Below are 250,364 nucleotides of genomic sequence, written 5' to 3' on the forward strand. Positions count from 1 at the left end.
CAATCATGGTTCAAAGACTTGGAAAGACCATTTTATATTAGAAAAGAGATTAAATGTCTAAGCCAATGGACCCTCAAAAACTAAGTAAAGTGTCAAATGTAAGATATAAAGTTTAAGTCAGAATGTTCAACATTTCAAGAGGGACCTTTCAGTAACTAACAAGGGAAATTCCACCATTTCTGTCTACTTTTTCCCATTTTAGTAACTCAGCAAGACTTTACACTTGGACTAGTTTCTCACAACCACCTAATTCAAGGTTCAATTTTGAATGAATGGTTTGAAACTCTTACCAAACTTTTCTGCAGACATTCTACTTTTATCACATTATACAATGGGAAAAAAGAAAAAGAAACCGGAAAGGGGCTTTAAAAAAAGGAGTCTTGGTTTTCCATCAGAAGGAAAGTCCATTTACCAAAAAAAAAAAAAAAAAAAAAAGAAAGAACCTTCTTCACAGAGAACTTTGATCTTTTAATCTAAACTCAATTCAAGAATGGATTTTGAAAAAATCCCAAGTGGAATAAACTGGAAAGGGATTCAAAAAAGTAAAAAAAGATGAGTCTTGGTTTTCCATCATAAGGGAAGTCCATCTACCAAAGGAAAAAAGAATACATTTTGCTAAGTATTTTGATCTTTTACTCGATACTCAATTCAAGAACGGCTTTTAAACAAATCCAAAGTCTAACAAGCGGTATAAAAAACTTTTTCCTTATTTTTTGAAACTAATTTCAACACAAGGGAATCAACAAGTAAAAGAGGTAGCTGTAAATCACATAAACGTGGTAATCTCAAGATGCTGTCAGAAAATCACATTAAAAATATTCAAAATCAAGTCAACATCAGGGTTTGTAGAGACTTTATGCAAAGAGTACTATATGAAGCTAAAACAATCAATTTAAGCAATTCAATCATTCGACACAAACACATTATTACATACAAATTCAATATATTCAATAAATACCTTTAATCGGCAATTTGCGAGTTATGGGTCATCTGGTACTATTTTTAATGGCCCAAAACGTGTGAAATGTCCATTTTGTGCCATCTTCTTAGAACATGGCTAATGTATGCCAATTGTGTGTCTTGGTTAGTACATTGTGCCATTTGCTTTATTTTTTGAATGTGGGAACTGTGGTGGAGAATACTAAGAAGAGTCAAAACATGATGTTCACTTATAATTAGTCGATCCAGCGCTTCTTCGTTGATCCAAGGTCCATCTTCAAGATGTTCACTTGAAATTAGTCGAATTACTCTTTTACGATCGAAGGCTCATTTATCTGGACGAGACTATCTGCTAATTCATGATTGGTTCCACAAACATGGAAAATGGCGAACATTGACAAATCATAAGTTTGGAAAAAATCAACCAATTCATGAGATTCAAGCATGCAGTAAATGGATTCTCATCCCCTTCATATCCATAACCATCAAATATTTTTAATGTGTTAGTTTTATGGCACCTTGAGGTGTTCCTCCATGCATGTCTACATAAGTTCGCAACTGCTAGCTCTCATTTTCTTGGTTTTCTTCTGCACTATTCCTATTGCTTTTCCTAATTCAAATACTAATTCTATTGTACCTAACGTTTCAATAACTCACTACCAAGAAACATTCATCTAATATTACATGGTCACTAAAAGGCATTCTTAATTATAGATGTCACGGCGAAAAAGAAGAAGAAACCCTTGAGAATAACACCAAATGAATGGAGGAGAAACTCATCTTTTGGTCTGAATGAGTGCTTCTGGAGGAACCAAACTTGGAAGCCATTTGCGGTGATAACTGATGAATTCTTAAAAGTCCAAGTCTTATCCTCTCCTCCTCTAGCTTTCGTCTTAAATCTTCTTCCGAAAGGAACCTTTCCACCACTCTCCAAAGTTCCGCACCGCCAAACAGTACGTTCATCCTAAAAAGGATCAAGTATACAAACAACTTCAGCGCAAGTATACAATGAGAATTGCTATTGATCCATCAACATGCTAGGGGAACAAAATTCTCCACTATCAAATGTTCTTGCAGGAAATTTAGCATTCGTATCTACTCGAGGAATAGCCACAAAGCCTTTGATCCGAAGTCAAACGCGCTAATCCACTGTGCTATGCGGTCTTGTTAGGATTAGCCTCAAAGCTTCGCCTTGCTTTTTTTAGCCAGAGCCCCTAAAGGCCCATTTAAAGCAGAGTCTTAGTTAAGGCAGGAACCATATGATTTTCCCCTAATTCCCCAAACGGCCCGCTCCATGTTGTTCAAGCGCGAATAATGCAGAAACCAAAAGAACAAGAAGATCAGTGCAGAAGAATTTTTATAATCATAAAAGAGAAACATAAAAGTCGCAAACCTAACATCGGGTGACAACAACAACGATGATCCCTTGCTTTTGTTCCATACTTCCATGAACAAGAAACACAAAATTGGATAAGTTTGAGGGAAGACAAGGCAAGGCAGATAACACGCAGAGGAAATGAAAGGACAAACATGGTCGATAATTCGATGTTATATTTACCATTTCATAAAGAAGAAGCTGAGACGACATATACAGAAAGAAGCTACCACCAAGAGGGGAGGAAAAAGAAGAGGAAAGAGAAGCGGATCGCAAAAGTAGAACTGATACAAGGAAAGAAAATGAAACAGGAAACAATTTAGTGATGCAGACCGAAAGCAAAGTTGGTTAGAACTTCTTAAAGCAGTTATTTTTCCATAGGTATTAAAACCTTCCTAATCATATGATACACCTAAATGGAAGTAATATGCATTTGTTATGCTCTTTAAAAGACGGGTGCATCCAAAATTGCTCGTTAAACTTTATAAGGATTTCAATAAGTATTTAGGCGTTCTATCAGTTATTAAGCTTTTACAGGAATTCTTGCAGGCATTAGTTACAAATTAAGCAGGAAGTCTTTAAAGTTTAAACTCGGAAGCTGTAGCCATATTTTCTTGTTTTGAAGGAGAAGAAATCTCCAACTTGGAGATCCTCCTTCAAGTCGCTTTGCTACTTGTTTTTGTGAAAGTGTAAAACATTATTTCCCTAATTTCACTTTACTGTTTAACTCTGATCAATGTTATTCATTGCACCACTTATTGATTTTATTATACTTGGCAAATCAAGAAAGCAAAAACAGAAGCAGTGGAGTTAAAAAAGGAGCGTCTACAGAGAAAAAAGCACCAGGATTGAAAACCACAGATGAAAGCATGGAGTCCAAACTCAAGCATACATACACATGCATATGAGATGTTTCCTCTATTGCATGCATCTCCTGTCAACAATATAGAACATCACAGGCAATGACCAGCCACTACCAGACTTGTCAATCTAACCAGAAAAAGGAGGTAACATCAAAGTACACACAATTTCTTTTTATCAGAATTTGGAACGTTAACATTGGGAGGAATGCATCCTCACCTGACAACTGAATTATGTAAAAATTGTAATTCTAAGTATAACGTTGTCACAACACCATCACCCCTCTTTAACATGTACATCCTGACGGATTATCACTTTTGATTCATAGGCTAGGCTGCAAGACTAGCTCACAGAAATGAAGATTGAAGGGAGAGAATATCAAGAAAAATACAAAATACGGAAAGATATGAGGGCGATGAAATGCAGTAAACTCAACTTAGGTCTCTTTAGAAAAACTGAAGTGACAGATGCGAAATAATTACCAGATTCTGACAGAAATGTACTGCTCGAGATGTTGTTGAGCGTAACACCTTATTGGAGAGAATATTCGAGAGTGGAGAGGAATATAATTATTTTTGAGCACTGAATTGTTTGCAAGTCCTAGTTACCTATGATGGCAAGCAGAAGGTCAATGATGTGTTAAATTGCAATGAGGGTGGAGATTCTGTTACATCTTCAATCGGGGAAGTCCAAGCTCGGAGATACATTGGTGGAGGAGCTCCTCTGCTTATAAGTTTTTCACCGAAGAATCATTCTGGTGGCAGGGCTAGAGTTTTTGTTAATAACTGATTTTCCTTAAACGGGCAACATAGTTGCGGAAAAAGTGTGTATTCCATGTTGATCTGAAATTTTCACCTGGTTTATTCATTAGATGTAATATACGGAGAATTGCCAGTTGCTTTCAAGCAGTATTTTATGACATATAGAGGTTGCTCGTTTTCAGAAATTCTGATTGATAACTCCCTGGGAAAATCTTTTATATGGCAAGAGTTGTTGCTTAGGGGCTGTTCATTACAAAAGAGGATTGAGTTTCCAATGTCGAGCGACAAATTCTCATTTTTAAAATATATTGTCAAATATATTATCATATTCTTATTTGATAAGGATATGCTGGGTCTTGGAGTTTTTCCAATGGGGGATGAGCTTTCCCTTCAAAGCCTAGGAGTGTATGCTGAATTTCTTGCTCTAATGATCATGCATTGCAAACCAAAGATTGTCATAACATGCACTGCTTGTGAAATGGAGTCTTAGAGAGAGAGAGAGGGAAGAGTTTAAGGTGGAGAGCAAATGGTCAACAATATGCTCTTTTAATTGCTTTAAAATGGCTGCCAGACGTAGACATTGTTTCACCTTTAGCTGCTGCTACTGTGAGGAAGGGACCTGAAGCTATACATGTGCGGGGAAGTGTTAAGGTTAGTGCAATTGATCAAGTACTGCAGAAGTATTTAACTGGGCAAGGTCTCTTAATTGTTGATTATGCTACTTGTATTTGGGATTCTCTGAATTTAGATGAATTACTTGCTTCTACTAAACCAGAAAATGACAATGTTGTTACTGTTGTACTCTCTGGAAAACGAAATCTTGAGGAACGTGTTCATTTATTGAGGAGACCAAACTATCCTGCTTCACTTCCTTTAATATTTGTTGATGCTGTTACCCATACCATTGACATTGACTTTGAGAAAGAGCCAATTGGCTTGGGAAAGGACGGCAAGAATGTCTACTGCAATATCTGGCCATCAACTAAAGAAATTGCTAAGATTGTTCAATTAGGTGTATTGCCATATATGTTCAAGAGTGATTATGAAGCTATTAAAGAGGGAAGCAACATATGGATTAAGTTATTAGTGCTAGTTGTTAAGCTGTATTCATGGGATCCTAGTTCTGATTGCATTCATGAGCCACTTCTCAAGGATAGGAAGGAAGGGAAATCAAGTGGGTATGATGAGTATCGAATTACTCCACTGGTGGACCATTACCTTGAATCCTTCGGTGTTCTGGAAAGATTTTGGCAACTAGTTGAAGCAGAAAAATACTTTACAAGGCTTCTATTTGAACCAACAACAACCACCTGGGAATCATTAATGAATGGTTCTTGCATTCATGAAGTTATTGACATTGTTGACCAATTTGAGATGAGAACTCTTATATTTGATGACTGTTCACGATTTCCATTTGATCCAGGTGACTGCTGGCTTTTATGCTCTTGTTTGTTAAGTTCCTTCCTTGAGGTCAAGGAAGTTTTGAAGGAGGGAGTACTGATACGATCTAGAAATAGAGCTGTTGTGGGGCGTGTACAGAATGCTTGGGAAGTAGTACATTAGTGCATACAACCTCTTAGTTAAGGTGTAGTTATTAAGTTTTATATATTACATTTCAGTCCCATAAGCTAGTTACTTTTTATCCCTAAGTTCTCTTTATTTTAGTTTAGTCCTCCTCCTATATGTAAGGAAATTGCCATTACGCTGAGGCTATGAATGAGAATATTATCAGTTTCTTAGTTTTCTTTCCTTTCTTCTTAGCTAGCTTAGCTCTTTTCTTGCAATTCCTTTCTTAAATTTCCCAAGTTGTATCATCTACAGAGAAAAAAGCACCAGGATTGAAAACCACAGATGAAAGCATGGAGTCCAAACTCAAGCATACATACACATGAGAGAGCATGCAGTCAACAATATAGAACATCACAGGCAATGACCAGCCACTACCACACTTGTCAATCTAACCAGAAAAAGGAGGTAACATTCAAAGTACACACAATTTCTTTTTATCAGAATTTGGAACGTTAACTGGAATGCATCCTCACCTACAACTGAATTATGTAAAAATTGTAATTCTAAGTATAACGTTGTCACAACACCATCACCCCTCTTTAACATGTACATCCTGACGGATTATCACTTTTGATTCATAGGTTAGGCTGCTAGCTCACGAGAGTCAAGAAACACACAAAATACGGAAGATAGACTGCAGTAAACTCAACTTAGGTCCTTTAAAAACTGAAGTGGCGAAATAATTACCACATTCTGACAGAAATGTACCTCTTGAGCACACTATTTTTCCCTATTTTTCTTTTCAAGTCCAGTTTACCGATGGACAGGAATGGCCATTGGGGCAGGGCAGGGCGGGGCAGTGCGGGCCAAATTCTTAACCGGGCAGGGCAAGGAAAGACTTAAACGGGCGGGGCGGGGCCAAAATTTATATGGGAAAATTTCAGAAATATACAAGTTGGCCACTTACATTGCAAAAAAAATAGCCCAAAACTTACGTTACAAAAAATAGCCCAAAATATACAAATATATACATACACTTATATTAACATATACCAACATATAAGCAGACAGGCAGAGAGAGAGAGAGAGAGAAATTTTAATAACATTCTTGCCCTAATTAACATAGAGTATAATTTTCTCAAATTTATTTTGCTGGACACTTAAACGGGGCAGGGAAGGTGGTGGGTTTTGTAGAAAAATAGTCCCAGGCCCAAATGATGGCAGTGTTATGCTGTGTCCCAACCAAAAAATTGCAATATGGGTCCATGTAATGCTGTGTTCTAACCATATTTCTTAACGTGACACATAAAATAAATTCGTAATTTTCTAACGTGCTATTGTTTTTAGTTTTAATTTCTTTTTTCCTTGTAAATAAAAGCTGTGAGAAAAAGTAGTCGCTAGACGTGTAATTTCAACACTTGTGTGAGGAATAATCCTAAACAAATTGGGAAACTGGGATACGCCACATGAAGAAAAAAAATATTCATACACATGTTTCAACTTTTGGACTCATTGGAAAAGGACGAAAAGGAGAAGGGTTGATTTTTATATTTTCTTTTTTTAAATGTTGATTAAGATGACCAGATAGAGCAAGAGATTCAGAATAAACGAACATACCAAACACCAAGAAACTGAGCAAGAATTCCCCTTAAAGCTTAAAGAACTGCTCTCTTTGTCAGAAGGAAAATACATAAGCTCTATGGCATCTAAATTCTATTCGCTCCGTTCATTTTTACTTGTCCAGTATTATAAAAATAGATTTTCACTTTTACTTGTCACTTTTAGCATATCAAGGTAAGACAATTTATTTTTTTCTGTTTTACCCATAATATTAATTACTCACTTCAAATCATTTTTCAAATCCAATAAAAATATGCATCAATTAATATGGGTACATTGGTAAATTATGTATTTCATTTATTGTTTCTTAAACAGCGTGAAAAGTCCAAAGTGGATAAGTAAAAGTGAAAGGAGGGAGTAAATTGATAATTCCGAAAACAGCAAATTTCCAAATTCCAGCACAGAAAATGATGACAAAACAATTTCCAAATGGGATCATTCTTAAAACTGGTTTTACATTTCCATTTTAAGCTATGATACCAGCAAAGATCGAGAGAAAAACGAAGAGAGTACAAACAGGGCAGGGCGGGGCACGGTTTGATAGGTCAGGGCAAAATTTTGGAAAAATAGTAAACGCGGAAGGGCAGGGCGGGTCAAAGTCTTAGCAGGTGAATTCTCGCCTTGCCCAAATTGCCATCCCTACTGATGGATTAAAGGACAAGGATATCAACTCCAAGTTAGTGATACATGTACATAAACGCGCCTACTGCAACTGAAAACATTTACCTTCTGAGTTATGACCTCCTTTAATCTGTTTTGATCCGTGCACTAGTACAACTAAAGAGCACACACCAACAAAAACAGCAACAGTGACAACAAACGAACGAGATAATACGAACGGAAAAAATAGGAGACGAGATGCTTAAGTGACCTGTTAAGATTACTGTGTGGACAATGAGGTTCTCATCTCTAGGAAATACAATCTTCAATTAACTTTATTCTTTACTCTATTTGTTCTAGTATAGTTTTAATGTGTTAATCGCAGGCTAGTTGTACATTAAAAAAGGGCCATAGGTAGCATTAAATTTTGAATATAGACCAGATATTAAGAAGAAATAGCCATTAAAATTATAATCAATTAGCCCAAGAACATTCCCCCTCCACATTGGAATCTATAAAATAACCACTATCAGATTCTTAGACTGAAACCCTTAAGAAAAGATGAAAACAACTGCTACTACTACACTCCATTCTCAAACAAGTTAGAAGAAAAGACGACAACCTAAAGAATTTGTTGGAAACAAAAAATTATATGATTAAAATAGACCCCAAAACAGGAATTTTTTCTAACATCTATGTAAATTCTCTGGAAAACACAACAAACTCTAGCAGCCATCGCTGAATCTTCTTATGATTACTTATTTCCTTCTTCGTCTCTTAGAACTTTGAAATCTTCTAGTTATTAGTTATTAAAAAAATGACATATCAAAAATTAACGATTCAGAATCCTTACAAGGAAATCAATAAAAACCCAACATTTTCTCTCTTTTTTTAGATCGGTTGAAATAACCCAACATTCTTTTGAAGAATGTGAAATCCCAGATGAACAAATGGGAACTCTGAATTCAGAATACAGTGGCGATTTCTGACCATTATGGCGCCTTTCTAAGACAACTCCCTGACCCTGAGTCCCAACAGTCATTTAGCGCGATCATAGCGCATTGGCTCCAATTTTATACATCCCAACAAGAGGCACAATTTTGAAGCAATTACTTTCCCCAGGAGAATAACATGAACCAAAAAAAGAAAAGAAATACCCAATGCAATAAGAACCCAAGGTTTCTTGAGGTAACATTAAATTAGCAGCCGTTATCTGACGGGTACTTAAAGTTCCACAAAGGTAAAACAACAACAACACCACCTCAGTTCCACAAACAAAATATTGTAGACAGACAAAGGATGCCTTTGCCAAGTATGCAAGCAAATGATATGACTTTAGAGCTTAGCTTATAACATTTCCAAAGACGAGAAAGGATGCATTGCCATGGAAGTCCTATGGACATATATACTATGGCTACAGACAAAAGTTGAGTCAATGGTTTGGCTGCTTAGAATATGAAAGTATGATGAGTACGACGTGGTACCTATAGAATATACACCTCAAAGATCATGGTTGAAGACATAGTTGCTTCCAACAAAGCGTTTAATTCCACCAATACTACAGTATGAACTTCCTAGAATCTCTATATGGACATAAGAATTCCGGAGCAAGAAATATCTAGAAAGAGAATGTACAAACAACTATATATTCCATAAGTAGCTCCCATATAGGTTAAAACTTAAAAGAATGTTACTGGTGGGGCATGAATGTATTCAGAGATGATTCGAAGTAATTGGTTGATGATGCATTCACTGCAATAATAAGAAAAAAAATGAATGCATAAGTAGATGATGTATAGGTTAAAAGAATATTGTTGGTGGTGCATTAATGTACACAGAAATGATACAAAGTAACTGGCTGATGATGCATTCACTGCAATGATACGAAAAACAAATGAATGCAGCAAGGCAACCAGGCATCTTCAGTAACAAAGTTAGTAATAATGAAAATAGACATTAGTTTTGTGAACGCCCATAAATGAATTTTACACAATGAATAATTTCCATGACGGTGATTTAAACTGAAATCTGCTGCTTCCTAGTATCTATTCAATTGATAAAAGCACAAAGGACAATTACCATGTAAGCGACAGTGCGACACACACCGGAGGATGTAGTGAAAGCATAAAACGAATGTAGAAATCTAATAAAGTATGTTTACCAGAAATCTCACCTCATTGTAGTGGTCGACTCCAACCATTGCTAACATAACATAGTACCTCTGAGTACCTGAGAGAGGGGCAATTTCCACCAATAATGACTTCGCCTCTTAACATGCAAACCAAAAAGTAGAATCAACATCACCAGAGACAAAGTAACTCCCTATCTAACAGTTAAAAGCCATGAGTAACAACAGAAGTTCATTTCCCCTATAGTTTTCATTAAAAAAAATTGTCTATATATACAATGCAGTAAAACAAAGGTCTTTCACTGATTTAAGCAAGTGAAAGAGAAGTACCAGCACCAGCATTCTTCTGATTCATATCATTAATCAACACTAATATCATAATAAGAAATCCTTTTTTATCATATAAATTACAGCCAAATACCATTTGGCCATTTAGTAATATGTACACAGTGTATAGGTAGTGTATACTTTATACTAAATATACATACACAACAACAACAAACACAGTGTAATCCCACAGGTGGGGTCTGGGGAGGGTAGAGTGTACGCAGATCTTAACCCTATCTTGTAAAGGTAGGAAGGCCGTTTCCGATAGATCCTCAGCTCAAGATATACATAGACAATACATATAATATACATACCTATACACAACATATACATCCCAAGTGTATAGGTAGTGTATACTTTAGCCATGGTAAACTAGTTTCCCTTCTTTTTTCATCCTTTAAGTTGCAGTAAGAAAATCAAACACATACATGAAGAGTATACTGGAAGAAATCAGACAAATTATACCTTTAATCACCTCTTCAGACAAATATGCGATCCATTACATAAATATGAGCACTCGGTTAAACAGGCTGTATATTAATCTAACAGTCAAAACAGACCCTATGTTACTCCCTCCGTCCATTTTGATTGTCCTTTGTATTAAAAAAATAGACGTCCACTTTTACTTGTCCAATTTAGAAATCCGAGACAGAATTTATCATTTAGTTGCTCATTTACCCATATTTTATTTACTATAATCACTGGTCGATGCATATCCCAAAATATTACATTTATTATATTCAAAGGATGATATAGTAAAATTATCACTCTATTCTTGATTTATTAATATACGCGCTAAATCAATACATGACAAGTAAAAATGGACGGAGGAAGTATTAAAAATGCATATTATTTAGCCAAGGATCAACTACTCTATACTCCCACCGTCTCAAATTATTTGTCACTTTTTTTGTTTAAAACATTAATTAGGAGGGGTATACTAACTTTATAGTACTTATTTTATGTATAAGTTAATATCTCTCCATTAAATGTTTACTCTATTCATGTGTCATCTGACAAAATTCGATAAAATGGGAGAAAATTAATTAATTGTGTCTTGAATGTTAAAACGACAAGTATTTTTAGTAACCGTGATAAATAATTTGAGACGGAGGGATTACTATCTTAACGAAATAAAGCATGTGTTTGCCTGCCTAGAATCAAAGCATGATGAGATAGAGAGAGACAGATTTCTTACTGTCTTTCAGCAGCAACAATGGGAATTTGCCTTCAGTCTATGAAGAAATTATACCTTTGCATTGTCTTTTATGGCCCTATTGTTCATGCTGTCCAAATTACACTGGGATTTGATACTAATCTTAATTAAGGAAGTTCCTAATTGGTGTAAGAGCTATTTTCGGGCCATGCATAAGAGCTAATATATTTAAGAACCAGTATTAGAGTAGACCAATTTTTCGGGAAGTTAAAAATGTTTATTTTAGATAATTGGGGTGCCTTGTCAAGTTTTTAGAAAACAAAAATGTGCTTTTTGAATAATAGCAGAAACTATTTTTTAGAAGTTGAACAAAATATTTTTCCCCGAAATCTAGTATTGTAAAACTCCTTTTCAAATTGATTTGCCAACCTAAACTATTATAGTGCAAAGGTATATTTTTTGATATTTATAATAAAAAGAAACACTTTTAAAAACTAAGATGATTTTGAAAGCTTGGTATAACAGAATATTAGTTATGTACGGTAATCAGAATTGAGGAGAAGTGCACAAATTCTGTTTTGGGAATCTTATTTAAAAAAAAAAAAAAAAAAAGATGGAAGTTTACAAATTTTCTAAAATTTAACCGTCTCAGAATTAATAAAATTCACAGTTATGGGATTGAAGTTGAAAATCACGAGGCTAAAGTGTCAAACTTCAATGCCCCCATAAATAGCAGAATCGTTATTTTTTGGTACACTTGGTAAATAACCTGCTCATATTCTTTAGAATGACGTGCAATTACCTTATTTTTCCCTCTTAATTAAGAGCGGATTATATTGCACAAATTATGCTGAGGGTGATTGTGCTCTCCCTAGTTGTATTTTCCAGTAAAGATGAACTCTTTTTTTTTGGGGTTATAACTTATAACCATATAGTATCCGAAATTTACTGATCCAACTAATTTATATTCGTCATAAACTTTTTCTTTTGTTCAAAGGTCAAAACGACCAAATTAATTTCTTTCAAAAAAAAAAAAAAATCATTTTCGGAGCAAAACCCGAGATTTTTGATCAAGGGTGAACGATCTCATTTATCACATCACATCCTAGGTGGTGAATTGAAGATTAATTCCAGTTGCTATTCTCTCCTCTTTTTTTTTTTTTTGCCCTTTGGAATCCCCACAAAGGGAGAATTGGTCTGAATAGTGCAGAAAAAGTTTGCATTCCTTTATGTTTTACTAGCAATTAAGTGGCAGAGTTTATATCAAATATTAGTCAGATCAAATAGTAACATACATATTACAGTAATTCATTAGAAAAATTACTGGTCAATGTCTTTTGGGATGATTTAGTTTACAAAATATGATCAAATGTATAGGTTTGGTATATTTTATACGTATAATATACATATAATACACATATACTATACATATAATATACATAATAAGTTTTGTATTTTTCAGCCATATTGGTAAATAATTTTGGTTGAACTGTACATATTGGTAAGTTTCCCTTCATTCATTAATGGCCATAAAAAGTTTCTCCAACACGGGAGGAGATGGTCCAATGCAACAAACTTATACGATTATTGCTTGACAAACTCAACTATCAACAAGGATTCCACCACAATGGTGCAACAGAACATGCAATTTTTATCGCATTTCATGCCTATGTTATAAAATTGGCCATTGTAGTTGCAGAAAAACAAAGTGTATACTACTTGGTACTCATGAACATGCAGCAATTATTCTACAAGGTATATAACAGCTCATCTTTAGGTTTTATATATCGTTTGTTCAATCATTTCATTTGTCTATCTTTCAAATTTCTATTGAATATTTGAATGATTTCTATTAGCAAAGAATCTGTTGTGACACTTATACCTGATATTTTTCCTTTTTGCTTCTAAAATCTTTTAATATGGATTACAAAATATAACTCGTGTGACCATAAGCAGAAGTAATTGCCTGATCATGATCAAAGATTAATTGGTAGTTCCTCTTAATTTCCTTTAACTGAGTGTTGAATCAATTTTCATTCATTCTCCATGCTTGAACTGTTAAAGATATTGGTCTATGTGCTAGATATATTTCAGATAACATGATGGCATAATATCAGAAGATTGTAGAATTCTTGATCTCCATTTTATTATTTTAGGATGATTAGGAAAGAGTAAAATCTTTAAAGTCTCATTAAATACAACATTTTTGTAGTTTTCAGCTATCCAGAATAGCTGCAACCTACTATTATTACAGAAACAAACATAAAGATTGCTAGTGTGCATGGGAAATGGCAATCACAAGTCCACTTCCGAAACATGTTATATCCCTTGTAGCCCCTTATTCCAATTTAACAGATATTGGACTTCTAACAACATACTTGTTAGAGATCCATGATATAGCTCCTTGAACAAAACGGTCGGTGATTTCATCCGTTTGGGTAAATGATACTGAATATGTCGCCTGTTGGTTCACCTGAGTGAAGACAAGTGTGGCGGGCTCGACAACTATATCAACTCCTTGGATTTGAGTGATGTTAGCTGCGTAAGTTGAGCTTGCATCACCAACGTTTGTAACTGTTCTTGTATAATTTTGAGTCTCGGGTCCAAGTATAATGGAGAAAGAAGGATAGTTCAGTTCTGCCTCAGATATACTTGATTGTAGCGAACACTTGACAGTGTGTTGCACAAGTAGCCCAATATCTTTTTCTTTGTAGCCTAGACCGCATAGATATTGGATGTAGTTCTCAACTTTGATGTCATAAATAAGTCCTGGATCACTTGCTTTTGATGGATTAACATGGCCGGCACCAATGGCAAAAACATCAGCAGGTAGATCCCTCTGATCAAGGATGGGTTTACCTTCAATGTTGAACTGATCAGCTGTGGTCATTATCGCGGATTTAATAGCAGCTGGCGACCAATCACGGTGAGCACTTTTAAGCAAAGCTGCAATGCCACTAAGGTGAGGACAAGACATTGAGGTTCCTGAGATGATATTAAATGTCAAATCAGTGCTGGTTTTGTTCTCCACCGAGACGGGCCATGCAGCAAGTATGTTCACTCCGGGACCCACAATGTCCGGTTTGACTATGCCTGGACTTGCCAAGTTAGGTCCCCTGGAGGAAAAAGATGATACAGATGGTGAAATCCTAAAGCCTATTCTAGTGCCTTTGAAAAGGATTCCTGCCGAGGGTGTCGAGGTTGAATTTATGTACACTTTAATCTTTTTTCCATCAGTATAACTCACATGTGTCGCGGGAATAACGTGAGGATCGGCGAATGTGCCATCTCCGTCAATTTCTAGATTGACAAGAATCATGGCAGCACCACCCGCATCCTTTACCGTTTGGCTTTTTTCAAGTCTTGCTACACCGCCACCTCTGTCACACACGACAACCTTGCCTTTGACATTGGTGTTATTTAGTGATCCTGATGAACAAAGTGCAGCCTCTTGATCGGACAAGCCAGGATATACCAAGGGCAATAAAGTATGAGGAAAATCTGCAGGCTGAAAAGCTGATTCACCATCGTATTCTTGTCCGTTTCCTAACAAAGCTGTTGCCATTATCTTCCTATCATGGGTGCTAGCGCCAACAGTGAGAATCCAAGGAGCCTCATTAGATAATGTAGAATTTAGTGGACCGTCATTACCAGCAGAAGCGCTCACGAAGATACCCTTTTGCATTGCAGCAAAAGCCCCAGTGGCAATATTATCTTCATAAAAAGGAGCGGAATATCCACCAATGGAGAGAGATAGCACATCAACACCATCGTCTATTGCAGCATCCAGTCCAGCCAATATATCAACATCTGAACAACCTTCTGTACACACCTTGTACATGGCAATGTGAGCAAGTGGCGCCATGCCGGCTGCTGTTCCATTGGCATTTCCAAACACATTTGCATCATCGACAAAGTTACCAGCTGCCGTACTTGAAGTATGTGTGCCATGGCCATCCAGATCAATAGGTGGATCACTTGAGCCTCCCACAAAATTCCTCGCACCAATGAGCTTCTTGTTACATGTCACATTTCCTGTGAACTCGCATTTCCCTTTCCATGTTGCCGGTGGAGGTGGCATGTTATCATCAGAAAAAGAAGGATGGCCCGGAGTAATCCCAGTGTCTAGAACTCCAATGATCACCCCTTCACCGTAATTTGATTCTTGCCAAAACCCATAATTTTGGTACAACCCCAAAAAGTTTGGAGTGTGCGTTGTATGCAAAGCCAAAATCTTCTCAACCCTCGCGGACACAAAACCATCTTTCTTTTTCATTGCTTTTACCTCCTCAGCTGACAATTTGGCTGCAAAGCCAACGGCCACATGGTGATAGGAGTGAATAATGCGTGATGGCACGTCCGTGCCAGCAAACTCTTCTGGTAAAAAGGAGTTGTAGTAGCTTTCTAGATCAGCTGAATTAGCCAGAACTCCGGCATCTGGCTTATTTACATTGACAAGGTAAGTTTGCAAATCGGAACGTCGAGCAATCGTCAAATGGAAACTCAACAATAAAGCAATAGAGAAGATAAAAGTGCAAATCATGGTTGATCTTTGTATCATCATACAACACTTAGAGAAGGTTTATTTTGGATGATTTGGACTTAAAAGGACAATGCTATATATATTATGAGCAGAGGAAAAAAGAAAGTGATAAACTAATATAGGAAAACAAAGACATAGGTAATTTCTAAGGGAGCCGGCTTAGGAATAAAGTTGTATTTGATTATTTATGGCAGAAACAGCATACGAAAATAGGAAGCAAACCAGAATATTGGATTTATGAGGAAACCATAATTGATATTATCGTCAAAGGAGATCATTCCTGTGTTTACGTAGCAAATATAATATTGGTAAAAGAATATTGGATATTTCTCAACACCAATATAGTCCAGCAGCATTTTCTAATTGCTGTATACCTGTATTCATAGTAAGTCATGCATTAGATCGTGGATTATTTATTTCATTGGTTGATTAACTTTGTTACTCTAGTATATTAACTTTGTATAGGATATGATTCTTGATTAAATATGGCTAAATACGAGTATTGATCTTTCCTAATGAGAGGACACTTCAAGAAAAGACGTACTGAACAATTAATATCATCATCATTCCCTCCGTACTTTCTAAATTGAAAATCCTTTAAGACTTTCCAGGGTTACTAATAAGGACAAGGAAGATGATGAATTTCTCATTTGTAAATCTTTAAAACTTTTACAGAATTTTGGTAAGAAAGTAATGATGATAATGTCTGTTACTAGTATGTCACTATTAGGGGTAATAAATTACGCGGGTGGTACTCAAAGTTGAGTAAATTTTTTCATTACAAAATAATTTAGTGACTTTGGTGCTTTTAAAAAGTGAAAGTGGAGTAACCATTCATGAACTAACTTTAGTATGTTGTTACATAAAATCCTATACGTAATGCGCTCCTTTAATTTATTTATTTTCTTTCTCAAACATGAAACAATCAAGCTATGAGGCTAATGGCATAATTTATTGTTTCATCCACATTTTCAAATAAATTAAATACACCTGGCTACTAATTAATTATGCCAGAAAGATAATAAACGTCAATTCATATGTCACAGTGCCGTCCTTATAAAACGAGATATCGATCTTCTCCAATATAGTTGTCATTGTTCTCTCATATGTTTTTTTTAATTTTTTTTTTTTAATTACATAGGGGTAGAGGAAGGGGAAATGGGGAAGGGGATTACAACGTGAGATTTGAACCTTCACCAATAAGGTGAAAGTTCAGAGCTACTAAGTCCCTACCTCTTATATATTTGAGCGCTTGAACTGAAGTTTATGGAAAATGAAGGTTAACGAATTCAGTAATAAAATTAGTGTACTCAACAGAAGCATACTAAAGTAATACTAAGATCTCTATTACTCTGTTAAACAAATTAAGGGGGGTGGGACTTACTAAGTTATGCTTCTTGGACACTTGTGTTCTTATTAATAGTTAAATCTAGCTTGCATAATCTTCCTAATTTACCAATAAGTTGAACCACATAGATAACACCAATAATCAATCGGATCAACATAGATAAGTCCGAGATCAATTGCTTTTGACGGGTTTACATGGCCTGCACAAAATAACTAGTAGTCCCTCCAAGGACATCATATAAAAAAAATGACGAAATATATAGTAAATAAATAGTACTGTACCTGCTGTATAGAGAAAATCAGTAATTAACGAATGAGTACACGATGCTGGTTTTCTATCATTACATGCTCTGGTTTCCCATCTCTACATATATTGAAGCCATTAATTCCTTTAACATTACATATAACTAATGGAAATAGCTATTTCCTTTTTTTTTTATCTTCTTTTAACGGCATAGAAAAACCTTTTAACAGCATAGAAAAACCTAAATAATTTACCATTCACCGTGCTACTAACGTATGAACTAAATCTCATGCTTATTCTATTGTAAAATAAAATGACATAGGCTTTAACTAACATATGAAAAACAGTCGTGCTTCTTACAAGTCTCACAGATGATGAATCTAATTCTTGAACTTGAGTTTTTCAGAAGGATAAACTTTATCTACTTGACGCCCATTTTGTCCATTCCCATATGAGAAATCTCTGCCACGTAACTTCTTACTTTGAGTTCGTCTATTGTCGGCTTCACTGCTTTCCTGTTTGTTTCTCCTACGACTGTTATGTAAATGGCACAAGATTTATGGTGACCAAATATGGGATAAATTGCTAATCAAACGGAGGAAAGGAAAAACAAATGAAATAGAGGAAAGTTCAAGAGTGTGTGAAATACAAACCTGAAATGCAGCAACAGATACAATACACCAACAAGTGCAGTGCCTCTAGCAACTGTTTTCAGCAATGGCCTCTGTCGATGTTTGTCTTTTAATTTACCAGCATCCGTTTCTTGACTTCCCTCTGAAGCATTTTGTTCCAACACATATGAAACTTTATGCGTTCTGTCACCCTATTTAACAAAAAATAAAAGGAAAAATGCCCATGTGATTGAAAGGTGAATTTTAAAGAAAAGTGAGTTGGGAGTTCAAGAAGATTCACAATGAAGAATACTTACATCATCTACTGGAAGTGTTGGTTCACACACTTCACTAGCATCACCTGAACCGTAGACAGAGCAGGAACAGGGTTGCCCCTTTTCAATATGTTCACAAGAAATAACAGAACTCCGATCCATGTTAACACCATCCAAAGTCACGGATGGTTCACATGAACTACTGACTACCTCAGAAACAAATTTCACATCACATCCTTCACTTATGTCAACTAAAGACACACTATTTCTACATGCAGTATCAAGACAAACGTTATCTTTACTTCTTGCAGCCTCCATATCTTCAGCTGGATCAAAGTAATTTGAGTTATTTCTGTGCGACGAAACAAATTTATCTGTACGAGGCTGTGCGGAAGCAGATAGCAATTCATCTGAACATGAATATGTGAGCTCATTGAGACTGGCAGAAATTCTAGGCTTTACTACAGAAGGTTCTTTAGTATCATGAAAAATGACTTCATTACTTGCAACATTCCATGCTTTATGACTTGCAGATGAATCCTTATGCTGACTATCAGGCTCATTTTCCAGCAAGGCACCAGATGTTTCTTGCGTTAAACATTCATCTGCATCAAATTGGTCATCAAAATCCAAAGCATGCACCCGACATAGTACAGAGCTCATGCTAGTGGTTGATGAAACTTCTGCATCTTCATTATCAGAAAATTTATTCTGATGTCCATTCCCTTCACTAGAAGACTCAATTGCCATAAAAAAGTTCAAAATATTTTCTTCACCTTCCCGCAATACAGGCATACTACCATCAGTTCCACCAATAACTGAATCTGAGAATGATAAGTAGTTAGAAATACAACTATCTTCCATTTCGTTATCATACATAGAATCTCCAACAACTGACTCATCATTTTCCACATTAAGGTCATTATAATCAAAGTGTATCCTATCGTTGGCAATAATATATTTCCCTCCATTTCCTCTAGAAGTTCTATGGTGGTCACGGGGACATGAGAGTACACTAATTTTCTCTCTTCCATTCTTGCTAGCAGCTGAATATTCGCCAAAAGAATTGTCTGCATCTGAATCTGCGGCATTATCATCTTCAAGCTGATTCATAGATGAGCAACAAGATTCTTCTCCCACAAACTTGCTCTCAGCCTCGTCAGACTCTGAATCATAGTTTGCTTCAGAACCTGTGATTTTATTTCTCTATAGCATACAGAAGGATACATTATTAGCATCTCTAAGATAAGAGCGTAAACATTTTTATTATAAGGAGAAAGAAAATAGTGTAATATTTCCTACTAATGGTGGGCGCATTTAACCATACCTCCGTAAGTTTTGATCTTCTTTCTTTATATGAGTAATAACCAGAAGAACTTGAAAGGCTGCTCTGTGAAGTCTCCAAGCTTCTTCGAATGCCACCCACCATATTTTTTGGCATGACTACCGTATAGGTCACCAAGTCGAAGTCAGGAACCTAAGGGATACAGACAGGTTTATAGCAGAAGTAAAGGAAGAACAAGAGTTCTATAGCAATCCAGAGAACAAAAGAAGCAGAAATTCTTCAGAAGGAAGTGAACAGTGTCTGCGAGAAGATTTTTACCTTCAATTGTTTGGAACGGGCCTTATTTGAGAGAGCCCTTAAGCAAATGCAAACTTTCCGAATGTTCTTTTTCTCAACGACATCTGATGGGGAGAAGAGATCAATACCATTTAATCCCAGTATTTTGCAGATCTGCCAAAACTAGGGATTACAAGGCTATCCCCTTTTGTCGGTCTCATTAAGGGTTAATAGCAGTATCGTTATTTTGCTGTCGAAATAGAGCCAAATCAGAAGAACTTACCTTCAAAAATGAGTCAACATTAGAGTAAGGCATATATCTCCCACTGCATCTTCGCGAACCAAGTGGTTCATACTTCAAATGTATTAGCTCTCCGCACTTTGCCAATAGCATATTCCATATTACTTTGGAGACTTCAAACCTACACAGGTTATCTCTTTCAAATGTCAAAATACAAGGCCACATCCCCCTGATAATCTGGTAAACTATAACATTTTTCAGACTATAAAGTGGTCTTATACTCCAGATTAGAAAAGATCAGAATGTACATCCAACAATAGGTCAAAGCAGCGGACAAAATAAGAGAAAGCAGTTTGAAAAGGTTTGGTCATGTCCTACAGAAGTTTTCAAATGTACCAATCCATATATGTGACATGATGGTCATTGGAGGTGTTAAAAGTGGTGAGTAGACCAAAAAGTTCATTGACAGAAGTTGTTCCAAAAGACATACGATCTTTTTTAGTTTATGCAGACTTGATTAAGATCATTAACACAATCAAAGTAAAATATCTATATAGGCAATACCAACAAACCGGAATTAAGATTCAATCATTGTTGGGCACTTAAAATTAGACCTGGAGTAGTTAGTAGTTCTTTAGTTTGATTGAGATTTCTATACTAGTGTAAGGATAAATGTGAGATTTAGAGAATTCCTAATTTAAGAACCAGTAACGGGTCTAAAAATAGAACGGAAATTAGATGAAGGATTGAATCCAACTACTTTGGAAGTAAGTCATGAATCTTTGCTGCATCATTGCAGCTTCGAGGGATCCTAAGTTTCCATACACTAAGAACCATACCTTATCAAAAAAAAAAAAACCATTGATTTTTAGGTGAAGTAATACAACGGCCGGTAGACCACAAGGAGCAAGGGCTAGTACAGGTCTAAGGGTTGATTAACCCATCTCTACACCACTTAGAATCTCAATTTCCAGAGGCATACAAAATGGTGGAAACGCAGCCCCTCCTTCGGGTAAAATGAATAAATAAATGCTAATGTCCCCCTTGTAGTTTCCTAATATTGGTAGTTGAAGGATTTAGGAAGCAAGAGAATGTTTCAACGCAACAAGGAGAACTTTAGGAACTTAAAAGGGTTTACTTTGTGTCATTTGGGCTTTTGAGATAAGGAAAAATAACCATTAGTATAGATAGTAGGCTAGGCTTGATAGAACATCAAGAATACACACTCTTCCAAGTGTACAGACGTGATTTTAATGCCATATTGGAGAATTAAAAGATTGATTTTTTATTTCTATATTGGTAGCTTAAAAAAGCTTGAAAGAAGTTTCAGTTTTGATTCCAAAACAAGAAAATATATAACAAAAGTAGGCGCAAAAGGAATACAAAGTCTCCATAATCAACGTGTTTGTTAGTTAGTTTATGCCCACTAAATGCAATTAAGCTTCTCCCTTATTAAACACAGCATTGATGAGCCAAAATGGATACACAAGCAAACATCAAATTAAGCTAAAAAAAAAGTGGAAAAGGAAAATGTAACAGTGTCAAAGTGCAAGAACTAGAACAATAAGGGGTCATTTGGTAGGTGTATCATAATAGTACTGAATAGGGTGTATTAGTAATACTAAGATTAGTTATGCTATTTTTTATCGACTGTTTAGCTTGTTGTATCAAATAAATAGTACTACTGAATAAGGTGTATTATTTTCTCTAATAGCTCCTACCAAACGACCCCTTATTAGTTACAGAGGGTGTACTGAAATCTATCATTCTTCTATAATGAAATACCTAAACAGTTGGAAAACCTCTATTTAGAAAGCAAAAAAAAAAAATGAAAATTTCTTCCTCAAATAAAATTAAGAGGGAAAAGCTTACAGAAGATCCCCATCGGCAAGCAAATCAGAAATATGTAGGTGTTCATCCAACCTCATGTTCAAAACTTCCCCAAGCCATATTCTTGTTTGTGTCTGAAATATACACGTCCTTTATCAACATAAAACACACTGACAGCCGAAAAACGAGAACAATAAAATTAACCACAAATATAATCTAGTGAATTTGACCTGCAAGAACACATCATCAAGTTTTCTGAAGTTAGATTCAGCTGAGGATTTTGAAGAATCGACACTGTAGCCCCCCATTTTTTATTTTTTTTCAATCACTATATTTTTCGTCCAATTGAATTTAGTTCCGAGTAATATTTACACTTGCATAACTTAAAAAGTGTAGCCTAGCTAGGTATTTGACATTAATGAGGAAATTTAATGTGAGGATGGCAGAGCAGACGCGTATGTATGTATGTGAGGGAAATTTAATTTTTGAATTTAGGGCTACAAAACTGAGTATTTTGTGGACTGTGTTTTACTTTTAGTTTTAGGTGTGTGTGTGTGTGTGTGTTGCAAGGTCAGACAAAAAGAAAGAGAAAATTTAGTCCCCCCAAATCTCGGGAATACACACACTTTTTGTTTTTTTCTTTCTCTCTTTCATTCCATACGCTACTTTCCTTTGTTTGAAAGTCAATTTTTTGCACGGATTGCCCTTCTTTCTTTCCATACGCGTTTTTTACTTTCCTTTAAAATTTTGAAAGTAGAAAACAAAATTTAATGAGACATTTTTTTTTTTTTTTTTTTTTAAACTTTTCACTTTTAGTTAAGCTTTAATTAAAAGATACCCCATAACGCATAGTTTGGGCTCAAGGAAAAATTTTTAAGGCAAAACTAAATTATTATAATTCCTTTAGTTTTTTTTTTTGACTTTGCCTTGGACATTTTTTTTTTTTTTTTTTTTAAACTTTTAAAGGCACACTTTAGTTAAGGCATGGGGATAAGGCACCATTACCCCCCGAACTATCCATTTTACGACACACTTACCTTTCCCCGGGCCCTATTACCCCCCTAAACTTATTTAAAACGGAATAATTACCCCCTAAACGCTTGATGTGGCAAAAGCGTGTGTTATTTAGTGAAAAATAAAAAAGGGGAAAACTTAATTTTTTTTTTCTTAAAAATAAAATGAAAATAAATCTATCCACATTTAGTTTTAAAAAAGGGTTTTCCACATGTTAAGAAAATATTATCAAAATTTTATAAAAATTCGGTTTTTTCACATTTTGGCAAGAAAAGCACTTTTCCGGATTTTATTTGAAAAATAAAAGTGTCCTAAGAAAATGAAATCATGAAAATCAAGATTTTTTAAGACATTTGAAAAAAATAATCAAGTTTCCAATTAAAGAAGGAGATCTTGTCAAGATTTTTAACAAATCCATTTTTCCATATTTAAAAAAAAAAATCATTTTTCAGTTTTTTTTTTCTTTTTCAAAAACGGGTTTAAAAAAAAACAAATTTTCAATTTTTTTTTTTTAAAAAGGGTTTTAAAAATCCTTTTTTTAAAAGAAAATTCAGCTTTTTAATCCATGTTTTTAGTTTTTTTTTTTTTTAAAATGGGTTTAAAAAAATCAAATTTTCAAATTAAAAAAAAAAAAGTGTTTTAAAACTCATTTATTTTTAATGAAAATTCAGTTTTTATTTTTATTTTAAAAAAAATTGACACGTGTGAAAAAAAAATTAAAAAAAAAGAAGAAAATAAATTTTAAAATGTCACTCTCCTATACGAGAGTGGGCATCACTTTTAGGGGGTAATTATTCCGTTTTAAATAAGTTTAGGGAGGTAATAGGAACGGAAAGGGGTGTGTCGTATTAGTATTTGACTTTTGGTTACATTACTTGTCTTAAGAAAAATTTTTAAAAAATATATGTATGCCCCCTAGGCATAACTTAGTTTTTCCTTAAAATTATCTCAGAGGGAGGCGTACTTTGCCTTGAGACATTTTTTTTTTTTTTTTTTAACTTTTAGTTAAGGCACTTTTATGCCTTAATTAAAAGTCCGCCCCATTTACAAGGCATAATTCTTAAGGAAAAGTTTTTGCCCCAAGGCAAAACTAAATTATGCCCCTAGACTTTGCCTTGAGACATTTTTTTTTTTTTTTAAACTTTTCAAGGCACACTTTTAGTTAAGGCATACTTTTGGTTATGCCTTAATTAAAACGCCCCATAAGGCATAGTGAGATAATAGTCAAAATCCCCAACGTTTGACCAAAATGCCAACTACACACCGAAGGTCCTATTACCCCCTTGGACAATTTTTTTCAATATTTTTCCAATATGACAACCCCAAATTATTTAGTGCTTGTCCACACGCGCCCGGCCCACGTGCCACATTATTTTTTATTAATTTCCCCCTTCCTCCATCCATTTACTCTCTTCTTCAAAAAAAAAAAAAATCTCTCAATTTTCCACACTCCATTTTCAGTATGAGGATCCAAAAACCCATACCCAATTCTCCTTCATCTTCATCAACATCATCATCATCATCATCTTCATTAGGAGTTGAAAAAAAAAAAATCACACCAACTTCCTCAAATTTGATCCAAAAAAACCCAAATGTGAAAGAAAGCTTCCTAATAGCAAGTAGAACAAAGTTCATCCATTAATTTGATCAAAATTAAGAATTTAAAAGAAACCCACTTAGTGTTCTTCATATCTTCAAATTATTAATTTTTCCCAAATTCAAAAATTAGTGCTTAGCTTAAACAACTCCAACCAAGCAACAAGTAGCAACTCCAAACAAGCAACTTTCAATCAGATTTTCTTTAACAAGATTAGATTTTCAAGTATTTTCGGTTTTTTTTTTCGATTTTTTTTTTTTTGAATTTGATTTGGGAAAAAAATTCAAATGTGAAAGGAAGCTTCCTAACACCAAGTAGAACAAATTTCATCCATTAATTTGATCAAACAATCAAGAATTTAAAGAAACCCATGGTGTTCTTCATAGCTTTCTTCAAATTCCTAACAATGGAGTTTAGTTTTCTCCCTAAATCAAAGAATTAGTGCTTAAACAACTCCAACCAAGCAACAAGTAGCAACTCCAAACAAGCAACTTTCAAATTTTCTTTAACAAGATTAGATTTTCAAATTTTCGTTTTTTTTTTCATTTTTTTTTTATTCTTGGGAAAAATATTATAAGAATAATCACTATCCTAGCTCTAAATTTATAATGAGTATTATTTTGAAAATAATAAATTTAAATTTATCTATGTGGCATCTATGTGGTACGGTCATTGGCATTTTAAAACACAATGCTTTTTTTATTGAAAACGCTCTCTTGTCCACAGCATTTTAATACCGAAAAAAAATTATCCAGGGGGTAATAGGTCCAACGCAAAGGTTAGGTGATTTTGGTCAAATATTTTGACTATTATCTCGGGCATAGTTTTAAGGAAAAGTTTTGCTCCATAAGGCATAACTAAACTATGTCTTGAGTGAAAAGTTATGCCCTCCGCATAACTTTAGTTTTTCCTTAAGTTAGTTGGGAGCCGAACTCATGCGAAATTATTTCTTTATTTTATGCTTGAGCGGGGTTCGAACCCAAAACGGGTATCCAAGCTAAGGGCAAAACTTAAAGACCACAAATACGAAGGGCAAAATTTAAAGAGTATTATGAGGGGCAAAATTTAAAGACAACTGCGAATTGCCCTTTGAAAGTAGACAAAATTTAGAGCCCGTTTGGATTGACTTATAAGTTATTTTTAATATGCCACCTTAAAGTCATTTTACAATATAAAATAAGCCCAAAAAATAATTGGGCCAATTTGACTTAGTTTATCTATATCACTTATAAGCTCGAAAACAACTTATGTTTTTAAAAAAAATAAGTTAGCCTACCCCAACTTATTTTTTTTTACTTTATGTTCGTTTCCCTTATAAATCGCTTATTTTAAGTCCATCCAAATGGTGCTCTTAATGTCTAGCTTTCGATTTAAGATTATAATTCCTTTTTTTTGAGGTCTTTATTTTGATGCACTCCCTCCATTCACTTTTACATATCCACTTTAGACTTTTTACACTATTTAAAAAATAATAAATAAAATGTATAATTTACTAATATATCTATATTAATTAGTGCATATTTTTGTTAAATTTCAAAAATGATTTTTTTAATACTATGGATAAAATAGAAAAAAATAAATTGTCTTATCTTGATATGCTAAAAGTGATAAGTAAAAGTGAAAATCTATTTTTGAAATATTGGACAAGTAAGAGTGAACGGAGGGAGTATTAGTATTTGAACATTACTTGTCCACATTATTAAAAATATATGTTCTAAATTACTCTCTCTGTTCACTTTTACTTGTTCAGTATTCCAAAAAATAGATTTTCACTTTTACTTGTCACTTTTAACATATCAAGATAAGGCAAGTTTATTTTTCCTGTTTGACCTATAGTATTAATTACTCACTTCAAAGCATTCTTCAAATCCAATAAAAATATGTACCAATTAATATGGATACATTGGTAAATTATGCACTTCATTTATTATTTCTTAAACAATGTGAAAAGTCAAAAGTGGATAAGTAAAAGTGAACGGAGGGAGTACTTGTCAATTTATAAAACCAAAATAGAATTAATTAAAAAAATTCCATTTTACTCTTAATATTAAGTGTTCTTGAAAATAATAAATATTGATTAGAGTGTAATTTATTGAAAAGAGATAAGTGTAAAGTAGTGAAAATACATCTTTTATTTATGACAGGGACGTGTAAAGATGAATTTGTTAAAACAATGTAGATAATGTTATATATATTTGTTCAATGTAAAATTACTATTGAGGTGGATCTTTGACCATGTTTTCCGTACATTTTTTCGAAATTATTTGAATTATAAATTGTCACGATTTATAGTACTTTGTACAAACTTGAAAGGTATAAAGTTTGATCCTCGTACTCCGAAAAAGTTTACATAAATTAAAACGGAGGGAGTATATGTGAAATGAGTAATTGAAAGTTCTAAAGAAAGTACAAGATGAATGACTTGATTTTGTTCAATGTAAAATTATTATGGATAATCCGAAGTTTGGACAACTAAATTTATTTAGGCAGGTATGATATGTAATGAGAGAAATCTTGACGTAATTCGTTGTCAACGGGTGATATGATTGTATATAATATAATACTTTCTTATAGATATAGATGATGTTCTTGATTACGTAGAGCTATCTGATGTTTTGGTTCATGTTATGGACCATAATTTTTAGAATTTTGACCGCATCTCAAATCTTTTGTCGGTTCATCATGGCATAGCTAATGAAATTTAGATGATTAATATAACAAACTTAGCCAAGAAACAGATTTTGTATAGGGCAAAGGAAGGAAGAGTGTACCCTTACCAAAGTACATGTTAAGTTATTTCTTTCATTGATTTTCTAAAGAGCTTTTTTAGACTTTACTGAACGATCTTACATCTGATCCACTTACGATGACAAAAAATTATATGCTATAAAATTGAAAAGGACAGAATTATTGTTATTTAAAATCACGAAGTAAGAGAACCAACATGGAAACATCCTTTGACCACAAATATGATGAAAATAATATTATAACAACTGATTAAAATTAACGTAGGAATAAATCAATTGGAAAGTCCACTAGGTGTAGACGTGTAGTAATTATCAGAAAACGAGCTTCTTTAACATGGAAAAAAGAAAAATTTACTTGGGTTTTTAGTTAGAGCTGAACAGCACACCGAACCAAAAAAGCATACTTTTATGAGGAAAAGGGAGGTTCTTGATAACAGAACAGAAAATGGACTAAGTAATTTGACATTTTAGTGTCTACTTATATAGTGTAGTAAAATATGAGTAAATGCTATGTATAAATTTTACTCCTGTAAGGCTGTAACAGTAGAAGCGTATGTTGTTTGGTTTGATGTGGTTACAATTTTAGAGTAAGATATCCCCTTACTCCAATTTAACAGAGATTGGGCTTCTAACAACATACTTCTTAGAGATCCATGATATAGCTCCTTGAACAAAACGGCCGGTGATGCTACCTATTTGGGTAAAGGAAACTGAATAAGTTGCCTGTTGGTTCACCTTGGTGAAAACAAGCGTGGTTGGCTCGACAACTATATGGACTCCTTCAATTTGAGTGATGTTGACAACGTAAGTTGAGCTTGCATCGCCAACATTTGTAACTGTTCTTGTATAATTTTGTGTCTGTGGTCCAAGTATAATAGAGAAAGATGGATAGTTTAGTTCTGCCTCAGGTATGCTTGATTGTAGCGAGCACTTGACAGTTTGTTGCACAATGAACCCAATCTGTTTCTATGTATAGCCAAGACCGCATAGATATTGGATATAATTCTGCGGTTGGATGTCATAAATAAGACCTGGATCACTTGCTCTTGATGGATTTACATGACCGGCACCAAACGAGAAGATATCAGCAGGCATTTTCTTCTGATCAGGGATGGGTTGACCTTCGAGGTTGAATGATCAGCTGTAGTCATTATTGCGGATTTAATAGTAGCTGGTGACCAATCAGGGTGTGCACTTTTAAGCAAAGCCACAATGCCACTAAGGTGAGGACAGGATATTGAGGTACCTGAGACAATGTCAAATGCCAAATCGGTGCCAGTTTTGTTCTCCGCTGAAACGTGCGTTGCTGCAAGGATGTTCACTCCAGGACCGATAATATCTGGTTTGACTATTCCTGGACTTATCAAGCTGGGGCCCCGAGAAGAAAACGATGCTACAGATGGTGCACTCTTAAAACCTATGCTAGTACCTTTGAAACTGATTCTTGCTAAAGGCGTTGAGGTTGAGTTTATGTAGGTTTTAATCATTTCTCTGGCACTATAACCCACATTTGTCGTAGCAAGGACATCAATGTAAGCTAACGTGCCATCTCCATCAATCTCTAGATTGACAAGAACCATGGCGGCCCCACCAGCATCCTTTACTGTCTGCCCTTTCTCAAGTCTGGCTACATGACCACCACTTTTGTTACACACGACAACCTTGCCTTTGACATCAGTGCTATTCAATGATCCGGATGAACATAGTGCGGCCTCTTGATTTAACAAGCCAGGGTATACCAAGGGCAATAAGGTATTATGAGGGAAGTCCGTGGGGTGAAAAATTGATTCACCATCATATTCTTGTCCATTCCCTAGCACAACTGTTGCCACCATCTTCCTATCATGGGTGCTTGCGCCAACTGTGAGAATCCAAGGGGCTACATTTGATAATGTAGTACTAAGTGGACCATCGTTACCAGCAGAAGCGCTCATGAAAATACCCTTTTGGATTGCAGCAAAAGCACCAATGGCCATACCATCATCATAAAAGGGAGCAGTATATCCACCAACGGAGAGAGAAAGCACATCAACACCATCGTCAATTGCAGCATCGATTGCAGCCAATGTGTCAACATCCGAACAACCAGAGTCCCAACACACCTTGTACATGGCAATGTGAGCAAGAGGGGCCATGCCGGCTGCTGTGCCATTGGCATTGCCAAACACATTTGCATCATCAACAAAATTTCCAGCAGCTACGCTTGATGTAAGGGTGCCATGGCCACCTTCTTCAAATGGTGAATTAGTTGAACTTCCCACAAAATTCCTCGCACCGATGAGCTTTTTGTTACACGTTATGTTCCCTGTGAATTCACATTTGCTGCCGGTGGAGGTGTCATATTATAATCACTAAAAGATGGATGGCCTGGATTAATCCCAGTGTCTAGAAGCCCAATGATCACACCCTTACCATAATTTGACTCTTTCCATATTTTGGTAAAACCCCATATTTTGATACAACCCCAAGAATTTTGGAGTATGTGTTGTATGCGAAGCCAAAATCTTCTCAAGCCTTGCCATCAGAAAACCATCTTTTTTTTCCATTTCTTTTACCTCCTCAGCTGACAATCTTGCTGCAAAGCCAATGGCCACATGATGATATGAGTGAATAATTCGCGATGGCTCCTCTAAACCAGCAATGGCTACCGGTTAAAAAGGAATTATAATAGCTTTCCAGATTAGCTGAATTAGCCACTGCTTGCACATCCGGCTTATTTACGTGAACAAGGTAAGTTTGCAAATCAGTCTGAGGTTGAGCAATAGTCAAATGAAAACTCAGCAAGAAAGCAATCGAAAAGATAACAATGCAAGTCATGGTTGGTCTTTCTACCATTATATACAACACCTAGTAAGGAACAGGCTATTTATACTATGAGTTGAGGGAACAAGGATATGATAAACCCAGGCAGGGAAACCAAAACAGAGCTTTCTAATACAACCGGCGTACTAACAGAATTGTTGTATTTTAGGATAAAGGGAGAAACATCATAAGAAGGTAGGAAGTAAACTAGAATGTTGGACCTTTTCAGGAGACCATAATTGTATTATTTAATTCATCGGTTGATTATATTATTAGCTCAATCCTAATCATCTGGAAGCAGAAACTGAGGATTAAAAACGGAATAATTGAATCCTATTTGATGAAATACAATCCTTTAAATTTCTCTCGTCTTTCTTTTTCATTCACAAACATGAACTGCAACAAAACTATGAGGCTTATTTTCTAGTAGATGGAGGCTACAAAATGTCATATATAGTTTCAGCCACATTCTTAAATAAATCAAATATTTCTAATCTAGCTACTAATTATACCAAAAAAATAACAATAATAGTAACGTAAAGATTTTATATATAACAGATGAATAGTAACTAAAATCCAACGAACAAAATCCATATATCAAAGCTTAACATTATTGGAAGAAAAAAAAACTAATCATTCATGGGAACTCCTAGCTAGTTGTCTTTGTTTACCCCGAATTCGGATAATCAATTAAATTTGTGAGTAGGTATATTTTCTCGGGTTTTTTTGGGTTGTTTGGATACGTTTTGGTTTTTTTAAGTCCTCAATCTATTCGATGAAAAATATCTATATAGGTATGATACAAAATGTGAAGAATGACAATTAAAATATTCAACAAAGCTAATATAATTGGTTAAAATAAATATCTAATTAACATAGCCATAAAAGAAAATGACCATAATTAAAAATACTTGATTAGATAGATTTAGGATATGAACAAAATGAACAAAAACTGTATTGAGAGAGAGATTTGTATATATTTGCTAATACAAAGTGTTCTTTTTGTCCCTTGGAGTAAGGGATCATATTTATATGCAATATGCTAATAGATAAAAAATTACGAAAAAAAATTTCCAATTCATTATTGTCAAATAAAATAATGGTACAAATTGGATTTCTTGGGATTAGACCAATTAGTGTTGAGTTGGTTTTGGTTTGGACTTTATGGCAAGACGTTACTAACGCCATAGGATTATAAAACTTATTGACAGAAATTCTAAGTTCAAGCTTGAATAATATGATAATAGATAAAAAATTACCACTAAAAAAATTTGCCAATTTCATAAATGTGCTTTACAAATAAATATTTTTTTATTGTATAAAATGTTATGAGTGAATTATTTTTGGCCTTGACCGTCTGTCGGCGATAAAGGTGGTGGACCAAATGGTGTCCTTTAGTCCCTCCCTTGAAAGGTGGAAAATGACTTTCCTCAATTTTTTTTTTTCCAATATATCGCGCACGTTCCTCTCTTCCTTCCTGGCCCAATTTTTAGTAAATATTTTTTTCGGTTTACTCGGTTATATCCGGTTTACCGATCTTCTATTGTTGTCTTTACACTCAAAGAAGATTATAGTACCTGGCCTTAAGTGAAGCTGGTCCTCGGGCGGCCGGACAATGGCAAACGTCAATTTACATGTCAAATTTTTATCCACCAATTATTTGATTGTTGGTTTTGCACTCTTGTAAATAAAGGTGATAGTATCTATTTTGTATGTTAATTAAGATTTATAAGAGTATGAGTGAATTATTTTTTGGGATACTTGTATTCTTCATGTAATTTGAATTGTATAGATAGCGTGCATAACTCAGTTGATGGGATATCAAATGCGTTTGGTACGAGGGAAAATTAATCATTTTCTAGTGTTTGGTTGTCAAGAAACTTGTTCCACGGGAAGGTGGAAAATGACTTTCCTCAATTTTAGACTTTTTACTTCACAGCTATCTCCGCTCTTAACTTCATATCATTACTCCAACCAACACTATTATCAATTTTTAGTAAATATGTTTTTTTGTAGCTATTTTTAGTCCAAGGGACGGGAAGCCCAATTACTCAATCTTCTATTGCTGTATCAATTTCAGTCAAAGAATCACTTTTGAAGCAATTGAATCTAGAAACACATTGTAAATGACATGACGAGAAACAGGGGCGACATCTTTTTCATTTGCTACTTGTAAGAATATAATCAGCTATTTAATAGGCTCGACATAATGCTGAATTTGGAGTAATTTCACGTAAACTTCAGAAATATACTCGAAAGTCAACTTTACATTATGAATTGGTGTCCTTCTATTACACTCCCTCCCTCCTATATTACTTGTCCATTTTCCCTTTTACACGCCCTTAAGAACTCATAAATAAAAGTATATTTTTACTACATCACTCTTATCTATATTTTTACTACATCACCCTTATCTCTCTCCAATTAATTGCACTCTAATCAATATTGATTACTTTTAAAACAATTAATGTTAAGGCCAAAGTAGGAAAAACTTAATTAATTCCATTTTGATTTTGTAAATGGATAAGTATTTGGGGACGTATATTTATATTAAGCCAAAAAAGTATTGATAGAAAAATGCCAACCACAAATCTATGAGTCAACTTGGCTTTTGCATCATGGCCAACTAAAATATTCATTTTGAATTATTGCCTTCATGTTTCTTCTTTATTAGTTTTTCTCCCTTTCAGCTTAAACATATATTCTCCATACTAATTTATTTGCCTTATTTTGACTAAGCACAATTCTTCTGATTGAGAACCGTTTAAAATATGAATTGCTTAATATTTACTGAAAAATATTCGGTGTAATATTTCCTTTTTGTATTGTTGAGTAATAGAACATGAATATAATTGTATTGACAAGAGTGAAAAAAGACAACATAACAGTAGTTTTTATTGCAAATGAAAAGGAAGAAAACAGAAGAAGAAGAAGAAGATAAATTTATATTGAAAATGGATGCAAATGAAAAATCTTGATCAGTGCATCATTTGAGAGATCAGCTCCTTCATTTGATTTTTCAAACACAGAAGGATCGAACACATTGGGCTCCTAACAATGTGTTTTTAGAAATCCATCTGAGAGATGATTAAAAATGGTATTTGGTCTAGCAGCCAAAGGTGTAAATGTCACTTGATAGCTCAATTTTGTTTCACCTTTGAAAAAAACAAGTGTAGTTGGTTCAACTTTCACATCAACGCCTTTGGCGGTGAATCAATTTCAACACCGTATGCTTTGAGTTGGCTTGTCCACGTTCGTGATTCTTGAATATACTTGAGAGTTGAGTTGAATCGACTTGAATCGAAAACGATGGATAATTTAGTTGACCATCTAAGATGCTTGTTATCTCAACAATTATAAGTTCTAAAAAAAAAACTTGTCCGTCCGTATAATTCAAACCGCATAAATAAGGTGCCAGACTATGGTTCTATGTCATATATCAAGCCAGGATCATTTGCCTTTGATCATTAACGTGGCCTGCACCCGTGCAAAGACATTTGTCAAGGTACATTTCATCCTCGATTTTGGATCCTAGGTTTAAGACAAGACCATTGTCATAATTATGACTTAAATGAAGAGACCAATCAGGGTGAGCACTTTTTTTAGCGCCGCAAACCATGAGTTTGAGGACAAGACATCGAGGTACTTGAGAAATGTTAAACCGGAGTTGGTGTTCGTGTTGTTCTCAAGGAAATATGCCAAGCTGCTAGAATGTTAACATTTGGACCAATAATATCCGGTTTTAGAATTTAGACTTGCAAAATTTGGACCCCCGGATGAAAATGCAGCAACCACTCGGAGCACGATCATCTCCGATTTGGTTCCCTCGAACACGATTGTTGGGTAGGGGTTGTTGTAGAGAATGACTCTTTGGATTTTCAACCTTCATAGGTAATGTGTGTGGATTCATGTGCCTTGCCAATGTTGTGTTCTGGACGTTGATTCATAAGAATCATGGCAAATACCACCAGCCGCCTTCACACTATTCCTTATATAATTCGTGTCGTATTACCTGCAGACTCACACAACACTATCTTTCCCGTTACATTCATTTTGTTCAACAAAGCAGAAATTTTAATGTCACGTTAGGTAAGAGCATTGCTTCTAGGATAGACAAGAGGCAACAGTGTTGAAGGAAAGTCATTAGGTTGAAAGGTTCGATTCTCCATCAAATTCTTGATTGTTTCCAAGCACAGCAGTGGCCTTTACTTTCCTATCTATCGAGCTTGCACCAATCGTGAGAATCCAGTGGCAGCTCGTTAGCTATTGAAAAATTGATGGTCCTCAATTTAGAAGACCGACAAAGATTCCCTTTTCCATAAGACTAAATGCACCCAGTGCAATGTTATCCCGATAGAAATTATCACTAGTCTACCAAGGAAAGTGAAAGCAGACACCATTTTAGCCATATCCATTGCAGCCAAAATGTCGCTCTCAGAACAAGCGAGAGTAGAGCACACTTTGTAAATCAATATTGAGCAAGAGGTGCAACGCCTGCTGCAGTGCCATTAGCATTGCCAAAGATGTTAGCATCTGGCACAAAACGTCCAACAGCCGTGCTAGCAAGAATTAATTCTATCATGTCCGTTTTCATCCCACGGGGTACCGTTTCCTGACGACTGGAAGTACCTCACTCCAATGAGCTTGTTGTTACACTTTGTGACATTAAATTCACACTTACCCTTCCATTTAGCAGGAGGAGGTGGCATCCCGTCATCGCTAAATGAAGGGTGGTCCCCGGAAATGCCCAAGTCAATGACTCCAATGATCACACCTTTCCCATAATTCGAGTCATTCCAACCCCATGTTCTGGTGCAACCCCATGAAATTGACACTATGTGTGGTGTATAAATCAATACTTTTTCAGGTGTGCTGAAATAAACCCCTTCCATTTTTTCTCCATTTCCTTTAGATCCTTTTCCGGGGCGATAATTTAGCCGCAAAACAGAATATACGAATAGATCAAACTTGGCCCTACGAGAACTATCCGAGGTTGTTGCAGGCAAGAAAGAAAGATACCAGCTATCTAAATCTCGATATCTAGTAGCCCCTTGGCCATCAGGGAACTCACAATGAACAATATAGACTTGTGAATTGCTCTGTTCTTCTTCAGGCCTTCGATGATGTTCAGTTGCATTAGTGGTGAATGAAGAGAACACACAAATAAGTCCAATTATAGTGAGAATTAACCTGAATTGAGCCATGACAACTTTAGAAAAATGAGTTTCAGTTATGTCTACAATGGAGGGTTGAAATTCTTCTTTTATTTATTAGTCAGAAGCTATTATAGATATGTGAAATAGTCATGGACATTCTTGGATTAAATAAATACTAAAACAAGACGAAATAGCTATCTACACGCTAACACGTTTTGATTTTATTTTACTTTTTTTTGGTAATGAAGTTGACATAGCAACGGCATATAGGCGAAGAAGTCAATCTACGATATACTTTTCTATATAAGTATTATTCAAGTCAACTTGGACACCTTAACTAATACATCCGACAACTTATTCAACTCGCAACTTGAGTTAAAAAAATAAATACCATGTTACTTAACAATAATGTCATTATCTTTTCCTCCAAATTTTCTAAAATTACACATACATGTAGGGGTGCACACGCCGAATTACCGTATTGAAACTGAAATTTTCGACACATTGGTTTTGATATTACGATATTTGTTACGGTAATTGATATGCATTTTTAAAAAATTGATACTCGGTATTTATAGAAAAAGTATTGAAATAGCGATACCGTACCGAAATACTTAATATATATTGAACTAAATAGCACAAACTAATAAAAGGTTAAAATGCTTAAGTACTAAAATCTTCCTAGCTTTACTACTAAATATAAACTAAATACGTACTTAATTACATATAGTCATATACAACACATATTACTTTGTTTAATTTCCAACCAACACCATGAGTTTCGAAAATTGTAGAAGTCATAATTAATATTCTATTATATATAAGTCAAATTCGAACAAACCGTAGTTAATGACTTACGATACCGCATAAATCGAAATCGAACTTAAATACATGGAACCATACCGAATTAATTCAGCATGGTAATGATAGAGCATTTTTAAAAATTGAAAATCAAAATTATCGAACCGAAATTTCAAAACTGTACTATATCGTACCGTGAACACCCATACATACATTCCCTTATTTTATCCCTCTTAACCAATGGTGAGATAATGAAAGAGAACTACAATAATGTTATAAGCTTGCACCTCATCCAAATTAATGGATCCCAATAGGCTTGATGTTGATTGCTTCTATAATCATATGCAAACTTCTAGTTCTTTAAAGTTTTGTGCTTTGTCAATATTGACAAAATCAAGCACTAAGCTGACCTTTTTAGAATGAGGAAAACCAGGACTTCTTTGTTGGGTCCATCCTTATTTTAGGAAGAAAACACTTCCAGGACTTGCGAAAAAAACAATTTGAAGAAAACATCTTCCTTGTATGCAAATTGTCAATGTTTGCTCGAGTCACCAATGACATCAATAGTTCATCTCACACCTATAAATGGTTTTTCATTTACAAACACACCAAATAGAAGAAAAACAACACATCCCATGTAGGGGTTGTTCCAAGAGAAATATCTTAGTGAAATTTAAGAAGAGCAGCATGAGAGAATTGTGTAAAAATTTTCGAGGACATGTGCCTCGGCCAATGAGTGTTGTAAACACTTGTAATATTTTTCTTTAATAAGATTCATAAGAACATGGCAGTGACCTCTCACAGCGCGAACCACTATAAACGCGCTATGGTGTTATTTATTCTTCGCTACATCACTCGTAAGTCAGGTATTACCTAAGGAGGTTGGTAGACTCACACAACACTCCAATCTTTCCGGGAATGTTACAAAAATGGATTGGGATTTTAAATCCTAACAATCGGTATCGAGCAACAAATGTTGTGATTTAGAACAAGAGCGAAGATGGTACTTCTAGGATAGAAAGAGGCAACATGTTGAAGGAGAATGCAATTGAAGATTAAAGGCTGATTCTCCATCGAATCCCTCTTGATTGTTTCCAAGCACAGGGGCAGTGGATCTCCCCGATTACTTTCCGGGAGTCTATCGTCACAAAAGAACGTTGCACCAACGTGGAGAATCCAGGGCGCTTCGTTAGCCGTTGATGAAACCTTGGATAATAAGGTATTTCCATGCAGAAACTATTTCATCTAAAGACGATGGAAAATTCCTCATTTCCGCACACGTAAATGAATTAATACCAGTAAATCAATGTTATTGATTTCGATGATGAAGAAATTATCAATTTTGTTGGCATCTACCAAAAGGGAGCCAAAGAGCGAAAGCACGTCAACACAATCTTAAAGTTCAACATGTGGATTGCAGCCAAAGTGTCATCTCAGAACAAGTGAGAGTAGAGCACACTTTAGCTGAAAAAGCAGCAATATGAGCAAAACTACAACCGCCTAAAAAGGCTGCAAGTCAAGGAACGGCAGGGGTCAATTGCCAAAAATGTTAGTGGAAATCTGGCACAAGAAAAACGTCCAGGCAGCCGTGCTAGCGGATGTAAAGAATGTCCGGAATTTCGTCCCTTTTTAAGACATATCAACAAGGCATTCCCAGGATGACAATGGAAGTACCTCGCTGGGTGTTTCCAATGAGTTTCATACCACCCCACATTGATATGACGACAAATTCACACTTACCGTTTATTTAGCAGGAGGAAGTGGCATCGTAATGGGAGTCATCGCTAAGATGTCAAAGGATCCTCGTGGAAGATTACCCGTGTCAATGACTCTAAAATGATCACACCTTTCCCATAATTCGAGTTATTCCAGATATGATCCCATTTCTGGTAAACCCAGCGTGGCGAAAGGTGACACGGTATGCGTGGTGTTAAAATCAAGTACTTTTTCGATATGTCGTGGTTGACAACAATAAACCCTTCCATTTTCTCCATTTCCTTTAGATCCTGCGGGATGAATTTAGCTGCAAAATGGCTTAGAACGTTGTCAATACGAATGGATCAAACGTGGTGCCTCGAAACAAAACAGTAAGCTTCTCAAAATGCAGGGTGGAGTCAAGGTCGAAAGATACCAGCTATCTAAATCTCGGGATCTAGTAGCTCCTCTCTTGGAGGATCACACTACTAGGGAACTCACAATGAACAATATAGACTTGTGAATTGCTCTGTTCTTCAACCTTCAGGCCTTCGATGATGTTCAGTTGCATTAGTGGTGAATGAAGAGAACACACAAATAAGTCCAATCATAGTGAGAATTAACCTGAATTGAGCCATGACAACTTTAGAAAAATGAGTTTCAGTTATGTCTACAATGGAGGGTTGAAGTTCTTCTTTTATTTGTTAGTCAGAAGCTATTATAGATATGTGAAATAGTCATGGACATTCTTGGATTAAATAAATACTAAAACAAGACGAAATAGCTATCTACACGCTAACACGTTTTGATTTTATTTTTACTTCTTTTTGATAATAAAATTGACATAGCAACAGCATATAGGCTTCAATGAAGTCAATGCATAAAGACGATATACTTTTCTATATAAGTATGATTCAAGTCATTTGGTGACTTTGGACACCTTAACTAATACATAGGAACAACTTATTCAACTCGCAACTTGAGTTGAACAAATAGACGCTAACCATGTTACCTAGAACAATAATGTCATTATCTTTTCCTCCACTACATTTTAAAATTATTTGCATACATGTAGGGGTGCGCACGCCGAATGAACGAATTGCCGGAAACTGAAATTTCGACACATTGGTTTTGATATTACGATATTTGTTACGGTAATTGAAACAAATTTTAAAAAATTGATACTCAAGTATTTAAATCTACAGCGTATTTGGTAAAGGGCAGTCAAGCCAGAAAAGCGGATTTCAACAGTAGTAGGCATCAAACGCTACAAGACATGCTTAGAAAGTTATCAAAAGTTCAATACGCATTTACGCCAAGCCACAAGATTCTCGGCCGGTACTTTGTCGTGCATCGTATCGCCGATAACCGGCATTTAGAAAGGTTAGACGTGATGCAGATAATGCAGATATCAGAGAGTGCAAAATGAGTCGTCACCATTTATTATGTTAATCCTAAACAAACACCTGAGGTTGAAGTTGATATTCAGAGACCAAAGGTAGCTCAGTTCTACCAGATCTAAAATCGGAAATCGATCGTAAGGTTATGTTAATGCTTCATTAACGGTAGATAATACAAATCAGTTGTCACTACTGTCAGCATCGGGTATGAAACTAGGAAAGAGTCATTGCAGATTTATTAAAAGTGTAAGACAAATTAAATTATCTTCAAGTAGGAGATTTGTCGGGTCCATCCCTTAATTAATTAAGAAACACTTCCTCGGCTTTCGGTAATGATAAAGCACTTCCTTTTTTAAAAATTGAAAATCAAAATTATCGCTTCGAAATACCAATGACATCAATAGGTTATCCACCTTATGCTATATGTTCACGCAGCAAACACACCAAATAGAAGAAAACAACATTCCCTTATTTTATCCCTCTTAACCAATGGTGAGATAATGAAAGTAAGAACTACAATAATGTTATAAGCTTGCACCTCATCCAAATTAATAAGTCCCAATAGGCTTGATGTTGATTGCTTCTATAATCATATGCAAATTCGCTTCTAGTTCTTTAAAGTTTTGTGCTTTGTCAATATTGACAAAATCAAGCACTTCCAATTTGACCTTTTATTTGAATCGGATTTGGATTTTAAAACATGTGTGGTCTAACTCCAAATTTTGGCAAATCCTTGGTAAACAAGGAACAACACAACATCTTTAATTTCTTCTCGGCTTGAACTTCTGTTTCAGAGGCTGCAAGTTTAAGGGGTAAATTTCACATACAATTATGACTTTTTTTAACCAAAGTCATTTAACTATGTTTTCTAACATAAAAGTCAAAATATATTGCCCTCACTAACCCAAAAGTCACATATGCCGGAAAATCCAACTTTCGGTGTGTGATAATTTTTATTATTTTATTTATTTTTAACTTTTTTACTATTTTATATATTTTTATTTAATAAATACAAATTCAATTAAAAATTAAAATTGAATTAATCCAAAACTCATATCGGACAGCTAACAATCTTTTATCCTTTAAAAAAAATTAGAGCATAATAAATACAAATTCAATTAAAAAGAACCGATCCAACCCGGCCCCACCAAAACCCTTATGCAGAAATTACAATACTAAAAGGGTGAATGAATTGTATCACAAAATTATTATTTTCGGTGCAAGTAATAGTAACTATTAGTCCTTAAAATTCAGTTTATTACTCCAACCTTTTATATTCCTTATTGTAAACTAAATAAGATATGCATGAACTTATTTTTTATTCTTGTTCCCCAGTAGATACTTACATTAAAGTAGATAAAAATTTAAGGAAGAGATTTGAACTGGAATGGTTGGATCAGGTATTTTTGGAGTCTCTAATTGAAAAGAATAATAACATATCTTTATTCTTTTCAGATGATCGAGGTAAGAATACAATTTAATATTTTACTAGCAAATATAGATATAACATATGATCTGCTTCTTATATAGCAAAACTCTAAACAAGAATCAGAGTATTTTAGTTTCTACATATGAACTGTGGGTGGGCTGGATCTCTTCTTTTTAATTGAATTTGTATTTATTAGAGACTAATTGTATGTTTTTTAAAAAAAAAAAAAAAAAGAGTAAAAGATTATTACGATCGGATATGAGTTTTAGATTGAGCCGGGTCGGATTTTTAATTGAATTTGTATGTATTAAATTAAAACAAGTAAAAAAGTTAAAAATAAATAAAATTGTAACAAATTATCACATATCGAAAGTTGGATTTTCCGGCATATGTGACTTTGCGTTAGTAAGGACAAAGTTTTGAGACTTTTGCATTAGAATAACTTTTGAGACTTTTGCGTTAGAAAAACTTAGTTAAGTGACCTTGGTGGAAAAAAAAGTTATAGTTATGCGACCATATGTGAAATTTACCCCAAGTTTAAGTACTTGAACTAATTTCATGTTTGTTTTCTTCTCAAGAAATGAAAAAAAACCAAACATGCATTAGGGTGGCGAAGATTTAACGATGCATTTATTCATGAACTAGGTAAATTATGATAAACTACAACATTTTATGTAAGTCAAGTTGGTAGAACTCCACTTTTCTTCAAAGAGAAAACCAACCATTGATTTAGTAAGCAACTACGGTGAAGCAAAAAAGAATCATTTACTCCACTTGTTTTCAAGAAAAAACTTGAGTGATTGACAGTGCTTCTCCTCCCTAATTTTCCAACAGAAAACAGATGTATACGTGAACATCAATAAAATTTCAATAAAATATTAGATTCTAAATCGTAATTTTAAAAGTGTATTTAAGTTCATGCTAAGAAAATGAATATGATTGTATTGACATAATATTTGTTTTTATTGCAAATGAAAAGAAGAAAGACAAAAAAGAAGAAGATACATTTACAATGTAAACAAATGACTAAACACATGCCAATAATATACAAAAGTTAACATGTTGAAGATGGTTTCCACTGCAAATGAAAAATCTAATCAAGCAGGGGTAGCAGGATCACCATTCATTTGTTTCTTCAGAAAAAGGAAAAATCAACACCAACGGAATTCGACAATATGGTTTTCGTGAACTAACCAAGAGATCCTCATTATAATATATTACGGTACTCGGGGTCTAGTAGTCAAGGGTAACATAAATTGACAATCCGGCTTTTGTTTCACCAAAAAACAAGCATAGCATCAACTACATCAAGGCCCTACGGTGAATCAATTTCAACTCGTATGTCGAGCGCTGGTTTGTCCTACATTCGCTACAAGCTCTTCGAATATACTGAAGCTGTCGAAGGATTCTGATTTGAATCGAAACGATGGATAATTTTAGTCAATTGTCTAAGACGTTATGTACATCTTCAACAATTAAGTTTGTGCTGCAAAAAGAAAGCCCAACTTGGTTCCATTGCTCGCGGTAATTCAAACTACATGTCATAAAAATAATCAGATGGTTCTATGTCACATATAAGACCTAGATCATTTGCTTTTCATTGATTAATACATGTTTGCGAATTGCAGCAAAAGATGATTTACCCAGTAAAGGTCTCGATCCTCAATTAATTTGGATCCAAGGTTTAAGACATCGGCCGCTTGTCATAATCGCTTGACTTGACCACGGTGGAGACCGATCAATCGCGCTAACACTTTTTAGTAGTGGCCGCTGATGCCGCTTAGATGAGGACAAGACATTGATGTGCTCAGATCATGTTAAATGTCGAGTTTGTGTTGGTGTTGTTCTCAAGAAATGTGCTTAGCTCTAGAATGTTAAAACGTGACGATAATGTCGGTTTGAGAATTCGAGGACTTGCGTGTATTTGGGCCTATCGATGAAAATCTAGCAACCACCAACGGTACTCCATCTCCTCCGACATAGTTCCTTCTTTAACCATGATTGTTGCGGTTAGGGGTTGTTGTTATGTAATCTTTGATTTCGGACCATCTCATGAGGTAACGTGTCACGGGTAGGACATGTACCTCGGCTAATGTTATGTTAGCCTGTGGGTGGATTCATAAGAATCATGGCAAGACACGCAGAACTCTTCATCAAGCCTTTATCAACTTGCTGTGTCGTTAAGCGACTACACAACACTATCTTTCCCGCTGACATTTGTGTTGTTCAACGGTATGGTATAATAAATAGCGTAGAAAAATCACTAGCATTGCTTCGAGGATAAACAAGAGGCAACAAAAGTGTTGGTGGAAGTCACTAGGTTGAAATGCGCCGGATTCTCACGTTTAATTCTTGATTGTTCCAAGCAACTGCAGAAATGTCTTGATTTTTCCTTGTCGATAGTGTTTGCACCAACGGTTAAAATCCGTATGCCCGTTAGTCAGCGAAAATCGGATTGCCCGACCAGCAGACAACAGCAACACTCCTTTTCCATAGTAACTAAATGCACCAAGTGCAATGTCGTCTTGGTAGAAATGTTTTCGCCCAATTGGGCGGAAAGCGTGAAGCATCAGTTTATCATCTTCATAGCTATATCCATGAAATTTTCCGGGTGTTGCCGCTTCTAACAAGAAGCAGAGTTAATAATTTGTAAACTAAATACGAGCAAGAGGTGCACCGCGAATGCTATTGATACAAATGTTAGCACTGCACGAACGCCCAGCTGTAGAATGCTAAGAAAGATGTAACATGTTCCGCCATTCCACCTGCAAATCGCTTCCCTGATCGACCGGAAGTACCTCGCTCAATGAGCTTGTTGTTACACTTTGTGATATTAATTCACACTTCCCTTCCATTTAGCGGGGAGAGGCGGCATCCCGTCTTACGGCTAAATGAAGGTGGTCCGGGAAAATGCCGTGTCAATGACTCCTAATGATCACGCCTTTCCCCATAATTCGAGCCATTCGAGAACCCCCCGGCAGCGCCTTCATCAAGCCCGACACTATGTGTGGTGTATAAATCAGTACCTTTTCTGTGGGTGTCTTTCAAATAAACCCTTCCATTCTCTCTTCGTTTCCTTCGGATCCTACGCGATAATTTAGGCGCAAGCACTGACTGGAAACGTTGCGATACGAATAGATCAAACGGCGCCTCACGAACTATCCCGAGGTTGTTGCAGTAAGAAAGAACGATACCCAGCTATCTAAATCTTGATATCTGGTAGCCCTGTCCCCATCAGGGAACTCCCAATGAACAATATAGATTTGTGAAATGCTCTTTTCTTCTTCTTTAGGCCTTTGCTAAACAGGATGTTCAGTTGCATTAGTCGTAAATGGGAAGATCACACAAATAATGCCAATTATAGTGAGAATTGACCTGAATCGAGCCATGTCAACTTTACTACTATCGAAAGAGCTGTTATTTGTGCTAATGAGTTTGGATTATATCTAAAAGGGAGGGATGAAGTCAGAAAAATAATGTATTTGCCTAAGGATTTTGGTGAGTGTTTTGGAACTTTGATTGAGGGTATATATAGTTATTGGAAGTATATTTTTTTATTTGCTAGTCAGAAGCTATTATAGATATGTGAAATAGTAATACCTGGAGATTCTTGGATTAAATAGAACAATGAAAAGTGAATTGGTCATCTACAGGCTAAAACGATTTTATTCTATTTTAACTTCTCTTTGATAATGTACTTAGCACAGCAACAGCATATAGTTGAAATAGTACTTGGCATTGCTTTTTGAGTGGATATGGTACAATCCAAATATGGGGTCTAAAAAGTTCAGGTCAGTCTCACGGAAAGGAGAGGAGGAGCGGAGTTACGTGTGTTTGTTTTTATTTTATTTCTGCTGGATAGAAAACATTTTTGAATATCTTCCTTTTTTTTATTGGAGTGTGAGAGTATTGATATTTTTGAAGTATTAAAGATTGATGGTAACGTATAATTGATTGCTTTTCCTTTCACTTTCACGTCTTTTCTGGCATTACATAACTAGTATAGATGCGCAAGTGTGACAGACGCGCATCATATATTAATTATATGTAAAACGTGTATTAATAAAAAAAATCACAAATATAGCGTAAACTTATATTTGAATCAAATTACACCCTCTTGGGAATATGATAAGCATAATTGTCCTCAAAAAGATACTGAATATGTTAAGTTATACTATATTTGATATATTCAAGAAATAATACTATAGTAATTAATTATGCAATATTTATATCACCATTAGAAAGTTCGTTTGCGCTTCACACGGTCATTATAATCAGCTTAAGCTTATGAAATGATCATTACTTTTGTTTATTTTTAATATAAAACCTCCTTGAGGTGGAGGAAAATGTAGCAAAAGCGCCTACCAATAGTATATATTACATCATTAAGAGGAATGAAGGATCCAATCCAGTAAAAAAGTTAATAAAGCACAAAATTAAAATTGAGGGATTCCCTCTCTTACAATTAAGCTCTCGAGTTAACAAATGTGGAACCTGACTCATAGATAGTTCCAATATTTGTTCAATTCTAAATTAGACAATGCCTTTTTTCTGTTTAATTATAAAATAACGATAAAAAAAAAAAAGTTCCAACCTAAATTAACAGGATATTAAGGACAATAACACCTCAATGACCTCACTCTTCATGAATATTTACATATAATATATTACTAACAAATGAGGATATTCTGTGGACTTCTGGAGAGGACCTCACAATTTGCTTAATCCATAAGATTAGAAGCAATTTTCTTCTGCGAAAACATACCAATATATTTGATCAATTAATTGCCACTAAACAATGTTGACACCCACTAATGTTGACATAATAATCTGAGCTATTCAATCGTGGCTTCTCCATGGTTTCAAAACATCAAAAATACAGTATCAATGCCCAAAAATCAATCTGCAAGTTCACAATGCAAATTTCATCATCATAAAGCAGGATTCAAGCACATACCGCGATGAAAGAGAAGAAGAACACATAGACAAAAGTGTCGGTGTTGAATTCTCCCTATATCTTTATAAAAAAAAATCACCACTTGAAAATGGCCTAACAAATAATATATAAAGAACTTAGGAAGATGAAACGGAAGAAAATTAAACAAGGCAAAGGGAGGGGTTTTAGGAAATTAAATGAATAATAACAGTGAGCATGAGAAAGCTAAGGTGGAATGTACCAAAGAAAAAGGAAGAGAAACAAGGTAAACCTAGGGATTTTAGGAAAGGAATAAATAGTAATTATGAGGAAAGAGATATGTGATGGTGTATTTAATTTTCTGCAGATTTCTACATGCATTTATATCTAAGTAGTACTCCTCAGAATAAACTTTTAGGAGTACTTTTCTTCAACGGATGAAAGAGTTCATCAGTAATTTAAATGTGCATATCGTGATTTTCTTTGGCAGATGAGAAAATTCATAAAGATAAGTAATGGCTCTTCATTTGTAACTGCTAACTCATTATAATTTGAACTTCATGTAAAAGAAATGAATGCTATTAGATACATCATTTTCAGAAACCAAAAAAGCCTTACTGAAAACTAATTAATTAATTAATTTGTACTGCCATTTATTAATTTGGTTTGATTCAATGTAGGGTCCTAAATTTCTTTACTGCCGTTGAACTTGTAGTTCAACCTTCATATAATTTAAATATTACTATTTAACATGGAAAATTTCATAAATATACAATTTGATCACTTACATTACAAAAAAAAAATAATCCAAAACTTACATTACAAAGCTTTAACCCATATATAATAATATACAATTTTATAAGCCATATACACTCATATACCCATATACAATATTATAACCCATATACATCCATATACAATATTATACACTCACTACCCCTGCCCTTTCTCCATCACCAACCTCAACCACCTCCGGCGAACCCCATATACACCCATATCATAACGTCACAGTTCACGAGGCCAGTAGAAGCAAATACATTCTCAACACCTTCCTTGAATTCACCAGCGGCATAATATCGGCCTGAATCGAAGAAATTGAGACTAGAAGATGACTCCGGTGCCGATCGGTGATATAAACTAGTCGCCGGAGTCTCAGATGAACTAGCTTGAAGAAAATTGAGAAAGAAAGAAAGACATGTGTTCTGATTCGAGAGAGTTCGGGTTTGTTATGTACGGATCCGCCATTGTATGGATCCACCACCATATCACAAAGTGATCATCTGTTACAGAATTGTATATGTTTGTTGTGTTTGGTGTTGGGTTTCAGCTAGTGTAAAGTTTGACTATGGATTTAGAAGTACACATTTCCGATGGTGTCGACCGCCAGCTCAGGCATCAGCGTTGTTGAGATGCCGGCGAAGCGAAGAAGAGAGAGAGTGGGGAGGAGGATGAAGTGAGTGGAGAGAGAGAGTGGAGGAGGAGGGAGTGGGTCTGTAAGATTTTAAAAAACGGGTCAATTTTGATAGCATTAATATCCTAATTAACATAGAGTGTAATTTTCTCATTTAACATTTAAATAGATTTTTTGTTACATTTTGATTTATTGCAAGGGTAAAATTCTAATCCAACTTTAAAGATAAGAGCTTTCCACTTTTAGTATAATATGATAACATGTCAACTTGTGCTCACCTTAACTAATACACCAGGTAACTTATTCAACTCGCAATTTGAGCTGGAATAAGTACTATGTTACTTAACAATAATGTCATTTGCTTTTCGTCCAAATTTTCTAAAATTACACATACATGTAGGGGTGCACACGCCGAATTACCGTAGTGAAATTGAAATTTTCGACACATTAGTTTTGGTATTACGACATTTGTTACTGTAATTGATTATGCATTTTTAAAAAATTGGTATTCCGTATTTGTAGAAAAAGTATTGAAATACCGCTACCGTATCAAAATACTTAATTACATGTACAATCCATATACAAATAATAAACTAAATAGTACAAAATAATAAAAGGTTAAAATCCTTAAATATTAAAATCTTCCTATCTTTACTACTACTAAATATAAACTAAATACGTACTTAATTATATATAGTCATATACAACACATATTACTTAAATAATGTGTTGTTATAATTTCCAACCAACACCATGAGTTTCCTAAATTGTAGAAGTCATAATTAATACTCTACTATATGTAAGTCAAGTTCGAACAAATCGTAGTTAATGACTTACGGTACCGCATAAATTGAAACGCAACTTAAATATACAAAACCATAGCCGAACTAATACATCATGGTAATGATAGAGCATTTTTAAAAATTTAATATCAAAATTACCGAACCGAATTTCAAAACTGTACGGTATACCGTACCATGAACACCCCTACATACATTCCCTTATTTTATCCCTCTTAACCAATGGTGAGATAATGAAGGAGAACTAGAATAATGTTATAATCTTGCACCTCATCCAAATTAAAAAAGAGATTTTTACACTGTATGCCAATTTAGGTAAAATATTTACCCGATTTGGCCAAACTTTTTTCTTACACGCTGTAGCCAGATCAGTTAGCTGCCGGTGTTGTGTGGTGGAGTGTTGGTTGTGTTGCCGAAGCTCCGGTATTGAGAAGACGAAGAGGGGCTGGTCTTTGGTTGCTGGTTCGATATTCGCCGGAGCTCCGGTGTTGGCTAGTAGGACAAGAAAGCTTTGGTGGCTGTTTTTCAATAGATCGGAACTCCGGAGTCGATGGAGAAGAAGGAAGCGACGCCGTCGCCGGTGACTAGAAGTTGGACCGGCAACAACAATGGAGAAGCAACGCCGTCGCCGGTTTGGATGCCGGTGACTCTGCACTTTCTGCTTCTTGTCGTTGCCGTCGCCATCGCCAGATCTAGGGTTCCGGTAAAGTATTTTTATACACTTTTATACGTTGTAGAAGTGTGTATAAACACCTTACACATTATGTATAAACCTCTCTTATGTATAAACATCTCTTGTATAAGTTTGTATAATATTGTATACTAGTCTTATACATTATTATACACTTAGTTTTATACTCAACCCCTTTAATGGGTGGGCTATGAAATGTTGGGCTGTAGGTTTGTAATTTAAAATATGGGCTATAAATATATAATTTTGACCCATAAATTTTTCATTAATGAAATTTTCCCATTAAAAAATGGATCAAGATTTATAGGATCCCAATAGGCCTGATGTTGATTGCTTCTATAATCATATGCTAACTTCTAGTTTTTAAAATTTTTGTGCTTTGTCAATATTGATAAAATCAAGCATTAAATTGTTTTAAATGAGGAAAAACAAGGAACAACACAACATCTTTCTTGTCGGCTTAAACTTCTGTTTCAGAGGCTGCAAGTTTAAGGGGTAAATTTCACATACAACTATGACTTTTTTTAATCAAAGTCACTTAATTAACTATATTTTCTAACACAAAAGTCACAAAACTCGGTCGCCCTTACTAACCCAAAAGTCACATATGCTTAAAAATCCAACTTCCGGTGGGTGATAGCTTTTTACTATTTTATTTATTTTTAACTTTTTTACTATTTTATTTATTTTTTATTTAATAAATACAAATTCAATTAAAATTCCGACTCGACTCAATCCAAAACTCATATCCGACCTGTAATAATCTTTTGCCCCTTTTTTTTAAATTAATTTAATAAATACAAATTCAATTGAAAAGAACCGATCGAACCCGGCCCCATGAAACCCATATGCAGAAATTACAATACTAAAAGGGTGAATGAATTGTATCACAAAATTAATATTTTCGGTGCAAGTAACAATAACTATTAGTACTTAAAATTCAGTTTCTTACTCCAACCTTTTATATGCCTTATTGTAAACTAAATAAGATATGCATGAACTGATTTTATAAACTTGTTCCCCAATAGATACTTACATTAAAAGTAGATAATAATTTAAAGCAGAGAATTGAACTGGAATGGGTGGATTAGGTCTCTAATTGAAAAGAATAATAACATATTTTTATTCTTTTCAGATGAGGGAAAAATACAATTTTATATTTTACTGGCAAATATGGATATAACATATGATATGCTTCTTATATAGCAAAACTCTAAACAAGAATCAGAATATTTTAGTTTCTGGATATGAATTTTGGTCAGGTTGGATCGGTTCTTTTTTAATTGTATTTGTATTTATTAGACTATTTTTTTTTAAAAGAGTAAATGATTATTACGATCGGATATGAGTTTTACATTGAGTCGTGTTGTTTTTTTTAATTGAATTTGTATCTATTAAATTAAAAAAGTAAAATAGTAAAAAAGTTAAAACTAAATAAAATAGTAACAAATTATCACATCGAAAGTTGGATTTTCCAGCACATGTGACTTTTGTGTTAGTAAGGACAAAATTTTGTAACTTTTGTGTTAGAAAATATAGTTAAGTGACTTTGGTAAAAAAAGTCATAGTTGTATGACCATATGTGAAATATACCCTAAGTTTAAGTACTTGAACTAATTTCATGTTTGTTTTCTTCTCAAGAAATGAAAAAACTGAACATGCCAGCAGTGGTGGAGGTAGCCGTAGTATTATGGATTCAACCGAGCCCATTATTTTTTACACAAGTCATGCTGAAATAGTAAATTAGATTCATTCCAAGTACATAAATTTATGTAGTTCATGTATTAGGAAATTAATGCTAAGATGCATGTATGCATTTATTCATGAACTAGGGAATATAAAAAATTATAATTAAATTATGATACACTACAACATTTTACGTAAGTCAAGTTGGTAGAACTCCACTAATCTTCAAAGAGAAAATCATTGATTGAGTAAGCAACTTGAGTGAAGTAAAGAGGAATCATTTACTCAACTTGTTTTCAAGAAAAAACTTGAGCGATTGACAGTTTCTCCTCCCTAATTTTCCAACAGAAAACAAATGCATACGTGAACATCAATAAAATTTCAAAAAAATATTAGATTCTAAACGGTAATTTCAAAAGTGTAGTGAGTTCATGCTAAGAACATGAATATGATTGTATTGACAAGAGTGAAAAAAGATAGCATAATATTTGTTTTTATTGCAAATGAAAAGAAGAAAAACAAAAAAGAAGAAGATACATTTACAATGTAGACACATGACTAAACACGCGGAATAATATACGAAAGTTAACACCTTGAAGATGGTTTTATTGCAAATGAAAATTCTTAATCAGTGTGTATGAGATCAGCTCCTTCATTTGTTTCTTCAGAAAAAGAAAAATCGAACATCCTTCATTTGTTTCTTCAGAAAAAGGAAAATCGAACACCAATGGGGCTCCTAACAATATAGTTTTCAGACATCCAACTAAGAGATCCCTGATTATAATATATGGTACTTGGTCTAGTAGCCGAAGGTGTAAATGTAACTTGATAACTCAGTTTTTGTTTCACCTCGGTAAAAACAAGTGTAATTGGATCAACTTTCACATCAAGGCCCGGTGGTGAATCAATTTCAACTCTGTATGTTGAGTTGGCTTGTCCTACATTCGTCACAGTTCTTGAATATACTTGAGCTGTTGAGTTGATTCTGACTTGAATCGAAAACGATGGATAATTTAGTTGACCATCTAAGATTCTTGTTATCTCCGAACAATTAACTTTGCGCTGCAAAAAGAGCCCAACTTGTCTGTTCGTGTAATTCAAACCACATAAATAAGGTAAGTAATCGGATGGTTCTATGTCATATATAAGACCGGGATCATTTGCTTTTCTTTGGATTAACATGGCCTGCACCCGTGGCAAAGACATCAGCTGGAAGGTACGTCTCATCCTCAATTAATTTGGATCCAAGGTTTAAGACATCGGCTGTTGTCATAATTGCTGACTTAATTGCAGCTGGAGACCAATCAGGGTGAACACTTTTTAGTAGCGCTGCGACGCCACTTAGATGAGGACAAGACATTGATGTGCCTGAGATCATGTTAAATGTCGAGTTTGTGTTGGTGTTGTTCTCCAAGGAAATATGCCAAGCTGCTAGAATGTTAACACCAGGGCCAATAATGTCCGGTTTGAGAATTCCAGGACTTGCATAATTTGGGCCCCTCGATGAAAATCCAGCAACCACTGGAGCACGATCATCTCCGATTATAGTTCCCTTGAACACGATTGTTGCAGTTGGGGTTGTTGTTGAGTTTATGTAATCTTTGATTTTCAGACCATCTGCATAGGTAACGTGTGTCACGGGTAGGACATGTGCCTCGGCTAATGTTGTGTTAGCCCAGGATTGTGGATTCATAAGAATCATGGCAGCACCGCCAGCTTCCTTCACTGCTTTTCCTTTATCGACTTGTGCCGTTAAGCCACGTTCACACAACACTATCTTTCCCGTGACATTTGTGTTGTTCAATGAAGCAGGGGTACAATATATAGCAGAAAAATCACTAGCATTGCTTCCAGGATAAACAAGAGGCAACAGTGTTGGTGGGAAGTCACTAGGTTGAAATGCTGATTCTCCGTCGAATTCTTGGTTGTTTCCAAGCACAGCAGCGGCCTTGATTTTCCTGTCGATAGTGCTTGCACCAACGGTTAAAATCCAGGGCGCTTCGTTAGCCGTTGAAAAACTGGATGGTCCTGAATTTCCAGCAGCACAGCTGACAAAGATTCCCTTTTCCATAGCACTAAATGCACCAAGTGCAATGTTGTCTTGGTAGAAATTATTTCTTTGTCCACCAAGGGAAAGCGAAAGCACGTCGACACCATCCTCAATAGCCATATCCATTGCAGCCAAAATGTCGCTCTCGGAACAAGTGAGAGCAGAGCACACTTTGTAAACGGCAACATGAGCAAGAGGTGCAACGCCCGCGGCAGTGCCGTTAGCATTGCCAAAAATGTTAGCACCTGGCACGAAACGTCCAGCAGCCGTGCTAGCAGTATGTGTACCATGTCCGTTTTCGTCCCACGGGGTACCGTTCCCTGACGACTGGAAGTACCTTGCTCCAATGAGCTTGTTGTTACACTTTGTGACATTAAATTCACACTTACCCTTCCATTTAGCAGGAGGAGGTGGCATCCCGTCATCGCTAAATGAAGGGTGGTCCGGGAAAATTCCCGTGTCAATGACTCCAATGATCACGCCTTTCCCATAATTCGAGTCATTCCAGAACCCCATGTTCTGGTGCAATCCCATGAAACTGACACTATGTGTGGTGTATAAATCGAGTACCTTTTCGGGGTGTGCTGAAATAAACCCTTCCATTTTCTCCATTTCCTTTAGATCCTCTGGCGATAATTTAGCTGCAAAACCTGTTAGAACATTGCGATACGAATAGATCAAACGTGGCACCTCACGAGAACTATCCGAGGTTGTTGCAGGCAAGAAAGAAAGATACCAGCTATCTAAATCTTGATATCTGGTAGCCCTATCCTCATCAGGGAACTCACAATGAACAATATAGATTTGTGAATTGCTCTTTTCTTCTTCTTTAGGCCTTTGATAAACAGGATGTTCAGTTGCATTAGAGGTAAATGGGAAGATCACACAAATAATGCCAATTATAGTGAGAATTGACCTGAATCGAGCCATGTCAACTTTACTATTAGTGAAAGAGCTGTTATTTGTACTAATGAGTTTGGATGATATCTACAAGGGAGGGATGAAGATAGAAAAATAATGTATTTGCCTAGGGATTTTGGTGAGTGTTTTGGTACTTTGATTTGAGGGTATATATAGTTATTAGAAGTATATTTTTTTATTTGCTAGTCAGAAGCTATAATAGATATGTGAAATAGTAATACCTAGAGATTCTTGGATTAAATAGAACAATGGAAAGTGAATTGGTCATCTACACGCTAAAAGGATTTTATTCTATTTTGACTTCTCTTTGATAATGTACTTGGCATAGCAACAGCAGATAGTTGAAGTCACCAATCAACAATATACTTTTTAAGTTATGTTTGAATCTACTTGCACGCACATTAGTACTATTACACCAAACGATCTCTTCGACTCGCAAATACATCTTATCAAAGTAATCGTGCTCATAAAGGCTGGAGCAGACGACCCGCACACCTTAGTGTCGTAGCTGAATTTTGAACCTGGAATCTCCAGATTGTTGCTCCGATGGCTCAATCACTAGGTGTGTATTAGTATTCAGCTCTCAAGTTTCAAGTTCAAATCTTAGCGGAGGCAGAATCTTTAGGTGATTTCTTTTCATATGTCCAAACTTGGTGGACAGAGTACGTGTGCTGATGGAAGATAGCAGGTACTACGTGAAGTTAGTTGAGGTGTGACAAGCTAGCTCGGACACTATGGTTATAAAAAAAAATAAGTACATGTTACTTAACATTAATATTTTAGCTTTTGCTCCAAATTTCTAAAATTACACTTACATTCCCCTACATTATCTCTCTTAACCAATGGCGAGATAATTAACGCAAGAGAATTACAATAATGTTGTAAGCGTGCACCTCTTTCCAAATTAAAAAAATGGTTATGATATTAGTCATTTCTATATTTATATGCTAACTTCTATGTTTTAATATAAGTTTTGAGCTTTGTCAATATTGACAAAATCAAGCATTACCATTTGATTTGACTTTTCTTTTGAATGAGATAAAACATGAATGCTGCCTCCTTAACTCCAGATTGTTAAATCCTTGGCAAACAAGGAACAACACAACATCTACTTGAATGAGTTTCGTGTTTGTTTCCTTTTCATTTTAAACGCATTTCCAAGAAAAAACCATACATGTCAGCAGTAGCGGATGTAACCTTAGTGTTACGGATGCAACTGAATTTATTATTTCTTACACGAATAATACATAATATAAATGAAAAACAATATTTTTTTATAAACATTAGATTATGAACCATAATTTTAAGGGTGTCACTAGTTCAATGCTTAACACTTTCAAGATTGAACCTATCAAATTAAAATACTGATCCGCATCAGCATGACAGTATGATCTATCTAGTGATATTTATATTCTCAAAAAGTCATAACCTCATCTTCAACAGGACAACATGTTTTTTAAAATTAATTTGTTAAAAGTAAACTTAAAATGTACAAAGTATATCTGAGAAAGTGATATTACACCTGACCTCTTCAAGATAGAATATCAAGATGAAGACAATTCCTTATTATTTTAAAATTACTATGGCTTAGTCTTCTTTTTTTAATAGCAACAAATTTATACGTAGTAATCTGCGCATGACAGTATAATCTATCTAGTGATATTTATATTCTCGAAAAGTCATAACCTCATCTTCAACAGGACAACATGTTTTTAAAATTAATTTGTTAAAAGTAAACTTTAAATGTACAAAGTATATATGAGAAAGTGATATTACACCTGACCTCTTCAAGATAGAATATCAAGATGAAGACAATTCCTTATTATTTCAAAATTACTATGGCTTAGTCTTCTTTTTTTAATAGCTACAAATTTATACGTTAGTAATCTGCATAATAATTTATAAAACTTCGTGGACTATCTTCATTCAGATACCAAAAGATAAATAATTATTTGTAAATATTTACTTACATTTTGCAATGTTCAATGTGATTATGAGTTATGTATTATAATCTACAATATTTTCTTGTTTAAATGTTATTTCACTAGAAGTATGGTGTTGTCACTAAATTGAATCGGTCTAACTATTTGATTTTTCTCTTTAAACTAAATATTTTATGCGAACATAAAATGCAAATAAGTGTTTATGAAAGCTTAAATAAACAATCCTGTAACTTCCTTTAACAATTGGATTTGTCGCCATATTGATCATTCTTGTCGTTAATAGAGTATTCAATACTTAATAATTTTAGTGTCCCCCGAGAATATTTACAATTTGAGGATTGAAGAAACATAATAATATCATACCACACATCTATCTATAATATAAAGCTAGGCATAAATAAGATGAGGTGACACCTCTCTATGGCCTTCATTCATATTTATCTTTTTTCTCTTTTTTTTTTTGTCATTTTCCTTTAACTTTGTATACGGGTAAAACCGAGGACACGGTCATGCTCGGTTTCCCGTTATTACGATTATGCTCGGGCGAAACCCGAGCATCACACCGGGATCGAGAGCTCGAGAACGGATTTGTGCAAGGCGATAATGGAAGGACTATCTGCTGCCATAACGGAAGGCCAAAATATCCGCCCCCACCCGGATATTCCGGCGCCAATCCCGGCAACACAGCTGTCAACAGATTATTTGCTTTATTTAGAGTTGTACTAGGTCATAACTCCTCTACTATATAAAGGGGAGGCCCCCATTCAGAAAGGGGGTTCTGCAATTGAGAAGAGAGAGTTTATCGAGATCAATAATCATAAAGAATATAGCTTTTGTCCCCATTTGTTCATAAGTTTTGTTTCGTTTACATTCCTTGCAAGCCCGTGATAAAGAGACACCAACTTCGGTCTCCCAACTCGAGGTCCTGTGAACCCTGTGTTTGGTTAGATTTGATTTCTTTGACCATTCCATTGTATGTCATTGTGCTCAAATCTTCAATTGAATTTAGCTGTATATCTTTGGCACCGCATATAAATTTAACTGCTTACATATTTAGGGTTAAACAAACTTATTAACAAAAAATCTACTAATTAATTGGATTATCACAAACCTCATAAAGTAAATAGTTAAGTAAATATTATGTTGCAATAATAAGCCCACGTACAACTTTGCAATAAAGCTCAATTAACTCTCCCATATAATCCACCTAGAACGGTAGAAGCACTACTAGGTTAGTCATGTAGTCGCCCTTCCCCTATTTAAGTCCTATTTAATGTCTTCAATTTGTAAATACACTATTAAAATTTAATTGTCGGTTTGGTTTAATTTTAAAAATTAAGTTTTGTAGTACACGTATGACTTGAAATTAAATTTGTACCTTTGGAGTAATCTTTTCAAACAAAAAATAAAGTTAATTTCACTTTTCGCAAAATATACTTTTAGATAATTTTAATATTGAGGTATTATAAAAATTGAATCAAAGGTTTATAGACATGTTTTTATGTTTGCGCGGGCAAATTTACTAGTAAGAGAATATATACAACAGTTGTTGTATTCTTTTTGCGTATGATAACAGGTGAAATTCACAAATAGCCACTTTTTTAGCTACTATAATTGAAAAATAATTATTATCATGAAGCTTCAAATTTACAAGCAAAATTCAAAGACATTATCTTGAAATTTCACCCGTAGAATTTGAAAGTACTTGACAAGAGCTATTTTCCAAAAACATGGTCGAAAGCTGGTCCGTGGACGTTGATTAGGCAATGATGACGGAGCAAATTAATGTCTATCAAGACAAATTAAATGATAAAACAAATTAATACGAATTGGAAGAAGAAACATCTTCCTTGGGCAATGTTGATGCGATCATAGGAAGTTCTCAAATAAGCTGACAATTCAAAGTTAGTATGTGAAAAAGTAATGAAACATAAATGAGGGTGCAAAATGATTTAAGAGTATAGCTAACACAAATTGAAACTGCTCACTATACAAAAATATGTTCATTAACCACCCCCCATGGGTGCGTACTATACCGACTGCAATCTATATATAATATAAAGCTAGGCATAGACAAGGTGATGTGACACCTCTCTGAGACCACCATTCACATTTATCTTTTTTCTCCTTTTTTGACTTTTTTTTCTATTTTTTTAACCATTTATATGTTATATTAAAAAGAACCTCAAAATTCACAAATTAATTCTCTTAATTATGTTGAATCAATGAATTCCCAACCGTTAACCTCATTCTCTACTCTACAAATCATTGACCCATGATATGTTACATTCCCCTCTGCAACCATTGGTTATTCATTGTTGGAATTTAATGTAAGAAATTAAAGGAGTCCATCACGTATTTGCAGGTTATGAAGGAGTTTTTATCATTAAGCTTGAAGGCTACCATATAGATATGGCTATCATTCAGCACATGCTTCTACTTCTAAGCTAGTACAATGCCTTTATTTTCTGCTACTTTCTTAGTAAGCTTAGATTTTTTAAACTTAATTTACTCCATTTAGTTGATTATTTTCTGATTCTTTAGGTGCAAGAAATGGTTGGAATGCTATTGTCTAATTCAAAGAAATGTTTTTGATGTACGTTTGATGTTGCCGAATGATGATCAACTATCTTTGCTCCTAGACGCTACAATGGAAACTATTTTGTCACCATATATTACAATTGAGTTTACATAGGTTTTGTAAGTTTTTGTGTTATTGATAATTGATACTTTCTCTTTGTGTTATGGATTGTGCCGTTTAGATACAAATATTTGAAAATAACTAAACAATTCCGATGTTATGGAAAATTTTAATTATTCATATACCTCAACAACAACAACAACAACATACCCAGTGAAATCCCATAATGTGGGGTCTGGGGAGGGTAAAGTATACGCAGATAGGGGTGTACATGGACCGGGTTGGTTCGGATTTTTTAAACACCAAACCAAACCAATTGCGTCGGGTTTTTAAATTTATACACCAAACCAAACCAATAAAATTCGGGTTTTTCAACCTCGGGTTATTCGGTTTTCTCGGGTTATTCGGGTTTTTTTTGGGAATAGTCTTGATACAAAACATATAACTTTTACTTCAAATATTTCTTTAATCCTAGTAAGATACAACTATGTAATTAAGGTGTTTCATAAGAAAATAACACAAAATGTGAGAAGAGTGATGACATTGTATTAAAATATTCAACAAAAGATAATAAAATCGGTTAAAAAAAATATTGCTAATTAATAAGTCATAAAGAAAATGACCATAATCTAAAAATACTAAGTCATGCTAAAATAAGTACAGTTAATAAGTATTAATTACATGACAAGAAAAAAAAAATTAAGTTATGTATTTTCACTCTCTAAACCAATTATGCAAAAGTAAAGAATAGATATCCAACATTATTGTCATTTCTATGGATAAATTGAAATTCTTTTTGTTAGTATTAGTGTTGAGTTGGTTTTGGTTTGGACTTTATATGAGTTACTAACATCGATAGGATATAAAACTTATTCACATTCAAAATCCTAAGTTCAAGCTTGAATAATATGATAATAGATGAAAAACTACGAAAAAAATTAAGAAATATTTATAAATTACATTACAAATAAATATTTATGTATACAATATTTTAAAAATTGAATACATGTAATGTCGGGTTGGTTTGGTTCGGTTTGACTTTTTTTAGCTAAAACCGAACCAAACCAATTATGGTCGGGTTTTTTTTTCCAACACCAAACCAAGTCAAACCAAACCACTAGTCGGGTTTTTTTCTCGGTTTATCGGTTTGGTGCGGTTTGTCGGTTTACTTTGTACACTCCTATACGCAGACCTTACCCCCACCTTGGGAGGTAGGGAGGTTGTTTCTGAAAGACCCTCGGCTCAAGAGAAAACAAGACAAAAGAGTCAGATCCGGACAAGCATATCAGAGTAATGTGAAAATAAGAAATAACAAGAGCGAAGAAGTCATGATAAAACAATCTGGAAAGACAAGACCTAACAAATATAAGCAGAAATCAAAGGGCAATAAACGATAGAGCAAAACTACGACCACTAGTGCAAAAGAATAAGTGAGACTACCTACTAGCCTTACTATCATTCTATCCTAATATGTGTCCTCCACAACCTCCTATCTAAGGTCATGTCCTCGGTAAGCTGAAATTGTGACATGTCCTGTCTAATCACCTCTCCCCAATACTTCTTTGGCCTACCTCTACCTCTCCTGAAAACGTCCATAGCCAACCTCTCACACCTCCGCACTGGGGCATCTGTCTCTTCTCTTCACATGCCCAAACAATCTCAGCCTCGTTTCCCGCATCTTGTCCTTTACCGATGCCACTCCCACCTTATCCCGGATGTCTTCATTCGTAATCCCATCTCTCCTAGTGTGCCCACACATCCACCGCAACATTCTCATTTCTGCGACTTTCATCTTCTGCACATGAGAGTTCTTGACTGCCCAACATTCTGCCCCGTACAACAAAGTCGGTCTAACCACCACTTTGCAGAACTTGCCCTTAAGTTTTGGTGGCACTTTCTTGTCATACAGCACAGCAGAAGCGAACCTCCATTTCATCCACCCTGCACCAATACGATGAGTGACATCATCGTCGATATCCCCATTTCCTTGTATAATAAACCCAAGGTACTTGAAATGGAGGAGAGATTATATTAGTCTACCTAAACAATTTAATTAAATAATTGAACGATATGATTTGAAACAAATCATCTTAAGAGATTATATTAGTCTACTTATGATTGCTTGAAACGTACTCATATGATATATTTGTGTTATTTACATATATGAGTTTCAAACATTTCTGTCTTCCCTGTCCTCATAAACAAATACACATAGCTTCTCAACAACCAGAGAGTTTGTAAGACAATTTTGTCGCGCGCTCTCTTATTTTCATTTATTTTCTCAGTCTATTTCTTTTTTGTTTCCTTTCCTTTTATTTTGTATTACTTTTTTTGTAAGTTTTATTTGAAAAAGAATGCAAATAATGTTAACCTTATCAAAGCACAAGTTGTCTCAATTCATAACACTAGAAAAAGGCATTAGAGGAAGAAGAAAGAGCAGGACCGCCAGAATTAGGTAACTGGATATTATTCTCTTTGTTTCAATTTATTTGGCACTATTTTCATTTTAATTCGTTCTACTCTTAATGAAAAACTTTTATGATCACACAAATACTATATTTTTAAGACGACAAATTTTTAAAAGTCTTATAGTCACATATATAATATAAGCATATTTAGATCACAAGTTTTAAAAAGCTTCATTTTTTCTTAGACTTCGTACCGAGTTAAAGAAATTGAAATGGAGAAAGTGCCAGTTTTTTTTTTTTTTTTTTTTTATAATTCTTTTTGTTTCCTTTTTTCCTTATCCGGGCATCTATAACTGATTTATATGTGTTCTCAAATTTAACATGTAATCTCTATCCAAAAAAAATTATGTATAGGAAATTAAAGAATCATGAAAAAAATCATAGTTCTAAAAAGATATTTGATTGGTAAAGATTGAGTTTTAAAAATTTATGACTTTAATATGCAACTTTTGTTCTCGACCGCGCGAACTAGTTGATGAATAAAAAAGAAAAGAAAAATGTTCTGTACTTTTCCTTCCGAGAATCAAACTAATTGAATTTTGACTAGCATTTTCAAATGCCTATTATAATTAATTTGACATAAAAATGTTATAATTTTTGTTACTACCTTTTGTAGTTTCTGATTTCTAATTTTATTTTGAAGAAATAAATCTATTTACTCATATACAGCTCTTTGAGTAGATGAAACCAACTTTCCTTCGACTAGCAAAAAATATTAAATTGGGTCATGTATTATTCTACCTTTCCTGAAGAGAAAAGGACACAGTGTGGCCATTAGAAATTTTTATGGCCAAGTTTCACCTTAATACCGGGAAATAGACCTTCGGTCCAAATATTGACGTGAAATAGCTTAGCGGTCAAATCAGTGCAAGAGATCAAACGTTTTTTGTGGTGACCAAAGTCGCTACAAAATCTCATAAAGTCGCCACTAAAGACATTGTGGTGCCGTTGAGATCGTTGCATGTACTGATGTTGCTAAAGGGTTTTTGTGACTACTCCAGAGTCGCCACAAAAACTACACATTTTGTGGCGACTAAGCTTGCCACAAAAATGAAACATATAGGCGACGAAAAAAAAAATCATAATGAGCCTTCAAGAAATATCCCAAAATATGTATAATATGTGTATAATTAATAAGTTTACGTTGATTGAGCCTTCAAGAAATATCCCAAAATATGTATAATACGTGTATAATTAGTAAGTATACATTAATTATACATTTATTAAACATAAATTATACAACAATAATATATTTTCTAAACACATACTATACAGATACATATTTTAGACAACAATGATAGAATTTCTAGATGTATGATACATTTTCTATACATATACAGTAGTGATACATATTCTATACAACAATGATATAGTTTTTATATAGATGCAGGAATTAGTTGAAAAAAGGCTACGAAATGGAATTATTTTTAAAAAGGCTAAAAAGATGTCTTTTAAGTTTCTTGGGCCATCCGGTTGTCAATAATTTGATGACTACTTTTTTCCTTTTCCCTTCCTGATATGGGCAATTCGCAGGAATGCCCTGTCATGCCCTATTTTTAACGGATTAAAACTAGTTCACAACTTATGACTGTATTTCCTCTGATTTTGTAAATTTTCAGAGTCACCACCTAATTTTAGGAAAATATTAGGAAACCATTCGAAAAAATGTGAACTCCATTTTTAGTCTTTGAAACCTGTGAGATTCTAGGTAAGGGTTTTATTTACCCCGAGGGGAAGGTGTTAAGCATCCCTCAGAGCCTATCCGAGGACAGTCTTTAAACTTAGTTTAATTAACACAAGAGGGGGATTATTATTTCCTATTTATTAACACCTATTTAAGAATTGCAGGAAAGGAACTACTCTCTCGAAATTATTGGTATATATATAAAAAAGGGGTTTTAAAGTAATTATAACTATGCGAGCGAATGTATATTTATAAAGGAAATAGTTAGTGCTAATGTGTGCGTGAGAAAATTATGTATGATAATTATTTTTATATAAGAACAGTATGTATAATATGGAAGAAGAGATATATATATATATATATATATATATATATATATATATATATATATATATATATATATATATATATATATATATATATATATATATATATATTTTTTAAGAAAATAACGTATACATGCGATATGTATATCATGGGCAACTAAAAGTAGTTATTGAAGACATGATAGTACTATATAGATGCCTATAACGTAAAGATAACCAAGGGAATTAACGGAGATAAAATAATATATGTGTTAAAAATATAGTGTGTAGGCATACTCATTGTGAAGGGAAGTAATTAATACGAGTTGTAAAATTCTATGCACTAGGGATGTATATTATTTACAAAAAGCACAGGCGTATTTTTTTTTTTTTGAAGATTTGGGTGTAAATACGGTTATTGTATTTAAGGACAAAATATATAACGTAGGGTATAAAAGTATCTATTATTTATAAGAAAATAATATATACATGAAACATGTCTATCATATGTAAAATAGTATAAATAGGTATACTTTTATAAATATCCATGAAAAATATAATAATATGTATAAGTATTCGTGATAGATATAGGTACACACATAGTGTAACGATGATTGGATGATTTAATAAAAGAATAGGATTGTATACATATGTATATGAAAAATAGATATGTACCTTGTAGCTCTCGTAAAATAGCAATATATATATATATATACACTCGGGCCCTAATATAATTTCCTCATTCAAACTTAATGGACCTAACCTGTTCAATATACTAGCATGAAATAGAAAATGATTACCCATAAAATACGCATCTTGTCCCTTTTAAACCCCTACTTAAATTGCTCATTTTGTTAAAATGAATTTAAAAAGGGGAACGTTAATTAACTTTTAAAAAAAGAAAAGAAAAAAAAATAAAAAAATTCAGCCTTCTCTATTAGCTAGAAAATGTTTATAACCTGTGAAATATGCAAAGTTAAAGGGACGTTTATCATTCTTCATCCTAAGCTATCCTTAAACCAAGATCTATATCTAAAGAAAAGCGGCCGATGACAAAACTTAGCCATTCACGAGTTCACAAACGAACAAAAAATAAAATCCTACAAATACAAACCCATAAAAATGTTAGTCGGAGGGTGCAAATAACATATAATAATACAAAAGATAAAAATAAAAAAAAAATCAGGAGAAGAAGAGGGACGGAGACTCTTGACACGAAAGTGGGGGGGACAGCTAGACGAGAATGACATCGCTGCTACTGCTTTTCGGCCTGGGCTGAAATTGGAGTTGCCGTAACTCCAACATTCTCCCAAATGTGTTCATGCAAATAAAAAAAATAGGAGTTAGGAGCAATCTCAATAAAGGAAACACAATGAATAGGACATGGAATTTATACAGCTTTTAATTCCTACTCAACATGTATTCAATATAGTACTGTTTAAGCATGCTTAATCCTTCCTCCATACGTGACTTCATTACAACAAAACTAGCAGCAAACAGATCCTACATTCAAACCCTTCTCTTACAGAGAACTTCTTAAGGAAGAGGACAACTCTCTCTACTTTTTAAGGAAAGAAAACTGGATGTCCAGTTTGGACATTACCCATTAAGCACAAACAAACACATGATCTTAAATGTTCAAACATATGGAGTAAAGTTTTATAAGCATCATAACAATATTAATCAAATATCGTACAAAACACTTACTTAATAAAGATGAAGAACAAAAGGAGATATTGTAAGAAGAGTCATGTCATTAGTTATCATAGCTCTTAAGTTGAGGAAATAACCAAGTGATAAATGATAGTATAAAAGGATATTTAGCTAATGAGTGATGGGGCTTGCATAAATGAAGTGGCTTGATTAAAACCATGAGAGGAAGTATTGCAATTACAGATTTACACAACGATTTAATTTACCAGTTTCAAAGCTTTTGAAAGAAAGGAAAAAAAATGGATAGTTCAACTGGACAGCAAGTTCAGCTGACTTATACTCTTCAGAAAATACATGAAATGCAGGCTATAAACTAAGACTGATTCAATCACGATTCTAACAGTTCTTGTCTTAATTTTATACTCATTTTTGAGGTCTTGATTTCTCAACTCATTGATGACATAATTGCACGCTTACAAGATAGACATTGTTCAGCCAAGACCGATGGAAATTATATTGACAGATAACACTAAGAGAAGACTCATCAGCTTGTCTCTAAATCCACCTATGCCTTTCTTAGTACAAAAATAGGATATTCGAGATGCCATCAGATTTTCCATTAAACCACATGTGGTAACTTATGGTTAAAACAAGAACCTTATTCAACATACTCAGGAGACAACTACAACAACCATCATTTCTTGACTTCTAATGTTCACAAAATACCACAGGTCACTACTTTTGTTTTTTATCTAATTTTACCTACAAACAAAACCTTTTAACCACAAAGCATAAATAGGATGCCACAAAGGCTGTCGCAATAATAAAGGGGCCCGGATATACAACTTCCAGTAATCAAATTTCAAATTCTCAACAAAAGACAACTCAAATAGCACTTTTTTTTTTTTTTTTAGAATCCTAAAAGAAAATGACAGCACAACCCCTAAACTTTAATAAATTAGACACATTATACCATCATTTCAAGGACACATTGCCTATGGTAAGAACAGCCGCAGGATTCATATATGTGTTCAACATTCATGAAAGGGCTAGAAGGAGAAGCAAATGGTTCAGAGAAAAAAGAAGAAGAAATTGAAGCAGTTGATTAAAAGAGAAAAGACTTGCTTGTTCAAACTAAATTTTCATATCAGTCAAAGAATGGACAAAAAGATTCAAACTTTTAGAATGAGAAGGAAAACAGTAGCTTCAATCTAAGTGCTTAATCATCCTACTTAATAGTTTTAGTCATGTACTTAGCCCCTTCTTATTACCCTCGACTACAAATACTAGTTTCTAGTAAAGTCCCGATCTTCACACAGGCCACTAGTTATGCGAGTTGAAAGACTATATGAACACTTAATCACATAATGTTTTCCAACAATGTTATATCAATAGTAAGAAATTTTCATTTTTCACTTAAGCATGGCTGGAGATTTTGTAGTCATATGAAATGGGGAGAACGGTTTAAAATAAAAACCATTGATCACATTCTTAATACCAAACTCTAACCAATGTCATTTCACAACCTTTAGCATCTCATTCTGTTCCTTTTAAAAAATAAAAAAATAAAATGATTAACTACGGGGATGATCGCTCATAAAAACAAAGATTTAACAGAGAGTTACATGTTAAGCTTAAACAACATTTTCAACCAAGGCCAAAGTCTCCCTGCAATCACTTTTTCGGGGGTCGTTATTGTTAAACGACTTAGTGGAATCTTACCCTTAAGCTCTAGATATCCTTGAAGTCACTCACAATCTTAATTTTAGCCATGGCAGTAAGCAAATTCAAGCTTTTGGAGACAGAATTCAGACAATGCAAGAACAAGTTCTTCAAACAGCAATATACTTAGTTGATTAGGCCGGAATTTCAACTAGTCGTATGCATATTCAACAGGTTGCTAAATGCTTCCTTTAAGCATTGTTAATTCATGATGGTTATGTGCATACTGACTCTTAATGAGAGCAACCAGACAAATAATCCTTCGAGGAAGATAGAAAGAATATTTAAAGTGAGCGACGAAGTTGATCACATATTCGACGGATTTAATCAACAACTTTTCCCTAATCAAAATAGTAACCCCTTTTTTTTAAAATCAAAAGAGTAACCCCTTTTCTCTAATAAAAATGGTAACCCTTTTCTCCAATCAAACTAGTAAATTTTTTAACCGGAAAACAGTAGCCTTTCTAGTTAAAAACAGTATTTTTTTTTTTTTTACATATACACATCAAAACAGTATTAATCAACTATGCAAAACTTCAGAAAAAAAAATCGATAAATAAGAGTCATCTTTGGTTAAGAAGGTCTCATGGACACGGTAAAAGAAAAGAGATGTCATATGCACACAAAATTTGAACTAAATCACGTCTCAAATATGATGTGGTGAAAACTAAATGACATCTTTAGCTTAGTATTTAGGCTTGACAATAATCAGATAAGAAAGACGGAAAAATACTACTGGACAATCCATACTTCATGTATGAGAGGAACAAGCGGATCAAGGTTAGATCTTTCAAAAGAAAAAAAAATTGACGAAGCAAAGTGCCTTAGCCAACTTTCATTTTTACTAGTTTGAGAGAAAACACACCAGCAAACTAAACTATGAATGTACTCTTAGCAGCTTAGTGATCCTTCGATAGACTAATCCAAAAACCAACTCCAACTACAAACAATATCAACCCGAAACAAGTGTGTCGAGTGTTCCCAGAAATAGTCCCAGCCAAACAGAAATATTAACATGGCAGTTTAGACTTAAACAACCAACAAAATGAACACTGAAACCAACAAAGTGAAAACTGAAACAAATGGGTTAATAACAGACACTAACTCAACTAATTTTGGAGACGACATTACTCAAAGAAACAATAATTCAAGATAAGAGTGCAGTCCCTATGAACATGGTTTCTAATGCAACAGGTCTCACTCTTCAAATAAACCTACTGTAAAACAGCTTATTCCCATTTCATTTTATCTTCATAGTATAACTTTTACCCGCTAGTAGAAATACAAAAATCCTACAAATAGGATCATAATATTCTACACTTTGAACCATGGTTAAACATGCGCTTATAAAAATAATTGCAGAGTCTAACAGACTTTAACATTCTTTAGCCATTATCTTTAATGCCTTTTTAGTTAAACAAAAAAAAGTACCTTTTTTTTTTCAGACAAAAATCAGTAAGATGATAAATCCTGCTAACATTTAGATAAACAAAAAGCACTTTTGTTCTAAAGGAAACAAATCATATTTCAAATCATGCTAAAGTATAAACCACTAATCAAAATGAAAATACACTTCTTTATATATGCATAGACCTTCAGTTTGAATTCCAAATTATCCCGTAGTGAATCATTACTTCTTGAACACATGTTAGACTAGTAGATTTTATTAAAAGCACCAAAGAAGCACATATTTTAACTTGCACAAACTCATGATCTGAACTATTTCTAGCTGAAGTGGACCACTTTCTAGGCATGATAACGATTATGCAAAGAGTATGAACAAACAACCATTTGAACCTGTCGCTTATTTGCTTTCTTATTTTTTTTTAACGAACGAATAGCTTTCCTCTAAGATCTACAGTGCGTTCGCGATTTTAAACAAAAGAGGTAAAACAAATTCGGATAAACATGTCCAGCAGAGATATACATAATGGCAACATAGTTACACACTTTTTGATGGATTAATTGCTAATTCTACTAAGTGTGATTAGTCGTTTTACACCAGCTCGCAACAAATGAAGAATGAACTCATTCCAGCCAACCAAACCAAGTAAACGACGAGAAATACTTGAACGACTACATTTCTACTTCTTATAAAATGAAAGACGAAGAGAGGACGAGTATGATTACCTTCTCCGTGACAGCGAACTGAGGCTATTATCGTCGTCGAGTCTTCGAATCCGCTCGGAGTAATCCTTGCTCAGCCGAGAACCAAAAGAGGGGATTTCGACAACCCAAAAAAAAACTTAGAATTAGGAATAATACTTTCTGAAAATTCAACTTAGTTTCCGGTTGTGGAGGTGTTTGTTCAAGAGGCGATTTTCAACACTTGAACTTGTCAACGTAAAGGGGGATTTTCTACACTTCAAAAAAACTTTTGAAAGTAAAGGAATTTTTTTCTCGATTTCTTGAAACTTAAGGGGGGTTTTTTAAACTATGAAGAAAAACTTATGAAATAACCGGATTTTCTCCAATGTTGAACTTGTTCTTCAACAGCCCATAGAGGGGTTGTATTTATAGGCAAAGCTGACGGGGGCTTCCACAGCTTCTACCAAGGGAAAATTTGCCTTTAAACTTCGAATTAAAAGCGGGGGAAAAAAAATCTGAAATTTCAAAAGATGAAATGATGAAGAAAAGTGACGGATTTTCACCTTTTCAGAGCGATTTGAAGGCTAGAGGTCCGAATCTAATGGTTTTGCCCATGGTTTTAGATGATCCAAAATGGAACGAGCCTTTACCCTATGGATTGTTGGAAGATCTACCTAGAAACCCAAAGATCCTTTCAGTGTTTTTCGATTTGGGAAAAGAGACTTGGACGAGTGGATCTGTCACTTGAAGAAATGTTGCTGTGGTGATGGGAGGATGGAAGTGACGGGGAAATGGGGTGCCGATGGTCCGACGTTGGGGTGGCGCATGTTGCGATGTTGAAGGGGAGTGGAGGCGTCGTTTGGTTAGCTGTTGGTTTGGAGAGAAAAGGGTTTTCATTTGTTTTTTTTTTTAGTTACTGAAAAGAGGATAGTTGGGGCTTTTAGTTTTAGGTTTTGGGCCGGGTCGGGTTAGTTGGGAATTGGGCTGGGGCTGTTGGGCCACTGATTTTGTGGAAGTAGGAGTAGGATTTGGCCCAAATTTTAGGTAGATGAATTAATTTCTAATCCCCTCTATTTCAATCAATTAATTAAAATATGCTTCTTTGTCCTAATTAGTTCCCAAAAATATATACACCTATATAAATTATAATATCAAGTAATTTAATATACGTATTTAGTTTAAAAATAGAGTAAAAGATGATTAATACGGTAATAAGTAAGATTAAAGGAAAAATGTCAATGCCAATATTGATATACGGATATTAACATTATTATTATTATTATTATTATTATTATTATTATTATTATTATTTCGAATGATTCTAATAAAAAAAATGTTTAGTCCTTTTCAATTATAAAATACGATGTTTTGTCATTTTTAAGAGACAATAAGAATGTTCTTAATTTTAGCGAAGTATATCTCGAAAAATAGTGTAATAATTAGCGAAAATATTCCAAACTCATTTTCGGGGAATTTTCACGACTGAGAAGCATAATGAAATTAATTAAATAAAAAAGAGGGTCAAAATTGGGTGTCAACATGCCCTTCTTTTGGGTGGTCTTTAATTTTTTTTTTCCATTAAATTGGTGGTCTTTAATTTTTGCCCTTCGTTAGAATCTCTTGGTTTCTGGTTCGAACCTCCGCTCAGTCAAAAATTAAAAAAAATTCACAAAGTTTTGCTTGCTTTAGGCAGATTTTCAAACTCTACCTTAAGGTAGAGTTTTGGGTCAGAATTCTGCCTTAAGGCAGAGTTTTGAAGATAAAATTCTGCCTTGCGAAATTTCTTTTTTTTTTTTTTACTGAGCTGAGGTTCGAACCCAAAACCTCGGGGTATTAGGTGAAGTGTAAAAATTAAAGAACACCATAAAAAAAGGATAATCCGCGCAAAAAATGTCCTGATATTCAGTCTAGAAACTTCAAAATTGTTGGATCAATCTTATCATTCGTATTACAGCCCATTTAAAGAGTTCTAAACTTCTAATAGTAGGATTTGCATCAGGTAGAGTTTGAAAATCTACCTGAAGTATGCAAAACTTTGCGAAATTCCTTCTTCTTTTTTTATTGAGATGGGGTTCAAATCCAGAACCTCGGAGTATTAGGCGAAGGGCAAAAATTAAAGACCACCCCAAAAGAAGGACAATCTGCGCAAAAAAAAATCCTGATATTCAATCCAGAAACTTCAAAATTGTTGGTTCAATCTTACCGTTCGTACTATAGCTCATTTTAAGAGTTCTAATAGTAGGATTTGCATCAGGTAACCCATTTTACATGTGATATTTAAATCTGTATCCACTTTTTCTAAAGTATTTAACTTTTGGCTAATGTTGAAACACTTCAGACATGCGGTGCTGCCCTTCCTCCGCTTCCTTTTCTTGTGAACTGTAAATAGCAAAATCTATATCTATACATTATTAAAAAGAGGATAGTTTGCAATAGAATTTGGACAAGTGGCAGCGCAGGAGAATGCCATGTGTAAGTTTTAGGACAACAATTAGTTAATGTTAGTTAATAATTAGTTAATTTTTAATTGTGATATAAATATACTGATTTACAGTTAAAAAATATTAGATAAAAAAGGATGTGTTCCAGAATATTAGAGCCAAGCAAACCCACAATCATCCTATAATGGGGTGAGCACGTTCTATGTTGTTGTTCTTCTTTGTTTTTTTTTTTTTTTTTCAAATACATATTGCTAATGTGTATTTACTTTCTTATTTGATTACTTGAAAAAAAATGTTTTATAGTATGTTTTTTTCCTTTCTTTTTAAGTTACGTTAGATATTATCCACATTTTTTATAATTTGAATGTATAATTAAAAAAATGAATTTAAATATTCACTAAAATCCCAACCGTGTCCTAAATTTAAGCTCATTATACTTTTTTTAAAAGGAGAGTCAAATTTTTTCCCTGTAATTTCTTTTACTATATTTCCTTCAAAATTTTAAAATAGGAATTTTATATATTAGATTTTCAATTCTGTAATTTTTCTTACTATCTTTCGTTCAAAATTTTAAAATAGGAATTTTTTAAATTAGATTTTCAATTTTTACATTTATAGATTATCTACGCGTAGTAAGAATGACTACATTTTGTAGGAGAAACCACAATGAGCAGTTGTAAGGACTGGAATTGTATTAATGATTTGTCAAAAGAAAAATAGATAAATAATAGATTTGAAACTAATTTAAACTTCTCCACACGTTTAACAAATGGATAAATATTATTGCTATAAGTTAGGAGATATTATCTCGAGCAAAACATGAAATTTAACTTTTTGAACAATTTCCGTCACATAAGGAATAACCAGTTTAAAAATTTGAACATTTTTTACCATTCAGTTTTTTAAAATTAATATAACTTCTTATACCTAAACCAACCCCAAGCCCTCACCCATGTTCCCCATTTCCTACCCATTTTCCATTACCACCTCTAACTCAACTGTTTTATGTTTTAATGCACTAATGCTATAACATCAATTTAATATACGATATCTTACATAACTGAGTTGATGAAGATGCTGGAACTAAGGGAGAAGGGTTACGTTTAGGCAGAATCTTGAACGAAATGGCTATTTTGAATGGTTGTTGCAGGCATCAATGGAAACTAAGAAGGTTGATGCAGTATTTATCATTTGTCAAGTATAAAAGTTTTATTACTAGATAAAAAAATAGTACGTTGCAAACTAAAGATAAGTATTTATCATTTGTACATCCAAATGACTCTAGGAGTTTTCATCTCAAATAGACATGTAAGTCAAGGCCTCCCGGTTGCGTTATTATTCATTTATTTTATAATTTATTATTTACTTTGTGTATTCTTGCGTAATTCTCTTTTGTAATTTGGTCTCTTTAATTTGTATCCTCTCTAATTGTTCACATACATATGTAAATGTTAATCTAATGAAGAAACCGTGTAAGTGTTTGAATCACCTTTAGTGTAATAATTATCTATAATTTTTCGTATTGTGATCAAAGCTGCCAAAAATCGGGACTTTGATCCGATAACATATATTAGTACACAACACATATCATAACATTTTAGGATATGTTGTTTCAAAACAGATAAGAAGTACTTGTGCTACAACCAACTCTCTCTCACTTATCACGACTCCTGAACAATCTCATACAATAGTAATGTAATTTTCTTATAATGTTTCAAGGTTCTACAATTCTATTATTGTCATTTAAGCAATGTTGAATGAGTTACCGAATATGAAACTAATTATCCTAAATTTTACACTTAAATCATTCAAGTTTAACAAGGCCACAATTTCATATAATTAATTTCATCAAACATTATCTGCACCGTGTGCGGGTTCTAGGTAATTATGGTGCCAACTTTATATGGATATGAACATGAATCTGTGTTATATATACACATGAATTTGTGATTATCAGTGTGCAACCTTTTTTATGAATCTTTCGTTTTGAAAAAGTTCTATATGGATTATAAAGACACGTGGTGATTTTTTGGAATCATCATTGAGGTAAAAAATTAAAGTTACTATTTCTCCTAAGTATTTATTTCTTGCATCCATCTAATAGATTTGCAATTAACAAAAAATGCAGCAAGCAAATGCACATTTTGAAATGGTATATTTTTCAAACTGTACAGGGCATATCTTAAGGTGATGATAATGGTTTATTTATGTTTTATATTTTTTTTAAGCATATCGCAATTATGGCTTTGTGCAACTGGAGAAAATCACTTGATTTTAACTATATATATGAGTGCCTTTTGAGGATTCTTTATTGGAATTTTGTATGGTTTTGTTGCGGGAATTAGCCAAAGATAATTATGGAGGGAATAAAAAATATTACATATCGGATCAAGTTTTCTTATTAATCTTAAAAAATTAGAATTTTGTAGACGCTAGGTACTCCTCCATGAAGAGTACGATGATCACGAAAGATTTAAAGTTGAACGTTATTATTTAACACTCCTATAACAATAGTGTTCCCTTCTTAGTGGAAGAGGAAAACCAAACATTTTTATCAATCCGTCACTAAGGATACTGTTTATGAATACTTATTTATCTCTCTAGACGAAATAGATGTTTAATTGGTGATGAGATATCATGTAGTGATGACACAGTTTTATTGTGAGAACAGCTAATGCAATAAAAAATCGAAAGTGAATTTACATGCAACTCAAGCCATTTTAGTCAAATTAATAGAAAGTAAGTCGTTGAGTATCTTCGTTGGCTTGATGTTACCATCACTTGAATAAGGCAAAGATGTTAATCTTTACGTGCCATCTAGTAAGTATACAGATGTGAAGAGACGTCAGCTCCGTTAAAGACCCTCTTTCCGAACTTCTTCTACAATGAAGCTATCGTCATCAAGGACGGAATCACTTTTTCTTCTAGAATGGCCGCTCTTGACTTCATATTTTGGTGATGAAAGTGATACAATTTTCATGAATAACAACGGAAGCATGGCAAAAAAAGTTTGCATGAAAAAGGTCTGGTGCTTCTGTTTTTGGCATTGCAATATGTTTTGCGATTTGTATATAGATTTTGGGTACATATTTTTACTGTTGGGTTGCATGAGATAGTTGGTCATAAGCCTTTCATTCGGTCAAATATTAAGATATTAACATCCTCTCTTCAAAACAGAAATAAGTCATATGGGGGAATTTGCATCTAAGTTTGTACATTTCAAAGAGTGATGCCAAGGGGGTGATGCCAAGGAGAGGTGAGTTTCATGAAAATTTATCATCTTGCATATGTGAGGATTCTTAAGTTGAACTATGAATCAAAATGGACCGGGATCGAAAAAAAGTGGTAAAAGTAATGTCGATAAGAGGAAATATGTTGAGGCAGTTGTTCATGATGGACAATTGGTGAAGGCAATGTAATAAGAAATAACAGGCAGGTTTGGGTATTTATTTTCTAAAATGTGTAATTTTTTCTATAATTTTTTTTAAAAAAATGTATATTTATCCATTTCTTATTCCACCGTTAAATGTACATTATTTGGCATTTCAAACAGAAGTTGCAGCTAATATAAAAGAGTCTAAAATATTTGTTCAACAAAATGATACTATTTTATTTCTATTTTCTTATCTTTGTAATTTTTTTTATAAATAAAGAGATAAGATAAGTATTTCATGACATTTTGAGAGTTTGTTAAGCTTAACTGGTAATAACAGAGTATCTATATCATAGAAAATCTTAATGTATAATAAGACTGATCCAAAAAGAAAATAAGAATATAAAATCTGCAATATGTCACACATGGTTCATATACATTTATATCTATAAATCTCTTTTTTTCTTTAAAATAATCCGCGCATCGCGCGGGTACTTATACTAGCATTAATAAGACATAAGGGATCCATTTTGGCTGGCTTCTTTCGAAGTATAGGAACTTTGAAAAAATTGTTAACTTGATTTACTCTACTAACAATCATATTTTTAATTTTTAGCTGGATCGTTTGATTTAAGATATGGAAGGCGATAAAATAGGAATTAGGAAGGATTATTTTATTTGGATTCTGAAGGCCTAGCAGCCACAAAGTTCAGACCTTTTGAGTTGCAAGTTTTCAAACTTTAGACATACGGGTCTGAAGTTGAGAGCCGTCAAGTCTAACTTTAAACTCAAATGTCTCAGATTAGTTTGATAGTCCGTAACTTTAGACCCGTATGTTAGAAGTTTCAAACTTCAGACCCGGAATTTTCAATTTCAAACTCACAGATTTAGAGTTGATTCCGAGACGACTAATTAAACAATAAATGCTTTATAATTTTCGACTATTGTTTAAGCAGTGGTGCTTCAAACGGTTATTTGACCAAAAAGCCCAAAGCATTACCAACCATCAAACGAACAACAAAATACGAAGAGAAAAGATAAAAGGAAAAGTTGACTTCTACCAAAGAGGATATGCTTTGATATTTTTCTGTTGGATATCATTTTTAATGAACCAACATTGAAGCAATTAATATTGATAAAATATCAAAGACAATTATCTAATCAAAAAGGTAACATAAAACATCATATCATATCATCATATTATACTAAAAGTTGGAAACTCCTATCTTCAAAATTAGATTACCATTTTGCCCTACACTAAATTAAAATCTAATTAAATAGGAGTATTATTTTGCTCCTAAACAAAAACAACCTTCAATTGGAAGTGGATCAGTAGTACTTACTACTTTAATTAATGCTCACACCGTCATATAAAATGATAAATTATTATCATATTAAATGATAAATTATTACAATTATAAACGTACACCTTTTCACTTCCCCGCGAAGGACCTTTGACTAGCTTTGTAACCATGCCTTTTTCTTTAGTTAAGAATGTTATCAGCACCTATATAAATGGATTTTTACCTCAACAATCACCATTAGAAATTTTCTTCCTTTCAATTTCAGTTCATCTTACCATGTTGGTTCAAAATCAATCGCAGATAGCATTCAATTTTTAGCAGAATATTTATTTTGTAAGATAATTAATTTTACTTTTCTTTCTTAATGTTTAGTTGGTCGATCTTAACATTCAATATTTTAATCCATCTGACTTGATTTTATTTGATTTTAAACTGTTACAGTAATCGATTTCTCTAGTGATCACAACAACAGATTTTGCCTCTGTGATTTATAGGGGCATCGCCGAAAAAAGAGAATCGTGTCAAAATCTTGTGCTAAGATGTTGATTAGAAGTTGAATAGCAGCGGCATTACATTTAGATTAAGCAAGTTGTTAAACTTTATTGGGATTCTGATATGATTCTTTAAGTCTAAGTGCCTCATTTTCCATTGTTTTTTAATTTTTAATTCTTTTATATTCTTGTGAATTATAGCATTATGTAAATTAATTTCTCCTTTGTAAAATGAAATGCAAGATTTGAACGCTTTTTTGCAGAGCATAATAGCATATGATTTGTTTTAATTTCTCTTTGATTAGGTGTTAACTTTAAAAGATTGCTACAAAAAAACAAAAAAAAAATAAAAAAAAATTAATCAACTCTTTCCAATGAATCTATTTTTTTGTACTCAATGTTTGTCTTTTAAGAAAGATATATAACTAATATAGCAAATATTTCCTCCTTTGAATTAGCTACATAAGATTTGCATTCACCATACTTCTTTAATTTTTAATCTATTACTCAAACACAATTATTTAGGACTCCTATGTACTCCATATTTTAAATTATTTTATTCATCGACACAAGTTACACATGCGGGAAAAATTGAATGACTTTATTGCCCACAAAAAGTTAAATGATTTTTTCACCCGTAAAACAAAAATTACTACAAAAGTGTTTTTGTATGAAGATAAAATTACAAATTTTAATAATTAAAAATAAGAAAAAAAATCAGTATATTCAAGTAGGCACATTAAAGCAACTTTCTCCACTACTTTTATTCTAAATTGGGTCATTAATTAATTTTCTACTGCTCTTTCTATGAAAAAATAAAATATAATAATGCATGACGTTTCTTTAGCACTTGTGAAATCTTTTTGTATTCCCGATCAAACTCATCTATAATGTAATTGGCTCTTTCACTTCTTGTTAGTTTCATACTTCTTCTAGGAGTAAGTAAATATGGACGATTATGTATGAACTCTAAATAAGCATACCGTTAGAACAAATGAAGAGACACTGTCTATATATCAGTTTTGTAATTTAATGAGTAGCAGTTTGCAAGGGCAAAAGGTCTACAATATTAAAGAAAACTCGGTTCCCCTAATGCTCCAGCTTATATGATCGCAACTCTGAAATGCTTGGCGGGAGCTTTATCCTTGTCACATTTGTGTATGCTAAATTGAGATCAATGGAATTGGATTCAAGAGTTAGGATCCAAAGTATAGTTTACCTATGTAATTTTATGTTGTTTTTGCAGCTTTTGGTTGTCTTTGTCGGGGTTAACTTTTTACGCATAGCATCAAATGTTTATAAAATAATTCAATGAGCACTTATTTTCTTATTTTCTTTGCTAAGGTTCTTACTGGTCCAATAAAAACTACTGCTTTCATGGTTTAACTAATTTTATTTTCTCCAATATTGACATCCATATCAAAAGCGTTGGGTAAATATCTCAAAAGATCACTAAACTTTGAGAAATTATGTAGTAAAGTCATTGAACTTTGCTACATATCAATAAAATCACTCAACTTTGGCCTTTTTTCTGATAAAATCACTCAACTAGATGTGTCATAAAAAAATATAACATGGCAATATTAATTAATTTTTTATTCCATGTAGACATGAGCCGCACAAATAAAATAAAATAGATTTAAAATTATAAATATACTGAAATTGTAAACACTATTTTATCTCCTTAATTAATTTTTTGAGAATTCAAAACTAATTCTAAATAATTTAATAACTAATATATCAAAAAAAAAAAATTTAAAAAAAAAAGATACTAAAATTTTACTCATATAAAGAAGGTAGGAAACGGTTTTATCCTACTTTGAGGAATTTAAGGCTTGATTTAAGGTATGTATCCCTTATTTTCTGTTAAAACATAACATAATAATTATGACAAAAAAATAATAACTGTTATTATAAATTTTGAAAAATTTACATGAAAGTTTTAAACTTGAAAAAATAAAATTTCGACAATCTACTGTGCAATTTGATTTGAAAAATTCAATACTTTCTTTATATGAGTAAAATTTTAGTATCTTTTTTCTTAAAAAAAAATTGAAATATTAATTATTCAAATATTTAGAATTAGTTTTGAATTCTCAAAAAATTAATTATGGAGATAAAATAGTGTTTAATATTTCAGTATATTTTTAAAATTTTATTTTATTTTATTTTATTTGTGAGGCCCATATCTACATGGCATAAAAAGAATTATTAATAGGAATTGCCATGTCATATGTTTTTTATGGCACATCTAGTTGAGTAATTTTATAAAAGAAGAAGACAAAGTTGAGTGATTTTACTGTTTGCTACATATATTCTCAAAGTTGAGTGATCTTTTGAGATATCTACCCCAAAAGCGTTAATTTTCTTTCCTAGCTAAGATGTAGGACCTTGTTCCCTTTACTCTGATTAGTGGTACAAGAAAAAGAAAAAAGAAAAAAAGACAGCTCTTTTATTTAGAATTGGAGAAGAAAGACAGATCAAAGTTCTAGGTAAGCAATTATCATTGTCATATTATTACTTTGTTTAAAATTACGGAAAAGGCTCAAATATGCCATCGAACTACCGAAAATGGCTCATTTATGCCATTCGTCAATAGTTTAACTCATTTATGCCATCGCCGTTATCAAAATGGCTCATCCATGCCATTTTTCATTAACGCCGGTTTTACAATGCCAGATATGACACGTGGCCTCCAATTAGAGGTCCACGTCATTTAATTAAACCAACACAAATTAAAACTAAAACTCGATCCATAAATTTGTGTTGGTTTAATTAAACGACATGGACATCTAATTGGAGGCCACATGTCATATTTGGCACTTCAAAACCGGTGTTAATGAAAAATGGCATGGATGAGCCATTTTGGTAACGGCGATGGCATAAATGAGTCAAACTATTGACGAGTGACATAAATGAGCCATTTCCGATAGTTCGATGGCATATTATTTGAGCCTTTTCCGTTAAAATTATAACCATCAATTTCTATATGTCCCTTGAAAAACATAAGTGTGATCTAAATATATAATATTTGTTAATAAATTATGATGGCAAATATAGAAATTTATGCTATTTCACAATTTACTAAAAGCACCTGCACTCTTTAACCTTAAAATATTATTTTATTGACTATTATGTGATTTTAAAAGTTTGCACCGAATAACATGGGATATACGTGCAACACACGTATCCAAAACTAGCATACTGAAAAGAAACAACATTTCACTATAATCAAATGTATGAGTACTATAGGCACTTGTGCATTCGATCCTGAAAGCATTAACACTAGAATGGCTAGTCTTGTAGTTTCACTCGGCAAACACAATTGCAATTGGACTTCTCACAGAGTGCCTATTAGAAGTCCACTTCAAGAATCCCTCAACTACAATGTCTGAGCTATTGGTTGTCTTGGAAAATGTCACTTGGTATGTTAACTTCTGCTTCAACTCGGAGAAATTTAACTCGGAGGGTTCAACTTTCACGACAACTTCTTTTGGTAAAATAATCTCCACCTTGTAAGATGATGTAGCGTCACCAACGTTGGTCACAGTTCTGCTATATGTCTCAGGAGTTGATCCAAGTCCGATTATGGAAAAAGAAGGATAGTTTAGTTGTGCTTCAGGGATACTTTTCACCTCCGAGCAATTCACCTTGCGTTGCAACAGGTTACGTAACTGTCGATTTGTGTAGTTCAAACCACAGAAATAAGGTACATAATCCTCAAATGGAGTATCATAAATTAGTCCTGGATCATTTGCTCTCGATGGATTAACATGTCCAAGACCAATTGCAAAGATATCGGCGGAAAGAAGAGCTCTTCATCTAGTATTGGATTATTGGCAAGGTTTAATGTATCCGCGGTTCGTCATCATTGCGGACTTAATAGCGACAGGAGACCGGTCGGGATGTGCGCTCTTCGGCGGAGAGTTGCTACGCCACTAAGGTGAGGGCAAGACATTGAGGTGCCGATACCATATTGAATGTGGATTTTGTGTTTTTGTTGTCATCCACGGAGGTAGGCCAAAGAAGGATATTAACACCGGGACCGATTATGTCGGGTTTAAGATGCCAGGACTAGCTTCACTTGGTCCGCGAGAAGAAAATGAAGCAACCACGGGAGCATTTTTATCTCCAATTATCGTTCCTTGGAACGTGATTGTAGCAACAGGGTTTGATGTTGAGTTCATATAGGCAAGAATTTTTTTTCCATCTGCAGCTGAAACATCCATTCTTTGGAAGAACATGAGCATCAGCTGATTTAGTGACACCGTAGAGTGGATGGTTGATGATAATCATGCCAACACCTCCAACATCCTTCACGGCTTTACCTTTATCAACCCTTAGAACCCCACCACCGCTCAAACATATGACTATCTTTCCTCTTATACAGCGGGGGTCGTTAGTGACCCCCTAAGGGGATTCATCACTTGCATTTTTTCCAGCATCAAATAGAGTGAAGAATGTTGTGTTGGAGATCTTTGGATGATAAGCAGTTTCTCCTTCAAATTCCTCTCTATTTCCAAGCTTGACAGTAGCTTTTAGCTTTCTATCAAGCGTACTGGCGCCTACTGTGAGAATCCACGGGGCTGCATTTTCTACTGAGCCAGGGAAAGGACCTTCATTGCCTGCAGAGCAACTTACTAGAATACCTCTTTCTGTTGCACTGTAAGCCCCAAGAGCAATTTTGTCATCATAGAAAGGTTTCGCATTTTCACCAAGGGATATTGAAAGAATATCTACACCATCATCTATAGCCGCATCCATGGCAGCTAAAATATCACTGTCAGAACAACCAACTGAATTGCATACCTTATATATGGCTATGTGAGCAAGAGGGGCAACACCAACTGCAGTGCCATTAGCATTCCCAAATACATTAGCACCTTTCACAAAGGCTCCGCGCCGTGTCCTCCGCCATGCGAGTACCATGTCCATTATCGTCTATCGGGGAACCATTGCCAAGTTGGTAAGACCTTGCTCCAATGAGCTTGTTGTTGCACTTGTTTGTGAAATTGGACTCACACACTCCCTTCCACTTAGCAGGCGGAGGGGGCATCCCAACATCGCTAAACGAAGGATGGTCAGGAAAAATTCCACTGTCTATAACTCCGATGATCACGCCTTTTCCATAATTGGAATCCATCCACAAGCCCATGTTCTGTTGCAACCCAAGAAAGCTTGGTGTGTGAGTAGTGTGCAAGGACAATATCCTCTGAGGCTGTGCAGAAACAAAGCCCGGTTTCTTCTCCATTTCCTTCACTTGTGAGGAAGTTAATCTTGCTGCAAATCCTTTCATCACATTGTGATAGGAATAGATCATGCTAGCAGGCTCCTCATTTCCACTTGAGCTAATTGTTGTAGTTTTAGGCAAAAAAGAAAGGTAATAGCTCTCTAAATCCATAGATGATGATTGAGTAGAAATTTGGCTTTGTGGGGATTCAACATGGACTATATAAGTCTCAATATCACTCTGAATACTAGGCCATGGAAAAGAACAAAAGATGAAAATAAGAAGGATTTTCAAGAACCCCATTGCTGCAAATGGGCACCTATAGAAGAACTGAATGATGTATTTGGAAAGTATATTTGATGAATTCCTCTGCTTTGGAGAAAGTCTCTATATATAATGGTTTGTTCTTGAACCATTCAAGTTCATGAGTTTATTTTCCTCCACAAGAAAAATCAACTAAGACAGCTTAAGCATATAATGGAAGGAGAATTTTTTGGTTATTACACGTGAACTCACACAGTTAAATTTAATTGTGCACTTTATTTTGGTTAGAAAATTTGTTGTGGAAAAAGAACTATGTGGAGAAGAAAATTAAAAGTACTAAAGTTTAATGAAAAGAAAGGCCAGTAGTGTGAATGAAACTAGCTAAATTGAATTATATTATATAAAGTGATTCTTTTTTGAAAAAAAAAAAAAAGGACTTCTCGAACAGTTTATCTAATGATGTCTTAGGACGAGTATAATTGTATTTGGATACAGTAAGATTCTTTCATAAGACAAACGTTTAACTCCTATAAAACACTTAGTCATAAAAAGTTGCAAGTGTTCTGTCCAAATGGAATTAACGACTCGTAAGGTAGACAACTAGCTTGATGTTGAAGTGTAGTTTTATCAAAATCATGAAGATATTTAAGATTCTTCTTCGAAGAACTAACTAAATAGGCGACCATTTCAAGCATTTAACTAAAAATAGCAGAGGGATGTCTAATAAATGTATTTAATTCATGTATAATATGTGTATAACCGTATATAATCAATGCATTATGGTGTAAAGGTCTCTTTTTTCTTTTGGGGCAAGATACATATAAAATGCTTCACTAGCATAAAGTGTTGAGTTTTCACATCGACTATTTAGAATGAGAATGTATCTTTATATGGTCTTTGCATCTTTGAGATCCCACATCTTTTGATTTGAGTTGCCATGATTTTGAAAAATTTTTTCATACAAGATCGCAAAATCATTAGAAGAGATAAAAATTGATAAATTACCTTGATCCTTATGTAATTCTTCTAAGTTTTGTTACTTTTTTTGTTATACTTCTCTTAATGGGACAGAGATAAAAAGAATTTCTTATCATAAAGGTCTTAATGGAGTTACCCATCAATTATAAATAATGGGTGGCTTACGCATATAAAACCCAAACCTTATAAAATAAGATTTATATATTTAGCCCATAAATTTAATGTTCATTAGATAAAAAAAACGGCTTCTTTAATCGATAGCGGTTTCACTAAATGAGAATTTCTAACAAATTTATCCCAATTCTTGGTTCACCGGCATGGGAAACGGAAGTTGTCGAGATCCCAATTAATGATTTTGAACAATTTTTAAATTATCTTATGAAATTAACTTAGGCTCAACGTCAATTTCTTATCATAAAGGTCTTAATATAATAAATTCTACAACTAGGGGTGGATTTTTTATCAAAATCAAACCAAACCAAATCAATTAAGATGATTTTTTTAATATTGAAACCAAACCAAACCATTATAGTATAAATTTCGGTTTTTGGTTCGGTTTTTGCAGGTTTTGTGGGTTTTAAGGACTAATTTTATAATGCAATGAAATTGATACAAGTAAGGTACACAAGGACAAAACAAGTGAAGCTAATTCGACACAAAAAAAGTAGTCATTCACTACCTGGAGCGCTCAGTTAGAAACTGAACGAATTTTGTAACAAGATCAAGATTTAATAACTTGTTCTTTAACATGAGAGTTGTTGTTTTTTGTGAATCAAAATTTGCAGCTTATTTAGTGATATGAAAAATCAGTAGAAAAGAAAAGAAGTCGGAGCGCATTAGCCATACAAGAACACCACTAGGACTCAAATGGTCTAATGGATCTCAAAATCAAAAGTAAATCTTGCAGTTCACACAAATTGACCAAACTTTACGTTTTAATTATTTGAATTAGTATTGAATTTCTAAATATATACATATTTTAAATACGTATATGTTTATCGGTTTGGCTTGTTTTTTTTTTTTTTTTTTAAAAATTTATTTAACATTAAACCAAACTAAGTGTTATCGGTTTTTGAAAATTTAAAACCAAACCAAACCAAACCGAGTCGGTTTTCGATTTATTAAATCGGTTTGACTCGGTTTATCGGTTCGGATCGATTTTTCGGTCTCATTTGAACACCCCTAGTCACAACCCAATAGTAACATTGCTTTCCCTAGTTCTTTTTCTTGTGGAAAATACAGCTAAGGTAAAGTTGTTTAATTTAATTTATTTGCAAGACGAACTTGTACATAGGTGATGTTACATTGGTCCCCTTTAATTGTGGAAGCTGGACTTGGTCAGTGACATGTATCGTTGGGAGGCATGTCCTACTTCCTACAAAATTCCATACTTGGCTACAGATTTCTCAGTTGGGCACAATATGTTAAAAAGTGTCCATCTCAATTAAATAAAACGTCTTTTCTAGGAAACTCATAGGGTTGTCTCTATATTAATTTCCTTTCAGTGTCAATCCCTTTTTGCAAAAGGACCAAAACATATATTTCAATTAATTAAAGATTAAATCTACTTTGTCGAATATCATAAGGATTGAGGGACCAAAAGTTCTAGTATTCCTAAAAAGAAAGTCAAGTCTTCGGAAGAGTTGATTAGGTTTCTATGCATATAAAACCCATACCTTATAAAATAAGATTTATATATTTAGCCCATAAAGTTAATACTTCATTAGATCAGAAAAATGGGCTTCTTTAATTGATAGCAATCTATGTACAATTATATTAAATATGTGAGTCCACTAAATGAGAATTTCTAACAAGTTTATCCCAATTCTTGGTTGGCATGGGAACGCGGGAGTTGTTGAGATCTCACATCGGCTAGTATGATTTTGAACAATCCTCACTTGATAAATTAGCTTATGTGATTAACTTAGGCTCAACGTCAATTTCTTATCATAAAGGTCTTAATGGAGCCAATAAATAATGGGTCACAACTAGGGGTGTTCATTTTGATTTATCGACTTTTTATTTAATCAAATAAAACCAAAATTAAGTCATTTTTTTTTTTAAATATTGAAACCAAACCAAATCATTATAGTATAAATTCTACTAGTTTCAGTTTCGTCGATTTTATCAGTTTGGTTCGGTTTTTGCATGGTTTTTTTTTTTTGTGGGTTTTAATTTCATAATGCAATGAAATTGATACAAGTAAGGTACACAAGGACAAAACAAGTGAAGCTCATTTGACACAAAGTGCTCTGTTAGAAACTGAAAGAATTTTGTAACAAGATTTAATAACTTGTTCTTTAACATGAGAATTGTTGTTTCTTGTGAATCAAAATTTGCACCTTATTTGATATGCAAAATCAGCAGAAAAGAAAAGAAGCCGGAGCACATTAGCCATACAAGAACACCACTAGGAATCAAATGGTCTAATGGATCTCAAAATCAAAAGTAAATCTTGCAGTTCACACAAATTGACCAAACTTTACTTTTTAATTATTTGAATTAGTATTGGATTTCTAAATATATACATATTTTAAATACGTATATGTTTATAGGTTTGGTTTGGTTTTTTTTTTTTTTTTTTTTTTTTTTTTTTTTTTTTTTTGGGTTTAACACCAAATCAAACCAAATGTTATCGGTTTTTGAAAATTTAAAACTAAATCAAACCAAACCGAACCGGTTTTCGGTTTATTAAGTCGGTTTGACTCGATTTACCGGTTCGGATCGGTTTTTCGATTTTATTTGAACACCCCTAATTAAGTCACAACCCAATAGCAACATTGCTTTCCCTAGTTCTTGTTTTTGTGGAAAATACAACTTAAGGTAAAGTTGGTTAATTTAATTTCTTTGCTAGACAAACTTGTACATAGGTGATGTTACATTGGTCCCCTTTAATTGTGGAAGCTGGACTTGGTCAGTGACATGTATCGTTGGCATGCCCTACTTCCTACAAAATTCAATACTTGGCTACAGATTTCTCAGTTGGGCACAATATGTTAAAAAGTGTCCCTCTCAATTAAATACAATGTCTTTTCTAGGAAACTCATAGGGTTGTCTATATTAGTTTCCTTGATTAATAAATCCAGTGTCACGTCCTAATTACTTTTTGAAGCCACCAAAGACTTGACTTTCTTTTTAGGAATACTAGAACTTTTGGTCCCTCACTAATTGATAAATTTTTATTTTAATCCTTGGGATATTCGACAAAATAGATTTAATCTTTAATTAATTGAAATATATGTTTTGGTCCCTTTTCGTAAAAGATATGTTATACTCCTTCCGTTTATTTATCTTTAATTATATTTGAAATATATGAAAATTTTGTAGTCTGTAAATCATTCATTGAATTTGTTTTAGGAAATTAGGAAAAGTACATTCATTTACTACTAAAGATATGTTCAAACAAATTAGCAGGGAGTATTTGTAATATTTTTACAATTATATTAGTGTCGAATACAATTAAAGTAATAGTACAAGCTTAACAAATAGCACATAAGTAATTAAGTGATGAAACAATTGGTAACTATGGTAAATTTTGAATATTCACAAGCAAAGGGATCAAAAGTGCACATTTCACAAAGACTAAGATCAAAATTTGCCAACAATTGGGGGACGAAAAATATTGTTAACCCTTCTTTTTATATTTTGGCTTTGTTGATCAATGACGAAGTCTGTATTTTCATTAAAAAGAGTCAAAATATAAATAATTAAATATACGAAGAAATCATTATATGCACTATACAAGTTTTCAACGAAGGGGTAGATCCACCGCGCATCAAATTACTGTCTTTTTTTTGTTTTTCTAATTTTTCATCTTGTATTTGTAGGGCTGGACATAAATATCGAAAGTCAAAAAATCGGACCGAACCGAATTAATTCGGTTTTTCAGTTCGGTTTCGATTTACGTTTTCAGAAACTTCGGTGTTCGGATTTTAGAGTTCGGTTCTTCGGTGTTTCGGTTTAAACCGAAATTTCATTACCTAAAGAAATTAAAATAATCCAGGCCCATTAAGTTTAAGCCCAAAAAATTCAATTGTAACAAGCCCTCTTTTGCTTTTTTATCCCTAATTTTCCACTTCAGTTGAGAAAATCAAATATCTTTAACAACAGAATGTGAATATGATGTGTCTTTTGGATTAATGTATGTCTTTATGTGTTTCTTAATTATTCTTATTATATGTATATAACACTAGTAATCCTATATCATGGTTATGATTTTCTTTGTTTCTTGTGTATCCTGTTTGTTTGATTTTGATTTCAATTTATCAGTTTTATATTTTATTGCTTTTGAGAATATGAATTAGTGTAAATGGGATCGCTTCTAATATCATATCAAAAAAACCAAATTGAAAGAACCGAACCGAACTTCAAAAAACCGAAACAGAAAGAACCGAACCGAACTAGTTTGGTTCGGTGTTTGGTATCCACCTTCAAAAAACCGATATCGAAATAGCCAAACCGAAGTTTGAAAAAACCGAACCGAATAATCGAATGCCCACCCCTAAGTATTTGTAGTCCACTGATCTGATTAATTTCGTATTCATCGCATTGTGTCCACTAAAGACTTCATTGGAGCTTCTACATAAACTGCTTTGTCCTTAAACTGTTTAACTTACTTTTCTTTTCTTCTCCACTTACAAATTTAAATTTTAAGCTTCGATAGAAAGGAGTTATTCACTTGTTTTGCTCATTACACGTCAAACTCGCTATGAAACTTTTTGAATATTTACATTGTTGTATTATTGTATGGGAAAAGAAGAACCACGATTGCAAGAAAAAATTGAATTATTCACATAGAAAAGGTACTACGTAAGAGACAAGGAAAAAGAAAATGACATATCAAAGTTTGAATGTGCAACTCGGAGTCCGATCGGAATTTTACACAAATAGCCGGTTGAATTCATTGTTTACGTTTTCTAACTAGTACTAGTATACATATGTTATATACATATTATACATATATTATACACTTATCGACTATTTTTATTTTAAGTAATTGAGTAGGCGGCTATTTGAGTTAATTCTTTTTTTCCTTTCATTTGACACAACCCCTTCTCCGATCCCACCCGCATCCCATTTAACAGCCTGAGTTTTATCGGGCTAACTCAGGCTGTAATCGGATTGATCCGGCTCAGTAGATACCTATTTACCCCCAAATAGTGGATAACAATTAAATTTGTAAGTGGTAGATAGGATATGTGGTAGATTCAATTATAATATAGGATAGTAACGAATAAGTAATGATATATATTAGCAAATCTATATATAATATAAAGCTAGGCATAGGCGAGGTGATGTGGCCTTTCTCTCTACGGTAGGATTATTTATCTTTTTTTCTCCTTTTTTTGAACTTTTTCTTTCATTTTTTTTTATTCAATTTGCTTAGTAATTAGAAATTGATCATTATCTATTCTATTTGATTTATTGCATCTCATTATGATTACTTCAGTTGCAAAAAACTCTTGACTATTTGTTTTCACCATCATGCTTAAGAGACGTGTGTGTATTTAATTCTGTCGTATTTATTAAGGCCAGGGGCAACGTGCATGGGTTTTAAAGTGCTACTTTTAATATGAATTTTGGAGCAATCTGATATAAAATACCTCTACATGTTAGATTTTCTTTCCCATCTTTCCATGGTATCAGGCTCCAATACAACGTTTGCCCCATTCTGACAGCGAGTTGTCCTACTAATGTATCATTTTGATTTTTAGATGACTTAATTTTAGTTTAATTTGATTTTTTTTTTTGCTTCGTTTATTTTCTGGGGTTTGTGTTTTTCTTTGTTTATTATTTTATGTAAGGATTTAATTGTTTTTTCGTATTGGTGGGTTGTTTACAGTGATTTGACAAGTTCTCAAAGAATATGAACGTCGAGAAGGAATTGTCTCATCGTATGTAATTTGTTGATTCTTTCATTGCCATTATTTCTGCACACTGGAGGTTTAATTTTTGTTTTTGAAAAATAAATCAGTAAAATTATATTTGATCAGGATAGAATTAATATATTGAGAATAAAAACTAACCTTACAAGTTTGAGATTTAGCCGCAATGAGAAAGCATGAAAATTGTGTTTGTGTAATTTACTCGAAATACTCATTTAATTTGTTATGTTTTGAATCGTGTTTAAATGAATAATTTGATAACTAGGAAGACAAAATTATTCAATGACAGCTTTTACAATATATCTGGTTCTTGATCAAATTGGAAACATTATTAATCCAATGCTGAAGACAATTTTCTTTCTTCAATCACTATTAATGCACGAAGAATAAAGACCGGTAACATATGGACCACAATAAGGTATCCTCCCTCTTTTTCTTTTTTTTTTCTTCTTCTTTTGGCGTTTGGACACTGATCGTAGGAGCAAACTTTGAGTATTTGTAGAATTTAGTTTATAACGAAAATGCCTCATTATTTTTGTATCACTGTTATCATATATTAAGTGCTATTTAAATATAAGCTAAGGAAACTAAAACAGACAATTTTTATATAAAGATAATTTGGGAGCTTTTAAATATAGTCATTAGTTAGAGGGGAGTAGGACCATTAGTGAGGAAGTTTTTCTTTGAAAGAATTGTAAGATAATAATTAATTATTATTCTCAATAGAAGTTTACGATTTGAATTGTCTTTTAAAAGAATAATTTGATAACAAGGAGGACAAAATTATTCAATGCATATGCTCTCGACTTTAAGAAATATTTAGAAATTTGGAAAGCTCATTACTGATGTTTTTCCAAATATCAACTCTATTTTATTGCCTAAAAGTACTTTTGCTAATCAAAAGTTTAAATCCATCTATATAAAATTCTATTTTCTCAATATACAAATAAGTGTATGTTAATTAGTAATTGTCATAGGATGAAGTTTATGTATTTTAATATAAATTCACCTTATTATTTCTAATATATACACCTTGAATTATTCATTTTTAATTAGGTAATACTTAAACAAGCTTCATTGAAAATGTATAATTAACTATATATTGTACAGAAATAGATGCCTGAATAATCCTAATGTATGAATTAGTATATGAATATAATCAGCTCAAAATATATGTTGCTTATCATGGTTTTTTTTTTTTACTGAAAAGAGGGATATGATAAATTTGTATTAATTATTTATTTATTGATGATTTCGTAGATACAATAATATAATTTATAATCGTGCGAAGCTCGGATATATTCACTAGTATCTATATAATTGCAGGACATAGACCCGGTGACGTGGCAAGCCCTATGACCAGGAATAACATTTATCTTTTTTCTCCAATTTTTGGGATTTTCTCCTAATTTTTCCCATTAACAGGTTTTAATATAATTGAGAAAGAGCAAGATACCATTTAAAACTCTAATTGTATCACCCTCAACCGTTTCCTCAAATTAAGGCTACAATTGCATCACCCTACAAAAGAGAAAGGCACCGTTTAGAACTCTAAATCCTAAACGTACACCTTTCAAACTTCCAGCACCGTTTGCAACTTATAATTACTTACAGTGGAGAATCATAATCATAATAAGAGACAGACATGTTATTTTTACTCCATCTTCATTGCATACGTGTTTATCAGCCAACCTTCTTCACATGTTAAAGGGCCTTTGGACTTTTGGGGAATAGGCTGCATGATCTGGTGTTTCGAAGTTAAAAACATTTGGAGAAGATGACGTTATACACTCCGTATTTGCAAAGCATGCTATGCTACTGACTTCCATAAGAGTTAGTAAAATTCGTTTTTTAATGATTTGTAGGTTACATCTATTGTTAAAACATATTTGTGTACAACTTTTGAGTTTTGTTTTTGTTATATTCTCTGCTCTCAACCTTGTGTTACAGAGTATCTCTTCTCAAGCATCTTATTTCAATTTTCATTGTCCGTTCTTCTCTGGTGAATAGTTAACATACCTTCCCATTAATCTTTTCATCCTTTTTATATCTTTTCTTCGATTGTCTAATACTTTTCTAATCGTGAACAGAAAAGAGAGTAAATATCTCAAAAGGTCGCTCAATTATGAGAAATTATGTAACAAAGTCATTCAACTTCGTTTTGTATCAATAAAATCACTTAATTTAGAGCTTTTCTGTTATAAAGTCATTCTCACAGTTGAGTGACCTTTTCGAAGATGTCGAAAACTATATATTGTCATTTCTACAGATCTGATGTGTTTCGGTGAGATCTTTCTGTAAAAAGGCACAAGTATACAGACTTAAGTGAGTCAATTTTTATGAAATGTTATGGATGAGTTGAAAGCAATGTCTAAACTTTGCTTCTGCTGCAAAGTTACATAGTGTCCTTGTAAGCTGTTGCCTCTAAGTATCAGTAAATGCATCTGCAGATAGTCCCTTTTCCATTGTACAAAATACATGGTACTAATACTTTATTCAGGGATTGTAGTAAATTACTAAATCGAACTCCATTATTTCTGCAGTTAGCATAATTTTAACAAAGACCAGATGATAATATGTTCACATCAGTTCATGATGGTGGTAAAATTGATAGCGGTAAAGCTGCAATAACGTCGAATTCTCTACCACACATATTTCTGAATATGTTTTTGAGATTGTTACATGTAATCCAAATTATGTACTTCTGATGAAAAAATGGAGTTTGATTAATTTTTCTCTAATCTTCCTTTCCATCTTTTTTGGAATTATACCATTCATTTGACAACTCTCATCCGTTTCCCCTTTTTTTTTTTTTTTTTTTTTTTTTTTTTGGTATTTTTTCCGTTTTTATTCTATATTTTACTTGCTTTAGTTTTTAAACTGATCAAGTGTAATTTATCTATTAAATATGTTAAGGTTTCTTTTCTAAAATTATGGACTAACTGATGAATATGTATACCTATTTTTAGGCATTTTGTAGTTAAACTTTCGTTCCTTCAATAGATAGCTAGAGAATGAAAGGGAAGGTGCAATCGGCAGTCTTAATTAATAATCGTAAACGTTTGAAAATTATTCCAAGGGTTTTAGACCTTTGACTGCTCTTAGGGATCTTATATTGGAGTCTTAGAAATCCTTACGAATTTGGATACTGTCCATGTAAGTTCTCTTTTGCCATTAGGGAAATATAAGCTATATGAAGTTCTTTTTCCCTTTTCCAGGAAACGAGTTAGAATAATTTTTTTTTAAAAACTGGCGTTTTAATTTATTTTCTTGAATATTATTATATCTTTTATTGAGGTAATTTAATGCTTTATGAGTGTAAGTGGTAAAGCCCTCACTAGCAAATTTTGGTGAAATTATGATGTACATTGTACGTGAAGTTGAAGGTTCTATAATTTTAGTGACCAAAGAAATTAAAAATTATGAACGATCCACCAATATTGAAAAGACAACTCTATCAAGGAACAAATATTATCTCTGGTAGAGAAGACAAAATAGATCAAAAAAGATTATACACTTTAACTTATAATTCGAAAAATATTTCTAACACACATATATATATACTAAAAGTTTCTTATCCCAATTTTCTTCCGCTTTTTAGGTGTTATGGTCCTTTCATTTAATATATGTTCGGAGTGTTCTCCATGTTTAAGTTATTAGATGAATTTATTTCTTTGTTATTCTTAATATTTGAATTTGAATATTACGAAATGATTATTTTGTTAGTTCAATGAGGTTTTACGGACCGCGCATAGCGCGGTTATATTACCTAGTTAGCAAATAATAGCAAGGGAAGCTAGAGAAGAAGAGTTGACAAATGCTGCGAATTGGTCCGGTCTGGAAGAAGCCTTTTTTAATCGAGCCAAAATACTTGAGGAAATATTTATGCCGCTTTGCTGATTACAACATGTTGAATGGTCAAAAGCTAACCTAAAAAAGGAAGGGATAACCCTCTATTTATAGGTAACAATAAATGGGCCCTAGTACAATGTAGAAAAGCCCTTTCTAGAAAAACCCTAAAATGGATAAGGGCATTAAGACGGCTCGACACTCGTACTATTGTCATCGCAAGTGGTGGAATGGTTAGATGATGCGTGGCCTGCTCCAGTGGCGGAGTTAGGATTTTTGAGGGGGTTCAAAATATGAAGAAGTAAACATACGAAGAGGGGGTTCAACATCTCTATATATATATAAAAAAAAAAAAATTTAACCTTCAATATACACCGTAATTTTCGAGTAACCTATACACTTGGGCTCCGCACGGCCCCGCTCCATAACTGATTATCCGAACCTATATTGAGTGTGCTCTTTAGGCTCGGATTTCTTTGTCAGTAAATACCCTCGGTGTTAAAGCAGAGTTGAACGCGTTCGTGACCCCTCAGCTCTATCTTTTACTCGGGTTCCCATCGGACACAAGTTTATCCGGTTTTTACCGTATACAATACCCATAACTCGGACAAAAACGTGTGTGCAGTACTGGATCATAGTTGTGGATTGAGCTTAATTTACTTTTTTCCAAAGGAGAGGATTAATGTTTAATTACATTTATTTAGAAATTTTGTATTTATATATACTACTAAAAAAAGGCGTTTTCGACCAAAAAATTTCGACACATTTTTGGTCGAAAAAAATCGACCACACGCGGTCGAAAAATCAACAATTTAATTTTTATTTTATTTTCGGTAGAATTTCGACCACACGGGGTCGATTTTTAAAATGAAAATATAATTTCACATTTCGACCCGTGTGGTCGAAATTAAATTTTGTATAAATAATAAATGGGAAACGTTTAAATTAAAAATAAAAAAAAATAAAAATAAAAACAATTTTCGACCACATGTGGTCGAAAATTGGAAAACTTTTATCTGACCACACGTACATCAAATATCTGCCACTGGTTGGTCTTTACTTTAATTTGAATTGGTCCTTTCTTTTAATTTCTCTCTCTCTCTCTTTCCTCTCTCCCTCTCCTCTCTACCAACACACACCACCTCTCTCCCTCTCCTCTCTACCCACACCACCAGCCCCACCGCCCCACCGACCCAGACCCTTAACCCACCGCCTTCGACCACCGCCAGTCCACGTCGGTGGCGCAGCCCTTACATTTTCAGGTACGTTTTTTTTTTTTCCAATGTCATGAACACTTACCAATGCATAATAATCTCATGTTATTAGCTACATTACCTTCTATATTTAGTAGATTTGATAACTTTATTTAGTGTCCAATATTTGTTTTAGGGTTTATTTTAGGTTTTTTTTTTTTTGGATTTTGAGTTGAAATTGAATGTTATTTTTTGGGCTGTTTTGGTCCTTTTTTTTTTGGGATTATTTTGATTCTTTATTTATGTGCTATTTATTTATTTTGGTTCTCTATTTATGTGCTCTTTATTTATTTTTTATATGCTCTTTATTTATTTAACATTTTTACAACAACCAATATTATATTTTTTTGAAGTAATATCATTAGTTTAAGTCCTTAATAAGGACAGTGAAAATCAGAACTTGCCATATGAACTTGACGGGGGAACAATAGTGTAATCATGATCAACCAATTATCTCTCTTTTGTTGGTTTACTTTGGTTATGTTCTATAATTTAGACACAATTAATTAGGCTCTTCTTTACTTTTGTTTTTCCCCTAGGAGAATTAAATTATACGTATTCTCCATCATCAAGTATGTCAATGGAAAAAAATAGAAGTATATTTACGTAGTCCAAAGTTTAAGTTGTCATTCTTTTTGGGGCTTAAGTTGTCAATTAGCAAAGTTTTGTCAAACTGGGCTGTTTTGGTCCATTTTTTTGGGAGTATTTTGGTTCATTTGGAGATTCACACTACTAAAAAATGGGGCATGTCCGAGAGCGTCTTATGAACACTGGCTAATGTTGGTACGAAGGTATACAAGGGATAATTAATAGGACAGACTTTATTCAAAGCAGCAGGTATTTTATACATCTTGGTCTCATAATCATACTCGTATAAATCATGATAATGTGGCAGGGGAGGTTCTACTAGGAAACCATAATTATAGTGGTCCAGACCCATAATGAAGTTGAATATACAAAAAGTTATTCTTTATCCATTTAAGTTCCAACTTGAGCTATCATTCAGAATGTGAATTTGAGATGCCATTGGAAGTTGCTGACTGTAAAGCACTATTTGAGATGCCATAATTTAGTGTTTTGTGCTGTTTTTTTTATTCTTCATACATAAGTTAAAGAAACTTTGAGTGTAGAAAAAAAAGACACTTTCTTTTTCATAAGTGGATTTGTGTTTTGATCATTATAAAAAATTATCTGCTAATGTCAGTTTAATTAGACATAGACTAATAACCTGATTATAAGTTGAAAACTTTGACTTCTCATTCTAGATGCCTCTTCTATTAGAAATTTAATATGAAGTTCAAAAAATGAAATTGAAAATTGAAAATTGCTAAATTTTGTAACTTTGCTCCATATGATGAATCTTTAAAGAAATGAACTGAAGTATACTGTATCACATATATATTGTAAGATTCTTGATACAGAAACTAGTTCAATCTCTATGCTTGTTTAGTATGTGGTTTGTCAAAAAATGGGTCAAGATGAGATCTTCAAGATTACTTACACGAGGAAAGAGAAGAACGCCGATGGTACAGGCCGATGGGTTGAGCCAAGGGCTGAGCGAACTTGGGTAAGTCATTAGTAACCAATAATAATCTATTTTTAGTACTAAATTAGACTACTAACATTGTATCCTTCAATTTTAACGAATTTCAACAACACTTTGGGGAGTTTCGAGCCACTCGGCCAAGTAGCACACCGATGACCGAAGAGGTAATACGGAATGGATTGAGAAGCATCAAGTTGCTCGGCATTAACAAGAACACTTAATTCCTCGAGGCTAGGATGTTGGGTATGCAAGCCCAAATTAATAGTTTATGATGGATATGTTTAAATGGATATGTATATTATCTTTAAGGGTTTGAATGTAGTTTTAGTTCGAATTAGAAGTACTTTTAAGTTTATAATGTTTAAGTGTTTGAATGATGTTTATAAGTGTTTGAATGGATAATGTTTAAGTGTTCAAGTATTTGAACATTGTTTATGGTTGTTGTGTTGCATTGTTGATGAATTGGATGGCTGTTTTGGTTGATGAATTCCGTTATTTGGAAATTGGCGGTGGGTCGTCAAAAGCGCAAATCTTTGGAAAAAATATTTGATTTTCGACCAGGTGGTCGAAAATCACTCGATATTTCGCAATTTCGACCACGAGGTCGGAAATTGTACGAAAAAATTCAATTTCGACCACATGTGGTCGAAATTTAAAATTCTTGCCGATTTCGACCACATGTGGTCGAAATTACGGGCCCAATTTTACAATTTCGACCATGTGATTGAAGTGCGGGCGCAATTTACAATTTCGACCACGTGGTCGAAATTGTGAAAATAAATTTCTTTTTTATATTTAAATATATATAATGTTTTCGACCACACGTAGTCGAAAAAGTTAAATATAATTTAATATAAAAATAATTTTTTCGACCACATGTGGTCGAAAATAATTTTTCCCTTAATTTCGGTAGAATGTGATTTCGACCACACGTGGTCGAAATTTTTTTTCGACCAAGCTGTTATCGACCTACGCGTGTGGTCAAAAAATTGGTCGAAATAAAGGCTTTTTCAACCTCGTGTGGTCGAAATTTTTGGTCGAAAATTCCTGTTTTTTTAGTAGTGATAGTTTGAGGCGGAAATGGTAGATTAATGCTATATCTGCCTGAATTAGAATATGTCTAGTTGAACTACTGTCTATAAATTGATTTATCTTAAAGACAATTGTTTTTTTTTTCCCGGTCCATTGCCTATAAATTGGTTTATCTTAAAGGCCATTCTTTTTTGTCCGATAAAAAAAAAAAAAAAAAGGAAGAATGGTCTGTAAGATAAATCAGTTTATAGACAATAGAACTCGAAACTTATACTTTTTTCCTGATGCTGGAGGTGCGAATATAGTCCGGCATTAGTAGTTAGTGAAATTCTTTTTTTTTTCTTTTTTTTTTTCATATAAAGTGAAGGGATACTTTGTTATAATATGAGACATTTTAGGGAAATTGTTTAAGCCTAGCTCAGCGATCATAAGATCCAATACTTATTTTATCTGATGATATTTATTGGGAGGACTGATATTTCTCTACTTAAGTATTAGGAATGGCTATATTTGGATTCAACGAGTATCTTTTAGTACTAGGAAGTGACCTTTTGACTGAAATATGAAGACAATAACAAGATTCCCTAACAGGCTAAACCACATATTAATTTCAAAATTAAATTTGCACATTTTTATGATTTTCCCCTTCTTTTGGGACTAGTAGCACATTACTTAAGTTGTTCACACTTGTAAAGGCACTAATGAATAATGGGCCATATACAATTAGTAACAATGCTTTCCCTAGTTCTTCTTCTTGGATCTTTTAGATGTCGAAAATGAAACAATTTTTTATTTTTCACTATGATTCATTATGGATTTTAGTCTACGGAACATCTCTTTGTACGCTTGTGCTAAGTAGGGTAAAGATCTGTATACACTTTATCATCCCCAGCATTCTACTTGTGGAATTCTTTTGATATGTTGTTGTTGTTGTTAATTTATTAAAGATTTTTTGTTAAATATTTGAAACTATAAAAATGATGATTTCTATTTTTATATCAAGTAAAATTTATTTTGAAAAAAAAAAAAAATTAAGTAATCCCTTAGTGGAAGTACGTAAGGAGTCCTAATCACCCATCCGCTAGTGATAAGGGCAATTTTAACAAGTATGTTGACGGAGGGGCATATTTGATCGGTCAGTCTAACAGGGGTAATTTTAATTCATAAACAATAATTGGGGGTTAAATTTGACCCTTTTCCTATTGTTAAATTGTTCTGCTCATTACACATCAAACTCACAATGAAACTTTTTGAATTATTTGCATTGAAGTAATATTGTGTGGAAAAAGAAGAACCGTGATTGAAGGAAAAAGTACTACGTAAAAGATAAGGAAAAGAAAAAGATTACAGTCAAGAAGGAATTGTCAAGAATGTTGAGAATGGATATGATATGTCAAATGTACCCTTTGTAGAGATAAGTAGTCAAATTAACACTAAAGTAAAAAGTAAAGTAGATGTACCATGTGTCAGCTAAAAGTAGGAGTCCGGAACCTAAATGCCCTAACAAAAAGTTAAACGAACCAAAATACTCCAAGAAGAAAAAGAGACTACAAAAGTAACCTTAACGTAGCAATTTGCTGCATTAAGGGACCACGTTATGCTTCCTTTAAAGAACAAGTTGTTGTGTAAAACCACAAACATGGCACTTCCGTTCCACCACCTGGTCCCACTTGCCATAAAAAATTCCCAAAACCACCATTAAAGGATGAGAAGCTCGAGTCCCACCTCAAAAAAAAAAAAAAAAATACCGTTTTCGATTCAAATTTCACTTGGAAAGTAAAGATTCTCGGTATATTCAAGTCAAGGAACAAGATTCGAAGGTTGAATTTTAGAAAAAAATGACGTACAACTCGATTCAAACAGCCCTACGACAAACTTCGCTCAAGGTATATTACTATGAACTTTCTAATTATTTTTGTTAAATACATTATGATCCTAAGCATGATTAACGTTTCGTAGTCTCGAATTTCAAAAAATGGATTGTACTTTTGCTATTTTGGCTCGTTTTCCACTGGGCATTTTCGAACTGGCAATGTTTTTATTTTTATTTTTGTCCTGTTAATTTATTAGTTGTTAATGATTATGAATTGTTTAATTAGAAAAAATATAGTAATTTAATTATGTCATTGTTAATTTATTTATTTGTGAAACTGTTTATCCTATGTTAATTGTTAATATGCTAATTAGTTATCTATTTTTATGTGTTAATTATTTAATTAATTATTAATTAGGTAGTTAATATAATTTCTCGTTAAATAAATTAGTTTGTTATTACTTCAATTGTAGTTATTAGGAGAATAATTAGTTAGCAATTGTTCATTGCAATTAGTTAGTTAATATATTTTTCTGATAAAGGATTAGTTAGTTAACATAATTTCCCGTTAAATTAATTAGCTATTTAATATAAATTTTTAGTTAAAAGTTAATTAATTAAGTAAATTTTAATTAGATATAATTATTCACAAAAATATAATACGACATAATTCTCATAATCCACAAATTTTGAATAAAGAAGGACAAACTAAATCCTGAATAACGAATAACTAACTAAATCCTGAATAACGAACGATAACCTAAATCCTGAATAATGAATGATAAACTAAATCCTTAGTTTTGGATTGAACATCATTAATATAATTTCCTTATAAATGATTAGTTAGTTACTATAATAAAGGATTAGTTCGTTAACATAATTTCCCTTTAATTTCAAGAATAATGAATAATTTAGTCTATACAGATACGACACCTCCATGGATCCCAACGTTCACCCGGAGCCCAACGATAGAGCAGTACGTGCTCTACAAGATAATCATAGGTCCAAGCTATTATGGACTGGAAGTATATATATGGGGGCTTTGCTCCGTCCCCGTAGGTTGAATATGGCATGGATTCTTTTACGCGAGCGGCCCCCACCATCTTGCATCTTAGAGATATTGTATTGGGGCGGTATCTATCGTCGCATCTCTATTGGTTGGGTACATCATTACGTGAGGAGCAGCCAGCGAGAAATGTAGAGGGTCCGTGTTTATTGATTTCGCAGAGTTTCTTATCTCGGTTAGTATTCAAAATACTTATTTAAACCATTAAAGTACTTATTTTAAATAGATGTGGCACTTATTATTTCGTAATTTTTCATATTTTAGGATTTGCCGACAGTAGGTCCATCACAGCCACCCACTCAGGTGTTTTCTCATAAGCCTGCAGAGCCATAGGTGTCTTCTAATGAGCCTGACGAGCCACAGGTAAGATTTTTAGTAAAACTTAATTTTTATTCCAAATAAGTTGAATATTACTTTAATTTTTTTAACATTTATTTGGACCTTGGACAGGACACCGCTCTAGATCTAGTCATACAGGATCCCGTTCACGAGACTGCTTTAGATCCTACTCCATACCTCTCTCAGGAACTCGTCGACACACAAGTTTGATTTTAAACAAAAGTTAATGCATTGAATAAAATTAAAACTAGTACTAATTTTTATATGTTTTTTCAGGTTCATCCTTCGGCGCTACTGACCCGTCTCCCGATGAGGATGATCAGGAGGGCAATGTTGAGGTTGACCGTACTAATCTCAACAGATTGGCTGCGGTCGTAGCAGTCGGCCACAGACATACTATGGTTCGGACTCTGGAGAAGGGGAAGGGCAGGGGGGAAAAAAGTGACGGCCGATCATGTCTTAGAGCACACAACTATTAAGAGGAGGAAGGGGGATGGGGACGATGGCGAGGGTGGTGGCGATAGACTTAGGCCTCGGGATATTCTTAAGTCTACTACATGTGGGACCCATTCTAATGTTGCATAGTTTATGTAAATAGTTTTTTATTTTGCGTATATATTTCTTAATGATAAATATTATCTTTAGTATTTTTTATCGTTTATTATTAACTCGTGTGAAATCCTAAAGTAATAATTTAAAAAAAAAAAAAAACTCGACATATTCCAAATAAAGTTATGCACTAACTAAAAAGTAACATGCTTAAATCTAAACCCTAAAAAATATAACACTTAAACCTAATGATAACAAGTTTCAAACTTACTTCGGGCACTTTACAACCCTTAAAACGATGATCCAAACTATTAGGTATCCTTGATGTATTGATTCTAAATTATTGTTCGCACAAACAAACATCGGGTTCTATTTAAAATATTGACATTCCGGGGTCTTTAGACATGACTAATCTTTGGCCAAAGTACGAAAATGGAGTGAAAATATAGAGTGAAACAAGTGTTGGAAATTGTAACCCTCTTTAACGCAGGAATTTACTGCGTTAAAGAAGGTCCTGGTCCTTTAACGCAGGAATTTCCCATGTTAAGGGTAGTTTGGTAACAGTTTTTTTCTTGGGTTATTTTGGTTCAATAGTGTTTTTATTGGGTCATTTAGGTTAGATCCTATCTATCTCTATTGAGTTTGGAGGATGAAGTAAAAAGAGAGAAAAATGAATTAAGGTATTACATCTCATACTTTTGTACGTCGAGTTTTCCCATAGTTTAATCGAAGTGGACTCGGAGAGTGTAATTATTTTTGCGATTATGAGCAGGGATTTATGATTGACCTTAAGTATACAAGAGTTTAAAACCATGTTTAGTAAGTATCTCAAGGTTTAGAGGTTAAACGAATCGAAGAGAATACGTTTCGATGAAAATCGAATTTGGGCCAAATTTGTACGACCCGTACTTTTGGTGAGGGCCATCGTACCTCAAAAATAGAATCCCAAAATTTTCCCTTGTGAAGTATGGTCCGATGTTGTGTTGAGACCGTACTTTAAGGCGGCTAGGATGTTGTGTTGATCTATTTATTTCGTGGCTTGATCTTTTATTTCATTTATCATCCAAAACAGACCCTAAGAGCTCCCAAACCCTCTCCCTAATTTTCCCTAATAGATAAGACTAAGTCCAAGGTAAATCAAAGTGATTAGTGTATCAAGAAGCTAGGAAACCTTGCTAGGAGTTGAAGTGATCTTGTTGTGTTGAAGTTGAAGCTTTCTTCTTGGTGAAGTATCCTAAGATTGAGGATGTTCTTGGGTGATTGAGTTAATATTACATCTTTTCTCTATGTTCTTGAGTTAGTTTAGTCTTTAGTCAACTTGTTAGATAGAGAAATTTTGGAAGAGAAGTTAGAATACATGCTAGAACTCTAGTTAGCTTTGTGGACTATTTTGGAATATGATCTTGAGTTATTGTGGCTGGATTTTCTTAAGTATAAGTAGGGGTTGATGTTTTTGTCATGTTGTTGTTTCTGTGCTTCTAGAATTTGGGAGAAGGAAGTGTATAAAGATATTGTATACTAGCGTATATTGGGTTGTTTTGTATATACACTTTTGTGGTTGATGGTTTGGGCTCATAGAGAGTAAAGGAGGTTGTGGTTGTTGTTGTTGGTCTTGTTGGTTAAGTTGTGGTTATTTAAGAATAGGGGAAATGTTGTCCGATTCATTTTAGAGACGAGTTATTATTTGATATACGTGATATACTAGTGTCACCTAAGTTAATTCATGTATACCTTGTTATAGGAAAGACATTCTAATGGTGACAAGTTAGTTACTGGATCAAACTGACGACTCGAGGTATGTAAAGGCTAACCCTTCTTTCTCATTTTGGCATGTTTCCTCTTGACGAGCTACTTTCGATTATCCTCACAAAGATGTGCTATTCGTAATAGTCGTACTTAGGTTACCATGACCCTATTGTAGGGAGAATACTGGGAATGATCTCATGATTAGTCAACTTAGCTATATATTTAGAACGATAGAAAACATGACTAAAGAATGCATAGAGTTTTAGTTGGCTTCGATCCTATGATGTTTGCTTTCGAGGCTATGATATGTTTTCCTTCAGGGCTATAAAGCTTACCTATGGGGCTATTACCATACAGACTGCCTTCGGGGTTATACAGATGCACGCTTGCCTTCGGGGCTATACAGATACGCGTTTGCCTTGGGGGCTACATGGAGTGCCTTCTGGGCTAATCATGCATGTCTAAATGCCTTGTATGAGGCTAAGTAGTTCGACGTCGTATTATTGGTTATTAGATGTTAGAGGCAGGCAAGTACAATCGGATTCTTTATTAACTCTTCAGTTATGCTCAGTTACTTTATATTTCATTTCAGTATTAGTTTCAGTCGCTTTACATACTCGATACATTATTTGTACTGACGTCTCTTTACTTGGGAACATTGTGTTCATGCCCTCAGGTTTAGACAGGTTGCCAGGAGAATTGCACCAGTAGGACCTGCCGAATGTCAGCCAGTGTGGTAAGCTCCATGTCATTCGGAGTTACCCGATTTATAGTTTTGTGTATATACAGTATGGATGTGTGTGTCCATGCTGTACATACACAAAACTCTGAACCAGGTAACTCCGAATGACATTAAGCTTACCATACTAGCTGACACTCGACAGGTCCTACTAGTGTGAGAGAGGGCCCTGTCCCGACCATGTTATAGTTACAATCTTGTAAAGGCTTGTAGATCTGTTTTGTCAGTATAATATGTGTATTTTAAGAGGCCTTATCGGCCCTTGTATATGTTTATTTTGTTACTGTTGGTTATAGACGCTTATGGTGGCCTCGTCGGCCTGCATAGCTATGTATATATGTGTCACGACCCGACTAGGGCCGCGCGGGCACCGGGCTAACCACCGAGCACCACTCATTCTATTACGTATCCCGCTCTTCATTCATATTTCTTATCATTCATAATCATAGAAAACTATCATCGTTTGAGACATATTTACTTATAAACATAAGCTCTTCTAGCTTATCAAAATAATATACATACGTGCATATATATAAAGACTGTAGGGCCATACCACACACTGCGTATCTACGAGCCTCTACTAGAGTACTAGACATATGGACGGGACAAGACCCCGTCGTGCCCAATATATATATATATATATATATATACATAAAATACTGTCTCAAAATAGCATCTCTCGGAATAAAGAAGGGGGCTCTCAGAAATGCCGATGCCTCCTATAGATCCGCATCGTCTCCCCGTCTACCTCGTGGGCATGAACGCGTCGTCAAAGAAAAGTGTGATGTCGGTACATGATTTTAACATTGTCTCGATTATGTAAGGCATGAACAATAATAAGGCATACAATAGGAACATAAGGAATAACATAAAATAAAGGAACTCGTCCATGTCTCATAATACCTTTTTGAACATTCGCCGTACGTACTTACCTCTTTGCTTCTCTAAAGATGCACTTGTTACATCCACATACTTATATACACACACACATACACACACACACACACACACACACACATATATATATATATATATATATATATATATATATATATATATATATATATATATATATATATATATGTACCATAATTTACAACATAAAGACAACCCCCCGTACCCGCCCATATAGGCTCGGTACCATTCTTAACATTATTGTACGTCGCATAAGCATATCATGACCTTAGCTTAACTAATCATACCTTATCATCATCTGCGTTTGATAGTGCCGTATCTATTTATACACATTCAAGCATTATCCGTATTCGGGCCGTAGTGGCTCGACAATATCCGTATTCGGCCACGTAGTGGCTCGACAATGTTCGTATTCGGCCACATAGTGGCTCGACAAGATCTCGTATTCGGCCACGTGGTTCGACGATCATATATATGTCTTCCGTACCTCGCCTACGACGAGGCTCCTGTAGATATCTCTTATCATCACATGCATCTCATAAGCTTATCATGACTTTCTATAAAACATGTATTTAAATTAAGGACAATCTATTAAAAATAATATCATTTCCATGACGTGAACTTCATAACATATACCGTATACTTACCATTGTTATTCATCACATATGCATATATATCATCATACCACACATATATCATCATATCAATCATACTTCGTCATAGACTCGTCATTATTAATCGTCTGGTAAGCATATAATGGCACCATCATAATTGATCATCATGATTCATCATAATGCATGCATGGGACTCATGGACGATTATACTTTATCGAGTGGCGTAAAGGTCGTGAACCCCCGATTACATTATGGAGTCACGATGAACATTCCACCTCACCTTGAAAGAAGTAGCACATAAGGTGAGTGTATACAATAATCAACATCAATAAACTATGGATAGCTTCCTTAGCTTTATAGAAACATCATATCATAGACTATAGCATCTCTTAGACTTAGCTTGTCATCATCAATATCGTACTCATCGCATATCTCTTATCTCATATAGCTTATTCATGAACAAGGACTCATAGTTTTCTTGAGGATAGGAAATTCGTAAAGAAGGAGGAAATTCATGTCATAAGATTCATGCCTTAGAAAGAAAGGACTAGCCTTACATACCTTTGTCGTTTACTATTCTATCGCTTGCTCGTTCTCCTTTAATGCACTCGCTTATACCTTAAAGGGAATTCATATCGACATTAGCTAAACAATCATAAGAACGTACTTACTAAAGCTAAAGAAAATTGGGCAGCATTTCCTTTGTTTATACTACTTTCCTCCATATTCCATATCGACTCCCAACATTCATAATAACAATCACAATATCATAAACAATAAGCATCATTCAATTGCATTGCCCATATTTCACAATTTCACTCCAAATTCTCCATAAACATGACCAAAGTTCACTATCGCGTTCTTGCACATATAATACTTATTCCGTGTTTTAAATGTCATTTATAACGCATTTATAATCTAAACATATCCATTTCATGATTCAATCCAAACTACTACTCAACAATGACACTATTCACCCATTTATGACCCATTTTCTATACCCTTCTACAATCCAAGTGTTTCAACTTAACAATACTTCAAATAACATGGAAAAGTCATGAAACTCACCTTAGATGATGGAGAAATAAACCTTGAATGGTAATACACCTTTTTCACCAAAACCCTATTTCACCTTTCTTGAGATTCCTTGAGTTGAATGACTTTAATAAGGTTTCCTTCACTTGATTCACTCCAATTCTTGTTATTGATCTTTGATTTCCTTGGTTTTCTTGTGGATGAAATGTGTGGAAGGTTCTAGAGGTCTTGAGATGTTGAAGACGTGTATGGAAATGAAATAAATGAAGTGAGAATCACATTTAAAGAGTTGGAACATTTCAGTCGTCGGGAGTTCCACGGACTGCTTCACGGTCCGTGGATCATGGTGTTGTCCGTGAAACTGGTCGTGGTTCATGACCAGCCAGACACTACTTCTACTGGCAGTTCCACGGACCCATCCACGGTCCGTGGAATATTATGTGGGCCGTGGAACATGGTCGTGGAACTCACAGTTCCACCGAAGTGGTTCCCGTCGTTTCGTTTGATCTCTAATCCTTATGGAACCTTCTTAACACTTGTTTATCACTTCATTAGCAATCTAAGGAACATTATAACTCTTCTCCAAAACATCATTAAAACATCATTAACTTGATGCTCGTAATTTGCCCGACACACGACTTATAACTCGCTTTCCTTAACAACTTTCTTTCCTTAGCTCGAATGGCTTTGGAAATCATAATTAGGACCATCAAATACTATTTCTTACTTATCCAAACCTCGTATACACCATGCCCTTCGTTAGTCCATTCATTGTACGCTAAGGGGAAATTTCCGAGGTGTAACAATATGTTTTGGGTGTGTATGCCCTCCAGGTATGATAGTTGTTATTTACAAATGGTTTACGACGCAGCCTTGTCAACCTTGGTTGGTATTTTTCTGCTTGCAGGTAGGCCCGTTGGCCTAAGTTGAGGGTTATCCCTCCAGAGTTACAGTTATAGAGTGATTCGCTCGGGTTGAGTACGGCACCGGATGCCGGCCACGCCTCTCCAGATTTTGAGCATGACATAAGACCCATGTGAAATGTGTGTGAGAGGGTGATAGATATGGATGGAATCTATCTACTTTTTAGCTTACATATAGTACATGTACTTTACTTTTACTTTTTAGTTTAAAATGTAGATTTGACTATCTCTCTCTACAAAGGGTACTATGAGTAAGAAAAATTTATTCTTGACATCAACTTGGAGTGTGAATGACCCAAAAGAAAATGGCGCATCAAAGTGTGAATGAGCAACTCGGAGCCAGTCTCGGGGTCTAATCGGGATCTTTATAGAAATAGCTACTTAGATTGACTATTTATTTCTTAACTGGTATACATAGATTGTATATATATATATATATTGTGTATATGTATATATATATAGGTTGTGCGTCCACCAAATAATGTATGAGGGACCTGATTGTGTACCAGTTCCCTTATGCAGTGCAGTAAGTAAAGAATGCATGATTTTACAGTAGAAAGCTCCTTACTCAAGGGATTAAAAATCACGACCAATTCCAGTAGGATTTCAACTCCATTACACCAGCAACTTCAGGTTACAACTCTATCGTAAGCTAGGAACTAACTCCCATAATTCCTCACCCTTATAATAACGATTATGCAACCTAGGAACTAACTCCCGCAGTCCCTAAACCTTTGCAACTCACTAATTGCAAACACTTCCACTTGACTAACTCTAGCCAAGGAAACTAATACACCTAGGCTAACTCTAGCCTAGCGTACCACTAAATGTTCTTACAAAGATACTCTTCCAACAAGAAACCTTTGAGAATTCAACTAATACAACTAAGCTAACTTTAGCCTAATGTACCACTTAAGAGTTTGTGGAAGCAATCTTGAGAATGTAGAACACCTACAAACAACTTCATTTTTGGGAAGAGTAGGTTTACAGTTTAAGCACAAGTAAACAAAGACTCATAACAACCTAAAGAACATAAATAATAGCTTGTGTCTAGACCAGGTTCTTCGGCTTGTCGATGACTTTGTTCGTAAGAGCACTTGAGAAACTTGTGCCAGTAGATTCTGTACGATTTAGATTGGGTTTTTTCAAGGCTACTCAATATATTGCCATCATATTGTATATATAGTGGGAGCCTGTGGGATGGTAGAGACCACTCATTCATTTTGACCTAAAGAATGGGCCAACTCACCATTTTGTACTTGTGTGTAGCAAGTGGCTCGGCTTTACAACTGTTCTCTACTGACGATGCACAGAGAGCGGATTACAGACCAAGTCTCTATCTGGTTCTAAAACAGTTTGACAATCATCAAAACACGAATGCACTTGGAACTATTATATATAATACATTATTGGCTATTTTTATTTTAAGCAGTTGAATGGATGACTATTTGTGTTAATTTCCTTTTTATCATTGACACTTCCATATTTTGTGTTGATTTTTAAGTTTGCCCTTCATAACAAACAACTTTTTTCAGGGGCATAAGTTTTTATTTTCGCATCATGATATCCCACCCGCTTGACTTGTTTCCTTAAAAAGCTTATGCTCTACTAGGCATATGTTTGATTGCTAAAGGTCAAAAACTAAAGACCAGCCCATTTGAAGGGAAAAATTAAAGATCAACACAATTTTCCCTTCATATTTTTCACTTCAAGTTTTCGAAAAATATTTTTCAATTTTTTCATATTTTGTTAATTAAAATGTTTTCAAAGTTATTGATTTTAGGAAAATAAGTTCCAATAGTAGGGAAAACAAGTTTTTAAGTGTCATTCCACACTAATTGTTTCCTGTCTGCCCCCTTAACACCCTGCTCGCCCTCGGTCCCCATTGCCCGCACCTCTTCCCTTCCCCCCCCCCCCCAACCCACCTACCCTTCCAGGGGCTCCTCTCCCCTGGCCCTCCATGACCCACCTCCCACCCCCTCGTCCCCACCCCCTACCAACCCCCGTTCCACCTGACAAATAAAGGGAAATTTGTGCAATTTTGACTGGTCCCATGACAGATTGGTGATATTTCATGACAGGATGAGAGGATCTTGTAGGCATTTTGTTTTCTTTCAAAAATGAACTAGATGACTATCTTATCTCAATCTCATTAACGACATGTCTACATCTATTGTTTTTTGTTTTCCTCCTTTTTTTTAGTTTTCCATCCGATGTTCGATACCCGTATTGGAGCCCCGACTAATCCGGATTCGTGCCGCGTAAGGCCCATTTAAGGGAGAAGCGCTTTCTAACAAGTTTTTTCCATACTCATGGCTCGAACCCGAGACCTCCCACCACAACCCTTGTCGGTTCTACATCTATTGTTAACTGAACATGCAAATCAATTCAATCCATGTTTGTCAAATTGATCCCCAAACATATTGTACTTGTTTGATATTTTCTGCATCGTGTAAAAGAGAGATCTGCTATAGAATATAGTTCAATTATAGAGTCTGTGATGTGTTACAAAGATATCATACCAACTTTATAGTATTTGTTACTATATCATTCACAAGTCTTGGAGATAAATGAATTTATCGTATTTAGTACTTCCACTAGAGTTAGGCCCATACTAGTCTCTTTCACACTAGTGGCCTTTCTTTTCGTTATCCTTCAGTAGTTTTTCCTCCCGGCATAGTTCGTATTCCACAATGAATGACACTAACCAAATAAAGGGCCTGCTTTTGATAAACAATTAATAAGCTTCACACTGTGAGTGAGTTCATCAAAGTGATTTTGCAGGTGGAGCAAAACAAAAATGAACTTGAATAGTCAAAGGACAAAGCACTGTATATACAGATAGTTCTAAATCTGAAAAGTTTATCTAATTCATATTCCAATTACAACATCAGTCTTCTATTAAGTACACTATTTTCACTCCATAGTTGCCATGGGATTCTTGGAAATCCTTCTTATTTTCATCTTTTGCTCATTCCCATGGCTTAGTATACAGAGTAATTTGGAGACTTACACAGTCCATGTTGAATTCCTACAAGGCCAAATTTCTACTCAATCATGATCAATGGATTTAGGGAGCTATTACCGTTCTTTTTTGCCTAAAAATACAGCAATTAGCTCAAGTGGAAACGAAGAGCCTGCTAGCATAATCTATTCCTATCGAAATGTGATAAAAAGGCTTTGCAGCAAGATTAACCGCATTAGAAGTGAAGGAAATAGAGAAGATACACGGCTTTGTTTCTGCACAGCCACAGAGGATTTTGTCCTTGCACACTACTCATATTCCAAGCTTTCTTGGTTTGCAGCAGAACATGGGTGTATGGAAGGATTCTAACTATGGGAAAGGTGTGATCATCGGAGTTATAGACATTGGAATTTTTCCCGACCATCCTTCATTTTGCTATGTTGGGATGCCTCCCCCGCCAGCTAAGTGGAAGGGAGTATGTGTTTGAAATCTGACAGAAAATACTTGATCACGAACACTGTAGGAATTCTTGAAAGCTTGAGGCATGTCATTAAAGATATTTCACCCGGTATGATGTATCCTAGGATTCAACAAGCTCTTTTAGTATAAAACTAAGAGCCAAAATCTAACAAAGATTTCACAAGATAGAAATTCAGCAAAAGAAAATGAGATGAAAAAAGGAATTTGGTTCTTGGTTACACTCCCCAAGATGAATACACAAGATCATATGTATAGGTCAAAGAAGAGATGAAGTCTAAATGTTTTTGGTTATCTGCCAACGTTCCACTAATTTAACAGGGGTCAAACCCATAAAGGCAATTAGCAATAAAGACTACTCAGATGAAGTCTAAATATTTTTGATTATTTGCCAACGTTCCACTAATTTAACGGGGTCAAACCCACTAGGGATCAAAGCCTTATTTTTTAAAGTTCATATTTTATTCTCTATGAAGTCTTATTAATATATATATATATATATATATATATATATATATATATATATATATATATATATATATATATATAAACTAATAAAAGAGGAGTAAGGGTGTGTTATATAGTACCATGGAGGAAAACATTTTCTAGAAAATGTTTTCTAATAATTTTCTCATGTTCGTTTCGTCAAAAAATTTGGAAAACATTTTCCTCAAAATTGGAGAAAATGACTTTCCTAATAAAAGTAGGGAAAATAAGTTCACAAGTTCATTCCACCAACCACCCAACCCAACCCCAACCACTCCAACCCCAAGGGTGGTCCCATGAAGGAAAACATTTTCCACCCCATGTTTTCCCCCTTCCCCATACCTCCTCCCCGTCAAAAATAATTTTTTTTTGGAAAAAAAGTTTTAACATTATTTTTTTTTTTGCACCCCCACCCAAACCCCAACCACCCCACCCCCCCCCCCCCCCCCCCCCACACACAAAAAAATTATTTTTTTTGAAAAAAAAAAAGGTTTTGACTTTTTTTTGCACCCCAAAACCCACCCTAAAAAAAAAATTATTTTTTTTGAAAAAACCTAACCCCTCCCGCACCCCCCGAACCCCCCCCCCCCCCACAAAAAAATATTTTTTTTGAAAAAAAGGTTGACTTTTTATTTTGCACCCCGACCCCACCCAGCACCCTACCTCACCCCCGCACCCCCCAACCCCCTACAAATTTTTTTTTTTTTTTTGAAAAAAAGGTTTTGACTTTTTTTGCCCCCCCCCCCCCCCCCAACATTATTTTTTTTGAAAAAAAGGTTTTGACTTTTTTTTTGCACCCCCACCCCTAAAGATCCCCCTCATTTAAGCCCCCCCAACCCCCACCCCACCCCCTCCAAAAAAAATTGAAAAAAGTTGACAATTAAAAAAATTGAAACTTTGCGTGGTTAAAAATTAAAACTTTTGGAGGGTCATGGGTATTGGGGGGGGGGGGGGGGTGGGGCGTGGGGTGGGTGGTGAAAAGATTTTTTTAATTGGGTAGGGGGTGTCTGGGAGTGTAGAAACCCGCAAAAGATAAAAAAAAACTTCACAAAAAATGTTGGTGTTGGTGTGGTATGGGTTCCACGCAAGGTGGGAGGGGGTGACGGGGATGTGATCGTGTAGAAAATTCAGAAAAAAAAATTAAGAACTTCAAAAAAAAAAAATGTTGTGGGGGGAGGGTGGGTGGGGCTAAGGTGCGGAGGAGGGGTGGTGTATGGGTTATGGGAGTGGTTGGGGGTGGGGGTGCAAAAAAAAAATAAATAAAAAATGGGGGGGGACGGGCATGGGGGAGGGGGAGGGTGGGGGGTATGGGGTTGGGTTGGAGTTGGTGAGGGTTGGGGGTGGGGTGCAAAAAACAAAAACAAAAAAATCAAAAGAAATTTGTTTTAGAAGGGGGTGGGGGCGTAGGTGGGTGGGTGGGAGTGGGTAGGGTGGGGTGGGGGTATGGGGTTGGGTTGGAGTTGGTGAGGCTTGGATGAGTATTTTTCGGAAAACATCTTCTATCAACCAAACGAACATGAGAAAATAAGTAAAAAAATTCACTTATTTTTCACTACTCAAACGAATATGAGAAAATAAGTGAAAATTCACTTATTTTCTAGGAAAACATTTTCCATACCGAATACACCCTAAAAGCCATAAGGCAATTAGCAATAAAGACTATTCATTTGATCAAATTGAATAGTAAGAAACGTTGGGCAACAAACGTATTTGACCAAAATGAATCATAAACATTAAAGAAATTAATAAGATGATATTTTATTCTTTTTGAGATGTAATATTTTTTCAACAGTATGTGAGTCCAATTTCACCACAAAGTGTAACACCAAACTCATAGGAGCGACGACTTACCAACTTGCCAATCGTTTCCTGATAGATGATGATGGACATGGTACTCACACAACGGGCACAGTCGCTGGAGCCTTTGTGAAAGGTGCTAATGTATATGGGAATGCTTATGGCTCTACAGTTGGTCTTGCCCCTCTTGCCCACATAGCCATATATAATGTATCAAGGGCGGAGCTAGCCCTTCGGGCGTGGGTTCGACCGAACCCAGTAGCTTTTGCCCGAATCATATATTTATATTAAATTTTTTGTCAAATATGTACAAACTATTAACTTAGAACCCAGTAGCTTTAAAGAATTAGAACCCCGAACCCACAAGTTTCGAATTCTAGCTCCGCCTCTGTAATGTATGCAGTTCTGATGAAGGTTGTAAAGAAAGTAATATTTTAGCTGCCATGGATGCAGCTATAGATGATGGTGTAGATATTCTTTCGATATCTCTTAGTGGAAGCTTCAATCTACCTTTCTATGATGACATTATTGCTCTTGGGGCGTACTGTCACGCCCCAAAACCCACCCTAGACGTGACCGGCATCCGACGTCATGAACAACATCGGAAGAACCTAAACGATACAATAATAACACTTGAACCCGCTTTGGTTCAACATTCGCCTCCAACGCTTATAAAGTAAATGTAACAAATCATGAATATATAAATTAAATTAGCGGAAGTCTTTATTCACCAAATACTTAGTCAAACGTAATAACGTGCCCGAGAGTTAATCAATAACTCAACAACTACCCACAAGAACGTATACTATGGAGCTTCAAGATAATGATGAATGTCTAAATCATCGGGACGCGGCCCGAAACAAAAAGGCGAAAAGTAAAGATAGAATGGTGCCCCACGAACAATCATGTGGGCTCACCGAATAGTCTCGTTGTGCAAGTTCTCTTAAATCGTAGGCGTATCACTAACCTCGCTCTCAATGATACCTAACATACCATCAAAAACAACAATGGTATGCTCGATGCGGGTAGAGTGTCTCGGGGACAACAAATATTATAAAAATAAAATATAATAATACATAAAGAAATCACCTTCGAGAAGATGGCATAAAAAAATCATTCCACTTTTTGATTCTTAATATCATTTGGCTTTACAAAACCATTACTCAATATAAGACAAGTAATCAACATGTGTATCTTAATAAGAATTATTAAAACCGATTATAAAGTCTTTTGTCAAGTTACAACTTTCAAATATGCCTTTCAAATTGATCAATTAAGATAGTCATCAACAATTCCATAAGATAATAAGAATGTCACATGCCAATACAGCCCAAGAATAAATCACATGGGATCCCCATAGGGTTCCCTTGTCACAGACCATACCGGATTATAAAATCCTCGGTGACCACTCATCCTCCCGAATGTCTAGGCATAAACACACCGAATATGAAATCCTCTGACCACTCATCCTCCCGAATGAGAGCATAAGCACACCGGAATATGAGATCCTCGGTGACCACTCATCCTCCCGAATGGCTAGGCATAAACACACCGAATATGAAATCCTCGGTGACCACTCATCCTCCCGAATGGCTAGGCATAAGCACACCGGAATACGAGATCCTTGACCACTCATCCTCCCGAATGGCTAGGCGTAAGCACACCGGAATATGAGATCCTCGGTGGCCACTCATCCTCCCGAATGGCTAGGCGTAAGCACACCGGAATATGAGATCCTCGGTGACCACTCATCCTCCCGAATGGCTAGGCATAAATCACACCGGACTATGTAGTACGCGGTGGCTATCCTTCCTCCCGAATAGCTAGGCATACATCACACCCCGTGTAGCGAACCCGGCCGTGGCCATCCTTCCCCCCGAATAGCTAGGCTTGAATCACACCCCGGGTAGCGGGTGTGGGCCACTCTTCCTCCCGAATGGCTAGGTAATTACCACACTAGGATCCATAGTGGCTACCCTTCCTCCCGAGTAGCTAGGCCAAACACAACAACAAAGTTCGAGCATAAAAGCCGATTCACAATTTGTCTCAAAGTAGTCACACCATAAAATAGCATTAAAGCTCATTATGCCATTACGAAAAGTCATAATCTCATAGATAATCATCAAAAGGTTTCCACTTCTTTAAGTAATATTACTTTATCATAGTTCCTTTGTAAAATCATCAATACCAAAAATTAACCATCATCACTGATCATCTCTTATAGAAGAAAATGATTCATAATATCACATACATATATAGGGTTTGTTACAATCTAGATTTAATGTGGGCTTGTCCCCTCACGCAAATTAACCATTAATCAAAACATGTAATAAATTTCGAGAGGGTAAAACCAATTCAGCATATCATTCAAACATGCTTTTATAAAGAATCAATCTTTCAAGAGAGTTTGCAAAAGAGACATATAAATGACCTTTATATTCAAAAAGGGTTTTATTTTTAAAGAGACATACAAATCACCATAAGATTTTTAAAAGGGAGACATACATTCAAAATAAGGTTTTTAAAAGGGAGACATACATTCAAAATAAGGTTTTTAAAAGGGAGACATACATTCAAAATAAGGTTTTTAAAAGGGAGACATACCTTAATATGTAAACAAGGTTTAACAAATCACTTTTCTAATGAAGAACACCCAAACCCTAGCTTGAATCACTTTGGAAAGAATTATGTTGTAAACCCTAGGTTTTGGTCATAAAATCATGTTAGAAAGGGATTAGGAACTTGGATTCAACCTAGAATCATGATAACACTTACCTTTTAGGGTTCTTGAGGCTTGGGACTTGTTCTTACTGACTTTAGGGTAATCTTTCGTGAATGGGGTGCTGGGGAAATAAACCCCAAACCTTAAATATAACTTAAAACGCGTAAACCCGACCTTTTTGACCCGAAATCGACCCGTTTTGCGATGGGTCCGCGATGCGGGACCATCGCGATGTTCGCAGCTCAATACTTAGACTTGCATGATGTCCCGCGATGCGGGGCCATCGCACGCTCTCCCACGCACCCTGAAAAGTCGGCGTGCCTGCACGTTGTTCGGTAAAATGGACATAACTTCTTGTACGTAACTTCGTTTGGGTTGGGCGACCTACCGTTGGAAATCTATTTCAAAGATCTAAAACTTTCATTGAGGAAGGTTTTCCAAATTCACAACACATTTTCATGAAAATTCGACGTACCTACCAAAACTTAGGCGAATTCTAAGAGGCCTTAAGAACTTCACTAATTGGTTTGACTTCAAAACGACCATCTTCCACCCGAATTCATCAAGAATGGATTCATATCGACATAATATCATCTTAATACTAGATTTTTGCATGTTCACACCTATTTCAAGTTTACGGGGTGTTACACGTACAGTGCAACGGAAAGAGGTATTCTTGTAAGTTGCTCTGCCGGCAATTATGGTCCATCTAGTAACTACGTAGAAAACACAGCCCCATGGATTCTTACAGTAGACGCTAGCACTGTTGATAGAAAGCTAAAAGCTACAGTTAAGCTTGGAAATGGAGAGAAATTTGAAGGAGAATCTGCTTATCCAAAGATTTCCAACTCAACATTCTTCACTCTATTTGATGCTAGAAAAAATGCAAGTGATGAATTTGAAACACCTTATTGCAAACCAGGATCACTCACTGACCCTGGTATAAGAGGAAAGATAGTATTATGTCTAGAACATGGTGGCGTTCCCAGGGTTGATCAATGGTAATCAAATGTGAGTACTTTCATTTGGTTTGTCATCCATATTTGATATTTGTGAATTGATCACTAAACATTGTTCACTTGTTTGGTTCATTTTTTCCATTATTTTTAGGATTTAGCTGAAGGCATGTTGTTTAATATTTATCGCATCGTGTAAAAGAGAGATCTGCCAGAGTATGTGATGTGTTACAATAAATTACACCACCTTTGGCTTTGTTATTATGAATTTCTACAATATAGCTCAACTAGAGTTCTGTTCTAGTCTCTTTCTATGTTGCTCCGACTCTTCACTTTCGGTGCCACACATGTGTCGACACGATAGGGGGTGAGTGTGGGTGTGGGATCCGTACCCAATCTGGTCAACCAATTTTGGATACTTCGACCAAAATCGAGGGAGAAATTCCAGACAGATTCAATGATTTATGTAATCAACACAAAAGCTATGGTAAAATTGAAGAAAATGGAATAACTTGTATATAGAAATTTCTATGTCACTCGTTTCGCTTTTATCTCCTTCCGAGATTCTCCTCTTGATCAATATTTTCTCCTCAAGTTTTTCACATAATATCTCATAATTTAGATTTTATAACTCTATTTTTAGAATTTTGAATTATTTTTTACCGAATTCCCGCACCCGTGTCCGTACCTGGATCCGTACCCACGAATCTTAAAATTTAGATCCGTACACGTATTCGACACCCCCACCCGAGTCCGAGCAACATAGGTGTCTTTCACACTAATGGCCTTTCTATTTGTTATCCTTTGGTAATATTCTTCCCGACATATTTCGCATTCCACAATGAATGATACTAACAAAAATTGGGGCCTGCTTTTGATAAGCAATTAATAAGCTTTCAACTGTAAGTTCATCAAATTGATTTTGCAAGTGGAGCAAAATAAAAATGATAGTGAATAGTCAAAGGACAAAGCACTATATATATAGATGGCTCGAAATCTTAAAAGTTCATCAAATTCATTTTCCAATTGCAAACTTAGTTTTCTATTAAGTGCTATTTTTACTCTGTAGCAGCCATGGGATTCTTGAAAATCCTTCTAATTATAATCTTTTGTTCTTTCCCGTGGCCCAGTATTCAGAGTGATTTAGAGACTTATATAGTCCATGTCGAGTCCCCAGAAAACCAAATTTTTACTCAATCATCTATGGATTTGGAGAGCTATTACCTTTCTTTTTTCCCTAAAACTACAACAATTAGCTCAAGTGGAAACGAAGAGCCTGCTAGGATGATCTATTCTTATCACAATGTGATGAAAGCATTGCGGCAAGACTAACTTCATCACAAGTGAAGGAGTTGAAGAAGAAACCGGGCTTTATCTCTGCACAGCCACAGAGGATTTTGCCCTTGCACACTACTCATACTCCAAGCTTTCTTGGTTTGCAGCAGAACTTGGGCTTTTGGAAGGATTCTAATTATGGAAAAGGAGTGATTATTGGAGTTATAGACACTGGAATTCTTCCTGACCATCCTTCGTTTAGCGACGTTGGAATGCCTTCCCCGCCTGCTAAGTGGAATGGAGTTTGTGAGTCCAATTTCACCACAAAGTGTAACAACAAGCTCATTGGAGCCAGGGCTTACCAACTTGTCAATCGTTCCCCGATAGATGATAATGGACATGGTACACACACAGTGGGCACAGCTGCAGGAGCCTTTGTGAAAGGTGCTAACGCATTTGGAAATACTAATGGCACTGCAGTTGGTGTTGCCCCTTTTGCCCACATAGCCATATATAAGGTATGCAGTTCTGATGGAGTTTGTTCTGACAGTGATGCTTTAGCTGCTATGGATGCAGCTATAGATGGTAGTGTAGATATTCTTTCACTGTCCCTTGGTAGAAGTACGAAACCTTTCCATGATAATAATATTGCTCTCGGGGCGTACAGTGCAATGGAAAGAGGTATTTTTGTAAGTTACTCTGCAGGAAATAGTTGTCCATTCAGTCATACTGTAGCTAATGAAGCCCCCTGGATCCTCACAATTGGTGCAAGTACTCATGATAGAAAACTGAAGGCCACTGTTAAGCTTGGGAATAAAGAAGAATTTGAAAGAGAATCTGCTTATTATCCAAAGACTTCCAACTCAACATTCTTCACTTTAATCGATGCTGGAAAGATTGTGAGCGATCAATTTGATGTCCAATATTGCAGTCCAGGCTGGCTTTCTAACCCTGCTATCAAAGGTAAGATAGTCTTGTGTTTGCAAAGTGCTAATCATCGGTGGTTGATCAAGGACAAGTTGTAAAGGATGCTGGAGGTGTTGGCATAATTCTCATCAATGAACAACAAGATGGTGTGACTAAATCCGCTGAAGCTCACGTCCTTCCAGCATTGGATGTTTCGTCATCCAGATGGAAAGAAAATTCTTGCCTATATGAATTCAACATCAAACCCTGTCGCTGCAATCACCTTCCATGGAACTGTAATTGGAGATAAAAATGCTCCTATAGTTGCTTCATTTTCTTCTCGAGGACCAAGCGTAGCAAGTCCTGGCATCTTAAAACCTGTCATAATTGGTCCTGGTGTTAATGTCCTTGCTGCTTGGCCTACCTCCGTGGATAACAACAAAAACACAAAATCTACATTCAATGTTATATCCGGAACCTCAATGTCTTGCCCTCACCTTAGTGGCATAGCAAACCCCATCAAGAGCACACGCCGATCGTCTCCACCGCTATTAAGTCTGCAATGATGACAAGCACTGACACTTTAAACCATGCCAAGAACTCAATACTGGATGAAAAGCTCCTTCCTGCTGATATCTTTGCAATCGGTGCAGGACATGTTAATCCATCGAGAGCAAGTGATCCAGGACTAATTTATGATACACCATTCGAGGAGTATGTACCTTATTTATGTGGTTTGAACTACACAAATCGAGAGGTAGGTAAATTGTTACAACGCAAGGTGGATAGCTCAGAGGTGAAAAGTATGCTTGAAGCGCAACTAAATTATCCTTCATTTTCCATTAGACTTAGATCAACTCCTCACACATATACCAGAACTGTGACCAACGTAGGAGATGCCAAATCATCTTACAAGGTAGAGATAGTTTCACCAAAAGGAGTCGACGTGAAAGTTAAACCGTCCAATCTAAATTTCTCCCAGTTGAACCAGATAGCCATATATAAGGTATGCAATTCTTTTGGATGTGCGAAAATTGATATCATAGCCGCCATGGATGCAGCTATAACTGATGGTGTAGATATTCTTTCTATGTCTCTTGGTGAACGTAGTACGGGTCCTTTCCATAGTGACAATATTGCTCTTGGGGCTTTCCGTGCAAGAGAAAGAGGTATTCTTGTAAGTTGCTCACCGGCACGACGGTCCATCCAATGGCTCGGCATAAAACACGTACCTATGGATTCTTACGTAGGTGCTAGCACTCTCGATAGAAAGCTAAAAGCTATTGTTAAGCTTGGAAATGGAGAGGAATTTGAAGGAGAATCTGCTTATCATCCAAAGATTTCCAATTCAACATTCTTTAGTTTGTTTGATGCTGGAAAAAATGCAAGTGATGAATTTGAAACCCCTTATTGCAAACCAGGGTCACTCACTGACCCGGCTATAAGAGGAAAGATAGTATTATGTCTAGAAGATGGCGGCGTTCCCAGGGTTGATAAAGGACAAGCGGTAAAGGATGCTAGAGGTGTTGGCATGATTATCAGCAACCGGCCAGGTGACGGTGTCTCTAAATATGCTGATGCTCATGTTCTTCTAGCACTGGATGTCTCGGATGCAGATGGAATAAGAATTGCTGCATATATGAACTCGACATCAAACCCTGTTGCTACAATCACGTTCCAAGGAACAATAATCGAAGATAAAATTGCTCCCATAGTTGCTTCATTTTCTACTCGTGGACCAAGTGTAGGTAGTCCGGGCATCTTGAAACCTGACATAATTGGTCCTGGTGTTAATATCCTTGCTGCTTGGCCTACCTCCGTGGATGACAACAAAAACACAAAATCCACATTCAATATGCTGTCAGGCACCTGAATAGCTTGCCCTCATCTTAGTGGTGTAGCAGCTTTGCTGAAGAGCGCACATCTTGATTGGTCTCCTGCTGCTATTAAGTCTGCAATGATGACAACCGCTGACACATTAAACCTTGCCAATAATCCAATACTAGATGAAAGGCTCCGTCCTGCTAATATCTTTGCAATTAGTGCAGGACATGTTAATCCATCGAGAGCAAATGACCCTGGATTAATTTATGATTCGCCATTCGAGGACTATGTACCTTATTTATGTGGTTTGAACTACACAAATCGAGAAGTAGGTAACCTGTTACAACGCAAGGTGAAATGCTCGGAGGTGAAAAGTATCCTAGAAGAGCAACTAAATTATCCTTCATTTTCCATCAAAATTGGATCAAGTCCTCAGACATATACCAGAACTGTGACCAACGTAGGAGATGCCAAATCATCTTACAAGGTGGATATAGTTTCACCAAAAGGAGTAGTTGTGAAAGTTCAACCCTCCGAGTTAAATTTTTCTATGCTGAACCAGAAATTGACATACCAAGTGACATTTTCCAAGACAACCAACAGCTCAAACGATGATGTTGTTCAGGGATTCTTGAAATGGACTTCTAATAAGCACTCTGTGCGAAGTCCAATTGCAGTTGTGTTGGTCTAGTGATACTACAAGATCGGCAGTTCAATCCCAAATGTAGAATAAGTGCATAAAGTACTCATTCAATCATGTCTTGCATGTATAGGTATATGAATACTTCTTCACGCAAGCATGATTGTATTTGGGTTAATGTAACATCTTTAATGTAAAATAGCAATCTTTAATCACTAAATCGCTTTGTTCAAATGACCTTTTGATTGAAATAACAAGATGTCCGAGCTGACCCTACACCTGTTTGTCAAAATTAAATGTGCACATCTTTATTATGATTTTTATCTCTTTTGGAACAAAGTAGTACATAAAGTTGTTTATCGTTTTAAAGATACTAGTAACCCTATATCAATAAGAATAAACTTTTTAAAACATACATAAATAATGCCTATTAATGCCCTATTCTTGGTAGTTTTTGAATATCCAAACAAAATTACCTTTCACTACAAAAGATGTAATAAACTGTAGTCAAATGCCTAATATGTCATTTGTTAATGGTCTCTGATTACCAGGAAAAAAAGAAAAAGAAAAACAAGAGGACTTTATTTCATACTAAAAAATGAGTGTTTCCTAGCCAAAATACAAACAAATATATACAGTTTCATGATACTTATAGAAATTTATAGGGAAAAAATAAACGAACTTACCTGATTTTTGTTGCAAGAGGTGAATAGCTAAGCTTAATTAAATTTACAGATTTCTAATGGAAAAGTATAGTATTCAATTGATTTCAGAATCTACTTATATAAGCGTTTTTTCAATCAGAATTTAATTAGTTATTGAGATAATTCATAAACAATTCAATTGTGTAAATTATGATTTTCTTCAACGTAACTGATGAGTGAATTCATGAACATAACTTTTATTTTCAACAATAACTGCTCTGCCCATTAAAATATGAAAGGTTGCACTTTTAAATGCACCATCATTATTGTAGAAGCCATAAATTACTTAAACTTAGATATACTTTTGCATATGGAAAGCCAAAGGTCTTATTAATAAAAGCTGACTATCCGAATGGGTTGTCTTTTTTTTTCAAATTTTTTCCTTGTAATCTTTATTAGGATGTGTAATTCTATCTTGGTACAAAAATATTATTATAATGTTATTTGCTCGAAGGATAAAAAAAGTCGTTCAATATTTAATGAAAAATTTAGTAATTCAACTTTCCACCTTTGAACTTCTCACTTTTAGAATAGTATGATATGATTCATAGCACAAATGAATAATTGGCCTTTATACTTGTGCTTTGTAAAATTCATAAGTGGGCAACATGTGAAACTTCAAACTATATAGGATCCGGCTCCTCTCCATTTCCCCCAAATTATACCCTAGATGGATGACACATGTCCCATTTTAATATCCACGGTGTAGATTTAATTAGCTAAATCAAAGTACTTAACTACGGTTAGGAAAATATATCTTTACATATTTAAATCTAGAAAATCTTGCCTTCCTATACATTAGCAGTAAATTGCCCATTAATGTTAATTATTTTTTCAGTCCCACCTCCAATACTGAGTCATGTTATTTAACTTTTTACTCTTTAATTATACGTATACACATTTCACTGTCGCCAATTTTATATAAAGAAGATGTGATTATCTTAGTTTTCTAAATTGATAAGCAGGAATCTAGTTCAACGACTGGAAAAAAAGGGTAAAGCAAACGAAAGCAAACTCTTCAAATTTGGAGGCTTAATTTTGTTGTTGAATTGCTGATATATTGTAAATAATAAAAAATAGTTATTATAATGTAAATTCGGCTTCCATAATTATCGTGGGATTTTATGGGAGCAAATATATGGAATATATGGAAGTATCATTATAATAACTATGGTTAAGATCCAATTTCATCTAATTAAATCTACACCATGGATATTAAAATGAGACGTGTGTCATCCATCTAGGGTAGAACTTGGGGAAAATGGAGAGGAGAGAAATGGAGAGGAGCCGGATCCAAGTATATATATCCATCGAAATTGAATACAAAGATCTTCCCACAATTTATTTCATTGACCCGTTAGATTAATGAAAAACATCATATTAGTGTAAGTTAATCATAACATGTTAATCATCATTATTCTAGATTCTCCAATGATGCTTATTAAATAGAATTACATGTAATATAATTACCTTTTAAGTGATTTGATTATGTAATTTTTTTTTGTTGCCTTAAAGTCGCTACTCACTCACATTTCAATCCACGTTTGATTGATAGCTGGATATCCCATTTTTGCCAAACTGATCCTTAAACATTGTTCATAGCTTGTTTGGTTTATTTTGATCCATTTCAAGATTTAGCTAATGACATGACTGTCTAAAATTACATATACCTTAGGCAGAAATGCTAACTTCAATTTTATATACTTGAACTTCAGGTATAAATGATTGCATTCAGTCTTTATCTGAAGTTAGGCTTTAAGTAAAAATAGACACATATGGTTGAAATTGTTCCGAAATGGACAAACGTGCATATTTTCATGCACTACAAATATAGCTTAAATAGAGGTCCGAAAATCGGGTATCTATGCACTTTGGCCTATTTTGTTGAAATTAAGCTTCAAAACCGATCTTAGATGAGCCCAACAACCTCTGCAGTCACATCAGGGAAGATACCAGTCCAACAAAAGGAGATGTTTTGCGCGGATTGTTCTTCATACGGACTGGTCTTTCATTTTTGCCCCTGCTTCTCATTTAATGAAAATTTGTGGCTCAAAGTACCCTAATTCGCTAGTCTTCGAAATCAGATATTCTAGGTTCGATCCCAGCAACGTCAGAAAAAAATTAAATTTCACAAGGCAAAATTTCATAATCGAATAAAGTTTCTTTTTTTGTTTTCCAATGTCAGAGATATTTTTGATCACTTTTTTGTTACTTAAATAGCCGAAAAGTAAAAGTTAAAGACTAGCAATTTGAGGGACAAAAATTAAAGATCACCCAAGATAGGGACATTCGCTCGAATTTCCCATAATACGAGGGGCAATTCGCAGGAATGCCCTTATTTTGGGGTGGTCTTTAATTGTTAAATTGGTGGTCTTTATTTTTTGTCCTTTGTTAGAACCTCTTGGTTTCGGGTTCGAACCCCCGCTTAGTCAAAAAAAATTTAAAAAAAAATCACACGGCAGAGTTTTGCCCAAGCACTTCATTTTCAGCGGTATCCTGTGTAGCAAGCCTTTTTGACCGCTTCAATGTCTTCTGGGGTTCTTCTTTTGTACCTTTGCTTCTTGTTTCGTCATCATTAGCATTCAAGTTTCTTTTCTCCTACAAAACAACAACTTCATCTCTTCTTACTTTCTCCAAAGAAGGACCAACAAATTTCCCCCTATTTCTTCTGCCTCTATCAAGCACTTCATTTTTAGCAATATCATCGTTCACCAATATTGAATCTTCATCTTGTGTAGCAAGCCTCTTTGATCGCTTCAATAGCTTCTAGGGTTCTTCTTTTGTGCCTTTATTCCTTGGCTCATCATCGTTAGCATTTAAGAAATTTCTGCCTTCAGGTAAAATTATGCCTGCCTTCAGGCAAAATTTCGCCTTGCGAATCCAAAGCCTTGAGAATTTTTTTTTTTTTTTAATTGAGTTGGGGTTCAAGCCCAAAACCTCGAGATATTAGGCGAAGGACAAAAATTAAAGATCACCAATTTGAGGCACAAAAATTAAAGTCCACCCCAAAAGGAGGACAATTCGCGTAATGTAAAACAAGGGGGTGAGTGGTTCAGTGGCCCAATAAAACTTGAAACAACCCAATTAGCCAAATACAGGAAACAAATGAGAAGAAATTGCATAGGTTGTCCTTCGAATGGACTGGTCTTTAATTTTTGTCTCTCGCTACAAAACTCACGTTTAGTGGTTGGGCATAAGTGTTCCAAGAGATGATAAAAGAGAGAAATACTGCTTTACGAGATGAAAAAGACTGCTAGGCGAATCTGAGAAGGAATGAATAGGTCCAGGGTTCTTCCTACATCAATTGGTTGGAAAGGCGAAATCACGTACTTCTGAGGAGGTCTGACTGACAGAGCTTGGTTTCCAATCAAAATATTTTCTATCTAGATTTCTTTCTATATATAGAATATTACCTTTTCTTAGATAATTATTGATATCAAGATTGCCGGACATATAAAAAAAGTTGTGTTTGGACGTGTTTGAATTATAAGAAATTTCGAGAGTCACATGGGCATAACTTGTAATATATTATGACGTGAAAGTATCAATTTATGTCCCAGAAAAATTATTTGTTATAAAGGACAAACATTAAAAAACCAGCACAAAATAGGGACAAAAGTGCAAATAACCCTACAGATGATTCTAGAATTTAGATTGCGTTTCGACTCTCTCTCGAAGTGTTAAAAACATTTTTCTAACTAATAACCAAACTCTGAACATATAAAAAGAGTGTACAAAATGGCATTTTTAAGGTCAATTGTGACTGCAAAAACAACCGCCATTGCTGCTGCTATTCCAGCTGCTGCTTTTGCTGTTTCTTCCATTTCCCCATCTTCTTCATCGCACTTTGAATTCCTATCGAAAAATCTAAAATTTAGCTCAATTTGTAGTTGTAATAATAATCCGATTCTCCAATTAAGCTTATCGAAGAATCTACAAAAACCGAGTCTTCCATTAGCTCTTCATATGGATACACCTTCTTCAAATCACCAAACTTCCACCGAGGTACAATTTTACCCTCAGCTCTTAATTAATTGAATTCCTAGCTGATTTAACTTATAAGCAGTGGATGCACCTCTATTACCTCGGACTAAACACACGTGATGCACTTAATGTCATTAGATTTTAGATCCACCTCTATTCCTAAGTCACAATCACAAAATTTAAGTGTGTTACGTTCCTAAAAAAATATCTTTTTTATATTTACTAAGTTTATAATTCAAACATCCTAGATAGCAAATGACATTTTATTATATTATACATATCTTTAATTTAGGACAATAAAATTCAAAAGTCTCTCTTTATTCCTTAAAACTTCGTGCCCGCTCAAACTAAGACACTTAAATTGGGACGGAGGGATTTTTTTTTTTATTTTTTTATTTTTTTTTATTTTGGGATTATTCATTTGGCAATCAGTTGATGCTATAGTTTCTAATTCAGTAATGTGATTTTTGGTTTGCAGAATGGCGCTGTTTTGCCTGAGTTGCTGGTAAGTTCTTTTGTAGAAAAGTTTTCTATGTACATAGTTTTCGATTTTAGATGGAAAAATGAGAAAATGTTGGTGGTTTTTTGCATATCTGGATTACAATAAATACGGATTTTTGTACTTGTAAAGAAATCTTTATTACGGTAAATATGGTATCTGTGTACTTTGGATAGTACTATTAGTACAGTATTTGATATAAGGAAAGGCACAACAGAGTAGTACAATATCAATCTTGGACAAATCTTTTTTCTCCTTTGCTTTAGGTAGATCAACAAATAGGCAAAAGTCATACACATCCTCTCAAACTTAGCCACATTTTTTTTTGGAATACTTAAATCCAGAGTTGTATCTATTGGATATCTAAATTCTCTGAATTTGTACCACATAAATATCTTTTGCTGATATGGCAAAAAAAATGAATCACACTTTTCTTGGACGCGTGACCAACTCAGAAATGTTAATTTTCTTTTTCTTTTTTTGATTAAAAACTTACCTCTTTGACTTTAATTAAATTTAAGAAAAAAAAAATATTGGCCCCACTCTTCATCACCTTCCCCCCTTGCGTCAGTCATCTCCCCTCCTTCCCTAGTCTTCTCCACTTCTGTCTTCTTCAGTTCTTCTTCTCTTTTTTTTCTTTTTTTTTAGTTTCTTTATATTTTATTTATAAAAATTAACTTAAAAAAAGGAGGAAGACAACTGGACCGGTCGTCCTCCTCAATTCTTCCATCTAATTATTTTCCCACCCCTCCATTTCTGGCGATGCTCCATTTTTTCCTTCCTTTTTTTTTTTTCTCTTCTTCTTCTTCTTCTTCATTATAACACTTCATTTCTTTTAATTATTTATAGAAAATTAATTTGTGAATTGGATGTTATTTTTTACCACCATTTTTTTTATCCTTTTTAGATCTGAAAAGTAGCATTACCATCTTGTTCACCGAAAAAAATGGGGATTCACCATTACTATGACTCTTTTTTTTAATCTCATCTTTCATCTTGTAAAGGCATTGATAGATCTAAATAAGAAAAGAAAAGGGGAATAGATTATTGGTGGGGTGGGGGACGGTGGTTGGGGTGGTGGTGCAGCGGCCAGTGGTGGGGGAGCAGCGGCGGTTTCTTGGCGAAGGAGATGAAAATTTTTGGGAGGGTGTATAATTTATTTTTTAATTATTATGATGGGAATCCATCAATACGTGTCACGTTTTCATTTGATAAAGTTAATACGCGTGAGAGCGTAATACACTCTCTTAATTTCGCCGATTATCGTGAAAAAAGTCATCTAATAGGGATCGAATTTGATTCGTTTGTTTGAGTCAGGTAAGTCTGTTACAGATTTAGGAATGCGCGAAAAAATGGTATCTATGACTTTTGCCTCAACAAATATCTAATGTAAGATGATAGGTCATAGCCTTATATAGTGTTGCTACAAGCAATATTTCAGTTGTCAATAAAATTCTATAGTTCTGCTTTTGAATTATCTTGCCGATAATACAAGAGGATTTTTTTCTCCTTGATCAATTGCTTAGGTAATTTGATATTGTGCTGGCTATGATGTGATTAATTTTTCAAGGATGATGACCTTTAATGGGGGTTTTGCCCTTCAATTGGGGTATCTTATAATGTTGATGGGTTAATGCACTAGTTTAATGTACAGTAGATTCTTTTGGTAGAAGGAATAGAAATAGAGACCTAAAAAAGATTTGGCTAGCAACTTTTTGTGCTCAACATTAATTGTGTCGTGTTCTTTTACGACTGATTTGGTGTTTCTTCTGAATCCCTATTGTGGCGACTCGAGAGAAGATTAAGATGAAGAACCTGATGTTAGGTTTAATTCAATGAAATGTTTTTTTTAATTGAATATTACTCTACCTCCTTCTTTCTTTGAAGTATTTTTTCCATGGTCCAAATATTGGTGAGATCTATAATTCAGTAATCGGTCAAAACTTTATGATGGAGATTGGAGAAGATGTTGTTTGCTGGGCTTTGGGTTGGCGAAAAATAGTCGGAGGATCCTCTTAAAGTAATTGTGTATGCGTAAATTAAATTGCTACAATAATTTCTAATATTTTTTAGTATGATTCACATTGATTAATAACGCAGAACAGACGTTTCGTGAATCAGATTATACTTAAAAGTTGGAAGCTTCTATCTTCAAAATTAGATTATCATTTTGCTCCCAAACTAAATTAAAATCTAATGAAATAGGAGTATTATTTTGCTCGTAAGTAAAAACAACCTTCAATTGGAAGTGGATCAGTAGTACTAGGGCTCGTTTGGTGGGGAAACAACTTATCCCGGGATTAGTTATTCCACCCTCAAGGTGAGATAAAATAAGGCTACAATTCCAGAATTAGTTATTTCGGATTTTTATTCCAACCAAACATGGGATAAAGAGGCATTAAAATTTTATCCCAAAATTATTTTTGCTTACTACTTAATTTAATGCTCACACCGTCATATTAAATGATAAACTATTACAATTATAAACGTACACCTTTTCACTTCCCCGCGAAGGACTTTTGGTTAGCTTTGTAACCACGCCTTTTTCTTTAGTTAAGAATGATATCAGCACCTATATAAAATGGATTTTTACCTCAACAATCACCATTAGAAATTTTCTTCCTTTCAATTTCAGTTCATCTTACCATGTTGGTTCAAAATCAATCGCAGATAGCATTCAATTTTTAGTAGAATATTTATTTTGTAAGATAATTAATTTTACTTTTCTTTCTTAATGTTTAGTTGGTCGATCTTAACATTCAATATTTTAATCCATCTGACTTGATTTTATTTGATTTTAAATTGTTACAGCAATCGATTTCTCTAGTGATCACAACTAGGGGTGTACATGAACCGAGTTGGTTCGGATTTTTTAAATATCAAATCAAACCAATTGCGTCGGGTTTTTAAATTTATACATCAAACCAAACCAATAAAATTTGGGTTTTTCAACCTCGGGTTATTCGGGTTATTTTTCGAAATAGCCTTGATACAAAACATATAACTTTTACTTCAAATATTTCTTTAGTCCTAGTAAGATACAACTATGTAATTAAGGTGTTTCATAAGAAAATAACACAAAATGTGAGAAGAGTGATGATATTGTATTAAAATATTCAACAAAAGATAATAAAATCGATTAAAATAAATATTGCTAATTAATAAGCCATAAAGAAAATGACCATAATCTAAAAATAAGTCATGCTAAAATAAGTACGGCTAATGAGTATTAATTACATGGCAAGAAAAAAAAAACTTAAGTTATGTATTGTCACTCTCTAAACCAATTATGTAAAACTAAAGAATAGATATCCAACATTATTGTCATTTCTATGAGTAAATTGAAATTCTTTTGTTAGTATTAGTGTTGAGTTGGTTTTAGATTGGACTTTATATGAGTTACTAACGTCCATAGAATATAAAACTTATTCACATTTAAAATCCTAAGTTCAAGCTTGAATAATATGATAAAGATGAAAAACTACAAAAAAATTAAGAAATATTTATAAATTACATTACAAATAAATATTTTTATGTATAAAATATTTTAAAAATTAAATACATGTAATATCGGGTTGGTTTGGTTCGGTTTGACTTTTTTTAGCTAAAATCAAATCAAACCAATTATGGTGGGGTTTTTTTTTTCCAACACCAAATCAAGTCAAATCAAATCATTAGTCGGATTTTTTTCTCGATTTGACTCGATTTATCGATTTGGTGTGATTTGTCCATTTCAGACACCCTAATCACAATAACAGATTTTGCCTCTGTGATTTATAGGGGCATAGCTGAAAATAGAGATTCGTGTCAAAATCCTGTGCTAAGATGTTGATTAGAAGTTGAATAGCAGCGGCATTACATTTAGATTAAGCAAGTTGTTAAACTTTATTGGGATTCTGATGTGATTCTTGAAGACTAATAGCCTGTTTGGCCAAAATTATTTTTCCCCTAAAAATACTTATTTTTTCAATAACTGTTTATTTGAAAAAAAAGTGAGGTGTTTGGTCAAGTTTTTGGGAGAAAATAAGTGCTTTTAGTACTGAAACGCTTTTTTAAGCTAAAAAAAACTGCTTTTGCCCAAAAGCACTTTTTTAAAAAGTACTTTTGAGAAAAATACAAATAGAAACACTTTTTAAAAGCTTGGTCAAACACTAATTGCTGTTCAAAAGTGTTTTTTTAATTAATTGGCCAAACACAAACTGTTTTTCGCCAAAAGTGTTTTTTTGAAAAATACTTTTTAAAATAAGCTGATTTTAGAAGCTTGGCCAAATAGGCTATAAGTGCCTCATTTTCCATTGTTTTTTAATTTTTAATTCTTTTATATTCTTGTGAATTATAGCATTATGTAAATTAATTTCTCCTTTGTAAAATGAAATGCAAGATTTGAACGCTTTTTTTGCAGAGCATAATAGCATATGATTTGTTTTAATTTTAAGAGATTGCTACAAAAAAAAAAAAAAAATAATAATAATAATAATAATAAACAACTCTTCCCAATGAATCTATTTTTTGCTACTCAATGTTTGTCTTTTAAGAAAAATATATAACTAATATAGCGAATAGTTCTTCCTTTGAATTAGCTACATAAGATTAGCATTCACCATAATTCTTTAATTTTTAATCTATTACTCAACCACAATTATTTAGGACTCTTATGTACTCCATATTTTTAATTATTTTATTCATTGACACAAGCTACATGTGTGTAAAAGGGAAAAGTTGAATGACCTTATTGCTCACAAAAAGTTAAATGACTTTTTCACCCGTCAAATAAAAATTGCTACAAAAGTGTTTTTGTATGAAGATAAAATTATAAATTCTAATAATTAAAAATAAGAAAAAAAATCAGCATATTCAAGTAGGCACATTAAAGCAGCTCTCTCCACTACTTTTATACTAAACTAGTTCTCGAACACGTGCGTTGCACGTGCATCCCATACTAATTAATACAATTATTTGATAAATATTACAGTAAGGGTGGGATGAGTTGCACAAGAATTAAAGGGAATAAATAAAAGCTCAAACTGATGAAACGGTGAGCGTATTCGCTCAAAATTCATTGTCATTGCAAACCATAATCATACTAAAAAATTGTTATCAAATGAATTTGAAAAGTAATGTTCTTACGACTTCAATTATGCAATTCGTATAATGTATCAAGTATTCAATTTGATAATAATTCCTTTTTTTAAATATCAACAACAACTAATTTAAATGTGGAATTGAGCAATATCGGCTATGATTGCGAATGTTTCACATCTTAAAGTTCTTGCCATATTTTTCTAAAAATTGTAGCCTCCTTCTTATACCCGCATACATGTCGTTAAATTGTTGTCGAAAGAATGTTTTGTAAAAGTTGTGTTGTAGTCGATCAACATGTGCCTTCCTTAGAGTGTAGTAGATCGTTGTCAATTTCATGGTATACACCTACATAGAAATAGTAGTTATTTGTGTTAGCCATAATAGTTGCTAAAATATTGAATTGGTTAATAAAACATAGTTACACATACATGTGCCCTTTGTCTGATTCAAAATTATGAGTCATTTCATTTGTGAATTTAGCAAGAAAAAGTTTAATTTTATAAAAGACCTTGTTTGAAAATGTCAGCAAATAATGGAGGTTTATAACTTCCTCAAATTGCAATTTTGACCCCCGCAAATTATCAGTTTTTTTTATAGTGATGCTGCATGTAGTTTAATTTGTTAATTGAGTAACGTGAAAAGTAGATTGGATTGCACTAAGAATATTATGACTCAAAAAAATGTAGAGGGTTTTGAACCAAGAATACCTTCACGCTTGGTAAAATGTAAACAGGAAGAAAAAGACAAACATATGGATTCTACAAAATTTGAGTACACAAAATCGAAATATTCTGGCAGAAAGTTAATATATACACATTAATTCATACACATAACATAGCAGAACCCAAATGAAACATGAATTAGCCATTAGTAAATGAAGATATACTATTTTATTAAGTATACAACATTATAAGAGAAGAAACTAAATGAAAAGAAACAAAAAATTAACCTGTGACATGTTGCAGAATGAAGCGCCGCAAGGAAAGAACCAGTGAAAATTTAGAGGGAAAAGGGTCAAAAATACTCCTCTACTTTGGGAAAAGGGCTAAAAAATATCCTCCATTATAAATTTGGGTCAAAGATCTGCCCTCTCGTCATTAAAGTTTTCAAATAGATTCCCGTCTTAACGGAAATTTCCAAAATAACACGATTTCATTTTTCAACCCGCTTCATTTAAATCCGACCCAACTAAATAAAAAACCCATATGAGTTACCCGCTCCTGTACCTAGTGGCTCCAAATGTGTAGACTTAAACAAGTTGGTCGCATTTGAATTTTTTATGTAGTTAGGTCGGATTTGAATGGAGCGGGTTTAAAAATAAAATCAGGTTATGTTGAGGATTTTCATTAAGACAAGAGTATATTTGAAAACTTTAATGACGAGAGAGGTATTTTTGACCCAAATTTATAATGGAGAATATTTTTAGCCCTTTTCTCAAAGTAGAGGGACATTTTTTACCCTTTTCCCATTTTTAGAGAAAAGAGAAATTTTTAAGGTAGCAAAAGAAATCTGATACTCATCTTATATAGGTTTAGATAATCTCATTGAACAAAATTGAGAATGTGGGAAGACTGCAAAGACATCCCACTACTGTGGATGGAACGAAACAAAATTGATTTGTGCTTCTAAATACATAATTATTAAATTTATAACTGAAAATCTATTTCTTTCTTTTGTTCAAGGATAAAATGGTCACTCAATTTTTAAAGGCATTTGGTATTTTAACTTTTTATTTAGAGTGTGCTTACTTTTAAGTTGTGTGTGTAATTCATATAATGAATATAATTATTTTAATAAATTACATAAGTCATATAGTAAAACTTAGAAAGTATGTTTAAACAACTTTGATTATGCAGTTTTTCTAACATATCAAACATTTAGCTTGACACTTTTTGTTCTTTTAATTTCAATAACACAGTTTACATATAAATTTTAGTAACATTGACTATGGTTGCAAATACTTTACATCTGAAAGCTTCTGTCTTGTCTTCAAGAAAATATAGCCTCTTCTTTCAGCATATATATCAAGAAGTTGTGGTGGAATAAAAGCTAGTCTTTTGTAAAAGTTGTACAATAATTAGATCAAGTTATATCTTTTTAAGAATGGCTAAAGATCATTATCAATTCTATTGTATACACACAAAGAATTAAAAGGTAATTGTGATAGAAATACTTTATATTTACTGACATCAAAAAATTCAATTTATATATGTAAAGCATTGTTGCACGTACGTGTGCCTTTTGTCTGACTCAAAATTATGAGTCCTGTCATCCACAAATTATAAGGAAGAACATTAGTTAATCTGTACAAATAATAAACGTAACACTTAACTATGTTAGGTTGAAAAGATTATTTTTTGTCTTGTCTTGAAGAAAATATAGCCTCTTCTTTCAGCATATATATCACTAAGTTGTTGTGGAATAAAAGCGAGTCTTTTGTAAAAGTTGTACAATAATTAGATCAAGTTATATCTTTTTAAGAATGGCTAGCAGATAATTATCAATTCTATAGTTTACACACAAATAATTAAAAGCTGTACAATAATTAGATCAAGCTATATCTTTCTAAGAATGGCTAGCAGATAATTATCAATTCTATAGTTTACACACAAATAATTAATAGGTAATTATGATAGAAATACTTAATATTTACTGACATCCAAAAATTCAATTTATATATGTAAATCATTGTTGCACGTACATGTGCCTTTCGTCTGACTCAAAATTATGAGTCCCGTCATCTACAAATTATAAGGAAGAACATTAGTTAATCTGTACAAATAATAAACGTAACACTTAACTACGTTAGGTTGAAAAGATTATTTGACTGAAAGAAAATTTAAGGAATGGTAGAAAAAAATCTATTTAATAAGACCTTACAACAACAGATTTACAATTTATCAATAGTTTGTACCTGCCACCAAATCGGAGGAGCAAAAGACAACAAAACTCCTTTTTTATGGCAGAAAAAAGGGACAATATTTGACACAAGAAGGTATTCTAGAAGTGAAATGAAGTGGCAATATATTATGCATTTTATAAAGAATGCACAAAATATGAAAAGATTGTGAAACAATGGCTTTGGTAGCTAGTTGAAGCTCAGAGGAACAATCAGCCAAACGTGGAATTCAGTTACCAAAAATGAATAGACCTTTAATTAGGATTTGATTCAATGCAGCCAAAAAATCATTACTGCTACTGAACGTGTATTCAACTTTCATGTAATTGAAAGATTATTACTACTTGATATTTAATGAATTTGATTAGATGTTTTATTTTATTTTGATTTACAATAGGGACAAAACTGTAATCTAACTTTGAAGATAGGAACTTCCCACTTTTAATATAATATGATTGGGTTATTAATTAACGGAAAAGGGCCAAAAATACCCTCAAACTATTGAAAATGGTGCAAAAATACCCTCCATCCACCTTTCAGCCCCCAAATACCCTTATCATCCACCTATTGGGTCTAAAATACCCTTATCACCACCTATTGGGTCTAAAATACCCTTATCACTAACAGAATCTTTTCATTAAACACGTGTCATTTTTCTATTGGTTGGCTTATAAAATTAATTAAACTAATTAATTTTTGCAATATTGATTCGAGATAGTGCCCCCACCCCCATCGACCCCCCCCCGTGAAAAAAATATTTTTTTTGAAAAAAAGTTGACTTTTTTTTGCACCCCACCCATCCCCGCACCACCCCTCCCCCCCCCCAATGCAAAAAAATATTTTTGAAAAAAAAAAGTTTTGACGTTTTTTTTTGGGTTTTTTTAGCTGAGGGGACGGGCGTAGGGTGCGGGGTGGAAAAAAAAAGTCAACTTTTTTTTTTCGGTGGAAAGGGGGGCGTAGGGTGTGGGTTTGACCGGGGGGGGGTGCAAAAACCCAAAAAAAAACGTCAAAACTTTGTTTTTCAAAAATATTAATTTTTTTTGCGTCGGGGGTGGGGGGAGGTGTAGGGTGCGGGGTGGGGTGCAAAAAAAATATTGTTGCGCTTCTTAACTTCCTAGTAAAAAGGACAAGTACTGTAAAATGTCTTGATAAATTAAAATGTATAATGTAATTGAGTTACAAAAAAAAATATATCTCACCCTAAAAAACATGGTATATTTTCAACCAAAAATCTAAAAGGCACAAGTGTAGACTACAATTTTTTTTTTCGCACCCCACCCCGCACCCTACACCTCCCCCGCACCCCTACCCCCCTCCCCCCCCGACGTAAAAAAAATTAATATTTTTGAAAAAAAAAAGTTTTGACGTTTTTTGGGGTTTTTGCACCGCCCCCTCAAACCCCGCACCCTACGCCCCCCTCCCCTCCCGACCGAAAAAAAAGTTGACTTTTTTTTTTTACCCCGCACCCTCGCCCTCCCCCCAACCCCCAAACCCCGCACCCTACGCCTCCCCTCCCCTCCCAGCTAAAAAACCCAAAAAAAAACGTCAAAACTTTTTTTTTTCAAAAATATTAATTTTTTTTTGCGTCGGGGGGGGGGGGGGGGTAGGGGTGCGGGGGAGGGTGGTGCGGGGTGGGGTGCAAAAACAAGTCAACTTTTTTTCAAAAAAAAAAAAAAAAAAAAAAATTCACGGGGTGGGAGGGGGGTGGGGGGGGGGGGGAGGGGGGTGGGGGGCACTTGGGTTACCTGGTCAATTAGTTTAATTAATTTTATAAGCCAACCAATAGAAAAAATGCCACGTGTCTAATGAGAATACCGTTAGGAATAAGGGTATTTTAGACCCAATAGGTGGATGGTAAGGGTATTTGGGGGCTGAAAGGTGGATGGAGGGTATTTTTGCACCATTTTCAATAGTTCGAGGGTATTTTTGGCCCTTTTCCGATTAATTAATTTTCTACTGCTCTTTATATGAAAAAATAAAATATAATAATGCATGAAGTTTCTTTAGCACTTGTGAAATCTTTTTGTATTCCCGATCAAACTCATCTATAATGTTATTGGCTCTTTCACTTCTTGTCAGTTTCATACTTCTTCTAGGAGTAAGTAAATATGGACGATTATATATGAACTCTAAATAAGCATACCGTTAGAACAAATGAAGAGGCACTGTCTATATATCAGTTTTGTAATTTAATGAGTAGCAGTTTGCAAGGGCTAAAGGTCTACAATATTAAAGAAAACTCGGTTCCCCTAATGCTCCAACTCATATGATTGCAACTCTGAAATGCTTGGCGGGAGCTTTATCCTTGTCACATTTGTGTATGCTAAATTGAGATCAATGGAATTGGATTCAAGAGTTAGGATCCAAAGTATAGTTTACCTATGTAATTTTATGTTGTTTTTGTAGCTTTTGGTTGCTGTCGGGGTTAACTTTTTTACGCATAGCATCAGATGTTTATAAAATAATTCAATGAGCACTTATTTTCTTATTTTCTTTGCTAAGGTTCTTACTAGTCCAATAAAAACTACTGCTTTCATGGTTAACTAATTTTATTTTCTCCAATATTGAAATCCATATCAAAAGCGTTAATTTTCTCTCCTAGCTAAGATGTAGGACCTTGTTCCCTTTACTCCGATTAGTGGTACAAGAAAAGGAAAAAAAGATAGCTCTTTTATTTAGAATTGGAGAAGAAAGACAAATCAAAGTTCTAGGTAAGCAATTATCATCGTCATTGATGTTCGGCCTAAATTGCATATATTTACTCATTGTTGCCTCATATTTTAGTACTTTTAATTGTCTTTTGAGTATTAATTATGATAATTTATGCCTAACATTATATTTTCACAATGTAGGAAAAAAACGGTGTGAAACATGTAACAAATGGAAAAATAAGAGATGTGCCACATTGAATTAAAAGGAAAAGAAAAGAGAGAAGAGAGGAGACAAGAGTGGGAAACATAATTATTACGTTGTAATGATTAGTGCAAATGTGCAATTGAATTTTGAACAAGTAGTATTGGCAGCCAAAAACGAAGACCAACAACTGAAGACAAAGAAATTGGACCCGAGGTGGCGTTTTCCTGCATTACACAGTGCGAAGGAAAGGGATTTTCGGAATTAAAAGTCTTCCCAATTTGTTTTGGACTCAGTTATTTTATATCGGCCTTTTCCCACACCTATAAATAGTCCATAAGACAGGTTTTGACAGAACTTTGGATAGCTTGAAACCCTTAGTTCATAACTTTGGACCTAGAGAGAGCTTGGAGCCGCCGTGGAGGCCATAGTTACAGGGTTTTATCTTATCTTCTCTGTAATACTTATTTTGATATTTTTATTCGGATGATTTGTTGTTTTTCCTCCATGTCTATGTGGAGTTAAACTCTTTAGTTCTAGGGCTTTGACACAAATATGAAAGTTGACGTTTGATTATCGTTTCTATCTATTAAATTTTCATATTTTTGGGCTGCTTATTTATTCTTGTGCTTAATTGTTTGATTACTTGATCACTAATTAGACACTATCTGTGGTGCGTGAATTGGACTTGAGAAAGGGAGTTCACGTACGTAATAAGAATAAATAGAGTTTGTACGATTTAATCGTTTCGCTACTGAGGATATAGATATACCCTTTAGCCCTACTTAGTTTAATACAGAGAAATAAATGCGTTCTTGTTACCTCTGACGACCATAGAAATATAGGCGTTATAGTAGCATCTACAGGCTTGTGAGTAGTTCGAGAGAATATCATAAAGTTATAATTAACCTGTCAACTAGTAACCCATAGGTAGAACGATTTGAAGACTCAACTGGATTGTTAGTGGTCATAGCTCCAGATCTATCTCTTCTCCGATAAAAATTCGCTCTTTCTTGGTTGAAGTTCATTATTTGCTTTCTTTTATTTTTAGTTAGTTTACAAATATAATTTGGATTTTATTTCTTGTTTAGATAATTAGAATTAGTTTAATTTAGTAAATAGTTAATCATAAGTCCCTGTGGGTACGATATCTGGACTTTAAATCCTATATTACTTGTACGACCGCGTATACTTGCGTGTGCGTTTGGGAGCAACAGTCATATTATTACTTTGTTTAAAATTACGGAAAAGGCTCAAATATGTCATTGAACTATCAGAAATGGCTCATTTATTCCATTCATCAATAATTTGACTCATTTATATCATCTCCGTTATCAAAATGGCTCATCCATGCCATTTTTCATTAACGTCAGTTTTACAATGCCAGATATGACATGTGGCCTCCAATTAGAGGTCCACGTCGTTTAATTAAACCAGTACAAATTTAAACTAAAACCCGATCCATAAATTTGTGCTGGTTTAATTAAACCACGTGGACCGCTAATTGGAGGCCACGTGTCATATCACGGTATTGTAAAATCGCGTTAATGAAAATGGCATGGATGGCCATTTTAGCACGGTGATGGCATAAATGAGTCAAACTATTGGCAAGTGACATAAATAAGTCATTTCCGATAATTCGATGGCATATTTGAGCCTTTTCCGTTAAAATTATAATCACCAATTTCTATATGTCCCTTGAAAAACATAAGTGTGATCTAAATATATAATATTAGTTAATAAATTATGATGGCAAAATAGCAATTTATGCTATTTCACAATTTACTAAAGGCACCTGCACTCTTTAACCTTAAAATATTATTTTATTGACTATTATGTGATTTTAAAAGTTTCCACCGAATAACATGGGATATACGTGCAACACACGTATCCAAAACTAGTATAGTGAAAAGAAATGGCATTTCACTATAATCAAATGTTTGAGTACTATATGCACTTGTACTGCATTCGATACCGAAAGCATTAACACTAGAATGGTCTTGTAGTTTCACTCGGCAAACGCACTGCAATTGGACTTCTCACAGAGTGCCTATTAGAAGTCCACTTCAAGAATCCCTCAACTACAATGTCTGAGCTATTGGTTGTCTTGGAAAATGTCACTTGGTATGTTAACTTCTGCTTTAACTTGGAGAAATTTAGCTCCGAGGGTTCAACTTTCACGACAACTTCTTTTGGTAAAACAATCTCCACCTTGTAAGATGATGTAGCGTCACCAACGTTGGTCACGGTTACACTATATGTCTCGGGGAGTTGATCAAGTCTGAATATGGAAAAAGAAGGATAGTTTAATTGTGCTTCGGGATACTTTTCACCTCAGGAGCAATTCACCTTGCGTTGCAACGGAGTTACCTAGCGTCGATTTGTGTAGTTCAAACCACAGAAATAAGGTACATAATCCTCAAATGGAGTATCATAAATTAGTCCTGGATCATTTGCTCTCGATGGATTAACATGTCCAGCACCAATTGCAAAGATATCAGCAGGAAGGAGCTCTTCATCTAGTATTGGATTATTGGCAAGGTTTAATGTATCCGCGGTTGTCATCATTGCAGACTTAATAGCAGCAGGAGACCAATCAAGATGTGCGCTCTTCGAGCGGATTTGCACTCATACTAAGGTGAGGGCAAGACATTGAGGTGCTGATAGCATATTGAATGTGGATTTTGTGCTTTTGTTGTCATCCACGGAGGTAGGCCAGCGAGCAAGGATATTAACACCGGGACCAATTATGTCGGGTTTCAAGATGCCGGGACTAGCTTGCCTGGTCCCGCGAGAAGAAAATGAAGCAACCACGGGAGCATTTTTATCTCCGATTATCGTTCCTTGGGAACGTGATTGTAGAAACAGGGTTTGATGTTGAGTTCATATAGGCAAGAATTTTTTTTCCATCTGCAGCTGAAACATCCATTCTTTGGAAGAACATGAGCATCAGCTGATTTAGTGACATCGTAGAGTTGCTGGTTGATGATAATCATGCCAACACCTCCAACATCCTTCACGGCTTTACCTTTATCAATCCCTCGAACCCTACCGCCGTCCAAACATATGACTATCTTTCCTCTTATAGCAGGGTCAGTTAGTGACCCTTGTTTGCAATAAGGGGTTTGAAATTCATCACTTGCATTTCTTCCAGCATCAAATAGAGTGAAAAATGTTGCGTTGGAAATCTTTGGATGATAAGCAGATTCTCCTTCAAATTCCTCTCTATTTCCAAGCTTGACAGTAGCTTTTAGCTTTCTATCAAGCGTGCGGCTCCAAACTTGTGAGAATCCACGGGGCTGCATTTCCTACTGAGCCAAGCAAAGGACCTTCATTGCCTGCAGAGCAACTTACTAGAATACCTCTTTCTGTTGCACTGTATGCCCCAAGAGCAATTTCGTCATCATAGAAAGGTTTCGCACTTCCACCAAGGGATATTGAAAGTATATCTACACCATCTCTATAACTTAAAAATCCGTATCCCGGCTACGAAACATCACGCGAACAACCACCGTCAGAATTGCATACCTTATATATGGATATGTGGGCAAGAGGGGCAACACCAACTGCAGTGCCATTAGCATTCCCAAATACATTAGCACCTTTCACAAAGGCTCCTGCGGCTGTGCCCGCTGTGTGAGTACCATGTCCATTATCGTCTATCGGGGAACCATTGCCAAGTTGGTAAGACCTTGCTCCAATGAGCTTGTTGTTGCACTTGTTCGTGAAATTGGACTCACACCTTCCTTCCACCAAGCGAGCGGAGGGGCATCCCAACGTCGCTAAATGAAGGATGGTCGGGGAAAAATTCACACGTCTATAAATCCGATGATCACGCCTTTTCCATAATTGGAATCCATCCACAAGCCCATGTTGTGTTGCAAACCAAGAAAGCTTGGTGTATGAGTAGTGTGCAAGGACAATATCCTCTGAGGCTGTGCAAAACAAAGCCGGTTTCTTCTCCATTTCCTTCCTTGTGAAGGGCTGTTAATCTTTTCCGAAATCCTTTCATCACATTGTGATAGGAATAGATCATGCTAGCAGGCTCTTCATTTCCACTTGAGCTAATTGTTGTAGTTTTGGCAAAAAAGAAAGGTAATAGCTCTCTAAATCACATAGATGATGATTGAGTAGAAATTTGGCTTTGTGGGGATTCAACATGGACTATATAAGTCTCAATATCACTCTGAATACTAGGCCATGGAAAAGAACAAAAGATGAAAATAAGAAGGATTTTCAAGAACCCCATTGCTGCAAATGGGCATCTATACAAGAACTGAATGATGTATTTGGAAAGTGAATTTGATGAATTCCTCTGCTTTGGAGAAACTGTCTCCATATAGTGCTATTTTCTTGAACCATTCAAGTTCATGACTTTATTTTCCTCCACTAGCAAAATCAATCAAGACAGCTTAAGCATCTAATGGAAGGAGACTTTTTTGGTCATCACACGGTAAACTCACACAGTTAAATTTAATCGTGCACTTTATGTTAGAAAAACAGTTGTGGAAAAAGAACTACCATGTGGAGAAGAAAATTAAAAGTACTAAAGTTTAATGAAAAGAAAGGCCAGTAGAGTGAATGCGACTAGCTAAATTGAATTATATTCTATAAAGTGATTCTTTTTTGAAAAAAAAAAAAAAAAAAAAAAAAGGACTCCTCGAACAGTTTATCCAATGATGTCTTAGGACGAGGATAATTGTATATGGATACAGTAATGATACAGTAATATTCTTTCACAAGAGAAATGTTTAACTCCTATAAAACACGTAAAGCCTGTTTGGCCAAGATTCTAAAATAATTTATTTTGAAAAGTATTTTTTTCAAAAGTGCTTTTCAAAAAAGTACTTTTGGTGAAAAATAGTGTGTGTTTAAATTAATTCAAAAACTTCTTTAAACAATGAATTAGTGTTTAAATGAAACTTTAAAAAGTGTTTTTAAAGTGTATTTTTTTCAAAAGTGTTTTTGGGCAAAAAAATTTTTTTTTTAAGCTTCAAAAAGCACATTTTCAAAATTTATTTTTCCTACGAAAACAGTGAACTCTTACTTTTTTAAAAATAAGCACTTATTGAAAAAAATAAGTACTTTTTGGAGAAAAATAAACTTGGCCAATCAGGCTATTAGTCATAAAAAGTTGCAAATATTCTGTCCAAATGGAATTAACGACTCATAAGGTAGACAACTAGTTTGATGTTGAAGTGTAATTTTATCAAAATCATGAAGATATTTAAGATCCTTCTTCGAATAACTAACCTAAATAGCCATCTATTTCAAGCATTTAAACTAAAAATAGCTGAGGGATGTATAATACATGTATTTAATTCATGTATAATATGTGTATAACCGTATATAATCAATGCATTATGGTATAATGGTCTCTTTTTTCTTTTGGGGCACGATATATATAAAATTCTTCACTGGCATAAAGTATTGAGTTTTCACATCAATTTATTTGAATGGGAATGTATCTTTATATGGTCTTGAGCAATTGTCACCTCATGAGTTAGCTTTTGATTTGAGTTGCCATGGTATCAGAGTAAGTTCTGTTGGAAAATTTTATATAGTCCATACAAGATCGCAAGTACAGTCAAACCTTTATCTAATTGTCATTCGTTATAACAACATTTCACTATAACGACCTCATTTTCTCTGGAACCAATTTTTCATGTTATATTTTACTTTATATACAACGTTCTACCTAATAGTAGTGACATTCGTTATAACGGTACTCTTTTCTTTTTGTAAAATTACCTCTCTATAACAGTCAAACTCAAATATTGAGTAATAATATTTTGTAAGAAATATATTTTGCATACAAAATATGAAAATATTTAAGCTAATCATCATTAATGTCATGCGCATAGTAAATTTCAATTACGAATATCTAAAAGAAAAAATTTATACCCCAAATCCCCTCTCATAACACTAATCAAGCAAAGAATGCTACCACTTATATGGAGTTTGACGCAATACTTCCAATCCTTTAAACTTACACTGATGAAGAGATTATTGCACAAGTCATGGGAGTGGAAGGACAAGAGACAACAAATGCAGAAGGTGGCAACGAAAGTTCTAATGAACTAAAGAAAAGCCTCTACCTACTGCTACTTGGGGTGAGGTAGAAGAGTAAACTGTTAAGCTCTTAGACGTGAGCCGACACTATACGTATATTTCCGTTTCTGCTCTCAGAAAAATCTCAATTTGGCTCTTTAAAGAGTTGCTTGAATTAGACTTGGAGATATTTATATTGCTTGATAAAAATAAAAATAAGCTATTAGACATCCTTCAACGGAAATCTATTGAATTCCCTTTTGCTGAAAGTTTGAACAAAAATCTTCGTCAATTCAAACGATATATTATCACTACGAGTGTTCATCAAACTTGAAATATTAAAACTTTTAATTAATTTTAAATGTATATGTTCCTTAAATTTTAATTTTTTATCGGTACGGTACAACTAGTTATGAATTAAAGAGTAATTTATTAGTCTTTTCAATTTTTAATTAATGTTATGAAATCAGTTGAGATTTTAAAATTAACAAGTATTTATTTTCGTTTATAACATAAAAAGTATAGAAAAATAACTTTTTATGTACAGCTAAATGATATTTAAACATGAAATGCCAGTATACATATATAAGAGCACCTCACTATAGCAACCATGAAATTTTCGGACAAACGCTGCCATTAAGAGAGGTTTGACTATAAATCATTAGACAGAGATAAAAAATCTAGAGGATTAGTAAGGACATTTACCTTGATCCATTGTAAGAATCGATGGATTTAATAACTTGATCTTTAAGTTTTGTTACTTTTTTTGTATTTTCTCAAAATCAACAGAAAAGAAAAAGGGGCACATTAGCCATACAAGAACACCACTAGGAATCAAATGGTCTAATGGATCTCAAAATCAAAAGTCAATCTTGCAGTTCACACAAATTCACCAAACTTTACTTTTTAATTATTTGAATTAGTATTGGATTTCTAAATATATACATATTTTAAATCCGTATATGTTTATTGGTTTTTTTTTTTTTTGGTTTAACACCAAATCAAACCAAATGTTATCGGTTTTTGAAAATTTAAAACTAAATCAAACCAAACAGAGCCGGTTTTCGGTTTATTAAGTCGGTTTGACTTGATTTGCCGATTCAGATCGGTTTTTCGGTTTTATTTGAACACCCCTAGTCACAACCCAATAGCAACATAGCTTTCCCTAGTTCTTGTTTTTGTGGAAAATACAACTAAGGTAAAGTTGGTTAATTTAATTTCTTTGCAAGACAAACTTGTACATAGGTGATGTTACATTGGTCCCCTTTAATTGTGGAAGCTGGACATGGTCAGTGACATGTATCGTTGGCATGCCCTACTTCCTACAAAATTCAATACTTGGCTACAGATTTCTCAGTTGGGCACAATATTTTAAAAAGTGTCCCTCTCAATTAAATACAACGTCTTTTCTAGGAAACTCATAGGGTTGTCTATATTAGTTTCCTTGATTAATAAATCCAGTGTCACGTCCTAATTACTTTTTGAAGCCACCAAAGACTTGACTTTCTTTTTAGGAATACTAGAACTTTTGGTCCCTCACTAATTGATAAATTTTTATTTTAATCCTTGGGATATTCAATAAAATAGATATAATCTTTAATTAATTGAAATATATGTTTTGGTCCCTTTTCGTAAAAGATATGTTATATTTGTAATATTTTTACAATTATATTAGTGTCGAATACAATTAAAGTAATAGTACAAGCTTAACAAATAGCACATAAGTAATTAAGTGATGAAACAATTGGTAACTATGGTAAATTTTGAATATTCACAAGCAAAGGGATCGAAAGTGCACATTTCACAAAGACTAAGATCAAAATTTGCCAACAATTGGGGGACCAAAAGTATTGTTAACCCTTCTTTATATATTTTGGCTTTGTTTATCAATGACGAAGTCTGAATTTTCATTAAAAAGAGTCAAAATATAAATAATTAAATATATGAAGAAATTATTTATCTGCACTATACAATTTTCCAACGAAGGGGTGTCAACCACAAGGGTGGATCCACCACGCATCAAATTACTTTTTGTAGTCCACTGAGCTGATTAATTTCGTATTCATCGCATAGTGTCCACTAAAGACTTCATTGGAGCTTCTACATAAACTGCGTTGTCCTTAAACTATTTAACTTACTTTTCTTTTCTTCTCCACTTACAAATTTAAATTTTAGGCTTCGATAGAAAGGAGTTGTTCACTTGTTTTGCTCATTACACGTCAAACTCGCTAAGAAACTTTTTGAATTATTTACATTGTTGTATTATTGTGTGGGAAAAGAAGAACCATGATTGGAAGAAAAATTGAATTATTCACATTGTTGTATTATTGTGTGGGAAAAGAAGAACCATAATTGCAAGAAAAAGTACTACGTAAGAGACAAGGAAAAAGAAAATGACATATCACAGTTTGAATGAGCAACGCGGAGTCCGATCGGAATTTTACACAAATAGCCGGTTGAATTCATTGTTTACGTTTTCTAACTAGTACTAGTATGCATATATATGTGTGTGTATATATATATATATATATATATATATTTTATACACTTATCGACTATTTTTATTTTAAGCAATTAAGTAGGCGGCTATTTGAGTTGATTCTTTTTTTCCTTGACACAACCCCTTCTCTGATCCCCCCGCATCCCATATAATTGGGCCGGGCTGAGTTTTATCGGGCTAACTCAGGCTGTAATCGGATTAATCCGGCCTAGTATATACCCATAACTCGGACTAAAACATGTGTGCTGTACTGGGTCATGGTTGTGGATTGAGCTTAATTTACTTTTTTCCAAAGAAGAGGATTAATGTTTAATTACATTTATTTAGAAATTTTGTATTTATATAGTTTGAGGCGGAAATGGTAGATTAATGCTATATCTGCCTGAATTAGAATATTGTCTAATTGAACTATTGTCTATAAATTGATTTATCTTAAAGACCATTGTGTTTTTTTTTTTTCCGGTCCATTGCCTATAAATTGGTTTATCTTAAAGGCCATTCTTTTTTGTCCGATAAAATAAAAGGAAGAATGGTCTCTAAGATAAATCAGTTTATAGACAATAGAACTCGAAACTTATACTTTTTCCCAATGCTGGAGGTGTGAATATAGTCCCGCATTAGTAGTTAGTGAAATTCTTTTTTTTTTTTTTATATATATATAAAGTGAAGGGATACTTTGTTATAATATGAGACATTTTAGGGAAAACTGTTTAAGCCTAGCTCAGCGATCATAAAATCCAATACTTATTTTATCTGATGATATTTATTGGGAGGACTGATATTTCTCAACTTAAGTATTAGGAATGACTATATTTGGATTCAACGAGTATCTTTTAGAACTAGCAAGTGACCTTTTGACTGAAATATGAAGACAATAACAGGATTCCCTAACAGGCTAAACTACATATTAATTTCAAAATTAAATTTGCACAATTTTACGAATTTCCCCTTCTTTTGGGACAAGTAGCACATTAATTAAGTTGTTCACACTTGTAAAGGCACTAATGAATAATGGACCATATACAATTAGTAACAATGCTTTCCCTAGTTCTTCTTCTCGGATTTTTTTAGACGTCGAAAATCAAAACAAATTTATGATTTTATACTAAAATTATTTAGAGTAAAAACAAATTTATTTACACACATGACACCTATGTGGACTATGTGGACTCGATAAGGAGTCCTAATCACCCATCCGTTAGTGATAAGGGCATTTTAACAAGTATGTTGACGGAGGGGCATATTTGATCGCTCATCCCTAACGAGGGAAATTTTAATTCATAGACAATACTTGGAGGGTAAATTTGACCCTTTTCCCGTTTTTAAATTGCTCTGCTCATTACAAATCAAACTCACAATGAAACTTTTTGAGTTATTTGCATTGAAGTAAACCTGTCAATTGGGTCGGGTCGGCCCAGGCCCGGCCCACCTAATCCGGCCCAAAACGAAACCCGGTAAGAGGGATTGTGGGCTGGGCTAGTGGAAAAATTTAGGGGGCTGGACCGGACATGCCATGTTTCCCGGTAGCCCGGCCCACCAATATTTTTTTTTTAATTAATAAAGGTGATTTTTACTAGGTGCAACACATTTATAGGGTTTAGTAACACAAATGGCACATTTATATATATTAACACATTTATAATTCTGCATTGATTTGATAATTAAATGAGATACCACCGAATCTAGGATTTCATATTTTATTCCTTTTTTCAACGTACACTAATTATTCTCTTTGTATGTTTATTTTAAGAATAATTAATTAATGTAAAGTAGATATATTATTGATTTATTTGTTCACTTAAAAGCTAATAAATATTATACTATGCTTAATATATATTGCTACTATATACCCCTACCCGGCAGGGCCGCCCGTACACCCTTTCCCCTCCTCAAGCCCAGCCCCTTAACTATGGCCCGGCCCGGAATCGGCCCCCACGTGGGTCGCATTTACATGGCCCGGCCCGTTTGACAAGCTTACATTGAAGTAACTAGCAAACTATGCCAGTGCGATGCACGGGGCCCAACATGATTAATTTGGTTACTTACTTTAGGGATTAATAGCGAGATTTCGAATCAATTTATTAGCCTTATGGTATAGCTTAGTATCGAGGATGAGACCAAAGAACTGTATTTGTTTATAAACTCTCCTGGGGGCTAGGTATATGCAATTTATGCAACCAGATGTTCATACAGTATGCATGGGATTAGCCGCTTCAATGAGATCTTTTATCCTGGTCGGAGGAGAAATTACCAAACGTCTAGCAATTCCCTTACGCTTGGCGCCAATGAGGTTTTTATTTGAGAGAAAAAAGAAGACTATGCCTTCGCCATATGAATACAAAGTAATAATAGCATGACACTTCGAATTCGATATGAGAAATTTTTGTATTTTATTTTTTTCAAAATATTAGATTTTGTATCGAGAGAGTAGTATGAGATAAGGGGCATTTCCGATTTGCTCTTATCTATCGGGAGTTCAGTTCAGCGTCACAAACTTTTTTGTTTTCGTGCCGGAGAGTTCTTAACAATATTTATGTTATGAAAGAGTACAAAAAAAAAGGATTTTTTCCTTATTTGATAGGATTAAAAAGAAACTTTGGGATTCTTTGAATCACAGACAAAAAAAAAAAAAAAAAAATAAACATATTTATGGTTTGTATATTTTGCAAAGGATACCATGATTCTCCGTAGTGAGTCTCCATATTTTGTTTCTTTTCCTCTTATTTGCCCCCTTAATTTCTCATTTGTTGTTAAAATTTGTCTTATTTTGATTATGTCCGTCTCTTTTTATAATTAGTAAGTTGACAATTCAAATATCCTACATGTCAAATTTATAATCACAAGATTCAAAAGTCTATTTTTATTTCTTAAACTCCGTGTCTAGTCAAACTTAGACACTTAAATTGAGACAGAGGGAGTGTATGCCAGATGAAGGAAATGAAAGGACAATTGAGATACTGCGGACACATGGGGACCTAAAAATTAAAACACAAGAGGTAGAATTAATGTTAAACACCAAAATATACATGTTAGTCCCTGCTAAGAGTACAATTGCATATGCTTTCTATAATACAGTCATAAAATGAAGTGTAGAAGTAAAGAAATATGATAATGTAAAAGTGGAATACACGTGTACAGGTGGCAAACCAAGTAGTAGTACTTGTTAAATGAAGTGGACCCACAACTGAAAATAAAGGAAAGAAACCAAGTATAATTGAAATAAGTTCAAATTTAGTGTACAACTCAGACAACTTTTAGTACAATTTGTTGTTGTTATGTTAGTCCCACTTGGATACTTATATATATTAGAAATATTGTGTGGAAAAAGAAGAACCATGATTGAAGGAAAAAGTACTACGTAAAAGATAAGGAAAAGAAAAAGATTATAGTCAAGAAGGAAATTGTCAAGAATGTTGAGAATGGATATGATATGTCAAATGTACCCTTTGTAGAGATAAGTAGTCAAATTAATACTCTAAAGTAAAAAGTAAAGTAGATGTACTACGTGTCAGCTAAAAGTAGGAGTCCGGAACCTAAGTGCTGTTGACACCCAATTTTGTCCCGCCTTCCCTAAATACTTATTTACATTTCTAGTATTTTCAGCAATTTAAGAAATAATTATTTATATTTTTACTGTAATTATTAGCTTCTATTAATGTCTGCGTTTTATTATTTTGTTGCAGTCACTAGTTGTTATTATTTTGTTACCACAATTATTATTATCATTATTATTATTATTATTGTTGTTATTATTATTATTATTATTATTATTATTATTATTATTATTATTATTATTATTTTATTACCGGTATTATCATAATTTGCATTATAAACATTTCAACATTTTTACCATCTTATACGCATCGCATTTATTTCGCACAGTTAAGTACTGGTGTTTATTTACTGTTAACTTTCAAAATATTATTGCACAGCTATTACGGCATCATATAATTTATTTTCTCCGAGCACTGATAAATACATACTTTTATAATAGGTAATATTCTTAATTAAAATAGATCTCTCATTTAAATTTAGAAGACCAATTATTTCTTTCATTCAGCCCACATTCTTAATTCATCAACCCAATCCTATGAGGCCAACTTGCTACCCATTAATAACCAACCCACATTTTTAATTCATCCAGCCCACATTTTAATTCACTCAAATTGACAATGCCCCACACTCTAAATTCATTAGCCCATTATTTTAACCCATAACCCGGTCCACTACCCACTACCCGGACCCGACCCGTTCAAAATAAAGGAAACCACTAGGGTTTCCACTCCCTTCATCCGCCGCACCCCCCTCTTTCTCTTTCCTCTTCCTCTCTCTTCGCGTTCGTCTCTCTCTCTTCTTCATCAACAAAAACGGCGAATTCACAGAGTACTTTCGCGAATCCAGGCCTCGCATGGCCATTTCGGGGAAAGGCATTTAATGACTCGTCCTTTCCCCATCAGATTCCAACCAAGGTAAATTCGTCGTCTTCTTTCTTTTTTCTGTTTTTGATCTGAAACGATTTTAATGGATTTTGGTCCTTTGTGAGTTGAAATCCATCTCCTTTATCAGTTCCTTTTTTTTATTATTTTCGGGTACAAAAGTTTTAATGGGTTTTTGTTTGCTTGTCTCTTTTCTGATCAAGCGCCTGAAATGCCAACAAAATCCGAACGTTTGTATCAGGGTTGGGGTGTTGTTGACCAAAAACCCCGCCCAAAATTTCGAAACCCAGCCAAACCCTAGCTACTTTCTATAAATAGCGGCTTATGAACTGGTTCGAGAGGGATTTTTTAGCTGCAAAACTCCCGAAAATATAAGCCTTTGGGTCGCAGAAATTTCCTAAAAAAAAAAAAAAAAAGTTCTGGAATCGTAAAATACCCTTTAAAGATACTAGTTTTAATTTTTATTTGATATCGTCTCAAGAAGAAACAACAAAAATACTAAATCCGTTCTGTTTTCTGCCTTGAGTATTTGTTCTGATCCGAGTGGATACGAACTCGGAGAATTCGAAGTGTTTCGAGGTATATCGGAAGCTCGAGCCTCACTTCGCTGCACCCGAAGAAGGTCAGTAAACATCCCTTTTTATTCATTTATGAGCGAATTAAGTATTTCTGTTTGTGTTATATGTTTTATGTGCTTTACATGTTTGTTAGTTAGATAGTTTGATAATGTTAATGGATGTTATTCCAGTTCTGTTTAGATTAGGCTGGTGTAATCTCAGCATATAAATAAAATTAGTTAGTTAATCTTAATGTGTGTTAGTGTTAGTCCTGTCTTAATTTATTCACCTATGTTAGCATGTAGAAGTTGAGTCCAGTGGCCAGAATGTGATCCTCACATTGATTTGTATGTTAATTTGGTGGTTTAACCAAACAGTTTAACACTCTATGCCTAAAGTTCTTGTTTATCTTAGCATGAAATTAGACATGATCTTTTGCCGTAAGTTATAATCAACATATAAAGAATGGATTAGAGAAAGACTTATTTTGGGTATTGGGTTTGGAAAAGTTGCGAGTAACTTAAAGTGGCATGCCATATGACTCGTTTATGATTAGTGAGATAAATGGTATCTTTGTGTCTTGTATGACCTTTTGGATCGTTTTTACAAGATTATGACACTTAAACTCGATTACGCCGTGTTCATAGCTGGTCTTTTGTGTTGTGATCTGAATGGGGTCATCTGTGGAAGTATGTGTCTTCTTTTTCCCACATGGTTGGTTAACTGAAACATAGAAATCTGAAGAACATATTATGAACCCCTGGTTTCAAGTCTAAGTGTCCCTCATACGGTGTACTTGCCGCTAGTTTAATTTGTACCGGTCATTCGCTTAATTTGAATCAATAATCTTGGTCTGTAGCTTGTGGTGTGGTTAGCTGCCTAATTCTGTCTAAACCTGTCTGAACATGCCTGAAATGGCTTTTAAATAACATTATTTAACTCTGCCTGAGTGTCTTAGACTGTTAACGAATCTATTTTGGTTTATCTTAATCTGATCCTAAAGATGTGTTAGCTTGTTGGTCGGGTGTCTTTGTTCTAAAGGAATTTAATTTGTGTTAAGAGGTAACTAAAAAGTGAGCTAAGATGTTATGCTATTTCTCCAAATAATCACGTTACTTAAATGACATTAGGCATTGCTAATAAGACCATTAGAGGACTTGCACAAAACTGGTTAATAGCTCAGGGTCATTAAGTGGTATCATTCAGTTATAAGACCGAATATAGCTTTGACGATGTAGGCTCCATGATACATGTAATCGGGGAATTAGCGATTTTAAGGCTTAAAGTAATACGGCAAGCCAAATGTTATAAGTGTCCGGTTTTGTTAGCACCTCTAGATTAGTTTTGATCACCTAAGCATATAGTGAATTTGGCATGACTATTGTTGCACTTTAGAACCTGATCCTTTAGGCAGAAAGTTAATACTTTGTTGAAGATTTAATTGTATGAAAGTCCTAGACAGTATGAATATTAAGTATAAGTTTGTAGAATGAGATTCCTTTCAAAGTTACCTTCTCTCTATTCAACCATAAAAGTATGTGAATGAAAGGACTCGATTAAATATGCAGTGGGTGGGACTGATAATGGAACAATAGAATAAAATTGATTTGACACTAAAGTATGCCATGTTTGTCTTAAGTTGAATCACCCTGCAAATGTTATTAGCCCTTGCTGTTGCTGTTGAGTTGAACGGTGTTGCTGAGCCGCCGATGTGTTGCTAAGTCGGCTCAGCAATTGATCTGTGCACTTTTCGAACTTAGGTCCCAGTTCTCTTTTCTTTAGTCATGTACGAGTAACATATACAAAATGTCCCATTTGTACATCTTTTATAAAATGTCCTATTTGTATATTTGTATATGAATAGGTCCCAGTTCCCTCTTCTTTATATTTTTTGCATGTTTAACATTATCCGTTGATCGTATACTAATCCTTTTCCTTTTCCTTTCATTTTATGCATGACCACCGCGTGCGAGTCCGAGGGACTCATCTTCCGCCCTCGATGTTGGTAGAAAACCCAACATAATCTCTCTCGGGTCATCTCTGTCCAGCCCAGTCCGCAGCAAAAAAAATAATGGAAAACATAAATTCTGGGCTAAAAGCCCAATAGCAGCAGATCAGCAATCCCAAATGGGCTGAGCCCATTTAATATCATTTGCTCTTTTATTTCATTTTATGCATTTGATTTGTATTTGTGCAACTAACACTTTACTTTGTTTATTTCCTTAGTTAGAATGAACCTTAGCAAAAATTAGTGGGGCTTAGTCTTAGTAATGGGTAGTAAACTAACAATTAATCCCGTAGGTTTCATTCTTTTTCTTTATATTTTACGATAAATTATTTATAATACTTATAATATTTTTTTCGAATAATTGACCTTCAAAATAGCATGATTACATATTTTTGAATCAAAAGAATTATGTTTCATTCCACTATCTTAAATTTCAGAACATCCCTAATATGCAAATACTAATCCAAGTATACTTTACGACATTTAGGATAAATCTGATCATACATATTTTAGCCGAATATAGTTAAATAAAAATAATAAAAGAGAAAGAAACTTATGCCCTTTACAACACATTTTAAAGTAATAAGTCTAGATTTTCTACATTACTATATTCATATAATATAATTTTATTCCAAATTTTTAAACTCGCTAAGATTTCTTCTAAAAGGTTTCTATTTCTATGCAAGCCATTATATTTTGTAAACTTTAGTTTAAATGGCATTATTATTCAAAACTTTAGCAATATTTATAAGTTTATGGCATTTGAAATTTCCTTTTTATGCAAGATTATTATATTTGGTATAAGCTTTACTTCAAATAGCATTTTTTAAAGCTTTAGCAATATTTATGAAATATTATAGCATCATTACATTCTTTAAAATCTTAATAACCTTTATAAGTCTTATTAGCCTTTAAAGTTCTTTCCACGAATTATTATTTTCTTTAAGTCTTATTTTAGCTAATATTATTTTCCTTCGAACTTTAGGGATATTTGTAAGCTATTTTCTTAAAATTTAACACTATATTTAGTCTAAATTAATTAACCTAAGTTTGGCCGGATATCCGTAGTTACGGATCCTAGAGGATGCCTAACCCCTTCCCTTTAGGAGAATTAGAACCCTTACCTAGAATTGAACTTAAGCAGACCATTAACGGAGGTTTAGTTAGGCTTTACCTTAGTTAAGAAAATAGGTGCCCTAATTCACCTTAAAATCAATTAGGTGGCGACTCCTTAAAATAAGCAAAATAGGAATCTCCAATATGTTGTACTCTAACTTAACCCGTTTAAATGGGGTATAACAAGTGCCCCTAACAAAAAGTCAAATGAACCAAACTACCCTCCCCCCCCCTGCCCTAGCCCCCTCCCCTAAAAAAAAAGAGTATAAAAGTACCCTTAACGCAGCAATTTGCTGCGTTAAGGGACCAATATGCTACTCCTTTAACGCAACAAATTGTTGCGTTAAAGGACAACCACAAAAACCCATTGGGTTCCACCACCAGTCCCCCACTTGACCATAAAAAATTTCCAAAACCACCATTAAAGGACGAAAAGCTCGGGTCCCACCTCAAAAAAACACCGTTTTCGATTCAAATTTCGTTTGGAAAGTAAAGATTCTCGGTATATTCAAGTTAAGGAATAAGATTCGAAGGTTGAATTTAGGTAAAAAGCAACGTACAACTCAATTCAAACAACCCTACAACAAGCTTCGATCAAGGTATTTTACTATAAACTTTCTAATTATTTTGTTAAATACAATATAATCCTAAGCATGATTAACATTTCATAGTCTCGAATTTCGAAAAATGGATTGTATTTTTGCATTTATTGCTCATTTTCCACTGGGCATTTTCGAACTGCCAGTGTTATTTTATTTTTATTTTTGTCCTGTTAATTTATTATTTGTTAATTGATTATGAATTTTTTTATTAATTGTTAATTGTTTAATTAGAAAAAAAATATAGTAATCTCCTATTATTTGTTAATTATGTCATTGTTAAATTATTTATTTGTGAAATTATTTATCCTATTGTGACTTTGTGACTGCAAGGCCTTCATATTAAGCCTTCAAGAAATATCTCAAAACATGTATAATATGTGTATAATTAATAAGTATACTTTATTGAGCCTTCAAGAAATATCCCAAACATGTATAATACGTATTTAATAATTGTATAATATGTGTATAATTAGTATGTATACGTTAATTATACATTTATTAAACGTAAATTATACAACAATGATATATTTTATAAACACATACTATACGGATAATACTCTATACAACAATGATACAATTTCTATACGTATGATGCATTTATAAACGCATACTATACGGATAATACTCTATACAACAATGATACAATTTCTATACGTATGATGCATTTTCTATACATATGCAGTATTGATACATATTATATACAACAATGATACAGTTTCTATATAGATGCAGGAATTAGTTGAGAAAAGGCCACGAAATGGAATTATTAAAAAAGGCTAAAAGATGTCTTTTTAATTTCTTGGGCCATCCGGTTGTCAATAATTTGGGCCGGATGACTACTTTTGTCCTTTTCCCTTCCTAATATTCAATCCAGAAACTTCAAAATTGTTGGATCAATCTTATCGTTCGTACTACAGCCCATTTTAAGAGTTCTAATAGTAGGATTTGCATCAGTAGCCCATTTTACATATATGAGTCTTTCTAAAGTATTTAACTTCTGGCTAATGTTGAAATAATTCAGACATGCGTTGCTGCCCTTCCTCCGCTTCTTTTTCTCGTGAATTGTAAATAGCAAAATCACAACATTAATAAGACATAAGGGATCCATTTTGGCTTGGCTCTTTCGAAGTATAGGAACATTGAAAACTTTGTTAACTTGATTTACTCTACTAACAATCATATTTTTAATTTTGAGCTGGATCGTTTGATTTAAGATATGGAAGGCGATAAAATAGGAATTAGGAAGGATCTTTTTATCTGGGTTCTGAAGGCCTTGCAGTCACAAAGTTCGGACCTTTTGAGTTGCAAGTTTTCAAACTTTGGGGAGATATACGGTCAAGTTGGTTTGCGATCGGAACTTTTTGTGTGGGGCTTCAGAAGCTCAGATTTAATTGATTGCGACTCAAACAATAAAACTTTAAATGTCTCAAGTTGGTTTTTTGACGATCCGTAACCATCAAAGAAAAATAAAATACAAAAAGAAAAGATAGCTGACTTCTACTATCCTGTGTGTCATTGTCAAGTTTCAAACTTCAGACTAATCAAAAGGTAACCCGGAATTTTCAACTTCAAACCATTAGCACTAAAACGTATTTAGAATTGATTCCGAGACGACTAATCAAACAATAAAGACTTTATAATTTTCGACTATTATTTAAGCAGTGGTGCTCCAAACGGTTATTTGACCACAAAGCCCAAGAGCCCAAAGCATTACTAACCATCAAAAGAAAAATAAAATACAAAAAGAAAAGATAAAAGGAAAAGCTGACTTCTACTATCAGAGAGGATATGCTTTGATATTTATCTATTGGATATCATTGTCAATGAACTAACATTGAAGCAATTAATACTGATAAAATATCAAAGACAATTAACTAATCAAAAAGGTAACATAAAGCATATACTGAAAAGAAACAGATTTCACTATAATCAAATGTTTGAGTACTATATGCACTTGTACTGCATTCGATACTGATAGCATTAGCACTAAAATTGCCAGTCTTGTAGTTTCACTCGGCAAACACAACTGCAATTGGACTTCTCACAGAGTGTCTATTAGAAGTCCACTTCAAGAATCCCTCAACTACAATGTCAGAGCTATTCGTTGTCTTGGAAAATGTCACTTGGTATGTTAACTTTTGCTTCAACTCGGAGAAATTTAGCTCGGAGGGTTCAACTTTCACGACAACTTCTTTTGGTAAAACAATCTCCACCTTGTAAGATGATGTAGTGTCACCAAAGTTGGTCACAGTTCTGGTATATGTCTCTGGAGTTGATCCAAGTCTGAATATGGAAAAAGAAGGATAGTTTAATTGTGCTTCAGGGATACTTTTCACCTCCGACCAATTCACCTTGCGTTGCAACAAGTTACCTACCTGTCGATTTGTGTAGTTCAAACCACAGAAATAAGGTACATAGTCCTCAAATGGAGTATCATAAATTAGTCCCGGATCATTTGCTCTCGATGGATTAACATGTTCAGCACCAATTGCAAAGATATCAGCAGGAAGAAGCATTTCGTCAAGTATTGGATTGTTGGCAAGGTTTAATGTATCCGCGGTTGTCATCATTGCAGACTTAATAGCAGCAGGAGACCAATCAGGATGTGCGCTCTTCAGCAGAGCTGCTACGCCACTAAGGTGAGGGCAAGACATTGAGGTGCCTGATAGCATATTGAATGTGGATTTTGTGTTTTTGTTGTCATCCACGGAGGTAGGCCAAGCAGCAAGGATATTAACACCAGGACCGATTATGTCAGGTTTCAAGATGCCAGGACTAGCTTCACTTGGTCCGCGAAAAGAGAATGAAGCAACCACGGGAGCATTTTTATCTCCAATTATCGTTCCTTGGAACGTGATTGTAGCAACAGGGTTTGATGTTGAGTTCATATAGGCAAGAATTTTTTTTCCATCTGCAGCTGAAACATCCATTGCTGGAAGAACATGAGCATCAGCTACTTTAGTGACACCATAACGTGGCTGATTGATGATAATCATGCCAACACCTCCAACATCCTTCACAGATTTACCTTTATCAACCCTGGGAACATCAACATCTTCCAAACATATGACTATCTTTCCTCTTATAGCAGGGTCAGTGAGAGACCCTGGTATACAATAAGGAGTTTCAAATTCATCACTTGCACTTTTCAAAACAACAAAGCATCAAATTCCTTCAAATTCCTCTCTGTTTCCAAGCTTGACAGTAGCTTTTAGCTTTCTATCAAGCGTGCTAGCTCCAACTGTGAGAATCCATTTTCTGGGGCTACATTTTACCGAACTCTTTTTTTTTTTAGGGGTAAGCAAAGGACCTTCTGGGGTTCCTACTGCAGAGCAACTTACTAGAATACCTCTTCGTTGCACTGTAAGCCCCAAGAGCAACTTCGTCATCATAGAAAGGTTTCGCACTTCCACCAAGGGATATTGAAAGTCTACACCATCATCTATAGCCGCATCCATGGCAGCTAAAACATCACTGTCAGAACAACCACCGTCAGAATTGCATACCTTATATATGGATATGTGGGCAAGAGGTATAACACCAATCTGCCCCGGTATGCCATTGGCATTCTAAATACATTAGCACCTTTCACAAAGGCTCCTGCGGCTGTGCCCGCTGTGTGAGTACCATGTCCATTATCGTCTATCGGGGAACCATTGCCAAGTTGGTAAGACCTTGCTCCAATGAGCTTGTTGTTGCACTTGTTCGTGAAATTGGACTCACACACTCCCTTCCACTTAGCAGGCGGAGGGGGCATCCCAACGTCGCTAAACGAAGGATGGTCAGGAAAAATTCCACTGTCTATAACTCCAATGATCACGCCTTTTCCATAATTGGAATCCATCCACAACCCATGTTCTGTTGCAAACCAAGAAAGCTTGGTGTATGAGTAGTGTGCAGAAACAAAGCCCGATTTCTTCTCCATTTCCTTCACTTGTGAGGCTGTTAATCTTGCTGCAAATCCTTTCATCACATTGTGATAGGAATAGATCATGCGAGCAGGCTCTTCATTTCCACTTGAGCTAATTGTTGTAGTTTTAGGCAAAAAAAGAAAGGTAATAGCTCTCTAAATCCATAGATGATGATTGAGTAGAAATTTGGCTTTGTGGGGATTCAACATGGACTATATAAGTCTCTATATCACTCTAAATACTAGGCCATGGTAAAGAACAAAAGATGAAAATAAGAAGGATTTTCAAGAACCCCATTGCTGCAAATGGGCATCTGGGCCAGTGGCCATACAAAAGAACACCTTGAATCCAGTATTGAGATCTCAAAATCCAGTAAATCTTCAGAACACACCAAATTGACCAAAAGTATTGTTAACCCTTCTTTATATATTTGGGCTTCGTTGATCAATGACGAAGTTTGAATTTTCATTAAAAAGAGTCAAAATATAAATAATTAAATATATGAAGAAATTATTTATCCGCACTATACAATTTTCCAACGAAGGGTGTCAACTACAAGGGTGGATCCACCGTGCATCAAATTACTTTTTTTTTTCTTTTTCGAATTTTTCATCTAGTATTTGTAGTCCACTGATCTGATTAATTTCGTATTCATCGCATAGTGTCCACTAAAGACTTCATTGGACTTCTACATAAACTGCTTTGTCCTTAAACTATTTAACTTACTTTTCTTTTCTTCTCCACTTACAAATTTAAATTTTAAGCTTCGATGGAAAGGAGTTGTTCACTTGTTTTGCTCATTCCACGTCAAACTCGCTATGAAACTTTTTGAATTATTTACATTGTTGTATTATTGTCTGGGAAAAGAAGAACCACGATTGCAAGAAAAAAATTGAATTATTCACATTGTTGTACTATTGTGTGGGAAAACAAGAACCATAATTGCAAGAAAAAGTACTACGTAAGAGACAAGGAACAAGAAAATGGCATATCAAAGTTTGAATGAGCTACTCCGAGTCCGATGGGAATTTTATACAAATAGCCGGTTGAATTCATTGTTTACGTTATCTAACTAGTACCAGTATACATATTATACAAATATTATACACTTATCGACTATTTTTATTTTAAGCAATTGAGTAGGCGGCTACTTGAGTTAATTTTCTTTTTCCTTTCATTTGACAGAACCCCTTCTCTGATCCCACCCGCATCCCATATAATTGGGCCAGGCTGAGTTTTATCAGGCTAACTCAGGCTGTAATCGGATTGATCCGGCCCAGTTGATACCCATAACTCAGACTAAAACTTATCCGAAATTTTAAACCAATGTGTGCAGTACCGGGTCATGGTTGTGGATTGAGCTTAATTTTCTTTTTTCCAAAGAAGAGGATTAATGTTTAATTACATTTATTTAGAAATTTTGTATTTATATAGCTTGAGGCGGAAATGGTAGATTAAAGCTTTATCTGCCTGAATTAGAATATAGTCTAATTGAACTATTGTCTATAAATTGATTTATCTTAAAGACCATTGTTTTTTTTTTTTTTTTCAGTCCATGTTTATCTTAAAGGCCATTCCTTTTTGGCCGATTAAAAAAAAAGGAAGAATGGTCTCTAAGATAAATCAGTTTATAGACAATAGAACTCAAACTAATACTTATTTCCCGATGCTGGAGGTGGGAATTTAGTCCCGCATTAGTAGTTAGTGAATTTTTTTTTATATAAAAGTGAAGGGATACTTTGTTATAATATGAGACATTTTAGGGAAAATTGTTTAAGCCTAGCTCAGCGATCATAAGATCGAATACTTATTTTATCTGATGATATTTATTGGGAGGGCTGATATTTCTCTACTTATGTATTAGGAATGACTATATTTGGATTCAACAAGTATCTTTTAGAACTAGCAAGTGACCTTTTGATTGAAATATGAAGACGATAACCAGATTCCCTAACAGGCTAAACTACATATTAATTTCAAAATTAAATTTGCACATTTTTACGATTTTCCCCTTCTTTTGGGACAAGTAGCACATTAATTAAGTTGTTCACACTTGTCAAGGCACTAATGAATTGTGGGCCATATACAATTAGTAAGAATGCTTTTCCTAGTTCTTCTTCTTGGATCTTTTAGATGTCAAAAATCAAACAATTTTTTATTTTTTACTATGATTCATTATAGATTTTAGTCTACCGCAAAACATCCTCTCTACCTCCCAAACTAAGAGTAAGGTATGTGTATCTTTACCCTTCCTTATCTCTTTTGTGGGAATACCGGGTATGTTGTTGTTGTTCTTTGCTTTTAATTTATTAAAGATTTTTCGTTAAATATCCGAAACTATAAAAATGATGATTTCTATTTTTATATCATGTAAAATTTATTTTGAAAAAAATTAATAAGTAATCCCTTAATGGAAGTTCGACATGGTCTTCCTACAAAATACATTTCGCTATACTTCACAAGTGGGCAACACGTTAGAAAGTATATATTCGTTGAAATTAAATAAATAATATCTTCCAACTTCGTAGGGTTTTCCCCATTTATTTCTTTGACCCATTAAGTCAAGTGTCAACATCCTATTTCTTATAGATCATTAATTAATTAAGAGGAACATGGTGAAGAATAAACAAACGAACTCACTCACTCAGAGGAAGGCTGGTAGGAGAGGAAAAGAAAAAAAGAAGAGCCTTAATCCCAAATCGTAAGACACAATCTACATTCAACAAGACCCATTTATGTTTTTATACTAACATGATTCAAAGCAAAAATAAATTTATTTACACACATAGCGTCTATGTGTACTGATAAGGAGTCGTAATCAGCCATCCGTTAGTGATAAGGACAATTTTAACAAGTATGTTGACGGAGGGGCATATTTGGTTGGTCAGTCTAACGAGGGCAATTTTAATTCATAATTCAAACTCACAATGAAAATTTTTGAGTTATTTGCATTGAAGTAATATTGTTTGGAAAAAGAAGAACCATGATTGAAGGAAAAAGTACTGCGTAAAAGATAAAGAAAAAGAAAAAGATTATAGTCAACAAGGAAATTGTCAATAATGTTGAGAATGGATATGATATGTCAAATGTACCCTTTGTAGAGATAAGTAGTCAAATTAACACTCTAAATTAAAAAAGCAAAATAGATGTACTATGTGTTAGCTAAAAGTAGGAGTCCGGAACCTAAATGCCCCAACAAAAAGTCAAACGAACCAAAATATCCCAAGAAAAAAAAAATACAAAAGTACCCTTAATGTAGCAATTTGCTGCGTTAAGTTGCTGCGTTAAGGGACCAATATGCTACTCCTTTAACACAAAAAATTGTTGTGTTAAAAGGACAACCACAAAAACTCATTGGGTTCCACCTGGTCCCCAACTTGACCATAAAAAATTCCCAAAACCACCATTAAAGGACGAGAAGCTAGGGTCCCACCTCAAATAAACACCGTTTTCGATTCAAATTTCGTTTGAAAAGTAAAGATTCTCGGCATATTCAAGTCAAGGAATAAGATTCAACTCGATTCAAATAACCCTAAAACAAGTTTCGATCAAGATATTTTACTGTGAACTTTCTAATTATTTTTGTTAAATACATTATAATCCTAAGCATGATTAATGTTTTTAGTCTCGAATTTCAAAAATGGATTGTATTTTTGCGTTTTTGGCTTGGTTTCCACTAGGCATTTTCAAACTGCAGTGTTATTTTATTTTTATTTTTGTCATGTTAATTATTAGTTATTAATTGATTATGAATTGTTTAATTAGAAAAAATATAGTAATCTCTGATTATTTGTTAATTATGTCATTGTTAATTTATTTATTTGTGAAACTGTTTATCCTATGTTAATTGTTAATATGCTAATTAGTTATCTAATTTTATGTGTTAATTATTTAATTAATTATTAATTAGGTAGTTAATATAATTTCTCGTTACATAAATTAGCTTATTACTTTAATTGTAGTTAGGAGAATAATTAGTTAGCAAGTGTTAATCAGTAATTAGTTAGTTAGTATAATTTTTCAATAAAGGATTAATTAGTTAACATAATTCCTGTTAAATAAATTAGCTATTTAATATAAATTTTTAGTTAAGAAAGAAATTAATTAATTAAGTAAACTTAATTAGCTATAATTACTCACAAAACTATAATACAACATAATTCTCATAATCCACAAATTTTGAATAAAGAAGGACAAACTAAATCCTGAATAACGAATAACTAACTAAATCTTGAATAACGAATGATAACCTAAATCCTGAATAATGAACGATAAACTAAATCCTTAGTTTTGGATTGAACATCATTAATATAATTTTTCGATAAAGGATTAGTGAGTTAACATAATTTCCCTTTAATTTCAAGAATAATGAATAATTTAGTTTGTACAGATACGACACCTCCACGGATCCCATCGTTCACCCGGCGCCCAACGATAGATCAGTACTTGCTCCACAAGATAATCATAGGTTCGAGCTATTCTGGACTGGGAGTATACATATGGGGGCGTTGCTCTGTCCCCGTAGGCTGGATATGGCGTGGACTCTTTTACGTGAGTAGCCCCCACCATCCCGCGTCTTAGAGATATTGTATTGAGGCGGTATCTATCGCCACATCTCTGTTGGTCGGGTACATCATTACGTGAGGAGTAGCTAGTGAGAAATGTAGCGAGTCCCAAATTTATTGATTTCGCGGAGTTTCTTATCTCAGTTAGTATTTAAAACATTAAAGTATTTATTTTAAATATATGTGGTACTTATTATTTCATAAAATTTCATATTTTAGGATTCGCCGACAGTAGGTCCATCAGAGCCACCCACTCAGGTGTTTTCTTATGAGCCTGCCGAGCCACAAGTGTCTTCTAATGAGCCTGACGAGCCACAGGTAAGATTTTTAGTAAAACTTAATTTTTATTCAATATAAGTTGAATATTACTTTAACTCTTTTAACATTTATTTGGACCTCGGACAGGACACCGCTCTAGATCCAGTCGTACAGGATCCTGTTCACGAGACTGCTTCAGATCCTACGTCATCAGGAGCTCGCTCAGGAGGCCGTTGATACACAGGTTTAATTTTTAACAAAACTTAATGCATTCAATATAAATTAAAATTAGTACTCATTTTTATATGTTTTTTTAGGTTCATCCTTCGGCGCCTGCGGAACCGTCTCCCGATGAGGATGATGAGGAGAATAATATTGAGGTTGACCGTACCAATCTCAATAGATTGGCTACGGTCGTAGCAGTCGGCCACAAACACGCTATAGCTCGGACTCAAGAGAAGGGGAAGGATGGGGGGGAAAAGTGACGGATGATCATGGCGTAGAGCACCCGACTATTAAGAGGAGGAAGGGGGATAGGGACGATGGCGAGGGTGGTGGCGATAGACTTAGGCCTCGGGGTATTCTAAAGTCTACTGCATATGGCACCCATTCTAGAGTTGCATAGTTTATGTACATAGTATATATTTTGCATATATATTTTTTAATGATAAATATTATCTTTAGTGCTTTTTATCGTTTATTACTAACTCGTGTGAAATTCTAAAGTAATAATTAAAAAAAACTCGACATATTCCAAATAAAGTTATGCACTAACGAAAAAGTAACACGCTTAAATCGAAACCCCAAAAATATATAACACTTAGACCTAATGAAAACAAGTTTCAAACTTACTTCTGGCACTTTACAACTCCTAAAACGATAATCCGAACTATTAGGTATCCTTGATGTCTTGAGTCTACATTATTGTTCGCACAAAAAAATATCGGGTTCTATTTATAATATTGACGTTCCGGAGTCTTTAGACATGACTATTTTTAGCCAAAGTATGAAACAAGTGTTGGACATTGTAACCTTCTTTAACACAGGAATTTCTTTGCGTTAAAGAAGGTCCTGTCCTTTAACGCAGTAAATTCCTGCGTTAATGGAGTTAACCGTGACGGCACGATTAATGCCTTTAACGCAGGAATTTCCTGCATTAAAGATAGTTTGGTAATCGTTTTTTCTTGGGGTATTTTCGTTCAACGGTGTTTTTATTGGGTCATTTAGGTTAGATCCTATCTGTAACACCCCGTATCTTTAACCTAAGCTTTGACCATGATCCTAGACTTATAAAACCAGATAAAGAATGTGAGAATTGAAAATTTCCTCTTCAGTTGTAAGATAGTGATTTACGCCCATGAACAGTAGACGTATTTCAGTTTACGGGCTGTATTTCAAATCGTAAACTGAAACCAAGAATTTCTGAACATTCTGGAATTTGACATTTTGATGTCACATGGTTAAATACGGACCGTATTACGTTTTACGACCCGTATTTCAAAACATATTTAGAATTTTGGAAAACTTCCTTAATGAAAGTTGTAGAGCATTGAAATACCTTTCCAACGGTATATTATGAGGGTCAAAGCGACATCCGTGCAAAGAGTTATGGCCATTTCTTGAAGAGACGCGGTCACCGGTCCATATGTCAAAATACGGACCGTATTTCAAAATACGGCCCGTATTTCAAAATACGGCCAGTATTTAAGCGGGCCGAAAATCTAATTTTCCGAACAGTATATATTCGTCTATATCAGTTCTAATCATTATTTTTCATTCCTTCAAGCCCTAGAACGACCTCCTGCCCTCTCCCATCATCAAGAACACCAAAGTAAGCCTACTCTAATTATTCCAACTCAATTCTAACATATACTCTAATGATCTAAACAAGAAATCATCATTCCTAAAACTAGGGTTTTCAAGAAAACCCATCTCAAGGTTCAAGAATTCAAGATTTTTGGAAATCTTCTTCAAAGCTCAAGTCTTTAATTCAAGTTTTGGTGCGACTAAGGTATGTAGAGTTACTATCTACGTGTGGGAACATCATTGTTTCTTCCCCACGCCTCATAATCCATAAATTATGATTCTCTACTAAAACTAAGGTTTCTATACCATGCTCATGATAACCCTAGGTCCATGTCCATGATTATAGTATGTATGAATTGTTATAATTCCATCATTGAGTTAATATTTCTTTATGATTATTGAGAATCCGTCCGTAATCTATGAAAACCCATATCTTGTATTCCATGGGTTCTTGCATGCATGTTTTTAAATAAAAATGCTTATTTCATGAATATCCTACGTGTCTACAAGTTTTCATGCAATTGTATTTTATAACTATGTTCATGCCATGACTCAAGATACACGCATGCTAAATACAAGATATTTCATGAAACCATATTTACGAGTTATTTCATGAAACCATGTTTACAAGTTATTTCGTGAAATCATGATTACAAGACAAGTACAAGTTAATTCACGAAAATCATGGGCTTCTTAGCCAACTATATTATGTTTCGTTTTTGGGAGTTGCACGAATTACCGAGAAGGCTCGGATAGCTTTCCGAAACTACGTAGCCACCGTAGGACAAGGATCGCTCCGCCCGATTGGGACGATACCTTAATTTTACCGAATGGATCCATCGGGCACGTTACCACCTCATACCACGGCAAGGTATGGGGGCTCTCGCTTGGTCCGGCGGTGTACCGGACTCCACGTACCCACGTGGTGATATCACATGGTCGGTTTATGAAATGCTCTCCCTACTTATCATGTTTTGCTTATGTTATATATATATATATATGTACTCATGCTCATGTTCATGTCCAGGTTTTCAGTTTCAGTTCTTATCATGTTATTTCATGTCCCATGTTATTTCATTCGGTTGCTTTACATACCAGTACATTCAATAATGCGCGTCCCCTTTTATTGCCGGGGCTGCATTTCACGATGCGAGTGCGTATACGGGACGACACACACTCGATGGGACGACATTCGTATCGCTTATTGGTGAGCCCCATCTCATTCGGGGTTTAGTCAACGCTTTATTTTATGATTAGTTATGCATCTAAGGTATCGGGGGCCTTGTCCGATAAGTATATTTTCCGTCGACTCATGATAGAGGTTTCATAGACTAAACAAGTCAGTTATGTTATGTCAGACATTCGGGGTCGTATAGCCATTTTGGCTCATTCATGTTATTTCCGCACCCATGTTTAAACAAGTATTTTTATTAAGTATTATGACTTACTACGTTTTATAAAGGCTCATCATGCATTCACGTTATATTCCGCTCATGTTATGCCTCATGATGATTCGGCAAGCCATGTGGTTCGCTCGGTCGCATGCGATGGAGGCACGAGTGCCGTGTTTCGCCCAAGCCATGGTTCGGGGCGTGACACTATCAATCTCTATTGAGTTTGGAGGGTGAAGTAAAAAGAGAGAGAAAATGAGATGAATTAAGGTGTTACACCTCGTACTTTTGTACGTCGAGTTTTTCCGTAGGTTAATCGAGAGTGTGATTATTTTTGCGATTATGAGCAGGGATTTATGATTGACGTTTAAGTATACGAAAGTTTAAAGCCATGTTTAGTAAGTATCGAAAGGTCTAGAGGTTAAACGAATTGAAGAGAATACGTTTCGATGAAAATGGAATTTGAGGCAGATTTGTGCGGCACGTACATGTACAACCTTAGCCACTGAGCTATCTCTTTCATTTGCTTCACCGTGTTAACTTTTATTTATTACACATATTTGACCTATATACTTGTATTTTCGCCACGCCTACGCTATTAGTGACCGGTCCGACACTGTATTATTCCTCGATCGTCATTGAAATTTTTGTTAGCGTTTATGTAAAGATCCTTTAAATCTCCGCCGTCTTAAAATCCTGGGTCCGCCTCTGCCCCGTAAAGTCCACTAAAAGACTACATCTTTTGTATTGGAACTATTACATAGCTGCTTTATCCTTTAAACTATTCACGTCAACTTACATTTTTTTCCCCCACTTACAAATTTAAATTTTAAATTTCGGATCCGATTTTTTTTTTTTTTTTTTTTTCTTTTTGGTCTTTCAACAGTAACTAGCTATCTGCAGATACTCAATCTCATTGACTACATCTATTTTAATTAACTAACAAGCAAATCAGTTTCATTTGGTTTGTCATCCATATTTGATATTTGTGAATTGATCACTAAACATTGTTCACTTGCTTGGTTCAACTTTTCCATTATTTTTAGGATTTAGCTGAACATGCTGTTTAATATTTTTCGCATCGTGTAAAAGAGAGATCTGCTATATAGTATGTGACGTATTACAAGAAATTACACCACCTTTGGCTTTGTTATTATGAATTTATACAATATAGTTCAACTAGAGTTCCGTTCTAGTCTCTTTCTATGTTGCTTAGACTCTTCACTTTCGGTGCCGCACCAGTGTCGACACGACAAGGGTGTGAGTGTGAGTGTGGGATCCATATCCAATCTGATCAACTAATTTTGGATACTTTGACTAAAATCGAGGGAGAAATTCCGGACAAATTCAATGATATCAACACAAAAGCTATGGTGAAATTGAAGAAAATGGAATAACATAGAAATTTCTATGTCATTCCTTTCACTTTTATCTCCTTCCGAGATTCTCCTCTTGATCAATATTTTCTACTCAAGTTTTCCACATAATATCTCATAATTTAGGCTTTATAACTCAATTTTTAGAATTTTGAATAATTTTTTGCCGAATCCACCTTTCGCACCCGTGTACGTACCTGGATCCGTACTGATGTGAAATGGGCTCTGGAATTCAATTTTGGTTTCTTCAATCCCACATGAACACCTAGAACAATTATGAAAAGCAATAAAAAGGATAGGAAGATTAAGAAAATTGTCGAGGTAAACACACACCTAAGTAATTAAATACCTAGACATATTTAAATGCAACCAATAATCTTAAATCTAGGGTGTGAAGAAAGAAATGGTTAATCTATAATTGAAATGCAACCAATTAACTCAAAGAAACAATGAAGAGAATCTAGGAACTAATTAGATTAACATTCAAATAAGAGATATAATCCAAAGGGGGAAGAGAATGAACAAATACACGAATTACCTACTTGTAGTAATTCAAGAGAGGTTCAAGAGGAGGTATGGGACAATTCCCCAATTCTCAAAAGGGTAATCTACACTCATAATTCAACATAATCTATCTCCAAAAGAAAGACCTAATAGCATATTTATACTAGGGTTCATTAATCTAACAAAATACTAAAATACCCTTTAACTTTGGACCTCCTAATTTAAAATCAAAGACATGGGTTTTCTTTCTTCTTTTGGGCTTCTAATTGTTTTGAACCATGTCCTCCACTCATTAAATATCCACATAAGCATATTATGGATTTTGAAGTTCGTAAAGAAGCCTCCAATTTCATGATGGCCACCTCATATCCCATCACATACACACGAATCTTAAAATTTAGATCATGACGAATTCTACCTCTAGATCCGTACATGTATTCGACACCTGCAACCAAATCCGAGCAACATAGGTCTCTTTCACACTAATGGCCTTTCTATTTGTTATCCTTTGGTAATTTTCTTCCCGACATGGTTCGTATTCCACAATGAATGATACTAACAAAAATAGGGGCCTGCTTTTGATAAGTAATTAATAAGCTTTCAACTGTAAGTTCATCAAATTGATTTTGCAAGTGGACCAAAATAAAAATGATCGTGAATAGTCAAAGGACAAAGCACTATATATATAGATGGCTCCAAATCTTAAAGTTCATCGAATTCATTTTCCAATTACAAACTTAGTTTTTTATTAAGTGCTATTTTTACTCCATAGCAGCCATGGGATTCATGAAAATCCTTCTAATTATAATCTTTTGTTCTGTCCCATGGCCTAGTATTCAGAGTGATTTAAAGACTTGCATAGTCCATGTTGAGTCCCGTAAAACCAAATTTTTACTCAATCATCATCTATGGATTTAGAGAGCTATTACCTTTTTTTTTAAGCCTAAAACTACAACAATTAGCTCAAGTGGAAACGAAGAGCCTGCTAGGATGATCTATTCTTATCACAATGTGATGAAAGGCTTTGGGGCAAGACTGACTTCATCACAAGTGAAGGAGATGGAGAAGAAACAGGGCTTAATCTCTGCACAGCCACAGAGGATTTTGTCCTTGCACACTACTCATACTCCAAGCTTTCTTGGTTTGCAGCAGAACTTGGGCTTTTGGAAGGATTCCAATTATGGAAAAGGAGTAATCATCGGAGTTATAGACAATGGAATTCTTCCTGACCATCCTTCGTTTAGCGACGTTGGAATGCCTCCCCGCCTGCTAAGTGGAAGGGAGTTTGTGAGTCCAATTTCACCATAAAGTGTAACAACAAGCTCATTGGAGCCAGGTGTTAACAACTTGCCAATCGTTCCCCGATAGATGATAATGGACATGGTACACACACAGCTGGTACAGCTGCAGGAGCCTTTGTGAAAGGTGCTAACATATTTGGGAATGCTAATGGCACTGCAGTTGGTGTTGCCCCTCTTGTCCACATAGCCATATATAAGGTATGCAGTTCTGAGGGAGTTTGTTCTGACAATGATGCTTTAGCTGCCATGGATGCAACTATAGATGATGGTGTAGATATTCTTTCACTATCCCTTGGTGGAAGTACGAAACTTTTCCATGATGATAATATTGCTCTCGGGGCATACAGTGCAATGGAAAGAGGTATTTTTGTAAGTTGCTCTGCAGGCAATAGTGGTCCATTCAGTCGTACTGTAGCCAATGAAGCCCCCTGGATCCTCACAGTTGGTGCAAGTACTCATGATAGAAAACTGAAGGCCACCGTTAAGCTTGGGAATAAAGCGGAATTTGAAGGAGAATCTGCTTATCATCCACAGACTTGCAACTCAACATTCTTCACTCTAATCGATGCTGGAAAGATTGTGAGCGATCAATTTGATGTCCAATATTGCAGTCCAGGCTCGCTCACTGACCCTACTATCAAAGATAAGATAGTCTTGTGTTTGCGAAGTGCTAATCATCGCAGGGTAGATCAAGGACAAGCTATAAAATATGCTGGAGGTGTTGGCATGATTCTCATCAATGAACAACAAGATGGTGTGACTAAATTAGCTGAACCTCATGTCCTTCCAGCATTGGATGTTTTAGATGCAGATGGAAAGAAAATTCTTGCCTATATGAATTCAACATCAAACTCTGTCGCTGCAATCACCTTCCATGGAACTGTAATTGGAGATAAAAGTACTCCTATAGTTGCTTCATTTTCTTCTCGAGGACCAAGCGTAGCAAGTCCTCGGCATCTTAAAACTCCGACATAATTGGTCTCCGTGTTAATGTCCTTGCCGCTTGGCCTACCTCCGTGGATAACAACAAAAACACAAAATCTACATTCAATGTTATATCCGGAACCTCAATGTCTTGCCCTCACCTTAGTGGCATAGCAGCTCTACTGAAGAGCACACACCCTGATTGGTCTCCAGCTGCTATTAAGTCTGCAATGATGACAAGCGCTACACTTTAAACCTTGCCAAGAACCCAATACTGGATGAAAAGCTCCTTCCTGCTGATATCTTTGCAATCGGTGTAGGACATGTTAATCCATCAAGAGCAAGTGATCCAGGACTAATTTATGATACACCATTCGAGGAGTATGTACCTTATTTATGTGGTTAGAACTACACAAATCGAGAGGTAGGTAAATTGTTACAACGCAAGGTGGATTGCTCGGAGGTGAAAAGTATCCCTGAAGCGCAACTAAATTATCCTTCATTTTCCATTAGACTTAGATCAACTCCTCAGACATATACCAGAATTGTGACCAACGTAGGAGATGCCAAATCATCTTACAAGGTGGAGATAGTTTCACCAAAAGGAGTTGTTGTGAAAGTTAAACCCTCCGAGTTAAATTTCTCTATGCTGAACTAGAAATTGACATACCAAGTGACATTTTCCAAGACAACCAACAACTCAAACGATGATGTTGTTCATGGATTCTTGAAGTGGAATTCTAATAGGCACTCTGTGAGAAGTCCGATTGCAGTTAGAGTGTCTACCGAACGAAACTACAAGATTGGCAATATTTTAGTTGTCCTTTTTTTTTAATTTTTTGGGTGGTTCTATGAACAATGGCCTTGTAGGAGTGCTTTCAATGTAGAATAAGCGCAGAAAGTACTCACATATAATTATAGTGGAATGCTGTTTCTTTTGAGTACATGTTTTATGTTACATTTAGTTTATTCTTTCACCTTTTTATTTGGTAAATGGTCTTTGATATTTTATCAGTTTTAAATGTTCTAATCATGTTTTAAGAAGACGAAAATTAGGTCTCCACCCAAGTATATGATCGTATTTGGGCTCAACAAGAGTACATTTTAATGCAGGAAATTACACCCAATAACCTCGAAAATGAGTGGTCTTGAACTTTTGATCTCGCTTCTCCCACGAGCAAACCTTTTATACTGTCATTCCTTTTTTATTTTGTGGATAGCACTATTTCTTTAAATGTCGAGAATCAAACGGCTTTTGTACCGTGATTCTTTTATTTTGGTATATAGCTATATTTGATATTTACTGACCCGGCAAATTTAAATTCGATCACATTAGATCCATTTACGGAGCAAGCACTCCCTACTGGGAGTTCTTCATCCTAAAGGCTCAAACACGATAGAGAAAATCCTCAAAATGATGCTTAATTAATGCGCTTTGGTTCTATTCGGTCCTTAATGTATAAATATGATGAAAATGATCCTTAACATATTTCAAAACGTGATCAATTTGGTCCTAAGTCATATAAGTAAAGATAGTCGCTATTTTGGTTGTCAAAATAAACTAAGGTCCTCGATATCTTCCTCCATATACTGCCTACTTAACCCAATCGTAGACATTCTAGGTTTCCTTCCATACTCCTTTAAATATATTCACCATAAAATTGCAAATTTCTTCAAGCCCTACTCGATCATGCAATACTCAAAAGATTTCCAATGACTCTTTCAAGTTAGGATTAGAAATTTTTGTGTAGGTCCTGAAATCAAAATGGACTATACAAGATGGTACCTTTATTTTGTAGTTTGATAGCTCACATGCACCACATATCGAAAGCTTCCGTTTATACTAACAACAAATATCTTTTGTTATATGATTTATGACCAAACTGATCACATTTTGGAATAAATTAAGAACCATTTCCATCATACTTATACATTAAGGACCAAATGGAACTAAAGCTCATACATTAAGGACCATTTTGAGATATCTGGTTAAGGGTGGGAAGGATCATATCATCTCCACGACTCTTTATAGCTACCGTGATTCTTTTAGATGTTCGTTAAATATCCTAATAAACTACTAAATTTATGATTTATATAAAACTTTTCTATAGTTCAAAGTACGTCATTTTTCATTTAAACAAAAAAGCAACCGAATAAATTTGTATTCACACAATATATGTATGTACCTACACTCTAATATTCTTTTTGCAATGGAGTAACTTAGATTTAATTTCCTCCTAATACAAAGTGTACCACGGGATATAAATATGATCCCATTTGTGGAAATTGGACTTGGTCTTTAGCATTGTTGGCACTTGGCATATACCCTACTAGTCATTAAATACTCCCATTTGTGGAAATTGGACTTGGTCTTTAGCATTGTTGGCACTTGGCATTAGGGGTGTACAAAGTAAACACAAACCGCGCAAACAGATAAAACCGAGTCAAACCGAGAAAAAAACCCGACTAATGGTTTGGTTTGACTTGGTTTGGTGTTGAAAAAAAAAACCCGACCATAATTGGTTTGGTTTGGTTTTAACTAAAAAAAGTCAAACCGAACCAAACCAACCCGACATTACATGTATTCAATTTTTTAAAACATTTTATACATAAAATATTTATTTGTAAAGTAATTTATAAATATTTCTTAAATTTTTTCGTAATTTTTTATCTATTATCATATTATTCAAGCTTGAACTTAGAATTTTGAATGTCAATAAGTTTTATATCCTATGGATGTTAGTAACTCAAATAAAGTCCAAACCAAAACCAACTCAACACTAATCCTAACAAAAGAAATTCAATTTACTACTAGGAATGACAATAATGTTGGATATCTATTCTTTAGCTTTGCATAATTGATTTACAGAGTAAAAATACATAACTTAAGTTTTTTTCTTTGTCATGTAAGTAATACTTATTTTAGCATGACTTAGTATTTTCAGATTATGGTCATTTTCTTTTATGGCTTGTTAATTAGCAATATTTATTTTAACCGATTATATTAGCTTTTGTTGAATATTTTAATACAATGTCATCACTCTTCTCACATTTTGTGTTATTTTCTTAAGAAACACCTTAATTATATAATTGTATCTTACTAGGACTAAAGAAATATTTGAAGTAAAAGTTATATGTTTTGTATCAAGACTATTCCGAAAAAACCCCTGAAAAACCCGAGAAAATCATACAACCCGAAAAACCCGAGAAAACCGAACAACCCGAGAAAATCCGAGATTGAAAAACCCGAATTTTATTGGTTTGGTTTGGTATATAAATATTAAAACCCGACGTAATTGGTTTGGTTTGGTGTTTAAAAAATCCGAACCAACCCGGTCCATGTACACCCCTACTTGGCATATACCCTACTAGTCATTAAATACTCGGCTCCTTAGGATAACAAATGGGCAACATGTTATAAAGTATATATCCATCGAAATTTAATGCATACATCTTCCCATAACCTTGGTAGGGTTTCACCTATTTACTTCGTTGATCCATTACGTCAAACGTCAACGTCCTATTATGTATCTTAGGCCTTGATTTTCTTTTCATATTTTGGATTGATGAAATTCAACTTGTGTGAGCTTGCTCATGTTGTCGGTTTCGAGTCTTGATAAAGGATGAGGATTGTGGTGGATTTGGTTAGTGTAGAACTAATCAATTCATGATGAATCTCATAACCCCACATTTGTTTGAGATTAGGTGTAATTGCTTATGTAGTATTTTGGTTTAATGACTTCTTATTTACGTTTATTAAGCTACATATTCTGTTGAATTAGAATTTAAAAAAGACAAGATAGGAGACAGAAACGTTGGAAAGGATTTGAAAAAGAGATATAACAGCCGCCACTGATTTGCCAATATCTCCACGTAGTTGTAAGAAGTTGAAGACTATTCTATTTAAGCGTCACATTTGGTTGGTAACAAATTATAAATGAAAATGGGTCTAGAATTTAAGATAAAGTAAGCTAATTGATGTACATTGGTGTATCACTGAATCAGTGGGGGTACCCATAAGAAGGGAAGACGGGCCACCAAATTTAATAACGTCATGATATTTTTCTTTAAGGCGAAATATCGCAATGAATAATGGTATGATGATACTTGAATATTATTTAGAATAATATGGATCTTGCAAAAGATATGAGGGTGTAATTAATAGATTCCAAATGGGGTTTATTGCATTAGTTTTTAAAGTTGTGCCTAATCTTCGACATCCCCCTTAGCTGCATCAATGACCTGCAATCGTTTGCAAGAGAAAAACAAGTGTAATGGATTTCTTCACAAATCAATAATTTCAGTCCCTTTGATTCTGCCATTTTAAGGCTACTAATGGATAGAGTCCATTTGAGTCCGCCATTTTAAGGCCATTGCATCGTAAAAAGAGCCTCAGTATGAGTGTGGTTTGTTTTTAGTAGTGTAATTGCAAGTCTCATTCACAATAATGATATAGTCAAAATCAGGGCCTCCTATTAACAGAACGAACAATTAATACGTTTAATTCACAGTGTGAGTTGATCAAATTGATTTTGCAAGTGGAGCAAAAATGCAATATAAAATGAATATGAAAAGTTCAAGGACGGAGTACTTATAAATAGTAGCTCCAAAACTCAAAAAATCATCAAATTCACTTTCCAAGTTCTTATCCAATTTGCAGCCATGGGATTCTTGAAAATCATTCTTATTTTCATGTTTTGCTCTTTCCCATGGCCTAGTATACAGAGTGATTCAGAGATTTATATAGTCCATGTTGAAAATCCAAAGATCCAAATTTCCACTCAATCATCATTAATGGATTTAGAGAGTTATTACCTTTCTTTTTTGCCTAAAACTACTGCAATTAGCTCAAATGGAAATGAAGAGCCTGCTAGCATAATCTATTCCTATCACAATGTGATGAAAGGCTTTGCAGCACGATTAACTTCATCACAAGTGAAGGAAATGGAGAAGAAACATGGATTTGTTTCTGCACAACCATAGTGGATTTTGTCATTGCATACTACTCATACTACAAGTTTCCTTGGTTTGCAGCAGAACATGGGCTTATGGAAGGATTCCAACTATGGGAAAGGTGTGATAATCGGAGTTATAGACACTGGTACTTTTCCTGACCATCCTTCGTTTAGCGACGTTGGGATGCCTCCTCCACCTGCTAAGTGGAAAGGAAATTGTGAGTCCAATTTCACGAATAAGTGTAATAACAAGCTCATAGGAGCAATGTCTTTCCGACTTGCCAATGGTTCCCCGATAGACGATACTGGACATGGTACACACATAGCGGGCACAGTCGCAGGAGCCTTTGTGATTGGTGCCAATGTATATGAGAATGCTAATGGCACTGCAGTTGGTGTTGCTCCTCTTGCCCACATAGCCATACATAAGGTATGCAATTCTTTTGGTTGTGCGGAAATTGATATCATAGCCGCCATGGATGCAGCTATAACTGATGGTGTAGATATTCTTTCTATATCTCTTGGTGGACGTAGTACGGGTCCTTTCCATAGTGACAATATTGCTATTGGGGCTTTCAGTGCAACAGAAAGAGGTATTCTTGTAAGTTGCTCTACTGCCAATGATGGTCCATCCAATGGCTCAGTAGAAAACACAGCCCCATGGATTCTTACGGTAGGTGCTAGCACTCTCGATAGAAAGCTAAAAGCTATTGTTAAGCTTGGAAATGGAGACGAGGAATTTGAAGGAGAATCTGCTTATCGTCCAAAGATTTCCAACTCAACATTCTTTAGTCTGTTTGATGCTGGAAAAAATACCAGTGATGAATTTGAAACCCCTTATTGCAAACCAGGGTCACTCACTAACCCTGCTATAAGAGGAAAGATAGTATTATGTCTAGAAGATGGTGGCGTTCCCAGGGTTGAAAAAGGGCAAGCGGTAAAGGATGCTGGAGGTGTTGGCATGATTATCAACAACCGGCCGGGTGACGGTGTCACTAAATATGCTGATGCTCATGTTCTTCTAGCACTGGATGTCTCGGATGTAGATGGAATAAGAATTGCTGCATCTATGAACTCAACATCAAACCCTGTTGCTACAATCACGTTCCTAGGAACAATAATCGGAGATAAAAATGCTCCCATAGTTGCTTCATTTTCTGCTCATGGACCAAGTGTAGGTAGTCCGGGCATCTTGAAACCTGACATAATCAGTCCTGGTGTTAATATCCTTGCTGCTTGGTCTACCTCCGTGGATGACAACAAAAACACAAAATCCACATTCAATATGCTATCAGGCACCTCAATGGCTTAGTGGTGTAACAGCCTTTGTCAAGAGCGCACATCCGATTGTCTCCCCGTCGCTATTAAGTCTCGCAATGATGACAACCGCCGACACATTAAACCTTGCCAATAATCCAATACTAGATGAAAGGCTCCGTCCGTCGATATCTTTGCAATTGTGCAGACATGTTAATCCATCGAGAGCAAATGACCCTGGACTAATTTATGATATGCCATTCGAGGACCATGTACCTTATTTATGTGGTTTGAACTACACAAATCGTGAAGTAGGTAATCTGTTACAACGCAAGGTGAAATGCTCAGAGGTGAAAAGTATCCCACAAGAGCAACTAAATTATCCTTCATTTTCCATCAAACTTGGATCAAGTCCTCAGACATATACCAGAACTGTGACCAACGTGGGAGATGCCAAATCATCTAACAAGATGGAGATAGTTTTACCAAAAGGAGTTGTTGTGAAAGTTAAACCCTCCGAGTTAAATTTCTCTATGTCGAACTGAGAATTGACATATCAAGTGACATTTTCCAAGACAACCAAATTACTCAAACGATGATGTTCTTCAGGGATTCTTGAAATGGACTTCTAATAAGCACTTTGTGAGAAGTCCAATTGCAGTTATGTTGGTTTAGTGATACTATAAGATTGGCAGTTCAATCCCAAATGTAGAATAAGTGCATAAAGGACTCATTCAATCATGTCTTGTATAGGTATATGAATACTTCTTCACGCAAGTATGGTTGTATTTGGGTTAATGTAACATCTTTAATGTACAACAGCAATCTTTAATCACTAAATCGCTTTGTTCAAATGACCTTTTGATTGAAATATCAAGACATTAACAAGATGGCCGAGCTAAACCTACACCTGTTTGTCAAAATTAAATGAGCACATCTTTATTGGAGCCCGACACTTTTGTAACCCAAAAAAAAAAAAAAAAAATTGGAACCAAACTAACCCATTAAAAAAAAAAAAAGAATCAAACTAGGCTTCACGCACAGAATTTGTGCGTGAAAGGACCAAACTGTAACTTTTTGAGTTTGGTCTTTCACGCATGTATCTCCGTGCGTGAAGGGGGGGGGGAGGGGGGGGTTTCTTTTCTTTTTTTTTTTTAAGCTATCAAAATCACGTTTTTTCCATACTTTGGGCAAAGATTAGTCATGTTTTAAAACCCCCAAAATATCAATATTTTATATTGAACTTAATATATTTTTTGCGCACAATAACGTCGACTCATTACATCAAGTATACCTAAACGTTTGGATCGTCGTTTTAGGGGTTGTAACGTGGCCCGAAGTAAGTTTTGTTTGCTTGGAAACTTATCATCTTTGTTCTTTGGAAATCAAACTCAAAATTAAGCTTTTTTCCGTACTTTGACCGAAGATTAGTCACGTTTCAAAACACCGGAATATAAATATTTTATATAGAACTTAATATTTTTTTTTAGCGTAAAATAACGTCGGCTCATTACATCAAGTATACATATATGTTTGGATCAGTCGCTTTAGGGGTTGTAAAGTGCCTCGAAGTAAGTTTGGAAACTTGTTATCTTTTAAGTTTTTTTTCATACTTTGACCGAAAATTAGTCACGTTTCAAAACGTTGGAATATAAGTATTTTATATAGAACTTAATATTTTTTTAGCGTACAATAATATCGGCTCATTACATCAAGTATACATATGCCTCTTCACTCACGTAAATAAAAAATAAGGACCGAAGCATAAGTAGAAAACTAGTTGTAAATTGTTGAAACTTTAAATGGTCATAACTTTGCGCTCGGATGTCCGATTTACGCGATTTTTTTTTTATTCAGGGTATTTTTTCGAGATGTACGCGGACAAGCTGCCGCAAGGCGGTTTGGCTGAGCCGATTTTCCAAAAAACTCCCTTTATCCCATTCAATTTGAATTTTGCCCCAAATTTGTGCAAAAATTCCATTCTTCTCTAGTAAAAATCTAATGATAAAAAATCTATTTTGAGATGCTAATCCCGTGGTAATGATGTTTTGAACGTCAATTTCGAGATTCGAAATTCAATTTATGAAAACGAGTTAGATAGCATTAGTGAACATTATAAAAAATAAAAAGCATCTACTTTGTTGCATTCACCAATTTGACTTGGTGGTTTAGCCTCTCTTTTTTACTTACTTCTTTTTTATGCCAACAACGTGGGATCAAACCTTGGTGGGAGCATTGAATGAGATATATTATACCTTGGTTGAACCTCTCGTATGGGATGAATTATTTTTTAATATAATATTTTTATTTCAAAACACTTAAATCAAAATCCTTTAAAATATGACACTTAGATCTAAAGATGACAAGTTTCCAAGCAAACAAAATTTACTTCGGGGCACTTTACAACCCCTAAAACGACGATCCAAATGTTTATGTATACTTGATGTAATGAGCCGACGTTATTGTACGCAAAAAAATATATTAAGTTCTATATAAAATATTGATATTTCGGGGTTTTGAAACATGACTAATCTTTGTCCAAAGTATGAAAAAACGTGATTTTGATAGCTTAAAAAAAGAAAAGAAAAAAAAAAGTAATACTTTTTGAGCTTTCCAAGGAATCCCTCGAATGGACTTCCCAATTCCGTCTTAATTCTAATATTTGTTCAGCATTAAAAGGACATAATTTCCACTCGAAGGCAACAACCTTTCACATACGTATTCGCGCGCGAAGCCTAGTTTTACTTCTTTTTTTTTTTTAAAGGGTTAGTTTGGTTCCAATTTTTTTTTTTTTTGGGTTACAAAAGTGTCGGGTCCTCTTTATTGTGATTTTTATTTGTTTTGGAACAAAGTAGTACATAAAGTTGTTTATAGTTTTAAAGATACTAGTATCTGGGCGCGTGGTTTCGTGTGCCCTATATCAATAAGAACAAACTTTTTAAAACATACTTAAATAGATGCCTAATAATGCCCTATTCTTGGTAGTTTTTGCATATCCAAACAAAATTACCTTTCACTACAAAAGATATAATAAACAGTAGTCAAATGCCTAATATGTCATTTGTTAATGGCATATGATTACCAGAAAAAAAAAAAAAAAAAAAAAAAAAAAGAGGACATTATTTCATTTCATACTAAACAATGGGTGTTTCCTAGACAAAATGCAAACAAATATATACAGTATCATGATACTCATAGAAATTTACACGGAAAAAATACATGAACTTACCTGATTTTTGTTGCAAGAGGTGAATAGGTAAGCTTAATTAAATTTACAGAGTTCTAATGGAAAAGTAGAGTATTCAGTTGACTTCAGAATCTACTTATATAAGCGTTTTTTCAATCAGAATTTAATTAGTTATTGAGATGATTCATTAACAATTCAATTGTGTAAATTATGATTTTCTTCAACGTAACTGATGAGTGAATTTATGAATATTACTTTTATTTTCAACAATAACTGCTCTGCCCATTACGATATGAAAGATTGCACTTTTAAATGCACCATCATTATTCATTATTGTAGAAGCCATAAATTACTTAAACTTACATATACTTTTGCATATGGAAAGCCAAAGGTCTTATTAATAAAAGCTGACTATCCGAATGGGTTGTCTTTCTTTCAAATTTTTTCCTTGTAATCTTTATTAGGATGTGTAATTCTATCTTGGTAAAAAATATTATTATAATGTTATTTGCTCGAAGGATAAAAAAGTCATTCAATATTTAATGGATAATTTAGTAATTCAACTTTTCACTTCTGGATTTCCCACTTTTAAAATAGTATGATATTATTCATGGCACGAATGAATAATTGGCCTTTATACTTGTGCTTTGTAAACTTCACAAGTGGGCAATATGTGAAACTTCAAACTATATATATCCATCGAAATTGAACACAAAGATCTTCCCATAACCTTTGTAGGGTTTCCCCTATTTATTTCATTGACCCGTTACATTAATAGCATGAAAAACATCATATTAGTGTAAGTTAATCATAACATGTTAATCATCATTATTCTAGATTATCTAATGATGCTTATTAAATAGAATTACATGTAATTACCTTTTAAGTGTGTTGATTATGTAAAAAAAAAAATTGCTGCCTTAAAGTCGCTACTCACTCACATTTCAATCCACGTTTGGTTGATAACTGGATATCCCATTTTTGCCCAACCGATCCTTAAACATTGTTCATAGCTTGTTTGGTTTATTTTGATCCATTTCAAGATTTAGCTGATGTCATGACTGTCTGAAATTACATATACCTGTGCAGTGAATGCTAACTCTCAAATAGATATATACTTGAACTTCAGGTAAAAATGATTGCATTCCGTCTTTATCTGAAGTTAGGCTTTAAGTAAAAATAGACAAATATGGTTGAAATTGTTCCGAAATGGATAAACGTGCATATTTTCATACACTACAAATATAACTTAAATAGAGGTCCGAAAATCTGGTATATATGCACTTTGGCCTATTTTGTTGAAATTAAGCTTCAAAACTGATCTTGGATCAGCCCAACGGCCTCTACAGTCACATCAAGGAAGATACCAGTCCAACAAAACAAGATGCTTTTGTGCGGATTGTTCTTCATACGGACTGGTCTTTAATTTTTGCCCCTCAAATCACTAGTCTTTCATTTTTGTCTCTGCTTCTCATTTAATGAAATTTGTGGGTCAAAGCACCCTAATTCGATGGTCTTCTAAATCAGATATTCTGGGTTCGATCCCAGTAACATTGAAAAAATTAACACAAGGCAAAATTTCATAGTCGGATAAAGTTTTTTTTTTTTTTTTCAATGCCAGAGATATTTTCGATCACTTTTTTGTTACTTAGGGCCTGTTTGGAAAGCCACCCAGGTAATTGGAATTGGGGGTAATTTAGTGTAATTACACAGTTTGGTCTGTTTGTTTAACCAAGTAATTACACAGTTAGGTGGGAATTTGGTGTAATTGAGAGGGTGTAATTACACTCTCCAATTCTCAAGGGGGGTTGAGAATTGGGCGTAATTACACCCTGTAATTACAGGGTTACTTTTTAGTTTGTTTCTTTTTTGTTTATTTTAATTGCGTTTGATTTTTAATTTATTTTTTATTTCTATTATTTTAATTTCTTTTGATTTTTAATTATTTTTTATTTCTATTATTTTAATTCCTTTTTTTATTTTTACTTTTAAATTATTTATATTTTTTAAAATGTATTTTTTTATATTATTTATTTTTCATTTTCTTTCTTCTCATTCCCAATTTATTTTTTCACTTTCATTTGATGGATTTTTTGTGTCAAATATTTGAATAATGTTATGGCATTATATTTATAAATATATTTTTTTTGGTCAAACGTCCAATCCATGACGTTCTCACAAAAAAAACTTCTTTTAAGATATATATCAATTATTTTTTACAATATTAGTTACAAATATATAAGTATTAATTAATATATTTTCAAGAAACAATGTGTTATTAAATAACTAATTTAATATCACTTATAAAGGCAAATATTTTTAAATATTAATTTTAAATTTTTTATAATTAAATTTTATTTTTAATTAAACTAACTGTGTAATTACACTTGTGCAACCAAACAGCACGCTTGTAATTACACTGTACTTACGCAATGACAAACAAACAGGTCGTCGTAATTACATAGTAGTGTAATTACGAGGCTGTGTCATTACTACCTAAATAATTGCGCCAATTTCAATTACCAGGTGGCTTCCCAAACAGGCCCTTAAAGTTAAAGACTAAAGATCACCCAAGATAGGGACATTCGCGCGAATTGGCCATAAAACGCGGGGGTGAGTAGTTCAGTAGCCCAATAAAACTTGAAACAACCCAATTAGTCGAATGGTGAAAGAGGAGAAGAAATTGCATTGTTTGCACTTCAAAATGGACTGTCTTTAATTTTTGTCTCTCGCTACAAAACTTATGTTTAGTGGTCAAGCATAAGTGTTCTTAAAAATTGAAGTCATGTTGGGGCATAACTTATAGTAATATATTATGAAATGAAAGTATTAATTTATGCCCCCGAAAAATTATTTTTTATAAAGGTCAAAAATTAAAAAACCAGCACAAAAGTGCAAATAACCCCAACAGATGTTCTAGAAATTAGATTGCGTTCCAACTCTCTCTCGAAGTGTTAAAACATTTATTATCCCAATAACCAAACTCTTGAACATATAAAAAGAGTGTACAAAATGGCATTTTTAAGGTCAATTGTGACTGCAAAAACAACCGCCATTGCTGCTGCTTTTGCTATTTCTTCCATTTCCTCATCTTCTTCTTCTTCTTCATCGCACTTTCAATATTATTATAATGTTATTTGTCAAGCGATAAAAAAGTCTGCTCAATATTTAATTGAGCAATTTCAGCATCCAACTTTTCACTTCGGATTTCCCACTTTTAAAATAGTATTATATTATTCATTGCGACGAATGAATAATTGGCCTTTATACTCGTGCTTTGTAAACTTCACAAGTGGGCAATATGTGAAACTTCAAACTATATATATCCATCGAAATTGAACACAAAGATCTTCCCATAACCTTTGTAGGGTTTCCCCTATTTATTTCATTGACCCGTTACATTAATAGCATGAAAAACATCATATTAGTGTAAGTTAATCATAACATTTTAAATTATCATTATTCTAGATTATCTAATGATGCTTATTAAATAGAATTACATGTAATTACCTTTAAGTGTGTTGATTATGTAAAAAAAAATTGTCGCTTTAAAGTCGCTACTCACTCACATTTCAATCCACGTTTGGTTGATAACTGATATCCCATTTTTGCCCAACCGATCCTTAAACATTGTTCATAGCTTGTTTGGTTTATTTTGATCCATTTCAAGATTTAGCTGATGTCATGACTGTCTGAAATTACATATACCTCAGGCAGGAATGCTAACTTCAGTTGTATATACTTGAACTTCAGGTAAAAATGATTACATTCCGTCTTTATCTTAAGTTAGGCTTTAAGTGAAAATAGACAAATATGGTTGAAATTGTTCCGAAATGGATAAACGTTCATATTTTCATACACTACAAATATAACTTAAATAGAGGTCCGAAAACTGCATATATGCACTTTGGCCTATTTTGTTGAAATTAAGCTTCAAAATCGATCTTGGATCCCCAACGGCCCGCAAAGCCACATCAGGAAGATACCAATCCAACAAAACAACATGTTTTTGTGCGGATTGTTCTTCATACGAACTGGTCTTTAATGTTTGCCCCTCAAATCGCAGGTCTTTCATTTTTGTCTCAGCTTCTCATTTAATGAAATTTGTGGGTCAAAGCACCCTATTTCGATGGTCTTCTAAATCGAGCATTCCGGGTTCGATCCCAAGAACATTGAAAAAAAATTAACACAAGGCAAAATTTCATAGTCGGATAAAGTTTTTTTTTTTTTTTTTTCAATGCCAGAGATATTTTCTATCACTTTTTTGTTACTTAGGGCCTGTTTGGAAAGCCACCCAGGTAATTGGAATTGGGGGTAATTTAGTGTAATTACACAAACTTGTCCGTTTGTTTGACCAAGTAATTGACAATAAAGCTTTAGGTGGGAATTTAGCGTGCACCGAGAGGGTGTAATTACACTCCTCCAATTCTCGAGGGGGGTTGAGAATTGGCGTAATTACACCCCGTAATTACTGTGGTTACTTTTTAGTTTGTTTCTTTTTTGTTTATTTTTTTCGCGTTTGATTTTAATTTATTTTTATTTCTATTATTTTAATTTCTTTTGATTTTTATTTCTATTATTTTAATTCCTTTTTTATTTTTACTTTTAAATTATTTATATTTTTTAAAATGTATTTTTTTATATTATTTAGTTTTCATTTTCTTTCTTCTCATTCCCAATTTATTTTTTCACTTTCATTTGATGGATTTTTTGTGTCAAACATTTGAATAATGTTATGGCATTATATTTATAAATATATTTATTTTTTTTGTCAAACATCTAATCCATGACGTTCTCACAAAAAAAACTTCTTTTAAGATATATATCAATTATTTTTTACAATACTAGTTACAAATATATAAGTATTAATTAATATATTTTCAAGAAACAATGTGTTATTAAATAACTAATTTAATATCACTTATAAAGGCAAATATTTTTTAAATATTAATTTTAAATTTTTTATAATTAAATTTTATTTTTAATTAAACTAATCGTGTAATTACACTTGTGCAACAAAGACGCCACGCTTGTAATTACGCTCGTACTTACGCAACGACAAACAATAGGTGCCGTCGTAATTACACAAGCAGTTGTAATTACGGATGTGTCACTACTACCTAAGTAATTACGCCAATTTCAATTACCAGGTGGCTTCCCAAACAGGCCCTTAAAGTTAAAGACTAAAGATCACCCAAGATAGGGACATTCGCGCGAATTGGCCATAAACGCGAGGGTGAGTAGTTCAGTGGCCCAATAAAACTTGAAACAACCCAATTAGTTGAATGCAGGAAAGAGGAGAAGAAATGGCATGGTTTGCACTTCAAATGGACTGGTCTTTAATTTTTGTCTCTCGCTACAAAACTTATGTTTAGTGGCCGGGCATAAGTGTTCTTAAAAATTGAAGTCACGTTGGGGCATAACTTATAGTAATATATTATGAAATGAAAGTATTAATTTATGTCCCCGCAAAATTATTTTTTATAAAGGTCAAAAATTAAAAAAAACCAGCACAAAAGAGGGACAAAAGTGGAAATAACCCCAACAGATGTTCTAGAAATTAGATTGCGTTCCAACTCTCTCTCGAAGTGTTAAAACATTTATCCAATAACCAAACTCTTGAACATATAAAAAGAGCGTACAAAATGGCATTTTTAAGGTCAATTGTGACTGCAAAAACAACCGCCATTGCTGCTGCTGCTTTTGCTATTTCTTCCATTTCCTCATCTTCTTCATCGCACTTTGAATTCCTATCGAAAAATCTAAAATTTAGCTCAATTTGTAGTTGTAATAATAATCCGATTCTCCAATTAAGCTTATCGAAGAATCTACAAAAACCGAGTCTTCCATTAGCTCTTCATATGGATACGCCTTCTTCAAATCACCAAACTTCCACCCAGGTACAATTAAAATTATTCTTTCTTAATTAATTGAATTCCTCGTTGATTCAATTTATTTGTTTTACTTTCCTTTTTAGTCTATTTCCAAAGAATCTCTCTTTATTTTGGCAATCTAAATTTTAACTTTTCACGTGAGTGATATATTTAAGATCACAAGATTAAAGGGTATTTGGTATATTCTATGTATCTTTAATTTAAGACCATGTAAAGTAAAAAATCAGACAAACAAATTAAAATGAATGGAGTATTATTATTATTATTATTATTTTTGGATTATCAATTTGGCAATCAATTAATGCTATAGTTTCTAATTCAGTAATGTGATTTTTTCATTTGCAGAATGGCGCTGTTTTGCCTGAGTTGCTGGTAAGTGTTTTGTACCAAATTTTTCTATGCATTTTTTGTTTTTAGATGGAAAAGATTTTTTGTGGGTTTTCATATTTTGAACTGTACAATTAAGTGGAGATTTTTGTACTTATAAAGAAGTCTTTATATGGTAAATATGGTATCTGTGTACTTTGGATAGTACTATGAGTAGTACATTATTTGATATAAGGAAAGGTACAATAGAGTAGTACAATATCAATCTTGGACAAATCTTTTTTCCCCTTTGCTTTAGGTAGATCAACAAATATCTAGTGTAAGAAGATAGGTCATAGCCTTATATAGTGTTGCTACCAGCAATATTTCAGTTGTCAATAAAATTCTATAGTTCTGCTTTTGAATTATCTTGCCGATAATACAAGAGGATTTTTTTTCTCCTTGATTAATTGCTTAGGTAATTTGATATTGTGCTGGCTATGATGTGATTAATTTTTCAAGGATGAAGACCTTTAATGGGGGTTTTGCCCTTCAATTGGAGTATATTTTACTGTTGATGGCTTAATGCACTAGTTTATGTCGATGATAGCCCATTTTTGTTGGCTATTGAAGCGGGTTTGGTTCGGGGAGTTGTGTTCATTTTTATTGGTTTCTTTGTGAGTTGATATATTATGCTGCATAATTGTTGTTTTCCGCATTAAACTGATTGTATTCACAACTTGGTGACAGACAGAGTTTATGGTGGACATGTCGTGTCAAGGCTGTGTTAATGCAGTCAAGAGCAAATTGCAGACTGTTGAAGGTAAGCTCTGGGAAAAAAATTGTGTCTTGTCATGAGGCGTTTTGTTTACTCCATCAATTTGTTTTAGCGTTGAAAGAGATCTTTTGTGTGGCTTTTAGGAGTTAAGAATGTGGATGTGGACCTCGATAATCAAGTAGTGAGAATTCTTGGATCTTCACCTGTGAAGACTATGAGTGAAGCCTTGGAGCAAACAGGTCGAAAAGCCCGTCTGATTGGACAAGGAGTACCGGATGGTATGTTCCAATCTTAGATCTAAATGTGTCTCTCATGTTTCCTCAGTAAGTATTATTTCAAGTTTGTGAAGCATTATGTCTTCACATCTCAGGCTATGTTAACAGGATAGCAGAACTATGTATGCTTATGATTAATAGTAATATAATAGCCTTCTAAGTGCTGAAGGGAAAGTAAAGTGCAAAAAAGAGATCTTACGCACTTCACTCATGAGCTTCAGCTTTTTCTGATTTATTTCTGATGTCATGCATCTAACTTTTGTATATGTTGAAATGCGGTGTAGATTTCCTTATATCTGCTGCTGTTGCCGAATTCAAAGGGCCAGATATTTTTGGTGTTGTTCGCTTGGCTCAAGTCAATATGGAATTAACTAGGATTGAAGCAAACATCAGTGGCCTGTCACCTGGAAAGCATGCTTGGTCAATTAACGAATTTGGTGATTTGACGAGGGGGGCAGCTAGTACCGGGAAATTGTATAGCCCAGTAAGTAACACACAAAATAACCGTTTGTTTCTCAAAAAAATTAAATATGTTACATTATCTTCTTCCGATTAACTTTTTTTTTTCTCCGGAGCATGGATTCTGCAAATAGATTTTATCCTTGCGTTGAGAAAGAGAGAATCACTATGCTTATCTATTAATTATGCAATGAGGTTTTCAACTAATCTCACTTGTGGATGCTTTCAAGTGCTTGGACTATGATATAGAAATGTTTTTAAGGGGTCCGTTGTCAATGAAATGCATCTAATACCGTGCTTTTAGTTATGGAATGGGAACTATCTCGATACTAGATATCGTTTGTCAGGACTATGTGAAACTTTTCCTCTCTCTGTCATCCAAAGGCCGAAATTAGCATCTACTTATGCTTGTTATGTTATGTTTTACCTTATATTGGAGTGTCAAAAGGAGCCAAATATATGGATGAGGTTCTAAATTCTAATGTATGGTTAGTCTGTGTGGAGCGTGTATATTCATGCTAAGATGTAGTCATACTCAGTCACTCTTCTATTTTGTTTACCCCTATCTTTCTTGTTCTAGAGACTGGGAGAAGGAGGTTAACTTACTAGGTGAAAGCCAAGAATTTAACATCTGACTTTTTTATTCCTTGCTTTGCATCAAGATAAGGTTAATGGATAAAACTGGTGAGTGCTTCCTTGGTTCTGGAAGGATCAGCCATTTCTCCCACACAGGATGCTTCCTTGATTGCTTCTATAATGAGACTGTTTGGCAACCTGGGAAACTAAAACAAGATTGGTTTTGGAAGTTCTCTTGAACAGAACTACACCCTGATCTAAAGTAGCCTCCTACACTCCCAGTATTGGCTCCCAATCTTTTATTTCAGGTTGAAAGACGGCAAGATCAGTAGGGGTTGTTTGGCAATTTCCTTTAGGAGACCTTCATTAAGGTGGTGTTTCCACAGTAATATCATAATATAAATAGGACATCTAACTATTATGCTTCTTTCCCTTACCTCTGAACATTGTGTTGAATTGTATAATCATCTCATCTAAAAGCTTAAGCTGTTAGGGAGAGAGCACTTTTATTTACTTAATTATGTTCTTAACACATTGTGTTGAAAAAGGTTGCACCAGACAGACGATCTGCTGCACTTCCTAATGTGTTTTCTCATTTTTCAGCCACTCGGTGACCTGGGCACACTGGACGTTGACGAGAAAGGCGAGGCATTTTATTCTGGAGCTAAAGAGAAGCTAAGAGTTGCTGACCTGATTGGGCGAGCTGTAGCGGTGTATGCAACTGAAGATAAATCAGATCCAGGCCTTAAAGCAGCAGTGATAGCCAGAAGTGCAGGAGTTGGTGAGAACTACAAGAAACTTTGCACTTGTGATGGTACCACTATTTGGGAAGCAACCAATAAACTCTGAACAGTTTTGCTATCTTTAGACCATTGTGATCTTTGTATAATTTATCTGTATCCTTTTTATGATCATGTAATATTCAAATTGGATGAGGCAATTTAATTTATCAAAATAAATGTCATCATTTGCTCACTCATTTCTTGGTTCCTATTCAAAGAGTCTCATTTTAATTTCAATTTCACTTCCATTAAAATCCCTGCTGACGTTTTGCAACCCTATCAAGCTGCAACCATCAAGAATTTACCCTAAACGAGTAGAAGTAGAAACTCTTATCACATGCCTTATTCGAGAAAAATGAACTTTTTCTATTGACATGCTTCAGATGTAATGAGTTCCTTTTCTTTCATTTAATTTCTTTCATTTAATAAGGAGAATACTGAAAAGAATGTTTCAAAGGAGATGTCAGCTCTTAGCTAAATAAAAATGTTATGGCGTTTACAACTCCGAGGATCAATATAAAGCAAATAGATGACATTATTGTTCCAGACTTCTAATCTTGCGAAGTACAATCTTGTCTTTCCCTTTCTGTTTATCTTCTTCGAAATGATAGAATTGTGGTCTGTGCAAAACAGCTTTTGTCTTGAGTCTAGTATACAACCATCAACGACAGTTGCAGTTGCCTAGGATGTACATGTCACCTGCCTAAAATAGCTCATGACCTATTCAGCCAAGCATAGAACAATGTGAACTGCGATAAAATGGAGTAGAAAATATGAACTCGTCCCTAGCAAGGGAGCAGCCCGTCTCTTTTAGCCATCTCGTAGAGGGCAACCGCGGTCAGAGCCTTTGCATCAGCTGTGGCACGCCATAGTTTACTGTATGGAACCACATGTACTTTAATCAGCTCACCATGGTCTCGTAGTCCTGTTTCTTTCCCCTGCAGTTGTTCAATTTTCTCTTTGCTGACATTTCCTCTGTATAGAAACAAACTGATCTCCTCATCACAACCACCCTAACATTGAAAGAACCGCAACTATTATACCATATACACTTCCATTAAAAGTTTAACAGAAACTAGCTGTTTATGCAAATATTTCTACTTTAGAAGTTAGTGGAAGCTCACAGGAGAAGGAAAAACTCTGCCCCCAGTCGATGCATCGAGAAAAGCTGTGAGGTCGACCATATCATGGACATTCAGGTGTATTCCAGTTTCTTCCTCAACCTGAGACATATATATCAAAAAGTTAATTTAGAAGTTTGGCCAAATAGTAATGTCGAACTATCTGATTTTGCCATTTACAAGTAAACTGATTATATATATATTCCAATCCATAAGTATTCAAAAACAGAACTTGGTTATACAGTACCGCGCAGTTGTCAATTATGTAAAACAAATGATTGCTTGTGATAAGGAAGTTAAAATGTTCCTATAAGGATCAGTTGGAATCACACATATACAAACATCAGCAGATTCTGGATTCCATTGAACTGCTCAGAAGAGAAGGAACTTCCATTCATTTGTGGCAAAAGGACACAATAAGAGGAATCCAGTTCATTATGCAATAATAAATCAATATACTAGAGCAGTGAGCCACGAAAAACAATGGAACAACTCCTACTCTAGAAAATTTTGAGAAAGTCCATAGTCACTATGTATGGGTCTTAATGAGTCAACTGCAGCATCTGATGACCAAGTATTGGCTCATTATATTATCTGGAGAAATTTTAATTTCATCTTTTGAAGATTCATGCATTTCTATTTCCTTGCACCTTGGGCCGTCCTCAAAAAGATACAAAAGCCTATATGGGTTGGCAACATGATTATTGGTTCTTTTTGCTGTCAATTTGGCTACTTGCAACCTCCTGCACACCTTAAAAATGGTGGTTAAATGACTATGTCTTTACCATAAAGCCTAAACTTAGACTTGAACCATAGCATTCAAAATTAAATTAGTGCCTGGAATTTTGATAAATTAACTCATTGTTGGACTTGCTTGGGAATTGGGATTGACTTGTTGACACTTCTTAATTTTCTACCTCAGTGGTACCTACTGATTGGAACTCCATGAGCATATTAGTCAACTTACTCAGAACATCCCTGCGACAGCTGCCAACAGCGACAAAACAATGCCTGCCACGACCTAACATTATCTGTGACTCAAATACTTTGCAAAAGAAAATGCCATCCCTTTTTAAATTTGTGGACAAGTACAAAGCAAATACCAGCCTTCTTTAAACATTTTCAGGACGAGACCATACAACCACATTGGGACCTTCATGATGAATTGGAGCCACTGTAATTTTTTATATTACACCGTTAGATCTAAAATAACCTTTGAAACTTAAGTGCTTCCTTTTGATTACTTAACTCTTCAGATACTGGGTTGCGAACAGAACTGTAAGAAAATCATCACTGACCAGAAAATTCTGACATCAAATATCTCTATATATGACTACGTAATAGCTTTCAGCATTATATTGCATGGGTTATTCGGGGGAAGGAAGGGGATAATGCTTTGAGAGAGAGAGAGACCTCTCGAACTGCTGTTCCAGCAAAGTCACCTTGGTCATCATCCAACATTCCTGCTGGCAATTCCAAAAGTAGCCTCCCAACTGGGACCCTAACCTTTCAAACAAGTTGAATGTATTTTAGAGTTTAGAAGTAAAAGGGGCAGAAAACTTTCATAAAATTTCCTCATCTAATCAGTACTGCGAGATATTTTTCAACGTTATACAAATGGAGGAGTTGACAGTTGGAAGACGTACCTGTTCTGTAAGCACAGCATATGTCTCACCCTCAGAATCCAAAAGGATTAGCACTGCAACAGCTGGACCCCGCGCAAAGACAATACCAGGAACCTACACTCAAAAGACGCAATGGTGACTGGAAAAAAACTACACTTGTTGCAGCCAAGGCTAAGCTACGAAAAAGGAAAATGGAAGACACACATCATTGTCTATGTAAAGAGTACTGTAATATCCATCTCTCTAAGATACTAGGACAAAAGACCAAATATAAACAAAATAAATTGAGGCCACATCTTTAAGAGAAGCTATTCATTGTCCGACTGAATGAATTACATAATCCAATGGGATGGAGAGATTCTGCTCACATACCTTTTGACCCGTCTCCTTATCAATAACATCTGCTTTGAACTTTAGAAACCCAACACGCTTTCCAAACATATCTACACCCTGCTCCGACACATAAAATGGAAAATCAGCTGTAAACCAAACTTAATGCTTGCGATAGCTGGGCCGAAAACAGATTGAAATTCTGTGTTAATCACTATGTCTCTGGTGTCAGATTGTGCGAGTGTGACTTAACATATTCAACAAAAATCCTCACACAGAACATGAAGAAGACTTCTTTTTGATCCCCTTCAGGAAGGAGAACGACTTATAGCTATGTTAAGGCAGCATGGTAATCATTAAGGAGCATAAGGTGCACAGCTAACCTAAATATTCATTGGTCTGATAAATGTTAATTGGACAAAACACACTTAATAAAGATAAAGTTAAGCAGCATCAGCATCAGTCAAGATCAAACGACAGGTCAATTTCCTCCAGCATTGTCCAATGTTGAATAAATTTAGAAGGCCATTTTCCAGTGTTGAAATATTACTATCTTCATACCTGCTCCCTCCTTCTCAAATTATTTGTCGTGATTTCTAGAAATAGTTGTCTCAGATTTTTTGTCATTTAGAAGTTCAAGAACAACAACAACATCATAGCCAAAGTGGGGCCTGGGGAGGGACCTTACCCCTACCTTGGGAGGTAGAGAGGTTGTTTCCAGTAGACCCTCGGCACAAGAACCAGCAATTCAAAGCAATATAAAAGGCATGACAAAATACTATAGAAAGCAGGATAAAGCTGACTGAACAAAAAGGAGCCCTAACTACCACAAAAAATACGCTAATCGAAGTACAAGCAACAACAAATAGTAACAGAAATCGGAAGACAGTGATCTACAAGAACAATACTATGACTACTAGTATGAAATGATAACTAGGAGTGTACGACAACACTCAACTTAGAAGTTCAAGAAAAAATTACTTATTTTTTCCCCTTTTACCGTTGGCAGTAATTGTTCTTGAAGGTTGCAAACATTTCAATTATGGGGAGATGACACATAAATAGAGTTTAGAGATTATATCATAAGACATAAGTAAGGGTAAAATAGTCCCAAAGAAACCTCCTAATTAATATCTTCTTAATATAAAGAGAAACACGAAAAATAATATAAGACGGGGGGGGAGTAAAAAAGAGCAGCTTGAGGTTGAGACCTGAATAAGAACTTGTTTTAAAGACATAGCTCCATTAGCCAGCAGTCCTGTTTCAGACTGTATGTTCTTTAACCACTGCTTGAACAATGACGATTCAATAGCATTCCTACAAGAAAATAGACCATTTCACTCAGTCAAAGCCACACTAAGAAAATTCTGAATCTTTCAATCCAAAACCACATCAAGAAAAAGGCTTAACCATTAAATAAAAATGCTTCCTTTATTTCAAATTCTTGAAAAACTTCCACAAAATCTCGCTACAAATGCATATTAAGCATGGATGGTTGAATTGTAAAAAAAAAAATCATCAGTTTATTCAAAAAACGAAAAGCCAGAGAAAAGAAGGAATAGCAACTGGAGGGACTTCCAAACAGCTAATTCAATCCAAATATACACCAAGAAAATAATGCTTCATCTTAACATAAGAATGCTTCCTTTTTATTAAAATATTGAAAAACTTGTAAAAAAAAAATACTCACCGAGAAATAATACTCCTGTTAAGCATGAAATCAAGTTGCTAAACATAGAACCTCAAAAAGAAAAAAGAAAGATCCAACAAATGGAGAGATTACCAAACAGCCCATTGAAACCAAACCCATGCCAAGAAAAATGTTTGACTTTTAACATGAAAAAGCTTCCTTTTTTTTCAAATTCTAGACAAATTTCCAAAAACCTCACTTAAAAATACCATATTAAGCGTGAATTCAAGCTGCATGCTAAAATTAGAAAACCCAACCCCACCCCAAAAACCCCAAAAAAAAAAAAAAGATATAACAAATGGATGGAATTCCAAACAGATCATTGAATCCAAACCCATGTTAAAGAAAAATATTTGACTTTTAACATGCAAAAGCTACTTTTTCAAAATCTTGAAAAACATCCAAAAAAAAACTCAATAGAAATACCATATTAAGCGTGAATTACGCAAGTTGCATGTTAAAAATAGAACCCCAAAAAGAAAAAAAGAAAGATCCAACAAATGGAGGGATTTCCAAACAGTCAAACCCATGCCTAGAAAAATGTTTTGATTTTTTACATGAAAAGCTTCCTTTTTTCAAAATCTTGAAAAACATCCAAAAAAAAAAAAAAAAAAAACTCAGTACAAATACCATATTAAAGTGTGAATTACGCTAGTTGAATGGTAAAAATAGATACCTGAACAGAGAAAATAAAGAAAAAGGCTTCTTCTTTTTTTTTTTTTTTTCAAATTTTAGCCAAAAAATTTCTAAAACTTCACTTACAAATACCATACTAGGCTAGTTGAATGCTAAAAATAGAAGACCCAAAAAACAGAAAAGAAAGAAATAGTAAATGGAAGAAAGGGAGTTGCCTGAAGTGAGTATCGGAGACGCCTGGAGCAGCCACAATGGAAACTGGTTGGTCTCGTTGAGCTGGAAGATTGATGACGTGGCTATGTTGTGAAGTTGACATTTTGACAGAGAAGGTTCGAGTACAAGGTTTAGGCCAAAGGGTTGATGAGGAGAAAGGAAATTCGTTAAAGAATGCATGTCCACAACGTGGCATTGCTACTCTCATCATTTCCGGCTGGCACGGCGTAGTTCAAATTATGGATATATTTTATACAAATTATGAAGACCGAAGAGGTGAATTGCAGGGTCTTTTGCATTTTCCACTTATAATAGTCCCGTTTGGTCAACATTTTAAAATGCTTTTTGTCATATATACTTTTCCCACAAGAAAATACTTTAAAAAATATTCTTATCAATATTGACGAAGTAATTTGTACTTACCAAGATTAACGGAGGGAATAACAAGTTTAGGTCAAGCACTTTCTGTTCCTCTTGGATCTTTTTACGAGATTCCCTGGGGCGAATGTACGTAGAAAAAATGGATCACGTAAATTCATTATCACATGATTAAACTCGATATAGTATGTATATAATTTTTAAAATATATTTAATACTAACTGAAGAAACTCATGATCAAACAAGACCGAGTGAAGCACTGATTAAGTGCTAGCTTAAATCCCTTCAAGTCGAGGGCTTGAACCCTACAAAATGCATTTTTAGATTATTATTATTTTTTAAACTTCTAAACATCCTTATTTGCTCGCCAAATTGATGTCACTATATAATAGTGAACCCATCCTCTTAAAATGCTAAATGTGCATTTGATTCCACCACACATCTTGGAATTGGAGTTAATCTCGCGTCTATATCGAGTTAAGGATAATCAAAACTCTCTCTAACACACGCACACGGCACGCCCACAAATGTGACAATTGGAGAGAGACGAAAGGAAACGAGTCAAAACCCACTGAATTCGGTATTGGGGCATTTATTCTAGAGCAAACGCACATATACACCAAGGGAAAGAACAACTAAATCTACATCTCTGAAAGTATCCAGTCCTACTACAAGAGTGCTGAGGGAAGAAAACTTCAGAAACCGGTAGATTTGGCTCAAACACTATATTTGTATTTAAAAAACTCATTTAATACGTATAAATAATCTATCCAGAACCCTGTAAACAAAACATATTGTGATTCTGAACCTATTAACTACAATTTCTGGCTCCGCTTCTGGCCTAGAGCAAGATATGGCACAATTTCCTCAACCAGAAGCTAGGCATCAAAGAGAAAATCCAACTTCACCCAGCAGCATCTTCCTCTTGCCTCATTAAACTAAACCTGATGTTGAATTTGTGTGCATACGATCTCAAAGCACACCCAAGTCTTCATGATCTCAAGGGATGCAGCCACTAAGCCAATCTTGGAGGCAGCACTCAGAAGTGAGAACTCACCCCTTGGTGTTGGATGTTGAATTTGCCCTAGATTGCCGTGGTGAACATATTACTACCAAGTGGCAACAAATCCTGATAATTCTGAGAGGAAACTTCAAAATGGAATGGATCAACAAACCATAGATATGGACACGTGGGAAAGCCAATCCATAATCCTGACTTCTGAGTGAAATTAACAATTGTAAGTAATTGTCACATCACTTCTTGCTAAATAGAAGAAAAGTCGATCAGTATATCCACGATTGTCTGTTTCATTCATGTGACGAAATTTCAAGGGACCAATGATCAATGGTGGACATGTAGTCTTATTTTGGTAATATTAACAACTTGAGTTAAATAAGCCAAAGCTGAATTATCTCATCTACAATATACAAAGGTGAAATTAACAATTTGAGTCAATGACTTCCACATAAATTTAAAGCTCTCACTAAAATGCCGGGTGAAAAACTTATCACTCGTGTATGAATAAAAAAGTCAAATACGCAGAAAACACACGGTTTACTTCCTTTTTTTCTTTTGGATAAGGTAAATAAGTTTATTAGAACAATGGGAAAATCAACTAGGTTGCACATACGGTATGCACCCAGTAGAAATATGTGGTCTGCAAGATTAGCAACTTCCACAACAGATTTTATTTTGCTAAGAAAAAGTAACTTTCTCAACAGATGCACCTTTCTCTTGCCTCGAAGCATTTTCACCAGAGGCATAACCCAAGAAAAGACACGTTAAAGGCAAGTAATGAGAGTCAGATATGTTACCATTATCAATAAAAATGAGTCTCAGATATATTGTATACCTCAATTGTCTATAGCCGTGCACTGATTTTATTCATGCTTAATGAGTCCGTAGTCCCTGATGTAGAATCATGTATTTCTTTTGTTGTCCCTCTTGTTGCTTTCTTGCTTTTATTTTGGTAACTAAGATAAGACAGTGACTGCAACCACGAAACCAACGTCGGTTTCCGTGTAACATCATCTGATTCTGCAACATGTTGATATAATTCATTGAGAACCATATCCTGGCCACTGGAAGGTAATTTAACAACCAACTGTGCCAGTGACTTCATCAAACTAGGCAGAACCTGAGAGCGGAAAAAAAAAAAAAAGTTAACTGTTTTTATCTGTCACGTCAAGTGCATTATATTGGCACATTAGCCATAAATCTTTGCTAGGATACCTAAGACAAATCAGCATTTGCATAGTTGAAACATCTATCCATTTTCCAAACCTTTTATGTAAATTCAAGAAAGAGCAGCTACAAATTATACCAGGTACCCAAATTTTCGAATGACAGAAGAAACAAGAAGTTAAACAATTAAAGTGAAGTACCACTCATATTCAATATTTGATATCCATGGAATACTCAAGTTCTCTTATGATTGAACTTGTCACTGTGCAGCATTAGGTTGCCCAGTTAAAGACAGACACTGTTACTACATTACCTGTATATCAACAAGAGAAAGGAGACGGAAAAGTAAATCCATCATCTTCTTGATATGCTCCAGCTCTCCATCCCAACTCTTCCACAAGTGAGTTTCTGGAGTATTATTGGCTGAACTACAAAGGCTATCAGCTTTTTCAATGAGACAGTGGATGCAATAGAATATAGATGGGCTTCCAGCAGGCAGATGTCTAGCCAGTGCAACAACTCCAGAAGCCATTCCCTCAAAAGGAGTAATCCCAGGGTATCCCTAAATTTTTCAGTTAAATCAGAAAACAAGTTCAAGCATCACAGCAGTTAACTTTGATAGCTTTTATTACCTCTAAAGATCTTTTGACATAATAGAATACAAGTTGCTCCTTTAATGCAACTCTTTCATCTGGATCAGCATCCTTCTCAGAGGACATGAAAGCGACAAACACCGAGTGTGAGGCTTTAGCCACTTTCCCAGTTGGATGCCCCATGTATCTGGTTAAATGTATTAAGGAAATTTCTATATATTCAACAAGGTTTCACTTTCCTACTTGTTTCTAGACCTATCCATCTGATGCAGGATACAGGAACATGGTTGAAGCCAGCACCTTGCGGAATACAGAGGCTGGTATACATTCAATACATGTTGGGATTACTCGAAGATAAAATGAGATCCGAGCAGTCTGCACTTCATCAGTAGTCCACAGATATTCCATTTTCTGAAAGCTAGAAGGTACTGCAAGAAAAAAAGGGATGTTTTGAGAAAGACTGTAATATAGCAAACATATTGATAATTAATAACATGAAGGAAAAAGTCACAACCAGCTTGGTTTGTCAAATCATCATAAGATGGAATAGATTCCACAAATGACACACAGGCATGTTCATTCTCCTGAACCCTAGTAAGAACTGCTCTGATCGTATCCATATACTCAGGCAAGCGCATTCTGCGGAAATATTCCATACAAGAAAATGCAACCAATATCCTCACTGAAAGTCTCATTTGAATTTCTTGGGGAGCACTAAAACTTAACTTGTGCTTTGTTACTTCCAAGGCAAAGACCACAACCATGAGGAAAGCTGATTCTGCAATTTTTTCCAGATTCCCTAATAGCGCTTCCTCCCTGCCTCGAAGCATCAAAGCAACCTGCCGATGCCACATATAGACATCCCGACAGTAATTCCATATGATATCCTCCACTGCACTTCGGTTTTCTTCATCAGCTAAGACATATTGATTGCAAAAGACACCAGTTATGGCCCCTGCTTCCTTAAAAATACTGCTGTCTAGATGTTGCTGGACCTCATTGAGAACTAATCCCACCAAGTTACCAGAAGGCGATTCTTGGATTTTGACATAAATGCGTGGCAAGGGGAAAATTTCAGTCAACAAAGCTTTAGTGAGGCATAGAAACACATGAGGTTGGTAAGAAAATGGTCCACTTTTAGATAAAGCTAACGATATACACTGTAACAGAAAGGAGTTTCTTGGCTCCATGGTAGCATAATCAGCATCTCCAGCACTAGAAACTAAACCATGCGCAATAATCTCGATACGTTCCTCTGCAGAAGTCTTTATCCCCATTAGTGCTTCCTGTTTAGATCTATTGATGACTCTCAGTACTCCAGCAGTAGCCATGACCACAGCAAACAAAGAGAATGTTGGTCGTGTATTTTTCAATACCTCTCTATTAAAAAGATCAATCTTGTCTGCGGAGCGAAAATTGATAACATTTGAAAAACTCCATTCTGTCAGGTGCAGTATCATGAGCCCATTAGACACACTAGCAGAAGGACCATCACTTTTGTCCCACAATTCCATTAAACAACTGAGAACTCTAACAAAATAATTGTTTGTAGAAGAAGATAGAGCATAGCCAATTCCAGCAAGAACATTCGGAATTGTCCTTTCAGACAAACGGATCAATCTATAGTCTTCTTCAAGGAGCTGGCAGAGCAATTTCAAGCAAACCGTTTTAGATTTTTCGGATGCTGAAGGTACAAATGAAAGAGCACCAAGAAGGAGAACACCTTCAGAGAAGAAAGATAAGCTTTTGTTTGAATGAATATGTCCAGAGAAAAGGTGCAAGAGGACCTCAACCGCTGAATCAATGACCCCAGGAGAATGTCTAGATGATTTCCTAACCCAAATGTATAGAAGCCTGACAAATAAAGGATAAGATTCCTGCGGAAGGGAGATTTTTTGCGAGGACAAAAGAGACAACAGAAGCTTCGCTTGTGGATCAGCAATATAAAGAGAGAACTGAGCATTGACGAGTGTCCTCAGAGATTGGAGGTGATTTGAATTAAATAACTGATTTTGAAGGGAGTCCCTAAGATCAGCCCATGCTCGGATGATAACTTGGGCTGATGCTGAAGAAGGATGATTCAGCGTCACGTTCTCGTGGGTCCCACTGCTGCTGCGTAGCCATTCTTCAAGGAATACATATTCAGGTCTCTTTGCCATCATTTAAATTATACAACTGCAAAACCAAATGTTGCAAGCAATAAATATAAAAGGACTGCTACATGCGCTAAAGCAAAATGGACATAGCTAAGACCCTACTAATTTTCTACCGAAGTCTCATCAATGAACCTTATTCACCACAAAATTTGGTCCAAATTCAGGTACAAGATTTAGGCGATTAAAAGTTACCCACCACCTAAATGACATATATTTTCCACAACAGTGAACCCAGCTTCATGGAAACAAGAGTAACTAGTAGTGCCTGCTTGGCCATGGATACTTTTCACTTTTTTCCGGAATTTTATTCTGGAAGACTGTTTGGACATAGAATTGTCACAAGTCTCCGGAATTCGAAAAACTCCAAAAAAGTTGTTTTCAGAATTTTCACTCCAAATCGCTCACAAAAATTCAAAAACAACTCCATTTTGTATTCATGTCCAAACACAACTCCAACTTCCAAATACCATTTTCAACTTGAAAACAAATACTCCCTCCGTCCCAATTTGTTTGAAGGTTGACCAGTTTGGGGAGTCAAACAGCTTTTTCTTTGACTTAATTTTAAATATAGATTCTTCGAGTATTTTATAATAAAATTTAAATATATGAAAAGAGTTGGAGAAAATCGTAGTCAAAGAAAGAGTTGTTTGACTCCCAAACTGGTCAACCTTTAAACAAATTGCGACGGAGGGAGTACTACTTTTTTCCAAATTTCACAATTCTTATGTCCAAACACCCACGTAATGCTTTGGGAGGGGGTTAGATATGTTCAGTTCTTTTGACAAAATTATTCAACAATAGTATTGCAAATAGCAAGAGGAAAGTTATAGATAACATTTTCGCTCCAGTCTTATGAACGGATCAAAGGGAAGAGGCTAAAAAAGGACAACAGAATTTACTCAAAAAGTTGAATATGGGAAGTGTTCCTCTTCCTCCCTTAACATTTCCAAATTCATAAGCAACAAACAATAGTGACAAGTAGGATGATTTTTCTACATTTCATTGCAGTAAGTTTGACATTTCGAAACAAGTAAAACAAAAAACAGTAGCACTAACTACCTAAGGCTTCTCTAATCAATTAAGCTAAGCACATAAGGGAAACTTGAAATGAAATTGAACAGTCAAGAGCAAAATTCTGAAATCTTTCTTTTATAACTGATAAATCCTTTGATTGCCAGTGACACACGGTTCAAAACTCAGTGGATAATGGCCCAAAAAATCCAAAATTTTAGTTGCAAGATAAAGGGAAATCCAATAAAAAAGTACTAGTCCGGAAAATTAGAGTCAGAGACGACTCAGATAGCAAAGATAGGTGCTTTCTACCAACATTAACTTCTCTTAGGACTTTCATCGAACAGGAAGCATTCACCAAATGAACAGAATTAACAGCAATTTTATGGATAGCAAATGAGACAAAATCGACCACAATAAGCAGAACGTTGAAAAAGACAAACACCCACATAGGAAAAATCGAAAATTTACCTACTCTTCGAGCTGTCACTTAAAGAGTGCCAAGCTTTCTGGGTTCGCAATAAGCTTCAAAACAGCAGTTGCTGAAAGATTATAATTTTTGTTTTTGGTCTTATTAAAAAAAAATAAAAAAAATTGGACCCTTCAATTACAAGAAGACACAATTTGCGGGTTTTAGTGCAATTTCTGAGAAAAGAAAAACTGTGAAGTTGGATAGCTATGGTGACGCAAGGAGTAACTACTGCTCCCTCCGGATTAAAAAAAAAAAAAAAAAAAAGTCCGACTTAGTCATTTGTACACCTTTAAAAAAATATTAATTTTTAAATAAAAATAGATAATTTACTTAAATTATTCCTAATTAAATAAGTATTAAAATTTAATCATATAATATTTAATAAGGGCAAATAAGAAAAAATAAAGTTAATTCTTTTTTGATTTCCTGAGTGAACTCTTTTTTCGATCCAAAAAAAAAGGTTAAGTGGACTTTTTTTATCCGGAGGGAGTATTCTCGTATTTATTTCTTTTAGGTGTCACTATATCCAAGAAGTATACATTTTAAAGTGAGAAAAAAAAACAATTTGGAGTAATACTATCGAATAACGAGAAAGGCAATATTAGAGGTACTAGCAAAATATGGCCGTGCGATGCACGAGCTCAATATAGTTATTCAATTTAATTAGTGAGTTTTTAAGGTTTGTATTTTATAAATAACTTTTAATAACATTGTAATTGTTATTATATATAGCAATATATACAAAATGTATTTTACGTACTATCACTTTAGTTATAATAAAAAAAAATAGAGTTTAAAAATTAAAAACATATGATGGAATTAAGTCATTGAGATAGAAAGAGTCGGACTTTTTTCTCCTTGTCATGACAATGAAAGTTGTTCATCGATATGAAGAAAAAAAAATTAGTAAGAATATGAGGGAAAATTAATATTTTGATTCTAGATTTTTTCTTTGAATTCTTTAATATCTTATATGTACTCCGACAGGTTGATATTCATCGCAATTAACTAACTGTTCAGATCTAAACATAAGAACTATTGTTGTATATATTGAATTTTTTAAAAGAAAAACTAATAAAAAAAATTTATTAAATTAATGAAAAAATATTTCTATTATATATAAGTCCCTTAAAGGGACGAACACAGCTTTAAACAGCTGTCCCAAAAGCTTCACAAATTGTACCTGCAATGAATGCTTATATCATAAACTATATAATTTGTACACTTTACCCAACTGTTTTCCGGTCATAGTACTTAATATTTATTCTCTTCTCATGTATAAACGTATGCGCTTCAATTTTGATTCTCTGACACATTTATTTCCTCTATGCACTTTTACTTGTTCACTTTTGACTTTTCACGTTCTTGCCGAGTTTTTATTCTCTTCTCATGTATAGGCATATACAGTTCAATTTTAATTGTCTTACACAAAGTTATTTCCTCGGTACACTTTTACTTGTTCACTTTTGACTTTTCACGTTTTTTAAGAATTAGTAAATCCCACATAGATGTATGTCATAAGATCTTGAATATTTATTTTTTCTCATGTATACACGCATGCACTTCAATTTTAATTCTCCGACACATATTTGTTTTCTCCGTGCACTTTTACTTGTTAACTTTTGACTTTTCACGTTCTTCTTGCCGAATATTTATTTTCTTCTCATATATACATATATGCACTTCAATTTTAAAGGGAGTGAACACGACTTTAAATAGGCTATACCAAAAAAGCTTCCATGATTTTACCCGCAATGAATGCTTATACCATAAGCAATATAACTTCTACACTTTACCCAACTATTTTCCTATCTCACGTGGACATTTCTAATATGTCATAGTACTTAATATTTATTCTATAGACGTATCCACTTCAATTTTAATTCCCTGACACATTTATTTCCTCTGTGCACTTTTACTTGTTCACTCTGGACTTTTCACGTTCTTGAAAAATATAATATGTGTGTGTCCAAATTACTTGTTTATTTATAAAACCAAAATAAAATTAACCCTTTCTAATAATATTCTTGAAAATAGTCTATTTGAGAGAGACTGTGACAAATGTCTAAGTGGGATAAAAAAAGTAGTTGGTTAAAGTGTACACTTTATATAACTTTTGGTACAAATTTGCATTGCTCTTGTTCGTCCTCTTTTCACGTTTAAAGTATTAAGATTGAAGGAAAACTCATTTTCCTTCTTTGTCAATACTTTACTTATCTCACTCTCCTTTGCATTCTCTGATAATTGTTTCTTTACATTTATAAAGTGTATCACTTTATATTTTCATTTCGGAGTTAAAATTTGGTGATTTACGATATAACATATTATATTTCTAATATGTCATATAATATTTATTCCATAGACGTATGCACTTCAATTTTAATTATTCGACACATTTATTTCCTCATATTTTTTAATTAATTTAACAAAAATATTTTATTAGTTTTGATTTTTAAAAAAATCAATATATACAACAATGGTTCTTATGTTTGGATTTGAACAGTTAATTCATTGAGATGTATATCAACTTGTCGGTATACATATAAGATATTAAACAATTTAGAAAAAAAATCTAAAATCAAAATATTAATTTTCCCTCACCTTCTTACTAATTTTTTTTTTCACATTGATGAACAACTTTCATTGTCATGACTATGACAAATTTTTAAAAATTATTTACAAAATACAAACCTTAAAGACAGGCTAATTAAAGTGAATAAACATGTTCGGCTCGTGCATCGCACGGGCATATATGGCTAGTATGTTAATAAGGGGTAAATTAGTTACATTATAATTTTTTATATAACAATTATAGATAAAAAGAATTGTTACAAAGAAATCAAAATTAGAAAGATATATGTTATATCGTAAGTCACCAAATTTTAATTCCGAAATGAAAATATAAAGTAATACATTTTATAAATGTAAAGAAACAATAATTAGAGAATGAGAAGGAGAGTAAAATAATTTGGACATATATTTTTAGTAATGTGGCCAAGTAGTATGGGACGGAAGGAGTACTTCATTTATTAATTCTTAAAGAACGCGAAAAGCCAAAAGTGAACAAGTAAAAGTGCACGGAGGAAATAAATATGTGTCGAGAATTAAAATTGAAGTGCATACGTGTATAGATGAGAAGAAAATAAATATTCAGTACTATGACATATATTCACGTGGGATAAAAAAATAATTGGTTAAATTATATAATTTATATAACTTTTGGTATAAATTTGCATTGCTAAGAAAACAAAAAGGCTCAGTAGCAGCTGAGAATGGGCACAGGAACACTGATTAGGAATAGCACAAATTCAAAAAGCAAGGGAAATGAAAGTGATTAGACTCCAGATGTTCTAGATAAATAAAGAGGTAACCATGTGTAAGCCAAAATAGGGCAATTGAAAGGCACCTGTGGTTAAAGGAGAAGCCAAATATAGGCTGAACTTTATGATATAACTTACGTTGCTTTTAGTACAATCATCTGTTATTGTGTTCGTACTGCCTTTCCGTTTATATATAATAGAAATATAAAAAATAAAAAATAAAAAAGAAAGGCAATATTAGATCTTGTCTTAAAAATAGTTCTAATATAATTTAAATTAAATTAAAAGGATTTCAGTACTTGCCCTAACTTGGATTGGTCCAAATTATAATACTTTTCAAATTTGAGATATTGTGTTCTTTTGTCGAATTAAAATTACAAAAATGTGTTCAAAATGTCATTATTCTACAGAAAATGAGCTAAAACCCAATAGACCATATCGAAGTGGGGTTTCTTTCTGCTTATGACCATGTAAAGACTACATACAAGATGATGATTATAATTTATAAGGCTCGTAATGTTTTGTAAATAGTAGAGACTCACTTGAAGGTAATAAAGTATTTGACTTTACTAAATATACTATGTCTTTGCCTTATATATATAGTTAATATGCAATTTTAATTAATACTCAGTATATAAATTGCGTTCTCTTGATGAATAGTTTAAATCGAATATCAACCATGTTCCGTCTCAATTTTGGAGCGTGATGATGGTGGTGAATGATGTAAAAACTAATTTAGAGTGGTAGAACAAGTTAAATCTTCAACAGAGAGAAAATGGGGGAAGAAGTGGTAAATATTTCACACAATCATGGACTAAACACAGTAAGTACAAAAGTTAAAATACCCACAATTCCAACCATGAGAGCTGCCAAAATTTGTGACTATGTCAGAAGACTTGCTGTCTCTTGTCAGTATTTCATTGTTTTATCTGAATCCAATTGCTCAAATATGGGCAGCAGAGAATATTAATATTATTAAAACAACAAAAAGTTAGAGAAGAAAAAAAATATCAAAATCTAGTCTCTGCCATGGAACTCAAAATCTCACCTCCCAAGAATATTGCAAGCAAAAAAGACTGCTATAGTGGTAGTACTCCTTTCAAAAAAAAAAAAAAAAAAAAAAAATTCCTTTAAGAATTTTCAGTTCATTCTGTTATTATCTCATTCTTCTTCTTGCTATTTTGTGCAGTGTCAAATGGAGGAGAGAAATGTTCAAGTTCAATTGAACTTGGGCTGAATCTTGGGCTTAGCTACTCAAAGTTTAGTACTAATGGATATGGATTTACATTTCTACAGAGGCAAGAATTAGAGCAACAATTTTGCATCTACAAGTACATAGAAGCTGGGCTACCTGTTCCTTCTCATCTCATTATTCCTATATGCAAGTCTATAACTTGCTCCTTAAAAGGTCTTCATGATGGTGTTTATCAACATTGTCCCAATTGTAAGTTTCCATCTAGCTCTTACAGAAATTTTTCCTTGTTCTGTTTTTCTTGATGAATTGGATTCAAGTTAAGCCCAAAATGTTATTTCTACTTTGGTTTAGCAAACATGCTAAGTGATACGTTAATGTTGTTATTAAAATAGTAGTTCCTTGTTAGAATTGAATGTTATGATTTGCTCATTGAGTCTTTCATCAAGGTTTTAAATTTAAAAGTGTCCTTTAAAAGCAAAAATTACGCCTCATTCATGATATGTAAAATCTTGCTCATGTGCATTCAACTTAACCAAACCAAATGTCACTCATGTCCAATGTTGGGTAAAATTTACGTACAGCCATTTTTCAGCCTTTATATAATTGAAAAATAATTATTATTATGGAGTTTCAAATTCTACTAGAAAAAGTCACGAAATTATCATTGAGTTTCACTTGTGCAGATTTGAAACCTCGTAACAATATCTATTTTTAAAGACAGGTCAAAAAGTGGTGAATAGGCGTTATTTCCACTCCAACATTTTGTGGTGGGCTATGTATTAACCCCCTCCCCAAGTCTAAATATTAGCGCTTTGACAAACTAAATTTATTTCAAAGTATTTGACGTTGTAGAAACATGAAGTACTTTACTATGTCTTTCTTCCAAATTCTCATTATTTCAAATAGTAGAGTGGAGTGTTAACTGATGAAAAAAAAGAGTGAAGTGTTAATTAACCGAGACGTTTAATAAAGAGATAAATCGTAGTCTAGACAAATACTCTTATGATTAAAACTATCAATTTCTTTTTAAGAGTTTAAGTTATATATACCGTTAGTATAAATTTATATTATCAAGTCATTCAAATGATATCTACGAGTAAGCCTTCTTAAAATGTGGATTTATATTCTTCAAAATAAGAGACAAATGTATATAACTTAAACTTTTTCGAGGGACGTACAGAAATCTTCAAAGACAGTATGGACCAAATGTAATAAAATTTTCTGAGTTTTTGCAGTGATGGGGTATGGCCACTTGTGTTGGGAACATAGCATGGAACCAGAACCAAGGAGGTGTAGGAGGACTGATGGCAAGAAATGGAGATGCAGCAAAAGTGTTATTCAGAACCAGAAATACTGTGAGAAGCACATGCATAGAGGCCGCCAGCGTTCAAGAAAGTATGTGGAACCAGCTTCATCCAATTTGCAATTGTCTAGTTCTAAAATTAAAAGCAACAAAGCCATGAGAGTAGCATCACAAGCTCATCAAAATTCAGAACCAGACACGCTACCTTCTCCATTGCACTACCAATAAATTAACTAGGGATTTGGGGTTGGGTTTCGCCTTGCATCCAAGTGATCTCTCTTCTTCTTTTATGGTATTTCTAGTTAGTGCGATTTAATTGAGGGTTCAGTTGATTTGAAATGTGATGTAATAAGACAATGATTCTAGTCTTTTTTTTAAATCACGGTGGTGTTCGGATCAACTTGTGAGCATTTCGATTATTTTACCAGGCTTGCTATTTCCCACAAGTGCATGTGCCGAGTAACTATTTTTTCTTTTGTAGAGTAACTATATTCACTAAGGGGATTGTTTGGTTCAAAACAAAGTTATAATTTATACAGGATAGATAATTTTACTTTTTATATGGAATAAATAATCTTGTGATTTTAGTCTAAGATTTATCTTGGTTTTGGCTAATACCCACAAGCAAACATTGAATAAATTTAATTCCAAATTTTATACTGAAATAACTCATAATCCCTATAACCAAACGGTCCCCTAAGACTTAACCAAATGAAGAAAAAAGAAGAAGATATAATTTCAAAGTTTGCGTCCATTTTATTGACTACCATTAAATGCGACAATATTACTGGTTATAGAAGGCTATAATAATGATTAAGCTTCCCTTTATCGTTTAGCAAATTAAAGAGGCCAATTACATAATGATCTTCTTGATTGAGTCTTTTGCTCTGTCAACCAACTTGATTGCCAATTAGGCAATTACAATCTCCAACCCATTTTTATATGAACAATCTTGACTTTCATAGAGTTCGATAAAATCATAAATTTGAAAAAGTCATTATCTTGAATTAAATAAATATGAAGCATTGATCGGAAAATATACAAAACTAATAAAAAAATTACATCAAGTTTCACTTAATTAAAATTAATTTATATCTTTGTATATAATTAGTCTATGAGAAAAAGAACATTTTATATGAGTATATCACAAACTTATCTTAGAGTTGTATTTTAAATTTTGTAGGTATTGTTTCATTATCCATAGATATCAGGTGTAGATAAATTTTTATTTTGTCTGTATTACTTCCATTTGACTCATGCAAACTTGTATAGCAAACAAAGAAGAGTTTCTTTGTCAATACAATTTGACCTTAAATTGACTAAATTAACCACATATCTTATGAAATTTCAACAAGTTCTCCAAATAAATTCATCCCCCCTCCCCTAAAGCAGGATGAAATATAGGGGAATGCAGATAGACAATTCCTATTCGTCCACAAATTACAGCTCACACGTTTAGACAGCACGTGCTACAGTGCGTAAAGAATAAAGCACCGAATACAGTACCGACACTTTGTTCACAGCAATAATCACAAATCTTTTTTATTTATTATTCTATTCATTTAATTCTCATCCAACGGCCAAGATCACTCCCTTCATCCCAAATCTAAATCTTGACCCTTTGATCAGATCAAACCTCAAAATTTCTCACCAACCTTACCAGGACCACTACCCTATCTTCTCTCCTCCTCAGATCTCAACTCATTAGGCCAATACCCTCCAAGAGACCAACACTAACAAGTAGCTAACCCCCTTATATTTTCTTGAAATTCTATTGGCTATTTTTAGTACACAAAATAGTGCCAAGATTGAATCTTTATAGTGTGCAAAGTGCTAAGAAGCATTGTAATGGTGGAGGCACAATCATGGACAACAAGAAGGGGAAGCAACCCAAGATTGGAATCAACCCAAGATCAAGTTTTGGATATGCCAGTAACACCAACTGCTGAAATAAGGCAACAACAATATTCAAATGGTGGTATAAGTTCTTTAGTGTCACCAACTGTACTTACTGCACTTATTATTGCTTCTTGGTACTGCTCAAATATTGGGGTGCTTTTGCTTAACAAGTATTTACTAAGTTTCTATGGTTATAGGTATCCAATATTCTTGACCATGTTACATATGTTGTCATGTGCTACTTATAGTTTAGTTGCCATTAAGTGGCTTGAAATTGTTCCTTTCCAACAGATACATAGCAGGAAACAGTTCTTCAAGATTCTTGCATTGAGTGCTATTTTTTGTTTCTCTGTGGTTTGTGGTAATACTTCGTTAAGGTACCTTCCTATATCGTTCAATCAAGCAATTGGTGCTACTACTCCATTTTTTACTGCTATTTTTGCTTTTGTGATTACATGTAAGAAAGAAACTGCTGAGGTTTATTTAGCACTTGTCCCTGTGGTTCTTGGTATTGTTTTGGCTAGTAATAGTGAGCCATTGTTCCATTTATTCGGGTTCTTGATGGCATTAGGTTCAACTGCTGGGAGAGCATTGAAATCTGTTGTTCAAGGGTTGTTGTTAACATCTGAGGGTGAGAAATTACACTCAATGAATTTATTACTATACATGGCACCAATGGCAGCAATGATTTTACTTCCATTTACGTTATACATAGAGGGAAATGTGGCTGGAATTACATTGGAGAAAGCAAAGGGAGATGGATTTATGATTTTCTTGTTGGTTGGTAATGCAACAGTTGCTTATTTGGTGAATTTGACTAATTTCTTGGTTACTAAGCATACAAGTGCTTTGACACTACAAGTTTTGGGGAATGCTAAAGCTGCAGTGGCTGCAGTTGTATCAGTTTTGATTTTCAGAAATCCAGTGAACATTATGGGAATAACAGGATTTGCTGTGACAGTAATGGGTGTTGTGCTTTACAGTGAGGCAAAGAAGAGGTCTAAAGTAACAGCACACTGATGAAACATATGAAAGATTCAATCTTGATGATGCTACTACACAAAGGTTCAATCTTTTTTCCTTCTTTGTTTTTTTGGCTAGTTAGAATTCATTCTGTGGGGGTTGGGAGGGTAAGTGGTTGGATATTATTCCACTGTATAGGAAGAAAGATGGGGTGAGGTGCAAAAAGGTTCATGTTCTATGCTTTTTTTTTGTTCTTCTCCATATAATTGAGCTTGATTGGGGGTGTTTAAAAGAGAATAAAGTTGTCTCTTTTACTTTTTCCCCTTTCTGTAATTTTATACTCCTTTGATGCAACTACAACAAAGAAAGATTGATTCTTTAGATATTGTTAAGACTGATTCTTTAGGTATTGTTCTCTCTGTGTAATATTTTGGTGGGAGAATTGTCCCCCAACATATTTTGCTAAATCAAAAGTTTTATTTTCATACTCTGCTTCATTTAACTTGAATTGATTCCTAAGCTAGTATGTTTAGTGTTAATCCTTTTAATAAATTGGTTGTTATTTACTTCATCAAAAAAAAAAATGGTTGTTATTTCAATTATCAAAATGCTACAATGTCATTTTGCTTTGAAACTAACAAGCTCTGCCTGCCAAGAATAGATTGAGATGTTGTATCTGTTGAGGTCCCTGTTTGTATTAGAAAATGACTAACATGGAAAATTGTGGTGCAAAATAGTCATGAGTTGCATTAGTTGGTTGCATATTTGGTAAGTCTTCTAATTTAGATCTTAGTTCACAAGTTGCTGTCATTATTGGGAAAGGAAGAGAGTGAAACTTGGGATCTCATTTGCCAAGCTTCTTTCATTGGTCCACCCTGATTTCCATGTAGGTAGAATGACTTTAACCATTTGCAGCATGTTTATAGCTTCTCTGCTTCCTATATTGTTGAATGGTTTTGTGTCATGAAACTTACTACTTCAAGCATAAAAATGCAGACGGGATTTTAACAAAGTGGTTCAATATCAGTATTTACCACTATGTATACTTCAAAAAAAAAAAAAAAAGACCTTATATATACAGTGTGATTCTCCAGTGAACCCCCTTGGATGGGACTTGATAGCGGATGTATAATCCCTAGCTAAGCTTGATCAGAAAACTGCCATGAAGGGCATTGTGGTGTATATATATTAGTCTAGTCTAACATGACTCGACTGTTATTAAGCTTCATTTCAAGGTTCTTGGAAGAACTACTTAGAAAATAAATCTGGATCTTTTGGTATAGGAGTGCCATAGAAAGGAACTTGCAGTATTTTGAAAAGAGATTTTTGGACTATCCACAGGCATTGTAAATTATACGTTAGATTGACCTACAACAACAGGTAACTTTCTATATCAAATGAGCGATTTGTGTAGAAAAGCAGGGAAGTTACTATTTCTGGTGTGAGTTGAGTTGGTATTTTTGATAATTTCGGTTAGAAACATGCCTTTTCAATCCAATTGTCAAAGTTTAAGTTATACACCGTGATAATGTAAAGAATTATTTGCACGTCAGTACAATTTAACTAGGCATAGCAATTTTATTCATTTTTTTAATTACCACATCACGCTTGATATAAAAAGTTACTTGTTATTGTAAGTCAGTTAAAGTCATGGTCGATATACATAGCACAAATTTTCTTCTCAAAATACCAATAGTTTTAGTTATATAAAAGTAGATCAGATGTGTTATTTTGCTTTTGCTTTACTCTTTCTGTGGAAATTATAGTTAGCTACATAAAGCAAAATGGAGGAGGATGTTGTGTTGGACGGTATAATTAATAATGAAAATGCTTTAATACATTTGGTAGTTGTTTCTTTATCAGCGAGTTAGGCATGTTACTTCATGACGACTTAAAAGAAGCTGTCTCTCACCGAAATAAATTAAAAGAATAAACTAATTAACATTCTTCCAACCCACTTGCATTATGTTTATATTTTAGATTTTATAGGGATTCTAATTTTATCTTAAACATTTTAAAGATGTAAGGTTCGATTTTCTCTGATATTCCTTTTAACTTTTTTGTGTATGATAAGCGTCTCTGACATAAGGAAAAAAAATATTCGAGGAACAAAAGAGAAAACAAATGATCTTATATTTGGGCAATTGGATTAATGAATAAGGTGTTAGACTTTAATATTGTACCTTAATCTTCGAAATTGAATTTTCTGAAGTTTAGAAGTACCACATCGAGCACCATCAATCACCGAATCACCAACTTACAACACGCCCCCTTCCACCACCACACCCCACAACCGAAAAAGAAAAGAAAAAAGAAAGACAGAAAATCATTGAAGAAGTTCGAATCTGCCCCTCTAACGTCACTGTTAATTATAAGCACAATCAATAGGTGATGAAAGAAAAATAAGAAATAAATCTCTCTGACAATGATTGTTATTTATTTTTTATCCACGAATGCATACTATGCTCCAGTATTGTTTGTGTATTTACATCACTTAGTAGACGTTAACCTGGATTGGGGAGTTTTTAATGGGGTTGAGTTTGCTAATGTTAACAACATAAGACAGCTATTTTAATATACTTGAAAAACTAGATGGTTCATCAAGTGGGAACTCATAATGATATTTACGATCCTTTAGATCCCTTATAGTGGGATAAGATCTTTTCACCATTAATTAAATTTTTTGTATTTTAGCATTACGGACGACGAAATTAAATTAGTCAGACAGGTACATAATACCACATGATGATACCAAAAATCATAAACAAAGTAAATAAATCACAAAGAAGAAAAGAGGCTCTCCACACTAAAAGCCAAGATTGAAGAGAACATGCCAATGCAGCAGCAACAGTTGATGCAATCAACTAGGAAGGAGCAGTGAATGTGAAATGTCGCTGAAGCAGGGCCACTTGGACAAGATGGTGCAATTTTAGAAAAGATACCATTTTAGACATCATATTTATGGCAACCTTCATCCACTTGGAGATAGAGGGAGGGGAAATATGATTGTATTAAATAGGTATAAATGTTAGTGATAAATGTAATTTTGGGGTCCTCTGAATCATGTGTTACTACAATTTTCCACCCCACATAAACTTGTCAGGTCATAAAGAGTGAAGACAAGTTGTGTATGGTACAAAATAAAGTTTTTCATATTAATTTAGAATAAAATGTGTACTAGTTTTGAACAAGAATTCAACTCAATGGTCTCAATAGGAGTTCGAATGAACACCCATCTGCCCCTCTAACGTCACTGTTAATTATAAGCACAATCAATAGTTCAATACCATGAAGAAGGTGTGAAAGAAAAATAAGAAATAAATCTCTCTGACCATGATTGTTATTTATTTTTTATCCACGAATGCATACTATGCTCCAGTATTGTTTTGTGTATTTACATCATTTTCTTCCTTAGTAGACTGTCCTAGCTGTAACCTGGATTGTGGAGTTTTTAATGGGGTTGAGTTTGCTAATGTTAACGGGTCGGGTTTCGGGTTAGGGGAGCTTATTTGGGCAAGAGAGCTATTTTAATTTAAAATAATTTTTCACATGGAATTGAATGGTTTTATTAAAGGATTGTCGATGGTAGATGGAGACTTCAAATAGGGACGGATGTAGTCAAGTGGAGTTAACCTTTTCACTGATTTTTTGTCACAATGATATTCTATGATATTTACTGAAAGTGGAATGACTTTGTGATATTAAAAATTAATTTGATGACTCGTGCTTTTATATCACAAGTTGAGTGACCTTCTATGTAATTAACTCTCAAATGAATTACTACAAAACAATGCAAAGTCGGAAAAGAAGATTACCAACATAAATATTAAGCAAAGAAACAACCATAGTGCTTTTTATTTCCCACACTACTCGAACCCTTCATAAACTTAACAAAACACGTTGATTCAACCCTCGAATCAATAAAAACAAATCAAAAAACAAAAATCGGGTGTTCATGCATTTTCACTCGTCCCCTCGAACCAAAACATGGACTTATCCTTAACTCACGATCATGAAAAACATGGCAATTGCAACAATCATTCAAATAACAAAATTAGTAAGAAGGTGAAGGAGCTGGAGATGCCAATTGTGGCAAAACATTGATGGCAAGTTTCATTCCATTTTCACAATGTTTGCCTACTCCACATAGTAACCATCTTTTTCCTGGTGTTGTAAGAGTAATCACATCATTTCCAGAAATCAGAGGTGAAACAAAATATCTTGCTATGCAGCTTTGGAAGGCTTCCTCATCTGCACTATACACATTGTGAGGCTCCTTGCTTGTACTTGAAGACTGCAACAAAAAATTTGGTTCAATAAGCAATTCCAAAATAGAATTGTTTTCTTGCCCACACCTTTAATTTCTAGTCATTTGGGACATAATTACGGGTTTATGTTACGTACATTGACAATGTAGAGCAGTTTAATTTAACAGGTTATAGCAGGTTATGTCTTATAACTCTATATGTTTATCAAGTCACCTCTTGTTATAGGTTAACTTAACCCAATAATTAACTAATAGTAATGATATTGTCAGTGCACATAAGTTAAAATCTGCAATTATTATCTACGGTTAATGAAAAATAATATGGGTTCCAAGGTAATATTGGGAAAATAAAAAAGTTATTCCATTGTAAACCAAATGAACTAAGTATTGTTTTTTAAATTGGTGCCACACGGTGACGTGGATATCATATAAAGTGAGTTGATGAAATGGTAACTTGTAAATTCGGGACTAGATGTAGGCATGTAGTATCATATTATGACTTTTTTATTTTGGTGGTTAGTTGAGTGATTTTTTGGCTACAAAAATTATAATTTTATGACTTTATCCAATAACCATTTTTGAAATTTATCCGTAAAAAACTTACTGAGCCTATCTCCAACGTGGAACTCTTTGGTGGCAGCCCAAATTTTGTAGTCAAAGTTGAGTTTCCAACCTTGTTCATCACCAACCCAATGGTCAGTTGCCATAACTGGAGCAGTAACCATCACAACAACAACTAGTGCAATCAAGAAAGCTGTCGAGGCCATTGATAATATGTAGTAGCTAATGTTGTTCGAATATTTATGAAAGCTATAGATGATTTGAATGTGTTATTGATCTAGGGACGTATTTATTGGTTGTTAATTGCAAAACTTTGGAAGCCCAGCCGGCTATTAGCGGCATTTTATATATGGCCAAAGTCATAAGCGGCCCCCTAAACTTTTCCCCGAAATTTCATATACTTACCTAAACCGACGCTTGATTCCGATCAACACTTAACCTATTAAAAAATATACCTATTACGCACTTTTTTACTAATCAGCTAAAAATGTAAAGTGTGTGAGATGCACTCGCCCATGACGTGGCAAGTGATGAATTAACTATGGCCATTTGGTATTTTGAGTTCTAAATAATGATTAAAAATTATTTTATGAGTAAAAGGAAAAAAAATTATGCTAAAAAGAGAAGGACCCCACTCACCCTCACCCACCAAGCTTCCCCTGCTACAGAACCGCCGTCCCCCGCCACCCCCATTTCTTCTTTTCTTCATCTTCCTTACCAATTACCCACTGTAATTGTGGATTCTTTTCCTTCTTGTATTATGGATTTTTTTTTTTTTATCCAAAAATAGTCCTTTAAGCTCCAACATTTTTTACCAAAACATCAGTAGAAAACAACTCTGCTAAAACGATGGGACGACATTTTCACGATCTACACCTTTCCTCCTGGGAGCTGACTGCTGCTGTTGAAGGTGAAATAACAAGGATTTTGTTGTGAATTCTTTAGAGTTTGGACTTTTGTGATAATTTCAGAAAAAATATTTTCAGATTCGTTTCTACTTGCCGGAAAAAATGGAGATTCGCCGGAAAAGTTTTGAGACCCAAATTTGATATCCTTTTTCTTGATGGCCAACTCAGATTGGAAAAATAAAAAGAAATGAAATTGTAACGGTGGTGGCGTTTTCAAATCTGAACAAAAAAACGACGAGGCGGTGGCTGTAATGGCAGAGACGGTGGTCATCTTCCAAATAAGGATGAAAATGGCGTGGTGGCAGCGGTGACGACAGAACCGAAAAATGATGGTGGTGAAGCGGCTGGAAAAAAAAGAGGAAGGAGAAGAGTGGATGACGGCGGCAGCGGCGGGATTGGTGATGGGTGGATGGTGGCAAAGAGAGATGAAGAAGAAGATATCATTTTTTAAAGGAAAATGTCTAATTAAATGCTTTCCACGCGCCTGACACTTAAGTGTATCACACACATTGTGCCAAATCAGCAAAAAATATCTAAGTGATTCAAATTCGAAGCAGTTTAGGTGTCAAATTGGAACAAACGTCAGTTTAAGTGGCCGTGAGGAATTTGAGGAAAAGTTTAGGGGGGCGCTTATGACTTTGGCCTTTATATATACATAAATCTTGTCAGTTTTGCTAATATCTCATTTTGCCTTAATAACACCGTCTAAACAACATACTAATACAATATGGAATTATAGAAACGTTTACAGTTGACTTGATCAAGATTTTGGGTTCACTCTACCTTGTGGTTTGGTTCTACTTATACTCCTATTATATTATGATAAAAATTTATCCTCACTTGATATTTACGCTAATTCAATGAACATATTGACACATATTTCTTTATGTTCTTCTCGATTGCCATATATTCCTCATGCACATTGGGTTTTCACCGTGCTAATTTGATAAATTATTCTCCCTCCGTCCCAAATTAGTTGTTGTGTTTGGCTTCTCAAATGTCCAACAATTCATTTGAGAGTTAATTACATAGAAGGTCACTCAACTTATGATATAAAAGCACGAGTCATCAAATTAATTTTTAAAATCACAAGTCATTCCACTTTCAGTAAATATCATAGAATATCATTGTGGCAAAAAATCAGTGAAAAGGTTAACTCCACTTGACTACATCCGTCCCTATTTGAAGTCTCCATCTACCATCAGATCCTTTAATAGAAACCATTCAATTCCATTTGAAAAATTATTTTAAATTAAAATAGCTCTCTTACCCAAATAAGCTCCCCTAACCCGAAACCCGACCCGTTAACATTAGCAAACTCAACCCCATTAAAAACTCCCCAATCCAGGTTACAGCTAGGACAGTCTACTAAGGAAGAAAATGATGTAAATACACAAAACAATACTGGAGCATAGTATGCATTCGTGGATAAAAAATAAATAACAATCATTGTCAGAGAGATTTATTTCTTATTTTTCTTTCACACCTTCTCCATGGTATTGAACTATTGATTGTGCTTATAATTAACAGTGACGTTAGAGGGGCAGATGGGTGTTCATTCGAACTCCTATTGAGACCATTGAGTTGAATTCTTGTTCAAAACTCGTACACATTTTATTCTAAATTAATATGAAAAACTTTATTTTGTACCATACACAACTTGTCTTCACTCTTTATGACCTGACAAGTTTATGTGGGGTGGAAAATTGTAGTAACACATGATTCAGAGGACCCCAAAATTACATTTATCACTAACATTTATACCTATTTAATACAATCATATTTCCCCTCCCTCTATCTCCAAGTGGATGAAGGTTGCCATAAATATGATGTCTAAAGTGGTATCTTTTCTAAAATTGCACCATCTTGTCCAAGTGGCCCTGCTTCAACGACATTTCACATTCACTGCTCGTTCCTAGTTGATTGCATCAACTGTTGCTGCTACATTGGCATGTTCTCTTCAATCTTGGCTTTAGTGTGGAGAGCCTCTTTTCTTCTTTGTGATTTATTTACTTTGTTTATGATTTTTGGTATCATCATGTGGTATTATGTACCTGTCTGACTAATTTAATTTTGTCGTCCGTAATGCTTATTAAAGGGGAAGTGTTTCCAATAAGGATTTTAATATTACCATTAATACGACATTATCCGAAATTATTCCCATTTCTCAAAGATATAAACTTGCTCTCTTATACTATACATTTTACATTGATATCACTTACACAAAGGTAGCATAAAATTCAGTACAACTAAAAGCCTAATATTCCAAATAGCAAAAAAATTTAGGTTGACCACTCTGAGCTTTTGAGAATTTTTTGCACTCATTTCATCATAGCGGATCTAACATGTAACATATGAATTCACATAAATACACTCCAAATTCTAAATCCCGTCTGCAATATCCGACCTTACCCGTGTAGAGAAATATAGCAGAAGAAAAGTAAATCGGAGAAACCTTCTGCTAGCCCAAGATCGTTACTAAGATTGGAAGATTCAACTAAAGAAGAGGAAACTTTGGAAAAGAGAAAGAAAATTTTAGATAGGAGAACTTGGTTATGAAAGAAAGGCTTTCTTGAATTACTTGAATTCCTTGATTACAAATGATCAAGTCCACTCCTATTTATACTTGTCTAAGGATGGTTCTAGACATTCTTCTAGATACATCTATAAGAAAAATCTAGCAAACCTTATCTTCTTGCAATACTCTAGACTATCTAGAAATCTCTTCAAGATATTTATCCAAGATACTATACTAGGCTATTCTAGAATCATTACTAAATATCTAGGATTTTTTGTAGTTCCAAAAATCTACTTTATAATTTCACACTCCCCCTTAAAGTGAATTTTTGGAACTAGACCAAGCTTGTCGCGAAAGAACTCGAATGAAGCTTTAGGAAGTGACTTGGTGAAGATATCAGCAATATTCTCCTGACTTCGCACTTCCAAAGTATTTATAGTTCCATCAAGAACTTTTTCTCTGATGAAATGATGTTCCACTTCAATGTGCTTAGTTCTAGCATGGAATACCGGATTGTTTGCAAGCTTGATGGCACTTTGATTGTCTTCGAAAATAGCGAGTTGGCTTTGATATAGACAAATGCAAATCTTGACAAGTCTTTGGAGCCATACACATTCTTGAGCAAGAAGAGCTGCTCGCTTTATATTCCGCCTCCGTAGTTGATAAAGAAACGAGTCTTGCTTCTTGCGCACCAAGAAACACTTATTCCACCACAAAGAAAAATATTGCCTGACGTAGATTTTCGATCATCCAGATCACCACCAAAATCGGCGTCAAGATATCCAATTAATACCAAATCATTCTTCTTTTGGAAGAGTAGGCCCATATTTGATGTTGAGTTGATGTATTTCGAATCCTCTTTGCGCCTTCCAAATGAGGCTTTCTTGGTGATTGCATAAATCACGACATATCCAACGAAAAAAGCAATATACGGCCTTGTAATAGTCAAATACAAAAGACTTCCAACAAGAGCTCGAAAAGGCTTGGGATCTGCAAGAAGTGAGCCTTCTTCACGCCTTAACCTCGTGCTAGTCTCAAGAGGAGTAGAGCACTTTTTGCTTTGTTTTATCCCAAACCTGTCAACAAGCTTCTTGGCATACCCTTCTTGGGTAACAAAGATCCCTTTACTCGTGTTTGTCACCTCTAAGCCAAGAAAATGATGTAGCTCTCCCAGCTTCTTGATATCAAATCTTATGGCAAGCTCCTCTTGAAGCCTCGCAACTTCATCATCATTGTTTCCTGTTATTATCATGTCATCCACATATAACAGAACAACAACATGCAAGTCTCCATGTTTCTTAACAAACAAGCTAGGATCTGAATGTGATGCAGCATATCCACAAAAATGTAGATATTGTGCAATTTTTCCATACCATGCTCGTGGAGCCTGCTTGAGTCCATAAAGTGCTTTCTTAAGCTTGCAGACATAATCAGGATATAAGTTAGAGACATACCCGGGTGGTTGATCCATATAGATATCTTTGTCAAGTTCCCCGTACAAAAAGGCATTCTTCACGTCAAGTTGCCATAATTTCCAACCGTACGATGTTGCCATGGCTAATACAACTCGAACTGAGATCATCTTAGCCACCGGACTGAAGGTTTCTTCATAGTCTTCACCATACTTTTGAGAAAATCCTCGAGCAACCAGCCTTGCTTTATATCTGTTTATGCTGCCATCTGCTCTTCTTTTAATTTTGTAAACCCATTTGCAAGATATGGGTTGTACGTCTTTGGGCTTTGGTACAAGGCTCCAAGTTTGATTTTTCATTAAAGCCTCCATTTCATCATTCATAGCAAGCTCCCACTCTTTGACTCCTTTAGCTTCTTCAAACGAGGAAGGTTCTTCATCGTCAATTGGTCCTGCAAAGAAGCAAGAATATGTACTAACAAAATTTTCATCTCTGAAGCGGGCTGGCTTGACAATAGTTCTTCTTGGTCTTTGTGAATCACGTGAATTATCTTCTTGTTGAGCTTCATATTGTTGAGTTCCCGAGCTCCCCCTTTCTCCTAGCTCCTGCTGTACTGTACTATCCGAGGAAACACCTGTGATGGGTAAGCTTGGAACTCCAGGATTCAAGATTTTAAAACCCTCTCCTTCTGAAGCTGCTCCATAATACGAGGAGACTTCATCAAATACGACATCACGAGAAACAATGAAGCGATGAGTTTTCGGGTCCATGCACTTCCAACCCTTTTTCCTTTCGTCATATCCAACAAAGATGCATTTCCTTGCCTTGGCATCCAACTTGCTTCGTTGAGAATCCGGGATATGAACATAACAAATAGAGCCAAAAACTCTTAGGTGTTTGATGCTAGGCTTTTCTCCAAACATTAATTCATAGGGTGACTTCATGTTGTTTGGAGAAAGCGGCATCCTGTTGATCACATATGTTGCACATTTCATACCTTCAGCCCATAAGGCTCTAGGTAAATTTTTGGCATGAAGCCAACTTTTACATGTCTCGGTTAAGTGTCGAATCTTTCTTTCGCCACTCCATTTTGTTGTGGTGTATCGGCATGTGAGTTCTCTTTTAATACCATGCTGACGACAAAAAGAGAGAAATTCTTCAGAAGTGAACTCACCACCATTATCAGTCCGCAACCGCCTTATTCTGGAACCGAGCTCGCCTTCAACCGTTTCTTTGAACTCCATAAACTTGCTGAAAACTTCGACTTATGCCTCACAAAGTAAACCCAAGTGAATCTAGTAAAATCATCAATGAAGAATTAACATATAAGAATAGCCGGAGAATGAAGGAGTTCTTGTTGGCCCCATCAAATCACTGTGAATTAGTTCTAGAGGAGCACTGCATCTTGACAAGGATCTATCAAACGGAAGACGATGTGCCTTTCCGTATTGACATCCTTCACAAATCTCTCCTCCACCAAAGTTGCTTAAGTTTGGTAATCCTTTTACTAGATTGAATTTCACCATAGCTTTTAATTTATCCATGCTAAGATGCCCAAGTCTAGCATGCCACAGATATGTATTATCATTGCTACTCATCTTCTCAATATATGAATTAGAGGCAGATAAGACATATAAATCATTAACTCTCTTACCGGTATGAATGATATCTGCCTTGAGTTCTTTGATATTTTGAAGGAACTTCACGTCATGTGGGCCAAATAATAGATAACTTCCAGCATCTACGGCATTTGCAACTGAAAATAGATTTTTCCTCATACCTGGAACATGAAAGACACTGTTGAGAGTGATAAAGTCCTCCGCTCGTTGATGACAACAGAGCCTTCCTTCTCCACATGATGAACTGAGTTATCTGCTGTTACAATGACATCACGACCATTGTATTTTCGGAAGTTGGAAAATTTAGATTCATCCCCGGTGAGATGGTGCCCACATCCTGAATCCACAATCCAGTCTTTTTCAAAATTGATGGAAGCCATGGCATCTACTGCTCGAGTCTCAGCTACAAAGCACTTTCCCCAGTCTTCTTCTTCTTCAGCAGCTTTCTCAGTTTGAGCCATATTACTCTCTTTGACTCGGCAATATCTTTTTATGTGTCCTATTTTGCCGCACCGATAGCATTTGGGAGGCTTCTTACCGTGATTGTTAGAAGACTCTTCCTTCTTTCCTGGCGAGCTTGAACCACCTGAGGAGCGAGAGTGTAGCCTATCTCTTGCTTTTCCTTTAAAGTTCCTCTTATCGGCTACAAGAGCATTTCCTTCACCTTCTTTGACAGATACACTAGCCAACTGTTTGGCTAATAACTCCTGTGACGATAACAAATTCTCAAATTCCTCCAAGGATGGTTGTTGAGCCCATCCTTGAATTGATGTAACAAAAGGAATATATTCTGACTTCAAACCACGAATGATAATTCTTCTAATTCGTGCTTAGAAATAGCCTTGTTTGGATTTAATAGAGATATTTCAGAACATAAGTTTTTAATCTTCAAGAAGTACTCAGCAATAGAAAGATTACCTTGAATGGTGTTGGCCAATTCATTCTCCAAAATCTGTAGCCGAGCTTCATCCTTCTTGTTGAACAAACGATCAAGGGTCCTCCATATTTCATGAGCTGATTTACACCTTATAATATGATCAAATAAGTTGGAGAGATGGACCTCTTCAGGATGAACTCCGCCTTGGCATTAATCTGCTCTCCACTTCTTACGTGCGTCATTATTTTTCGGTGCATCGGCAGGAGGATTTGTGTAACTACCATTAACAACATCCCACAAATCCTCTCCAACAAGGTAGGACTCCATATATGTCTTCCATACCTTGTAGTTGGACCGATCAATAATTCCATCCCGGTCCATTAACACGACCACACACATCCATTTAGAAAAGAAACAATTGAATCGACCACTAACCCGATCTTGAAAATATATCCGGAAGCCAACGTATATGGCTATGGCTCGATACCATGTAGAGAAATATAGCGAGAAGAAAAGTAAATCGGAGAAACCTTCGCTAGCCCAAGATCGTTACTAAGATTGGAAGATTCAACTAAAGAAGAGGAAGCTTTGGAAAGGAGAAAGAAAATTTTAGATAGGAGAACTTGGTTATGGAAGAAAGGCTTTCTTGAATTACTTGAATGACTTGGTTACAAATGATCAAGTCCACTCCTATTTATACTTGCCTAAGGATGGTTCTAGACATTCTTCTAGATACATCTATAAGAAAAATCTAGCAAACCTTATCTTCTTGCAATACTCTAGACTATCTAGAAATCTCTTCAAGATATTTATCCAAGATACTATACTAGGCTATTCTAGAATCATTACTAAATATCTAGGATTTTTTGTAGTTCCAAAAATCTACTTTATAATTTCGCAACCCGATCATAGGCTGAGCTTAGAATTTGATGTGAAATTGATGTAGCCTATTTGCCTGTGCTGTCTCCTGCTCGAATTGATTGTCTTTTCCTTATTTTGGGAGATAAAAAATAGTCGGAGAAGAATATAAACTGAAGAGAAAAGTATGTAGACATTCCGCTTACTCTTGTGGAGGGAGTACAGTGCTACAACCAAGACACAGATTTATTGTCTGGCTTGCAGCACAGGAAAGATTACTCACTAAAGACAGGCTATTGAGAATGAACATACAAGTAGATGACCCTGTCTGCAGTTTATGTGCTGATCAGATTCTGGAAACACACACACACTTATTCTCAGAGTGCGCATGGACAAAGAGGATACTGCAAGCCATAATGCAATGGGCAGGAGTGCAATTACCAATGGGGGGGTTAACCAAGTGCTCCAAAGAATAAGAAGGAGCCACTGGAAGCAGTTCTACAAAGAAGTCGTAGCAGCATTATGGGGTGCGGTTATATATCAGGTCTGGCAAGCAAGAAACAAAAAGATTTTCAGAGGCAGTCCCATTGACACAGATATAGTGCTCACACAAATAAAGCAGGACTTTATAGTAAGAATAGATACGGTCAAACACTCTAGGAAGGCAGTTAGATGTCATTCCCTTATTCAACAGTTCTTTATGTAAGTAGATACTATACTGGAGGCCTAATTCCTGGTAGGAGGATAAGGTGCTCTTTAGGTGTAATACTTGTTTGTCAATGGTAATATTTACATTTGTTACCAAAAAAAAAAAAAAAAAGTAGCTGAAAACTTAAAAAGATGAAGACTTGAAAAGTCGTTTACAATTCCATATCTGAATACTCAAATTCCATGCATCTTAATCATGACCATCAGTATGTTTCTTCAAAACAAAAAGAAAAAGATAAATAAGAAACAAAATGGGATTAGAGAACTACAAGACTAAAATTGGAACCAGAAGACTTTTACCTAAATTAGTTAGGAATCTTACCAGCAAAATCAACAAAGACAATCCAGCCTTTTCTTTTTTTTTTTTTTTGCTCCAAGTTCTTCTCTTCTAGCCACATAGATATCAATCTTTTCGTCGGTTCACATTTTATAGTACCAATTTATTAAGTCATTTCATGATCAGAACTAACTTTTACGATACCCAAGCAACCGTTTCACAGTTTTTAAATCAAAAAAATTTATTAAAGGAAGGATAAACCAAACGTTTTTGATGATGAAGGCAGGGGTGTTTCACCGCCTGTGAATGATTTGAAAATGAAGTTAGGAAATTTCATTGGGATCCTATTAAATGTCAACTTATGGCTAAAGTGAATGTATGTTGGGTAAACTTTTGGTGATTCAATTGATCAGTTAAGAAAATTATCTGTTACTAAAGTAAATTGCTAATTGATTATTTTATCTGCTGAATAAAATTATCAAATTGGCAAGTAAATATTTATTACTGCTAAGCTTATACATTTAATAAACATAACAAGTAAAAGAAAAAGTAAAATCTAAAATAAAAATGTTGGAACCTTTCAGATGGCCACATAAAATATTACTACTATTTATTATTTAATTAGCTGTTTTATTACATTTTGATTTATAATAGGGGTAAAATTGTAATCTAACTTTAAAGGTGTAAGCTTTTCATTTTTAGTCTAATATGATGATTAAGCATTTTCATCTAAATATATGTGCGCTTCAAACATGAGCTTTTTTCAATATTTGAGTCGAAAATGTCTAATAAGATCACTTTATTATGTGTTCAGGTACTCAATCGAAACAGGTTGTAGTACGAGTGTCTAAATAAAATTTAATAGCAAGTATAAGGTATTGTGATGTATTCAACCTAACTAAAAAGTCATTCAACTTTTCTGAAATATCATAAGAAGTCATTTTAATGAAAAAAATGAGACATTTATTTTTGTGATACTTAGGCAAAGTCAGATGGCTTCTTCATTACAAAAATAGTTTAGTGACTTATTGCAATATTCCGGCAAAGTTGTGCAACAAAATAAAAATTACATGACCATTTATAAATTAACTAGATGTTTAAGTGGTATAAGTGTAATGTACATATACATATTAAAATCAGGTTTTAGGATATCACAGCAATCACATGGTAAATAACAAATTCAAAAACTCGGAAAACACATTAATCAAAGTAGAATAAATCAAAATGTGAAACATTTAAACACCAGTTCCTACTAAACTATTACAATCCAGGAGTTTCAGACTCTACTAGCTGACCGCTCAATTATCTTATTGAAATCAATGTGAACACAAATTACACAACAAAATGACATATGATAGTTAAATCACCCTCCATTCGACCGAAAAAAAGCGCAAACTAATTTAATCCTCAAGACATTATCACGACGAACATTGCAAATGCAGCAACAATTAAAGCAACAAAATTTTCATTAGGAGAAATCCAAGAAGCAGATGAAGGAGCAGGGCCACTTGGTGAAGGAGCAGGGGATCCAGATTCAGCTTCCAAAACATTGATAGCAAGTTTCACTCCCTTTACACAATGTTGGCCTATTCCACAAATGTACCATTTTTTCCCTGGTGATGTAAGGTTGATCACATCATTTCCAGAAGTTAAGGGTGTAACATCACTACTTGGTTTGCAGTTTTGGAAGGCTTGTTGATCTGCTTTAATCACATTGTGAACATCTTTCTTGTACTTGAATACTGCAACACACGTAATATTGGTTCAATCAATACCCCAAAAGTTGAAGTGTTGTTACAGGTTACTATAATCTGATGACGTAAAATAACTTTACATTATCAGTGTACAAAAGTCAAACTCTTTGTCTTTTTAGTTTTTGGTACATAATTAATTGACCATACTAGGAACTGTATTTAGTAGCTAGCTACCTAGCCCGGCATTTAGTAGGGATCTAGTAGCTCAGTTGGTTGGTTATCTGAACTCTCACCTTATTGGCGAGGGTTCGAATCCCACATTGTAATCCCCTTCCCCTACCCCCTATATAATAAAAACAATTTTTTTTAAACAAAAAAAAAAAACTAGCCCGGCATCTTCATTTAGATACTTGTTCCACATTAATGATACTTCACACTCCTGTATTATCTACTGTTAATGGAAGTTAATATTGTAACACAATCACACGTCTGATGTTTTAATACAACCAGCTAAAATACGGAAGACATAACTAAGTAAACAAAAGGTGAAAAGAAGTGATTTTTTTAAAAAAAAAATCCTCAACCAAGAGCTTATTGGTGAATCCCCATTCGTCTATTCTTTTTTCTAGTCATTCATTTTTAAAAGGTCAAAAAGGTGAAAAAAATGCTCACTGGAAGTTATATTTTCCGGTTGTTAGGACTATTTGTTTACCAAGGTGATGATATTGTGACTTTTAAGTGAAACAAAGTTGTTTGCCTTTGGTGAAAGAAAAAAAACACAATATAGTTATGTAACCATTTGTGAATTTACCCCCATAGTTCAATATGGTATCAAGTCAGACAAAGATCTTAATATTACAATCTAACCACAACTGATCAATAGCGTTACGACCTTAGCACATGAAAAAATGAATCAGGTCCGCTATGAAGGAGACATATTGAAAATATATTTAGTTTTAGGCTTTTAGATGAGGTGTTCCCACAATTTTAATATTGATTTTATTACCACCAAATAGGAATGACCGTGACCAAATACTATGAATGAAGAAAAGGTAAAAATGGACAGATTATGAGAGGAGGCTAAATAATTAATAACATACTGAGCTTATCTCCAACATGGAATTCTTTGGTGGCAGCCCATTTTGTGTAGTTAAAGTCGAGCTTCCAACCTTGATCATCTCCAACCCAATGCTCAGTTGCCATTGCTGGACCAGCAACCATTACCACAACAACAGCAAGTGCAATCAAGAAATTAGTTGTCGATGCCATTGACAATTTGTTTGAAAGTAGCTAGTTGAATATTTGGGAAGCTATAGCATATAGATGATTTGAATGTCTTGTTTATCTAGGGACCTATTTATAGGTTATTAAGTGTCCAAAATTAGGAAGGCCAGCCGGCTAATAGCGGCATTATTATTATTATATTTATACATAAATCTTCAGAATTTGGCTATCTCTATGACTTTGCCTAAAGATTAACACCATCTAAACAAAACATAATACATGGAATTTAATGTTGCTATTGGAATTGTAGAAAACGTCTACAATGACTTGATTTTATGCCAATTTTATTCTTGCCGAATGCCACAGAGGGTTTTCACAATGCTAATGAGATAATAATCTAATCTTTAAGTTAAGAAGCCATATACGCCCCTCCACGTGGAGAAATTTTATACCACTTTAGTACGTGAAATGAAGTGGAAAAGATTGTACTCTCTTTGGCTAAAAAAAATGATCTATTTACTAGTTGGAGATCTACTGTCGGACAAAACTTTAATTTCTTAAACTGTGATAGTCTCAGACATAACTAGCTTTAGTATTTCACATCGGAGCTAAAGTTGATGTGGCTGATATCATTTATTTTGTGTCGCGTCTATATACTTGAATTTTTATTTTTAACACTGTGTAAATCACTGGCCAAAATGACACTGAAATTTGGACAAATTGTCCCTTATAGAATTGAGATGTGTACATGTGGTATGAGTACATAAATTACACCTCAAACTTCTCTCGAAAAGTCATTTACACCGTCTAACTTTGATGGGCGTCTTATTACCTAATCTTGTTGACTTCTTGTTCAGGGTGTATTCATATGCCAGAAATAATTTTACCTTCTTAAACGCGTGTGAGAAATAAAAAAGGTGTTGTAACGTGCCATTTTTTTTTTTTTAAGATGTTACATAATTAATTCTTTTTGGGCTCTCTTTTCTTTTTATTTTTTAATTTTTTCTCTTCTTCATTTTCCGGGGAAATTAGTGAACTGAATCTCCTTCCCATTTAACTAATGACTGAAAACGAAGTGAACAAAACTGTATATCTACAAAAGTTGGAGGCGTATCTTTAGACTGGGCCTTGTAAAAAGACCGTTTTCGGATGGGATAATTACGGGACGTAACTAACTATTACTATCTAATTATATTTGGTAGTTATAGTTTCAATTAATTACATCTGATAGTTAATAGTTGTATCTTAATGACACTTAATAACTATTAAAGTAAAATAAAGTAAAAAAAAAAAAAAAAAAATCCACTAGTGTACTGTATCCCAATTCTCCACATTTTCAAACCCCTTTCTCTCACCTTCTCTGTTATTTTCTCCATTTTCATTCCACAGGATCCTCCACTGATTTTGTTATCCTAAATAGTAGTTGTGCACAAATTGGTAAGTTTTTTATGTCTATTTTGTTGAATATCTTCTTCCATTTTTTTTTATTTTAACAAAAAACGTTTCTGACATTGTTAGAGTTCTTGAACAAGCTTCGATTTTGTTTTAATGGCGGAGTTGTAAGCCACCGTCGACTCCTACTGTCTTTGTCGATGGCGGCGGCTGCTTCCTCTTTCCCGTCGCCATATCTCTCTCTTTTTCCGGTGGCAGAGTTGTTGGTGACGATGACGATGAAGGATAACAATGGTTGTTGTTGGTGACGGCGGTGTTTTCATAGATCTGGTGGCGTCGGTGTCAGATCTAGACGAAACTTGATCGTATACGACCGAAGTTGTTGTATTCACGAATACGGTGATTGTATTCACTTTTTTTGTTTTTTGTTAAATTTTTTGATTGTATTCATTTTTTTATGGTGTATTTGTTAGCAAAAGGGTTGTTGTTGTTGTTGTTGTGGAATTTTCGACAGATCTGGCCGTAAACTAGTGGTTGGTGTTGTTGTAGTCATGAATAAGACAATTGTATTCACTTTTTTGAGCTTTTTTTGTTAATATTTTAGATTGTATTCATTTTTTTTAGGGTGTATTTGTTAATTTTGGTGTATCTATGTTTTTATGTATTTAGGTTTACTCACTGTATTCATGAATACAACGAGCCCGTTTATGAATACAAATAGTCATTTCATGAATACAGTGAAAAAACAAAAAAAAAAAATCACTGTATTCATGAATACAGCTGAAAAAAAATATATATGCAGCGGAAAAAAAATGAATACAGCGAAAAAAAAGTAGCTACGCCATGTAAATATTGAAAATGTAGCTATCCCAATTTTAAACCCCTAAATTGTAGTCATTATGTAAAATCCCCTTTTCGGAATCCCCTTTTCGGATTGTGAAAGGCCCATATCACTACAATATTTGGGCAATTTGCACGATTGTCCTTCATACGGACTGGTCATTAATTTTTGTCCCTTAATTCGCTGGTCTTTAATTTCTGCCCTTTGCTTACAGAGGTGGCTGAAAATAGCCGTGTTGTGGGTTCAAATCCCTAGTAGAGTCAAAATAATAATAATTTCGCAAGGCATAGGTTTCTATGAACCTATGGGTGAAGTTACATAGAACCTATGCCTGAGACGCATTGTAAGGCAAATTTTTAGTTATGCCTTAAGTCTGCCGGAGGCGGCCGACTTTGCCTTAATGCATAACTAAAAAGTCTGACGCATAAGGCAGACTTTTTGCAAAAGCCTTGTCTTGCGAAATTATTATTGAGCGGAGCTTCGAACCCAGAACCTGGGGGTATATTCGGCCACCTTCCTAAGCGAAGGACAAAAATTAAAGACCAGCAATTTGAGCGGCAAAAACCACCCCAAAAGAAGGGCAATCCGCGCAAAAAAATGCTATATTCTGTATCCATTACAATTTTTTGCGCGGATTATCCTTCTACCGGACTGGTCTTTAATTTTTCCCCCCACTTCTTATTAAAATGAAAATTTGTGGGCCAAGGTACCCTTGTTCATTGTTCTACGAAATCAGAGATTTTGGATTTGATCCCCAGCAGAGTAGGAAAAAAAAAAAGTTTTTGCAAGGCAAAGTTAAATAGAAACTTTGCCTTGTCCGGCATAAGTTCTATAGAAATGAAGTTATCCGGCATAAGTTGTGTAGTAACTAATTCACTCGGCATAAGTTTATAGAAACTTTGCCTTGTTCGGCATAAGTTTTGTATCGGCATCGGGGAGCAATTGGCTCCAGGGTTCAATTCACTCTACATGTATTTTAAGTTAAAATTATTTTATTATGTATATATAAGATGTTGACTTCTTCGTGTATTTACCTTTAGAATTTTTGAACCCTCTAGATGAAAATCTTAAGATAAGTTTTGTAAAAATAAAGTTATCTTTGGATAACTTAATTCCTATATAACTTATGTTGGACAAGGCAAAAATTTTTATGAAATTTTGCCTTGCGAAATTAGGTCATAAATAAGGGTAGGTCAAATTTCTTTTTTATTTTTTCGATGTCAGGAGAACTTTTTGCCACATTTTTGTTACTTCAAGTGATGAAGGGCAAATATTAAAGACCAGTGATTTGAGGGACAAAAATTAAAGACCACCCCAAGATAGGGCGTTTGTGCGAATTGTCCGGCATTATGGAATTTTGTAGTAAAAATGATACGCGTAGCTGCTTTTAGGACTACTAATTAAAAAATCACAACTTAAAATGAAGGAAAACTATTTGAGAAATAGCCACACGATCTTCAGGAAATTTTCCTAAAAGTGTCATATTTATGAAAATCATCCACTTTTCTATTAGTATAACCAAACTCTTAACGTATAAGTCATTACTTAACCCAAAACCTACCTATAGTAACGAAATATATCAGATGCCTAAGCTTGAAGTTGGAATATGCTGCATGATGTTAAACTAAATAGAAATTATACCCCCATTTAAATAAAAATTGTTTTTTTAGGAGCTTGAGGAAATGGCAGGAGAGGGCATGAAAAGGAAGATTAGAGCACCTTTTGATTGATAAGGTAAGTTTTTAGGTGAGAGAAATAGATTTTATTGTGTATTTAATTAGGAGAGATATTTTATGGATATGAAAGATTATACTATATAATACTATAATTAAAAGTTAAAAAATTAGAATAAATTGTATTAATGTAATTTTTTAAAAGTAATTGTAACTTTTGAAAATTACATTTTTAAATCTTGTGTGTGTATTTTTCCCTAATCATGCTCTATATGGATTCGTAAGCAAACCTTCGCCACTCATACCTTGAGGCTTGATTGGTTGCTGGTGCTTTGGCCAAGCATTGAGTGGACCGACCATGATGAACTATTCAAAATCCATCTCACAAGGGTCATATCATGATATGTATGTGTAACCAAGATTTTCTTTTCAATCTATTTACTCCATTATTTATGGGACCGGTTACTGGGAAGAATGACACGCTACTAAAAAAAACATGATTTGCCGACCTTAAAAAACCGATCTCAGAAACTGACCTCGTGAGGTCGGTAAAGGTCTCATATTTATTTTTTGTAAAATAAACCGACCTCTACAGAAATCCGTAAAAAGAATATACCGACGTCATGAGGTCGGAAATTTATTTGAATGTAAATATTATAAATTATTTTTAATAAACCGACGTAATGAGGTCATAAAAAATTGTCTTTTGAGGTCGGAAATCCTGTTTTTTTAGTAGTGACACTGAAAGTTTCTTAAATAGGATCGTAACTGCATGGTCTGAAGCCCATGGGTTTCAATTGAATCCTTTCTTCGCAAAATTACACAATGCAATTGGGGTAAAATTGACTTTTTGGTATAACTATAGATTGTTTAATATGATTGACATTTAAAAAAAAAAAAAAAAAAAAAAAAAAATTCTATCAAGAATTTCTTCCGGTCGCAAGTTCGAATCCCTAAGTCTAGGCATTCTTGCATTTTCTTAATTTCCCTCATCAGAACTTTTGGCTTCACTAAGGATCTAATTATAGAGGCAGATATTGAGTGTCATCTATGGATTCACTTAACTCAGTAACTTTAGTCCAGACCCCCTATAGTATAATAATAAGGGAAATGTGCAAATATATCCCTCAACTTTACGATTTAGAGCAGATATACCCCCGTTATAAAAGTGGTGTAGATATACCCTACCGTTACAAAATGGTGCAAATATACACCTGTCGTTCATAAAAATGGTGCAAACATACCACTTTTGCACTATTTGTGTAAGGGTATATACCACTTAATTAAAAAATAAGGGTATATTTGCACTATTTGTGTAAGGGCAGGGGTATATCTGCACTATTTGTGTAAGGATAAGTGTATAGATACATCACCTTTTTAACGGGGACTATATATGCTCTAAATCGCAAAGTTAAGAGGTATATTTGCACCTTTGCCATAATAATAATGTATTATCCAGTTAGTTACATGTATTAAGAAATCTATTAAATATTTGAATGTGAACTCAGTAAGTATTGTATATTAAATTAAGGTCATTATACGAACACCCATAAACTTCAAATTTTAAATTTGTCTCTAATCTAATTAAACATATATTGTGTGAAATTTTGATTGATACACTAGGCTATGGTTCTTGGTGGTCATAACCAAGATTCAACTACCATTTGAACCCACTTCATCATAGCCAATGTCATTGTTTATGCTAAGCTAGGCCACCCTAGTTGTGAGGTAATAAGTCCATAACCAATGCCACTTTCTGGTTACAGATCTTTCTTTTGGAGTTTAGACACGTGAATTGCAAGAAACTGTGCCTCTCTAAAGCAGAGCATCACTTGTTTTCCCAAACTATAAAATTAAAAACATCGTCATATTGAATACCTCAATCTAATGGTCTCTTTATAGACCACAAATTGCTTATGTTGAAGTCTTCCTCACGAGAAACCCCATGAAAAATCCACACTTTTTTTCACCTTAATCATCCAAGTTGATAACCACCACCTACACAAGTTCTTTTTTTCACATTTCTCGTGAACCATCCCATGTTTGACAATCAATAAAAATGCACGTAAAGAAAAAGCTTATTATAGCAAATAAATATTTCATCCACTCATCGCTAACAACAGAGGGGGGCAAAATGAATGTAGGATCAAATCCTCTAGGAAACCACCTTGTTGACATACATGAAGAGGAAGAAGACAAGGAAGAAAACAGTAACGTTTCGACGGTGGCTGATAAACCGGATACACGATTCAACAGGCCTACCAAAAATAGAGAAATAAAAAGGCCTCAAAGGAAGTTCAGCAGGCAAGTTTCACTAGAGACAGGGTTCTCTGTACTCAATGGAGAGACATCTAAAGATAAAAATGAGAAAAAAGTACTTGGAAGAAGTGGGAAGAGTTTTGGAGGATTTGATGTCAATGGATCAACTGGTCTTGAAGCAAGAAATAAAGGGGATTTCAACATGTTCAGGACTAAATCTACTATTGCTAGGCAATCCTCAAAAATACCACTTAGAAAAGAAAGTGGAATTGAACTTCAGAATAATAATGTTAAAGGAGGACTTGATGATCATGTCAAGAAGAGTGTCCCTGCTGGAAGATACTTTGCTGCACTTACAGGACCTGAACTTGATCAAGTCAAGGTAAATATAATCAACTTTTCATTTCCAAAACTTCAATCCTGTATGCATAAAACTGTTAATGTTTACATGGCCAGCATATTTTAACCTCTTATAGTACATAACATGGTTCAGTAATTGTTTTTCAACTTACTAATCCTACTCTCACCGTTTCAATTTATGTGAACCTGTTTTCTTTTTAGTCCGTTTTAAAAAGGGCGGCCCCCTTCTAAATTTAGAAACAAATTAAATTAAACTTCACATTTAATCCTTAATGAAAAGCTTATTGCCACATAAATGTTATGGCATGTTTAAAACCATAAGTTTCAAATTCTTCCTTTCTTTCTTAAACTTTGTGCAGTCAAATAGGCTCAAATAGTTGACGTGCTGACAGGCGTAAAGTTCATAGAAGTTAAACGCAACTGTTATTTAGTATTACCATTTCTTCTGCAGGATTCCGAGGACATTCTTCTTCCAAAAGATGAAAAATGGCCTTTTCTACTCAGGTTCCCAATTGGTTGCTTTGGTATCTGCCTAGGCCTTAGTAGTCAAGCCATCCTCTGGCGTTCTCTTGCTCTGAGTCCTGCCACCAAATTCCTCCATGTTCCACTTTTTATTAACTTTGGGGTTTGGCTGTTAGCCGTAGCGATTCTGGTTGCAGTCTTCATAACCTACATGTTCAAATGTGCACTTTACTTTGAAGCGATAAAGAGAGAATACTTTCACCCAGTGAGGGTCAACTTCTTTTGTGCTCCGTGGATTGTCTGCATGTTTTTAGCCATAGGTGCACCACCTAAAACAATACCAGGAACTCTTCACCCTGCCATCTGGTGTGTCTTCATGGCCCCAATCTTCTTCCTCAATCTCAAAATATATGGCCAATGGCTTTCGGGTGGGAAAAGGCGTCTTTGTAAAGTAGCTAATCCGTCTTCTCATCTCTCTGTCATCGGGAATTTCGTGGGAGCCATTTTGGCTGCTAAAGTGGGATGGAAGGAGCCTGGCAAGTTCTTGTGGTCTATTGGCTTTGCACATTACCTTGTGGTGTTTGTCACATTATATCAAAGGTTGCCAACTAGCGAAGCGTTGCCTAAGGAACTGCACCCTGTTTATTCCATGTTCATTGCAACTCCAGCTGCAGCCAGCCTTGCTTGGGGTGCTATTTATGATGAATTTGATGGCTCGGCAAGGACCTGCTACTTCATTTCATTATTTCTCTACTTATCGTTGGTCGTACGTCCCAACTTCTTCACAGGATTCAGGTAACTTTCTTGTCCTTGATACTGTAGAACAGTTTGATACTGTAGAACAGCACAAGAACAGAGTTCAAAATTTCTAAGAAAAGCTTATCTTTGCCTTTCATAATTACTTATATCTTGACTATCTGCAGATTTTCAGTTGCATGGTGGTCATATACTTTTCCAATGACCACAGTTTCAATAGCAACTATAAGGTATGCAGAGGAGGTTCCTTCTTTCATAACCAAGGCTCTGGCTTTGGCCCTTTCGTTCATGTCAACAACAATGGTTTGCATATTATTCGTCTCCACCCTTCTGCATGCTTTTGTTTGGAAAACCTTGTTTCCCAATGATCTTGCCATTGCCATCATAACAAAGAAAAGATACAGCAAGGATAAAAAGCCTTTGATGAGGCGTTGGACAAAACAGTCGCCTCTTTCATTTGTCACATCAATAGGGAAACATAACTCAGGAGACAAAGAGTGCGCCTCTGATGAGGAGAAATGATTGCAAATGAAAGAAAGAGGAACAAAGTAGAATATGGTACTGGCAGCAATATATAATCAAGCAATTAGTCCTGAAGGCAAGCAAGAGGAACAAAGTCATTGCTGCACTGGAGATGAGCAACTTCAAATGCAGTGACCAGAAAAGAGCAAACAATTATTTATAGGTCTAAGTAGCCTTTCCTATTCTTGTAGCCAATATAGTCGGAATGTAATCACTTCTGTCTGAACTATGACATTAGCCAAAAAAGAGCATTCCATTAAATTTGTAATTTCATCTCACATCTAAACGTCTTATACATAGTCATTTCATCTCTCAACAATAAGAGTCGGGGACAATCGAGAGTATCCTGATTATAGTAATACCATTAGCCAATTATCTAACAACATCATCAAGTATCGGTCTTTGAGAGCTCATGCAAATTGCTCTAGCACGTAACATTCAAGAGCTAGATCAATACTTTCCTCGTGGAAAATAGCACATAAAGGGAAATCAAAGAAAATGGATAAATAAAGCTGAACAGCTCCCCACTAAACAACACTTGCTCATTTTTTTATTCACATGATAACATGGTGATTAACATTGTTGTTTGTATCTGACGGTTTACATGTGAAGAAATTGATTTTTACATATAAATTATAAAGCTGCTATATATCCGAATGCACTTGACAGTTTCAGACAATTGTTATGTACTGGCATCGCTGCATCGTCTCAGTCTGCCTTTTGAATCAAGCAAAAAGGTGTTCATCGACATCAAAAAATGTGTTGCATTTTGTCCCTAAAAATGCCCAAACTCCTACAAGAATTCAAATATAGGTTAATGGGATGAGCTGGGTCATATAAGAAGAAAAAGCAAAACTCCCCCCACGCTTTGGCCAAGTGGTAAGATGCAGTGTGTGATGTGTGGGTTAGACAAAAGCCTGATATTTAAGTGGAGAAGGGCAGAGGGTCAGGCCCACTACCCTGGGAGCTTCTCAATTATCAAGAAAAAGAAAAAAAGAAAGCAAACCTTGTACCTGTTGATGGTGTTAGAGACTTGACAAACTTCAGTTATTCCATATCACTACCGAACTGAATTGGCTTTGCTTTTGAGATCAGCTATTTTTCCCTTCTCCATGTGTACTATCATCTTAAAAGAGGAATTTTACAAGCTGATTAAAGTTCATCCTAATTGTAACGCTGAAAAAATTGCTGCTTGAAAAACCTATTAGAAGCATGATTAAAAATGGAAAAAGCTAGCAACCACGGAATAAACAAAGCTTACCTCATGGTTTTGTTGGAAATAAGCCCATCTATTTTCTTTAGAGCCCTTGTACCAAAAAGACATACAAAATAAAAAATCCAGACAATGCTTAACTAGATAAGATCAGAAAAAGAAAATGGAGAAATAAATGGAACCTTTGACCGAAGGCAGGATGGTCTTTGTGCTTTCAACTGCACTTCGCCAGCTGGTTGGGGCTCAGATGTAAGAGAGAGCTGACAAATAAAACAAGAAAGATTAATAACTATTTGATGAGCTACAACACAAGAATAGACAATCTTATAGTAATAATAGCTGCAATATTGTGTCCAAAAAGAAGCACCAAACAATGTACACAATGTACACCCATAGGAACAATCAACATAAAGATGTAAAAAAAATCAACCTTATTAAACAGATCAATTGGCGGATTTTGATGAATTCTCTTTACAGTATGAAAATTGAACTCCTGTGGTAGAGGCAAAGCAATTCAAGAGTCACTATTGGAATTTCAGAGAGAACAATAACAACTGAAAGGTCTATACATATCTGGATTACCATTGGCACTGTGGTTTCCCTTTTGGTGTTTCGGAACACTCCAATGTCTCCTTTACTTGATAGGATCTTTACAAAACAAATAGTTGTTCAGTTCCCAAAACTCCTTATATAAATTGTCCCCAATTTTTCTAACGTACCTTTTTATTGAGGGGGAGAGCTTTGAAGTTGTAGGTTGACACAGATTCTTCTTGCTTTGGAGCCTCTACATGATTGACTCTGATATACGAAAAGAACAAGAAAAATAAAAAAAAATGTAATAAGAACAACAGCATAGAGTGTTATGCTAACAATGCAGGCTGCTATCGATACGCACACACACACACAAGGATATCAAGATTCACCTTCTGAATTCTCTATTTCCACATTCCATGGTTGACTTAGTACTGGTTTTCTGCAACACCTGCAACAAAAAAATTATCAATCAGTAATAATAGTGCCAACAATTTGAACGGGTACATAGACCAAATTTCTTTATGAACACTGCTAATTTTATCAACTTCAATAAAATAATCAAAGGTTGAAATTTAGATTCTAAAAATGGTAGATACATTTCTAAGACTTCACCAACAGTGCAATTTCTTTTAACATTTTAGGCTGGCAAAACCACATTGGAAGAAGCCACAAATAGGGAAACACTACAAGTTTCCAAATCTGTGATGTTGTTGCCACTAGTTATTTACCAAGTTCACTGGTTCAGTCTTTAAGCTAAATCAGAGAGTCCAGTATGTGTGCATAAGAACAGATAAGTAACCTTATCAGTGGTAGAAGAATTGGCAGCAGAAGTTGGAACTGCTGAACGATGTTGCACGGCTCTCTCTGACGTCTTCAGGTGAAATTCCTGAAAACCAACATGTCAAGGGAGAAATTTTAAATTCACTTGTTTGCGATATTATGATTACAAGCAATGCAATAATTGAAGAATATGAGTGACTAATTCTCATATTCAAAGGACAGACACATTGATATGAAGGGAGCTGCTAATCTTAGAACAGGAACAAGAAGCAATGACACCAGTTTGAATCCTTACTTGAAACTGTGGAAGTTGTGGATTGCTTCTTTTTGGAGGCAAAGAAGGACCTTCAAAAATCTGTGAGATAGACAGTTGTCAATAACATGCAGACGAGGCAATTGGCTCTTAGAAACTAAGCTTACTAACCTTTCTATTTAGTGGAAGAGCTTTGAATCTACGGAAAGCTGTCGGCGGAAAATTTTCTGCTTGTTCACTAACTTTTGGCCTGAAATTTGATACGCCGTGATAAAATGTTGACAATGGTCCTCAAACAGTATAAGATAAATGAAACCAGTTAATGAGTTCTACCTTGCTCTTTGTGCTCTATGAGTAGTTTGAAACTCAGGCTCTCTAGGAATAGTAATCCTGGGCTTAGCCGTAGTGTTGCTGCCATCAAATTTTCCGTCCTGCAAGATCGTTCACAAAATTTGTCTTAACTCCAGCAGAAAATCCAGTCATCACCAAAAGTTCATTATGGTTAAAGGTTGATAAACCCAGAGCTCCAGAGACTAGGGATTACGCATAGCTTTGTACGAGAGACATTATTCAGCCACTCAAAGTGGACCTTGCCAATGGTTGAATACTACGGCAAACATTACTAGTTATATCTTTTAAGTAAGAAATATGGGAGCTCACAGTTTGAACTATTCAAATCAACAAAAAATGTCATTGGTATAGGGAAAACATAAAAAAACCGACATGATCAAGTGAAACAGTAGAAGCAAGATTTCATCCATTTTTTGTAAAGGGGCATAGGAAAGGTCAACTCAACAAAGATATCAAAGGTAAAAGGAAAATTGAAAGGACAGACATGACCAGAACAATGAAAACAAATAGCCACTTAAAGTCTTTAACTGTACACGGAGGAAGACTCCCAACTTTTTTTCTGAGCAAATAGATAATAGAATCGAGAGCAAATACTTACTCGCTTAGGTTCCTTGTGAACAAAACTAAATACAGGCTTCGCTTCGGCAACCTGTAATGCAAGAAAAGATATTTTTGATGAACAATTGAGCAACCTAACATCGGAGAGATGCCAAACGTCGACAGACAATCAAACAGAACTTGAGCACTAGAAGGAAGAGAAGAATAAAGCATTTGTGTTGTTGTCGAGATTACACAGCTAGAAAAGAACTTGGTCAAGTGATTAGATGTGAAGACCAAGAAGTCTTCAGAATTTCCTTTTTTGGCAAGGGGTCGTATTTTCCTTCCAGAGAGAACAAATTAACCTTGTCTAGAAATTGTTTAGCCCATTTCCAATATTTAGTAATGTTAAAATTCCCCATGTAAATTCTTAACCTCTAAACTTTATTCAATTAATTTGCAGCAGATTTAACTCCAAAAATTCATCAAGGTGATTCTGGTAATGTAAAAAGAAGTGACAAAGTGGAAGCAGCAAGTAATAGTTATTGAGACTCATTATTAGTATGGCATGATACAGAGGAAAAGAAGCAGAATACATGGGGCAGAACATACAAATGATACCTTCCGTAGATGACCACTCTCAAGCTTTTGTCTCTTGGCAGCTTGAGTCTCGATTACAGTTGAATTTGTTCCATTTTTCTCAACCAAAAATGTCGGTAACCTAGCATACAAGAGAAAGGTGTTCAAAGAGACCACAAACCAGTGAAGTATTTAGCAGGGCCAGTGATGAGCAGCTATATCGTCAAACAAGGTCATTCCCAAAAATTAAATGTGAAGTTGCACGAGCTTGCTTACCATTCACCAAAAGGTGGAATATGAAAACAACAAAACACATTTTGGAAGATATCCCACTGTTTAAAGATTCGCACTTTCTCACTCTTTGAAATTTTTAATAAGATCACCAGAAAAGCACTAACAAAATATTTGCTCTGCACTTAAACAGAGAATTATAAGAAAACCGGGAATTCATAGATGATGAATGCATCAGGAAGAAGCATGTTAGTGCCAACCTTGATTCACCAATTGGACGAGATAGATTTTGTTTGGCTAAGTGACTTGCAGTTGGTTTCATGAGGGTTGAGCTCCTGGGACAAGATGGCTTCGAAGAGCACCTGGTTTTACCTTTTGTGGCACCTTTAGCCATGTGATTGTAGAAAGTCAGCCCTGCCAATCAAATATAAATATGTACCTATCAAAGTTAAAAGACACCACGAAACCTAGTGTGACATGGTTGCATGGTTATTCACATACATTTCATGCAAGCGACTAACTTGAATCATGAAAGGACAACAACATGTTAATCATTTGCGAGATATTTCTTTAAGCCAAACAGTAAGAGTCAGACATTTACAAATGTCAAATCAGAAATTATAAGCACCTGAAGGTAGCTGTCTCAGTTGATTTAAAAGTTTCTCGGCATTGCTAATAGCGGAAATTCCTGCATTGTTGCTCTCACCTTCTGTAGAATGAAATCAGAAAGAAAACTTGAGTATATCAGCACGAGACCTCTTTTATAGTGCATGCAGGCATAAAGATAAAGGATGCCGTATTCATTATATGCAGCTATTAACATAGGAGTGTCCCTCTTTACAGGCACGTGGATGCCAATGAATCATGTCTTCAACTTTCTTGTAACCTTGTTGATTATGCACAAACAAAATAAAAAAGCTCGACGGATTTACATCATCAAGTTGCTTTGGGCATAGGTTTAAATCAGTAAATAGACCTGGTGAAAAGACATACTTATGGGAACATCAATTAAGTTCAGCATCAGGTACAATCCATTTTCCTTTGGATCTTATTTATTACATGAAAATGATATGTTTAGAATCTTATCATTTATGCATTTTAACTATTTTTAGAGAGACTAATCCTTTTGTGACATCCAAAAAGGAAGTGGGTCTTACCATGGGCCAAAGGGAGCAAACAATTACAAGTGGTATCAACTTCAGTGCAAGAAACTTGTAGAGGATTATCAAAGCCTGCTTAATTACAGTAAACAACGAGGAAAAACACTTGCTCTTTTGAGGAAACAAAAAACTATATAGAGCAAGGACCAGGGTGTGATAAATAAACCAGTTTATTAGCACTAGATGAAGGAACCAGATGTTCCCTTAGCATCTTGTAAGCTTTAACTTCTATTATATCTTAGGCCTTGAAGAGTCACGATCTATGTCAAGAAGTAGAGAAAAATTTCAGTCAACAGGATACCTCCACATGCAAAAATATGAAGATTCAAATTGATTATGAACTTCTAAAAGCTAATGTTGAACGCCAAAGAAAGAAACATAATACATTTCCGGTATAACAGCAGAACACAAAATTCAAGTAAAAGGTGAGAGGTATAACTTTTAAAGAGCAAAATAAACACCTTTTATCAGAGCAGGAACCTCTTGCTCGATCTCAATATCAGAATCGTTATCTGACAAACTCATGTTCTCAACTTTGGATTTCGGAGAAACATTAATGCTTTCGAGCAAAACGTCCTCCTTCGAAATCAACCTAGTGACAAAAGCTTGAACAACAGAAAACAACTATATTATATTCCATAAACAATGATACGGAATTGATAATTCCAACACTAGTGGAGTGTACAATCCAAATTTTAGTTTTACTAGAACGGCGTTTAACGTAAGGCATGTTAGGCAGGTCCTTTACCAAAATGAAAGCAAAGAACAGCCAGAAAAGAAAACAATGTCATATAATGCTCAACACATCAAGGGAAATAGCATAGAGGAGAATCCATCTCTTTGTATTAGAAAGTAGCTCCCATAAGCTGTGGCATAGTTCTAAACCAAATTTTTACAAACAATGTAAATAAAAAAGGTGGGAAATCATTTAGAAATTTGCATAACTTCCGTAGGATATTTTGGAACTTTACATATATATTTAGTAGGCGTTTGGCCATAGATTCCAAATATTTTCACTTTATTTGGAATTTATGGTGTTGGAGTTGAAGATAGAGTTGTGTTTGGTTATACATTTTGCAAAGAATATTTGGAATAACATTCATACTTGAGTGTACTTATAAGTTCAAAAGTGAAAAGTGAGTTAGAAAGCAGGTTATAAGTTGTTTTCCAAATTTGAAATACAACTATAAGTTGGATTCGGAATTTACATGGCCAAACACTGATTTTCAAATAAAGTGAATAATTATTCTGGAAAAAAAATGAATTAATTTTTATGACCAAACGGTACTTACCTATTTAGAAAAATAAAAATAGTTACATAAAAATAACAGATGAACACGAAAAGTTAATAAAATAAAAAAAAGTTGGAAAACAAGCTAAAAATATAAACAAAATATATAACGTGAGAATAGCATTGGCATCATTGCAACAGAAGAGTTGATCCTATAGTGACCTGTAAGAGTAACGGGTTCTGATTCATATAAACAGCCTCTTTCGTACAAATGCAGAGAACAGTAAAATGCAAGGTGCAATCAAATAATTTTGTAAAGGTAATTTTAAGAAATTGCTAGAAAAATACAAGTTCTAGTAAATCAAAGAGATAATGGTCAAAAACATACCTGAATTACATTTTAGGGAGTTTTCTACTTGAACTTATCAGGTGTTTGTGTTTCCTACCTGGACTATCACCAACTATTCCTTAATTTTTTTTTAATTTTCCAATTAATTCCTTTAATTATCGCGCAGAGTGCCATTTGGCACCACTTTTTAACCAAAAAAAAAAAGTGCACACCACGCACCACCAGATACTAATCGAGGTGATAAATAGTTGGTGAAAGTTTAGGTAGAACCGCAAACACTTTAATAGTTCACCAAGAAAACACAAACAATTGATAGTTCATGCAAGAAACGCAGACACTTGATAGTTGAGGTAGAAAACTAAAACAATTGATAGTCCATATAGGAAACGCAAACAACTTAATAGTTCAGGTAAGAAACGCAAATACTTGATAGTTCAGGTAGAAACTCACAAATAAAAAAGTGTTTTGCAGGTGTGTTTTCTTACCATTATCTCTAAATCAAATAATCACGAAAATTCAGCACCAAAACCACAAAATAAACAGTCAAAAAAAGGAACAACTCATAGTTGAAGCATGAAACTCGCGAAAAAACCCGTGTTTTTGAAAACTATCCGTTAAATCAAATAAACGCGAAAATTCAGCACGAAAAGCACAAAATAAACATTCAAAAACAGTACTTACGAGAAGGAGGATAGCTTCCAGCAGTTTCAAACCAACACTCAGCTTGACTCCTCACAAACAATGTCTCCTCACAGCAAAAATCAAAGTAACGAGGCGCATCAAACTCATAATCGAGATCAATCTCAACAGCCGTAAACGTATACTCAATCATATCCTCCATCTCTTCCTCCATTTTCAAACACACACACTCAGCGTGATTTCTCACACAGCGATTGTGATCACTGGAATCGATGATAATGGAGAAGAAGAAAAATAGACCTAGGTCTTCTAGTCAGTGCATTGAAAAACGTGAAGAATTAGAAGAGACGGAACAATATTATATGGAGATTTGGGATGAGAAAACAGAAAAGACAGAGAAAAAATACTACTATTTACCAGTGTAGGGGTAGCGGCGAGTCTGATAGTGTTCAGAAGAAGGATCCGAATTTTTGAAATGATGGATATGGGCGGGTCCGATTGGGCTGGGCTATAACGTTACGAAAACTTTTTGTGCTTTGACGATTATACCCTTATCTCTTTTTCATGTTATTATTATTATGTGAGTTGTATGTATTTGTAAGTTTTTATCTTCCTTTCATTTTGTTCGATATACTTTTTATTTCTGTTTTGTATAAGGTGTATGAAATAGGTTTGAAAGTTTTTTTTTTTTCTTTTATCAGATGCTCGGTATTTGCATTGAACCTAAACTAATTCGAATTTGCCCCGCGTAAGACTTATTTAAAGGATAAGTACTTCCTATCAGGATTATTTTTCATACTCAGAACTCAAACTTGAGACCTCTGATTAAGGATAAAAGGATCTTAAGATCCTTTAATGATATGTTTGAATGTTATTTGAATTAAGGGATGTGATCCTTTTTTTATTCGAGGAGGATGAAAGTTACTAAATATCTATTTACTTGAGCAATTAGTAATTTTTATAGATGTTGAATGGAATTGCAAAATTGCTCTATCAATCTTAGAGCCCGTTTGGATTGGCTTATAAGTTGGTCAAACTAACTTATAAGTCATTCTTAACTTATTTGGGTGTTTGACAAAAATATAAAATCATTTTGGTTTGACCAACAACTTTACCCTTTTATCCCTTATATATTTTGTTACTTAAATACTCTTACTTCTTAAAAAGCCTTTAAGCACTTTTATCCAAACACGAATCGTTTATTTATAAAATAACTTTAAAGTGACTTAAAAATCTTTAAGCAATTATGCTTAAAAGTCAATTTTTTTCAGCTAATCCAAACGGACTCTTAGTCAAATCATTAGGTCATAAATCATATTGAAATATTACTTGCTTTCAATTTATAACTGATATAGCATTAAACTCTAAGACATTGAATTTCAAAAGTTGAGAGTATCTATTAAATCATTCTAAAATCATGTAAAGCAGTGACAAGTAATTTTCAACAAAAAGTTCCAAATTATCATTTGGTGAGAGAGCCTCAGAAAATCCAGAACAAATGGATCTGATGGTGTGAGTTTTTGAAATTTAAAATGAGATAGGGATTGGATTGTCATTTGCGGGAGCAAATAGGATAATTTGTTTGTCTTTGGGCAGAAAAGCCAATTCTCATTGGAGTTTGAGCTCTGTTTCGGGCGGCTCAAAACTGTCAAACAAGTCTGAGAATTTTGACAGTTGTTTACTTTACACCCCTCTGTTTCAAATTAATTGCGATATTAGCCCCTAACGGTTTGTTCGTTTGTCAGGTCTTCAACTGAGGTGGGGCCCAGCTTCTGAGTTCAAATAAAAAGTATTTTAATAATCAAGAGATGGATCGCAAGTACTATTGTTTTATTATACTCTCTCCATTTTAATTTATGTGAACCCATTTGATTGGGCACGACATTTAACAAAGAGTGAAGACTTTTAAAACTTGTGGTTCAAAATAAGTCTTGAATATTTGTGTGATTGTAAATCATTTCATAAAGTAAATTTGTTTTTAAATTAAGAAAGAGGTCATTCATTTTGACACGAATTAAACAAGAAATAGATTCACATAAATTGAAACAGAGTAACAATATATATACAGTTTAATTGAATATGAAATCTCGGATATCTATTTGACTTTTATGAAGCATTGTTGTGGATGCAAAATCCAGTAATTACGTGAAAGGACACTGACAAAACTAGAGAAATTATTAAAATGAAATGGTAGATAATAATGTAAATAGACTAAAAATGGAAGGGAAGATAGTAGGATTCTCATCCAATGGGTGTTCTTGAGTTCTTTGTTTGGTCCAATTTCACACATCCTTCAAGTCTGAGGCTCTGAGCTATAGCGGTTTCAACAGGAAGTTCTAAACTCAAAGGAATTGACGGGGTCTTTACGAGCGGATGAAACATGTGGTTTAATTCGTGTGCAAAATCTTACCAACCCGTGAGATATAAACAAGAAAATATGTCCTTAATCAGGGGCGGATTTAAAGAGGCTTGAGAGTGTTCCGAACACCCTCGGCAAAAAATTATAGTGTATATATATGGTAAATTTTTTATATTTATGTACATATATTAACTTTTGAACACCCTGAATAAAAGCAAAAGGTTAGTTCAAGTGGTCCAGGAGTGTCCTAGGTTTGATTCCCATTGACAACATTATTTTTTTATATTTAGGCTTTATTTTTAACCCGAACTGAATACCAAAATGTAGATCCGCTCTTGTCCTTAATAGGATGATGCTGATTTTCATACAAGTGTCGCATGGTTATCATCAGCTCGTCTTTGTGAGATGCTTGGTCAAGTCCTATAATGAGTGAAACTCTCATTTTGTGTAGTTGGGTCATTGCACCAAAGGAGCCGAGGAGCTGAGTAACGTGCCAACACTATTAAGAAGGTAATCGACGCCTTTCGAAACACTTTGTATTTCTAACTAGTGTTGTTTATTTTTTATATTTAGTACATTTGACTAATAAGATAGGAAGAGTCTTTCTCGCTTGTTTAGTGAATTTAAGTTTAGCTTGGAACGTTAGTCCAGATAGATTAGTTGATGGTACATTGAGCTCATTGTATCTCTATACTTGATTTTATATTTGGGGAGACACATATCGATCTTGACCTCCACGATTATAAAAAAAGCTATATCGCTATAGAAAATTACAATAAAGTTAAGATTTTGAAATTAAATGATTTGAGTCCTTAAACGTTATGAATATTCAATTCAATTCAATAAATTAAAATAATGATATTAATAGAATGCTTTCAAATTGTAAGGTCATATAAGAAATTGAAGATTTAAAATTTCTTGTAAAGCATAAATTCTGTTGATGTCAAATTGTCAATAGTCAGTGCAATTTCACTATTTGGGGAAAACGTCCATTACCTTTCGGCTTGCTCATTTATGTCTTGGTTCTAAAAGGTAAATGCATTTAACTAGGTAGTACTTGTTTGGAAGTGAAATAACAATTCAGAATAATGGCTTTGGCAATTAATACGAAAAATGTACACTATGCTACTTATTGTAAATCTAATCAAAGTTGGCATTTATAACCGGTTGGTGGAATTTCCAATTCAAATGAAGAAATAAGATTTCTTAGCCTACAAAATGACTTTTTCAGATCTCTTATGTGTAAAAAAAATGAAGATCTCTTATAAAAGGATCATAAAATTAAAAAAAAAAGTTTGTAAAAGGCCAAATAACTATTTCACCCTATAGGAAGTACAATTTCAAAAGAAACAGTTCATATTTTTGTGGGTATATAGTGATAGAGAAATGCATTTATTTTCTCATTAAGATGTCTCATAGGATTCTCTTCTTTCCGAATGAGAAAGCTACCCCACGGTTTTACTGTTGTACTCCAGTTAATTGAGTTACTCGAGTAATTTTAACTTATTGCTTTGTCTTTTTGTTTTGTTTCTTTTTCCTCTTTACCAGTGTTGCTTTGTAACCATAATCATCAAAACCAAAAAAATAAAAAAAAATAAAAAAAAATACAATGAATTTCAAATATAGTATCCTTACATTAGGTTGGTTCACATAAATCATTTTAGAAGGGCCAAAAAATATAAAACACTAAGCAGGCCTTGAGATTATGACCTAAATAATCAATCTGAAGTTTAGCTTTGGTGATAAGTTACATGATTATAAAATAGTATACGTTTTAGACAAACAACTAAATTAAACTTAATCCAAATTACAGAGATCTCTTAAATTAGCAAGCAATCATAGTTTGTATCAAGATTCAGAGATCAACATATAATAGCAACAATATTTCTGAATAATTTGAGGACCTTTTTACCTCCACCGGGTCAATAAAAGAAGAAACTGCACGGTTTTCCCTTCAAATGGGCTGGTCTTTAATTTTTCCCTTCAAAATCAAACTTATTCCTAGCAGGGAATAAATTCCTTAAGGACACGGGGCATAACTTGTGGATAATATGATGCGAAAATATAAACTTATACCCCACGAAATGTTATTTATTATGAGGACAAAAATTAAAGACCAGTACAAAATAGGCACAAAAGTGCAAATGACCCTCAATAAAACACTGTCCCATCTTGTGCTTGGGCCAATTGCAATACAACATACTTAAATATGGCCCAAAGTCATCCCCATATGCCATCTTGCATCAAATTGTCAAATTCTTTTGTCATGTAAAACGAAATGGTGGTAGGAATTGTACCCTGTAGCTAGGTTTCACCAGGCTATTAAGCTATAAATTGTTTTAAAATTTATTTAATTAATAATTAGTGTTGATAAACTTTAGACAAAAGCTTGCACAACCGTCACTTTTCTTCTTTCCTCCTCCTCATTTCTCTAATTAGTGTTGTGGCACAAAACTCACAGGCAAGTGAAGCTGACGTTCAAAAGCAAAAATAGATAGCGAAATGCTTTTCTAACTTCAACTTCATAGTAGAGTTGAACTAGAGTGCACTATATAAAATATTTATACTAAACAAATTTTGATATATTTCATCTAAGTTTTAACTATCAATCTTTGTTTTGTTAATTGGATTAAAAAGAAAAGGGAAAAGAAAAAATATTAATAGGGAAAGCAAAGAAAACATCTATAGGGAGGGCACTAGTTATTAATCAAATGTTGATCATAAAAGTTGTAATTCTCTGTAAATCTTGCCCACATATGATATGCGTGTGCGCGCACGCTTGGATATAGAGAGAACTGGAGAATTGGGAATTCGGATAGTAACTTGATTAGGTCTGAAGTTCAAAAAAATGTATTCAATTTATTTGCACAAGCAATATGTCATTTGTCAAGAAAAAAATTGTAATTCTGACACAAATTTCACAACCTCTGTTGTATATGTGTGAGCAGTGGCGGATCCAGAATTTTTATTCAGGGGGTTGAAAAAATAACAAAAGCTAAATATAAAAAATAATGTTGTCAATGGGAATCAAACCTAAGACAAAACGATAATTTTGAACATCCTGGACCGCTTGAGCTAACCTTTTGCATTTATTCAAGGTGTTCAAAAGTTAAACATAAACACAGACAATCTACCCTATATATATACTCAGGGGCGGATCTACTTGGGGGTCAGGGTGTTCACCCGAACACCCTCGGTAAAAAATTATAGTGTATATATAGGGTAAATTTTCTGTGTTTATGTGCATATGTTAACTTTTGAACACCCTCAGCAAAAAATGACAGTGTATATTTAGCTTCTTCTTTTTTCCGAACACCCTGAATGAAAATTCTGATTCCGCACTGTATATACTGTAATATTTTGCCGAGCGTGTTCGGATGAATACCTCGGCGTATTCAGATGAACACCCTCGGCATGCTCTAAATCCGCTTCGGTGTGTGAGTTAATAAAGTTAATAAGAATCATAGAAAATAACACAATACGGAAATAGGCAAGAGGCAAGAAAATCAAAGGCATATAAAGACGACCAATTCATATAAATCTTATAACATTGTATCGCATTATCCCGTGCTTGGTTCTTCGTATAATAAAAACCATCTAAAACAAATTCGAAGCTATTTTAGATAAATATTTTCTTTTGAAGAAATTTAATAAATATCTAGCCGTACACAAAACTCTGGTAAACGCAGAGCGTAAGAAATCATAAAATAAGGATGATGACAAGAAGTTGGACCTTAAAAGGTGTGGACATTCTATAAAAGTTTAGACAGGTGACAGTTTTGGTACTATCTCTAATACAGTCAAACCTCAATAATAACAATTCATTATAATAGCATTTTATTATAACGGTCTAATTTTTTTCAAAATTAATTTTTTATGTTATAATTTACTTTTCTATAACAATATTCTACTTATAACAATAGTAATATTCATTATAGCGGTATATTATGTGTAAAATTACCTCTCTATAACAGTCATACTTAAATATTGTATAATAATATTTTACAAAAAATATTATTTATTAAAATAATTCTGTTAATCATCATTAATATCGTGCACATAATAAATTTCAAGTACAAACATCTAAAAAGAAAAAAATATATATTTCTCATAGTAATCTGATTTAGTCTTGCAAAATTTCAAAACCACATATTTCCCTATCTAGCGATTTTGTATAAATTTGATACTTATTTTCCCCATTTTGGTAGTTGTAATTAGTCTATTTTAAGTTTGAAATTACGAAAAAACCTGCAATTGTAGAGTTTTTACGTCAAATTTGAAATATTTAAATTTTTAATTAATTTTAATGCATACGTTCCTTAGAATTTTATTCTTTTACAACTAGTAGAATTTATTAGTCTTTTTAATTTTTAATTAATGAAATATGAAAATCAAGTGAGATTTAAAAATTAACAAGTATTTTGTTTTCGTATATAACATAAAAAGTACAACTGTTTTTGCGTATTTTTGTTTATAATAGTTAAATGAGATGTAAACATCAAATGACAGTATACATACATAAAAACACCCCACTATAGCAATCATGAAATTTTCGGACAAACGCTGCCTTTATAGAGAGGTTTTAATGTATCATTTGATGTACTAGTATATGTTTGAATGAGGATCTCTTGCTTGTGTTTAATGAAAAAATTTATTTTGTATCTTACACAATTGATAATTATGCAAAGCTTCTTTTTGTTTCATAAATTGATGGACTCAAAGTTTGTGAATCTAAAAGTATAAAATTAGCGTCCAACTAATTTGTGAAAAAGTTACTGTAGATGGACCAGCGTTCATTTTAAGTTCATACATTTGTAAAAGGAACTTTCAGGCTAATAACTCGAATTTCTTCTTGATTTTTCTATTTATTCATTACTTAAGCATCCTTTTCTGTAATATCATCATAAAGTGTAATATAAACTATGTGATGATAATAAATTAAAAAAACTAATTTGTGAAACAAAAAGAAGTCTCATACAATTCATGTCAGTCATTTAAGTCATAATATACATTTTCCCATGTTTAAAAAATTCTGCAACTTCTGTTGCCGAGTAAATTATATTGCTTCCCTAATTCTTAAAGGTTAAGGAGGTTAAATAAAATTTACTCGCAAATATAAAAAGAAAAGAATGAAAAACTTCTTTTACAAACTTTTTTTTTCCATCACAAATATAGATATTCAATAAAATCGAATAATCCTAATGTGATTCAAATTTAAAACTATTCAGCTGATTTTTTTTTCTGTTAGTACATAAAATTAGATTGTTATAACTTACATTCATGACAAAGTAACGAAAAATCTTGTTCATTAAGTAAAAGACAAAGGGTTTTTTTTTCCTTAAAAAAGTGAAGGATATAGAAATGAACATGGTACCCCACGTCACAAATCAGGAGAGGCTTTGCTTAGATCACAAAAGGCCCCAGTTCCAAAGCATAGCCACCGTTGATGTTTGTGGCTCGAATGTACGTTGTCATTATTGATTCTTAGGACTTGGATATTCCTCTTATCTTATGGTCAAATCAATCAATTAAAACATAACACAAATATATACATGTAGTTTTTTCTTTAAAATAAATATTAATTTTTTAATTCATAATTTTAAATGTTCAATATATTTAATGTGAAAGATCTAAAGTTTAAATGAGTTTAAATAATGCACCGCTTCTATATAAGTGGACACTTGAGCTAGAAAAACTAAGGAGTCTGTTTGGACATAATCTTTTTTCCTTTTTTCTCAAATACAAATTTCAAAATATTACTTGATTATGCATTGGAATGATTTGGCTAGTTTTTGAAGATGAGTATCGATTAAAATCAGTTTTTCAAGTGAATTTTTGTTCTATTCGCAAAATTCTAACTTTTAAAGTGAGATACATGTCGAAATACAATATCAACTTTCAAATACCCATTTTAAACTTCAAATTAAATAACTCTTTTTTTGAATCTCAACCAAATTTATATCCAAACACCTACAAGCAGAGCGGAGCCAAGATTTAAAGTTTATGAATTTGAAATTGTAGTCATTTTTGAGTTATAGGGTCCTAAATGAATGATTTATATATATTCCTATTAAATTAGTTTCTTCAGACAAATATAAATTTGTAATCAAAATTACTGAATTTTGCAAAGCCCGCTTCCTACACTTTAGTTGCGCCTTGCGTACAAGAAAGGGCTCTTTGAGGCGGATAATGATAAGAAGACTGGTCTTTGGTTGGATTATTGGTTTTCCTTTGATTGTTAGCTTTGTGGTTGATAATGGAGATTGGAAGATGACAAAAATAAGCTGGATTCTTTTGTCTTTGAGCAGTAGTAGTGTTTAGCTATGAAATTACACTTCTTGATCATGACCAAATGATAGTCACATTCTTTACTTTGGGATCTCAACTCATTAAACAACTATCATATTCTACTTGTAGATTAGTACTATGTTGTCATCACACATTAAAGAAATGATGGCTCACTTTTTGGCCTGCTTCCTCAAGAGATTTAAACTTTTAATAGCCCAAATTAACATTGTGACATCTTGATCAAGTACTTCTAAGGAACTACTTTATCTGATTTTTTAAAATATTGTTTTATCTATAAAAAGTTGTCCAAAATAAACATCTAAAAAATAAGATAGCTTTAGCATTCACTCTTAGCTTTAACATTCACTCTTATTTCAGTTAATGTTCTATATAATTTTCTAAAAAGGCTCTCAAAATTTATTACTCATTTGATGTTAAATAAAAGATAATTTGGTTAAATTACCCTGTGATTAATGTTATTAAATAATTCCTCTTACGAATATGTCAAAATCTTAAACGAAATTTTAAAAAGGATCGAAGGAGCGAGTGGCAAGCAGGTTATGAGACTTGAGGAAATAAATCAATAATGGCAGTATGAAAACAAGGAGAAAAAAATCTCAACAATTATATCTAGAAATTTGTCTAGAGACTAATCATAACTTTTGAAATTAGTAGATAAAGAACTCTAGATCCAATTCTTAAGATCAATCATAACTTTTAAAACTGTGGAATGATGAATCACTCTTTCTAGCTTTCTCTAATTAAATAGTACTCTATTAAAGTTAGTTCGATTTGTGAAACTCAAA

At 34.3% G+C, this 250,364-nt stretch overlaps 13 protein-coding genes, 2 long non-coding RNA genes and 7 pseudogenes across 27 annotated transcripts; 8 read left to right on the forward strand and 14 right to left on the reverse strand.

The window, feature by feature from the left end:
- Nucleotides 1-985: 985 nt before the first annotated feature.
- Nucleotides 986-10,999, reverse strand: LOC132043778 (uncharacterized). Its single transcript, XR_009411934.1, has 3 exons — nucleotides 9,839-10,999; nucleotides 7,792-9,417; nucleotides 986-2,381 (listed from the first exon to the last, which is right to left on the reverse strand). It is a non-coding gene; the product is annotated as an uncharacterized LOC132043778 (long non-coding RNA).
- A 2,420-nt stretch (nucleotides 11,000-13,419) lies between these two features.
- On the reverse strand, nucleotides 13,420-16,220 carry LOC132043795 (subtilisin-like protease). Its single transcript, XM_059434260.1, has one exon. It carries the CDS (start codon nucleotides 15,838-15,840, stop codon nucleotides 13,615-13,617), a length of 2,226 nt encoding a protein of 741 aa, XP_059290243.1. The 5' UTR covers nucleotides 15,841-16,220; the 3' UTR covers nucleotides 13,420-13,614.
- A 1,410-nt stretch (nucleotides 16,221-17,630) lies between these two features.
- On the reverse strand, nucleotides 17,631-22,290 carry LOC132043776 (uncharacterized). Its single transcript, XM_059434247.1, has 8 exons — nucleotides 22,159-22,290; nucleotides 21,971-22,062; nucleotides 20,141-20,279; nucleotides 19,900-20,031; nucleotides 19,624-19,773; nucleotides 18,339-19,502; nucleotides 18,064-18,233; nucleotides 17,631-17,944 (listed from the first exon to the last, which is right to left on the reverse strand). Exons 1-8 carry the CDS (start codon nucleotides 22,234-22,236, stop codon nucleotides 17,791-17,793), a joined length of 2,079 nt encoding a protein of 692 aa, XP_059290230.1. The 5' UTR covers nucleotides 22,237-22,290; the 3' UTR covers nucleotides 17,631-17,790.
- A 5,555-nt stretch (nucleotides 22,291-27,845) lies between these two features.
- LOC132043801 (subtilisin-like protease) lies at nucleotides 27,846-30,103 on the reverse strand (annotated as a pseudogene).
- Nucleotides 30,104-34,231: 4,128 nt separating this feature from the next.
- On the reverse strand, nucleotides 34,232-35,361 carry LOC132043803 (subtilisin-like protease; annotated as a pseudogene).
- A 15,188-nt stretch (nucleotides 35,362-50,549) lies between these two features.
- LOC132043787 (subtilisin-like protease) lies at nucleotides 50,550-53,181 on the reverse strand. The gene is given in 3 exon segments (XM_059434257.1): nucleotides 50,550-50,719; nucleotides 50,758-51,239; nucleotides 51,241-53,181. Coding segments are annotated over 2 exon segments (2,277 nt in total). The 5' UTR covers nucleotides 53,053-53,181; the 3' UTR covers nucleotides 50,550-50,719; nucleotides 50,758-50,774.
- Nucleotides 53,182-67,261: 14,080 nt separating this feature from the next.
- On the reverse strand, nucleotides 67,262-67,828 carry LOC132043771 (uncharacterized). The gene is made up of 2 exons (XR_009411933.1): nucleotides 67,602-67,828; nucleotides 67,262-67,486 (listed from the first exon to the last, which is right to left on the reverse strand). It is a non-coding gene; the product is annotated as an uncharacterized LOC132043771 (long non-coding RNA).
- Nucleotides 67,829-78,258: 10,430 nt separating this feature from the next.
- On the reverse strand, nucleotides 78,259-139,618 carry LOC132043753 (subtilisin-like protease; annotated as a pseudogene).
- Nucleotides 94,084-114,384, forward strand: LOC132043804 (subtilisin-like protease 4). Its single transcript, XM_059434266.1, has 10 exons — nucleotides 94,084-94,182; nucleotides 98,523-98,615; nucleotides 98,688-98,756; nucleotides 101,027-101,178; nucleotides 101,383-101,442; nucleotides 107,717-107,763; nucleotides 108,110-108,376; nucleotides 110,653-110,871; nucleotides 111,060-111,197; nucleotides 114,029-114,384. Exons 1-10 carry the CDS (start codon nucleotides 94,084-94,086, stop codon nucleotides 114,382-114,384), a joined length of 1,500 nt encoding a protein of 499 aa, XP_059290249.1.
- Nucleotides 115,410-119,217, forward strand: LOC132043782 (subtilisin-like protease; annotated as a pseudogene).
- LOC132043754 (copper chaperone for superoxide dismutase, chloroplastic/cytosolic) lies at nucleotides 123,383-186,973 on the forward strand. Of its 5 annotated transcripts, XM_059434219.1 has the most exons (7): nucleotides 180,719-180,793; nucleotides 183,436-183,606; nucleotides 183,946-183,972; nucleotides 184,657-184,729; nucleotides 184,828-184,962; nucleotides 185,244-185,443; nucleotides 186,598-186,973. In XM_059434219.1, the coding sequence occupies exons 1-7, from the start codon at nucleotides 180,719-180,721 to the stop codon at nucleotides 186,841-186,843; spliced, it is 927 nt and encodes a 308-aa protein (XP_059290202.1). In that variant the 3' UTR covers nucleotides 186,844-186,973. The 5 variants fall into 5 exon arrangements, with proteins under 5 accessions (XP_059290199.1, XP_059290200.1, XP_059290202.1 ...); XM_059434216.1 differs by lacking the exons at nucleotides 180,719-180,793; nucleotides 183,436-183,606; nucleotides 183,946-183,972 and adding exons at nucleotides 123,383-123,689; nucleotides 124,147-124,173; XM_059434217.1 differs by lacking the exons at nucleotides 180,719-180,793; nucleotides 183,436-183,606 and adding an exon at nucleotides 123,387-123,689.
- LOC132043797 (subtilisin-like protease) lies at nucleotides 154,243-156,479 on the reverse strand (annotated as a pseudogene).
- LOC132043796 (subtilisin-like protease) lies at nucleotides 166,860-169,126 on the forward strand (annotated as a pseudogene).
- On the forward strand, nucleotides 172,870-175,451 carry LOC132043774 (subtilisin-like protease 4; annotated as a pseudogene).
- A 248-nt stretch (nucleotides 186,974-187,221) lies between the features above and the next one.
- On the reverse strand, nucleotides 187,222-192,605 carry LOC132043756 (nudix hydrolase 14, chloroplastic). Its single transcript, XM_059434221.1, has 7 exons — nucleotides 192,394-192,605; nucleotides 191,064-191,169; nucleotides 189,895-189,972; nucleotides 189,544-189,636; nucleotides 189,311-189,403; nucleotides 187,901-187,999; nucleotides 187,222-187,789 (listed from the first exon to the last, which is right to left on the reverse strand). The coding sequence occupies exons 1-7, from the start codon at nucleotides 192,600-192,602 to the stop codon at nucleotides 187,562-187,564; spliced, it is 906 nt and encodes a 301-aa protein (XP_059290204.1). The 5' UTR covers nucleotides 192,603-192,605; the 3' UTR covers nucleotides 187,222-187,561.
- An 868-nt stretch (nucleotides 192,606-193,473) lies between these two features.
- LOC132043813 (uncharacterized) lies at nucleotides 193,474-199,404 on the reverse strand. 4 transcript variants are annotated; one of them, XM_059434281.1, is made up of 7 exons: nucleotides 199,186-199,404; nucleotides 196,062-197,722; nucleotides 195,825-195,975; nucleotides 195,587-195,734; nucleotides 195,268-195,516; nucleotides 194,623-194,907; nucleotides 193,474-193,907 (listed from the first exon to the last, which is right to left on the reverse strand). In XM_059434281.1, exons 2-6 carry the CDS (start codon nucleotides 197,707-197,709, stop codon nucleotides 194,632-194,634), a joined length of 2,472 nt encoding a protein of 823 aa, XP_059290264.1. In that variant the 5' UTR covers nucleotides 197,710-197,722; nucleotides 199,186-199,404; the 3' UTR covers nucleotides 193,474-193,907; nucleotides 194,623-194,631. The 4 variants fall into 4 exon arrangements, with proteins under 4 accessions (XP_059290264.1, XP_059290262.1, XP_059290261.1 ...); XM_059434279.1 differs by having other exon boundaries at nucleotides 193,474-193,985; XM_059434278.1 differs by having other exon boundaries at nucleotides 193,474-193,988.
- Nucleotides 199,405-203,350: 3,946 nt separating this feature from the next.
- On the forward strand, nucleotides 203,351-205,450 carry LOC132043784 (growth-regulating factor 12-like). The gene is made up of 3 exons (XM_059434253.1): nucleotides 203,351-203,593; nucleotides 203,696-203,950; nucleotides 204,937-205,450. The coding sequence occupies exons 1-3, from the start codon at nucleotides 203,536-203,538 to the stop codon at nucleotides 205,230-205,232; spliced, it is 609 nt and encodes a 202-aa protein (XP_059290236.1). The 5' UTR covers nucleotides 203,351-203,535; the 3' UTR covers nucleotides 205,233-205,450.
- Nucleotides 205,451-206,666: 1,216 nt separating this feature from the next.
- LOC132043769 (probable sugar phosphate/phosphate translocator At1g12500) lies at nucleotides 206,667-208,351 on the forward strand. The gene has a single exon (XM_059434242.1). The coding sequence runs from the start codon at nucleotides 206,853-206,855 to the stop codon at nucleotides 207,921-207,923; it is 1,071 nt and encodes a 356-aa protein (XP_059290225.1). The 5' UTR covers nucleotides 206,667-206,852; the 3' UTR covers nucleotides 207,924-208,351.
- A 3,569-nt stretch (nucleotides 208,352-211,920) lies between these two features.
- Nucleotides 211,921-212,900, reverse strand: LOC132043805 (blue copper protein-like). Its single transcript, XM_059434267.1, has 2 exons — nucleotides 212,754-212,900; nucleotides 211,921-212,160 (listed from the first exon to the last, which is right to left on the reverse strand). Exons 1-2 carry the CDS (start codon nucleotides 212,898-212,900, stop codon nucleotides 211,921-211,923), a joined length of 387 nt encoding a protein of 128 aa, XP_059290250.1.
- Nucleotides 212,901-221,944: 9,044 nt separating this feature from the next.
- On the reverse strand, nucleotides 221,945-224,834 carry LOC132043806 (mavicyanin-like). The gene is made up of 2 exons (XM_059434269.1): nucleotides 224,666-224,834; nucleotides 221,945-223,613 (listed from the first exon to the last, which is right to left on the reverse strand). Exons 1-2 carry the CDS (start codon nucleotides 224,832-224,834, stop codon nucleotides 223,279-223,281), a joined length of 504 nt encoding a protein of 167 aa, XP_059290252.1. The 3' UTR covers nucleotides 221,945-223,278.
- Nucleotides 224,835-230,533: 5,699 nt separating this feature from the next.
- On the forward strand, nucleotides 230,534-233,327 carry LOC132043759 (guard cell S-type anion channel SLAC1). Its single transcript, XM_059434225.1, has 3 exons — nucleotides 230,534-231,336; nucleotides 231,766-232,571; nucleotides 232,700-233,327. Exons 1-3 carry the CDS (start codon nucleotides 230,755-230,757, stop codon nucleotides 233,052-233,054), a joined length of 1,743 nt encoding a protein of 580 aa, XP_059290208.1. The 5' UTR covers nucleotides 230,534-230,754; the 3' UTR covers nucleotides 233,055-233,327.
- Nucleotides 233,328-233,577: 250 nt separating this feature from the next.
- On the reverse strand, nucleotides 233,578-241,370 carry LOC132043760 (protein TPX2-like). Of its 6 annotated transcripts, none has more exons than XM_059434230.1 (18): nucleotides 240,954-241,370; nucleotides 239,154-239,297; nucleotides 238,161-238,241; nucleotides 237,793-237,946; nucleotides 237,335-237,443; nucleotides 236,784-236,834; nucleotides 236,168-236,265; nucleotides 236,006-236,084; nucleotides 235,877-235,936; nucleotides 235,601-235,687; nucleotides 235,191-235,249; nucleotides 234,987-235,065; nucleotides 234,850-234,915; nucleotides 234,698-234,760; nucleotides 234,450-234,527; nucleotides 234,316-234,350; nucleotides 234,068-234,173; nucleotides 233,578-233,847 (listed from the first exon to the last, which is right to left on the reverse strand). In XM_059434230.1, the coding sequence occupies exons 1-17, from the start codon at nucleotides 241,123-241,125 to the stop codon at nucleotides 234,146-234,148; spliced, it is 1,443 nt and encodes a 480-aa protein (XP_059290213.1). In that variant the 5' UTR covers nucleotides 241,126-241,370; the 3' UTR covers nucleotides 233,578-233,847; nucleotides 234,068-234,145. The 6 variants fall into 6 exon arrangements, with proteins under 6 accessions (XP_059290213.1, XP_059290214.1, XP_059290211.1 ...); XM_059434231.1 differs by having other exon boundaries at nucleotides 234,061-234,173; XM_059434228.1 differs by having other exon boundaries at nucleotides 234,316-234,360.
- Between the last annotated feature and the right edge of the window lie 8,994 nt (nucleotides 241,371-250,364).

Source organism: Lycium ferocissimum, unplaced genomic scaffold (assembly GCF_029784015.1).
Source record: "Lycium ferocissimum isolate CSIRO_LF1 unplaced genomic scaffold, AGI_CSIRO_Lferr_CH_V1 ctg285, whole genome shotgun sequence".
In the NCBI taxonomy this organism is placed as follows: Eukaryota; Viridiplantae; Streptophyta; class Magnoliopsida; order Solanales; family Solanaceae; genus Lycium; species Lycium ferocissimum.

Bases quoted from the DNA above. Each gene is read 5' to 3' on its own strand.
- LOC132043795 (XM_059434260.1), bottom strand. From the start codon at position 15,840: ATGATGATACAAAGATCAACCATGATTTGCACTTTTATCTTCTCTATT.
- LOC132043776 (XM_059434247.1), bottom strand. From the start codon at position 22,236: ATGGGGGGCTACAGTGTCGATTCTTCAAAATCCTCAGCTGAATCTAAC. The intron at 19,503-19,623 runs GTATGGTTAAAT...TGTATGCTATAG, and splicing joins GAAGATCAAAACTTACGGAG to AGAAATAAAATCACAGGTTC. The intron at 18,234-18,338 runs GTAAGTATTCTT...TTTGTTAAATAG, and splicing joins CAACACTTCCAGTAGATGAT to GGTGACAGAACGCATAAAGT.
- LOC132043804 (XM_059434266.1), top strand. From the start codon at position 94,084: ATGGGTCAAGATGAGATCTTCAAGATTACTTACACGAGGAAAGAGAAG. The intron at 98,616-98,687 runs GTTTGATTTTAA...ATGTTTTTTCAG, and splicing joins AGGAACTCGTCGACACACAA to GTTCATCCTTCGGCGCTACT. The intron at 111,198-114,028 runs CGTACTGTCACG...CGGGGTGTTACA, and splicing joins TGACATTATTGCTCTTGGGG to CGTACAGTGCAACGGAAAGA.
- LOC132043754 (XM_059434216.1), top strand. From the start codon at position 123,423: ATGGCATTTTTAAGGTCAATTGTGACTGCAAAAACAACCGCCATTGCT. The intron at 124,174-184,656 runs GTAAGTTCTTTT...ACTTGGTGACAG, and splicing joins CTGTTTTGCCTGAGTTGCTG to ACAGAGTTTATGGTGGACAT. The intron at 185,444-186,597 runs GTAAGTAACACA...CTCATTTTTCAG, and splicing joins CCGGGAAATTGTATAGCCCA to CCACTCGGTGACCTGGGCAC.
- LOC132043756 (XM_059434221.1), bottom strand. From the start codon at position 192,602: ATGATGAGAGTAGCAATGCCACGTTGTGGACATGCATTCTTTAACGAA. The intron at 191,170-192,393 runs GCAACTCCCTTT...ATTTTCTTGTAG, and splicing joins GTCTCCGATACTCACTTCAG to GAATGCTATTGAATCGTCAT. The intron at 188,000-189,310 runs GTCTCTCTCTCT...TATATGTCTCAG, and splicing joins CTGGAACAGCAGTTCGAGAG to GTTGAGGAAGAAACTGGAAT.
- LOC132043813 (XM_059434281.1), bottom strand. From the start codon at position 197,709: ATGATGGCAAAGAGACCTGAATATGTATTCCTTGAAGAATGGCTACGC. The intron at 195,976-196,061 runs GTTGTGACTTTT...TTTTTCTTGCAG, and splicing joins TGATTTGACAAACCAAGCTG to TACCTTCTAGCTTTCAGAAA. The intron at 195,735-195,824 runs GTATCCTGCATC...ACATTTAACCAG, and splicing joins CTGGCTTCAACCATGTTCCT to ATACATGGGGCATCCAACTG.
- LOC132043784 (XM_059434253.1), top strand. From the start codon at position 203,536: ATGGAACTCAAAATCTCACCTCCCAAGAATATTGCAAGCAAAAAAGAC. The intron at 203,594-203,695 runs GTAGTACTCCTT...TATTTTGTGCAG, and splicing joins CAAAAAAGACTGCTATAGTG to TGTCAAATGGAGGAGAGAAA. The intron at 203,951-204,936 runs GTAAGTTTCCAT...GAGTTTTTGCAG, and splicing joins TTATCAACATTGTCCCAATT to TGATGGGGTATGGCCACTTG.
- LOC132043769 (XM_059434242.1), top strand. From the start codon at position 206,853: ATGGTGGAGGCACAATCATGGACAACAAGAAGGGGAAGCAACCCAAGA.
- LOC132043805 (XM_059434267.1), bottom strand. From the start codon at position 212,900: ATGGCCTCGACAGCTTTCTTGATTGCACTAGTTGTTGTTGTGATGGTT. The intron at 212,161-212,753 runs GTTGGAGATAGG...TTTTTGTTGCAG, and splicing joins CTGCCACCAAAGAGTTCCAC to TCTTCAAGTACAAGCAAGGA.
- LOC132043806 (XM_059434269.1), bottom strand. From the start codon at position 224,834: ATGGCATCGACAACTAATTTCTTGATTGCACTTGCTGTTGTTGTGGTA. The intron at 223,614-224,665 runs GTATGTTATTAA...CGTGTGTTGCAG, and splicing joins CCATGTTGGAGATAAGCTCA to TATTCAAGTACAAGAAAGAT.
- LOC132043759 (XM_059434225.1), top strand. From the start codon at position 230,755: ATGCACGTAAAGAAAAAGCTTATTATAGCAAATAAATATTTCATCCAC. The intron at 231,337-231,765 runs GTAAATATAATC...TTTCTTCTGCAG, and splicing joins CTGAACTTGATCAAGTCAAG to GATTCCGAGGACATTCTTCT. The intron at 232,572-232,699 runs GTAACTTTCTTG...GACTATCTGCAG, and splicing joins AACTTCTTCACAGGATTCAG to ATTTTCAGTTGCATGGTGGT.
- LOC132043760 (XM_059434226.1), bottom strand. From the start codon at position 241,125: ATGGAGGAAGAGATGGAGGATATGATTGAGTATACGTTTACGGCTGTT. The intron at 234,761-234,849 runs GTAATCCAGATA...CCTCTACCACAG, and splicing joins GGGAAACCACAGTGCCAATG to GAGTTCAATTTTCATACTGT. The intron at 234,361-234,449 runs GTTCCATTTATT...TTTTGGTACAAG, and splicing joins CATCCTGCCTTCGGTCAAAG to GGCTCTAAAGAAAATAGATG.